The 270,692-nt window shown below is 39.8% G+C and overlaps 2 protein-coding genes and 3 long non-coding RNA genes across 15 annotated transcripts; 4 read left to right on the top strand and 1 right to left on the bottom strand.

Moving 5' to 3' along the window:
- The first annotated feature begins 20,147 nt into the window (after positions 1-20,147).
- Positions 20,148-24,406, top strand: LOC137471063 (uncharacterized). The gene is made up of 2 exons (XR_010997389.1): positions 20,148-22,335; positions 23,058-24,406. It is a non-coding gene; the product is annotated as an uncharacterized lncRNA (long non-coding RNA).
- A 6,034-nt stretch (positions 24,407-30,440) lies between these two features.
- TSNAX (translin associated factor X) lies at positions 30,441-55,559 on the top strand. Of its 2 annotated transcripts, none has more exons than XM_068185080.1 (6): positions 30,441-30,594; positions 32,366-32,473; positions 36,608-36,722; positions 38,362-38,492; positions 52,673-52,800; positions 54,410-55,559. In XM_068185080.1, the coding sequence occupies exons 1-6, from the start codon at positions 30,579-30,581 to the stop codon at positions 54,782-54,784; spliced, it is 873 nt and encodes a 290-aa protein (XP_068041181.1). In that variant the 5' UTR covers positions 30,441-30,578; the 3' UTR covers positions 54,785-55,559. The 2 variants fall into 2 exon arrangements, with proteins under 2 accessions (XP_068041181.1, XP_068041182.1); XM_068185081.1 differs by lacking the exon at positions 30,441-30,594 and adding an exon at positions 31,191-31,605.
- On the bottom strand, positions 36,716-47,152 carry LOC137471065 (uncharacterized). The gene is made up of 3 exons (XR_010997390.1): positions 46,333-47,152; positions 42,027-42,189; positions 36,716-37,218 (listed from the first exon to the last, which is right to left on the bottom strand). It is a non-coding gene; the product is annotated as an uncharacterized lncRNA (long non-coding RNA).
- Positions 55,560-61,018: 5,459 nt separating the features above from the next.
- LOC137471062 (uncharacterized) lies at positions 61,019-71,423 on the top strand. 3 transcript variants are annotated; one of them, XR_010997387.1, is made up of 3 exons: positions 61,019-61,174; positions 64,444-64,583; positions 71,357-71,423. It is a non-coding gene; the product is annotated as an uncharacterized lncRNA (long non-coding RNA). The 3 variants fall into 3 exon arrangements; XR_010997388.1 differs by lacking the exons at positions 61,019-61,174; positions 71,357-71,423 and adding exons at positions 63,386-64,195; positions 65,134-66,327 and having other exon boundaries at positions 64,444-64,815; XR_010997386.1 differs by lacking the exon at positions 61,019-61,174 and adding an exon at positions 64,050-64,195.
- Positions 71,424-77,089: 5,666 nt separating this feature from the next.
- Positions 77,090-266,148, top strand: DISC1 (DISC1 scaffold protein). 8 transcript variants are annotated; one of them, XM_068185075.1, is made up of 15 exons: positions 77,090-77,196; positions 95,783-96,768; positions 100,207-100,276; positions 133,127-133,277; positions 136,888-137,017; positions 141,254-141,489; positions 155,097-155,151; positions 159,561-159,663; positions 169,688-169,876; positions 222,719-222,779; positions 242,133-242,358; positions 247,426-247,470; positions 255,523-255,633; positions 263,478-263,649; positions 264,852-266,148. In XM_068185075.1, the coding sequence occupies exons 1-14, from the start codon at positions 77,091-77,093 to the stop codon at positions 263,631-263,633; spliced, it is 2,625 nt and encodes an 874-aa protein (XP_068041176.1). In that variant the 5' UTR covers position 77,090; the 3' UTR covers positions 263,634-263,649; positions 264,852-266,148. The 8 variants fall into 8 exon arrangements, 5 of the variants coding, with proteins under 5 accessions (XP_068041176.1, XP_068041175.1, XP_068041179.1 ...); XM_068185076.1 differs by adding an exon at positions 79,986-80,217 and having other exon boundaries at positions 77,181-77,196; positions 263,478-266,148; XR_010997385.1 differs by lacking the exons at positions 263,478-263,649; positions 264,852-266,148 and adding an exon at positions 215,024-215,097.
- The last annotated feature ends 4,544 nt before the right edge of the window (positions 266,149-270,692 follow it).

Here is a 270,692-nt window from a genome sequence, read left to right as displayed (position 1 = left end):
CCCGTGACCCCAGTAGCGAGCTGCCCCGCTGCCCCTGTGGGGTGTGGGCCTGCCGCAGGTGAGGCGGGGGCACCGACGAGCGGCGGGTGACGTGGAAGCTGGGCACTGTGGCTTGAGTGACAAGGCAGGGTGGCGGCGGCGGCACCTGGCTAGAGTGGGTTTTGTCACTCCCGTAGGCCCCAAAATATTCCCGCCGGATAGCTGGTAGAGCGGGAGAGACGTGCTGTCTCCTTCATAAATGACACGTGGCTTGTGTCCCCACTAATGGAGTGGTAGTGAAGGCTGGAGCTAGGCTGATTAAGAAATTAAAAAGCAAAAAGCAGGAAGAAGGAGCTAGTTGATGCAGCTGCCAAAACAAGGTGAGACCAGGAGTCGGGGCCTGTGCTGTGATGAACACGGCAAAGTCCCTGACAGGCGAAAGGAAGCTCGTTTGGCAGAGCAGTGCTGGTGGAGGGACAAAGGTCTCAGCTCAGTCACGTCGGTTGTCAGAAGCCATATGGGCATCTGGACTCCTCTGAGGTGATGTTTACGCTTCCACTGATCCAATTAATCGTGGCTTTGCTTGCTTGTGGTATAGTTTAGGAAAGCAAAGTTTCCTGCAGTACAGCCCAACACGGTGGTCAGTGTTTCAGAGCCGTGGGCTGAGGCAGAGCAATGATTCCTCCTGGGCTGGATGTCCTCCTGCCCATCTTCTCAGAGAACCACTTGGTGAACTGACAGCAAATAGCTGCTTTGTGGGCTGGGCTGGTGAGACACGATGCATACCGTTGGTCTGCACTGTAAATTAAGCAAAACCATTCTAAAGCCCAAGAAGTATAAAATACATGACCCAATATACAGATCTTGAGGTAGAAAGGTGAAATGAACCCAGAGGCTGCCACAGGACTTCATGTGACATCGGATAAGTGATTTGTTCAGTGCCACTGTAGAAAAGGAACACTAATGCTTTTGATTCTCACAGGCTTTTGTGAGGTTTAACACTACAATATACTTGTATTATAGTGACATGACTTTATGTATGCAATTAAAATGGTTTAGTTCTTATCTCTCCTATAGAACTGGAGGAAGGATTGATTGGCATAGTAATAGGACTTGGAGGAATGTTTGGCACTGAATATACTATATGAAGAATGCAGGAGAAACAAAGTGTACCAAGGCTGCAAGTGCCTTGTGGTACATACATGAAAAATGAGAAGGAAAACCAGGGTGAATTATTAGAAAGGCTAAAGGAGTACTGCGAGGACAAGGTCACGAAAGCCCAGTGGATAAAATTTCAAGGTGAATATGACTAGTGAGCTCCAAGAGAGAATTAAAAACAACCACAACAACCAAAGGAAAAGAAAAGATGGCAGATGAACTGGAAAAGATGGCAACTAAAAACAAAATTCCAGATTAGTAATTTCTTTGTGGTAAAGGCAGAAGGAAGTGGATTAAAACCAAGTTTTAAATCCAGTGCATTAACTGGACAGATTTTTAATGTGTATTTAATGACAGTTTTTCCTTCAACTATAGATGTATGAGGTATGTAAAAAATACTAGGTTTAGGCATTCCTCTAGCATGCTTTAAGATGAGATTAATTCAGCTGATTTCCTTGGACTTGCAGCATTGTTAAACTGGGCTAAATGAGAAGAGAGTCAAGACTGTTATTTTCAAAAACTTGAGAAATGCAAACAATGGTATTCTGCCAGATAGAAACTGAAGAGTTAAAGATCTTTACACATTTACACATTTGTTGTGTACTCCTTCAGCAAACACAATGGAGATGAAAGTCACAGACTTGAAACTCAATCATCCACCCATGAAACAACTCGGAAAAAGACCAAGGCACAAATATGGTTCTTGGCTAATTTGGCTTCAGATGTCTTTTGTTTTTTCCCTCTCTTTTCCACATGTCTTTTGGGATGCAGTTAAAGGTCTTAGTTTTCACATTTGCTAATGTGCTAAGCTACTTCAGGTTGTCTTGACATCATACTGCTTCACAGCATGGTCAACATGGTCAACAGAAATACCAAGTTCAACAAAATCCATTTTTGGGTGTATGAAGCATTTGCCTTATTATTGCAGCACTGCACCAGTGACACAAAACCTAATGAAGGTTGTTTTGCAGTGACAAAGCTGTGTTGAGGAGCAGTGGTGGTAAGGAAACTCAGGAAGACAATGAGTATTTATATTACAATAGTGTCTGCAAGAAGCTAGGAATGTTTTCCAAGCATAGAAGACACTATTCATTGCCAGAGAGCTTGTGCCTTAAAAGACAGTGTAAGAGCAAAGCACAACAAAAAGCAACATATGGTACACTAAGTAACATGATCAATATGATGGTTGCCAGAACAGAGGAGGAAGGGACTTCCTTCTCTTTTTTTTTCAGCTGGTTGCTCTTTAATTGGTCCCTAAAGTGGCCTTTCTAAGATAGCTAATTTATTGTCTGTGTCAGTGAATGTTGGAAAAGAGCTTTACTGCTGATTAGGTAATGATGAGACATACTGCTTTGCAGAGAATGCAGTGAAAAGTCTTTAAAATTAAATACCAGTCATGATGAGGATGTTATGGGATAAACTTAGTGCAAGGTCATAGTTTTTTATCACCACTTAGATATGGATCTGATATGTTTATTAGAAAGGGGAAAAAAAGGTTGGTCAATGAATAACTTTTCTGTTTTTATTAAGTAGTAATAATAGCTGCATTTATACCATGCTTTAGATAGCTCGCGTACTGCAGCGCTGAGATTATATAAGCAACCAAAAAAGAATCTTTGAAGCCTGGGGAGAAGGGGAATGCAGAATAACAAGGTTATAGAAGGTTACAAAGTCAGTTTAGAAATAGAGTTTAAATGAAAAGTAATCTCATGTTGAGATAGTTTTGCTGTGAATAGGAAAAAAGTGCTTGGACTCCAGGCTAAGTTTTTCATTGGTGCCAGAAGGCCTTTTGTAAGCTATATGTGCTGAGGTTGGTGGTAGCATCAGGCATCAGTGAGACAGATGCCTGTCCACTACAGCATCATAATTAAAAGTCTGAACTTGGGGGCTTGTAGCATTTGCTCTCCTCCACCCAGACTACGTTCTTCAGTCTGACTGCTGCTATTCCACTTAAACCATTATTCACTGGTCTCAACAGTGACATTTTTCAAGCTTGCTTTTCATACTAGCAAGTGAACTGTAACAGGTTTTCAGATCTTCCAAATTAAAGGAGAGAACTGTTTGTCTGAGTTGAATTCTCTGTTAAACTCACTTCCTTTCTAATCAGGACAAAGTGTACAGAGTACATCCACAAGGCTATGCAAGTGCTCCTTTGTTGAATGCATGCTCTTTTCCTGAGGTACTCAAAGGGTTAGCATGGTTTATTCATCTCCCAGATACCTCCCCTGGCCCCTGTTTCTGCAAAGCAAGGAAAGGGTCACCCAGTAGACGTGATCTGAAAGGTGTGGGGTTATTGCCTGGCGGGACTAGTGCCAGCCATTACAGAGAAGCACATGAGCAAACACAGGGTCCCCTCAAATCACTTGGGCAGCATAACTGAGGGGGTCTCCAAACTTTTCAAGATCCAGGCTTTGATATGCCAGGAACTTGGTGTTTTCCATAGTATGAAGTGGCATGGGGCACTTGGGACAACAGAGAATTTGGCCTAGAGCTCTGAAAATAATCTGGAGTACCCTGAACCATCTTTCATTCTGCTTAGTGCTTGTTGATGCCATTGTAGAGTTTCCTTAAAAGTTTTAGCTGAAATTAAAGTAATAGAATAAGTTGGTTATCACTGAATATCATAATGATCTAATGTTTAAAAGAAAAAACCTTTCATTGTATGTGTTTATAAGTGTTGGACTAAATTATAAGGAGTATTCTCAATTACTTTATGTAAACTTGTGTTTAATACTGTCTTAAATATTATGAGATTCCTCCAGGCTGTTTGACTAAAATTGGTTGTGCTGTCCCTGAATCTGTCTGAAATTATATGCAGTTTAAAATCTGGGAATATAGCCTATTTTTATTACACCAAAAATATGGTTAGGGTTGATCCAGAGAGATTTATACATATTAAAATTTTTGCCTACTGTAATAATTTGATTCATGTTTAAGGAAAATTAATTATGCTAGTGAAATACAAAACAATGGGTTTTTTTCTTTTTAACTGAAAATTTTGGTTCCAGATGTCTGTATGTGTAAAGCTATGGAAATGCAGCATAGCTTACAAAATCCTCAAGACCAACTCATTTCAGTTTTGTCCTCATTTTAAACTTTGTACCATGAAAAGTTCAAAAGCTTTTTTTTCACATTGTTTGTGAGATTTCTCCAGAGGGAGTATTTTTGGCTCTGGTTAGAAAAGAACTCCCTGTCTTACTAAAGAGTGACAATTATGAACATTTTTTGGCCTCCAACTTGAGCAAGCCAGCAGGCCCTCAGGGTGCTTAAAGTCCAGTTATGAACAGAAAATTACTTTTAAAGAACATTTTTTAAACCCATTTGAAATTCACTCACTGATACAGCAATAAGCAGTTTTGGGGGCAAAAAAAAAAAAAAGAGACAGATTCCTGTTTTATCTGTATGTAGGTCAAAATTTATCTGAACTGCTCCAGAAATCTTTCTTGATTTTTCTGCAGACAGGTGTTCCAGAGTGAGAACAGAGGACTCCAACATAAAGAAAGCCCAGCACTTCATAGCACCACAGTCACAAAAAGACCTGTTCATTCTGCATCTGATATGTGCTTCCTGCCTCTCTGTCATCATGATTCAGCATGGTGACATGCTGAAAGATCATTAAGGTGGAAACAATGCCGAGCAGTGTTAGGATGATGTGACCTGCCACGATTATTTTGTGTGTACCTGATTTATTGCACATCATATTTTCTCTTTCCTCGTCTTTCGGCTGCCAGGCACGTAGTTTGTACTTCTGCCAGTGCCTGGTCTTGTACTTGGAAAAGAGAACAGGGATGCCCTGGGGTGTAGGCAGGGACAGTTTGCCCTCTGCCCCTTGGTTTGGGAAGCTTGAGAATACCTCAGCTCATGCCTTGCAATATATTGTGTTATTTAATGAGTTACAAAGTCTCCACTTTTTTTTTTTTTTTTTTTCCCTGATTACCTATGAGCAGTTACCCAGAGCTCAAGAGAGGAACTCAAGAAGTGTTCCTTAAAACTATGAAGACAAATTTGTTAAAAACCTGGACATTTTATCTTTGGATATGCAGTTGATGCAGTTTCTTTTCCCTTTCTCCAGATGACTAGCACAATTTCTGATACCCCTAAACTCTTTTTCTTATGGAGGTAGTTGTACAAGTAGGGGAGATTCCAAGAAAATGGTGAACTTAAAAGATTTGCTACTATGAGAGACGAGTCTCAGTAATTTAAGAGAGGAAGGAAAAGATAATAATGAGTGAGGTTTTGAGCTGATAAGACTGACTAGGTGGTATTCCTCAATAACACTTAGTAGTTTGCTTTTTCTTTTTTTTTTTGATGAGGCAGTTTCTTGAAAAGAATGGGGACAGGCCTCATTTTGTTTGTTTTTTGAGTGAACAGTGGTGTCCTCCCTCTTTTCTTGAACAATGGGGATACAATATTATAGCTTATGTTTTGTTAAAACTATCAAAGTAGCACCTGTCCCAAAGAGCTCACTTTTGCCCGGTCTGGCTACAGATGCACACAGACAAAAACACTTTGAGCTTGAACCCCAAAGAGCCATTGCAATCCAGGTGGACTCAGTAGTGTGTTTTCTGTCACTAGCCAATCTTCCTTCTGCCAGGACAGTGCCTGTTTTCCCATGCCTCCCTCTGATGCATAACATGATTCAATGTCCTGTTGCTTTCCTGCCATTGCACCCTTCAGTGTCTATCCCATCCCAAAGGCTTTGTGATGTCTATTCTTGCATTTCCATTCTTCCCAAAGACACAGTGCCCTTACTCGATGCCTTTCTTGTTTGCTTTCAGTGCTCCTCTCATGCCCTTCTTCAATGCTTTCTTCAGTTGTGGTTCATTTAAGACAGTGTTGAGTTGCTGCCACCAGAAGGGGTGGTTCTACTCCCTCCAGAGCCTTTCTCCTTGGCTTCACTCTTGTCAAGCCCTTTGGTGAGTCAGTTCAAGAGAGTAGTTTTCTGTTGGATTAACAAGTTGGATCAGTTTACCAAGTGGTTTGATGTGGTGTAAGAGAGGGTGTGGACCAGCAGGGCCAGGATCTGGGAGGGAAAAGCGGGACCACCCAAGTCAGAATAGTAAGCCGATTCGGTCATGTCATGTAACTTCACTCTTATTTACTTCGCATTATGTAACTCGACCCATTTCTCCTTTCTCTCTTCTTTGACTGAAGAGAAGCTTTTCATTTTGAAACTGTATTGAGGGAATCAGCAGATCCAAAGTGCCAGGTATTTTGTACCAAGACAGGATAATGGCTAGCATCACCTGATACTGTTATCTAAGGATGCAAGGAGAGGTGTTTCTGGCTATTGGTGGTGCAAACAGGGACTCCAATTTTGTAAGTTTTTGTTTGTTTCTTTGTTTTTCTTTTCAGGTTTTAGTAGTTGAAAGGTTCTGGCTGTTGATGATAATAGTTATTGATATTTTAGAACTGAACTCATATGGTATTAAAACTTGTGATATTGATGCACACTCATTATGATGGTGTTCTCTGTCTTATTCTGCCTATGCTAACAAGCACAACCCTCTGTGCAAATAGTCTTTGACTAATACCAGAGTATTAGGTATTAGTATAAGGTATTTCATATTTTAAAGCACATCCCAAGCAACTTATACCAAGGACAGATACTTACTAAACCAGGAATGCTAGTAGTGGATATACAATAATTTAAATTCCCATATTATGAAAATTGTTGTCTCCTCCCTGCATGATCTAAACTGACACTTCATTTTATCTCTTTCAATGGGCATTCAGATGGTGCAATGCTGTTGATGAATCCACTGAAACATAATGTTGGAATTGTACATTGGAGAGCTTTTACAAAGCAGTAGTGAAAGATTAAGTCCTGGAAAATTAAGCTTACAAGGATTTTCTGCAAGTGCACAGCTAAATTTGTACTATTAACATCCTTGTTTTGTGTTCAGAGTGATAGTGTGTGCTACAGAGCTGTAATTAGTGCTGGGTTGTGATTGAGTCTTGCTATCATTCTGCATCAGCTTGTCACTGTTTGAGTCACCTGAACCTGTTCCTTGCTCATCCAGTCAGCTAATTAGTGACTTAGAGAAAAGGTGGCATTTTATTGGTACTAAAAGAAATGGCCTTTCATTTTTATGCAGAAGCAAAAAACAGGTCAAGAAGCAACTTGCTCCTTCTTCATCCACTTACAGTGCAAGGGAAGATGATAACATTTATCTTGTCATGACGTGGATTTCACTTTTTTTTCCTTTCCTGCTGCATATATTTTCTCCATGGAATTATTCTCTTACTTTCTTTTTTGTTGTTGTTAGGGTTTGTTGCTGTTTGTTCATTTGTTTGTATCAGGGTGTATGTGTGTACCCTCAGATTGTTGGTAATGCTGGGACCATGTTCAGGAGTTTTCATTAAAAAGCAGATTCCTAAAAAGGATTTCTCCTTTAGATTAGAGCTTCCCCACTGTGTGATTGACTTCTGACTGGAGGGGACAGGCAGACAATAGATGAAGACTGTCCTCATCTATTTACCAAATTGTTCAAATGGCTGCTGAAATTTGTGTAGGAGGCAACACTCCTCCCTTTGTGCAAACACATCCTTCAATAAAAACCATGTGCTGTGGGCAGAAGTAGTCAAAGGCTTGCTGCCTTTTTCTTTTTTTTTTAATAAACAGCAACTTATCAGTTTCAGAGGCTGAACATAGCTAGCTCATATATGCACACAGACTGTGTTTGTGAATATGCCCCCCTGTGAACCCAGCCTGACTCCTACATTATTTTAGCTGCAGCTACAGCCATTTATCCTCTATTTTAAAGCATATTCTGTATTTGACTTGTGACATGAGTAAAAAAAATGCTGAATCATATCTTTGTGGAGCAACACGCAGCAGTGCATTTGTTAATGGAACCTTATTTTTGATTGAAAAATATCAGCCTCAGTCTTTTAAGGAAAAACCACAGCACAAAGCTAAAAACACTTTTTCTTCTCTGTTATCTTAAGATAGCTCTGAATCACAGACCTAGGACAAAAATCAGTTCAGAATATGGGTTCATGGTAGAGAACCTGCCCCAAGCATGTCAGGAAGAAAAGTTTTCAGAGGTTCATAAATGTCAATGTATAACATCAAACACATGCCTGGTGCACTACGTACTGTACTGCAAAGGTTTAGTGATGTTAGATGCTGGGCAAAGCTCTAAAGCAAGGTGGAAACTCATTTTCCTTTGTAAGCCTTCAGAGCAGCTAGATGTGAGTTCTTCCAGAAAACTCTCTGGAAACTTTAATCTAGCCTCAGTGCTCTATAAATAGAGGAGGTCTTCATCCCTGAGGAGGTTTTGCAATGTCGTGTGGGGGAGTGCTGAGCTCCGATGGAGGCAGAGGAAGCAGAGTTGTGGAGCAGTGTGGTGGAACCAGGAAGGGGAACAGGATCTCCTTCATTGTAAGATGAGGTGTGAGGACAGGTTGAGAGGAGAATAATTAAGATATAAGAGTCTTCCCAAAAATGCATGTGGAGGGAGAAATTCCCTTAGATGCTATACAGAAACTGCTGCCAGCAGTGTGGAAAATGAAGCCACAGTGACCGTCAGCTGCAAATGACAAAAAAAGATACCTGCCTCAATCAGTCAAGAAACACTCCTGAAGAGGAGATCTTTCCCTCCTCACCACAAATAGAGAAGTGGTTTCACTGGGACCAGTGAATACAGCAATACATGCTGTAAGAAATGCTGTAGTTTGCTACATAGAAATTATTAAATTTTTCTGATGGACTGTCATGAGTGTGATAATATATGACAGAGTAATCACAAACATAACTCTGGACTAAGTCCCAAGGGCAAGACACTTGGAATTCTGTTTCTGAAAAAAATGCAAATATAGAAGGAAACCAGGTGACTGTTACGGAAACCAGAAGAGTCTGACCTAACACTCTCCCTTTTCATTAATGTAGGTCCCTTGATTGTGATGGCAGATTAAAAAACACTGTCTTTCAAAATTTAGCTACACTGTGTTTTCCAAGATTTAGCTACAGTTTAAATATGGGGGAGAAATTGGGTTTGGGTGAAGTTTCATGTATTATTTTCAAAAGAAATAACTTTTAAAAATGGGATTGAGAAAGGAAGATTTCGCTCTGACTTCTGATAGCCTCATGGCAATATCAAAGTCTTGTATACTATACATTTGAAAGAGGCATACTTCATTACTTGTCCAGTTACTTTTGGGGGAAAAAATCTGAAAATATAAAAAAGAGGCTTAATTTTGGCTAAGCTCAGTAATTTGAAGTGAACAAGGTTAATTTTGGAGGCAATATTCTGTCTACAGAAGAATGAGAAAATGAAAGCAAACTATTTTCCTGCTTACAGACTGCATATTGAACACTGGTCTATAGATAAGTTATTTTTTTATCTTGAAGACCTTGGATGTGCAATCTTTAAATGTTTTTCTTCCTGCCAGCAGAGTTATAGAGTTAAGAGAAAACTTTATTTTGTTGATATAAAAAAATTATGGAAATAATAATAATATAGGAAAACTGAGCCACTGCCCTACAAGGCTATCATTCCTCTGCCTTCCTGAAAGTATCATCCAGCTGAAATTTCTTTAAAAAAGCTTACAATTTCTTCATCTCTTTAATGGTGAGGGAGGTGTGTTTTCTGCACCAGAACAGTGCTTACTTCTTTCAGTGTGCTGAGGTTTTATGGTTGAATTTTAAGACCAGCCCTTAGATGGGCTAGAATGTATGATACAAAGTGCTAATTGTAAGGTAAATTACAAGGAGAAAAACCTTGCAAAACCAAAACTGATGACAAATCACTTGGTCATGCTTGGCTTCTAAGTAATCGGGACAAAATGTACAAATGGGAGGGGATTTCTAACAGTGTCATGCATTAGCTCCCAGAAACTTCCCTTTGCTTTTTTATTCCAGTGAGCAGTCATTCTCACATATCTTAGCCTACTGCAACTGAATCGTCTACTGCAATGTCAAAGGCCACAATGGATAGAGTTTCTTCATGTAAACAAGCCTGTTCACACACACAAGCGAGAAGTAGTCACTCCAATGTTGGTGTAATCCCTCTGAGCAGCTTCTCAGACACCTTGAAGTCGTGCACCCATAGCTGAAATGCGTTGTGTGGTTTTAAGACTATTTTGTTAACATTTTGCTAACTACTAAAATACATTGTTCATAAATTGGTCTGGCTCCTTGCTGTGTTGCTGTGAGAGTGAGAAAGAAGGGAGAGGCTAGAACTTGTTTTCAAGTGGTTTATTAACTATTAAACTCATAGCTAGAATAAAAGCAGCAGCAAATAACCTGATCTTTGTGTTACAACAGTGCACAGTCTCACCTTCTCCCTTTTTACATTGTATTTCCTATCTAGGTCACTGTGCAGTGCAAGGCTGTTGATTTACCAGATAATGTTTCCACACATTGCCCCAGATATGGTGATGACAGGCAGGTTTTCAGACTGTTTATGCAAATCACTAGTGTCTTGAGCCTACTCCTGACACAAATTTTACTTTCCTCCTTGCTGGTTTGATGCCTGGCATGGCTTGCCCAGCCTTATGGATGGCACTGGCTATACTGACATCTAAACAGCTTTGTAGATAAAGCCATCTTGCTGTCAGCCTGTTAAACATAGATTCCGTCACTACTCTGCAACTGCTGTGTAATTAAATGGTTCTGCTAGGCATACTCTGGCTTAATGAGTTTTATGAGTCATGGTGGCAAAGAGAAAGGAGAGTCCCCAAAAACAAGAATGGGCACAAACACCCTCTTGATAATTATCTTATTTAGAGAGTAAGGTTCTTGTACAGAGAAGTCAACACCAGGTCTCCTTGGATCCCTTGTCAGAGAATCTCACACTGATGCCTGCTAAGGTACCCAGAGAAAGTGATTTTGCAGTTCTGATTTACATAAAACAGTAGTACAGGCACTTGCAAGAAAGTGGTTTGTTTGTGGCATCTTGATTTGAGAGTGCTTGAGAAGGAAGGAAGGAAGAGGTGAGAACTTGCAAATTCTGTGCTCTCATAAGCTCAACCCCAAACCCATCTACACCACAGTACACATATTACACCTAGAAGGACAGCATTGCTAGGCCCCAGTAGTCAAGATCTGAGTGTTTAAAGCATCACCAAAACCATGTCTCACTAGCTGCAAGCAACTAGGGGCATAAAAACTGCTGGTGTGAGAAGGCAGCTCAGCGGCATCATGCTCTTGTGTGCTGAGGCGGAGGGAATGCACCCTTCATGGCCAGGACCTTCCACATCCTGTTGTTCCAGGAGGGAGGGACTGTGCCCCTAGCAGTGTGTGCAGTGTGGTGTGGCTCTGCTTGACCCCAGATGGACCTCAATGGAACCTTCTCCTTGACTGCCAGTGGGGGGAAGAGGCAGTCAAGGAGCATATAGGGATGAAAAAGTGTTGGGCACATCTGGAGTTCCTCTGACCAGATTCACCCTCTTGGTGAGGGTGGCTTGCACTGAACACAAACCAAAGTCAGCTCCTGGATGCATGGGGCGGATCAGCACAGCACAGAGGTGCCCAAGTCAGTGTGTAAACTCCAGGTCTGTTGACTGAGGTGATTACCACTCATGCAGCTCTCAGGCACACACACACCGCCTTTCCTTGACCTATTTACTAGCATTGAACTAGATACAGGCAGACCTTGTGTTTTAGCTGCCTGAGCTAGCACGGCTCACTTTAATTCCAGAGGACCAGACGAAGCAAACAAACAGTTTTGCTGACAAATCTGGGAGGGTAGTGGTGGTTAGGAGGAGAATGGTAACAGCCAGGCTGGGATTGGACTGAGGGTACTGACACTTCAACAACAGCTGGAAGAAGACTTGAGTCTCTAGCCTGGCTGGGTCCACATGGCTGCAGACAGGCTATAACTCACAAGCAGGGCTTTGAGTAGAACTGTTCCCTCCCTTCCTTTCCCCATGCTGCCCCAGGGGTTGCTGCAGCTGCCCCAGCAACCTGCCTACCCCTCCTGTGGCTCTCCTTGTCTCACCTGAGCCTGGTGTGCTCATGCAGGCACTGCTTGTGCTGAGCCGGCTCAGGTCCAATGCTTGCAGCAGCACACAGCACAAATGACAGGGCTCTGTGCTGTTCCCCAGATGGGACAAGGATCAGCCTCTGCTGCAGCCCCTCTGCTTAGCTTGTCCTTTCACCTTAAGCTCTTCATCTATCTGGGTCCTGTTGCAAATGCTGAACTAAACCCTTAATAACCCTGAGCAGGGATGGAGGCTAAAATCTGATGAAAGATTAGAGTATCTTAGCAGGATATATGCTTAACTAAGGGTCCTGGGTCTGTAACTAAAGTCTAAAATGCCCCCAGGCAGCTGGCTACACCCCTGGTGGTGCCAGGACTTGCTAAGCAGCTGCCTGTGTGAGCTGCTGGTCCCTGTTTAGTCAGATCTGCTGCTGTCTATTCAAGATCAGGACACCAACTTTGTTTGGTGGGCATCAAAGGTGGCACATGAAATACTTTGCAAAACCCTGAAAACCTGAGACAGATGTCTGACCTGCAGAGTGGGATTCACACAGCCTGTTCCTCCAGACACAGACAGTTTCTTGCTTCTTGCCTTTTCAGTCCTCCAGGCACTTTTTGAGGTAGCCACCAAAGCACATGCTTGAGGTGCTGGCAGAAGAGAGGCCTGTACAAGCAGGAATCATGGTCTGTATATGAGAAGCATGTGGGAGATCTGGCATACAGCATCTTCAGTTTGCACATCCCAGAAAAAAAATGAAAAAAACAGTAAAGAAAGCTGTCTGCTTGTTTTGGCTCTGGCGATTGGAGATTGAAACTAGGTAGTGTGAATTAGTATAATTTAATATTCATTGCTGTCTTTTATAAGCTCTAAAGTTCTGCATCTCATATGACTTACAATCTTTATGGGCTTAATTTTTGATCTCTTTTTAGACGTTGGTATATCCATGCTATTTTTAGTCTTGAAGACTATTTTTTAGTAATAGCTACAAGATACAGTCTTTTTTTTAATCCAGCCTGGTAGCCCAAACTGTGCCAGACTCTCCTTTTATACCCTGATTGCTGCAACATCCTTTCTCTGGTTGTGAGACACACTCATTGACCCTGCAGCTGTATACACATTGACAGGGCTGCTACAAAAGCTGTTTTCTTTGCTTGCTGTTTGGTCACCCCTTTCCACTGATCTCCTTACCTCAGTAAGAGAAGAATTCAACCCAACTTACACAAGTCCATTTATATTGTGGCTGATGGTATTTCTCTGTACGTGCGGATGGGCTTCTTTGCTGTGCACAATGGGTGGAACGACTTTGCTCTGTGTGCCATACATGGGGAAATATTGTAAAGCTGCTCTCTACAAGCACAGATTGAGTTTTCACTGATTTTAAACCATAAAACACATCTGCTTATCTTTGCTTTAATAACCTTCCAAGCCTATCTCTATTCTTTCCAGCACAAAATACAAGGTGATATCCCACCTTCAAGGTGATGCCATATTTCCCATGTTTAGATTTTTACCCCTGCACCTTTGCTCTCTTTATCATGCTCACTTTCACTTCCAGGAGATACCTCAGGGAACATCTGCTTCCCAGAAGTTCCTTGGACCATCTGCAGTCAAACTGGCAATGGCAAATCTGCAGATGTCCCACTGCCCCTTGGGCTGGCCAGGCAGTGATACTGCAGGGCTATTGCACTTCTAAGTGGGGATGACATAAAGTGCTGTCACATCCTGCTCAAGTTCTTTGCATGCTGCAAACAAGATTAACTTGGATCTTAGAAATGAAAATAGACATATACAAGCTAAGTTCACGCAGATGTTTATAGAGATTGCTTAGGAAATAAAGATCCCAACTGTGATAAAAATAATGAAAGAAAATAATCTAGATTATTTTGGTGAAATCTGTTCTCTTACTGTCACACAGAATTTATCTTGCAGGCTATTGTAGGTCATCAGTCTATTTTGTTTTAAGATAGTAGTTTCTTTCTTCCCCAACCCCATATCCTAATATATGCATTATACAAAATAAAATAGTTTAGACATTTTAGCTTGTCTGTGCTAGAAAAGGGTACTGTTACAACAATGCAGAAGTAATAATTTACACCTGTTGTGCAGACAGCATAAAGACATAGTAGAACAGCAACTCCCAAGTAAAAACTGGAAGAAATTAAGTGGTATAAGTCACCTCTCTATCATCCAAAGAAGGGATTTTGCCAGCATAAACGAGTTTGGTTACAAAACCTCACAGTTCTTACTGCAATTATTATACTAGGAAAACTTGTAGATCCAGACTGCCTACAAAAACATGACTGCAGCAGCCACCAATATCCCAAGGACTTGTTATACTGAAGTCAGTCCAGTTGTAACTCTTGATTTCACTGAAAGTTATTCCAAGAATGACTTTGTCCCAGTGGACTGGATTCCCTTTCATAACAGGAGCATAAAATGCTCTTCTAGTACAATCACATATTCCAGGAAATATGTAAAAAGGATTTTTTTTTATGGTGGGGGGAGGGACCGTGCTGTGAAGATGAATAATTTCTGTATTGGAATTCTTCCACTCCAGTAAATATCTGACCTCCCACCAGCATGCTGCCCTCTGTCTTTTGCCGGCTTGTGAGATTTTTTACAGCTCCAGGTGGTCTCTTTTTCCCTCCTAGATAGAACAACTCAGCCTCACAGCCAACACAACAGCTAACCAGAACTTTTTTTAGCTTGATAAATATATCTGTGTGAAGGCATTGTGTGGCGTGTGTGCATCCAAGTGGGGCCAAGGTGTGAGCTGGGCAGCACGCAGCCCAGGGCTGAGGCAGCTCTGTGCCAGGCAGGAGAAGCTCTGCCCCTCCCAGCACATAAGCAGGGGGAGCTTTCAGCACGTAGGGCACAGCCATGTAAATCCCTCTCAGCTACATGATTTCCCAGCCCCACATTTTAGTTTCCACCTAGTGCCCAGGTGCCTTATGCTGGGCATGCCGGGTTACCTGCAAATGGATGGCTTGGGTGCCTGGCCCCATACTCAGCCTGTGCTCTTCTCCTTATCTGGGCTCTCCTATCTGCTCTGCTATGTTACGGCTTTTCTAAGCCTGGCAGAGAAATAAAAGCACCATCTTGCCTCCACCAGGAGAAAGGAAGCTGTTTCTGGGCTTTGAGGCAGCAAAACATGAGGAATGCTCACTTAAGTTGGCTGTCACTGGTGGCAAAGTAAGCAGCTGGAATGGTGGTGGCTTTCCTAGGTATTTTAGAGCAGAGCTTGGGAAGCTGGAATGGGAGGATACAAAGTACTGCCCTGCTCCCACCTCTGCTATTTCTGCCTCCTGTGATGGTGTTATGGTAACATATCCAGCTCTCCAAGATCTTCTGTCAGCTCCCTGTAGCAGCATGACCATTTCTATGTCCTCTTGAGTGGTAAGAGCCAGTCCCAGTCCTGGCCTTTTATCCTTGGAGTGGCAAAAGTCAGCTTTGCCAGTTCAGTGGGGGAGCCAAGAGAAACGGCTTTGGCCAGTCAGACCCAACCAGGTGCCCTAAGTGCAACATTCCCTGGGTCTGCTCAGCCAAGCACCACACAAGGGGTTCACATGTTTTGGTACCTTCACTTATGATCAACACAGACCTGTTTCATTTTATATTGCAGCATAGGAAAGTGCAGATAGTCAGTGACTGGACCTCATCTTAAAACTCATTTAATTCAGACCTTTGCACTGGTCAGTCAGCAGTTTTGCATGCAGCCAAGTGATGCTCAGACACCATAGGTGATATGACCTGCCTATGCAGTTTCATGTGGTTCTAGCTTTGATTGTCATTGCTGTTTCTGCTTATGTTTGGGATGATTTTTAGAGATGGTGCTTCATTGCCAGGGTGTGTGTAGCTCCATAAGATCAATGGTGAGGAAAGCCCATTTCACAGGCTGGCTTCTAGCAGGTGTTCACATGTGGTTGGCTCAGACCTGACTTTGCACTGAATGTGACTCAGAGCATGTCCCTCACTGCACTGGGCAGGTTGTAGGCATGTGCATCTGGGCAAAGCAGGTGCAAATCACTGTGTCCTGGGTTTCCTGGCCATTCATATGTAGGAATGGCCCTCCTCAGGCACCAGGGGATGTGTCACTTGGGGTGTTTTACCTCCCTGAAGAATCATGCCTTGAGCTTCCTTTCACTCCAGTGCTTGGGTAAGGGGAGTTTGCTTTAACACGGTCAGGTTGAAAACTTCAAGTGGTTTAAGAGTTGCTTCACATGCAGCTCAGCTGTCACGGCTCAGCAGCAGCTGCCTCGAGGGGAAGGGGAGAGTGGGAAGTGAAGCATAGACATCCTACAGCTGTAGGACTCTACCTGTGCAGCTCTGCCTTTGGCTGTTTTTGTAAAACACTGCAAGTTTATGCATTTCAGTATCTGCCCTGTGCACATATTCCTGATTTGTTAAAAGCCTGCCAGTTATTCTCCTTCATCTGTTACTGCAGTTTATCCTAATTTGGTGTTTAGAAAAATCTTGTCACTCAAATTACACTAGCAGAAGGTGAAAGTAAGCAAGGAGGAAACAAGGACAACTGCATATATTCCATGAGGGTAGATTACTTGTTCTCTTCCCGTGGAACAACTGTGGATGTTTTTCTTACTTGGAAAAAAAAAAAAAAAAGAAAAAAAGGCAAAAAACCCCCAACCACCAACCAAGCCCCAGCCTCTGGCTAATTACCAGCTTCAGCAACACCAGACATACCCAGCTATATGCACGTAGCTGAGTGATGCCCTCCCAGAACAGGGCACATTCCAGGGACTTGGCTCTTTGGGATTAACTGTCTCTTTCATCAGCTTGGCTTGGACTACTGTTGCTGTTGATCCTGCAACGCAAATCTTCCTGAGAAAGACTCTCAGGCTGTTGATTACAAAACACTGCCATTTTGACAACCACCACACAGGATCCAGCCCTCGGTGTTTTGGGCTGCTGTTATCAGAGATAGGAACTGTATTATTGATCACAGCCAAATATGAAAATATGCATGCTTTGCAGTACGCAATGTTGAATATCTAGTGAAGCAAGATGAAAATTATAATTTATGTCACTTGGGGGAAGGGGCTCTGCCCGAATGTGGGTGGATGCACTTTATCTAACATCCTATCTAACATTAGTGGCTGAGAGTAGCAAGCAGGAGAATTACAACACTTCTGCTTGTGAAACATCATGCGAGAAGCAGAAGGGTGTGGATTTGTCCACACCTCATTTTAGGTGTATAAATGAAGCACCAATGTCAGGAGCAAAGTTGTCCTGAGCACTTCCTCAGAGAGAGACGTGGTTAAGATTTTAGGAGGGATAAATTGCTTTCTATAGGCACCTCCCTCTCTCTTGACCACAGAAGACCACAGAGAACTGCACTGCTCACCTCCTCACTGGTTGCAGCGAGGGAGCAGGGTGGCGGAAACACTGCCTGAAGGAAAGATATTGGTACTTGTGTGGGGCCTCTCTTAAGGAAGGGAAGAGGGAAATGCAAAATGATTAGCTCAGGATTCCTCTGGCAGGGGGACAGCCACAGCCAGCAGTAGTCAGCATGTACAGCAGATCCTGTTATCTCCTGCCCAGAGGTGTGCTCCAGAGGAAGGTTGTGCTGGGACAGTCCCCATGAGGTAAGAACCTCCTGTGATGCCAATCACAAAGCTCTGCTGATTTACAGTAGGATGAAAATAGCTCTCAGAGGTTTCACACTAGTGGAAGCTCAGTCAGACTGGGACATCAGAGCCAACATACAAAGGAGTGGGTGAAATAGCTACTTTTCTGTCTATGTGCAGGAGCTCTGCTCTAAAGATAGACTGCTGAACTCTTTATTGTGACAAGTGTCTGTCCCATCTGCATAGGAACAGGTTTACCTCTGCTATCACCATTAGAGTAGGTACTGGGCAGTTTTGAGAAGCCTTGGGCCCAGGCCAGGATTGTACTGTAGTAAGAGAAATTTAAAACAACCTTGTCCCATATTCCCTGCCTTCCACAAGCTTACAGTGTGTTCCCTGTTAATGCTGTCTGTGAAAACTGGCAAGATCCTCTTCTCAAAACTCAGGGGACTCCTGGATTCCAGTAGAGCTGACATTCACATGAGCTGCAACTAAGGGCAAGTTCTATGCACCTTTTTGATGCCAGCATGTGCAAAGGAAAAGTCAGCGTTAACCTTCCCAGCAGACCCTGCTTTCCTGGGGTACAGGGGACACCCTGCAGGTACCCACTCCTTCATCTGGCTGCAGAAAGCCCCTGCCAGCAAGGAGGGAGAGCAGAGGTGGAATGGCTTCAAGCAGTATTTGGAAAAGTTCCAGTTCTTACAAGGCCAGTACAATGCTGAATAAAAAAGGTGGTTTAGTAAACCTGGCATGGCCAGCAATGACAAAGTGACAAAGGGCATTTTCCTCGTGGTCAGCCTCAAGGTTGGGAAGGAGGGGCAGGTGCAGGTGCATGTCAGAGCAGGTGGTGAAAGTGTGCATCGCTATGATCACACAGAAAGCCAATCCCCAAGTGATGATCAATGGCTTTGGGGGGCGTCTGAGGTGCTCCAGATGAGTTGGTACAATTGACAGAGCTTACAGTCCTGTTGCCTGACCCTCACTCTCCTCCACCCCTTCTTCCAAGAAGGAGGTTTTGCAGTCCAAAAATATGAGCGAACACTTCTGTATTGTTCTTTAGCACCTGACTGTCCACCATAGTTAACATGCTGTTTTTAAAGGAGTTGGGTCCAGAAAAGATAACGTTAAACCTTTCAAAATACACATTTCTTTCCCCCTAGGGGGAAAGGCCCTATGGATCTGTAGCAGTAATGTGGATAATCAACAACAGCTGTGTGCTTCCCCTTCCTTCTCTTCTCTCCAGGAGCCTGTGTGCCCCTCTCTTTCAACTGCAGTAGTGTGTGTGTTTTGGACAGAGCAGGTGCTGGCTCAGGCAGGTCCCGACAGACACTTGTGCTGCCACAGCCAAGAGCAGGGCACGCTGCAGTGCTGGGGCAGGGGCAGAAACACTGCAAAGGGACTCGGTAACCTGCCTGCCTCAGCGCCTGCTCGTTTCGTTTCCTGTCGCTGTGTTGGAGGAAGCACCTGGGCTGGAGAAATGAGCTGTTTAACTGCTGCCAAAGATCAAAATGAAGAACACCTCTGGGAAACTGGCAGTTGGTGAAATAGAAGAGGATTTTGTATTTTGAACATCACTGTGAGAAAAGGGAGTGACTGTCCCTGAGGGCTGGGAGACAGAGGTTCAAAGATTTGCCTCTCAAGTCTGTGCAACCAGTGAGATGCCTGCTTGTGTAAGACCAGAGTTGAGGAATACCTTCCTGCGACACCATCAGCAACTGCTGTGAGGACAGGAGCAGGAACAGAGATTGATTTCTTGGAGCACTGGCCTGGGTCGCTGCAGGCAGCCATGTAGTAGAGGTTCTTTGGAAACTAAAGAGATCTCATACCAAAAAGCAGCAACATTTGCTGCTGTCTTCCTCTGTGGGTAGCCTTTTTGGTCATGCCTCTGGTAACTAGGAACTTTCCTCTCATTTTAAGACTTGGTCTGTTGATGACCAGCTTACAGTCAAATATTTTTGAGTCAGATTGTCCTTCAAGTTGAACAGTTTTACTTTTTCCCTTTTGTCCCCCCACACTGTTAATAGTGAGAAATCACTATAAGCTGTCTTATCTTTTGCTTTGCTGAAGTTCTTCCAATGTCTTATAGAACAGGCTGTTTATTCCCTGTAATGTTCCTGGATATGTGTTCACAGCACCTGTTCCAGTTTGAGAGCTTTCTGAAAATAGATCTAACTGGAATAGTATACAATATTCCAGATGAAGTTTCTCTAGTGTCTTTTCCACAATGCTATTAGAATAATTTCTGCTGCTTTTCTGTCTGATTTTTACTACACCATTTGACTCTATTTGTATCATTTAATCTCTGAGAGATTTCTGCCTGTGATATCCATAACTTTTGGAGTACCAGCAACACCCTCCAGCTGTCTCCTGTTGACAGATTTCATCACAGATCAGTCATGTTTCACAACACCCCTGGTTTGCTGGGTTTTGGTTTTTAGTTTTTGTATTTTTGGTGGGGTTTTTTGTTTGTTTGTTTGTTTTTGTTTTTTGTTTTTTGTTTTTTTTTTTTTTTAATATCTAAACTGTCAGTAAAGATATTGAAAGTCCTAAGACTGGTACTTGTGGAACCCCTTCATCCCAGCACAGCGCCTGTCCAACGCAACTTGTATTCTTCCCTTCAGGCAGTTCCTCACTGCTTTACAGTTTGCTGACTAATCTCCATCTTCTCCAGTTTGCCTTTTAATCACCAAAGTTGTGGCACTGAATCAAATGCTTTGCTGAAGTCCAATACTGAGACAGACTATGTTACCTCTGCCTAAAGAGGGATTGAGTTAATCACGTCTAAGAAAGGTAATTGCTTAGTTTGGCATGATGTAGTTTTAAAAGACTCATCTTGCATCTTACCCTGTTTCCCAGCTACTCATTACATACAATTTGTAGTTATTCATTCTCTAAATTTGTTCTAAAGCTCTTGATATGCAGCTGGTGGATAATCTGGTGAGGACATGCTTTATACACTTTCTTGTAAATCAGATGCAGGATTTTTGTGTGGCAGATTTAATATGCTGTATCTACTTGTGCTTTCATCAGCTTTTATTGTTGTCTGGTTTTAACTCTTATTAGGTGAGTGCTTGCTCATGAAGGTGTAGGCAGATTCACTGACCTTATTTGGGACTGTCCATACAGGCTTTATGTGTTTTCATGCATTTTATGCTTTAGTTCTCAGGTTGTGCACTCTGTGAATGCTTTGTGCCTTCAGGCTCTTGGGAGAATGGGTTGTAAAATTTGTAAAGAGTTGCTTGGCTGACTGTAGAATATAAAATTAGTGTTTGAAAAGGGAGAGCAAAACAGCCAGGGTAAATGCAGGTTCTCCTTGGAGTCACTCAAGTTTTTTGACAGCTGCAGTGTTGCAGGAGCAACTCAATGTCATGGGAACACAGGAATTTGTTTTCATCAGAGAGTTGCTTTCCCTGCCAAGCTGGCAGCAGCTATAGATGAAGCCTTAACAGGGAAACACTTTCATACTGCCTGTGCTTGGAGGGGAGTTCTCCATGAATGACTAAGTGACAGAATAGTGACCTTCACCTTCTGATCTTCTTCCTTGTTGTGTTTTGAGGTGGTTTTTTGTTTTGTTTTGGTTTTTTTTGGGTTTTTTGTTTTGTTTTGTTTTTTTGGTTTTTGTTGGTTTTTTGGTTTTTTTTGTTTTTTTTTTTTTCTGCTTACCAAGATGCTGGATGGCAGTGAACACAGGGACACCTACAGATTTGCACATTGCAAGGGCAGAATTCAAAAGGTGAAAAAAACAAGTATTGTGTAATGCTCAGTTTTCCAGCTCAACAAAGCTAAGGTTTCCTCCAAACCTCAAGCTGTTTCCTACAACCATTCTGAGGATCATCCCCACAGCCTGCTCTGAGGTGTGGGATATTCTGGAAGAAGTTAGTTTTTAGCTTTGGTCCTGAATCAAGCCTCTGTCATTTATGGGCCAGATGTCTCTATGAGTTAGGTGATCCACTGTGTTTTGTCCACGCAGGGAGGGGAGAGAGATTCCTTGAGGTTAAGCGTGTAACTTAACAACTCTAGAGGGACACAGCCCAAGATAAGAGTTAGAGGGGACTCTGATGGCCAGCCCAGTGATAGTGTTTGTTTTTGCAAGTGTTGGAGGGTGTATTCCCTGGACACGTGAAGAAATAGCAAAGAAAATACCTGTTTGCAAGGGTGAAAGGGAGGTCAGTGAGATGACCATTACAATTATTTGCTAGTATGGGCCTCCTCAATGTTCTCTCTATACAGCAGGATATAGGCACTAATAAGCTGGAAGAAGATGGCCACAACCCTGTGGATTTAGAAATACACTGAAACACTCTCTGCTTTTTAAATTCTATTTCAAAATTCTTGCAAACAGACTAAAATTTCTCTGCCATGGATATTTCTGGGATGGTCAAAGCATAGTAATTAATGTTTTGAAGTGTGCTGTCTACTTGTACTTGAGATATTGCCGTCATATATCTGGTTTAATCCACTTCTCATGCTTCCAGGTACATAAGGCAGATGTCTGTCATCACCAACCAGTTTTGTCCCAGACCAGTCCCGGAAGATGTTCAAGCTGCTGACTTGCAATGTTGCTGTTTAGTCATTATTGGGTTTCCTCCTGTTCCTCAGGGTCACTGTCTCTTCTTTCCTCTTCATGTTGAAACAGGGCTTGTTGAAGGACCTGGTTATCAGGCACTCTCAAAACATGGCCAAGGTCAGTCTGTTTTCTCTACTGTACTGTTTGTACAGCTGTGGGTAATCATGCAGGCTCTGAAATCTCAGCATTCCTTTGGCTCTCTGGCTGCTTTATGATCATTGTCCCCCTGCAGGCATCTGCATTGAAGCACTTTGATTTTTGGGGAATAGGCATGTTCTTCCAAGACTTCAGCTTGTACAGGTGTATGTGTAATATATATTTAATGACAGTTGCTCAAAAGGGCTTACAGGGAAGCTTAGCATTGATACTGATGACTTCCATATGGGATGTATTCTTGTCATGGGAACAAAGGAAGTATTTCACCCATTTTGATTTCATATTCTTGGACCAATGAGTAGAGATATGCATGTCATCTATAGATATCCTTAAAAGACCTGTGCTCCAAGCTTACCATAATTTGTTCATTACCCTTACATAGCCTGTGATAAACTTAGAAACCATGAATAGAGGCATTTAAAAGTCATTAGGATTGATGTTTCAGTTATTACAGTTTTCTAAACAAGTATTGATTCTCTGGGATTTGTTGGAATAGGTGGATTTTCCTGGAGGACAGAAAATCAAAACTTCATGCTGACTTTTTAAAGGTGATTTTTAAAATATAAATGCATATAAAACCTTTATTAATTTGCACTTTGGGGCCTTCACACTGTAACCATATAAAATGTATAAAATGTTCGGTAGGTAATGAGTACAGTTTTAATATGATTTCAGTTTTCCAGGTCAGAGCTGATCATACAGCACAGCACTCAGGAATAGCTAGGCCTGAATTTTGGAGACACCTGCAGAAGTAACAGCCTATGACCAAGTCACAGCTTTTGCGTATGTATGGATATTTCTGTGAGGAGGTTTTCAGCCCTCAGTGTCTTCAAGGTCATCACCCATGACACAAAATGACATTGTTAGACTACTACCTTTTCTCCAAGTCATTTCGAATGGACAAAGGTCTGTAACACAAGTGTACTTCCTCTACTCATCTTGAATTCTTTGTTTTGATGCAGCTTTGTCAAAACTCTCCCCTGAGACCAAGCATAAAAATTCTGGTTTCTGTGCCTGGACCAACACAGATTTACCTTTCTACAGAGTATAAGACTCACAAGCCCTCTGTGGCATAGGGGCAGCAGACAAAGCCTATTAGTATGATGCCAAAACATTGTTCCAGAGCACCTGGGTAAAAAAAAGGCAGAATTAACTCTGTGTTAGCATTTAAACAATCAGGTGAAACCTGTCACTACTGGTCACTGTGACCCACTTGAGCAGAAGAAACTTGGATGAAAGCAGCCACTAGGTATGGGAAGGTAAAAAGCTATGTAGGAAAGTAGATGGAAGACCACCAACACACTCTGAAGCAAAGGCTTCTTCAATACAAGTCTGTAACTGGCATGCCCTGTTCTTGACCCCTCATAATATGGCTAGCTTAACTAGTGCCAGTTCAAAAGGCAAATGGCCATTCTCTGTGACCAAACTGGTCATCTATCAGTCTCCTTTCCTTTCCTCATCAGGTCTGGAAGGTCCCATGCACCAGACAGAATTCTTCTCCCCATTCCCTATCAGCCTCAAGGTTCCTGGACTCTGGGCTCCCTTCCTTACCAGCCTTGAAGGTCCCAGGCACCCAGGTTGTGATGACACCATCACAAAACAGGGAGGTGTGGCAGAACACAGAGCACTGTCTATAAAATCAAGCAGTTATGAGACCACAGTGGGACTTGGACCACAGTTGCCACTGGACAACAAAACCCATGATCTTCCAGTGGTCAGGGATACTTCCACCATCATCTGCTTCCCCCAAGTTCTGAGTGATTCATATTTTTCCACATGTTTTTATTCCATATTATGATTGTTATATTGATACTACAAGCCAAGTATTAAGATTTGACCCATTCTGCAGAGCATCCAGGTGATTAGGAACTGTAAGCCAACCTGTGATAAAAATTTTATGCTAAACTACCTAGAAAATTATGATATGCTGATTCTAATTATAAAAATCATGTTCAGTTCTGGTCACAGAATTGTATGCTATGCCAATCATAAAATTCTGTTTAAAAAAATAAAGCTTTAATTATAATTACAACTTCGTGTCATCATCCTTCCACCCCATAGTGGTGGGTGACAAAACAGCTTTCATGTAAAATCTATTCTGGCCCAACTGGGAATAAAGCACTTAGAAGAAGCTGCATACAAATACCTGGTGCAGATATTTTTTCAGCAAAGGAAAATATTTATTCTGGTGAAAGTATATCAAATAGCTCCAGTCTAATAAAAAGCAACAGATGGCTCTTCAGCTCTGCATTGTGGAAGGGGTCTACTAAGTGGAGTGGCCAGCCACAGAAGAAACAGTCTGATGAAGTCACAGAAGGACCCTGAGACCGGCAGTACCAACAGGGCCTATGCTCAGGGGGCACTTAATCTCCATTTCCCCCTATAATCACCATAGACTCTCCACATGCACCAGCTGCTAATGTTAATGTTACAAAAGCCGGAGGGTTTTGCTCTGGAGCATGTAGGAGGTGTTTCATTTGTTTCTTTATCCCACAGAATAAGGGGAGCTTCTTGTTGGGGTTTGGAGTCTGTCGCTGGGAGTGGTTAACATGAGGTGTGCAGGATAGCTTATGCAGGGAAGGTTCCCCTAACCTGTCATTTCTTGTGTGGGTGTGTTTTGCCCTGGAGCAACCTTAACTGCTTTTTTAACAGAACTTTTTGGTGGGAATTGTTAGGAAAGCATTTCTCTAACTACCTAAGCCTTGCTGTGTTTTTTTGGCCCTACCTATACCGCAGCATAAAATATTCTGTACATTGGGAATTCTCAAGACTTGATAGTCATCTCAGTGGCACCCAATTTAAAGATAATTATTCCTGATTTACATAGGCGTGAATAAGGCCTTTCCATATATAATATAATATATTGCCTCTCTCAGATGTAGACACAAAGGCCATTCTCAGATTCCTTCTCATAGAGAGTTACGTGTGGATGAATCAGATTAACTCCTTTGCCAAGAGCCATTACTTCCAAACTGCAGCATTGGAGAGGACCAAGAGGGTGAAGGAGAATATGTATTTGGCACTGCAGTGCAGGGGCAGCAGGGGGTCCTGAGGGCTGTAGGAACTGAAAAGCATCTGAGATCCTTTAAGGTTCATATGGTTCAGATGAGAGACCTAGGCATGCATACCAAAACCAACCAACCAAAAAAAAAAAAAAAAAAAAAAAAAAAAAACCAAAAAAACCCAAGCAAATTCTGCTGTTATGTAATTGGATTTACCTTTTCTGATGAGGGCCATGCCCTCAGGTTCCCTCACTTTTCTGACTCCCAAAGCTAAAGAAAACGTTTTAGGTTTTCTTTGTTTGCAGCTCTTACTCCACCAGCATCTTTTCCAAAACTACAACACATTATAGCTTTAGCTCTTACATTTTCTCTGCCCTACCTCCATGCTGTGGAAGAAAAGCCCAGCATTTAATTATCAAGCCAATCTGGAGCAGCTAGAAATACAAACGATCATATAATTTCAGTTAGACTTTGCAAGGGGCTCAGACACAGAGCAGGGCATGGGAGAGATGAAGGAGAAAGGTTAATTTCTGCATTTTGCTTCTACTGCATTAAGGGTGTTGGTGTTGATGCAAAATAAAGATATTCTCACCTTGAATTCCTCCAAAGCAATTCTTTTATGTGGTTGCCTCAGTAGAATGAAATCTTTATGAAATAGCCAGCACACCCACCCAGACATAAGCCAGGCACTAACTGTTCATGTTTAGAAACAAACTTGCCCCATGGGTACATTATTCACAGCCGGTCACTTGCCAGTTTTCCCTTGGAAGATATAAAATAAACATTAGGAGTAAAGGTGATGCATAGTTTGGTCTCTTTTTTTTTCTTTTTTCCAGATGGACGTTGCAGCAAATCTGTGGGTTCTCTCTATCCTTTTTTCCACTCACTCATTTACAAGTCAGCTAAATCAATGGTGCATTCCTAAAGTCTTCCTGCTGATCCACTCAAAGGCTGCACATGGTGTATTAGCACTTGGATCCTGAAATCTCAAATTCTACCAGCAGTAAAAGATTCACAGCTTTCAAACCTTATTCCAGAAAATTAGGAAATCATCCTCCTGATCCATCCTGCCACTGCTGTGGGCATCTCTGTTGCCTCAGAAACATAACAGGTTGTTGTTATTACAGCTAGAGACCAGCTGACCTCCCGTTTCCTTTCGTCAACCAGCTGCAAAACTCCTCGGTCATGGAACAGTCTCAAATTGACCATCTGACCCCAGTTTATGCAATTCCCCTGTGACCGTTTCATAAGATTTTTGTCACTTCACTTCACTCAATTGTTTGTGGAAAGCATTCGCAGTTAGCCTGGCTAATGGGAACGTTGTGGTGTGACAGCTTGCCCCGTGGCTAAGCCCTCCATCTCCAAGGCAACCTCACAATCTTGCTCTAAGAGTAGTACGTCATGTCATGAGATAAAATGAAACCCAAAAGGATATGCCGGGACAATTCCAGCTCTAACTACCCATAGTGCTATTCTGCTTTAGCAGAAACTTCAGGAAACATTCCCAGGCTGCTTATTTAAACATGGGAGGGCACCACAAAGACAGCATTTGTCTCTAAAGCTATACAAGCCATACAGGGGCATGAAGAGCTACACCATGAGCTCTACCAGGAATCCTAGGGATCTTAAACAGTTTCCAAAGAGCTATGTTGAAATGATTGAGGGCAGAAACAAATGGTAATTTCACGTGTCTGACGAATCACCTGGGTCCTACCTCTGTGCAGCTCCATTACTTGAAGCTGTAGTTGTTGAAACAGCCTCATTAGTGTGGTTCTTGAGCTGGACCCACCACACTCCTCTGTCTGCCCTTCACAGAGTTCAGCTGAGTCAGTGTTAAACTCAGACTTTTACAGAAAAGGAGGGACTCCTTTCCCACTCCCTTGAGTGCCATGTTGAGGTGGTCTTTGCTGATAGTACTGCAGAGCAGCAGAAGCCTCTCTGAAGGACATTGTGTAGGAGTGTTGCTGAAGCAGTTCATTGCTCAAAGCAGCAGACTTCAGGGAAAAAATGAATGGAGAAGTTCCAACCCCCTACAGTGGTTGTTTTCAGTTGGTTTTCCCACTCAGAAAGGCACAGATCCTGTCTGGTCTATGCACTTGTGCAGTGTCCTCACAACTCTGAGTCTTGGAAAACATTTCTTTCCCATGTGAAAGCTGAGTTACCAACCTTGTCTTAGGATCAAGAGCACAGTTGTGTGCAGCCCATATACAACATCTTAGTGTGACTTTAAGTCTCTGAGAAAATCTTGTTGGTTTGTTGTTAGCTTGTTTGGGTGTTTTGCCCTACCCTAAATCCTCACAACTCTTTTCTCCTACCAATTCCTCCTTCAAAATGTTGCTATTCCACCTTCCCACTTGTGGAGGTGCAGGTGCCATTCTCTTCAGACATAAAGAACACAAAACTGTAAGGGGAAGGGAAAAGGTTTAAATGCCAGCTAGGAGAAAATGAAAAATACTGCAACTAACCTGTTACCAAAGTGGTTTAATACTGCCACATTTAAGTGGATTGTTTCAGAAGAAAAACCCCAACCAGTTCTTTTTCACAACAGCATCCTGTTGAAGTCAAGCAAGTTGAATATCTCATTGCACGTGCAAAGTGTCACTAAATCCAACAAAAATCAGCTGAAAACCTGACCTTCACTTCCTACAATTGGCTGAAAATTCTCCACTGCTGGGAAGCATTCAGAAGCAGGCACTCTTTCCACTCTCCTGTGACATCGATATAACCAAAACAACTCTGCTTTTTGTCCAAAGAGCTGCCAAGAACAGGGAAATAGCACAGTTAAAAAAAAAAAAAAAGGGTATGTGTTTCCAAAAGCAGTTTTGTACATCTTCTAAAACAAAAGGCTGTGCCTGAATGTGTGCAGCGATAACACTAACACAAATAATTTCATGTCCTGATTTTGCCCTATGGAAAGCAGAAATCTCCTGTGCAGCTGGTAGGGCAGCAATCAAGCTGTTGCACAACTCAATATGCAGATCAGGCCTGAGGAAGTTCTGCTGGGATTCTCTTTGTCCTCTGTTTTTCAAGTGTGATTGAAATCTGTTTTCTCAGATTAGGAAATTGGAGAAAGGTTTTATGTTATACTTCTGAATAATTTTGAACACTGCATGACAGTCACGTGCTCTCAACAGTTGAAAATACCAGGTTCGAGCAACTCCTGCTTGGCTGCCTGCAGACTTTCAAGCTCACTGTCAAAGTTTTACTTCTCTGCTGAGTGAGGTGAGTTACTGTCCTCCTGAATCTGTCGACAGATTCCCCTGATATTCAAGTTTGTCAAAAGCTCTTTATTTTTTAAACACAGAAGACCTGATACTGGGCTAGTGGCCCTGCTCTTCCAGAACTTCCACAGGCTGGGCTCTGCTAACTTTCGACTCTGAAGCATTTGCATTTCACAGCTCGGCTTATCTGATTTCTAGTAAGGTGCAAGTTCCACCCAAAATTTTTTCCTTACTCAGGATGTTTATAATCACTCCTGGAGGCTCTTTCCCTCTGTCAAATCAGATCGACCAGTTGACCAACAGATTAAAAAATTGTTAAGGGTGGGGAGGAAGGACAGGCACACACGCACACCCACACACAAAGGCTGCAAGCACTCCACCTTTGTGCTCATATGAGCTTTGTTTCCTTGGGAATCCAGCTACTAAAACAGGCAACAGCTGTGACAAGAAATGAGATCTATCAGCAGAGGAGCAAGACTGATGATTTGCAAACATTTTGATTTGGGGATTTGCAAGACCCATCCCTATTTTAAACATGTAGGAGGAATCCATCAGGATGCATGTGTAGGGAAGTATGAACCTAGTGGGCAAGCAGACTTTTTGTAGCTTATCATCATAAGAAGTGAAGCATCATCAAGAGCCCTCTGTGCTGGGAAGTATTTATAGTATGCATCCATCTCCTTCGTGCTCATTCCTGAAGTGAGAACGCTCCTGTCCTGAGAACTCTCACACCAAGTCTCCAGTAGAGGAAACATATTTTTTACCAGGATGCAAATATCCTGAGTTTGGGAATTTGCCGCCTCTGTACCAGCAGCTACATCTGCTGCTTCTCAGATTTCTTTCCCTGGTATCAGGTGGCTTCACTATCAGATCTTTTCGGTGTACAGTTAGTGTCTCCAGTTTCCAGACCCTGTCTCCGTGTCAGCTTGCCATGCTCCCCGGCCTCCTTCCCCTGGCACACCACGTGGATGGGCACTAAGGGGAGTGGCGCGGCACCTGGTGCTGCGCTGGGGGTGGCTCCCAGTCACCTCGCCTGGAAGGAGAGCACCTGGATCCTGGCGTGCCGGGGAGGAAAGGGGCACTAAGGAGACAGGAGTGGACAGGCAGTAAGCAGAGGACACAGTCTCAAGCTGTGCCAGGGAAGGTTTCGGTTGGGCGTGAGCAGGAATTTCTTCACAGAACGAATGTCACAATTGGACATTGGGATGGGCTTACCGGGAAAGTGGTGGAGGTACCATCCCTGGAAGTGCTTAAGTGTTTTGAGTGTCCCTGGACGTGGCACTCAGTGTCATGGTCTGGTTGATATGATGGTGCTCAGCCGTAGGTTGGACCCGGTGATGTCAGAGGTCTTTTTTAACCCAACTGGCTCTGTGATTCTCTGGAAGCACCGTAGTCCTGATATGCCGGGGACGAAAGGGGCAGTAAGGAGTCCGTCGGGGGCTGAGGGGAAGGCGACATGACAGCCGTTTTGTGCGGATCTGGGCTGAGGAATGTCGCTGGATTTCTGCGGGTCCAAGCCGAGGACCACCGCTGCCCTGGAGGCGGGACACGCCGGACACCAGCGGGACGGCGGGCAAGCAACGCAGAGCTCCGCGGCTCCCCTCCGAGCGCGCCACCGCCCCGCCCTGCACTACATGTCCCGTCGTGCCGCGGGCGCTGAGGCCCCTCAACGGGGTCGCACACTAGCTGCCCACGGAGTCGCCTTCTCGGAGGCACGGCCCGGCATCGGCGCTGCCCAGATTTCGCGGGCAGCAACGTCCGAATCACGCTCCGCGCCGCCACTGCTGCGCACCGCGCCTCCTGCGCCGCGGGCGGCGGGCCGGGCTGCTGCCGCCTGTGTGGCGTTTCGCCGTCAGGCACCCGCGGGGCGCCCCTCCATGGCGCCGGCAGGGCGGGCGCGGCGGGCGGCGCGGCGGGGTCCTGGCGGCGTGCGGGGCGGCTGCGGGTTGCCGGGGGGACGCGGCACGGCGGCGGCTCCGTGATGAGCGGCAAGGAAGGTGATGTCCCCTTCCCACTCCACCCCACCCCACCCCACCCTCAGGAGACCGAGGCGTGAGGAGCTGGAGCTGGCGGAAGCGGGGGGAGGCCCCGCGGCTGGAAGGGGACGGGGGTGTGGAGCCTCTGCCGTGCCCAGCGGTGCCCTTCGACTGTGCCGTGAAACTCGCACGGGAAGAGGCCGCTCCTTCACGGGTGTCACTGGCCTTTTCTTCGTGGGTGCCCTGCCTTCCCGCTGGGGCTGTGCGGGTGCGCCAGAGAGCGTGGCTATAGGGGTCTGTATCCCTGGGGGTGGAAAAGCGGATGCCACAGAGGGAAGCTGAGTGTGTGAGGCCTGTAAAGCACTTGTGCTAACTGTTCAGTATAGTGTGTGTATATATATAGGTATAAAATATTATGTATACAGCATAATATATATGTGAAATACATATTTTTCACAGCTTGCTCTGCCGTCTCTGTGTTGGTTTAGCCCTGGCAGTCACAGAATCAGAGTCACAGAATGGGTCAGGCTGGAAGGGACCACGGGGGGGTCATTTGGTCCCACCTCCCTGCTCAGGCAGGGTCACCCTAGAGCACAGGATTGTGTCCAGATGATTCTTGAACGTCTCCAGTGAGGGAGACTCCACAACCTCTCAGGACGACCTGTTCCAGTGCTTGGTCACCTGCACAGTGAAGCTCTCCCGCGTAGTCAGGAAGAATGGAACTTCCTGTGCATTGATTTCTGCCTGTTGCCTCTTGTCCTATTGCTTGGTACTACTGAGAATCACACAGACCTCCCTTCAGCACTCTTTCAGGGGGTGCATTTAATGTTTTCAACTGCTATAGGAAAAGCAAAACACTGAACTCATGCCCAGCATAAAAGAAAGAAAAAAATATTTTCAGTTTCCTCTTTAAGAACACCCACTTCTTGTTTTGGTGTGGGATAATAAACAATTAAGCGGAAGCATTCTAAAATCCAATGATCCCTTGGTTCTTCTTTTAAGGAAATTGAGAGAACTTTGCGTATTTAAAAGGTATGCCTGTATTCAAGTTTGCCAAATTTTTGGCTCTGTTAGGAACAGTGTCCAGCTGTCACCAAAAGGAGGGAGAGAGAGGAATGTCTGACACATGGGTGACACAATGAGTTAGTCCAAGGTGAAGGAAGGAAAAAAAGGAAGAAATAATGCAAGGTGTAAATCGGGAGTAAAACATAGTCCAAAAGAGGTGAGTTCTGGGTGTGGGTCTGAAAAGGAGAGTTAAGGAAGAGGCACACGAAGCAGTAGAAGTGAGCAGCTACATTCAGAGAAGAAACTGGTTAATGGGCAGAGTGTAAGGGCCTAAGAAGCTACACTGCAGGAGCTAAACCTATATACCTGAGTAGGGGTAGTCTGCTTAAATTGTGCCTTACTTCTTCACGTTGCTGAAGACCCGTGACATAAATCACAGATTTCCATGCAACCACTTGCTTACAGCAAGAAAACATAAAGGGTGTGAAGACCCAAAGACCTTACAAAAAAAAAAAAAAAAAAAAAAAAAGGCTTAGATTCCTGCCATGCTCACCCATTGAAATGGATTTCTTTTTTCTAATTTTCACTAGCAATGTGGTAGAAGAAGTAACATGATAATGTGAAACTGATGTCAGTTGATAATAAGGTTCATCCAGTTACCTTATTCTGTCCTGTAGAATATGATTGCAGTCAGGAATGCTCTGAAGACAGCATTCTGGTGCTCCTTTCGCTCTGGCAAAACTATTTTTTAATTTTTTTTTTTTTTTTTGTGTCTACTATTTAATAGGATCAGGTGGGTTCAGAAAACGAAAGCATGATAATTTTCCACATGGTCAAAGAAGAGAAGAAAAAGAGAATGTTAATCCACCTTCAGCTTTGATGACATCTTTTAAGTGTAAGTAAGCATTTGGAAAATCAGATTTTAAAAATGTGGTGTAGAAATTGCTAGGAAGTTATTAGTGAAATAAACCAGCTCTCTCCTAGGGAGAAGCTTGAAACTAATTGGACTCATACTCTGTACCTTTAGAGCTTAGTGTTCTGCATTTTGTGCAATGAAGTCCTGGGAGTGGGATTTTGCATAGCTCTGCCTGGTTCATGACTTGCTCCTGTTTCCATCCCACCTGCTGTTTCCCCTGCCCTCCTCACTTGTACTGAACCTGATGCTGAGCAAATTGCACAAGTGTTCAGCCAGGCAAAGGTGACTGTACCCTTTGGTGACAGAAAACTGTAGGATCTGCAGAGGTGTAATACAAAATCTGAGCCACAGGGGCAACAGGAGGAGATGGTGACCTTTGGGAAACTGAGGAGGCTCTGACCTTGGCTGTGATGCACAAATGACTAAGCTCCTGAAATATAAATCTGGATACATTGTTTTAAGAGTTGGTAGTTGTTTATACCTGCACTTTTTTAAAAAAAGACTTCAACTAACTAATACAGACCTTGATGTAGTCACTTTATTCACTTTTAATGCCTTTTAAATATTAACATCTATTTTAAGTCCTTTAAAAAGGCAGGTGTAAATGTCCCTTCTGCCAAATTGTTTTTATAGTATTTTTCACCAAACCAGATTTAAACTCCAGTAAATTTAAATTTCTCATTAGACAACCCCTAACAAAGCAAAGCTGACCTTCAGAAATGAGAAGCCTTGACTGAAGAAGGAAGGAGATTTGAGATGGGGACAGATTAATTCTTGTAAAATTTTCCCCATGCCACATATTTTTTATGAAGCTGAGAAGGGTAAAATATAAGCTGGCTGGCTGCTTTAGATGGTTAATATGTACTTCAATGTCATATAAATTCCTGGCTTTTTTAAAAATGGGTGTTTATATTTTTCTGTGTAAATCAGCTTGGCAGATGATTAACCACGACCCCTGAACTTTGCCTAGAGAAGCTGTGGCTGCCTCATCTCTGGAAGTGTTCAAGGCCGGGTTGGAGGGGGCTTTGAGCAACCTGATCTAGTGGAAAGTGTCCTTTTGGACTAGCTGATCTTTAAGGCTTCTTTCAACCAAACCACTCTGTCATTTATATTGAGTATTGTATATATACACTTGCTCTTGAATTGAGTAGAGCAGCTGTACGTTCAACTTTAATTTTTCACTGTCATGAATATCAGTTTGTCATAAAGTTACTACTACTTCCACTTCAAAACAGTTGTTTCCCTCCATTCTCATGAGATCCATTCATCCGTGTTTGGTTAATTTCAGAAAGAATTTAAGGGACATGGTTCCTTCAAAGTTTTTCAAAGATCCACTCTTTGTATTTATTGCAGAAGTGTTTAGTGCAATACAAAGTGCACCAAGTGCACTGCCCCAGATAAAGATACTGGTGGTCTTTGTCTCCATGTCAGGCACAAGCATTAGGAAAAGGTATGCTCCAGATGGTTTATAATTTAGCAAGTTGTGTAAGTGAACCAGATGTGCACTATTTCTGTGTATGTTGTGTGAATCTAAACAACTTAATCATAGAATCAGAGACTGTGCTAAGTTGGAATCAGGATGATTGAGTCCAACTCCTGGCCCTGTGCAGGACATCCCAAGAATCACACCATGTGCATGAGAGTATTGTCCAGTCATTTCTTGACCTCAGAGAGGATTGTTGCTGTGACCACTTCTGTTCCAGTGCCCAGTCACCCTCTGGGTGAAGAATCTTTCCTGATACCTAACCTAAATCTCCCCTGACCCAGCTTCAGGCTGCTTCCTTGTGTTCTGTCACTGGTCACCAGAGTGAAGAGATTGGTACATGTCCTTCTGCTTTCTTTCCCTCATCACCCTCTGTCTCCTCTTCTCCAGGCTGAACAGACTGATTGACCTCAGCTGCTGCTTATACAGCTTCCCCTCCAGACCCTTCACCATCCTCATTGCCCTCCTTTGGATGCTCTCTAAGATCTTAAGATCTTTTTAATATTGTTTTGCCCAAAAAGCACACACACAGTATTTGAGATGAGGCCATCCCAGTGCAGATCAGAGCAGGACAAATCCCCTCCCTTGCCCAGCTGGTGATGCTGTGCCTGATGCCCTCCAGGCCAGGGTTGGCGCTCCTGGCTGCCAGGGCACTGCTGGCTCATGTCCAACTTGCCATTGACTAAGACCCCTAGGTCCATTTCTGCAGCAGGGCTTGTCAGCCGCTCATTCCCTGGTCTGTACACTCAACCAGGTTTGCCTAGTTAATGTGTGGCCTTAAATGGGTGTACACATTTTGCTCTTTTTAATCCTTGAAAGAAAGATGTGCTTGAATTGATCTATTTGCACCAATGTTTCCCAAAAAAGTAATGAGAAATTGTCTTCTAAAATAGTCGTAAGAATCACAGAATGGTCTAATTAGTCAAAACCCAAGTAGTTACACCTGTTTTTTTTCAAGTATGTTTTACATATGACAGGTCAGTGATAAAGAGAGCGGATGCAACCTTGATTTGTAAGATTAAGGTTTAGTAAGTGTCATTTTTAATGGTCTGATTTAGCACCACCAAAATTATCAACAGAGTCTGAGTCTTTACTTTCAGTGCTAAATTATACATTACAGTGGAATGTGTGTAGGAAATGACTGTGTGGTTTTGCTGTGTTAGCTTGGAGAACCCCCAAGTTCTAATCCTTTGCAATTGTAGGCAATAGCAGAATACAGTAGGTTTTTTTGCATCTTGTTAGGCTAAACATTATTGTGTTTGTCTGATTTACTTTAGAATATAAACCACTTCAAAGTAGTCCCTAACAAGTTTAAAACCTAATATAAAGGTCTAAAAGCCACAACTATCCAGAAAATGTAGGGGGTGTTGCTAATATTGCAGATATTCAGAATAGTGAATTTCCCATTTACATTTGTAAATGGTCCTTGGAAATGTCATCTGTTTCATCCTATGAAGGGAAGTCACCCTTCCTCATTTCCTGTCACTATGATATGAGGGAAAATTTCTTGATGATAATTCAGGGATGGAATTGGCTCTCAGTATTTGCAAGAGACACATCAAAGAGATACGTATAAGAATTAAAAGATCAGTAGGAACATTTGTGACTTATATTAGAGTTTCAGAATAAGATTGGGAAGAACAGAACAAAATGAGAAGAACCAAGTTTTTACCAAGGCAATAAGAAATACAGAAATATTTTTTTTAGTGTCATATAAACCTCGCTTGCCAGCGAACTGCTATGGTTTTTTAAAGGTTGTTCACTTGTCAGACCCTTTAAAAATGTAACCTCTTGGTTTATTTTTGCATCTTCTTTCACAGACTTTGACACCTCAGACATATATATAGGAAATCTGTTAGATGTCTTGTAAGCATCTATTAGTGATTTATTTACTAAAATAATGGTGTCTAAAATGTTAATGGTATTTGTGAAATGTTTATAGTATTTGACTGTCCGAACCAGATACGCTTCCTCTCTTCTCTGTTTTTGTTGTAGTTAGAGAGAACTAACATCAGCAAGTCAGAAATCTTGTTTTAAGTAATTGATCTCACTTTTCTTTAGTATTTCTAATCCTTAGAGATATTAAAATACTCAACTTTTGGCCAAGTCTAGCTGGGATGTGAAATGCAACCTTTCTTATAACTAAACGGTGCATTTTGAACAGTATATGTGCCTTAGCCAGATGCTTTTTACTTGATTGGTTTAGGCACTGATGAATCTTAATAACAAATGATTGTAGGGTTTTAGTTTTCGATTTGTCTTGCTGAATTGGGATGAAATTTTCAGTCCGTTTCCAGAACAGCAGTGTTGTGGAATAGATTTTATTAGCAAATATTTTACCTTAAAAATTGTTTAGGTTGCTTTAAGGCATCATCTGGATTGATACCTACTTAAACCTGACTTATTAAACAAAGGTACCATTAATGATGAATTTTGCAGCTCTGGCAGGTGACAGGCAGTGATGGTGTCTGCAGCTATGCCCCATGCAGGGACTGCCCATCTTGGGGAAAGGTGCCCAGGGGCAAGGCTGGTGGGGTCTGTGAGGAGTTAGTGCAGCACAGGTGCTTTGCTCTTCCCCTGCACTGTGTTTGTGTGACAACTGAGTTTTGCTGTTGCGATTGACTCTGCAGCATTCCAGCTGGAGCTTGACACCAGGCACGATAAATACGAACGGCTCGTGAAACTCAGTCGGGATATAACGATTGAAAGCAAAAGAACGATATTTCTGCTCCACAGGTTCACCAGGTGAGTCACATTGAGTGTGAAAATGTTCACAGAAACCTACAGTCTGCCTTGCAGTGTTGTCTGTGAGTAACAGCTGCAGTGTTCTGTTGAGAGGAATTTAATTAACTTCCCATAAACGTCCTTTAGGGTGGATGCGAGCTAATGAATGCACACTCCAGTTAGAGAATTAAAAGGTGCTGGTTCAGGTTTCTGAGTTGGTTTATTTGGTTTATTAAACCAGTGTAAAGCAGTAGAGTGAGCAGCAGATGAGAGCCTTCCAGCTTTCAGCAAGCTGTGAGAGGGGTATGCACCCTTCCTTCAGGTTACTTGCTTGGGCAGTTCTGTCACCATTTTGGTTGTTGCACCCCCACCCGAGGTCATCAATGCAAATAGGAGGTGACCTGGAGTCTGTTTATGTAAATACTACAGCTGGATAGGCTTCTGTGTGAAGTTTTGCGCTTCCATATGTTTTGTGTTCTCATTAGCCTTCAAGCAATCTTTGGAAACCAGAGACAAACTAGAAGAGCAACAGGAAAATTTGAAGCTTTGCATAGCCTGCTGTATGAAGTGTTTGCTGTACATGACAAACACTGGTTTTGCATGTTATAACAGCTCTCCCTTTTACTTTTCTTTGTGATTTCATTTATCTTAATTTGCATTTTTTTACCTATGTTTATGGTGAATTAGTAACTATCTATAGTTGCAGTTATAAATGCAGATTATGAAGTTGCTTGCTCTTTAACTTGGTTTTCTTCTGCAAAGAAGGTACTGTGATAGTTCCAGTAACCTCTACAGCCTTGACTGTAAATAACTACTCCCACTGAAGGGCCTAGGTAGCTGGGAACTTGTGGAGGAAATAACAACAAAAAGAGCTCCTCATTACTCTGAATTTAGATTCCTGTTTTATAAGGCATTCGTGGTTTTGTGAGAATGGAAGTTTTCCATGCTGTATTTTGTATTTCCTTCTTCATTGCTTTTTGCAATTATTGTGGCTTTAATTTCAGTAAATTTTACTGTTTGCTTTTAAATGTTTTCTTGAGACCAATTAATCAGTAGTTCCTTAAAGAGACTGTAAACTAATATACCATGTGGATTATTTGGGCTCAAGGGAGGAGAAAGTTTAAAGGAAATTAGATAAACTAAGCTTTAAATGCCAAGTATATGTTGTGGTTGTGAATCAGATATTTCAGCTGTTCCTGAACAGCATAATCCATAACTACTTCCTTAAAAAAAAAAAAATCACATGTAGAAGTACATAATGTATTGTATTTTGCAATACTGTCAAGTATTGCAAAATATTAATTTTTTGAAGAAGTTGAAGGACTTCTGTAAATACTGCTAGTTTACTGAAATATTTTTGAAGCCTTTGTATGTGTTTCTCCTTTTTCTTACTTAAACAATAATCATGACTCTAGTTTGGAATAAGCATCATGCTACCAGAACCCTGACTGGTTGATTATTTTCTTGGTAAGAACCTACAGAATTTCAGAATCTGCAATAGGTATCTGTGAAAGTTAAACTGTTTCTCATTCTAGTATCAGTTTTGCTTTTTCTTGAAGCCAGTAAAAATGTATTGATTAGTAAAAGAAAAAGTGCAATGTTTTTTAACTGTTTGTTCATGCTGGAAACTGCTCTTTCAGTTTCTGTTTTATGACTGCAGTGCTCCCAATGGGGAAGAAATACTAAGTGAATCTGAAGTCAAGCTAGATGCTGTCCGACAGAAGATCAAGCAGGTTGCACAAGAACTGATTGGAGAAGACATGTATCAGTTCCACAGAGCTATATCTCCAGGTAAATAATTTAAAACAAGGAAAAGTGTGCAGTTTTGAACTAAGCTTATTTTTTTCTTTATGTAGCAATACTTCCTCTTCATACTGCAGGTCTGAATTTGTTACATTTCTGTGGTTATAAATCAGGACTCAGGCTGGTCTTTATTACTAGCAAAGTTAGCTCTGGTATTAGAGAAGCTATTGTCCTACAGTTTCATTGCAGTTTAAAGAAAAATGTAAATGGGAGTCTATAACTGGAATAATTTGAACCCTGCCCTAAACTGAAGTTGGGAGTATTTCTCACAAATGCACTAGCTGTTCTTCTCTGACTGAGAGGAATATATGTAGCACACTCATTTGCCCCTCCTGAAGGGTTACAGTTTCTAAGAGGAGAGTAGGAGCAACTGTATTGTGAAATTATCCATTTTTGAGTGATAAAGTGATTTCGAGTTGATAAAGTTAATGAATTTAAATCCTTAGTTTAGCATTTTCTTGCTTCTAGACTCAAAATGTGCTTCTGCCTCTCTGTTACAAGTATTAAACCAGTTTGTGTGTTTCAGTCGCATCTTTTTCTGCTCCTCTCTGTAAACAGCAGTCTTTGCCAACATTCTTGAGATACTAAATACCAGTTTGTTCATGACTCTTGCTGTCAAACCATATTTCTTCGCTGACTCCTTGCTGACAATCTGAATATTACCTAAAATTGGTATGCTTGGTTGTGGTAACACATGAGTAAAATATGTAACTGCTTCTTTGACATTTTAGTCATGGTATAGAAGTGTCTTGTGTTTATCAATCTCATTTTAAACATTTTGGAATTGTGTATATCTTTCCTTGTTTAGGCAAAACTTCTTCATCTGATGAGAGCTGAAGATTTGCCCTGAATTATTTAATTGTTTAAAAATGTCCATAAGATTGATATGATAAACCAGCAGCAATATGTGTCTGTAATTTACAAGACAAACAATGCTCAAGGTAACTTGTGCTTATGTCTTACACAAACTTTGGTGTAAGAGTGACATAGGTCTTGAGTCTCAGTTTAGCAATTTGGAACCGGAAGGAGTGTGCCCTGATAATTTTCAATGGCTCTGATTAATTCCACAGTCCTTACCTGTGATGCATTGGGTTGCTCAAATTAGATATAAATAGTTTTTCTTAGAACCACTTAATCTGTATACGTCTTGCTGCTATTTATAGCCAAGTACTGTAGTGACACAATGGAAAGAGATAATTCAAAATGCTGACACTACAGATGAACTTAAACTGTGAACAATACTATTTAAAGTGTATTATGAGTATCTTAACACATTAAAAATGTCTTTTGATTTTCATTTTAACTACTGCTTATAAAAGCTGAGAATCCTTGCATTCAGTTTTATGAACAAAAGTTTTCGAAAGCTTCATTGTGACCTGTAAAGTTTGTTTGAATAACCCCTGAAGTTTGTAGTCCCACATGAGTCATGTAACGCTGTGTATAGAACAGCAGTTTGAGGTCTGCTGCTTCATGGATCTTTGTAAGACTGCTTGGTGCAAGCCATCAGCCATGCCATGTGAGTCAGATTCTCACAGGGTAACCACTAACTCTGCACCAGCTGCCTCACCTGAATTGTCTCTGTTTTGTTTGATATGTGTCTTTGTGGCAGTAAATTCAAAGAGGCTTACCTGCCTCTAGTTCTACTGAGAAGCAGTTGGCCTGGAATTAGATTCACTCATCTCACACATAAGAAAGTATACCTACATAGCAGACATGTGGAAAGTTACTGCACAATAACTTCTGTGTGTGCCCATGTTCTTATAAAACAATTGAGCAAACCTGATGCCAGTTTTCTATATCCAGATTCTCTCCTCATAGTAAAAAAAATTAGTTTTTGTTTCTTTAAAAAAATACATATTTTCAGAAATCAGAAGTTAAATTTCTTTTTTATGTGAAAGATACCCAAACTTAAGCTAGCTATAGCTAGCTGAAATCTGAAAATAAAGAAGTTAATGAAAGAAAAAGTACTGCTTAGCTTTGCTTTGTGTATTTGGTAAATACACACTGTCAGCTACGCTGATTTTGCTTCATAATTTATTTCTGACTTGCATAAAGGTACTCATTAATACCAGAATAGACCTGAATAAACTGTTTAGAAAACAACTGCAAGTATTCTGTCAGGAATAATTCAGAATTTTTAATAGTTTTTTCCAGTGTTGTAAATCTCAACCTCTTAAAATGACTAAGATGTATTTGTCCATTTTAGAGCAGGATGAGTTACTCTAGGGGAGGTTAGTAGTAGTAGTTAGCAGAGGAAGTTAGAGACCTGATGCATGTGTATGATGACTCAATACCTCCACAGTTGCAAAATATTTGGAACAGAATAGGCAAATTCAGATGGAAAGAACCTACAGTGATCATCCAATGGCTCTGCCTGACCACTTCAAGGCTGACCAAAAGTCAAAAAAAGTTGTTACGAGCATTGTCCAAATGCTTCCTCTAAACACTGACAGGCTTGGGGCATCAACCACCTCTCTAGGAAGCCTGTTCCTGTGTTTGACCACCTTTTCAAAAGAAATACTCCTACTTAATGCAGCTTAGAGACATTCCCACATATCCTGTCACTGGATGGCACAGGAGATCAGCACCACCATCTCCACTTCTCCTCCTCAGGAACCTATAGAGAGCAATGAAGTTGTTCCTCAGCCTTGTCCTCTCCAAACTACACAAGCCCAAAATCCTTAACTGCTCCTTATAGGATATTCCTTCCAACCATTTCACCAGCTTTTTTGCCCTCCTCTGGATGCCTTCAGGAACCTTCACATCCTTTTTAAATAGTGACACCCAGAACTGCACACAGTTGCATGTATGGTAGCACATCCTTAATGCTTACACAGGACTTGGGGTGAGATTGTCATAGAATTAAAGAATTTTCTTACTACACTCTTAAGAAAACTTAAGAGAATTAATCTTACTGACCTCTTGAGGTAAAAAGAAAGGAAGGCAATAAGGTATTAGTGTGCTAAATAAGGGAGAGAAGAAGTAGACTCTGCTATCTTTCCAGCAGTCGGGTGTGGAATCTCTCAAATACCTGAACTTTGCAGGTTTTTTGGACAGAACTAAAGGATAGAAATACACAGCCCCCCAATGCATATCTGAAGTTAGAACTGGAAATGGCTGTACTTTTACTTTTTCCCTCTCTTCAGTTGAGATAAATGGTGAATCTGTGCACTCCCATCAGATGTATAATACTTGGCCCTAAGATCTTCCTGTTGTTTCTATAATTAGGTATTTGTGCCTCATTAAGAAGACTGTTTATAAAATACAACTGAAATAAGTTGCCTTCATTCTATTTTGATAGATCATCCACATGATCTACTTATGTTCTAGCTCTTCTACATATGCTCCTCTGCAAGGAAAGTTTGTGCCTGCTGTTGCCCATAGTGCATGTTTAGTAAGGGAGTGTTAGAATATACCTGTGTGTCACTGGGAAGACACGGAATGCTTTTAGGCATTGTGCAAATGAGTTTGTGTGCATAACAAGGATAAAATGCTAACTTTCAGCCAGACCTTTACTCTTACCTTCGTTAAATCCTCTTCTCTCCAGTTAGTCATTGGGATGGCAAAAAAGGGAATATGCAGGCTTCAAGACATGCAGATCTTGATTGTGCTGAAGCTGAGATCAAGGAGGTGTCAGAGATGTGAAGATGCCTGATGTCAGCATTATGAAGCTGAGATAGAAAACCTAGAAACAGGAAGAATGAAGGGACAATTAGATGAAGAGCAGCTGGGAGAGGGAATGCTTTATTCCACCTGCCCACCACTGTTTATGAAGAACTGTAATTGGGACGTGAAAAGTGATAAGAGTTAAGAACGTTGCTTTTAGTTTTGGTTTTGAGATTAGTGTTCTTTAATTGTTGCTTTGCTTTTTTTCAGTGGAAAAAGCTTGCATATCTTTGAAAATAATGTAGCTAAGAAAAGTGCTAGATCTTTGTCTTTATATATTTCCTAGGGCTGTAAGTCTTGACCTTCCTTTAACCTAGTTTTCAACCTGATTTTGTATTTTAAAGAAATTCTGGAGAACTAGTTAAAAAGCTTTTTATGAACAAAAACATTGCCATTAAACTGCTTTTTTCTTCCAAAAAGAATAAAGAAACGCTTATGTCCCATATCTCAAAAGCAGCATGTCTAATTAACCTCAAACTTCCTAAAAATATTCTCCTTTGTCTTGAAACCAAACATGAAACATCCTCCTGTTCCCCACCCTACCTCTCACAGAAGGAGTAAAAGGGTTCAAAATTGGGCTTATAATGGAAACCACTGTAGCAGCCTTAACTGTGGAATCATGATTGTCTGCATAATAAAGCTGCCTAATGCATATTTTATCCAGTATAATAACTGTTAGCCTATAAATAGAAGAATGCTATGAGTATTATGCTTGGGAATATTGTTTGCCACTTGTAATTGTTAAGTGCTTTTTTTGGGGTTACTCCAAGCAGTTGTTCTTTTGACTTGAAGATAAAACAATTCTGGCAGAGCACTAAAGGAGTTTCGTGCTTTCCCTCATTAAGAATAGTGCTAATGGCACGCAGGACGTTTCCCCAAAGGACACTTGCATGAGCTCAAACACTGAGTATAGCACTAATTGAACAACAACAAAAACTGATGACTGTTTTCTACACGTTTCTTAACAGTACAGATTGTCCCAGGGGATGATTAAACAAGCAAACAAAGAGATACTGAAATAATGAAGTCTTTTTTTAATGCAGAGCTCTTCATTTGTTATGTTAGAATGTTCTGCTTTGTTGATATTTTTAAAGCTTTACTATTTGTAATATAGAATTCCTGCTCCTTTGGCCCACTTTGCAGTGTATACCTTATATATCCTGTGAGGAAATATGTACTCTTTCTTTAAAATTGTTGAGAGTCATTATGTAAGAAAAGGACTGAAAAAGATTGTATGGATTTATGAAAGGAAGGAAGACATTTTTCAGGATTTTTTATTTGTATATACATATGTGTTTGAGTATTTTTATATATATATTTAACTCTCAACTGCTGAGGAAAATATCAACCATATACAGAAAAGATCGGTACGGAACTCCATGACAAGAAATAAATGCTCTGCAACATGTGTAGGGTCCTACACTTTGGCTGCACCCCATGCAGTGCTGCAGGCGGGGGGAAGAGCAACTGGAAAACTGCCTGCTGGAAAAGGACCTGGGGTTTCTGGTCTACAGCAGCTGAACATGATCCTCCAGTACATGCCCAGGTGACCAAGAAAGCTAGTGGCATCTTGACCTCTATCACCAACAGTGTGGCCAGCAGGACCAGAACAGTGATTGTCCCCCTGTATTCAGCACTGGCTGCACCTCAGGTTCTGTGTCCAGTTTTGGACCCATCACTAGAAAGACGCCGAGGTGCTGGAACATGTCCAGAGAAGGACAATGGGGCAAGTGAAGGGTTTGGAGCACAAATCTGCTGAGGAGTGGCTGAAGGAGCTGGAGATTTAGCCTGGAGAAGAGGAGGCTCAGGAAGGACCTCATTGCACTTTACAACTGCCTGAAAGGAGAGTGTAACCAGGTGGGGGGTGGTCTCTTCTCCAATGTAACAAAAAATAGGACATGAGGAAATGGCCTCAAGTCACTCTAGGAGAGATTTATATACTATATTAAGAAGAATTTAATAATGGCAAGGGTTGTCAAGCATTGGAACTGGCTGCCCAGGAGAGTGACGGAGTCACCATCCCTAGAGGTATTTAAAAGACATATAGATGTGGCCCTTAGAGACATGGTTTAGTGCTGGACTTGGCAGTGTTGGGTTACTGGTTGGAGTCAGTTAATCCTAAAAGTCTTTTCCAACCTGAAAAATTCTATGTTTCTATGTTAGGATGTATGTAATTATTCAGAGCCTGTTCTGAACCTTCTCTACAGAAATGCAAAACTTGTGTACTGCAGAGGGAAAATTAAGGACTGCTCGATAAGGTGGCACTGTGTGGGATTGAATTGGAGTACCTTTTCAGCATGACTTTGTTAAATGAAATCTCTAGCTGTTTGAGGACTTTACTCAGTTTTTTGTCCCTTAAGACAAAATATTGAATGGGGAGCCCATAATTCTTCTGGAGCTTAAGTGGAGTGACATAGGGTGATGATGGTAGATGCAAGTGGAGCACTGTTTGCTGACCTTTGCTGTGTGCCTGTGCTTGCAGCAGTGGCGAGTGGAGTGCTGTGCACAGGGAAGCTCATTAGCTGTTTATCATGTCTGCACTTGCTCTCAATAGGATTAGATGACGGGGCTGTAAAATGTCAGCACCTTGTCAAAACTATTGCTCTGTGACTGCTTCTGATGATGATGATGCAGGAAATTCTGTGTAAAAGTTCAGCACTGACACAGTCTAACACATCATTTATTTTGTGCAGGCACTATGTGTGTTCTGAGAGATTGATATAATGGAGCTTATTTCTGTCTCCTGCCTTGTGCCGTTTAGAGTCATTTTAGGCATGTAATATATTGCAACAAACTGTATTGCTCGATTGGACCAGGCCATTTAAGTCTGTGTGGATAAAAGGAAATACTTCAGTGGCACTAGAATGCCACTTTCTAACTGCCACCAGACGGGATGCTGTAAGAAATGCTATGGAGATGAGTGGGGTCTGTCCAAGCAGGCCAACTTTAGATTACTGATGATTTAAGTAACAACATTTTTTGGGATATTGTATGAAGGATTTTAATTAGAATGCAAACTAAAAGAACCATCTGCGTAATGATTTCTGTGTTTACTTGGCTTGTTTTAGTTTTTTTTTTCCTTAACTTTTTAACTCAAAATATGGAAATAACATACTCAGATTGTTCTACCTTTGTAAACGCACATGTATTTCTGAAATAATATCAAGGTACATAATATCAAGAATGTAGTATCAATGTACTGTTCCGCACATCAGGAACAGCGTAAGTAGAACACCTGTTTTTTTTATTGAGAAAGCTTAAAAACTATAATTAAAATAGATGGCATATTTAATTTTATGTTCATAATAGAAAGGAAAAGCTTTGTACTGCAGGAGAAAGGTATCACAAATTGTAAATGTTTCACCCGGGATAAGACCTAAATGCACCTAAAACTTGAAAGGAAAGCTGGCCATGAAGGAAGCAATCAGGTTTATGCAAGATGGTGGGAAAACACAGTAACACAGGAACAGGATGTGACTGAAGAATTAGTCTCTTGCTGTTGTAGGTGAGGGGTAAAATTCCAGAAATGGAAACAAAGTTTCCTGATTATACTGGAAAATTAATAGAATTTGCAGTGAATAATCCTATGGTTATCAGATGCAATTGTGTTAATTTCTTTCTTTCTGTTTTGTTATTTTCTGTGTTTCTCTGTCTCATATCCCTGCTTGGTCAAACTGGTTTGGTTTTTTTTTCATTCTGCAAGTTGCCTATTTGAAATTTGATACCTTCAGTTTGTTGCATTTTGCTGCCCTTTTATTATTTTTGGTTCATGCCTTTTTCCTAGGTTCTTCTAAGGAAAAGGAAAAAACAGCGACTGCAAACCCTCTCACTTTGTATTTTCTGCTGCAGGTTTTATATGTCCATATACAAAAATGAAAACAAACCTTCAAACATGAATGCAAATTCTGACAAATCTGCAAATGAACAAACTAGGCATGCACTATGCGAGAATTGATTATTAGCTTATCCCTGAATGAGATGTAAATTCAGCAGGAGCCGTTCAGAGCAGCAGAAGTCCCTAAGAGAAGCCATGTAGAGTCTTTTGAAGATGTATGCTGTGGGTCAGCATGATCACAACGATTGTCCTTTCCTGCTTCTAACTTAAGACCTAACTGTCCTAAAGTCCTGCTGTACTAATGTGACAAATACTGCTGTTACTCACATGAGAACCTGAAACTAGTGACATTGTTTGTCTTTTAATTCAGTTTGGTAGCTGGCAAATGGAGGAGACCTTGTTGTCTGGCTCAGGAATTTTTTTCAACCCTGCAGCTATTGACATTAGTGATTCACAGACCAGATCTCTCCAGCCTTTGCAGGAACCAAGTGCAGCTGGAGCATAAGAGAAGTTATAAAAAAATATGAAGCTTTTTTGTTTGTTTATTTAAAATCACACAGGAGAATGTGTCCTAGAGGAACTCCATTCCAAGAAGTGATGGGGATAGCACATCATGGTTTGATTTTTGTTTTGCAGTCATGTGGGGAGAAATAGAGGTTGGCAAGTAGTGAAGTACCTTTGTGCCATCTCACAGATCTGTGTTTATGAGGAGAAATGGCCACTATTGGTTCTTCTGACATGCTTGTATTGCATGGAAACCACATCACCTTAAGAAGAACTTTCACTGTGTTTTGAACTGCAGAAGCTGTGTTGTGTTAGCTGCTCTTTCTTCTTTGATCATTGAACATCCTGGCTGAGTCAGAGCTTCCTTTCTTTGGTATCTTGAACACTTGCCCTCAAGGCTGCCAGTAGTGTAAAATTTGCTGTCTGACTGAATGACTTTTAAAACTCTGTATTAATGATGAAGGCAGTTGAGGGTAGTCAAAGAGGCCAGGAAGACTTGTCACAGGAATAGTTTTTTTAAGAATGCATGTAAAACATTGGGTTCTCTTCATAATTACTACATTTGAGGCTCATGAGTTGGAATAAAACTCCAAACTTCAGAACAAAAACTTTATATACAAAAGTAAGCATGGTACATCTGTCAGGTCTCCAAGTGGAAGCAAATAAAAAGTTTGTTAATTTCTCACCCACAATTATTCACCTGCAAAAAGGCCTATCATTTGTCATATGTCTATGTGTTTTTAATAGCAATCTAAAAAAGGCTTGATTCCCTGCTCTCTGCAATGAGAGATTAAAATATCGTTTGCAGTTCTTTGAAGGGTTTTTGTGCCTGTTTGGAGAAATAATTTAACTCTCACAGGCACCTGTCTGATAGAGAACTTGTATTTGTTGCTGGGGTTTTGGGGAAAACTGACTAATCTTGGTATTGCCTTTTCCCCTGAAATGGTATTACCTTTTCCCCTGAAGTGTCTATTCAACTTAAAACAAAGTGCAAACTTCAGTATCTGCAATACATCACTTCCACACATGCAGCTAGAAGAGAACAGAACTTTTTGGTGGTTGTGGATGTGTCAAGTAGCAATTGACTAATGAACAAAGCATTCAGGGCTTTACAGAAGAAATTTACATTATTTTAGTTATTGATATAATAGTAAACCTACTCAGCTTTTGAATTATTACTGAGAGAATAGAAACATGTGTTTTTCCAAATATGTAAGCTCATATAGACCTTTGTTCTAGTACTTTTATTTGTATTTATTAGTTAGTACTGTTTTATAAAATCCCTCTGTGACTGGAATTACTCTTTTAAACCACTTTCACAACAGGATGTCCAGAGCATTCCTGTCTGTGAGGAGAGCTGGCTTTAGCCTCTTTCTGTGTATGTTATGAAATTAACCTTTGATTTCATGCTAACAATCAACAATATGGTTTGATTGTTTCATAGCCTCAGTTTAAGTTTAATTACTTAAGTTTTTACTCCTTATGTCCAGAAAAAGACCTCTGAATCTTAGGAATCATTGTTAAGTATGTAGAGAACTTTAAAGGAATAGATTAAGGTGTGAATTATCAGTTTCATCTTAATAGGACAGACACTGGATTTAGTTTTTGTATTAATACTTCTAAACTTATTGTGTGTGCTTGTTTCACTTGATGTTGTACCTGGCTAATTGTTTGCTTATTTCACTCATTCTCCCCTTTATTCATCCATATGCTTCTAGAAACAAGTTCTTTTAGTTTACCATGCTCCCTGTATTCTGTATAATTATTTCTCTGTTTGGGATTTCCACAAGAATATTACTTTTTTTTTCCTGGATTATGGTGGGGATTTCTGTGTTTTGGTGGTGGATTTTTTATTTGTTGTTGTTTTCTTTGGTTTTTGAGGGGAGGAGAAAGAAGGGATGTTTTTCTCTGTTTGGTTTTTTTTTTTTTAATGACAGTGTACCTTGACAGCCTAAACATGAGGATAAGATAGAGCCTTGTCGGTGCTGTTTTGGTTTTGTAACAAATCAGCAAGTGGTTAATTTCACATGACTCGCCCTGTAAATAATGTGCCCCACCCTTCATGCAGTGATCCTGGAAGAAGCTTGCTGGGTGTATCTTCCTACCATCTTTCTAGTGGCTGCTCTTGGCCTGTGATTCCTGCTGCATGGCTTGGGGGAGGAGCTGGTTGAGAGAGCACAGGCTTGTGTCCATCTGCTTGTGTCCTCAGCACAAGCTCCATCAGCACAGGCTCCTCTCTAAACAAAAAGATATAGAGAAACAGGACGAAGGATGAAAGAAAATGAGTTTAGGAAGAAATAGGGAGAGAAGCAGCTTATTTGGGAAGATGGCAGGTGGCACTGGCATTGCTAACCTTAACAACCAAGAAGCATGAAATCCTTTTGAACCTGTTTTGTAACTGTTGAACCGAGATTTATAGAAGGAAATGAAGTAAACAAAATTTCAGGAGGAAACTTTCGCCTCTTATTTGATCTGCCATTCTGGGTTGAACCTTCCATGCATGCATGGATGTGTGGTGGAATTAGATTCTGTTTACCCTAATATGACTCCTGCAATTAAGTAATTTCAATTATTTATTCATTCTTTAAATAGAACTAGCTTTTCCTCTGTCTTATGCATTTGTTTGACTCTTGGATTGAGTGCTCCAATTACTTGTTAAGATTATTTTTTCATTTAAGAAACCTAATTTCTTGCTAAGTTTCTTAGGGAAACTGCTTTTTCTTATTCTCAGAAACTGCTTTTCTTATTCTCAGATCTTGCATATGTGGTTAAGGAAAAAGGTTTTGAATATCAGCTGGCAAAAAGTGCTCAAATTTTCAGGCAGAAAAATCTTTATTTCTAGATGCATGCTAAGAAGATATCTCAATGTAGCTCTTTAGTTCTTATGCAGAAAATAAATGTTTAAAACATAGAAGGGAGCTGCTATACTGGGTCACTGTCACTTGTCTAGTATAAGCTGTTTGTAGAGAATAAATGTAATAAAATAAGCAATTAATTTTTTTACCTTACATCTGTAATTTTAAGATGTGCTAGTAAAAATAATACAGTGTTTTTAATTGGTATTTTTGTCCTTGTACTACAAAAAAACCCAAACCCATAAAAGGCAGTCTTAGAAACTATTCCATTACTGGCAGCTCAATCCATAAATAAGCTAATTTTGGAATAAATCCAAAACAAGAGCATAAGGGGAAAGGTATTGTTGGATGGTGTAGTGAAATGGGATGGAGTTTTTCACCTTGGGAATTATTTGCTGAAAATAGCGGATGTCCTACCATTAAACTAAAACATAACATGTTTAAACATCCTTCTACCTGCACATGGAAATACCTTATTTCAAGGTCTTGGCTCATTGAAATGTCATATTGTAGCTACTTCTGGAAGAAGGACTTGTTAAAAAAAAAGAAGAAAAAGTAAAATATTAATGTTTTTTGCAAAGTAGTCATGAACAGGATTTGTTATCAGTCCATTTGTGATGGTAACTTTAATTGAGTTTTGTAAGGCTTACTAAATAGTGGGAGACAGATTCCCTAATTGTGAGAAGGTGACAGTAAATGGCAAACAGACTGTGTGCAACATTCATATGGTCGTGTTAAACAAAAGGAAGGAGCACAAGGCTGGAACATGTCAGCTAGTGTGGGATGGCAGGAGGAAGCAACGAGCTATGTGTGTACATACATATAAATATGCCCACATTAAAAAGTACATAAAGATAAAAGAACAGAGGAGCCAAACACTTAAAATGGAAAAGGACAAAATGTTTATGAAGTAGTAAAGTGGAGTGATTTGAAAGTGGGATATCTGACTGATCGAGAAAACTGTGTACCAAAAGGTTTGAGGGCTGATTTGATCTCTCTGAGAGCTGTGGAAAGTTGATTCTTCATATGTGATAGTCTTCTCCCTAGATAGCAGAGGGAGATTCTCACAGATGTTGTCATGTTGAGTGCTACTGTATCTAGTAGCTTACAGCTTATCCACAGAAAAAGCCAAAATGTCGTAATAGATTACTGGTCCTGTTACATCAGAAGGTAAGTCAGGGAAAGAGTGAGTGATGAAATCTACCTCTCTGCAGCTTCTGAAGTTATTTATCTTAAAAGATCCTGAGCAGCTTTTATCTACTGTTCTTCTATTGCTTGTGCCCAGAATGCTTTACCTGAATTCTGTTGATTAAATTATGGTGTTTAATTGGCCTTGCCAGCTCCTTGTTTGTGTTCTGGTTTGTGAACAGCAGTGTTGAGTGTGAGTTTGGTTGCTGCACATTTATTCTGCTTTTCTCAGTGCTGCTGTAGAGTACTATAAAGGAATTGCCATTCTGAGTTGCTTCTGCTCAAATACATATTTAAAAGGAAAAAAAAAATGTGGGTCACTTATCATGCTGTTGTGATAGTAACGTGGAAAGCCTCCTACCCCTTGAGGTTATCTTTAGTTTTTTGGGGTATTTCTACACTCATCTGTTATTCAAATCTGTGTTCTTTTCTTTTTGATTTAGACTATTTCTTTGATCCAAGTGAAGTCTAAATTTGCTTCTTCCTGCATGTTTCTGTAAGCTGAGGTCCTGGCACTCTACAGGTCAGTTGAGGGTATTAAGATTATTCTAATGGAAACAGGCCTCTTCTTCTGGTGTCCTTGGTTACATCCTCATTTACTTACTGACAAAACTATTGTCTAATCCTGGCCCTCTTGCAGCATGATACCTGTTAGCGTCTCTTGAAGTGAAGTCATCCCCTTAAAATGGCTCAGAATATCTCTGCTAGAACCATCTCTGTCATGTGTCTGTTCCTTTAATGTCCTCTTTGGGCATTCTCTGTTCATGGGTCAGATATACACAGGCATTGACTTTGTCTCTGCAACTTTTTTTAGCTTAGTACTGCTGTGGCTGTTTGTTCCAGCTTTGTTTCTGCCTTTTTTTCCACCAACAGTGCCAGCTTCAGCTTTCTGCTTATGAACTTTTCTCACATGCTTCTCCCAAATCTGCTTTCTGCACATGAAGATAAACTGACAACCTGTGAAATCTCTGTCTGAACATTCAGACTTCCTTTTTAGATCTCACCTTTGTTGTAATGCATAATAAAACCACCATCTGCTAAGTAGGTAGTGAGAGAGAATCATGGCAGGTAGCTGTAGATGGCATACAAATCTGGTGCAAGCTACATTTGTTATCCCATCCTTTATTCCCTTTCCAACACACCAACTCCTTTTGTCCCCCTGCATGCCTTAATTTTAGAGTGTAAGTTCTGTTGGACAGAGCAGTTACTAATATAGTCATAGAATCACAGAACAGTTAGGATTGGAAGGGACCTCTAGAGATGACCTAGTCCAACCCTTCTGCAAAAGCAGGATCACCTATTGCTCTTCTTACTGGACATCACACTCCTGTCTGGTTTGTTTATTTGCTTATTTATTTATTTGGTCTGGAGTGATTTGTAACAACAGATGCTTTGTCTTGAATGTGAATTTCACCAAACCTGCGTATTTTAAGGAGCCCGATTCTCACAAAATGTAGAAGTAGGAAGTTTAGTTTTAAATGAGTATCTACTACAAGTCCTCCTGGGCAGGGTTGCTCTCGATGTGTTCATCCCACAGCCTGTGCTGATACTGGGGATCCCCTGACCCAGGTGCAGCACCTTGCACTTGGTCTTGTTAAACTGCATGGGATTCCCATGGACCCAACTTCTCAAGCTTGTCCTAGTCCCTCTGGATGCCATCCCATCCTTCAGGTGTGTCAACTGCACCACTCAGCTCAGTGTCATCTGCAAATTTGCTGAGGGTGCATTTGATCACTCAACTCTCTATGACATTGATGTAGACATTAAACTATACTGGTCCGAGTATGAGCCCTTGGGAACATTGTGGGGAGCTGGTCTTCAGTATGTTTCTGAGAATACCATGATGCTTTATATAGAAATTACAGAAGGTTCTGCATGAAAAATGCAGATGGAGTGAAAACTTGAACATGTTTGTCTGTGTGCTTGGTCTGACTTTCATGCTTCAGAAACATGCTATGTTAGATTGTTTCAGTGTTATTTCTGGATTATATTAATTTTCATTTTTTGCTGGTAACCTTCAAATGGTCTCACTTAAAAGATTTCTTAAAAAATAAATAATTGTGAGCATAGATTATTGCTGGAAAGTTTGAAGCATGAGCTTGTTTCTGCTGTTTTTGCAGGGCTTCAAGAATATGTTGAGGCAGTTTCGTTTCAGTATTTTATCAAAACACGATCTCTGATCAGTGTTGAAGAGATCAACAAACAACTAATATTTACAGCAGAAGACAGAGAAGAAACAACAAACATGGTAAAAGTTTTTCTTTTCTCAATTGACAAACATCTTTCTGGGATGGAAATGCAGCGATAAGGCTTAGTCACATTTTTGGCATCTGATTAATTAAGGCCAGTTAGTGGAGTGGGATTAGATAGACATGTGGGCTTTGACTTACTTGTTCAAAACATGCCTTTTATTCTGATAAGTAGTAAACTAAATCCGTGGGATACAAGTTTATAAATTTCACATCCTTTTTATTCAGAGCAAACTGAACTCTTTCTGATACGGCGAAAGATCCAAGACAATTAAATACTAGCTAACAAGTGTAGCAGAGGGATTTTTAGTGCCTGGGGCTGTCTCTAAGACCTTCTGGTGTATACTGGTGTTGCAGAAGTTGGAGGACACAAACAAATCCAAGGCAGGATGAACTCCATGACTGAAATCTTATTGCTGGTATTGATCTAGTCACTAGAGACAGTGTATTTGCCTTGTAGCATATGTTTTAGCTGCATCATTTGTAACTCTTCTGGAGCTGATTACTTTCAGAGGACAAGCTTGTGTCCCATCATACCTTAGCCTTAATACCATATCTTCTGTTTCTTGACTTGCCTGTACTCCTACCCTGCCCTAAATGGCTCACAGGGACAAACTACTGTCACCAAACACAATAAACTGGGTGCAGTTTGATTGTTGACAGAGGACAACAGTGATTTAGTAGCAACCTACAGAAGTGCACAAACAGTTGAGGTGCAGTGTACAGTAATGCTGCTTTACACAAATTCCTGAGTTTGCTTCTGCTGAAGAGATTCTACTGTAAAGCACTTCTCATTCTTTCTTTATTCTCTTGGTATTTGCAGGTATTTGCAGAGAAGCCTGGTTTTTAGCTTAAATTCACTTGTTTTTACCAGAGGTAACAACTATGAAGTTGTTAACCCCAGCATGCACACCTCTGACCAGATCTGTCAATTTGGGTAGATAGCATATTATGGGAACAAGTGAACAGAAAGAAACCTGCATTGTCTCCCACGTTACCAATATTCTGGCAATAAAAAGTATTGGAAACTTGGAGCAAACTCGTAACTTTGTAATGGGTTTGCTTCATGAAGATTTTTGTTTGTTATTTTAATAAACTCAGTTGATATAAAACAGATCTGAGAATACTATGGCTCCTTGTAGAGAATTTATTTTGAAATTCAAGATACTATTATGAAATTATATGTTTTCATAATGCAGACTATTTTTGACTGATTTGCTAAGTTTGGACTGACTATTTAGGAAAAAAATCTATCAGGCTGAGATCTGTCAGATGAAAGAAAACCCCAAACAACTGCAAGTAAATGTTGCTACAAAGATGTGATAATTCTGTTTGCAAATAGAGATGGTAGAGTTAGGGTATGTTTATCATACTTGCTAGAATGAAAATGACATCTCAAGTATAAATTACTTTCTTGTATGGAAGGAGATTAGTACTGGAAGGAGATTAGTACTTCTGAAATCAGACCATGTGGAAGTGCCATGCAATTTAATTTTCCAGAATGTTTTAAATTTCCAGTTATGTTAGATGAGTTAGCATGTAGTTGAACCATTACAGATGGCTTTCTCACACTTTTCTGTACTGGATTTTCTTCCATTCTGTCCCTAGACCTCCAGTTCCCATGATAAACAGCCCCATACGTGGAGCCTGAAGGTAACCCCTGTGGATTACCTGCTGGGAGTGGCTGATCTGACGGGAGAGCTGATGCGGCTGTGCATCAGCAGCGTTGGGAACGGGGACATAGACACGCCCTTCGAACTGAGCCAGTTCTTGCGTCAGATTTACGATGGGTTCACTTTCATTGGCAACACCGGACCTTACGAAGTCTCCAAGAAGCTCTATACCTTGAAACAGAGTCTGGCAAAAGTAGAGAATGCCTGCTACACATTAAAAGTACGGGGATCCGAAATCCCAAAGCACATGTTGGCTGATGTGTTCTCCACCAAAACGGAATTGATTGACCAAGAGGAGGGGCTTCCTTAAAATCAGGAAGCTCTTGCTACTCAGAAGAGAAGAGGACATAGAGAAAGCTCTGTAGTTATGGTTTGTGGGGTTTTGACCCTTCTCAAAGCTTTTTAGGTAGAGACATTTTTAGTTTTATCTATGAGAATGCTGTTTGCAGTGGTAATTTGTAACCAAAAATAATGTTCATGATGTGCAAGAGAAGAAATATTTGATTTTGGCCTCTTGCTATGGAATTTCCTGTATTGCTCCATTGTGTCTTCTTTCAGAATGACCAAAATTTCTACTGCACTCTACTCCAGTGACTGTCATTTTTGTGACCTCAAACTGTTGTTGGTACAAGTTTTCATCAAGCAGAGCAGTGGAAAAAAATGGTGAGGTGCTCTTATTTAGCATTATCCATAGGTTTCTGCTGACCCATTTTCTGAGTATTTGGGTTCTGTACTCATGTCACACTTAGAACAGTGCACCTGTGCGTAAGTGCATCCCTCAACTTGAGACTGGGGTGGTCTCAACAGTGCCATGTAATTCAAGTTTTCTCTGATTAGTGCTTTAAACTATGAAACTAAGTCAACTTTTTGCCAATTGATAATGAAGCTAATTGCACCAGGCAAATACTACTGTAACCTGTTATTTTGGGTCTCTGTCAAAACTGAGCTCCATTTGAGCTAATATTGGTACTTCACAGTCTTGAGATGAGCTAGGAAATCCACAGAAAATAATTGTGGAAAATATTGTTTTATATTTTTTGTAATACAGTTTAATGCAGAATCTGACATATTTCTGTTTGTAGACACTCTTTTGTCTACAAACAACAGTTTGTCATACAAAGTATGTAATTTGGCGTTAGGACAAGCAGTTTTTGGCCCGAACAAATGTGTTGCAGTGCTGGAAGTCTGTTCTCCATTGTTTGTGCTGCCCTGAGGACCTCCAGTGGGATTGAACTGGTATAAGTGGAAAAGGACTAGCCAAGCTTTAAATATATGTTAGCAGGAACTATATCATGTGCATGTTCCTGTGGAAAGGAAATTGCAAACAGAAGTAAGGCAGGCATTCTGGTTTTCACATTTATCTTTGAGGGGGGTATGTCACTCTTGGCAAAAAATCAGGGCTTTATGCTGGTGTCTGAACTTATGAAAGTCTGATAATGTACATAATGCTAAAGGAAAACAGATAAAACAACATGATCTCTAGACTCCAGGAAATAGGCCTCCCAACTGCAACTGAAAATACTGCATGTTTTTTATTTCCACTTCCATATGCTGTGATACTGCCAATACTTTTCCCATGAGCATGTCCTGAGTAGCTGGAATCATCTGATATATGGATAGGATGGGTAAATACATTTCTGTCAAATTTTTCCATTGTTTCCACATAAAGTAGTATGGGGTGAATTGAACAAGGAGTGGCATTTTTCCTATTGTTTAATACTACCTTTTACAATAAATTCTGAAAAGTAGTCACTGTCTCTATGTTGGTCCTTTTGCCTGTCCGTCCAAGTGGTAAATTACGGTGCAAGTTTCCCACCGTGAAGGACTTCACTTGGAAGTTTTGCTCCATTCCTATATTCATACTTCCATGGGCACTTTCTAATGCTGAATTTTTTTTCTCCCTTAATTTTATTCTGTGGTGTCTAAAAACTAGTTTGGATAGAAACTTCATGTGAATCTTTTGAATGAAAAAAAGTGCAAAGGATTGAGATGACAAAGCAAGTACAACCCTGGAACAAATCTGCAACAGTACCCATGTTTCTACATCTCACCTTTGTTTTGTGGTTTTTTTTTTTTTTTCCTGATGAGAGGAGGGGAAAAAAAGGAGGCTAGTTGCTAAAAAGGAATAGTTTTGGGGTGTCACCCTCTCCTGAGATGTATACATCTAGCATTTCAGTTGATGCAGCTACAGTGCGGTTGTGCCTCTTTTGGCACACTAAATTTACTGCAAGTCATTGCTTGTTTAGTGTAAGTGTGTGAAGTGAAAGCAGATACTGTTAGACATACTGTGTGATATTAAACAGAGGTCTGTCTCTTGTCTGTCCTAGCAGCTATCAGGGGGAGTTAAAAAATGTTCATGGCACAGTTTGAAACGGGATGAGATGAATTTCAGCACATTGCACTGCTTGGCTCAGTGACATTCTGCCTCTAGCCATGGAATGAGTGCACAGTGGCCAACACTTTAGTCAGCTCCCGCTTTTATACAGTAATTCATTATTTTAAAACTACAGATGTCTAAAAAGAGTACTTTTTTCCCCCTAGCAATGTTTAGAATTAGATGCTCTTTCAACAAGTAGATACTGGTTCTAATGATTTTGAGATTTAGATTTTCAGTAAGGCAAGAGAATTTTTTTTAATGGTAGACATGATTTCTAAACTTCAGGCTGCTTGCCCATAATCAAAAGCTGTAAATAATTTCTAATAAGGAGCAAAGTGTATGTGTGGTGTATTAAAACACCAGTACAGATGGGAAGTTGCTAATGGCCTGAAAACCTCCTGCTCAAGGAAATATTTTCCCCAAAAAACAATTGCACTGTAGCTATTTGAAAAGTGACATTTATCAGCAAAACAAGCTGCTAAACAAGCAATGGCAATTTTCCCATTTCTTATCCCATTACTCTATGGAGCTATTGATACGCTTGGTCTGCAGCCAGAACAGGACTACGTCATAGCAGATGTTTCACAAGGGCAGCTCTGCGTGCTAAAAATCATCTCCCTTTCTGGACTCTCCTTTCTCAGAAATTATTTTTCTTTACAGGTTCACTTTTTTCCTGACTGTTAATATTCAGTGAGGAAAAACGCACCCGCATTTAGCTTTCCAGAACTGCCAGAGAAGTTATGCAAGAGAAACTTCCTGTTGACAAGACAGATATGTCTGTCTACTTAAACTCCTGCTTACTTGGATGTCCAGTGAGTTTATTGAAAATCAAAAGAAAAAGAAAGAAAACTGCACCTTTTATAATATTTAGCATATTAGGTGCTTTATAGAATCCAGACCAGATTCTGGCACTGCCCTCAAAGAGTTTGCAGTTTAAGAGTAGGCAAAAGGTTAGCCAAGACAAACAAAAGGAAGATGGTAGAAAGGGGAGGGGATAAAGTGACAGGATTTTTACCAGAAGACGGTGAGTAGTAGGTTGGTTTACCACTTCCCATTTTGGAAAAGAAACTTGTCCAAACTTACAGAAGTCTGCAGTGTGACAGTAAAGGGTTAGTTGGGAAGGGTGAAGGCAGTGGAGAGGCAAAATGGAAGGAAGTGAGGTAGAGACAAAGGGGGGAAGAGTGGCAAGGAGTGGGACAGCATGGAGGAAGAGCAGGCTGAGCCACAGGGCAGCGGGTGCACATGCAAGGAGGGTGGGACTGGGGAGGACGTGGGACAGGAAGACAGTCCTGCAAAAAGTTGGAAACAACACTTTGAAACCAAGTGATTCAGCTATAAGAGAGACTTGGAGTTGACCAAAGGAACTGAATTTAAAATTACCACAAGGTCCCCAATGCATTGATAGCCTTGGGCCATAAATAAGGGAAACTTGATTTCCTGAGCAGCTGAAAACCTGCAGGTCCTAGACTGAGCAGGGTTTGCAGGCTTCCAGTCATGCTGTCACTAATCAACAAGTTGTCAGTTCCCATATGACCCAACTTCCCATTCATGTTACCTTCACTCCCGCACTGGTAGCCACAAACCTTGATGTTTGAATTGCCGTCATCTGCAGCTGTTAGAGACATGGTTAGATACAGTTTTTAACATAAAGGAATGCTTACGGTGACCACAGTTCCCCTTGTGTGCTGTTTACATGTCCATTTCGCTGGCATTGCTGCTTCAAACCCCTCTGTGTTTCTTCCCTTTCTTTACTTATCCTTTCTCAGGCTGTACTGTTCTTTTGAGCCATGGACCATGACCATCCCATGGTTCAGTCCTTTCCGTGTTTAGCTGGAATCCTGGGGTAAAATGTGTCCGTGCAGGAAGAGGAATCGATCGGTTTCTTAGGTAAGGTTGTCTGCTTGCACCTCCAAATTTGGGAGTAGTGCTCTGACTCTGAGGGGAGAGGTCTGGTATTCCTGTATTCAGATAAGGCCTGGTGCATATGTCCTACGGCAGCCATGGTGCCATGGGTCACGATGGGTGGCTGGGCGGGCAGATCTCATGTTGCTTTTGCAGGTGAGCAAACCTTGGTTATTCTGAGGTTTGCAATTATCACAAGCCAAGGAAAATTGCCTACAAACATGAAAGAAGTTTCTTCTCCAGTTCTGAGGAAGGTTGTCTTTGAGGAGTATGATTTCCCACAAATTCTACCTCTTTTTACCTCACCCATCACCCCTTTGAAAGGCCTATTTGCAGAATGTAGCAGAAGAGACTTGCTGATGACTTCTTCTGGAGCCAGTCGGTGCCTCCCTGAACACTGGCCAAAAGTGATGCGATGGTTCCTTTCTCAGCTCCTCCCACAGGCTAGGCAGGCTGGCTCTGGTGTTCCTTCAGCCAGCCGGGGGGGCTGAACTCCGAGCCTCCACTATTGGATTTTGCTGACCAGTGACGTGGGTTCATCCTCTTTTTTGTTTTCATGTCATGCAGATGTTTATTCCTCCTGAAGAAAGACTCTGTTGTGTGTGCTCTACTCCTGCACTGCCGCAAAAGGTCAGATGACTTCTTGAGCCCATCATAAACTGTTTCTTGGCTACAGATGCAATGCAGATTTTGGGGTACATCTAGCTTTGGGCACTTCTCCCATAGCCTTGAGCTTCCCTGCAGGCTTGCAAGTCCCTTTTAATCCAGAAGGGTCTTACTAGTTCCATTAAACTCTTAAGATCCTCTCCTCAGATGACCCCAGCAAGAGAAGCTGAACATACTGATCTGGAAATTGCCCAGGTTTTTGTTAAAATGAGCCTTTACATGCTCAGGGACAAGACCCCAGGGTGGCGAAGGATGTGCTTGAATTTTCAGTTCTGGGAGTTTGGATGTCAGGGGAACATTAAGTCCCAGGAGTCTCCTTTTAGGGGGGAGTGGGGGTTGTTTCTCTCCTTGCAGCAAGGGCATTTGGTAGGTGTGTTTTACTTTGCACCTCATGCCTGGAAGTAAAGGTGACAGGCAGCAGATGCCGGGGCTGTGAGGGAAGATGAGTAAGATGAAGCCATAAATCAGTAAATCAGCCAGGAGCCTTCAATAAGACATGACTATTTAACCTCCAGCCCTGCTCCCACCAATGCGAGCCTGAGCTCCTTCTACTCCTGAGAGCCAGCCAAGGCTAGAAGCTGCACCACCAAAATGCCATGGTCACTTGCATGTGCATGTCTGTGACCTACCACGGGCCCGCATTTACATGTGCCCAGTGAGCAGGGGATGATGTTGGAAACACTAATATAGAACCTCCTGCTCACCTTCGTAAAGTCCCGATGCCTGTTATTTTCTATTTATTAATTATTTTATTTATGGTTTCTATATCTTCGCTGGAGGGCATGAAGAGGAGGACAGGGCATGGGCAGGATGTGTTCTAACACCTGTTTCCTTTTCCTCCTTCCCAAGCCTTTTTTCCAGCTTCTTCAGCATAGCCTCTGTCTGTGATGGCTCCTGGTTGATGGGCTGTTGGAGAAATGTTGCTTTGCAGGAGCAAAAAAACCCAACCGTAACAGGATCTATGCTCATTTCAACTGATCAGGAAAAGCAGGGCAGCTATAAACCTTCAATTTATTTGAGATAAATCCTGTAACTCCCTGGGCCTGCTCTCTTACTAGAAGGATGAGTATTTGTCAGTTACTGGAGAACATATAATTTTTCTGCCACCTAGTGTCCAGCCTTTGGAGTGCTCAAGCTTTTGGCTGTGAGTTACAAGTTAGTTATTGTTTTCTCTTTAAATGCTTTTAAACACAATCAGTGATGTGGTGTAAATTTCATTTTTAGACTGAGGTAGGACTCTGATAGTAATAATTTTTACTTTCTGCATACTCTACTATTTGGAAATCTGGGGAATACCAGAGAACAGCGTATTTTTATTTTATATTTCATCATATGTGCATATGGTGTTTTGAAGACAGATAAATAAAAAAGCCATGAGAAACTTTGACCAGGTGTGTTCTTGCAGATTAGTGAATTATTTGAACTAGTACGTTGGAGGAGTCTATAAGGATTTCTAGACCAGAGTCCTAAATTCCTGAATTTAGGTTCTAATCATGCTGCGTATACAAGAAAATGCAAGCCTTTTTTAACTATTGAACTAGTCTTAGAAATGGTGGCACTGTCACCCTGGAGATTCTTCTTCTAAAGGTCATTCAAGGGTAATTTTAGATCCTTCTCCTACAGGGTACCTTTCACAGGGTACCAACTCTGGGACTGAAAGCCAGAGAACAGCATAGACATGTTCTTACACCCACAGTTCCTGCCTGTCCTGTACCCAGCTCCAGGATGGAGGGCTGGCACACTGGAGAAGATCAGGTGAGGCTGGTGTGTCTGGACACATGGCTGTAGACATCTGCTCCTACCCAGGCATTCTGCAGTACAAAATTAGCCCTGTTTTATGTTATAATGTCACAGTCATATCGGAGCATCTTTGGTTTTTTGTAGCTTAGCTGGGGGCCAGATACCTCATTAATGTAAACTGCTTTCTGGATTACAGCCATGGGAGGAAGGAGATGCTGGTTTGTTTTAGAGCAGTTCCTTTGCCTCTGGAAGATCACAGGTTTCAGAGGGATTTCCGTCTTTTTCTGCCACAGCTTAACAAAGACAGATTTTGTTTGTGAACCTCTGAATGCTCGGGACCCAACATGCACATGTATAAAGGTCAGAGACAGTTTGAGTCCTCTTAGTCTTTATGATAAACTCCAGATGGATTCCAGCTGGTGTCTTCAGTAAAGAGTTTCCCCAGCTTCAGCAGGGAAGGTAGTAGCATCCCTAAGCTGCTGAAACTCAGCAGCTACATCCTGCAGCTTTACTTCAGGTCAAAGCTCAAAGCTCTCCCTGAGGTCCTCAGGAGCTCTCGGAGCTGAGCTTGATGCTCCCTCTGTGCAGCAGGAAAACTCAAGAGACAGGCAAGGTATCTCTGAAATTTGGCAGCCCTTCCCTGGCCTGCCTGTGGCCCTGATTTTCTGATTCTGGTCTCTTTTGCTTTTGGAAGTCACTTTTTACTGTAGGGTGTTACCAGGGACATTTGCTAATGCAACACCTGAAAATGGGATAACTGATACATAAGTACGTACTTGGATCTTTGCCTTATTTCCTGTGCACTTCCCTCCTGCTGCTCTGTGCACGCGTACGGCATGGAGAAGAAGGTGAGCTGTGAGGTGAAAAAGTTTGCTCACAGTGAGATATCCACTGTAGTAAAGACAACAGGTGACTAAAAAATGGGCAGAAGAGCAAAATGGACCTGCAGAGTGACAGGATGGGGAAACAGACTGAGTGTAGGTAGAAGCAATACACAGGGAAAAAAAAATCCTCACGTACCCCCTTCAAAATACTGGGATTTTTTTCCAAGAAAATATCAAGTCAATGATTGTCAATAAGCAAAAAAAAAAAAAAAAAAAAAAAAAAAACAAACCCCACCCCAGTCTTATGTTAGGAATTTTGAGGACTAGGAATAAAAGCAAGGATATGCTGTATAAATGTATGAAACCCTGGGCCACCTGCTTTTGAGTGTGACTCTGATCCTTTATCTCAAAAAGGATATAGCAGAACTGGAAAAGGTCCCAAGAAGGGCAGAAAGGATGACTAAAGGTAGGGAATAGTTTCTCTATGAAAGGAAACTGCAAGTCCGGTGGGCTGGATAGGGAGGGTTTAATAGAGGCCTACAGAGTTACGTGTGCCGTGAAAATGGATGTGGAGCAGCCACTCAATGTCTCTGCCAAAGAAGAATGTGACACCATCAACTGGAGCTGGCCATAGCCTGACTCAGACCAAGCACCAGGAGCTGTGCCTTGCACAGTGGATGGAGACCTGGGGAACCCTTCACATGTGGATGCTGTGTGGGCCAAAAACTGGAGCGGTCACAAAGTGGGACTGGGCAAGCCCTTGGAGAGCAAGAGCCACTGCAGGCTACTGACTCAACAAACCAAACTGAGCTGAGGAACCCCCTGAGACCCCTTTGGGCCCAGGCTCCTTGCACATGAGGGCTATGTTTGGCTGTAGGGTGGCCCTGCTGAGAGCTTTGCGCCCTTCCCTCAGCATGAGCAAGCTCTGGACAGCCCCTGCAGGGGCTGAGCACTGCAACCAAGACCTGCACACCGTGGGGAACAGCCTATACCCTGGCCAAGTGCTGCTGCTGGTGTTTTCCTCCCTGTCTCCCAGCAGAAGGGTGCAAGAGGTCTCTGGAGAGGAGACCTGGTCTCCTGCCCAGGCAGCTGCAAACACTGGGAAGGAGGAGGTTGTCAAAAAGGGCTGTCTGTACTTACACTCTCATGTATTTCAGCACTGGAGAATAGAGTTTAAACAAGGCTTCCTGGGCCATTGAAGCGGAATGATTTCTACAGGAGCAAGTCGTGTCTTAAAACTTTCCCCTGAAGCTCCCCCAGGGGACTGGTTGTGTTTGTCATGCAGGGTTCAGGGCTGGGAATAGGACAGGGTGAGGGTGGCCACAGCTCCTGAACACAGCAGGGCACGGCCCAGAGAAGCAGTAGGGATCCATCCGTGCATGTAACAGGAGAGACCACTTGGGCACCTCAACTCAAAGCTGCTGCTGGATGTGCTTCAGGCACAGCTCTATGGTGCAAAAAGAACCATGGCAGCATCTCCCTGGCTTGACCTGAGCTCCTGCCTTGCCACAAAACTTACACTGCCTGAGCTAATGCAGGTTTTGATGTCAATGTCCTTAAATTGTTTGTCTCTGTTTGCAACAGGCTTGTATTGATTTAGGTTAATTTGGTTACCCCAAAAAAAGGGTTGTGCTGATTGCTCTAAATGGATTAAATAGTGATTTTAGTTAAACTGATGGCAGGCTTGTGTGTAGACAGGGCCTGGAGCTTTGTAAGCTAATGACTTGGCAGTAATGCAATGGGTTTTTTTAGACAGCTGAGACCAAGCTGTTGTTTTAAATACAAGACTGTAAGTGTTACTATTCTAGTAAGCAGTCCCCAAATGTGATAGTTTTCTACTAATTTGTGTTCCTTCTGAATCCTGGCTGATATTTTTGCTAACTCTCACTTTCCTGATAATAATTTGGCAAGTACCTTTATTCCAAGTGGACTTTGCATTAAATGCAAGTGCAAAATATGGAAAATTTCCAATTTTTGGCAAAAGTTTCTAATTTCTGTTTACTTTCCCAGCCTGCTTATTTTTCTGCCTGTTTTTTTTTTTTTTTTAAGTGGAAAAAAGTTTGTCCTCTTTTTTAATAAGCACTCAGAAGAAAAATGCAAAGGAGCCTAGCTCCTGCCAACAGCAGGGACCTTTCTCCACAAGAGAGCTCTTAGTGGAGGACAGGTCCAGAAGCAGCCACTGTTAAATTTCTTCAATCAGAAAAATACAAGGGTGAGATCATAGTAAAATCAAAGAGGGGTTTGGTTTGGAAGGGACCTTAGCTCTTGGGCATTACATATTTTGTGCCCATATAATTTCAATGGGAAGAAATCACTGTATCTGCATAAAGTCTTTCCTGCCTGCCTCTGAAATCCCCAGCTGAGCTTCTGCCAAATGAATCTGCCTTCACAGGTCTTCTCCACCAAACTGCAAATCCCATTTTGATTAATCTGCTTCCTCTGTTGATTTTTTATCTTCAGGTTGGGACTGAAATTAGAAAAGAACATGACTCCAGACAAATGAGTCACTAAGCCTTGGTTAGCTCTGATCTGCAAGGAAGTACTGTAAAGAGTTCTGAGATACTGAATAAGCCTTAGCTCAGGAAACGACAGTCCAACAGGTAGGCTGTGATCCTTTCCTGTCTCAGGCAGGTATGTGGAAGCAGAAAGTTGATGGCAAGAATGAGAGGAGACTTCATGTCTCAAAGGACAGAGAGAGCAGCAGAAAGGAAAAACTCAGTGTTACCAACTGGACAGCAACTGGAGACCACAAATCTGAATTATCCTGAGAAAAAGGTATGTGGAAGACCAGCATGCTCTACGACATTTTTGGCAGATGTTTCTATACTACTAGTGCATATTGGATCCTGGACTATTTTCTGCATTCCTGGATTCTGAAAATTGGATCCCAGTAACTTGGAGCACAATAGAGGTGAAGCTGTGGGAGAGGGACATGACACAAATTGGGCAGATCAGGGGCTCGAGCACTTATGGAGGAGCTGAGTTACCCAGAAAGGTTAACAGATTGTTTTTCCAAGACATAGGCCAAAGAGATCGAGGGAATCAGTACTGTAAAAATGAGTGGGTTGTGTGTGTCTCAGCTGCAGCATCTTGCTGGGCGGTGGTGGTCGGGAAGGGGCAGGGAAGGGCCAAAGCACAGCCACGAGGCAGGCCCAAGCCATAAACTTGCAGTGGGCTTGTAAGCCTGTGGTAATAAGCTGTGGAAGCCATCTTCATCCTCAGTGACCACCTTACCAGAGCAATCAGCCAGTGAATGAATGTCCTTTGTATGTGGCTCTAAGCTCCATTGAGCAAGGCTCAGGGGATGATCACTGAGACATCTTATCCAAGGCTAGAGGCTTGAGGGTTGAGATATTTGTAAAATAAAAATTACAGGTCATCTTCCTGCCTTGAACACCTGAAATGTAGGTGAACAAATCTTAATCAAAATGACCAAAACATTTGCATAGAATTGATGGGGCAGCTAGACTGAGAACAAGGCCATTTATCCCTTCCTCCCCTTTGCCATCTGGTGGTGTCTGAGAGCTCCAGAAGACAGCTCCAGAGCTGTTCCAGGCTCACAGCAAAAAAAGCTGCCCATGAGGGATGGATGCCCAGCCCTGGAACGCAGCCCTCCCTGGGCTATGAGTCGTAAAATAAACTCTCAGATCACAACGGCTGGCTTTGCTACAAAAGACTACAAAGCTCACAATGAGTAAAAGAATATCCTACAAAATCCTTCTTCAGACTTCCCTGAGCCTCTTCCATGAAACAATTAGTGGATGCTTTTGTTTTGAACTCTGTGACTCACTCCTGTAATTCAGTTGTGGCCTGTGATCACTCAGTCACTTAATTTGTGGTGGGGAAACAGGCAGTTGTGAGAATTTCCTCTGTGCCTCCCTGGGCCTCTCACTGCGGCTCTGGGCACATTGGAGCCTGGATGCTCGCTTCCCAGATGTGCAGGCTCCCCCTCAGGAATGCTTCCTCACAGCAACAAGTGGTGAACAGGAAGGTTTCTCAAGGAGAAAACGCATCTCACTGTGTTTTACCGTACTTAATCCAGCTGCAAGGGTGGTCCTATTATCAATGGTCTAAATAGTTAAGTTGTGGCTTGGCTCTACCAGAGTTTTATTTGTAGTTTGGTGTCTTCACAGCAGGTACACATGTGTGCACAATTGTAAAAACTCCATTAAAGATAATGGACTCTATCAAAGCAATTACACTGGCTAATGTCTCCCACATTCTTTTCTATTAACCATATTTAATTTTGCCATTCAGAAGTACATTTACTGTTATGAACCAGTAAGTGACTTTTAATCACTGGATTTGTATAACATGCAGATTTGTGTAACTTTCCAAGTACACTGTAAGCAAAAGACGTTTAACAATTAAACTGAAAGTGTTTCCAGAGATTTCCAGTACGCACTGAATATATTTGAAGGCTTCTCTGTGCTTAGGTTGCCTTGGTCGTGCTGAGATAATTTGGGCAGCAGAGCAAGGAAAAAGCACTGAATAATTTGCCAACTTTTCACATCTAAAAGAGAACTGAAAACAGAAAGCTGAAAAATTCCTCCTGCTGGTACCACATGTCAGAAACCCTGCCCTGTGTCTGCTGAACAGTTCTGTATGTTTGTCATGAGGAAAAGACAATTGCGTTCTCTGGCTGCTAACTACCAAGTGCTAAATTTCTGCTGTTACCAGGAATGGCAGAAGGGGCCATCACAGAGTGACCCTGACAGAGCAAACGGCAGCGTCCTTCACGCAGGACTCCCTCCAGGCCCTGGAGGTGGCTGAGCCAGTCACTCTGGTGACCTTGGGCAATTGCTGCTCCTCTGCCAAGACACAGGGATGAGCTTCTCCATGGGATACTCAGGCTTGTCACTCATGTGCTTTTGACTTTCCTCTGCTTCACCTCTCAGACACTTTTAGCCCCATAGTCTCTTTGTTATTTCCCTTTGACAGCTGCTTTCCATCTTACAGCTCATGTTCATTGCTTTCTATTTCTTCCCCTTTTTCTCTTTTGCCTTCCCTATTCCTCTTTTCCCTCTTGCTTTCTGCCAAACCATATGCACCACTCTCTCCTTTTCTGGTTATTTTCCCCAAGGGCTGAATCACAGCAGTTCTGTTTGAGTGGCCGTTTGTAATAGCCCAGAGTTATCTCCTAGAGTGTGGGGTGCTAAGCTGAGGAAGGTGACCTTCCTTGGTTCCCTCTGCAGTCAGCTGGAAGACATGGGAGCCTCCAGAAGGTGACTCAGGTTTTGAGGCTGTCATAAGGCCTTGTGAAGACTGATGTCGTCCCATGAGCTGCCAGTAAGATTGACAAACATCCTAACTTACAGGCTTTGAACTGGGGACCCAATTTTATTTAGTACAAATCCAGCTTTTGCAGAGTTTTAGCACATGTCAGATGGATGAGAAGCACAAATCAGGGGATCTTCCCTCCAACCAACATTGCCCTCCCAGGTGCCAGATTCCTGCCCACAGCCTGGCAGTTAGGAGAAGTGGCATCTGCAGCACAGCAGCTGACTGAGCCTTGCAACAACTTTCCCACACCCCAGAGTCCCATCTCTGCTGTAGACAAAGCATTTGGTCCAACTTCAAAAAGCCAAGCAAGAACTTTTGCTCCTGTTCCTTTTTCTGCTTTAAAATAAGTGTCGTGGAAGGAATAAGGAAATAAAAGTGAAAGGGGAAACAAAACTTTCATTCTCACACAGCCATTTAAAAGCAGGCATCTGCACAGTTTCCATTACTTTCATTTCACCAGGAGAATGTTTCCCAGGAGCTAACTTCAACATTTTGAATGGAGCCACATTTTGCCTTTTCCACAGCAAATCACACAGGAGCTGTGAACTGCAAATGCAGCCTTATCTCCATCCAGACATTTGTTCCCAAAGAGAATTTCCCAGTTTTCTGTGATCAGACCAAGAAAATATGAGTGACATTATAACAACTCTCCCAGAGCATGCTCTGTTGTATTCTGAGTTTGCTGACAAGCTGTTACATGGTAAGGGTGGATTTTCTCTGTAGAAGTCTGCTCCTATGGTCTACCTGTGAGATTTTGGCACTGGCTTCACTAGGATTTCACCTCCAGTGCGATTGCAACTTGCTGATCCAAGAATAAAAAAAAATAGTTGAAGTGGTTTTCTCCCTCCCCTTCCCTGTGCATCTCTGCCCTGCCTTCCCTTATAAACACTTGTGGGCACAGGAGGGATGACGGCTTCCTTCATGAATGTCCCTTGTCCCAGGGCAGGCTCAGCAGGACACTCTTTCCCACACTTTATCCTTCTCCACAGATCACTGGGGCAGGGAAAACTGGGTCCACACCCACCTGTTCTTAGGCCCAGATAGCTGTTTGGAGGATGCTTTGTTTATTTTTACTACCGACATAATAAAATGAGGTGATGGACAATTCCTTGACCTTGTGTCTGACCAAGGCGGCTGCTACAGCTCACTCCCTGCCCCCTGAGTGTGCAGCTGACCTGGTGCCTTTGATAATCAAATTTTCATTAGTCTGCTAAGCAAAACGCTGGCATTGAGCCACAGGCAAGTTGTAAAGCTGGCTGAATAATTGGAATTATAATTCACTCATATTGAATGTGGTCCATTTAAAGGTGGTGCTTATTTCCTGAATGGAAATTAATATCTTCTAAGGATTTGGTTTAGATTACTTCACTGCATGGTTTACTTCAGCCTTATAATTTTGCCACTGATACGTAAAGTGGGTTCATAAATAGAGCAGCAGAGGCTTGGCTGTGCTCAGAGATAGTGCTGTGCACTAATGTAAATTATAAATGTAGAGCTAGAAAATGTAACATACCCAGCTGGCAAACTTCCCTGTATTATCTCACAATAATTGTTTCCAGCCAGTAGTGATTTTTTCTATAGCAGAAGACAGGTTATTTATATTATATATTTAGCCTAAAACTGTAATAACATCCTCTGGCAAAAGTATTATCTGGTGGTGTCTGAAATGGAATCAGCTTTCCTCTTTTCAGGCATTAATAATTGAAACATTTGTGTCACCTCATGGCATTTCCTGAACTGGAGAATAAAATGGGAATGACTTTTTAATTTGTATAGTTTACTTCTTAAAAAGTAGACAACCAGAATTTCCTAGAATTGTTACGTGTGGTTTGTATCACCAACCAGAGAAATATTTCTTTTTACAATTCTGATCAGGCGGAGACAACAGGACCACCAGCAGGACTGGCTCCTGGCTTAGCAGTCAGGAAAATACCTGTGAACAGGCAAGGCAGGTGAAGGTCACAGAAGAGAGTAGGTTTTTTCCTCAGAAATGCCTGGATGCCTGCTACATTGCCCATCTGCACATTCTCAGGCAAACCCTACAGAAGTGAGGATGTAGGCTTTCAATCCCCATATGGCAATCCTGCTTTAGTACCCCTTGGATTTCTGGCATGCAAGGGAACATCTTTTACATATTAGAACTTTCAATGCTGTGAATTTCTGTTTAATACATTATTTAAGTGATTCTTCACTTACAAGGCATGTTGGTATGAAAATGGGAGAAAATGGCCTTCCCCTCAATGGGACCCACTCAATCCACACATGAGAACGGATGTATCCAATGGCCATTCTAAGATGACACATTAAAGAAGTAAGGTTTATTTAAATTAATGCTACAGCCAAATAATGACAACTTCAAATCCAAATACACATGTGCTGTGAAAAAACTCCCACTATAATAACGACAGCTTAATAGAAAGTAATTCCATATCCAGATGTAAAAAAAATTAATGCAGGAATGCTTGTTTACTTACTGGCTATAGTATGGTGTTTAAGCCCCAGTTTGTGACAAGCAGTAGATAGTGAACAGTGTGAGAAATAAATTTGAGGAGATTTGGGGTGATTAGTTCAATTAAAAGGACAGTTGATGAGAAAAATATGTTTATTCTGCTTTTTAAATCACCAGTGTTCTGCTTTTGTTTCTCACAGTTTTGTTCTTAGTTGATCTACTGACATATAATTATGGCTGGTTCACACTACTATGAGCAAAATCCATTTTTAAAGCCTGCAGAGCAGCAGCATGAATCTTCATCTTGTTTGCTAGTGATCAGGTATCTCCAGGGAAACTTAGTTCTTTTCTTCAACTAATTTAAATTTATGGGAGATCATTCAGTCAAAATAAACATCGAAAGGCTTAACTCTTTTGAATTGTATACCACTGGATTAGGACTTCAAAAATTTTGAGTTATCCATAACATGTGATTATTAATCCCATAAATATTTTTAATTGAGTGATAGTGAGCTATCAGCTTTACTCTTGTTTTGAAGGCTACCCTGACACCAGTTGAGTCACTGTCTTTGGAACAGGATCAGAAAATGATGCCAGAAAAGCCAAAGAGCTGCTCTGCTACATCTGTATATGAATAATGAAACAGGTGATTCTAGAAAGTGAAATGTATTCGCCTGTAAAAAGAATCACAATAAGGCCTCATCTTTTTCTTTCAGATTTACATGAGTTTGTTTTAAAAAGCTGCTTATTTTTTTTTTAACAAAATCCTGGCTTAGCTGAAGTTTCTAGGAGTTCTGTGGTTTAATAACTGAGTCTGGGACTTTTACCTTTCACATTAGGCACCTTGATTTATTTTATTTCTCTATCTATTAGGAAGATTACCTTTATGCTAATCACATCACAAAGCCTATTCCAGAGGTACTGTAAGTACCCACAGAATTAACTAAAGCACAAATTTAGAACATCTCATTTTGGATAGAGTATGATGGTACATATAAACAAAGCACTGATTAAAGCCATGCAAAAGAATTTTTGCTTCAGTTCTGTGGAAGACCTAAAAATACATATATTTAAAAGTTCTTTGCATATTAACCCAAAATACCCTGGCTTTTACTGGTTTTTTGATGGAAAACAATAATTTGGTGATGAACTTCATCATTGAAAGTGAAATGAGTTCTTCTGGTTTTGGACAATTGGGTGCTTTGCCTGACTGCACTCTGCCAGCCCATGCTGCTTCTCCGCACTGGCCCCTCCGTCCCACCCTCTCACCTCACTGCATCTGTCCCAGTCCATGCTGCAGCCATCCTTCAAAAGGTGCCCTGCAAATGGTTCTTAAAGGGAATGAGAGAGGATGAGAAGAATAGCTGGAAAAAAAAACATATTAGAAAACGAACATGATGTTTTTTACTCTTCTGATCTATGATAGATGCTACAGTGCCATATGTGAGCCTAGCTTAAAAAGATCAAGATGTCTTGATGCTAAAGAGATAAAAATAAATAAGTATGACATGTCTGGGATTTCCTCATTTTTATGCTAGGCAAAACCTTTTTTTTTTTTTTTATTTGATTTCAATTTGCAAGTAGAATTGGCTTCCCTTCAGCAGCATGTTTTGATGAATACGTTATTTACTACTGAAACAGAAAAGATCTCTGGTGAAGCAGTGATAGGGCAGAGAGGGAAAAACAAAGATGAATGCAAGAAAAGGAAAGACAGAGTTTGCAGTTGAGCTGTGAGACAAACCAGAGGTCTCAAAGCACAGCTACAGGAAATCTGCTCTTTATGGCAGCAGGTGCAGGGGGGAGCTCTCATACCCTGAGGTCAATTGGAAGCGAAGGTACCACACAAAGCAGCAGCTATGTGTAGATAATGAGAAGCTGAGAAGCCAAGACAAGCAGTGGAAAACGGGTCAATTTGGAGCTTGCACAAGGGCTCAGGAAGTTGTTTGAGAAGGAAAGAGGCAGCATCACTGCCTTCAGTACAGAGAGCATTTGTTAAAATTTGGTGTGATTTCTGATGCAGCATGTAATGCTGTAGCTTCACAGTTGCTTTTAATGGAGAAAAGTTTTTAGTGGGAAAAAAAAAGTTCCTAGTTTATTGTGGAGCCAATGAAACTCTTCTGCCAGCACAAAGCAGGCAGTAGCATGGGGAAAGGGAAGGCAGGCACAACTGGAGAAGTAGTGGAGGGAGCAGGCAGGACAATTTCCTTTGGTGGCTCCGCCTGTATGTGCCATTATAATGAAAAATGGAAATTAAGAAATAGCAAAATTCTCTAGCTCTCTCCTGACTAATCTAAACTAGAAGACAGCATTATAGTATCCACTCTTAGGTATGCTCTACTGTGTCACTTCTTACACCATCTATCTCAATCTAAACACTTAAATGCTGCTCTAAAGTGCATTAGGGCGAATTGGAGCAAGGTAGTTTTCTCTACATCTCTGGATATTTCACTATGTCATTTGAATCAGACTTAGGGTTATGGTTATAATTAGGTTAGGGTACAATTAAAACAGCATTAAAACCCAAGGATACTATTCTCCCCTACTAGCATTTGCTTCAGAAGGGTATCTGCACCTTTTTCTCCAGTTATGCTTAAAGTCTTCAGCAAAAACTATCCTCCATCCCCCTGCAACTCCTTTCCAATGGTCTGGCAATTGAATGATCATGCTTGTCAAAAAGCAGTTCCTTTCTGGATAAAGGAACAGAATGTCATGTTCTGTGTACACTCTCACACATATTCACACATACTCCTGCTTATTGTCTGAGGTAATGAATTACAGTCTGCTGAGTATTCTACTGTGGTGGGACTTTTTTGTTAAATATACACACTGATGTAAGAATACACGAGGTAAGGCAAGCTGACCTGAAGCAGAAGTGGTGAGGTTTGGGATAAACTTTAAATCTCCCAGTAGATTCAGAACAAATGCAAAGAACTCACTAGCAGGGTGTTTTTTTTTTTTCCTGAGTACATCTCATGCCCTGCTTCTTTTAAATATTTGTTTCGAGACTATGTAGCTTTTGGTAGCTTTGTGTTGACAAGTCTCTCTTGAACCCCTCCTGTTCACCACATAAGGAGCTGAAACAAGTCTGCTGCTGATGCTGAGTTACTTGAGGTAGCATGAAGAAGATCTGGCTGCAAAGAACTGTAAAAGGACCTTGTGAGGTTGAATAACTGGGCAATCAAACCACAGATGAAATTCACTGTGTGAATTGAATCAGCACCTACCAGGAAGAAAAATTCCTAGCCTCTCATATAAGATGAAAAGCTCTGAAATGACCACAGCCACTGAGAAGGAAACTGTGGCACTAGTTACATATCAGAAAATATCAGTTAAGTGTATGGCTGCACTCAATCAAATGTTACAGACCATTTGCAAAGGAACACAGAACAGGAAACGTGAAGATGCCACTGCAGGAATCCATAGCGAACCTGAACACTTACTTAGTCCCCTCATCCCAGAAAGCAGAAACAGAAAAAAATTATAGAGGGGCTGCGTACTAGATCAGTCGGATTAGTTTAGCACTGCACAGTTTGGAAAATGGACTACATAATGAGTTAACGCAGGAAATCATCAGAAGCACAGACACTTTGGGAAAAAAATATTTTTTCAAGCACAAAAATCCAGGTGCTCACAAAGACAGGGAGCCATAGCTAGGCTCAGAGCAAGAGCTGGTGCCTTGTGCAGCAGGTGAGACCTGGGCAGCCCCTCACCCGTGAATGCTCTGTGGACCAAAAGCTAAAGCAGGCTCAAGGTGGAGCTGGGCAAGCCCTTGGAGAGCCTGAGAACCACGGCAGGCTACTGACTCAACAAACCTCACTGAGCTGAGGAAGCCCCCTGAGCACACATTGGTCAGAGGGGGGTGGCACAGTCCAAAGGGGAAGTGTTGTGGGTGCTGCCTTGTTCCTGCTCTTGCTGAGACAGCTGACCTGGCTTTGAGCTGGGGGCAAGGCTGTGCTAGATGGGCCCTTTGTCTGCACCCACAGAGCTGCCCTTTTACATCCAATTTCTTTCTGAATCATGGGAGCCAGCACTGACATCACCTGAATCAGATGCACTGCAGCAAGGCTGAAGGAAGAAGAAGGATGTGTGGCTATTTTTGGCATGTAAGGCACAGCTGCTTGTTGTCTTCTCTCACAAGTCAGGAAGGGCACAGACTGGATAAGGAGATCAAAACTCTCTTAGCATGTCCTGTATTTCTTAGTAAATGGACTGAAACTAGAGAAAATCAGTAATATGAAAGTTGTTAGATAAACCCGGGCTTTTTTAGCAACTTTTCTGAATGTTGTGTAAGCTTTCTTGTGCACAGGATGGTGTATTTAACTTACAATTGCATTTCCTGCATCTGAGAAGGAAGGAGCATTCTTGAAGACCAGGATGGATAGAGGCTGTCTGGAAAACACTGATTTCATGTACATGATTAATACAGTAGATATGATGATCTATGAGTGAAGCAGGAACCACTCTAGCAAAATTAATAAAAGCTGTAGTCAGTGGGTACTCATAAGCTTGTATAAAGCTCATAATTATGAATAACAATAGAAATAAAACTATCAGTAGAGAAATACTAGGGATAGCAAAAGATGTTGTATGTGTTAACTAGGGAGGAGAAGATACACTGGAAATGGTGGAGGACTAAACTTACCTAAATTACAAAACAGGAAAGGAGATTTTAACAGAAATTCACGTTATTCCAATGATATGTAACAAGGAATTCGTTCACCACTTCCCATGGGAAGGCAGGCAGGCAGGCATTCAGTCATCCCCAGGAAAGCAAGGATCCATCATGCATCACAGTGAATTTGGAAGACATATGCTATAAATTTGAATGTACTCTCTTCCTCCTCCTTCCCCCAACCGTTACTGTTGGGCATGACATCATGTGGACATATGGTTTGGAATATCCCTTGGGTTGTTTAGGTCAGGCTGTCCCAGCTGTGTCCCTTCCCAGCTTCTTGTATACCCCAACCTGCTCACTGCAGGGCAGTTCAAGAAGCAGTGTAAGCACTGCTCAGCTAAAACACCCCTGATTCTGGTCACAAACCCAAACCAGACTCCTAAATAAGCTATTATGAAGAAAATTGCCTCTATACCAACAAACCCCCATACATATATATATAAAAGATGGTACCTTTCAACAAAATGAAAAAGCTCTGTGACATAAAGATATCTGGAGCCCTACAAAAGCAATGAAAATACATACATAAAATTCATAGTATCACAGAATATTCTGAGTTGGAAGGGACCCACAAGGGTGATCAAGTCCAGCTCCTGGCCCTGCACAGGACAGTCTCAAGAATCACACCATGTGCCTGAGAGTGTTGTTCAAATGCTTCTTGAACTCTGTCAGGCTGGTGCTGTGACTATTTCCCTGGGAAGCCTGTTCCAGTGCCTAATCACCCTCTTGGTGAAGAATCTTTTTCTAATATTCAGCCTAAACCTCCCCTGACACAACTTCAGGCCATTCCCTCATGTCCTGTCACTGGTCACCGCAGAGAAGAGATCAGTGCCTGTCCCTCCTCTTCCTCTCACAAGGGAGGTGTAACTGCAATGAGGTCTGCCCTCAGTCTCCTTTTCTCCAGGCTGAACAAACTGTCCTCAGCCACTCCTCATATGGCTTCCCCTCAAGGACCTTCATCATCTTTGTTGCCCTCCTCTGGACACTCTCTAAACACTTTATATCATTCTTTTATTGTAGTGCCCAGCACTCACACAAGTCTTGAGGTGAGGCTGCCCCAGTGCAGAGCAAAGCAGGACAATCCCCTCTCTTGCCTGTTTGGTGATGCTGTGCCTGGTGCCCCCCAGGGCAGGATTGGCCCTCCTGGCTGCCAGGGCACTGCTGGCTCATGTCCAACTTGCCATTGACCAGGTCCCCCAGGTCCCTTTCCATGGTGCTGCTTTCCAGCACTTCATTCTCCAGTCTGTCCATACATCCAGGGTTGCCCCATCCCAGGTGCAGAGTCCAGCACTTCACCTGGTTGAACTTCATATGGTTGGTGATTGCCCAGCCCTCTGATTTGTTGAGGTCTCTCTGCAGGGCTTTCTGGCCTTCAAGGGAGTTGACAGCTCCTCCCAGTTTTGGATCATCTGCAAACTTTCTTAGCATCCCTTTAAGTCCTGCTTGCAAGACGTTTATGGTTACTTGAAGCCAATGAATACCATAATAACTGCACACATGTCTTGCTAAATTCAGTGAGTATCTGACATGCAAAGCAGTGCCAGAGTAGGGCTCACAAACAGTCACATGATGGCTCTGAGACCAAGAAATGCCCAGTATGGCTAAACCTGAAAATAAATTGTTTTCCAAAAGTATGCTTGGTATAGAGCATGTTTGGTGTATATATATTTGTTGTTATGCCGGGACCTGTGAGATGGAGGCCATATATCTGTATGTGTAGCATAGGTTGTGTCCTTCACTTGGGGTGAACAACCCAAGGTATGGGTTAGGGGCTGAGCTGATGGAAAGAAACTCTTGGAGAAGGACCTGAAGGTCCTGGTGGACAACAAGCTGTCCGTGAGCCATGCCCACACCCACGTGGACCAGAAGACTGATAGAATCCTGGGATGCATTAGGAAGAACATTGCCAGCAGGTCAAGGGAGGGTATCCTGCCCCTCTAATGAGCCCTGGTGAGGCACATCTGGAGTGCTGTGTCCAGTTCTGGGCTCCTCAGTGCCAAAGAAACATTGAGCTCCTGGAGCAGGCCAGGGGAGGGATACAGAGATGATTAAGGGACTGGAGCATCTCCCCTATGATGCTCCAGAGAAAGGCCAAGAGGCTGAGGGAGCTGGACCTGTTCAGCTTCAAGAGAGACAACTGAGAGGGGACATTATCCATGCTTTTAAGTATCTGAAGGGAGGGTGTCAAGAGGACGGAGCCAGGCTCTTCTCGGTGGTGCCGAGCAATAGGACAAGAGGCAACAGGCAGAAAACAATGCACAGGAAATTCCACTTGAGTATGAGGAAGAACGTCTTCACTCTGCGGGCACGGGAACAGATTGTGCGAAGACGTTGTGGAGTCCCCCTGAGATATTCGAGAACCATCTGGACGCAATTCTGTGCCATGTGCTCTAAGATGACCCTGCTTGAGCAGGAAGCCTGGACCGCTGTGGTCCCTTCCAATATGACCGATTCTGTGATTCCCTGTTTCCTCTCCTGCCCAACGTCACGCTGCAGACCTGCGGGGACAGAGCCTGCACAGCCTGAGACCACTGCGCGGGCGGGAGCCCGGAGGACCCGGGTTCCCTGGGGCTGTGCGTGCCCCCGGCGCCGCTCCCCCTCTCCTTCCCCGGGGCGGTGGAGCTGCCTCGAGCCCGCCCCCGGCGGGGAGTGGCCGAGCCAGGGCCGCTTTCCGCCGGGTGCGGGCCGGGGTCGGGCGGGATGTGGCGGCCGCAGCCCCAGCCCCAGCCCCAGCCCCAGCCCCAGCCCCAGCCCCAGCCGGGCGGTACCGACAGGCGGCGCCGCGGCGGGGACGCGGCGGGCCCAGGTGAGCGGGGCCGGGGCACCGCGGGTGCTGCGGGGAGGAAGGGAGGAGGCGGGGGTGTCCGGCCGCAGAGCTCTGCAGGAGCCCCTGAACGCGCAGGGGGCGTGGGGTACCCCTGCCGGGGCCAGGGCCGGGGCCGGCAGCGCTGCTCCCCGCTGGAGGGGCCGGGCGGCTCGGCTGGATGCTGCCCTCGGGCTGGGAGCAGCAGCAGCTCTTGGGAGTCGCGTAGAGTATGGGGAAAATGTACTTGGTTTTTTTTTTTTTCTTTTTTTTTTTCCTTCTCGGTTAAAAAAAAAAAAACAAAAAAAAAAAAAAAAAAAACAAAAAAAACAAAAAATACCCAAACCAAAGCAACAACCCGGATCTTTCATTTCACAGTCCGAAAGTTTTAGGATTTTTTTTTTTTTTAATGTTTTAAGCCCCTGGTGATGTTGGCTTTATTTTGCAGTTAACGCGGTATAAGAAAGGATCTTGCGACTTTGAGATAACGTATAATTTTTTAACTCAAAAAATAAAATGCCTTGATTTCACTTCAGCCCATGTGGGCACAGTAATAGTGATACGAAGACATCAATGGTTTATTTGGTATGGTTTATTTTTTTAAATAACCAACTGCAAAGAGGGAAGTAATGGTGCTCTTAGAATAGTCACCCACATTATGTCTCCCGTCTTGGCTTAAGGAAGGAAAAGAAAACTGCCTTCTCAGCGGACACTGTGTGTATATGCTTTTATAAATAAATGAATTTTACAAGCCCATGACCTATGATGTGGATGCACTGCTCTCCTTTTCTCTCAGAGCAGCAGCAATCAGCTGGTCCAAGTTAGGGCTGCCCTCCTTATCAACAGAGGTGCTGGCAAAAGGCTAGAGCCACTGGGAAATTCTGGAAAAAAAACCACTTCACCTTTCTCAGGACAACTGGGAAAGAAAGGCGTATTTCTCACTAGGTATGTCTGCTGCCTTTTGGGTTGTTTGGGGTACGTGGTTCTCCCAGCTCCGTAAGTGCACCAAGACTTTCTGCAAACACTTCAGTCATCCTTGCCAACAGTTTAATAGAAAATGGCTCATTCCTGTTATGGTAATCCACATTAATCTTTGTGTACACGTGCTTGAGTAACTTCTTGCTAAGCTTTTGAATTAATTATGCTAGTGTTTTAAGAGTTCTGCAGAGAAGAGGTTTTAAATAAAGGTTTTCATAAAATATGTTACAGAATGTATAGCAGCAAGTGCTGCTGCCAATTAGAGGTAGTGATGGTTTTCAAAGAAATGAGTGAAGTCCCCTGGGATGCATTATCTCTTGTTTTGTCCTTTCCTATTGGTTCATTTACTTGATAATTTGCTATTGGCCTTACAGTAACTCCTGAAAATGGGAGGAGTTCTACTTATTAAAAGTTTTCTTGGTGTTTAAATACTAAAGTCCCTTTAATGATGTTGTATGTTCCCCCATCTCATTGCTGAAGGTGAAATTGTTGTGGTTCATTCTGGGAAGGCATTGACAGTTGTTTTCCAGTTGAAGCCCTATTCATAGGGCTTCTAGGCCCTTATGAAACTGTGAAGTAGGGAGGTTTAAAATAAATATTTGATTTAAAAGAAAAAAAAAAAGGCTGATTTTAGAGATTTGTGGTTACTTAAAATATTGGGATCATGGGAAGTTGAAGGAATATACAAGAACCACCAAATGTTTATGTGCAGTGTTTTGTATACCTGAGATTAGGACCATATCCAGTATGTCTTTTTTTCCTTCCCAGTACTTGATACTATCAGAATTATCAATTTTCTTTATAGCTCTCTTTGAGATCGGGCACCAAAAATGGCACATTCTCATACATGACATTGAAGATTACAGTGCAGCAGCACTCTAAAAAAGAGTCAGAGGCAGGTATTGCCACTGGCTTTCTCCCTCTTTAAATTTAGATAAATCATCCTTTGTTCCCTTCAGTAAGGAGAAGTCAAAACTTTGGGCCTAAGCTGCTTCTGGTGGAATTGTAGTGGGTTCCTGTAAGAAAAGGGGATTTATTAGCACCAGGATAAATTAATTGTGATGAACAGGAGGACAGAAAGCACTGCAAACAATGTTTTGTACTGACAAAAGCGAAAACCCTAAAGGTTAATTCTGACTTTGTTCACAAATTAGGCACACTTGGTTAAGCTTTTTTTGCTCGCCGTAGCTTGGGCCTTTGACAGCTACTGAACCAGCTGACCTTTCAAGTGCGATTTACTCGGGTGTGTGACGCCTCACGAGCGCTCCTCGAGAGTTATGATTTTTCTTTTCCCATTTTAGCCTTGTGTTTCTGTGAGCGAACCCCTCTTTCTAATTGAGCAGAGACAGGCTGTGACCTTTTCTGATTTTGGCCCTATTGTGTATTAATGATTCCTGTGGAAAAGGGTTTTCTTACCTCCTTTGGAGTATTGGCCTCCAAGGTGAACAGGAAGGGACCTGTGGAGTTGCCATAGTGATTTCCAAGTTCATCCTTAGTATCTTGTCTCTTTCCAGAAAGCTGCCCTTTCATGCCGCGTCGCTTAGATTAGGATTGAACCCAGGGTATGTTGTAATACTATTCAATATTCTTGAAGGAAAACTGCTGCAAAACCCTTATGTATTCGGAATGAATGCGCCCTTTGTAAACCAGCAGTCACACCAGGGAAAACTTGGCCCTCCGGCACTGAACAAAGGCTGCTGTTCCTATTTTAAGCATGGTAGTAGCCTTTTTTGAAGGTATTTCCTTAATTCTGTGTAGTGTTAACTATTTAACACTCCATGTAATTTTCTTTTTTCTTCTCCTTTACCATATAGGTATGGATTCCATTAAGAGCTCACCTGAAAAATGCTTTCAGGGAGAAATATCGAGCCTGCAAGCTACTGTTGCTGAGGAAGCTAGGATCCACTATGGATATACTTTGTTTGCTAAACATGAGTTTTCTGTATGGAAATTGAATTAGCTATTGACATGGAGTTACTTCCCTATTTATTGATGCTGAGAATGTGAAGTGGCTTAATGAGTAATCTGAAGTCTGCAGGCAGAGGGGTGAGATCATGTACTTGCCTCAAGTAGGGTTTCTTTGTTTGGTGTGATTCCTTTGGGACTTGCAGAATTTGGATTCTGCCTCCCCTTTGTACGTACTGTAAAATGCTGCTCACTGTGTTTCAGATCCTCCTTCATCTCACAGCCAAGCTTCCTTCCAAACACCTCTTATTATCTCTGTGTGATATATTTCTAATTGGGACCCAGCTGTCTAATGAGTATGATCAATGGCACTTTCTGATTTTTCTCACCACCTCCTCCCTTCCTCTCTTGCTGCCTTACAAATAGGTCTCTTAGTTGTGTCACCTTGGTGTCAGGGCAAATTGTCTTGTTACTCTGCTCTTTTTGCCCTCTGTCACTATGTTTATTCGTAACACTGACAAGTGTAAAAAAACCTCACCTAAATTAGGTTTTACCTTGAGTAGTAAATATTTACTACATAAACAGCTGTGTACTCAGAATAAGGGATGGAAAGTGGAAAATATGTTTTCTTAGTACTGCTTAGTTAGCTCCTTTAAAGTTGTATGCACTACCTATGTTAATGGATTGAATGAAAGAGCAACCAAGTCAGAGCTACAACTGAACAAAAATTTGTTAAACACACTGTATGTATGCTTATATTATAAAATCTCCTTGGGAAAGAGGTGTGTGGGAAAAGTGGCTCCTTGATATTAAGAGCAGAATAGATGTGGCATATGTGATGATTCTCTGTTCTCTGCAGTGGCTGAAGAGTTGGTTGTTTGGAGGGCTTTAATGTACTCTTGCTGAAAGTTTTCCTTCGCTGGGCTGAGAGGTCAGTGGGGCAGGAAACCATTACAGAGGAAAATCTCTTAGTAGGGAGGCTTTGAGGCAACCTGTGGACTGAAAAGTCAAGAGGTTGGTAGTGAGTATTGTAAAACTAAATAAAATGAAAGGGTTAGTATCTGTGAGAGAGGCAGGAACTGGGAGTTGATACCATTAGATTTTCAGAATAGTTTTGAAAGTCTCCAGATCTGTGTAAGGTGAGGCATGTGGCACTGGCAAGCACTTTTCAAGACCTTGCTTAATGGTGAATAATAATATTAATGGAAAATTAGAATCAGATAATAATGATGTTGTAAATGTGTCTGTAGATAATGAAGTTTGTCAATGGCTTCACAACTTTATTGATTAATGGGGTGAGCACCACAGTCCTTAGCTCATCTATCTGACAGCAACTTGAGTTTAAATCACTAGTCTGGTGGTGGTGAAAATCATCAGACTGGTCTGAAAAAGATGCTTTAAGCAATAAAGGAAACAACTTTTAACATCTTTTTGTTTTGTTTTTGGGAAGCCATCAACTCACCAGAGAGTGTGGGAAGGGGAAGAATAGTTTTTTCATGGTAGTAAACTGCTTTCTTGCTCTTTTAGTGGGATACTTAAAGTATTTTGTTTCTGTTACAGTGGTAAGCTTTCTTCCCACTGACATAGCAGCTTATTCTTGTGGGTTATCATCACTGCAGATATGCAGGCACTTGGATTGGTGCTGGGGGAGACTACTTGCAAGGCCAAATGCTTATAGCCACAGGCTTTTCCTTTATGTTATGGCTATCTAATTCTTGTGGTTGGTTGTTCCCCTTCTTCCACATGTCAATGTTCTACCTCAGGGAAACCTCATCAGGTTCAAAGGAAGGAACACCCCCAAGCTTGTTCAGGGTGGTAAATTGAGGAAGCCTCAGCTCCATAAAATATCTGACTTTTTGTGACAAGAGCTAGGCTGATCATATAAACTTAATTTCTCCCTGTTGTTAGAGAGCGTGTCTTTGGGGGACAAGAGCTTTCCATTCTCTCTTAGGATTTTGGACAAGGATGGTTACTGAGGCAGGAATGAGATTGAATTTCATGCTGCTGGTTTAAGTTTCAGGTGCTTCCTGTTGCTAATGGCCCGTGGAGATTGTGGTGATGGAAGGAAATGGGCAGCACAGCTGTTTGCTGGGGCTTGGCTTTTCCCATTTAATGAGTAGTGCATTAACCCGTCAGTATTTGCACTAAAAGCTCAGGCTGAGCTGTGACTGTGTTGCATTCCCGGCTCTGCTCCTGAAGAGCCATGGGCACACCAGTATTAGGAGGGTGTGACGCCCAGCTGCTGAGTTTGGTGGTATTTTACATTGCTGTAGTAAGATTTCCTTGCTGTTAACATCTTTTTGGTTGGTGTGTCTATGGTGGGAGCAATGTGTATGGGATGCTGATATCTGTGCTTCAGCAGTGATGTGGGGTCTCAGGGGCATGAGGTGCTCTTGGACACTTTGGATGGTCCCAGGCTGTGCTGCCTCTGCAGTGGGACAGCACTGTTTTAGCAGGGCACCATGCTGAAACTTTGTTTCTGTCCTGCCAGAATCCTTGTTTAGGAGAGTGGGACGTTTTTATTTGTTTAGAGCAGTGAAAATCTAGAGGAGACCCTCACTGAAATTGTGTAAGAAGGATCTGATTACTGTTGCCTGGGATGCAGAACCAGAGCAGCTGATCCTCTATGTGGTTTTGCTCCCAAATTAGTTAATAATCAACAGGCATCGTGTTTCCCTTTCCCCTGGAGAGCCTCAACATGGTCATGGTGAGAGAGCTGCTGTAGTGTTCCCACACTTGTGGTCTGCTGGGGACTTGTACAGACTTGGCTGGGAGAGAAGAGCTGCTCCAGTTAATGGTTTCCTCTGGGCAGTCTGTCAGAACTGGATGTCTCCTTCCTGTGAGAATGAAGACTGGGGGAAAATCCAGTTTTGCCAGGGGGTCTTGAGTTGCTGTAAGCTAAGAATTTTTTTTTTTTTTTTTTTTTTTTTTTTTTTTTTTTTTTTTTTTTTTTTTGTATGCAGTGAGCATTAGCAGTAGGGTATTTGTTCTTTTAGCTAATTGAGAATTTTCCTACTATGGTGCCAGCTTTTGCCAATGACAGAATTTTCCATGGGATCATCTGTTCCAGGGTCAAGTTAGGATCTATTTCATGTTGGCCAAGGAGATGCTTTCTGCACACCTTGAGTATGGCTGTGATGTAGATTTGTTACTGTCTTTTCCTTTGTGAAGTAGGACTGGCAGGTAAAAACCAGGATTGCTGTTTTGGGAAGAATAATCCTTAAGATTTCTGATTGCCCTTTGTGAAACTGACTGGCTTTCCATGTTGTACTTCAAGGCCTTGTGTTTATCTTTTAGAGTGCGCTTAGTAAGGTTTCCCACCATTGCGTTAAGTAGCCAGTGTATATTCATGTCATTCATTTTCTGAGTTAATTTCATATTATTTTTAAAGAATTTATCTTTGTTACGAGTAGTGAGCATGGTGTGTAGCAGCTGCTTTGCTGTGTTTCTGGTGAGTTTGGCGTGGCATTGAATTTCTTGATGTGAGAGTCCAGACTTTTCTCCTGGATCTGGATGCACATGCACTTCTTGTGTTACTGCTTTGTGTGCTGCCATGCCCTAGTGAAACTTTGTGTGTTTGCCTAGGCATGAAGTTGGAAGCCTAGGCATTGAGTGTAACCCTTGCAAGTTTAGATTGGCTGTGGTTTTAATGCTGAGAGGCCAGTATGACTCTTTGGTGCAAGCCATGAGAAGTACATGGGGTTGCTGTCTTTCCTGCAGGTCTCTTAGGAGTAATTGTGCTAGGTGTTAGTTGGCTAAAAGTGATCTCTAATGGCTTGGAAATCATGATATAAAATATGAGAAGAGTTTTAAAAGGAGGATTGTGAGGCAGGGGCCAAGTAGGGAATAATACCAGGAGTAATATTAATCAAAATCAAACAGACCAGGTGAAGACAATGCAGAGGATATAAGGAATTCTGGGTAGCAGCCTGTGTACATATTTTGAGCACCAACATAGCTAAATAGTGGAAGAAAGAGACCAGCCGGAAAAATCCCTCAAATTTCTACCAAACTAAGAAAGAGTAGATACAGAAATAGCTGTGTTTGCTACTTAATTCAGTTATAGATAACATATCGATCTCTGGCACAGTTTTGGCTGCCTGATACATCTGTGTGGCAGAGTATTCAGGTGTGACTTTTTACATGCTCATGTCATAATCAGACTTCACAGACTGGATAGGGTAGAGGCAGTATTCCCTGGGCAGAGTGGTCTTCCCCCTTCCTTTGCTGGGAAATTTGTGAGACAGGCAGGTTTTGCTGCAGCTGTTCAGATGTGATATTAGTTTTTTGTGTGTAATGCCCTTGGCACCATTTAAGGGATTATGTTTTTGAAAGGCAAGTGTCTTCAGAGAGTTGTAGTCTCACAGATGGCTCCATCTTGTCTTCCAGTTGGCAAGCAGCCTAGGAATAAGTATCAAAATAATTTTTAATACAGCAAAGAGAAATGCTTGCCAATGTTTGTACAGCCAATACAAAGCCTCAGTAATAAAGATTTTGTGAAATAACTGCAATAGATCAAAGTGACATTTAAGTGATGCTCATGAGCATCATTTAATCGCCAGCTAACTACTAAAGGCCTGCTGCTGTGGAACAATTGGAGTTCCTGTGCTGTTATGCTTTACTGTATCTGTCTTGCTTAAGGCTCTGAGCATTACCAAAGCTTGTAATTTCTCTCTCTCTGTGTGAGTGATAGATGCTTAAATGCTGTTTGAGAACTTAATTATTTCTAGTATCAAACTTTATTCTGAATTTTATTTATAGAAAGTGAGCTGTTTTCACCTTCCAGTTTGTGATGGAACTATTGTTTGCCAACTTCTAGTGATTCCTTTGTGGCGTTAAAAATCAGAGAAGTTGCTTTCTTGCAAGGTTGGATGCACCTCCACAGATGAAGCTCTTGAACTTTTGTTGTGAGTATAGTTAACTAGTGAAATACTGCAAATCCTGAGACATTTATTTAGAGACACATATCTTAGAAGTATGTTAGGATAGTTTGGGTTTGGGGGAACCTCAGATGGACCAGATGATCTCTAGCCTAATTCCCTGCTCAAAGCAGGACTGACTCTGGGGCTGTGTCAGGTTGCTCAGAGCTTTTATCTTGGGCCTTGAAAAACTCAAGGATATTACAGCCTCTCTGGGTAGCCTGCTTCACTTCTTGGCTCTTCTTTCACCCTCAGGGTGAAAAAGTTTTTCTTTGTATCCAGTTGGAAGCTTTCCTATTTTTAGTCATGCCCATCTTTCTTGTCCTGCCCCTCTGCACTGCTGTGTATGGTTTGCGGTCATCCTCACTATTGTAATGTGGCCTCTTCAGAGCATTGCTACTAGTAGAGGGTAATTAGAGTAATTTCTAACATCTTAGAAGTCTTGGGATAGCACACTTGCATTCTTTGATTTGCTTTCCTTCTTCTAGCATAAAATAGCACTCTACTTTACTGAAATTTACTGTTGCTGCAAATATGTCTTTATACCCAAAGAGGGCATTCTAACCTTAAAGATGTTCTTAGTTCTGCCTTCCTGGCTTTCTCTGCTACAGTCCTTGCTTATGACTCAGACTTTAAGGTAATTTAAGACATTTCATATGTTTTTGTTCAGTGAAGCACTGTGACACTTTTATTGCTCAGAAATGAAAATCTCAGTCTTCTCAGTATCTCTCATGGTTTTGTTGTCACCTCTTTGTTTTTGTAAGGCTAGTCATGTGAGGTGTTCCTGCTCACAGAGGGCTGTAGAGAAAGGATGCTTTCTAGGTTGAGCAACTATGGCAAGTACATTCAAAATACTGTGAGTTTTCCTTTCTGCCTAGTCAGGAGGAAATTCAAAAGGCTTCCAACATAAAAAGGTAGCACTGTTTCACTCAGTAGTTAAAGGAGCCTCTCAATTAACTATTTATGTCTATAGACTATCTTAGTGGATTTACTTGACACAGATATTTTTTAAGTCTATTTTCTAGTCTCAGATCTCAGACTTTTTTAGATTTGGAGTGCAAAAATATAGACAGGTGGAAGTTCTTATATACAAAGAGTCCTCTAAATATGATGTTTGCATTTGCTTCATGTTTCTGGTGAAAAATGTAAATTCAACCTGAAATTTCCAATAAAAATTCACCAGACAGAACAGCATTGTTGCAGGATCTGCCTCAATGGGACCTGCGACTCTAAGGTTTGATAGCTTAGGTAATGTAGAGTTCTGAGTGCTGCTTTTAAATCCCCAAACTTTTCCATGAAGACAGGAGTTCTAAAGGTACAAAGCTATAGGTGTATTCTGATAGTGAAAATACTTAGCTGTCTTTCAGGAGTCCTGTGTTAGTCCTTTGTTCTGTCTTGGGCATACTTTGTGGCTGGGATAAAGTTGTGTAGTTCCTCACATGGTCTGCTTCAACCACAAAGCAAATGCATCAGGTTACTGCTGTACCTCAGAACTCATGAGATCAAATGTCTCTGAAATTGCATTGCTTTCCTTGAAAGGAAGCTACAGCAGTTCTGCCTGCTACTTCTTAATAATAATGCTTGTCAAGGGTATTGTGGGAAAACCTGAAAGAAGCAGAAGAAATTCCTAATTACACAGGAACCTATCCCATATACCTGAAAGGGATATGCAAATATTAGCTACCTCACACAGGACCCTGCTGATCCTGGATTATTAATTCAGGTTTTCTAAAGCAAATAATATTGCTTTAAAATTAGAAGTAATGAGTTAACAGTCTGTATTTATTCTGGAAAGATATCTGAATGACACTCAAAGTTTTCCTCTGCCAAGCTTTATGTTGCTGAAGCAGATCTGTTCAGGTGTGTGTGTTAAATGCCATATGGTACATTCTGCACCTTCTTTATCCACTTAAAATGCTAAGATGGATCTGGAATATGTTGACCTGAGAAACTGTTCACTGGCTTATTCTTTTAATACGAAGAATATTTTTGAGGGGTTTGATTTTTGTGTTGACTTTTTTTTTTTTTTTCAACTTGAAGTATTTTGCTGAAGACTGTTTCAGTGCAGTATCCTGCAAAGTCCCTGGCACCCAAGAAACAAGCTATGTCATATAGGGGTACAATTTCTTTGAAGATTAATACTGTGCTTTGATTTACTTTGTTAATAAAAGCAGATGGGTAAGGTTCAGTGAAAGGTGGCAGATACTATGTGTTTGTACTTAGGTAGTAGTACTTGTGTGAATCACAAACAGCATGTGATAGAAATATGTTAAACTTCTGGCAGAAGTCTGTGCTTTTGTTGAGCAGCATAGACATGTGTAAGTAAGAGTAGCCTCTATTATTAGCTCATGTATGTTAGCCCAGGGAGAATGTCAGAGTAAATTGTGACAGGTAATTGTCTTGATTTCCTAGACATGAATAGCAGTGATTTACAGTCAGGGGAAAGAAGCTCTCACAAGAGTGTTTTCGTTGAGATGACCTCTAAGGGGATGAATGGAGTCAGTGTGCCTTTAGAGTGAGGTTTGGTGTAGATTGTCATACAAGCTCTGTGTGCTGTGAAAGGTGTAAAAAAACCCTTAGCCAAAAACCTGAGCAACTGGAGGGTAGCGATGAAATCAATGAACACTGCTGAAGTGGGGCTGGGCTTCTTTTAAATGCACCTGGGAAAGCCCAGAAAATTCTGAGCCCTGCTGATGGGCAGTGTGAAGCAGGAAGGCTCTCCACCTAGGAGGCGATGGGGTGAGCTGAGGAGGTGGAGGGCCTGGAAGCTCATATGAGGAGGATTTTTGGGGTTGAGACATGCTTGTTTGCTGTTGTGAAAGAAATGCTGTTAAGGGGGCTGGAGGAGGCTTGTGCATGTTGGGGTTGTGACTAAAAGGAAAGATGGGAAAGGACCAGAGAGGCAATATTGTGGAAATTGGTATTGGGAAAGAGAGTATCTCTCTTTGGCTTGGAACACTCTTTTGGAGCTTTGTGGATGGTTATCATTCTAGCCTGTGAAGTGTGACCTGTCCACAGTTTTTGCCAAAGCTCCAGAGGAGCAATTGGGAAGATTCTGGATCAACTCTCTCTTGAAGATAAATGAGCCCTTGGTTTGGAAGGAGTAACTGGATGATTGAAATGCAATGAAAGTGGTGTAAAAGCAGTCAGGGTTTGATGGGATCTGTGGAAAGCATGTGCAGTGTTGGTACTAGCAGAGTTAGGATGGAGACAACAATTAGTGAATGACAGACAAAGTAAATTTGTTAGTGTTGATGTCCTCCCTCAGTCTAGGGTCTGACTGGCTGCTGCTTGACTGCATTCCTTGATCATTGTCCGCTTCTGGTGGCCATGGCTTTTGAAGGTGTGTGAATGGGCTTTGGTCCTGTTGAGTCTTTGGTCTCCAGTCCTGGTGTGAGGTGCGTGGGGTTACTCTCAGCTCCTGCCTGAAGCTGAGCAGGCATTTTCTCGGATCTCTGTGTTCCTGCCATACCTGGTGGTGTGGGTTGGAAACAGCAAGTTTGGCCTCTAATGCCAAGGCTCCTACATGGAAAGATATGAAGAACTAGCTGTCTAGTGCTGGTGGTTGCCTCCTTTGAGTGCTCTCAGCTGTATATTGAGGCCTTCTCAACCTCGGTATTGACAGCTGTTGTCCCTCTGTGCTGCCACATCTGCTAAATTCTATAGTTCAGTGCAATTACCTTCTAGAGAGAAACTCTGTTCTTTCCTGGAGTGGTAATTTTTAATTGTTTTTAAAGAGATATACAATTTGCTCTAGGCAGAGTGACTTCTGACCCACTGTATTTAGAAGGAGCTGTGATTTCTGCTAGAAGTGTTCTTGCCTGTGGTTAGTATGCTGCTGCTGTTTCAGCAATCTCTGCTATAGTATTTCTTCCGTAGCCTGTTCATAGATAATCTCAGAATTTCATCTGAACAACCTACTTTTCTCCTCTGTGCTAGAGGAAAAGGATATAGCTGACGTCTTCACTTTTGTGTTCTGGGGCCCAGTAAAACAAACTTCCAGCTTCTGTTTTGTCTGTCTGCAGCCTTGGGTAAGGGTTGTAAAGGTCAAGCCATATTCTCAGTGAAGATCTCAAAAGGGATATCATGTGTGTCTTTCCCACTTGCCAGTGAAGGTCTCTGAGGGAGCTGCACTCTGCTTGCTGGAGCACAGTTTCCCCCCTCACAGGTTGTAACATCTGCAGGCTGATGATGCTGAGCAATCTGCTGGCATTTGGCAAGGACTTGCTCTGACTGAAGCTGCTTGTGCAGGCGTTGAGGACAGGAGAGTGGTGCTGCAGGCTGTGCCTCATGGGGCCACTGGAGGATCTTCATCTCGCCGCTCGGAGCGGCAATTTATTGTCAGCTGCAAAAGTACAGTTCACACAATTGCTGCTGCAAAGAGCAAAGAATACCCAAGTGCAGAAATTCTGTCTGAGCTTAAAGAGCTGCAGGGCTTCATGTAAAGCCCAGAGATTTTGTTTTCAGGGGAGCAGGGAGAGGGAGCGGCACCACTTCCTTGCCTTTCTCCTAGGTTGGCCTCGTGTCCTGTGCATTGCCGTAACTGCAGTTTTTATTCTTGTCTAGCTTTTGCAGTGTCTTGTATTTAATCTGCATCCTGAGGTGCTGTGCTTTCTGTGGGAATTTAGTGCTCAGCTTTCCTGATGTTTGGAGCTCCATCTCTGTTCTTGCCTAGACAGCATGGACATTGCATCTGACAGTCTGACTGGGGCTACAAGGTGAACTTGCTTCAGCAGGCAAAGGAGGAGCATTTGTCCTGGGACTTTGATATTAAATTGTAAAGCTGAAAGCCTTCTGACTCCTCACCCTTGGCAATATAGGCGCTGCCACGTTGTTTTATTTTCATTATATGTGATAACTACTGAGCTGTTAAGAGAAAATTACTTTCTATTTCAGTAAACTCAATTCTGGTTTCAGACTGACTGTGCATCAGATGCTTAATTTGGAACTCACTCTCTTGGTGAAATTAAAAATTCAAATCTCCAAGCTGGAGCATTCAAACTGTGCTTGAATTAGAAATTGACTGTTGTCAATGTGCTCTCACACTTCACTTTTTAAAAAATTCCTTCCTCCCTGCCCCCCGATGAGTTTTATATTAGAGTTTTGCTGTAGATGGTCTGACTGAGCAGAAGTAGTGGGAATCCACACTGTCACTCTGTAGACAGAGTGATGAAAGAGAAGTGTGGTGTGTTAAATAGACCATTTTTGAAAAGGACTGCTGTGTACTGATTTCATAGTTTCACGAGTGTTTGGTGAAATGATTTTATGGGATATGACTGCAAACCCATTAAATGTTGTTTGCAAATTAATTTATGACCTAAGAAAACTACACAGTTACTATACAACATCCTTGCTCCCCTATTTCTGTGTAATATTTAAAGCTGTTGTCAGATCTTGACTGAAAGAATCCAGAGTGTTCTATCCACTTAAGACATTTGCATGGACAGATTTTTGTATTGAAACTGGGAACAAAAGAGTTTTTCCCTGGGAAGAAGAACAACAAAATTCACACCCACACCCCACCTCCTGAAATAAGCATTGGTTGTCTGTTGTGAATATTCTCTGTAGGCTTGCAACTTGTGTGTCCATCTGCCTCTTTGGAAAGTGGGTAAATTATTCTCAATAACTTAACTATAAGTTAAAAAGAAATTTGCCCACAGGCTTGGAAAAAATTGGGCTGGATACTTTTGGGGAAGTGTCTTCTGTTACTCACTATGCTGAAGGCACCCAATGCTGGTACTGGCTTGTTTTTCCAAACCTGCTTGTGTTTATCCTTGGGATGTTTTGTTGTTCATCAGATGGGCTGACAGGGTGGAACACTGAGCTGGGTGTAGGGTTAGTGATGACTGGGGAGCCTGAGAACTGTTCTGTTAGGCAGCTGGTAGTGTGAGTTTGGCAGTTCTAGCAGGCCAAGGCAGGTATCAGTGTGTTGGGTGAAATACATCCATGAATTGTGTAAGGAGGTTTGGACAATGATTGGATTGAGGCTGATCAACCAGAGAAGAATTTGGAAAGTGAGCTCTAGTAACAAATATGTAATTACAGAAAGAGTGATTTCTCTTATTCCCCTGACTAAATAGGTGATTGTTACTGACATGGGAAGTGTTTGTTATTTACCAACTTACTTTTTGGTAGACTTTTTTATTTTCTTTCTTAGTGTTAAGGCTAGACCAGGTTTAAACTGTTTTTTTTTATTTCTTGAGGTATGAATAATTTGATGAGCATATTAATATCAGCTGATGTGATTCTAATTCTAGAGAGAGGTACTGTAATTTCATCAAATGGTTTAGAATGAATTGTTGCATTAAGGAGGTAAGTGGCTTGATTGTAACAACTCAATGACCTGCATTATGGGAGTGTGTCAATAAAAACACAGTTATTTAAACTCTGGCTAAAGAAGGGCATTCTAGCTTTTACAATGCTCAACTCTTTGAAGTGTTTTTTAGTGGAGAATGGAAATTGACATGCATTTAATGACCTGAGAGGATATGTTATGAGGATATGAACCCAATCTGTGACCTTAGAAATCACAGGAAGCCTTGGTGAGGAAATAATTTGTATCATTATAGCCAATACAATGTAACTCAGCAATACTTCCCTCTGTACATACACTTTATAAAACTTTAGATAAACCACAGTTGCAGTTAACACTCAGTAGGTGAAATGAAAAAGCTAAGTGAGAACTTTTCATTTTAGGAATTACGAAAATCTTTATTCAAAAGTGACTTTCTTTGAAAGCTTATTTGTGCAAAGAGGTGGTACTTGTTTGTTTCAACATAGGCTGTGTTGAGATCAGTGCCATCTTATTTTGCATATTTAGTGGTGTCTTCTGAAATTCAGAAAATGAGTCAAACTATAACTGATTAGGAACTTGCAACTTTTTACACATTTCTGTGATGTAGGAACTAAACACTAATGCTTATTGTCATGTCAGATTAATCTACAAGAATGGTTCATTTTTGTATCTGATAGGTTAAACATTTGTGTGTACGTTTATAAATAATACATATGTGAAGCTCGCTTACTTTGCTTGTGTATAGTTTGATGCAAGTGTTTAGGGCTTCCTTAAGAGAAGCAACACTACAGAAATTGCTTGGAGCAGTGCCTTTATATTTGGCTTTCAATATGACCGAATACCTTTTATTCCACATCACAGTTACCACCTGCAAGTGCTCTGAAGATGAATTTGTTATTCTAATAAAAACGAACTGTGTATAATATAGGTGTATTCAGATAGTTGAGCTACCTCTAAGACTGCATCTATAATTTCTCCCTTTCAGGAAGAGCTTAAATGATCTTGCAGGCATTCTGCATCACATGCTTAAAGCAGAAGTGAGGCAGTGATCACATCAGAGTTTCTGTACTGATCTATAAAATTCTATTGGAATAACAAAAATATAAGGTATTTACACCTTTTCATCCACAGATGCTATTAGAACAGCCGGTCAAAAAACCTTAGCTGCCGCTTTTGTGGCTGAGAACAAAGACTGGTGATCTAAAATAAATGAGATGACTGCTTTGCTGTCCTTTGGTGTCAGGCTGGGTACAAGAGAATGTGCTCTTTCCATCAGTGGGAAATGCTCTTAGGCTTCACCTCTCCCTCTTTCATCTCACTTGGTGTTACTAAGATGTGAACAACTTTGCTTTATAGCAATAAACTATTTTCTTTTTCCCTCTGCTCTGGATCTGAACTGCTATTTTACATGAAATGTTGATCATCAGGAAAGATTGCTATGGTGAAAGAGCTGTTAAGAATATTTCTGAGCTTTCATAATTTGAAGTAATTTGCACATATCTGACATTAAATATTTGTTATCTCATCTTCTAAGATTGTAAAACATATATTTTAAAATTCTGATTTTTAATTTTACAATTGAAAGGTTCTTCCATTTGTGGCTTTTTGCTCTTTCTAAATGTGTGTCTCACACAATGCACAACACATTGTAGTGTAGGGTTTTAAAATTGCCTTCAATTGTTTTCATTCTGATAATTTTGTAGTCAATTGCTGACAGTTATTTGACGTTCTTCAAACTGAGGTAAGATGAGAAGAATTTAATGCCTGTCTTTTTTTTTTTAACAAACCAGCTGAATTGGTTCAGTGTAATTTCTCTGACATGCAGACAAGGCAAGTTATGGTTGGATGGCTATGCAGAGAAAGTTTATAGAACTGTATTTCAGATATGTAATAATAAACAATTGAAATTATTCTAATCTTGAGAGCAGGGACATGGCACAGGGGTAAACAGTGCCCAAACAGTACACCCAAGGCAATAGAACGTTCCTGGCTGGGTTTTGTGATGGCTGAGGGCACCGTAAGTGCTCTATAGCTGGACCTGGAGATCAAGCTTCCCCTTATCCTTTGGGGAAGGTGTGAGCATCCATGTTCATGTCAGTCCCAGCTCTGTCCGCTCTGCCTTGCACTCAGGGGCAGCCACACTGGGGCAAAGGACCTGCAGCTCTCTCCCTGTCGCATCCTCTGGATGGCTCGTGGCTTGGCCTAACTCTAATCCTGAGCAGAGCTCAGGCAGTGTAACTCTGTTCTGGTATCCAGGTGGGCGGTTTGTGCTGCTGGATGGACTCACCAGGAGATAGACTGGAGTCCATGAAGGAATAGAATGCCAAACCTGTCTAGAGGCTACTTGTGAACCTTGTGAGGAGCACAAAGATGCATGGGCTGTGTGTGATCTCATTCAGGACACTGGAATTGTACCCCTTTGGCTCCAATAATTTTTGGAATTGCATCCAGTTCACTTGGTGTGAATATCTAATGCTTTGGCCAATTTAAACCTTATTTACATTAGCTTAGTTTAAATTTGGTGTTTAAAGAGCTGTAATTATCTGTCTACTTTAGAAATTCATAGTGACTTAGATCAATTTTAAACTGATTTTAATTAAACCAGAGAACCTTTTGTGTTTTTGCAGATGAGGCCTGTGACAGGCCTTTTTAAATGGCCATGGAGTATACGCAGCCTTAGAGTGACTCTTATGCATGACTGATTTCTTCTGCTGAAGTCAAATTTAGGCCATTGTTTTGTATATAAACCAAAAGAATTAAATTTTAAAGAACATTCTGTTCAGTTTTTGTTCCCTTGCTCTGAGAGTGATTCCTGTTTGTTGAGGCTTCTATTAAATTACTCCCAGTACAGCATTTCACTGTCTTTTTATAGTAGACAGGCTGATGGACTCCATGACTTTTTTTACTTCTGATATGTGTGATGCTTTTTTTCCTCAGACAAAAGAGAATGTAAGAGACTGCTGGGATATTCTAATTTATGGTGATAGGAAGCAGAATACAGGGACTTAACTGCAGTCCCATGGTGAGATGTGCCACTATTCTAGTATATGGGAAATGTATAAATTGCTTTTGTTGAAGGTTATTTGGAGAGAATGTAATGAATGTTGGGGAAGTTCTCCAGGGAAGTTTCTAATGCTTAAATTCTTGTATAGGATGTTATCATAGTGAGGTGTGTATGAAGCCTATGTTAGGAGCTGCTGAGGAGTTTAGATTATGTGCATATTCATTAATGTAAAAACTGACAAAGGGTTTTGATTAGAGGGCAATGTTAAATGTAAAGAAAAAAAATCTGAAACTTGTGTTTTTGTAAGGGCTCTGTATGGGTGACATGAATGTTTCTAACACCCAATTGATTCTGTTTCTGTGAGTAGAGGGCAGCTAATAGAGGGCATAATTCAGCTGGGCATCAGATCCCCTTGAAGAGTGATTCTGGCAAATAGGTCCAGTCAATATCTTTTTGTGTTACAAAATGGATGATAGTGCAGAGCTTGTGTTCCCATCGATTCCCATTGTGCAGGACAGACAAATGGAATACCTTTTAACCAGCAGTAAATTCATGAGAGAATGAAAGTAGTTATCATGTAATCTTCTACCGATAATGCAAATATAAAAACATACAGAAAACGCAGACATTAAATTCTGATATCCCAATTTTAATGTTTACTGTCGTATTTTTATTTTGTTAGGGTGGGGTTTCTTGTTTGTTTTCCTCTCTCTGCAAACGGCAAATTTATCTTTTCATCTGTGTAAGTAATGTATGTGTAAGGAAATCAAGTTAATGAGCAGAGGCTGCTTCTTAATGATATTAATACTTCAGTAATGCTATGAATGAATAGTTCTCTAGGATTGATGGTTCTTCGTGCAAAGCTTTTCCTTCAACTTTACATTTTGGGCAATAGGTAGTATCATAAATCTAAATAAAAACTTGTACAGTGTCTCATTAGACCAACATCTGCAACCACAGGGTGTTACACTTGTATCTGTTATGGCACCAGAGCCTGAACCACTTGCTACTCATACTGTTAAAACATGGGTCTGAACACAAGAAACTGAACAAAATCTCTTTGTGATCATGGTTCTCATATTTCGGATGCAGAGTCAGTCCTGTCTTAGATGTGCTTGTAAGTCTGAAATCAGTTTGGATCAGAGAAACTTAAACCAGGTTTCTGCTTCAGCATGCTGTTAAGCAAGTTGAGAATGGAAAAGCAGAGTGATATTGTGAATAGGGAAGATGATGTGATACCCTGTACCCAGGTTTGTGTCCTGATGGAGGAGCTTGTTAGTGCATTCACTTAAAAACAGGTGCAAACTCTTTAGAAGGTGAATGAATGCACACAGTGTTCTCTATCTGCAGTATGGTCAGTGTCTGTGTTTTGTTGAAATGGAAAATGATACGCTGCTTGAAATTTCAGAAACGGCTGTTTTCGGATGCCACAGTGTGTTAAGCCTGGAAAACTGCAGAAACACTGACTGACTTTTTCTCCCTTCCCAGATGATCACCAGCAATTAATGCCGGCGGGCTCTCTTCGTAAAAAGAAGCTGGCAAAAAGGCCTGGATACATGAGGCCAGAAGCTCAGCGACAGATCCAGTTTCAGTCCCTGGGTGCCTGCGCAGGGTTCAGCCCAGCAGAGCTCCAGCATGGCAGGCAGCGCTGTGGAGGCTCTGAGGACTGTGCTCGGCACAGACAGTGCCAAAATGACTTGGAATTCCTGCACTGTAGTGCAGTGAGTGGTGCTGTGGTTCCTGCTAATGGGGTGACAACCTTGGCCACTACTGGAAACGCTCCAGGATGCTGTGAAAATCTTTCTTGTTGCAATAGTCCACAGTCAGATGGCACAGAAATAGGGGTCTGCCCTGCTGCCACAATAGGCAGAGGAGATGCTTCTGCTGTGTGCTGTACGTGGCAGAAGAGCCACAGTACCAAAGTGAGCAAGCCCCCAAACATGAATGCTTTGGATCAGACAGAAGTGAATAACAACTGTGAATATCAAAACAGAGATGGTATTTCTCATTCTGCTGGTGCACAGGATAGCTTTAGTTCAAGTTTCAGCTTCATACAGCTCTCCCTGAACTCAGCCTCTGGACTAAATGATGTGGAAGGCAAATCTATTGAGGAAGCTGAGATCGTTCTGCATCCCAAAACCACAGGCAATCTGCAGAAGCCAGAAGAGATGGCACAAACTCATGAGCACTTGGGAGATTTGTGTTTCTCCTCCAGTTCTGGTGAAGATTTGCAGCATGAACATGAGAGCCCAGTAAATGATAAATTACAGGACTGTGAGACTGTCTCTCTCTTGGATATAGACACAACATTTTCATATTCTACGGATTCCTCGGATGCAGCATCTGCTGGATCTTCTGTCACCTCAGGCTATGAAAGTAGCTTTACTGTCAGTGACCATAACTGGGATACTTTGATGAAAAAATATGAACCAGTGCTACAGGATTGCTTGCTTGGCAACCGCAGTACATTAAAGGTCAGTAATCTCAGTTTGTTTTTGATACCTTTTCCTCAAAACATTTTATTTGTAGTGCCAAAATCAAAGTTTATGTAGGAGTTCAGATACTACTGGCTTTTGTGGCCTTTGTTCAGAGCTTTACAGTAGACCTCTGCATGATAAAAATGAGATAACAGGTTTTGTTTGGTTCTTTAAAAATAGGTGATGTTGTTGCAGTATCCTATTCTGTGTTCTACTGAAACTTTAATCCTCTCATTTCTAACATCACACATCAGTTTCTGACTTCAGTAAGTACCATTTCTTTTCACAGGTGGCTGTTTTGTCTGCAGTTTGGGTTATATATAGTATAAAATTAGGAGATGGTAAGAACTCTTTTCTTGAAGTATCATGATTTAACAACACTCAGCTTTTTAATTGGAAATGTTTAAGTTGAGCCAAAGATTTCTAAGAATTAGGCAACTTTGTGAAAGTAGTGTGTAATCTAATAGGTGCTCTCCCCACATGAAGAAAAATGGGGGTCAAGTCCGTCTCTGTCTCCAGCTGGGAACTGAACATTTTTTTCTTTTCCCCTTCCACCTCAGAGGAGTAGTGGGCTGGTGAGTCAGGAGTCTTATTGCATATATGTATGTTCCCACATTTATACCTACAATGTATGCAGGCAGTGTCATTCACTGTGCTCTTTATAGGAGAGGGGTGGGGAAACTTTAAGAAGGATCAGCTGTGTTATGTTTTTATGCTGGTAGGATGGGCATTCTGAGTTTACCTTATCAAAGGAGCCAAGTATTGGCTTTATTGTGCACACAGGAAACAGTAATCCAGAGATTAATATGTACACAGTGGATTGCACTAATTTGTTCAAGGTGCACTGAATGGGTAGTGGGGATTTTTTTTTTTTTGTTGGTGTTTTTTTTTTTTTTTTAGCTGTTGGGGTTTTTTTTAATTTTATTTTAATTGTCTCACTAGTGCCCAAGTTTCTTGATTGCCTTTCAGAAACTCAGATCTTTGTAACTTCTCAGCTCAGACACATACCTGGTGAGATGTGCCCTATTGTCTTTAGGCCTAATGAAACAACCTGTTCTGGGGAGATTTTGCACAAACCTCCTGTCTGGGTAAGGCAGGAGGCTGAGAAACATTTATTCTTTCTTTCCTTGATGACATCTGACCTGGGCTTACACTGCTTTGTAATACTTTATTTTCATAGATGATGTGTGTAGAACTCAAACTAGGTTCTCTTATTTGCAGACTTCACACACATTCACATGGAGCAGTTTCTTTGATTTCTTGCCTGGAATTGCAATGTGCCCATAGTCTGAGATGGTTTAGGAAATTAATTCACTGCAAATTTGGGAATGTATAACACAATCAAAATAGGAAATTATTTTTCTTTCTTTTCAGTACTGCTTATTTGATAGGCACAAAAGAACATTGCTATGTTTAATTTCTGTATTCATTAATACATTGAATAGAGAACTGGGGATTTGTGCCCTCAGATGTCTTTGCCCTTGGTTAGCCAGTCTTGTATGTTGCATTTGAAGCACCTTCCTATTGTAATGATAACGAGTAGAGTCTCAAAGTTTTCAGAAAGGAACAAAGGCAACGGTAGTCAAGAAAAGGAGGCAATAAAAAGTTGTTAAAATTATGCTTTCTCTGTACTTAAAAAGTGATCATCATCTGGTACACATCTAGGACATGCCAGGCTGAAGCACAAGCAGGTCTTTGATTAGTTGAGCTCCGAATGTCTCCCCAGCCTGCAAACAGAAAGCACTTTACAGTGCAGCAGCAGTCAGTTTGCTGTGGGTGTGCTTGGGCTGTGGTACCCAAGGAGACTTTAAATGACCTGCCACTGTAGGGCACGATGGAATAAACACTGCCAGCAGCAGCAAAGCTGTACTCTCAGTATAGGTGGTTGTTTTACATCACATATATGAAAAAAGTGTCACTTGAATCATTCCTACTGCAAGCTTCTTTAGAGCTCTATAAAAATCAGGCATAAAACACAGAAAATAATTTATGGTGAGGGTTTAGAGCTCCTCCTTTCCAGTACCATTCACATTCCTCACTAACCTCAGAGAAAAAAGATTGGAGTTTCAGGAAGTGAAAACCAAAATAAAGTACAGAAGAAATGGGAATGTATGCAGTGTTTTTTGTTTGTTTTTCTTCTGGAGCATCCTGTAGCGTATTATTAATCAAACATTTTTGGATACTCTCCTGACTTTATTTTTATAGTTCGTTTCTTACCAGTCCACTTTCACATTCCATATTTAGAGGAAAATCCTGAATTTAAAGGTTTGTGTGTTGATTGTCTAATTTATGTGTTGATGTGTAGTCTTGATAACTGTTTCTCTTGAGTTGTTGACTGGCTGTACTTGTTTTTCTGTATGCAACTTAGAGTTTAAATATGAGGATTACATATGAAAGAGCTTCAGGGAGAAGGGAAATCTTTTTTAAGATTTCTTTAGATGTCTAAAGCACTTTCAGGCTTTGGACTTTGAGAATATACACTGCTTCTTTCTCCAGGCTCACCTTTTTCAGGGCTGATAGTGCCTTGTTTGGTACAGGTCATGCATAAATTTAATAACAAGAATATTCCAGTCTTGTAACTGCAGCTGAGTTAGGCTGTGGCTGTCATGGCAGTGAGGAGAGGACTAAACCTACCTTCTAACCAATTTCTTTTAACAGCAAAAACTTGTAAAGGCCTTACAAATTTTTAGTAAATTTAGAACTTTGGTCCAGACTCTTGATGTTAACAAAGAGAAACATTAACTTTTGAGATAAGACTTTATTATGGTAAGTTTCTTTTGGAATGTGAGAGAGTGTTTTGTATGTGATTTGGATATTCTTGGTGTTCTGCTTTTTTTCCCTCATCTAGCATTTGCATTGTAAAAATGCAAATATCAACATTATGTAGATAAGCCTAAACTGTGTTTTAAGAAAACTTTTTGGCTGCATATTAACACTCTTTTCTGACCCATAACATCAGTATAGCTGTTCCAAAGTACTCATACTGCATTTCTGTTTACAGAATAAAATGTGGTTTGCATATGGAAATTTTATATTTGTTCTCTGCAAAACTCAGGTAAAGAATTGTCAAAATGAGCTGGGGAACACAGTGTTGAGTACAGTGTGATCAGAAGTAGGTATCATGCTGACAGAATCCTCTAATAATTGTACTTTCATTTATTGAAAGGGTGAAAAATATCCTATGATCGCACAATCTCCTTTGCTTTTCAAGAAATATCATTTGTTGTTCTCTGTGTGTGTTTGGACTAAAGCCATGCTTGGCTCAAGTAGCTGCAGTTCAGCTGGCTTCCAAATAGGTCTGTCTACTTGACAAATACTGGGCTTAACTATCAAAATATGGCCATTGTAGTGATTACATTTATATTGTGTTTAAGTTAATAGTCTATGTATTTTTAAATGCAGCTTCTTCTTAACTAACTTTTTTTCCTTGCATAGTTAAAATCCTTGATCTTACGGCTTCAGAGGCTTCAGGAAAAAGCAATAGAGGAAGATGACTATGATAGAGGTGAGAATTGCTCCTCCCTACTCCCCACTGGATCATGCTGCTTTTTTTTCTTTCCTTCTTCCTCTATTAGTTTTATTTTATACTTCCTACATAGCAGTGACTAGGTGTGGAAAACTAGTTCAATGAACTGTATTGTTTATTCTGTCATATGGCAGGAAACAAATTAAAGTAGGTCAGCAGCAGGTAGCAACAGTTTTTATTTTCTTGAGCCACATCACCATGTGGGAAGGTTGAAATCCAAACACCCACCATCTGGATCAGCTGTTTTGAAGCACCATGGCTGAAAAAAACGCAGAAATGAGTAGAAGCTTCAAAAGGAAAAAAGACAGGCACTGGCCACTGACAGACTGAGATCTGCTACTTGCCACAAATTGTCATTTAGTCATGACACTACAACAGGGTTCATAGAAATAAGGTCAGTAGCTATTACAGAAGTGAATGATACTGTCCTGTGGGATTAAGTTGATGTCCACTGAGTTCAGTCAAAATCAGCTAGAGAATATGGTGGTGATACAACTGCTGGCAAATATCTATCTTTGAATAATCCGTTTTCTTTCAAACGCCTTGGCGCTTCTGATAAGTTTTGTATGTGTGCACATCAGTAATTAGAGCGTCTATTAACATATGTTGGGTTTCTTACTGTTTCCTGTTGTGGTAGTCTGTGTTCACGTACTCTGATTTTGATAATCTTGAGGTTCTAAGGTAAATTCTTCCTGCTAGGTCTATGTTCACTTGGAAGAATCTGTAGGCATTTCAGTGGAATCTGTATGGTTACGTCAGAGAATAAGTGTGGAGAAAGACAGCTTCTTTCTCCCCACTTTAATACTCTCAGCTTTTGGGAATTGGGCAGTGGTCAGACTTGTGGTTTGCCTCTCCAAATAAACATGTGATGCTTTGCAGTTGTACCATGACTCTGTTTTCCTGCCCCCAAAGATGTCCCCGGGATGAAAGTCTAGTGTCTAGGGGATAGGTGTGTTTAGCACTTTTGCAAGAGTGGTTCTGTTGGCCTCTTAAAGGCCTGCCTCTGTGTAGGAGAAGAGTCTGCTACTGGCACAAGTCATTCTTTTAGTGTGGCATCTCCTAACGGGGAAAACCTTTAGGTGTGTTAAAATCTGAGGATGTTGTAGATATTTATGGGTTTAGTCTCTGTCAAACAGACATTAGACATTAATATGTGTGCTTTACATGTGTAACACTCATAACTCTTCTTTTTTAAGTGCCTGTGGGTTGAGCTCCCAGTTGGAGACTTCCCACCAGCTGTGTACTCAGTGTGCCTGGTTATCACAGATTCCAGCTGGGATTCTCTAGGCAGTCAGCCAGTCTGACAGCAGTGTTTCAGTGTATCAGGTGTGACATCTGCATGTGATGCCATATAGTTGTTGACCACAGGGAAAAATGATGACTTTTGTTGAGTCTCGCACAGAAAGCTCTTGTGTAGTTTTCCTGGGCACTAGTCTTGTATCCTTAAAACAGGACCAGTTGTGTGTTGTCCATCACTTCCTCCTTCTACCCTTTTCAGTTCCACCCTAGTTATCAAACAGGGTTAGCACACCTTGTTAGCACAGAGGGTGGTTTGCAGAATGTTGCATTAATTCTCCTCAGATAAGTGGTCTGGCTGAAATGTTATTTCACCAGGTGTTGTGGGCACAGAGAGAAAAAGTGATAAGGAGAATCCACAGGTGGGATTGCTGTTTTCTGTGCTAAGTCTGGCATAAACAGGCAGAAAACATTTGTTCTGGTATGGGACTGGATGCTGAGTGCTTGAGAGACTTCTGAGTTCTTCCATCCCTTTGAAAACTAGACACTGTTGTTCACAGAAAATGACATGCTTCATGCATGCATGCAACCAGGCATCCTGAATTTTATCAATTCCTAGCTTTTGAGTCCTTGACCTGTTTTCTGTCTTACTGGTCTTTGTTCCATTTCTGATACTACTATCAACTGGGTTTTTTTTTTTTTGTGACTACTTTTCATTATTTTTGTGGAAGCTGAACTGGCTCCCTTAGTTTTCCTTTTGTGAAACACAGGCAGTGTATCTTCAAGGCAAGACTTGCATGGAGAAGGCTCAGTGCTGCAAGGAGAAATCAGATCTGTGACCTTTCTTCCTCACCTTGCAGTGGCAAAGCTTTCCACCTTTGTTTTTAGAGCTATGTTGCTGCTCCTGGTGGAGAACAAAGTCTTCCCTGGCCTGGAGTTTGAGAGCTTGTTAAATAGCTTACAGATTGGCCCAGTACCAATTTCTGTTCAAGTAAAATCTGTAATTAGCCTTCTTTAAAGTGATCTTATTGCCAAATATTGCTAGCAGGGAATGGAATTGCTAAATGTGCAGAGCCGTGATGTGGGGCATAAATGCTGGTGTGTTATCAGCGAGTGGCAGAAATGAACCTGGTGCATGGGGAGGGCTGAGGGCATTTTAACTGTAATGCTAGAGAGAAAATTACTGATCCTGTAGTTTGGGGAGTGACTCTGAGTATAGAGTGAGTCCTCTGCTAAGAGCAGAACTGCTTTGAATCAGAGGTGATGGTAGCGTTGTGTGTGGTGTCAGCACAGGTCTTGGTCATTTGGAAGTGCTTCAGGGGAAGGATAGACCTAGTGTGATGAGAATAGCTGTCAAATGCCCTGGACATGGAAGAGGTGAGTGGAGGGGAGGGAGAGCAGGGGGAGGAGGGGTATGTGTGGCTAGACTCCCAAGGGAAAAATTAAATTGCTAATAAATACATTATCATGTGTAACTACTGCTTTGGTGCTGGAGTCTTCTCTTCAGCTTCAGCCATAGTCAAGATCTTAACTCCAGAGATTTTCTGACTCCAGCTCTTTAAGAGTCATCTAGTCTTGAGAGAAGGCCTCTTGTTGGGAGATGTGTTAGCACTTAAAACTCCTCTAAGTGCTCAGAACTGTTTTCTGCTGTCTGACACTGCAAACGTCACAGCTTAAGGAAAGACAAGCATCACAGGTTTGACATTGTTGATTTCCTCTACAGAGCTTTTTGAAAGCTCCTGTAGTTAAAGGTAATCATTGAAACTGAATTACAAGTAAAGTAGTGTCCCTACAGGGAGGGAAAAGGGATGCACCTCGTTTTCAGTTGTGGCAACAAGATTAGGAAATGACATAGAAATGAAGGCAAGCTTATCCCCTTACAAAGCCATGGACTAATACCTTGTTGCAAACAGCCCAGTACTAAGGATAAATTTGTTTTTCCGCCTTGCGGAAACACAGGAGAAATACATGCTGCTTGAGCTGTTAGAGAACATGGTGTCTTCCAGTTTAACATTAATGCATTAGCATTTATTTCCTGAATGAGGGAAGATTTTTTTAAGGGCAGCCACAACCCTCCACTGTTGTTTAAGAGGCAAGGGAATGCCTGTTTAGGTCTTCAGCTTGTTTCTTCATAGTTTTTCCTTTCTTTAAGTGAATCTATTTGCTTTGTCTTCCTCCTCCCCTTGAGCTTGAGAGGTGTGCAGCAGAAATTACTCTTACTATTGCTTGGTTATGTGTGCTTTGCCTTCTGAAAGACCTGCCTTGTCATGGTTGGGGTGTTGGTGTAGAGGAGCTTCAATCAGGCATTCAGATAAGTACATTTTTCCTACGCTTTCTGGCAGTGTTGAGTCTGTAGGGTGGGGAATGTGTTTGTTCCGAGAGAGTTGGGGGCTGCTCGGGGTGGAGGCCACCCCCATGTCCCCCATTGGTGCTCATTTTCTAGAGGTCACAGTGCTGTGAAACCTGCAGGGTATTCTCTCTTCATGCTGTAGCTGTCATGGGTTGTTTCAAATGCAGATATTCCTCGGCTGTGAAATGGTTGTGTGCAATGCATATTCAGTGAGACAAATATCCTCAGTCCCAGTATAATTTTAAAGAGGAACCCTTGGGATGTTATGTGTTTTATTGCTCTTGCTGTTTTTAGGTGCTGAAATATTGGGAAAGAAATGATTTTTTTTTTCTGTATTTACTTGTGGTCTCCTCTTGATGGCCACATTACTGTATATTTTCAAAGCAGGTACTGTACCATGGGAATATAAGCATTTTGCCTTGCATAGCATATAGGAAAAATTGGTCTGTTCTCCAAGGATCACTTGGAGTGTTGTCATGGCTCATTATTCATGATGGAGCTTGACAGCTCCAAGGTTAAACACACTGCTGAATATAGGAGGAAAAAAAAAAAAAGACTGTGTATTTTGTGTCTGTGGGAGTTGTGCTTGCAGTGGGAGCAAGTGCATTTTGCTCGGTACAAATCTATTGCCCAAACATTTGAAAACCTTTTTCCTGTTCTTTGCTGCTTGAGCACTTCTTAGCCTTGCCTGGTGCAAGAGGCAAGTGGATTGGTTAACTGTCAGGTCTGAATCTTGCTGCTGAACTCCACTACTGGCTCACGTGCCATCTTGTTACTGAGCGAAAAGTTTCTGCAGAACTAGTGATTCTTTTAAATTATGATAATTATTTTTTAAAGAAATTTTTTTTCTTTGCAGCTGCGTTGCTTGCAACTGGTTGGGAATGCTAATTCCCCCATGCAATTCAGAGTTAGGGTTCTTCAGTGAAGGTCATTGAGCAGATCAGAGCAACTCCTCATCAGTGAGGAGACAGAAAGAACACGTCAATGTTTATGCCTGTGGTGGCAAAATTTATCCTATCTCAGCAATAAGGAGTCATGCTGTAGCTACATTTAATGTCATGTAAGCCTTCTGTTGTTTTAGGTGAGCTCTCAAGTGATGAGCTGTGTGAATTGGTGAACTGCCATGGACTTGTGCACTGTGTTCTCTGCAGAAAAAGTGTTTGCATGTTTTTTCTTTGTTTTTTGCTCTTTGCTTGTGTTCTTTAAGACCTCTTAATACCAATTGTCTTTTCCATATCTCAGGATCTGCAGGGCATCAAGGACACCCTATGGTGTATGTAGGAGTTTGAGTAATTTTGCACATTTTCCCTTAATCACAAGAATAGGAAGGGAAAGGAAAGACTTTGTAGCTGTTAGTCTCCTGTAGGTTTACACTATAAGAGGTGCTGTTGCTCACTTGAACCAACTATTTGTTTTAAGGCAACTGCAGAGAGAGTAAATGAGGGAGAATCATGTTCAGTAATGCTTGGGTTGAAAATGTTAAGTGGCACTCAGAGGAAGGCCTTTGCCACTCCTTACAGTGGGACTTGCAAATACTAAATTTTGCAAAAACTCTGACCACGTGGCCAGATGCGTAGCTGTTTGGTCTTTACAAGTTTCTTTTTGCAGTTTAAACTGGAGCAGTATTTTTCCCAATTTGAAGTACTATTTCTAATCATAGCTCTTAAACATTTGAACTAATTTGATATTCAAGCAGGTGGGTGGTGTGTTGTTCTTTTTGTTGTCTTTTTTGTTTGTTTGTTTTTAATTTTTTTTTTCTTGGAAGAGCTGTTTGTAGATGAGGGTTGGATAGAATCCCTGCTTTACTGTGCTTCTATTATTTTGAACTAAACTGCTTGCTTGACAGATGGCTGCTATAACAGGACACAGAAACGAAGACAACTTGGCTTCTTTCTGAGGAAGGACAGGGAATTTGAGAGAAGCTGTGTCTGGAAATAACTCTCGAAGAACACGTTAGTTTGGATTGGACTTGTTTCAGTGTGGCATGTATCTTTGGAAATTGAATCTTCAAACCCAGATGTATGTTTAGTGAAGCTCTCTAGCTGAGGCTGCTGACTAAAAAAGTGGTGAATGCTGGAGGAGCAGAGCTGCTGAGACACAGGAGACTTATTGCAAGATTGTAACTTGAAGTTGCAGGCCACTGACTTGTCAATGGGCTTGGGATAGATGGAACAAATAGGGCTTTCTGTTGTGCCACGCTGTCAGAGCCTTGTTTCATCACAAGCTTGTAGAAGCTTCCTGAAATCTGTGGCTAAGTCTTCTAGGTTTCATTTTTTATTTTTATAACTTTCCTGTAAAGCTCTTAAGAGGATGGGGGGGGAGGTAAAAGAGCTTGTATAACTTCTCAAACCCAAATCTTTTTTACATGGGTCTTGTTTGTCTTATCTTACTCTGATAAATTCAAATAATTTCCCCAAAAGAGTTTGGAAGGTTAAGGATAGTAAATGCTTATGTGAAGTATACAATATACTTAATTTACCTTGCAACAAAACAGAGTCTTGCACCTCTACAATTTGTCCATGTTCCTCTAAGACAGCAGACTCAAATGATAAATAGAAGTCTTTTTGCACATATCCATTTTTTGTTTGGTGCTAGTTGAAAGTGTGGACCAAAGTGCTGTTGTTCAAATGCTTCATCTTGGCTTCTGTCCACAAACAGCAGTAACAACATTACTGATTATTTTTATACAATCTGTGTTAGGCCTATCCAATTGCTATTGTTTGGTTTGGTTTTACTTAATTGCAAAACTGAGCAGGAGTCAGAATTTAAAGGTATGGATTTCCTTATCTCGCTGTCAGGAAGACAACTGGAAAAACTTTTCTTAATACTAAAATAGTAATGACCAATGCTTATGAGAGGGAGGTCTGCTATGCATTTCTGAGTACTTTGACTTCTTGTTTTTAGTCATTACATGAGAAACACATGCATCTTCAGCAGGTTCTTGAAATTCTTTTGATGTGAATCCTTATTTTAGACCAGTTGTTCTGTTTCACATCAATGAGCCTCTTGGAGGTAGAACCAACTCTTGCTGTTGGTCTAGATATGCTCCTCATTGAAAATGCAGTTGTGTTTTCTGTATCTCTAATTCCTGAGCCGATATTGTAGGAGAAACTGCTGTAGTCAGCAGAATCGTGCTTAAACCATGCAGCCTAAATATTTTTAGGAAGTGGTAGTATTTTACGGGATTCTGCTGTGCTCTTGTATTTTAATCTTGGCCAGAGTGAAGAGGTTCAGCTACGTCTTGTGTTTCTGGAAGCTGCTTGACAAGAGGGAAATTTTTTAAGTTTTGGCATACAGAGTGCTTGGAAGCTTTCTCTGCTCCTGGCCATCTGCTGTCTAAAACTGACACTGCCGGTCACCCTCCTAGGGCAGTCAGGCTCTGTTTCTCAGTCCACAATGCAGCCAAGCTGTTCCCAGACAGCCTGGCTAGTCTTTCACAAACAAACAAGCAATGACAAAAATATGAGCAAGATAAGCAATTATGGGTAATTTAAGATCCTACTTGCTGAATTGCTGTTTGAAGCATTGTGTTCTGATGTGTGTAACTGGGAAGAAGTGTTGATGTGCTATCTGGACAGTACCCACTGAGTGAATGACATGACTGATACCCTGCCAGCCCATCTGCTTACTTTGCACTTGAAAACAAATTTTATATTCAGGACAGACTTATCTTTCCCTAGTTCTTTAGAAATATTAGCCTCCAGATAAGAAAACTATGTTTCATTTGCGATATGACTGCTGGAGACAGCATGGCTATTAATTCAACCAACAACTAGAAATTGATTTTGTTGCCCTTGTCTTACACTTTGGATATAAAAATTCTAAGGGAAGGGGGACACCTGCTCTTTTCAATTGTTATCTGCTTAATAAATGACTGAACATGGGCAGAAACTTCTAGATGTCATGATAATGCAATTTCTTTGTGAATTTGGATTAAAAGGATGACTACCATTTGAAAGCAAACATGAAAATCTTTCAGTGTGAGTTTTCTGTGGGGAAATGATAATGCTCTTTGTTGATTCTTGAATGGTGTCTGGTCAAATTCCTTAACAGGATGTTTTTATTGGAGATCTCTACAGCCCTTCCATTGCTTTCCAAGCTCCCCTGCAAAGTGGGATTGCCTCAAGTCAATTAACTTCTGCTTTATCTTCAGATTTCCCTTCTCTCCTCCATGTCCACCTATCCAGGCCAAACTGCCCATGCCAAGCTATGTTCATGGTTCTGCAGATGTGTCTGTGCTCTCTGATGCTTCACTGCCCTGCCTTTGGCATATGCAAGCTTCTGTGTGTTTCTTTCTTATCATTAGCCTATGGAAGGTAAAAGTAGCAAATGCGGTGTTTCATGGAGATTTTTAGTGCTCTTAGGACAACGATAAGTTTGTGACAGTAAGCATTAATGAGAACAGCCAAGTGGGGAAATTTCAAATTCCTAGCATTCTTATACAATAGCATGTGCTGAACAGAGACAGTGAGGCCATAGGAAATGCTAACTGTGGGAGAATCCAAACTGGTATCAGGTAATGTGAGTTTTAAACTTGCTTACCAGTTTAATACCAGTCAGGATTCCTGTGACTGGGACATCTTTGTGCTCACTGAAATTTTTTTTCAAGTGTGAAAAAAGTAGATGAAATTAATATGTTGAATTGTTTTGATGTTTGGCAAAGTTGCAAACGAAGCAAGGTGAGGTGCTGTGATTCAGGAGGCATAATTCCAACACGATGTTGGAACCACATACAAATGAAGATGTACAGCCTTTTTTGCTTAGTTCACAGAAGAGTGTGCTATTGATCTGATTTATTGTCGGTGTTCATTTGTGTGTGCCTCTGGCACTGCCATGTGCCCCCGTATTCTTCCCTGCTAATGACTCCCTGGAGAAATAACAACTTGGAGAAAAGACTTTAACCCTGGAGTTGCTAGAAGCTCTCCAGAGGCCCATTCAGCTTCTTGAGAAACTCAGGGGAAGTACAGAACAAAACCCATTTGGGTTTATACGTGCTGTGTGCTGTTGCCTTGCACCAGCGTCAGGGAATGTGTTAAATATTGAAGCATTCAGGATACTGGTCTCAAGAATAAGACCTGCTTAGAAATGAGTGGGTTTTTATCTGATTTATTTTTTTCATGATGTACTGTACCTAAAATGTTTCTATGCTGTCCTAATATCTAACCGTAGACTTGGAATAGATTGTTCTGTGACCAGGAATTGCAATGTCTAAATTTCAGACTTCTGAATGTCTAAATTTCAGCTTCTGCCTCTTGCTTGAAGAAACTTTCAAGGGTCATGGTGCAAAGGGGTACTAACTGATGTGTTCTGCAAAGCTCGTGTACTTGAGTTATACTGGATGAGAACACAGGAGACATCTTGAATTGGACAGGAGTAACAGTATCACTTAATTACTTGAGTACTCTTGAACAAATGTGTTTTGTAAGATTTTTGTCTAACTCTAGGATTTCAGTTGTGCAAAATATGTGGGAAATTTTTCTTTGTTTTCTTCCTTTTGTGTTGTGAGGCAAATGAAATTAGTCATTAACTATGGGTACAGGTGTTGGCCTTCTGGAGTTAAATACACTCATTCTCAGTGTAGGATTTTGCAGGGCCATGGATTCCAGACAAGGTTTGTTGCAGGGAAGTGTCTTTAGGAGTCTGACCATAATCAGACAAGCTTTTAGACACACAAGTATGGAAGAGCTTTCGTACGTGAAAGTTTGTATTACTGTTCTAACTTAACTAGTTGCCCTGGCTGAGTAGTTAGCAGGACAAGCCTTGTGCTGCCTGTTTTGTGGTGCTGTGATAAATGTGTTATAGGCAATAGCGTGGTGCTGTGATGTGTGTGAGGGGAAAAGACAGTTCTACCTTTGCTTTACAAATCAGTAGACTCCATGCTTGCCTTTGAAAATTCACAGTGAGAATATGATACTTGCTTCTCTAAAACTGTCAGTTTGGTACTTTGTAGCAGCAGGTAATTGATAATGTCACTGATAACTTGACATTACCAGTTTTACCTGCTTCATTAAATCTGAATAACCAAGCGAACATGTAGATAACTGCAATCACGATATAGGAAGGATTTCTTTTTATGAAAAAGAAATACTGATCACTTATTAGAAAATTGGAAATTCAAAAGGAAGTAGTTTGGAATTTTCCGTTGTGCTACCAATAGCAGTAAAACAAATGTTGCTGCAATAAAAAGTATTTTTAGAAACTTCTGGAGGAACTTGGCTATAAAAAGGTCTTCTGAAAGCACAGGTGGAAAAGCTGGTGTCACTAAATGGTGTGGCTTTTTTTTTTCAGCTTTAGTTTTCTTTATAGAGGTGAAGATCAGCCATGCAGTCACACCAGTGTTCTGTCGCTTCTAGAGTTGTGCATAATTTGAAATGAATAATGGCATTAAAAAAAGACACATAAATAGGATTGTGACTATCAGCCCAGTTCTGGAACTTAATTCTACTTTATCTGTTTGTGAAACAAATTTTTTTTAGTCCTTAGAGTTTTATAGTTTTAAAGTGGAATGTATGTTTAAAAGTCCCTCAAGCAATACAACCTGTAAGTGAATTTTTCTTGTGTTATCAAATGAGTATGAAATGCCCTCTTGTATTTTTCATTTTTTGCAAATAAAGCATATGATGTAATGGGATGACTTTTGGCTGCACCTCTGCACTGGGCTGAAGCTGGGGTCTTTTCAGTCTGAATCCTGAGTGACAGCAGGAACTTTCTAATTGGGAGTAATTTGAAATTAAATGGCTCTCTTAATTATGAGTACATAGGAATGTAGAGAGAAAAGGTTACTGCTGTACCTCATAACACAGTGCAAAGCCTACTAGTAGGGTTATTGCTGAAAAGTCCTCATCTATCAAATACCACTCAAGGGGAACTGATTTCTCAGTCCTTAATCTGAGCAAGAGTCAAACTGGTGAACTGGAAGCAGAAAGCTCAATAGCCCATTAGTAGTTCTGCTGAGTTCTTGTGTTTACAGGTTTGAGAAAGTAGCCCTGGTGACTTAAGGAAGCTACACTGACTCTGACCTCCTTCAAATGTGTACAAGCAGGTATTTGCTGCTCTGTATTCACAGGACAAATACCATGCTTTGTTGCCCATGTTCACAGAGGATCTGCTGTTCTGGCCTTTCTTAAGAACAAACAAAAGGATTAAAACAAAAAGCTCAGCTCTTTTAAGTACACAGCTGTAATTAAAATCAAGCTCAAATTCATATTGAAGTGCAGGGGTGTTGGTTTGAAATATTTTAATTACTACCTTTATGTGGTAGAGAAGACACTTTTGAGCAAGAGCTGAAATAGCCCCATTCACAGGTAGGCTTTAACAGCCAGTTATTCTGGTGCTGTCTAATAATAATGAAAATAGTGAGGAGTTCTGAGCAAAGAGATTCTGGTCAGGCTATGTCACTCGCCTTGTGGAACCTAGGGTAGGAAGACTCAACATGTGTCTGTAAAAAAACCCAAAACAATTCATAATGTTGTGTAAAATGACAAGATCTTCTAAGGAAAGAAGTGCTGAAGATACTGAGGAGGATAAAAAGAATTATTTGGGGAAAAAAATCCAAAGTAGAATTAAAATTTAATTCTGTTTCAGAGCAATGTGCCTGCAGAAGAACTGCTACTGATATAATTATTCTGCCATCACAAATCTGTTCATGTCTGCATGTAGAGAGGTCTGAGTTTTGTGTATTTTTATATTTCCCGTTTCAGGTGCTTATTTCCCCACCTCTAATTCCCAGGACTTATTATGAGGAATACCTAGGATGCTGTTATTTCATTTAAATGGCTCTTACTTTTGTTGTTGTTTTTTTTTTTTTTTTTGGAACATTTTTGAAAACAATCATGATGTCCCAGGTAAGAAGGAGGAGAGAAATTTGGCAGAGAAACAAATAATCTTTACTCCCCATGTCATGCAGTGTTGCCACTTTGCTTGTTGAGTGAACTTACCCTTTTTACCAGAGGTTTTTCTCTCTGCCCTGCTCCTCTTTCAAAATATTTAGGCTCTTTTGCCTAGAGGTGTTGTATTGACTGACCCACTCAGGCTGAATATATAGGGGCAGACTTACATGCTGAAATTATCCCATTGTTATTGCTTCTCTCAGAGGGACAAAAAAATAAAAAAGACAAGAAATCTTTTCCTTTTCAATCAAGCAAGGAGAAGGCGAGGCTGCCTGTCTGTGTGTGAATGGCTAATGCCTCACCAGTGCAAACAGATGGGAGTTACTTGGGAACAGTGTGGGCAGCAAAGCAGCTGAGCTGTATTTGACTTACTTTCTTTACTTGTGACACACTTGTTTGTTGAATGTAGGAAAAAAAATATTCATGATGTCAAAAAAAGTGAAACGAAGCTTTTTTGGCTGATTAAAGTGTCCTGAAAAATGCTGCTTTTGCTCAGATGAGGAAAAACCAATGAATTTAGTTCCTGTTTAAGCCAGTGCTCAGTTCTGTGCTGAGTGCAAGAGGTGCAGGTCATGTGAGGTCTGGAATCCTTCAGGGGGATAATGTAGCTGGTTCTGCTGGACAAGCATCTTCTAGGCTGCAGCTTGAAGGAAGCAAACTTGAAGTTTAACAGGCCTGTTCTGAGAGGTTTCTTGTTACCCCCATGTATGCTTCTGTAGGGACTGCGCCATTAGTGATGTTTGCCACGTTTCCTGGCCTCCCTTGGGTGCAAGCAAACAGCTTTGTTTCTCCTGTCTCTCTGAATCAGTGGCCGAGTCTGCCTTGCACGCTGTGCCTGCTTTTGATTTGTCTAGGAGCCCTTTTTTCCTTGCTTTTATTTTATAATGTACAATTCCTTAACAGAAACCTCCTTGCCAATGCCTATAATTGTTCAGAGTGAATGCTGATAAGAACAACTAATAGTGAACTGAATGTTTGCGTACAAAATCAGTTTTGATTTCTGAAGTTAGGAGGGATGGAAAATTAGCTCTTCAGTGTACCCTTCTTGATTCCAAACACTCCTGGCTCTCCCTTTCCTAAGAGGCAACCTTTCCTCTATTTCCATTAGAAAAGTGAACTTCTGTGCTCCCACTTCCCTGCTTTGGAGTCCAGTGTGCTGCCTGACCTTCTCTACACTTCCCCAAATCTGTTCTTTCTGTAACAGAAGTGGGCAGGTCAGTGGCTTGTGTGCCTTCCCCACTGCTGGAGCAGGATCCTAGAAGCTGTTGTGTTCTTAGCTGAGCGCGATGAGGGGTTTTTGAATTTTTTTCATGTAAGACAGATGCCTTTATGGTTCACATTTCTTTGTCTGCAGGAAGATCTAAGGAGTTGTTTGGAGGTTTGGTTATTCAGGTTTGTATAGCTGATGCCTATTACACCTAAGGAGTGTCTTCTTTCTCATGCTTTATTTACACAATCTTAATTTCTTCTCCCCTTTCCATTACAAAATTATACTTCATATCTGCCCAGAATTATCAAAGTCCCTTTTTAATAGCCAAGATTAATCTGTCTTGTAATGCAATAGCACACAGTATTCCTATTATCTCCAATGCCTACCTGAAAGAAATATTGCTGAATGTTACCTGGGATGCAGAACTTTTTAAGCACCCTTGGGAAAGCAAAGAAAGCATTTTTACAGCCCTGTTAGGCAACTAGAAAGGCTCCCTTTTCCAAAGTAGACTGGATAACCTTTGGAAAAATAAAGAAAACAGTGTAAAATACTAGATTTTTTTTTTCCAGTTCTCATCTGCAGGCCAATTGACTCTTGACAGTTGGAGGTCTTTTTTTGAAGCGATGTGTAGCATGCAAACCTATCATCTTGGCTTCCAAGCAAGTAGACAAATGATACTGGGGTCAGTTAAAAGTCGCAAAAAGTACCAGTCATCCCTTCTGTCTATGCTAAGGGGTTTAAAGTAACGACCCAAACCTACTTGCAATAGAGGGATAGAGACTTCCTTGATGTTAATATTCTGCTCAGCCAAGATTAACTAACTGCTGCAGACTTCTTTTAAAGGTTAGGATGAAGCTGGTGCTATGCTTATTTCCAATCAAAGAATGTTCTTGGGAGCTCAGGGTAAGGTCAAAAAGTTGAATGAATGTTTCATCACTACCAACTCTCATGAAGTTCATGACTGTCCTGCTTTACAGCTTTTCCCCACTTTATTCAGGACTTGTCAGGCCACACCTGGAATACTGAGTTCAGTTTTGGTCCTTGCTACACAAAAAAAGATGTGGGCAGGCTGGAGAAGGGTCCAAAGAAGGACTATAAAGATGACCAGAGGACCGGGAGCCTTCAATGTGAGGAAAGGCTGAGAAAACTGGGTTTGTTCAGCCTTTAGAAAAAAAGGCTTAGAGGAAGACCTTGTCACCATGTTCTCATATTTAAAATATGGCTACAAAGAAGATGGAGAGTCCCTTTTTGCAAGGAATCACGTGAGAAGACAAGGGGTAATGGGCACTAATTACTCCTAGAGAGATACCAATTGGATGCAAGGAGAATTTTTCACAATGAGACCAATCCGTCACTGGAATAATCTCCTTAGGGAAGTGGGGCATTGTTGGATACCTTTAAGGTTCAGCTGGGCAGGGTCCTGGGCTGTCTTGTCTAGACCCTGCATCTCTAAGAGAGGTTGGATCAGGTGATCCCTGAGGCACTTTCCAACCTTTTATTCTATCACTGATTTTGCTTCCTTCTATTGGTGAGGAGCCTAATTTGACCTCAAATATCTGTTTGAGAAACATCCAGTAGATTTGGGGTATGTTTAGCAGTATTATGATGTGTTCAGTGCTGAACTGCCTGTGCCTGGTCTTTGTGCAGGTGGTGCTCTTGCTGTGCTCGGTTTTTGATCAGCATTTGAATGGCCTCTTCCTTTATTGCTCAGCTACTTCCAAGCATAAACAGCTGCTTGTTACTGCAACCTGTGGGGATGACTATAGTGGACAAGGAAGTGCTAATTACCAGGGTGACACCAGTGGGAAATGTGGATCTGTCAGAACTGCTGTCTCTGGGTGGATTTTGTCCTCTGGTGTTTTGTACTTGTTCATTTAGAAATACTCTGCTTGGGGTCCCTTCCTGGTGAAAGGGCTGTCCAACAGATCTTTTCTTACTGCTTTAACCTTGCCAGGGCTCCTACTGTGCAAATTCAGCCCCAGCAGATGCTGTTTAGAAATAAAACCATCCTAAGAAAGGAGGAGTCACAGTGCTAGAGATATCTTAATATCTGAGTATCTTAACCCTTTGTTTAGCCACTAAGTAATTCGAAGAGTCATTTTAAGTACAAGAACAAATCATGGTTTGTTAAGCTTCCAAAGGAAAACTTGGGAAAGTGGATGGAATGACCAGGAATGACTGAACCGAACAAGAGAGATTTTTGCTTCTTATAACAGAATTTATTTCTCACTTTTTTTTTTTTTTACTTTTATGCTAATTATCCTATTTAATAAGAGTGGAGGAAGAAGGTGAATATGATGACAGTGCAAACGATGTGGCATCGGGGAGAACTTCTGTAGAATTTTTTTTTAGAAACAAAGGCTTTTGATCATTGGTGAAGCTCAGTAACTGGGATATAATGTAGGAGATAAGGCAGTTGTACAGAGGGAAGTATTCAATAGGAGTTTTTTTTAAAGAACAGCATTAAATTTTACTTTATTTGAAACTTTATGCAAATACTTTGTTGCATTTTTTATTATACTCTTTTGTGTATTTGACATGCTGCCTATTGAACCTGATTTTACCTTCTGCCTAAAGGTGTTTCAAAAACTTTCCAGAAATAACTTTTTTAAAGTTGTCATGAAGGGATTTTTTTCTGAGAGTTTATTTCTAAATGTTCATCATTGGATAATTGCATTAAATATATGACATAGCAGCCTGGTAATTTCTGGAGCTTGCTTAAATAGGTCTGTAGGATTTCCCAGCACCAGAGGTGGGTGCAATATTGCAGAGGCTGGTAGGCTGCCCTGTAGGTTTTCTCTTCATCTCTTGAAGTGTTGAAACATCCAGTTGTCACTGCTGCAGGCAGGATCCTGTGCTGAATGGACCCTGGTCTGATCTAGTCTGGCAATTCTTGTCACTTCAAGATTGTTTTGGTTTCTTCTGCTGGTGTAATATGCCCATGTTTTGTTGTATGTACTTATTCTGCTGGCAAAGATATAAGGTAGCATCTATAAACTTTTGTTTTTAGCCCTTTATAAAGCAAAATATTTTTTCCCTGCAACTTAAGCTCATGTAAGCACTTCAGCCTGTGTAGATTCTTTATATTTAGGTTCTGGATCCATAAGCTTTCACCTCTTCAGATAGGAAACAACTGGCCAAGGGCAAATTTTATTTACACAGTATGCATCTATTTTATGAAGCTTCAAAGTAAACAAATAACTGTTTCCAGAATGGGGGTGCTGGGTAGTATTCTCCAGAATAATGTTTTATGTTAATACAGTTACAGGTAAAGCATCTGCACATTGAGGGGCATTCATCCAACAGTGCTTCATTAGCCTAAAAATACTTAAAAATTATATTTTCTGTCTCTTACAGAGAAGCTGTTTACTGCAACTGCTTGCAGTTTAAAATTCTGATGCTGCCATCATTTATTGTGCTTGTCACTGAAGAAACCATTGTGGCTTTCTAAGGTCTTGATAGTGTTGTTATTGAGTATATTTAAATAACTACTTGAATTTGACTCAGTTAGGAAACCTGCCAGAGAGTAAAACAAACATCACTCCTATTCTTGCATGTGGCAGCTGAAGTGGCAGTAAAGAGGTCTGAAGAATGCCACCCTGTCCCTTTGCCAGCTTCCAGCCTTCTCTTCCCTGTGGAAGTGAAAACCTATGAAAGGAGATACATGTTACTGTGTTATACTGGATTTTTTCTTTTTAATGCAGCAATGATAATGCTTTGAACGCGGGATACCTGGCTTCAGATACCTGTTACTGTATTCCTAAGAGTACTTACTGACAGGATGGCATGATTCTGTTCTTAACTAGTGATTTAATTTCCCTTATCTCATTCTGGAAACATTCAGGTAGTTAATGTTTATTGTGTATCTTAGGGACAGAGTTGCAGCTGTCTGGTTGACTTTCTTTTTCTTCAACAGAATGTTATTTCTTTTTGTTTTAATTTAAAGCTTGCTTAGGATACAGGCAGTTTTTAGTTCTATTCAACTAGTATCTGGAAAGTCTAGTAAGACCTAACCTGCTTTGCAGTAAATGTGGAAACCCAGTGCTTACAATCACGGCACTGATTGCATGATTATTTTATTTTTGCTTGTTTTAGAGTTAACTCTAAAATATTTCTACCACTCTTCCCAGTAACTGCCAAATTTCTTCCAAACTTGTCTTGATGATACAGGATCTGAGTCTTAAGCAATAGTGCTGAATTTTTAATGTTTTGTTAGTAATGGAAGCTGAGAATAAACTGAGTTGTTTATGAATTGAGTGGTAGAGGGACGTAGTGAGATGAGGAGAACCTGAGCATCTTCCTTTCCCTTCTCTTCCATCATTGCTTCAGGCTTCCCTGGGTGACAAGGGTCATGTGTCTGTGTAGGTTGGGTTTTTGATCACTTAGCCTTAGGATTTCAGCTCCAGCATTAAAATGGCTTGATGCTAATTTCTGTATTTGTATATGTTAATTTTATATTTTACAACATGCTGTGATGTTACAAATGATTAAGTGCTGCTTTTTTAAGAAGAAGAAGAAAAAGGTTTTGATAAGACAGGAATAAGGAGCTAAAAGAAAGAAAAAACCCAAACCCACAAATTTCCTTTGTTGCATTGTTTTGTTGTAGTCTACATAATCATATTTGCTTTTTGCTATTTTAACTTTAGGCAAGCTATTTCAGTCTGCTTCAGGTGAGCTGTCCATAAAATGGGTGTATCATCACTTGCCATACTACACTTCTTTGAGTTCTAATTAAATACTCCAAATCCCACTGACCTCCAGTCATGAAATGACAGTAATGTTAGTTTGGTTAGTTTGTCAGGTCTTGGGAAAAAATGAAGTACTTGAACTTTTTTTTTTTTCCCTCTATGATGTAGATTACAACAAAGTTATTTTCTGTAGCAGCAATTATTGGATGGAGTGACCTTTTCCAATCTAGACACTGATGTAGTGGAAGGGACATTTTTCCACTTGACCTTTATGCAGCGTGTCAGCTTTTCCTGTAGAGCTAAATGAGTTGCAATTGACAGATTTGATGGAACACTAACTTGATGGGAGCTTATTGTTTGGAAGCAGTTATGTGTGGAAATGTGGAGCCACTAGTAAATAACGTGATAAAAGTAATTTGCATGTCTTTTATTGCTAAGGAACATCTTGCTTAGAAATGACTGCTGCCTAAATTGAAATTTGAATGCTGGTTAATTGAGATTCTGGTAAACCTTATCAAACAGTGATATTTCAGAGTAAAATCTATTGGCTTATCTTTTTATTTTGGCATTGCTTTGTAACCAAGTAACAATGGTTTTCTGTATTTTAATCTTGTTATTTGTTTTATAAACAGAAAAGAGGAATAAAAGATAAACAGTTTTCAGTGTGTGACAAGGAAACCATGTCTTTCAAGAGGCTGGCCACACATGTGTGTATGTGAATAATAGCTTTCTTGGTTATTTATTAATATATTAGAGAAATAATGGCCAGATATAATTTGGGAAGAGAGAAGTTCTGGTTGTGGGGAGGAACGGGGACCTATAAGCACACTCTAGAGTGTGGGTGGTAGATAACATAAGGGAACCATAAAAGGAGAACCAAACTATCCTGCCCCACTGCTCCAGCTAAGAAGTAGAGATGCCAGCTGCTCTTCACATCAATTAAAATAAAGTAGGGAGAAGATTGTGTTTGTTGAGGAGAACCTTAAAAGCGAAGACTGAAAGTCAGTTATTTCAGGTGTCTTGTTCTAATCCAGTATATCTTTCTGCTCTGGTGGAAGTCTCTTATACTTCCTGTAAATAAAATAATTCCACCTCCAAAATGGATATGAAAAAGTTCTAGTGGAGCTCAGAATCTACCTGAGACTACCTAAATAATGAATGATTGTGGCTTTTTAAAACTATTGAGCATCAGGACTGAGGAAAGAGCAACAAATGCCGTCTGTCTGATCTACATACTTTAACACAGTTCTTCTTAAGCTGTCTAAGGTAAAGTAAAAAGGAGCTGAATGGGTGTGGGAGGGGAAAGCAGCTCAGGTCTCTTCTTTTGGATTTTCAGGAGATATTTGGAAGGGGAAAAAAATTAAGTGTTTATAGAGGTTGCTGTTAACAACAGACACATTAACATATTATTTGTTACTTCAAAGATAATCTGTTCAAACAATTCCAATAGCATGGAATGCTGCTGGACAGAGTCAAGGTGAAAGGCTGGATAGAAATGTTTATTTTGCTGTGGTAAAACAGGTTGTGTGGGTGTACTGGCATAGAGTGAAATTCATAGCAAGATTCACTAGTATAGAAATGCTTTTTGATTGTAACTCACAAAGAAAGTAAAGATTAGTTAATGTGAAGCTGTATGATAATAAAAACTATTTTTTTGCAAAGTTTTCATTTGTAGCTAGTGCATGCCACAAAAGATAGCAGGTTTTAATGCATTTACTTTATGTGCTGCAGGGGCTGGAAGCAGAACCTGCATCTGGTGTGCTGCAATTCTGGGGTCTACAGCAGGATCACACTTGAAATATGTTCTATCTTTTGTACGTGGATTCCTATAAAAATGACAGATCTCTCATTCTTTCTGGAGCACCTGCTTTTCTGAACCCCTTTTGGAGAGCATGGCAACATCCAAATCCCTCTCCCCAAGCTCCATTTCCAGCTGTGCATCCATCAGACTCCCACTTTGCTCCTCTTTCCCCTTCCCACCTGGCTCTGTCAACACAGAGCTTTCATTAGCTTTCATTTCCTGCCTCTTGAGGCTCTTCTGAACAGAGGGAGATGCTGCTGGGGGCAGTGACACTTCATGGGCTCAGGCTGTGTAAGGCAGTGAGCCTGTATGTAAAATTTTTAAGTCTTGTAACTTGAAGTGTGAGGACCAGTGAAGGTACCTTGGCACTGCTGCATTCCACTCAGGTTGGGCATTTGAGAGGCTCATCTGTGGATCTGCATGCTGGAGGAGGTTGGATTTCTTGCGGTGGCTGTCATTGGGTGGTCACTGCTGTTGTCTCATTCATAACTGCTTTGCTGAAGGGCACCAAAATAGAGTTAAAGAGCTGTGGAACTTCTTTAGAGAGCCTTTGTTCTTCCCCCTGCTGACCTCCTTCTGTGCAGCTCTACCCTCTGTCCAGCATGCTTGAGGAGTAGTTCTTACACCTAAAACACTTCCAGGAGCTCAGGGCCAGGATGAAAGGAATATTGTAGATGTAAAAAGTTGAAGTGCTTATGAGAAAGGAAGGAAGGTGGGGAATAATGATTAAAAAAAACCCAGAAAAACCCACCAGGATCCCATTTGTTAAAACAGGAAAGATGATGGGCTTCATCTGCTTTTGAAATGAGAAGATTAAGAGGTGACTCCAGTGGGTGAGAGTCTTTTACATGGAACTGTCTGCAAAGTTCAAATTATGAAAGGGTTAATACAAGGTTTCTTATGCAAGGAGCAGTTCAGATTGTGTAATTACACGTATCCTTTTATCTGAAGATCTCACACAGGTGTTAATTAAGCCTAATGAGGCCCCTATGGAGTAATTGTTGCTATCTGTATTTTTACAGACAGAGGACCTAGAAGCTGAAAGAAATAAGGTTATTGGTAATGCAGCACTGTGGAATTGGTGTTCATGGGAGAATACCCAGTGTGACTTGAAGCCACCTGGCACAGGCATGGCAGAACCAGCCCATTCCATGAAACCATGCCAATGGTATATCCCAGATGTTTTTGCTTTGCCTTAAAATGTAGGTATGTATAGATGCATAAAAAGAAACTGTTGACTAAGAAAATTTACTATTTCTAGGTGAGCCCTCTTCATTATGCCTACAACTACTTCTGGGTTTTCCTTTTTATTTTGGTACACTATGCTTGTAATTTGCAGGTTCCTGTGATATTCTGGGTAGCATCCAAAATATGTGAGGCCTATGGGAACCAGCAATAAGGAAACTATACCTATGTTGCTGTGGTTTTGTATGCTAATTCCTTTCATGTGTTCATGTAAATCTTTTCAATGCAGAGCAGACATATTGTTTTGTCAGCTTCCCATAAGGAAATCAAACAACTCTAATTGTTGTTTTCCTTCCTGTAATACTCCTGAGCTGTTGATAATTGCACAAAAGAATTCTAAAAAAGTACTGGTGGCTGGATGAGGATGGGTAAATAGAGAATTCTGAGATATTCCTACACTGCTTTGTTTGTAGAATGTTGGATTTCTTAAGCAAATCATCTAAGCCTTTCATCATCTTCTGACCCTGCCTCATATAGTGTGGGGTGGTTGTCTGCCTTATATTTAGTTGTTCTATTCTTTTTCCCTGGTGGTGGAATTTGGGCAGCTCCAAGACTAATCTTGACAAAATTGCTGCCTTTGTTGTTTCTGGAAGCCTCTGTATCAGGCTGAACGTGGTGGTGGCATTGACTGTCCCAATGCTATGATGTGTTGGTAGAGATCTGTTTCAGGAAGGTCGTGTCTCTGAGTCATCAGTTCAACAAAACACAAGTAATTTTTACAGTAAGAACCTGCTTAAGCTAATAAGAAGCTGCCAACATGAAATACGGCTTGATAGCTGAGGAAATGCCTCCTTTGAGGTTCTTGCAGTGAGATGTGGCTTTGATCCAGATCAGCCTGAGACTGTTTCTTCAGAGAAGTTCACTTTGTGTAGTGCTGTGAGCCCCACAAACTTTCTGGGTTTTTTACAGAATTTGGTGACATTTTGGGAATGTCAGGAATATTTTCAAATTCAGGATCAATAGGGCAAAGTATGCTTGAGATTAATTTGCAGAAGGAAAAATAATAGAAAAGGGTATGCAGCTTTTACATTTGGTTTGTTTTTTTTTTTTTTTTATTTTTTTTTTTTTTTTGCCTTCCAAAGGAAGTTGCAGGATCCAAGTACAGTTCCACTGCCCCAAATTATTTAAATTGTTTTGTGTTTATGCTTTGGTACCACAAACAGACTTGGGAAAGCAATATTGAAGATGGTAGGTAGGAAATAGACAAGAGCTTAGTACCTGCAGATGTAAGCTAAATAAACTGTAGGTGCAAGTCAGATAGCTAAAAAATTGTATTTTTTCTCTGTTTTTGGAAAAGAAAATACTAGAGAAGCAGATGCTAGCTGAAAGATGTGGGAAGGGAAGAGGATCTAGGGGCAGAAACAATGAAGAGAGAAACTGGGGTGTAAGGGTACCTGTGAATTGCTGAGAGGGAATTGATTAATAAGGCAAAGTTTGAATGGAAAGGCAGGAAGCCAGTCACCAAATATTGACAGTCAGCAGCTATTCTATGTTTAAATTATGTTCTTTGCCATTGGATTCTGATTCCTGGAGCAATAATTTCCTGGTAGAAATTATTTGATCTGACTAGATACAAGGCAGAAAATTTTACAAAGAGTGTGCTTGAAACACTGGAACAGGTTGTGCAGAGAGGTGATGGATGGATTTATGCCCCATCTCCAGCAACATTGAAGGTCAGGCTGGATTGGGCTCTGAGCAGCCTGATCTAGTTGAAGGTATTCATCATTATTGCAGCTGGGTTGGATTAGATGACCTTAATAATCTGTTTTTTGTTTTGACAGTCAGAGTAGTCTGAGAACAAATGACAAATGTTGTCAGTCATTCTCTCTTATTGCTTGATTTCTTAGGATATGGCCTTTACTGTATAAAGCAGAACAGTGTAACTTGTGTGTGCTAGAACAGTGCTGGATGGTAGAAATTGGGAAGGTGGCTAGGCCAAACTAAGTTAGCATCTTTCATTTGCTATTTTTAAATTTTCCTTTATTTTTTAAAATAGTTTTAAAACGGTTTTTGGTTTTACATCTACTGGTGCAGAGTGCTTGGGGAAGGCTATGAGCTCAATTTGATGGTAAAGTTTTAGTTCTTGAAGAGCACTGGGAATAAGGAAGAAACAATGAAATTAGATTTATATATCTGAGATTATGTAGACTATTAAATGTGTGAGTGGGGACCTGGAATACAAGCAAACATTGAGCAGTATTGTGGGAGCTCAAGAAGGAGAATGCAGGGAACAAGAGAGGCAGAAAAAAAGATTGCTTTAGCCTAAAGTAAAATTCTGGCATCCAGGTACTCATCCATAATGAATAGATATACTGTTTTCAGCTCTGTTATCACAAAGACTTTATTTTCTCTCTCCCCTTTTGTTTCTAGAAGCCTCAAGTTTCCTTGTAGAGTTCCTCACTGCAGTTTTCAGAGCAACTGCTTTGGGGCTGCATGCACACATTTATATTCTCTTTATAGTTCTCTGTGTGTAATATTCAATCAATAAGAAATAGTATTTTATACTTTTTCATCAGCATGCCTTGACACAGAAGGGAGATAACGTTGCCTAATTGCATTTTGTTTTGATGGTGTTGATCTGTAGCTGGTGGCTTAAGCAGAACTGCAAGCTGATTTCTTCCTCTACTGTAGTCCTTGGGAAACATAGCACAATTTAATATACACCACACTTCAAAATCTTTGCTGTTTTCTTTCAGACTTCAACTGAAAGCAACTCTACATCTACTCATCGGTGTTCCTTAGCCTTAGGCTTTTTGCTGCTTTGTTCTGCATTTTTGCAACAGGGCTTTTAAAAGTATGAAGATAAACCTTTGTGGAACACTGCTTATGTTATCTATGCTACTTTGTGGCTTCTCTCACAAAAAAAAAAAAATCTTTTAAACAGTATGCTTTAGGATGGTGTTCTCAATATATTCAGGTTAGGCAATAATAAAGGATCCTTTTCTTTGTTTGACAGCTGGAACAAAGCACTTTAGATTCACAATATGTGCTTAAATAGAGCCTGGTAGGAAAAAGTTCCAACAAAATCTGACTGTCTCTTGTTACAAAATCCTTGATATAAAAGCCCAGATATAGACAATCCCATATCAAAATTTCTTTCTGGAGTATTCAGAACTTTATAAAAATGACAGGTATCTCACAATATAATGCATTTAGTTGTAGAGCACTGCACAGTTTACTGTTAATTGAGTCACCTGTTTTCTAATCAATCCATGGCATTTATTCAGAGGCAGTGAAGATAGATGGATGTTGGCTTAGAGCTTCTTGGGGCAGGGAAAGGGACATGGTGAACTGGGATTGAATCGCCTGCAGTTGACATTAATATACAGCTGACAGTTCATGTGTATGAACTGTGCTGATTGGAAATACCCACCAAGCCTTTTCTTCTACCATCTCCAATAAAAGGAGCTGTATTGCCAGCCAAGGAGCTTTGCTTGGATCTCTGTGAGCTTCCTTGTCTTGCAAGATCTCTTTCAGAATACAGTTTTATTCACAATAGTTGTCTGTGCCATTGTGCTGCATAGCCTGACATTTTTAAAGGTACAGATTTGACCTGGAGTCAGCGGTACGTGTTTTTCTTCATTTCTCTAAAATCTCATATGTAGTGACAGTACTGTCAGCACTGCTTGCAGAATAATGTTGCTATCAAATAAAGTGCACAAGCAATCAGCTTTTTTCCTCTTTTAGTCTGTCTTTTCATGTTATTGTAAGTTATTTTTATTGTGAAGTCATATTGGAAATGTAAGGATCTTGGTGGTTTCATTGGAAACTTTGTGAAAGACTCTGAAAAGCAAGCAGTCAGTGGGGCACTGTTTAATTTGTATTGTGAACTGGCTGAAGGAGAAATGATGTCTCCAATGTTCACATGCCTATCTGTGAACTCTTGTGGTGTTTGAAGGAATTTACAAATGCAGCAAATCTGAAGAGAAGGACTGTAGGGGATAGTACTGTATGGAACTGTACTTTTCATGCAGCTACAAAGATGAATTACTAAGGTTGTTACATACAGAAAACTGCCCACTATTTCACTAACTGTTATGCATGTCAGGCACATTAAAAAATGTGATTACTCTTGTATTTAGAAAATTAGGGAAGTAGTTAGTTTATGCTCTAATGTGAAATATTTATGAAGGTCCTGATATTAAAAATGTTGCTATTTAAAGATACTGTAAAACCTCAATGTTGTTCAGAAATGTCAGATTAAGAGCAATGGAGATAAAGCTGCTTCTAGTATGCTGAAATTATTGCCCCTAATTTTCACCCAGAGTGTGGGTCTGATGTACTGTTCTCTCCTTTTGCCCCTTTGGCTGTCATTTATTTTGTGGATTGTTAATTTATTGGAGTAGGGTTTCTTCCCCCGCTACCCCCCTTGTCTGAGCCTATAGTTGGAACCTCCATTGGAGGCTCCTCTGTGAGATGCTAGTGGCAAATAATAACTGCTTTACTTTCAGGATAGTCCTGTTACAGGAAATTGTAAGTTTATCCAAATAGTCCTGATGCCCTTAAACTCAGCCCAGAAATAACAGCTGTGAGGTTTGTTTACCCTACATCATTGCCAGGTGATGAGAAGGTAGCATGAGAAAGCAGAATTTTTCTAGTGTTGGCCAAGTAACTAGAGAGATTAATTGTCCAAGTCAGGACTCGGATATTTTCCTCTCAACCCCCAAATTTCCCAGAGGTGTGCTGGACAAAGCCCTTGTGGCTTTTTGGCTTCTTGCTTATGTTCCTGCTGATGTTGAAAGTAACTCCACCTACAGTCTCACAAAACCCATGGAGTTCTGTGGCTTGTGCCCCTAAATAACTGTTATTGAGAGGCAGAGAACACATCACAGATCTGAGTGACAGTCTGTCAGTCACACTGCTGCTGTGGAGCACTGGTCAAAATTTATAATAAAAATCTGCCCCAAGCTTTGCGCTAGTGACTTTCTGGGGAGAAGTTTCTTTCTGGGGAGATAGATTTTCCAATGTTAACTGGAGGTGTGAGCTGTAGGTGGAAATCTTGGTGGTGTGCTTTGGAGGAAGCATCTGTTAAAATGTCTAAGAATGTAGCTTTTTATTCAATGCTAAATGAGTGCTCTTAAATTCAATATAAATTAGAGGAGGGAAATATCTGCCAATGTGTCATGCTTCCTTTTGTAATAACAGCTAAAAAGTGTCTGTTCTTGTATATTTTAAAGCTTTCAGATTTCCCAACTCTGCTGCAACACAGATGTTCAGTACACTAAATTCTGAAATGTTATATATTTTAAGGAGACAGCAGTTTCCTGGGTTGTATTTGGTGTGAACTGATGGGTGGAAAATGCAGAGTTTGCAGAGAAGCAGAGAGCATGCTTGAGCTGTCCTCCCTCTTAAGAAATCTTGTGTAGACAGTGTTCTCCATTGCTTCTCTGGAAGGGACTGTTTTGAGTATCAGGTTTCCTTTCCTTTCCTTTCCTCCCCCACCTGATTTATATATAGTGATGTCTCATTACTAGGAAAGGAGAAGGAATCTGAGGATAGGCAGCTGATGCTGACTGCAGCAGGGGGAGCTTGTGGCATCAAATGCTACATCAGGTCATCGCTGGATATTTTGGTTACGCTGGTACCTTGAGTCTGTCAGGGAATGCAGGAGACTTACTCTCTTGTACTCTTCTGGTTGCTAGTCTTTTAAGTTTAAACAGCACCATCATTGGAGGTAATTAACCATCAATAGAGCATCTCAGCAGGAATTAGAAGGGTTTGTCACCTGTACTGAGACTGAGAAACAGCTGAGGAATACACACAAACCAATGAATTATGGAGTTGTAGCTCCTGCAGATTTTGGCCATCCTGCTTTTGGGTGAATTTTGTGGTAGTAGCTTCTGACTCCAAAGGGTGTTCAGCAGCCAGGAGTTTGGTTTGTTCCACTGTTCCTCAAGGTGGTCTTGATAGTTCAGGAGCAGAGCTGGACTGTGAAATTGCACAAAGTTGCCTTTTTGACTGGAATGGAAAAAGTTAAGTGGTAGGTAATACACTTGCCCATAATTACATAATTACATTTACATTTTGCTCTACCTTTTTATGAGCTGAACATGAATGTTTGGCTGTGGCACCCAGAGGGTTATAGCCTTGTCTGGAAAGCTTTAGCCTCTGCTTACTGGCCTTCCCAGGAACTGCTTTTTCCACTGACTCCTGGATGTATTTAATGGACCCCAGCCCACATGTAATTTTAGTTCAGATTAGGTGCGTGAGCCTTTGGAAGGAATCTCCCGATTGTCCCATTTATTATGCTTTGCTTTGCACTGTAGAGCAGTCTTGTAGTACAATGGGTTAGTTTTCTTTCAGGTAAGACAAAGTCTGAAGATGTGCTGTAGAGCTACCAGAGGGGTTCAACTATCTGTTCTTGGATCCATGGCATTACACTAAACCTAGTTTGAAGTAGGACCTTCCGAAATGCAGATGTTGGGGCCTCAATACTGAACTGTTTTGCTCTGCAGATGCTCTCCTTTTAATCTACACAGTCAGCAGGTTAGGCATAACTCTCTTTCTCCTGTGGCTTCAGTGGTATCTGACCCCAGCCCCACAACTTCTTGGAGTCAGCCTTGCCCAGATGTGCAGTTTGGCTTTGCAGTGGCTTTATTTTGCTGTTTTCCACATGCAGGGCTGAATGGAAGGTAGAAAAGGTTTGCTCTCTGCTGATGACCAGACAGCACATGGTAAGGGCTAGCTGTTTGACTATCCAAGAGTAATCTGAAGCTGCATTTTATGCATATCAAGTGTCTTTACTTGCTACTGTATGTATATATGTTTGGTGTGGGAACCCAGGACATCCCTCTGACTGCCTTGGCTGTCTCGAGACCCTGGCACAAAGTCAAAACCACCTGTGGCTTCGATTTTAGCCCATGGAAAAAACTGCTGACTTTGTATGAGGAATTACAAGCCACAAGGGTTTGAGTAGTGTGGTAGTTGAATTAACATAGGGTGAAAAAGTAGAATTTTAGGTCTTTTTAGAATGGAGTTCAAGGGGACAAGATGGAGGGATTTGGGTGTGTCCTGACCTTCTTCTCCTTCTTCTTGTCCTCCATGTCTTGGTGTGATGGTGACACTTTTCTATTGGTTTAAGGTAGAGACACACTGTCTAACATAAATGATAGATATTGGCACATTATTGTAAACATAGTACACATAGTTTTTAGTATAAAATGTAAACACCGCCCTAGAGGGCAGAACAGAATGCTATGGCCAACTTGCTAGACAGAGCTCAGGAGGTCAGAGAAAGAATGATTTAGATAAGAGAAAATAAACAACCTTGAGAAGCCGACCCTATGCATTCAGACTTCTTCTTTGGCTGCCTGGGCTGGGAAACAAGGACTTTTACATTCTCGGGGTCACCTCGACACCTGGTCCCTGAGAGTTTGGAACTATTAAATGGTTAATTATTTTATCCTTAAGAGCAGATAGGTATTCCAGGTGCTTGTAACACCTTCAGTTCTTATTACAGTACATGTCCCTACGGGTCATATTTAGATATTAATTGATCTGCATTTTCTCCTGCACGTTATTTTCAGGAGCCTTGTGCTTAGTGCTAGTGCTTGCAGACTGGGCTTACTAGTCTGCTCTCCAGAAGTGTTTCAGCCACATATTCAAGCTCCACAATAGACTCCTCAAGTCACCAAATGGGGTATGTGTTTAAATAATTCATATTTCATTTTTTCAGTTCTCTGTTATAATGTATGTTGGAGACCAAAAGCATAGAAAGCCTGAGAAGAGAGAAGTTTCTGGTGGATAGAAGAGAAGTCTCTTAGCTGGCAGACATTAGAGATTCAGGAGCAGAAAGGAGGCACTTGGTACCCTGGTTCTTAGTCTCCTCTCTAAAGTCCTGTTACTGTGTGTGGTTTTGGATACAGGCTGCAAGAGGGGTCTTTGGTCCTGAACCTGGGACTTTTTTGGTTCTTACAAAATATGTAGCTATCTTTGGTGTTGAGCATACAAGACTTCAGTCATCTTGGACCATTAGAGTTTTTAAGAAAGTGAATGGTGAGGAGATTGTGTTTCTGGAAGTATCTAGCAGGCAAGAAAAAATATTTTAGAGCTGCAGTGTGTGAGTTATGGTTATCAGTCCTACGTAAGTCCTGTTTTAGGGCCTTCAGATTTTGGGGGGATGCAAGGGCAAAGGGGAAGAGGTTGTTTGCTGAATTGTGGAGCAAGATCAAATTACCTTCCCTAGTTGAACTAGCTGAAGAAACACTCTTTGAATGTCCAGCAGTTTGTAGAATTGCGTGATTGATTATCTTTCCACTTATTAGCGCAGACTTAAATAAACAGAAATATATGCAGTACATAGCAAATTAGGTTCTGTCTTTAATGAGATGATTTTCTTAAATGTTTTTTAAATGATGATAAATAGTTCTGATAAAGTGAACCTTTTCTTTGGAGGAATAAAACCAATGTTAGAGTACTTAAAAAGTAGAGAAGTAGTCAGATGTTCTCACATGGTCAATTAGAAGTTATGGAAATTGCTTCCTTTACTCAAAGCTATTACAAAGCATGATCTTTGGAGACACTACTGTTTTCAGACTGCTGCTTGTTTAATTGAGAACAGCAGTTAGTCAGCACCTTCCAGGCCTGTACTATGGGTTGGCTTTAAAGTGAGTGGGATGTCTGAGGTACACAGGTGGTAGTGGATTGCACAGTAATGGCTTGCAGTGGAGGGTAATTTAAGAGTTAACTTATTCTCTTTTGTCTGAAGTAGGAGCTTTGTCTAGGGTATCTGTAGGACTCTTCAAGGCAGCAAGCTGGCACCAGAATGTAGTGAAATAAAAGGCTGATAAAGAGAATTAAGCCTCATTTTAAATGCTTCTGTAAAACAGTAGGTATTGATTACCTGAAAGTTTGTTCATTTAAGAACTTCATCAAAAGGGGAGGGGTTGCTTTTAGCATGTAAGCTGTCCATTAAGTAACTTATTTTGAAGTGAGAGAAAGTATTAAGCCTTTCTTTGTAATGGAGATACCCGAGTACATGTGGTTTCTTTTGGTGTTTCAGTCTATCAGTGAGTTCTTGGATTCTTTTCTTTGTTGGAATAACCTGTTAAAACACTAAAATGAAAGTAAAAGAAAGTTGTGTCTGTGAGTCTGATGACTTAGCAATAGCAAAGGCCTTCTGTGTCTGCTTCTTGGCTGCAAAAAGATCATCAAAGTCCAACTCCTGGCCCTGCAGAGGACAGCCCAAAGAATCACATCATGTGCCTGAGAGCATTGTCCAAACACTTCTTGTGCTCTGTCAGACTTGGTGCCATGACAGCTTCCCTGGTGAGCCTGTTCCAGTGCCCAACCACCCTCTGGGTGAATAACCTTTTCCTAATATTCAACCTAAACCTCCCCTGACACAACTTCAGGCCATTCCCTCATGTCCTGTCACTGGTCACCACAGAGAAGAGATAAATACCTGGCCCTCCTCTTCCCCTCATGAGAAAGCTGTAACTGCAGCGAGGTCTCCCCTCAATCTTCTCCAGGCTGAACAGACCAAGTGACCTCTGCTGTTCCTCAAATTCCTTCCCCTCAAGGCCCTTCACCATCTTCCTTGCCCTCATTTGGACACTCTCTAACAGTTCAATGTCTTTCTTATATTGTGGCACCCAGAACTGCCCCAGCACTTGAGATGAGGCTGCCTCAGAGCAGGACAATCCCCTCCCTCACCTGGCTGGTAATGCTGTGCCTGGTGGCCCCCCAGGCCAGGGTTGGCCCTCCTGGCTGCCAGGGCACTGCTGGCTCATGTTCAGCTTGCCCAGGCAGGGTCCCCAGGTCCCTTCCCATGGCGCTGCTTCCCAGCGTCTCATTTCCTGGTCTGTCCATATATCCAGGGTTGCCCCATCCCAGGTGCAGAATCTGGCACTTTCCCTTGTTCAAACAAGGGAATGCATTTGGTTTTTCTGGCCTCAACCCTTAAACTCTGCCAGAGGTATTCCTGAGAGATGTTTGTCTGACCTGAACCAGCACTGGAGGAGATCTTCTGTCTAACCCTGGCAGTTAGGTTTAGTGCTTCACCATATCCTATGTTTTTTTCACATATCATTTGCTGCAACTCAGGTTTGTTACTGAGGACTCAAGTTCTAAGAGAACGTTCTATTACTGCTTTCTTTACAGCTTGCTGGCTTGTAGTAGTACTGGAAGTTACCTCAGTCTTTATCTCTGCTAGTCTGAGGAGCCCTGCTTATTTCCCTCTTTCACATCCTGTTGGGTAGACTTATGATAATTTCCATTACTTGTGCTTGATCCATATTTCTCCAGCACTAAAAGCTGGATTGAGTCTTATTTGTATGGTTCCCTGCTCTGCAGCTGGCACTGAGGCTCTTGGGTCTCTCCATGCACTAAAGATATCAGCCAGGTCAAATGGCATGGGTCTCCTTTCCAGGAGAGGATTCTAAAAGCCGAGTGCTGCAGTGTTCCGCTCACTGGTGCTGAAGTCTCTTAAGTCATAACCTTTAAGTGTGATGCTGAAAAAATGAAAGGGTAAAAAATCATTTAGTGCAGAAAGATAAGTGGATATGAGCAGCCATATTACTTATAAGATGCCAGTGGAACAAATTATTTAGAAATGTCTGTTAGTAGAAACTAATTGAATACTGTGTAGATTGGAATATATGAAGCAGGATGCAGCCAAGACTTAATGAGAGAGAGAGAGAAGGAATTGGCATGTTGATTCCCTCATCTGTTTTCCTTCCTCAAATAGCGTGTTTCTAGGGCCAGGAGGGGTAGGAGTAGAACGATGAAACAACTGGTCACACAAACACAGTTAAGCATAATTATGTCGAAGAACAATGATGACGTTGTTAAATGGCTGTAGAGGGTTGCCACAACTCCCAGGAAGCCCAGTGGTGAATGGTGTGAGTAAAAGGAAGTGTTTCCATGTGGTTTGGCGTTCAGTGGTCATTGGTCACTAGCCAACCCTTTCAGCCCTCACTATTCTGTTTGTAACAGTGGTATTTTCGATGGCTGAATTTGAAATGCCAAGTGGCATATTAACATGCAAGTGCTGATATGTTTTTCTGGTCAAAATATGGGGTTGGGAGTCTCAGCTCAAATTTCAGTTTCAGTGTGGTGATAGGGATAGGGTGAATCTGCTTAGCTGTGAAGAAATGCATCACATGTGTGGCTCACCTCCACTACTTTGCAGGGATAGTATGCACATGGGTACATGAGGGGTAGGGTGCTCATTTCAACAAGTGCCTTTTGACATTTTACATGCCGATGGCAACACAAAAGTGAGTTCACCCTGGAGAACAGTGCTGGGACAGGGAAAAGATCTTGTCTTATTAGTAAAGTCTCTGTCTTTATTCTACCCTGTTGGCACAGAACCAGAATAGAGATCAATACTAATGATAGATTATTGTAAAAATGCATCATTTCTCTAAACCAGCAAATGTAAGCAACTTCTTGTGTTAAATCCCCTCAGAGGATAAGGAAAGAAAATAAGCAATAAAAAGCATGCACAGATGGATGCTATTCTGATAGTAACGTATTGAAAATGTTAAAAGGATTGCTAATCACACAAAATTGTATGCAGTGAGGTCACGAGCAGAGTACTGAACTGTAAAGGTTTTCCATTTGTGGGTTAGCTCAAAACTCTCTAATTTGACTAATGTATCATCAAAGGTGTTCTGTCTTGAATGGCAGGCTTGTTATCTGTCGTGTACGTAATTTTGTTGGTGTAGTGGTGCAATAGAAGGTACATGTACTGCATTAAGAATTAGTAGTTAGAATGATGTTCCTTTGTTTTCTACACAAGGACAGAAAACAAGTAACTTACATAGAGAGGTGGTCACTTTAAGAAATATGTAGGGTTACGGTACAATCAAAGCAGTGTCTTGGGGACTACTGTTATTTTTATTTAAAGTTTAAATTTTTTTTTGATAAACTGAGCAAAATTCAGGAGAGCCTGGAATGTGATAATTGTTTAATTGCTGTAATTGCACGTGCATTTTCTGCTGAAGTACACTGCTATATCATATGCGATTCTTCAGTTCTTGACCTATTAACAATACAAATTTTTAATAAGGTCAAAATTTAAATATGTAATTGCTGTCTAAGTTTTAAGACAAACTGAAGCAGTGAAAAGTAGCACTTGTCCTAGAATTTAATTCTCAGCTGTTACTCTAGGAAGAGCATGGATGATAACTTTGAGCCAATTCTTTGGAGCCCTAAGAAATTAAAGAAGTGCTGGGAAGCCCATAGTTTTGTCCTTGTCATAGAAAATAGTAGCTTGGCATTTTGGTTATCTGATGTTTTACATTGTAGTCTTGTTGATTTGTCCTTGAGCAGAACAGACTGATATATTTTATGAAAAGAGGAAGAAGAGAGGTGGATTTTACTTTTTGTTGATAGACTGTTTCTCCCCACCTCCCAGGTAAAACAGGACCCTTTCATCACTGTTTAATTTTTTTTTAAATTTCTAGCTGATAAATTTAGACGGAAATTGGAAGAACTGGAGAAGGAGAGAAACTCTTTAAAATTTCAGCTTCCTTCAAGGCATCCCTCTGTTAGCAGTTTTTTGGACAGGTTCATGACCCAAGTTCAGGCAACATTGCACTGGGCTGCTGATCATTGGTAAGTTTGTTGATTCATTATTGTGTAAAGTGATGCTTCTACTTTTCTCAAAATGCAGAATACACTTATGAAAAATTATAATAAAGAGTTTTAATGACTGTCTTAACATGTCCATATGAAGCTTGTTTATGAAAATCCCACCCTGCCCCTGTGGCAGCACCTCTCTGGCCGCAGAGAGCTGCAGGCACAACTTTCCCAGGCATTGTCCTGGGGAAGGCTGTGAGAAGATCACAGAAAAGAATGATAAACAATTTGTATCTTCACTTGCTGAACCTGTTGTTGTGAACAGGTGGAATGTGTTATGGAGTTTTGTTTACCAAAGGGTGATTTCTTGATTGGCCAATGGTGATGGTGTTTGGATTTAAGGACGAATTAGGTAAAACTGTATTGGACTGTCTGTAAGGGCGATGGGTTTCTTAATAAGTATAGTATAATAAAGAGATTGATCAGCCTTCTGGAATCATGGAGTCAATGCTAATTATTACCCGGGTGGGGACATCGTGCTACAATGGGCCCCCCCATTTTTTTTTCTTTCTACAATTCTTTCAGAATTCCCCTCAGAAACATTGATCATGATGAACTGGCAAATTAAATGGAATGTTTCTCATTGATGTTGAGTGGGAATGGGATTGAATCCTTGACACGGCAGCTTGAGCATACAACAGCAACGCAGCTTGAGCAACGCTTCCCTGTGGAGTTAATTCTGATGCTCCCTTTCAGGCAATGAAAGGATATTTAAATATAAAGTAAAAACCAGATTATTTTTTGATATGAATAGATCTTTGGGAGCTTCCTTTTGTGTGCCACTTCTTAGATAGCAATATTGAGCTCAGCGCTGTACAAAGTCACAAAAAGAAATTCTAAACCTCGTCTTGAAGGGATAACTTCAAAGACGGAAGGAAAGCAAGATGTGTTGGATGGCCCAAGAGGGATAGTTTAGGGAAAAAAAAAAGTATCTATTTCTTGGTCTGTCTTAATCTGTGCTCCTAGTTGCTGTTGTTAGAAGAGGATATTTCATAGGAATTGAAAGCTATTCTCAAATGCAATCACACAAATGAAAGAAGAGAAACATTTTGTTTTCTGGCAGCTTGTTAATATAAAGGCTGCAGTGTGTTAGCCAATACCTTTGTGCATAGTTTTTGACAGACATGAAAATTAGATAAAATCAGTACAGATAGTGTGATTTTCTTTGTGAAATTGGAGAATTTGAAGGTGTTTTTAGTCTCTATTTATAGCATCTTGTAATGAGGGAGGTTTATAAGAAGCTGCATTCCTTCAGAGCTGTTTCCTTCTACCTTCTGAGGCACTAAGAGGCTGTTTTACCATTCCTTAAAGATTAGGATACACCATTCTCTATTTTTTTGTTAAGATGTGTTTGGTCTATGCATTAATTTGTAATAATGATTTTGACATTAGAGGTAGTGTTGTCTTCTTTGTTATGGAAATTGAGTCACTAAAGCATCCCTCAGATAGAGTTTGCTTATTTTTATCCTGTATAATGTATATATAATGCTTTTATATAAAAAATAGATGTTATAATGTATTTATGAAAATGTTCCTGTTCTTCAGATGATTGTGTGTAACTCTTCTCTTTGCACAGGTCTGAGCAGTGCTATTCATCAGGGTCAGATGAATATCCTCTTCCCTTTTTTGTCTTGTGCACACTCCTTTCTTTGAGCTTTAGTTCAACTACTGTTGTTGTGGCACCCTTTTATTTGCTTGCTTGAGTCTTTGTCTGTGGTCCAACTCATTGATACAGCAAGAGTGTCCTTTGACTTCTGTACAGGGGTTTAAGTCCTTTCTGTTCCAGCAATATTTTTAGATACTACAGTGGAAAACATAACTTCTTCCTCAAGGAGAATTTGTAGGCTTCAGTTTTTGTTTTAATTTTTAATTGGAACAAAACCAATATACCCAAGAAGACTTTTTTTTTTGTTGGCCTGGAAAATTAAAAAGATGATCAGAAGATTATCAGAAGACTAGATCATTGCAGTTTTACTGTAGTCAAGACAATCTCATGTTTTTGCAAGAAAAATGTGCATGGCAGCTAATTTAAGACATGAAGCTGAAATTCATGCCTCAGTTTTGTTTTAGTTGATTAAATTATGAGATGAGTTTTAATTTGATGTTGACACAGAATATTGGGGGCATGTGGTAGGAGCCAGATTTGGTTATGTTTAGTTTAGGAACAGCAAATGCTGTGATTGTGCAGTCATGTTTGGTGAGATCAGAGAGATCTTGTTTGTCTTCCAGCAGTACCAAGTAGACAGATACACATGGAATTTCTGAGAAGGTTCTGAAAATAAACCATGTTTATAATGGATTTTTTTCTAAATTTTGACCAGCCACTTGGAAATTTATTACATAGATCTCTAGGAATGATGCAGCTACATCTTGAAGAAGGTGGCTTCAGAGCTGCTGGAGAAGTGTGGTGGGTTGGAGCCACAGGAACCTGTAATGTCTGTAAGGCACAGTGATGACCTAGCACCATGGTGCATGCTGTTAATACAGAAATGCATTTACACTGTCATTATGTCTGTCTTGCTTAATGATACCTTTGTTAGCACTGAAGCTTTGTTTTGCTTTTTCAGTACATTCTGCAGCCCACAGAGAGGGAGTAAAGCATGTGTGTCTTTTGATGGTCAAGCAGAATAGATGAAAACCTCTTGTTCTACATGCTTGTTAAACACCTGTGCATGGAGATCATAATTGTGTGATTAATCATGCTTAAACCAGACTTGTGATGCATGTTTTATATGTGGCATGGGTGGATTTGCTTTGCGAGATTACAGTGGGAAATCATGCCTCAAAACACTTTGTTTGAGACACAATATTTTTTAAAGAAGATACTGAAATGGGTCTGTACTCCTTATGTGGAGATGTGTGCACTTGTCTCTAAAGACGGACACAGAAACGCAATTGCACTTTGCAAGTGCACGTGTCCTTATGAGGGAATGTGGAAATAAAAATGAATTTGCATTGTTTGCAGGTGCATTTTGAGAGGCAGATTATGGAATTGATACTTACCATGATGTGCTGATTACCTTGGAGTCCAGTCATGAAAAGCTTTACAACTGAGGGTTGTACAGATGACTGTGAGGAAGCCCACTGATTGTGATTTTGAAAGAACTTCCTGTGCAAGAGAGAAGTAAAATTTGGCATTGTGGAGCAAACACTCCAGATGATCTCTAATGTAGTCTCCAAAAGCTGACAGAAGCTGCAAAAGTGGCTTTGGCAAGTTTCTAAACTTCTGTCGAAGAGATTTTTCTCTGTATTGATAGAAACTACATGCCTCTTTCAAGGCAGTCATGGATAAATTTCTGAAATATGATAAAGCTGGGGGAGGCCTGAAGCTATACAAGCTTTCCATTTTCTTTCTTCATCATGTTGTAAAAACAGTGCAAATGTTTGAGATAATAAAGGAAAATATGCCAAAGGAAAAAAAAAATCTCTTGTTCTCTAACTGTATCTGTTTGAAATGTAATCATTCTGGTGGTGGAGTGTCATGACTCTAAAGGTAACATGTAGCATTCTGATGAGTTTAATCCTTGAGACACTGAAACTCATGAAAACCACTAATTTTTAGCTGTTGTCATGTTTTTTTTCAAAGGATTAGACATGAAGAAAATGGTCCTTGTCATGAAAAAGAGCACAGACTTTTGATATCAACTTCCCAGGAGAGGATGCAGGTTTCGGCCACAAAACGAAACCAGCTTTTTCAAGAGAAGAAACGATTACAGGTAACAGGACTGCAAAGTTCTGTATAGGAACCAGTGCTGTGTGGGGAAAGCCTTGTAAGCTGTCACACAGAATTAAATAAATTTATTGTAATAGCGACTTTGCTTCTGTGTAGTAATTAGAGCCTTGGCTGGAATCCAGTCGATAATCTAAGTGATGATTGGAGATGGCAGCCACAGGAGTTGTGTTAATCTCATTACAGAAACGCAGAGCTGGAAGGTTTGGTGGCTTGTGTGCATGCTTAAACTTTCCTCATTCTCTTTTTAAGCATGCTCTTTGTTATAATTTGACGTTTTAATATTACACTGGTCTTCCGAAGTTTTTATTTGAAGACAAAAAGTTTTCATTCGTTTCTGGTTAGAATTTACTATAAATACATAATTTAGCAGCTTTTAGTCCTGAAAGATGATTGATGCTTTTCATAAGGTGAAGGAATCATCACGGAGCAGTTAGCATTTGCTAACAATAGCTTTACAATGACACGTGATGTCACAACTTGGTAGTTGGCATGTTTCAGGATGGCATTAGTCCAATTTTAAGTCTGCAAGCCTTTTAAGCAAAATTTAGTTTTTTCTTTTCATCATCCTTCAAAAATCTCAACGTACTGTCTAGTTATGTGTCCTTTAAACCTTGGTGATCACACTCAGTGATGTGGCACCTTAGAGAGCTAATTTTTATTTTTTTTCTGTGGTCTCATCTTGAAATATTTTTTGTGATATTTTAATTCCTTTGGTGGATCCAATAGTGTAGTAATCTCTGTGTGTGTGTGTACACATAAATTTATATATATATAAAACCTGCAAAGAAATAGAGAAAAACATCTTGTGGTCATTGCAAAATTGTACTTAGGTGAAGAAATTTCTTTTTTTATTCAATTAATCACCTTTGTATTTTTTAGCTTCATTTCATCAACAAGTAAGAGGAGATGGTGTAGTTCAGCATTATCAGTATGCAGAAAAATTTTTTAATCTAGACATCCAAGAGCCACCTCAAGATATTGAACTGAAAACTGCTGTACTTAAGACTCCACAACAGCTAATTTTTACACTTGCTCAAGCTGCATCATTATTCTTCTGTAGTTATACTAGGGAAAAATTAACCACACCATTATACAGTATTGCTATTTATTAGCATTTTATCAAAACTACCAGGAATTCAAGGTTCTGGGGAAGGCTGATCTGTGGTGATTGTTTGCACCCAGGAACCCCTAAATATTGCTCCTGACAAAAATCTTGCACGATCAGAAGTAATTGGTTTTTTTTAATTTCTCACCTCCACTTTTTTTTACTTTTTCATCTGCTCTCTTCTGTTGGTTCTGCATTTGTCTTCAGGGATTTGAGAACCTGTGGCAGTATCTAGTATCTATAATTTATGTATTAATATTTCTATTGCAATCTCTACTTCATGGAGATCATCAGTCCATAAGTGAGGCTGGAGATGTACAGTCAGTACTGGTTAGCTGTTGTGTTGGAAATCCCAGATTAAACTCAAATCTGCAAAGTAGAACTCCAGTTTATGTTTAGTGAGATGAATATCATCTGCTACCCCATGCTGAGACTTTAGGCCCTTTTTATCTGTCCCTGGAGGCTGACTAAGAGCACGCTAAAGGCTGCTTTGCATTGCTGGAAAAGAATGCGGGAGAATTCCAGTTTGCTGATTAAATTTTCCATGCTCCCAGGAATGTCTGCGAACTATTACTGAGCAGAGCAGCTTTCTTTCTGTGAATGCAGATTGTGTGCTTTTAGTATCTATTTATATTGTACATTTCAGTACTAAAAGTGTGATTGTAAAACCAGATTCTGTTCATCTTGCTTTCTGTTCCCATGTAGGTTGCTTATTGCAGTGATTGCAATTACTACGTTTTCACAGAGTATGGAGGTCTCTGTATTAAGTAGGGCCTATTAAGATTTTGGCAGTATTCCCAAGCCAGTAACACAGAGACAGAATTGTCCTTTGTGCACACTAAAAGCCTAATTTGAGACTGAAGGAAACAAAACTGATGTTTTTGGTCTGCTGACCTTTCTGTCCTTGACAAATGCCTGTGGGTTGAAACTTGGGCCACACCATTCTCCTCTTGCTATGTCTAAAACCAAAGAAGGAGGAAAATAATTGCGGAACCTAGTGTGCAGGACTATTATAAGTTGAAATTTTGGAGCTAGTCAACCTTTGAATATGCAAGGTCCATTTTTTGTTCTAAGTGATACTTGAAAAACTGGTTACAGTGCGGCAAACCTGAAAGTATATTTGTTAAGAAAATTTGTGACATGTAAATAACATTTAAACTTCATGTAAATTGCATTGAAAACATTAAAATAATGTTAAAGTTATCAAGTGAAACTCTAAAAAGCAAAGAAATGCCAAAGCCTGTTATAGTACATATGTTTCATAAGTGTCTGTAATATTGAAGTATGCCTTTCCCCCCCTAGATCCCTGCCTCATACATAGCTGAAGTGTCTGTTCAGATATTCAGAATACTATTTTATCTTCATTAGTCAGTATTTGACCCCAGAACCCTTTTACTGTGTGCCACTCAAACCTTCTTTTGAGTAGAAATTTATTCATTTGTGAGTGGGCTTCTTTTATAGTATTAATCGACATGGCAATCTTAGTGATTCAAACCCATTTAATTTTATCTCTGCAACACCATTTCGGGTGTTACTGCCATTTGCTCAGATGCTGAAGGAGAAGTGAATTGCCATAAAAAGCCATATGGTTGTTTCTAACATCAATTTTGTAATGCCTAGTTAATTTGCTTATTAAAGATTTGGTTTTTTGTTTTTCATTTTTATTTTTACTTGGACTGAATGTGATCAGAGTTTGAAATTGAACTTCGATTTCTGTTGAGAGCCTATAGATAGATAGCATGTCAGATTTCTTGCAAGTTGTATAGGAAAATTATGAACATACAATCTGTGGCCATGTGTGGACATAATAGTTTAAATGACTTGCAAAGCTTCACAGAGACAGTAAGAAATATAGGAATAGAATCATATTCTCCAGTATGGTGTTCAGCTAGTTTGATGACAACTTTTAACTCTGCAACCCAGTTTCCTTCAACAAGTGCTGCTTCCTTGGATGCAAGCTATCTGGTGGCTTTTCAAGGAAAAACCTGTGCAAAGATGATGTACAAATTCATGAAGCTTTTTTTTAACTTTTGGCCTCCTCATTTCAGGAAGGACATAGAGGTGCTTGAGCATGTCCAGAAAAGGGCAATGAAGCTGGTGAAGGGTCTGGAGCACAAGTCTGATGAGGAACAGCTGAGGGAACTGGGAGTGTTTAGCCTGGACAAAAGGAATCTCAGGGGGGACCTTATCACCCTCTACCTGAAAGGAGATTGTAGCTAGGTTGGTCTCTTCTCCCAAGTAACAAGTGACAGGAAAAGAGGAAATGGCCTCAAGCTGTACCAGGGGAGAATAAGATTAGACATGAGAGGAATTTCTTCACTGAAAGGGTGGTCAGGCTTTGGAGCAGGCTGCCCAGGGAAGTGGTAGAGTCACTATCTCTGGAAATGGTTAAGAAATGACTTGACATAGCACTTAGTGCTGTGGTTTAGTTGACAGGTGCTGTTTGGTGAAAGGTTGGACACAATGATCTTGGAGCGCTTTTCCAGCATTAATGGTTCTACAATTCTATGATTCTAAAAATTGCTCTTGTAGCTTTGCTCTTGCAACAGACATCAATATCATAATGCACACAATTTGATCTTCTAGAAAAATTAGTGCAACTGAGGTTGAAGTTCTGTGCATTTTAAGTCAAGGGAAGGATTTTGTGCTTTTAGTTAAAATGAAATATTAATTATCAGGAGGGCTGGTTAGATAGTAAGTGATTCTCTGCTTGCATCCTGTATTTCATATTTAGCTACCAGTCTGTAGAACAACATTCTATTGCCATGGGTGATCTGACATTTGCTTTTTTGGTAGAAGTTTTTAGCTTGTAAACTTTGGAAATACCCATGTATTTAAAAAGTGAAAGAGGGCTGACAGAGGTGTTGGAAGAGGAATGGGAAGTGTGGTGTTGAAGTGGATGTGGTGAGTTTCAGAATGCTGGAAGCACTAGAGTTTCTGAATACAGCTGACATAAAAATTTTTGTCTGTCAGCAAGAGGATGTCTCAATAAATGTTTGCTAAATTGGACAAATTTAATTCGTGCTACTTCTGACACTTGTACTGTTTTTTCTTAGGGGCAAATGGGTTTCTTTCATAGGGTTCATAGTAAACTTTGGTTTCTGTTCTATGCAGAAAGAAATTGAAGATCTCCGAACAAGACTGGCCACGTTAGAAGGAAAAGATCAATGGCTGAGAAGAGAAATTGAAGAACAAGATAGGCTTATTCAGTCACAGGACTGTGAACTGGCTGCTTTACTTGGCTGCATTTCTTTGAGAGAGCTGCAGGAAATAAGCAAAGCTTTGGATGACACTTTAGCGTCCTCCTATCGAATTCCATTCAGTTTAGATCTTCCAGGAGCAATAAAGAGGTATTTAAATTTCCATTTAGATGTAGATTGTCGTATCTTCCTGTATGTTCTGCTGAATTGGCTGTCAGTTGTTTTCTTCATCATTGTGCCAGCTGGATTTAGACATTTCAAAACTTTCTGAGATGTTGGAGTTCTAATATTAATGTACTTCCACAGAGGAGTTTATAGTTATTTGAATGTCTTGCAGTTAGTGTTCTCTTATGGTGAAAACCCACCTAGAGAAAGCATGTGTGTCCTTTAAGTGTTAATTCCTATCATCAGCTTACACTGTTTCTTGTTAACTGGTGGAATTTTTTCCCCAGTTTGGTAATGCAGTAATTCAAACATATTTCTCACAGCCTGAAAGTGTGTGCTAGATACCATTCTAATAAATATTAGAGATGCTTCTTGCTTCCCTGAACTTGTAATTACAGTAAAGTCGAATGTGATGAGGAGTGCTAGAGTCAGACAGAGGACTTGAGGCAGTGGGAAAAGGATGCAGTGTGAATAATTTTGGGACACTCACAGTTAAATTAACAGTAGATGCAGCCTATAAATGGAAAAGTAGCTAGTCTTGGCAGTATTTTGGAAATAACCTCATCTTTATTCAAAAAAGCAATTGAAGTACTGAAACTGTACTGAACATCGGTGATGGGACTTTGAAAGTGGTACTGTTGCTGTGTCACCAAAAGAAAATAAAATTCCTGTTTATCCTAATGTACTTTTCTTCCAGATAAGCAATAACTATGTTAGTAGCAATTTTTTATCTCCAATCATGCTTATTGGATTGGTTTGGTTGTATTAACATTCATGAGAAATTGCTGCTCATGTGTGCTAATTTATACAGACTTTAAGTCAGCAGAACATTTTATAGAGGACATATTCTTCTCTTTTGACATGTGTTTAAAATTTTAAATTAGGTTATCGGAAATAGTTTCTTGCATTAAGATTAACTTGTTTTAATAATATCTTATACCTGTGTTTCTGAGATTGAGGAATAAAAGATCTTAAGCAGTCTGTCTGAGAAACTGATTTGAATTTTCTTAGTTTTGGATTTGCTTATGAAAGAATATTCAGATTATTTTTTTCTCATTGCTGCTGTTATATTTGGGTTGCACTTACCATGCTGGGAAATTATTTAAAAGTGAGTTAAATAGTATGGGTTCAGGAGGAATTTTCTCTGAGACGTTTACTTACTAGCACCATGAATAACACAATCACTTGAGAGAAAACAGGCATTCATTATTCAAAATGAGTTCATAACTGGAATGAAAATTTTAAAATAATTTCTTTCCTTCCTGTTCATTTTTAAAAGATGCAATGAATGCAATGACTTTTTTTTTTTTTTTTTTTTTTTTTTTTGTTGGTTGACTTTGTTGTCACCAGTGGTCAGGTGCTTCTGCTCTCATTCCCATAGCTGGAGTTCTGCTGTTTGGACTTGGTGTGTTGACCTTGGCTGCACACCAAGTGCTCACTGAGCCACTCTATCACTCCCTCTTCTTAACTGGCCTGGGGAGACAAAATAAGATGGAAAACAACCCATGGGTTGAGATAAGGCAGATAAAGCAAAAGCAAAATGTTGCACACATGCAAACAAAGGTTTTATTCTCCACTTTTTATCATCAGGTGATGCCCAGACACTTCCCAGGAAGCAGGGCTTCAGCACATGTAGTAGTTGCTCTGTAGGACAAGCACTGTAAATAATGAATGCCCTGCTTCCTCCTCCTTTTGTTATCTGTTATATCAGCAGACATCCCAAACATCCTATAGTATGGAATATCCCTTTGGTCAATGGGAGTCAGATGTCCTAGGTATGTCCCTTCCCAGGATTTTGCCTACCCCCAGGCTGCTGCTGGTGTGGGAGGGCAGAATGTTGGAGAGAGGGTGCTGATGTTGTGTCAGCACACACTGGTGTGTTATCAACACCTTTCCAGCCACCAATGCAAAGCACAGCACTGTGGGGGCTGCTGTGGGGAAAGTTAACTCCATCTCGGCTAAACCAAGTACAGGACACATAAATGCAGTTATTTAACAGTGAGAGTTGATTCAGATTAACAGTGAGCTTAACTGAAGGGTGTTTTCTTTTTTAAGCTGTGCAGTCTATCATGCCTCACGTACAGAGATTTTATGTCTGAATCCAGGCCTGTTCTCCTTCTGTAAGATGAAATAGCATCATGCACATTGTAAGACATTTGGTGCAGGTATAACTCTGTGTGCCTATGGGCATCCACCAGATTGTCATACAACTAAACATAGGAGGTTACCTTGTTTAAACTTCTGCTCAATGTGAGGGTACAATTTCCAAGTGAGATCAGGTTGCTCAGGGCCCTATCTCTCTGAGTTATGTATATCTTCAAAGATGGAGATTTTGCAGCCTTGCTGGGCTTCCTGCATTTCACCACCCTTGCTGTAAACTCTTTTTCCTTTGTCTTGCCAGGATTTCCGTGGTTGCAACTTGCATTGGCTTTTGCTAAATCAGTACTTCTTGTGGAAGAAGTATTGTTTATTAGGTAACAGGTTTACATACTTTGTTGATGCTAGTTCAACATACTAGTTTTAAATTCCAAACTCTTGGTATAGTTAATCTGAAAGAGATTTTTCTGGAAATTTGCATTTGATTTTATGAATAGTTGCAGAGGGGAAAAAAAGTTTTCTAAATTTAGAGCTATCTGTGTGAGAAATAAAGCTGTTACTCATGCACATGTGCTAGAGATCAGTGATTGTGTAGAAAGTTCAATATCAATGGACAGTAAATGACAAACTCTTCACTGTTGGGCTGCAAGATACTCTGTATTGATTCTAGCAATATTGTGCTTGTCAGAAAAGTACTTCTATAATGTGGTTTTGCATAATTATTTGTTGGCTACATCAATTGCATCCGGCACTGGAGTAGCACAGGCAGGGCTAGCATCTCTTAAGACAATCTGTGCTGTAATGAATTGTATTTGGTGGTTTGCAGCTCACTAAAAGATAAAAAATTATTCAATGTATTGAAGCAAACTTCCAGGAACATGATAGGACATATTAAACAAATAATACTTGCCAAGAACTTAACCTTCTGTGTGCAGGAGGAAAAGAACAAGTCAAATGTAACACTGGGATGAGCATTGGTTCTAAGCTTATTTTTCTTGTTGAGTATTGTTATTTTGTCAGGAGTGTTCTTTGTTTTGCCTTGTTTATCTTTGATATGTGGTGAACTTTTTAAATATAAAGAACTTTTGTCAATACCTAAAGTATGCTTTGAGTTTGAAGAAGTAAGAAACATTAGGCACATTACCCTGATACCTTACTTGAGGGCTGTTGGAAGACACGGCTAAAACCTGCTGGTTAATGGGCAAAGAAATATGTTTTGACAGGGAATTCTCACTGAGGTTGAGACTGCAGAATGTGATCATTTTGCTCATCCAGACAGGCTTAATTGCTCTTAGTAAGCTAAAGGGTATAATCATTATTTTAAAATGGGGAAATTGTAGGGCAAAAGCTCAGTTCACTTGTATGGGGTCGTGTGGAGATGCGTTTAAAAGGTGGGAGCAGCTGGTGGTGTGTGCACTGTGACACATGCCAGTGTTTTCACTGAAGATAACACACTGAAATTACAGGAAAATGGGTCTGGGTGTTTCAGCATGAAGTACTTTCTCCTGGAGATTGCAAAAGGTATCCAAATATATAATTTTCATATTCGCTACTGGACACCATTTTAGAAATACATGTTTTCAACTAGTGTAACTTGGATTTTCTAATTATAAAATGAGACCATATTAATTATTTGACCTATTCACTTCAGTATCTGTTAGTTCCTTTGTTTCTTTCCGTTTCACAATACAAACTAGGGAAATCAGTTTTACTTCAGTTCATATTTAGTTTCATTTTGCAGTTTCTTTGTTTTATCCATATCTGCAGATGCATGTGTTCTTACAGCATGCCATTCTTAAAATAAATTGCACAGTTCCATCTGGACTATTGTCTGGGCACTGATTGCTGGTTGAAAGAAATTCAATTATATACCTTCCAAAATATTTGAATGCTCCACCTCTTCTTCACATGGAACAGTTTTTGATTAGTAGGCATTTGTTCCATGGTGGGTTTGTGGGACCATCTGAAGATAAGGAAATTCTTTGTTATGTTTATTAGTTATTAGAGGGTGGCCAGTGGTGCAAGGAACTGAACTTGAACATTTATGCAGCAGCTTTTGTGACGCCTGGAGTTTATTTGAGAAAGATCAATTTTAACTGAAATACAAGTACTCATGAAGGGGTGTAAAACTTATTTGTTGGAGTATACTCAAAGTATTCAGCAACTTCAGTTGAGGACAAATCCTTATAAAGGCAAAAGAGGTGGGTTTTTTTTAGAGAACTTGGTTTACTTGAGTAAAGTTGGAAAAAAGACTTCAACATAGTTTCACTTGCTAACTTAGGAAAGTAGGATTTAGAATGGGCTGTCAAGTTTTGTCATTAGGAGAGACTGCTTGCTGCTGTTCAGGGCCCCACTGGAAAGTGTTCTTCTTGTGGGTAATTAGGTAGAGAGGGCTCACAATATGGCTGTACTCAGGAATGTGCATTCTCCAAAAACCTATTTGTATTTCCTTCTTGCTGGTTGGTGGAGACATCGCAGTGATCTTGTTGATGACCTCAGTGGGAATCTGAAGCCGTCCGTCTTGCCACTTTACTCCCAGGAACTGGATCTCTTGGACAGGTCCTTTGACTTTGCTCTTCTTGATGGTGAAGCTGGCTTCCAGCAGAATCTGGATGATTCTCTCTCCTTTCTCAAATACTTCCATTGCCATGTTCCCCACACAGTGATGTCACTGGTGTACTGCAGATGTTCTGGAGCTTCACCCTTTTCCAGTGCAGCCTGGATCAGTCCATGGCAGATGGTGGGGCTGTGCTTCCACCCCTGGGGCAGTCGGTTCCAGGTGTACTGCACACCTCTCCAGGTGAAAGCAAACTGAGGCCTGCATTCTGTTGCCAGAGGAATGGAGAAAAACGCATTAGCAATGTCCACAGTGGCGTACCACTTTACTGCCTTGGACTCCAGCTCATACTGGAGTGCCAGCATGCCTGGCAGAGCAGCGCTCAGCAGTGGAGTCACTTCATTCAAGCCACAATAATCCACAGTCAATCTCCATTCTCTGTCAGACTTGTGCAGGGCGAATGGGTTTTGCTGACCACTCCTTGGGTCTCCAGCTAACGGATCATTCTGTGGATGGGGGTCACGCATCCTGATTAGTTTGGTACTGCCGGTGGCGCACTGTCGCGGTGGCAATTGGCACTTGTCGCTCTTTCACCTTCAGGAGTTCTACTGCAGACGGGTTTTCTGATAGTCCAGGCAAGATGTTCAATTGCTTAATGTCCTCTGCCTCTACAGCCACTATCCCAAACGTCCACCCGAGTCCCTTTGGGTCTTTGTAGTAGCTGTTCCGGAGGAACTCCCAATTTCTCATCAAATATCATAATCCAGCTTGAGCCTTGGTAATAAGATAGTCTCATTTTCAGCTAGTCCCATACCTGGGTTTGTCTTTGACAAGGCTGTCATCTTGGCTTTCTCAAAGTATTTGACTACAGTCTTTTGTGAGAGGCTAAGACAAGTCATAGGTGAAAGAAGAGATCTGCCTCATCTTTTGTGAGGTGACTGATTAGGAGGTTCATCTTTCTTATAGACAGATAGGTGTTTTCCTCTCCATTTTGTCTGCCTAGGATTAATTTCATTCCTTTGTTCTTTGCCTAGGATAGAAGGGTAGAGTTCATGGGCAAATGACTTTGTTTCCTTTCTTGTGGCAGCAACTCTAGGAGGAGCTATGTGTTGAAAGCCTGGTGTGCCATAAAATATCTGTGCTTGGGCACATGAAGTGAATTTTCTTTCTGTGAAGGTGCAAATGTGGCTAAGAAGTTCATAATGACTCTGATCCCACTGGAGGAGGAGAGGAGACTCCTGTTGGAGGGAGGAAAAAGTAGACTTCTGCAAAGTCTACTCACACACTGTAGGCACTGGCCTTGCTTGGGAAGAACTGGGGGGATTAAAAACAGAGCAGGGAAAGGAAAGAGCCAGTCTTCCAACATGAAGGACAGAGCCATTGCTGTTAACCTGAATTGTTTTGGAGCAATCTTAAAGGCAGTTCTTTGTCCTTCCAAGCAGTGTTATAGAAGGAAAAAGTCGCAGCAGAAGGGTAAGTAACAGTTTCTTGAGTACTCACGTGTATGGTGTAATGAGGAATCTGGTTTTCCCTGCTGAACATCTGGTTCCCCCTACTTGCTTGAGCAGCATCCACTGGGACGTAGCAGCCTATAAAGCCCAGGCCACATATGTGCTGATTCCTCTGGGTATGTGCACAGTGAGATTTACTTCTCTTCAGGGAAAAATGACCAGCTGTCTCAATCAATATGTGATACTAAATTAGTTTGTATATAATGAAGAGAGTTAGCAACAATATACAGGGACAGACCCTTTCAGTCAGTGAAGTAAAATGAATGTTATTCTTAGGGGAATAATTGCAGCTGCTGTGGGCAAGCTCTAGTTTTTGTGCACTCCAGACAGATGTAGCAGAAGAATGGGAATCTATTGATACTTCAGAAAATCTGGGGAAAGTATTAGTTAGGATGTGATGAACTGCTCCTACAGATAGCTGTTTGATTGTCCTTTTGTTCTCATCCTGATGCTCCTGTTCCTGATAGCAGCTGAAGCAACAACTGCTTTAACTGCCCTGCAGCATCAGCTGGCAGAAGAGTGGTGGGAAATCCAGCACCATATGAATGGTTTGGTTGGTTGAAACAGCCAGCTGGTTTGGCTGTCTGAATGGTGATTTATAGGACCAGAAGATTTCTCAATACATGGCGATAAAAATTGAGCTTGTTGTGATGATTAAAGATGACAGCAGCGTCTTCAAGTGTCTGTGAACTGATTATTTCTGTTGGAATGATTTTATGTAAAAACCCCAAAACCATACTGAGATTCTGCCTCTGTCCTTGTATTGCTGGCATTTAAAAAAACACTTTATTAATAATTCTTATAAAAAATTGTGAAATGTCATCCAATGTCCTGATTTTTCTTTAGATCTCCTAACTGGGGCTACTGTCTGGCAGCAGTCAGCATAAGAGTTGACTCTGTTTAGAGTTTTTATGTATGCAAGAGCTGAGCAGGATGATGAGTTTTTAAAGTACACTTCCTATAGGTGTAAGTCTTTGAGAGTTGACAAAGGCAAGTACAGTCACTGAGCAACCCATGAGTCAGTGAGAAACCCTATTGGTAACCTGAGGTTATACAAACATTGAGAAAGTGTATTTCCAGTTCTCACTTGAAAAAGTCTGAGTGGGGAAGCTCATGTATTGAATGAAGCAATCCTTGATATATAGCAACAGTGAAGAAATACTGCTCTACAAATGATAGCTTGAAGAAGAGCAAATTGCTGGAGAAAAACCAGCTCTCTGATCACTCAGAAGTAGGTGCATAATTTCAGGTTCTCATTCATATTCCTTTAAGAACTTTGTAGGTTGAAATGTGTGGAAGGTGCAATGCTCTGTGCCTTAAAGTACATCTCTTTGTTGTCTCAGATCAGACTAATTTTTGAGGTTGGAAGTTTTCCAAGGTGAGACTTTGCCTTTTACTTCTAATTCAGGTGACTAGTCCTTGCAGCTGCCAGAAATTTCATTTTTATTATGAATTAAACACAACTTTTCTCTCCTTGTATTTAATGTCCAAGTCCTTTCCTCAAGAACACTTTCAGGTTTAGATAGAGAAATTGGATTTTTATGACATCAGCTGAGCAGAAATTTTGTATTTTTATAATTTTAACTAGCTCTGTCATCATATAGAAGTTTTCTGTGGGCTGCATTATTGAAGAAAAAAATCAGGGTTTATTTGGAAAACCCTGACTTAGGTTTAAAGGGTGGTTTTACTTCCCATTAAAAAGATGTGTTGCTGTGAAAATACCATTGTTTTAAGTCCCATGGATCATTGCACAAAGATGAAAATGAACTTAAGTGCTCGGCTGAAAAATTGCTTTCTCGGTATGGTGATACTCAGATGTGTAGCCCAGACAGGCTTATGAGACAATCACATAGAATGAAAATCTTGTTATCCCATTTCTTTCTTGATTAGATAGAATCAAACTCTGTGGTAAAGAGTTTCCAAGGAGAACAAAAAGTGGTGGTTTACCTTAGTTCATTTAATGCATTCTAGCCCTGAATGTCCATAATTGAGCAGATGTAGGTCTTGTCCTGATAAAATCTACTTATGGAATCTGTAAATAATAATCTGTTGGCTTTCCTCAGGAAAACTTTGGTAACAAGTATGTTTTCTCTTTTTTTTTCCTTTAGTCCTAGTTGTACATGTGTAGCTTAAGGATGCCTCTTGTTAAATATAGTTTTGTTCAAAGCTCTTTTTTTATGAGTTGTTTTCAAAACTTTAAGATATGCCCGTAGTGGGAACTACAAAAATACAAGGAAGTTATTGATTGATTTGATTTTATACTGTGGATTTATTCCCTAAAGGCACAGTGAAGTCCATAGACTTAAGACTTTTGGTGGATTTTTTGCCTTGATGTAGACTGTTAGCAGACATTTACACCAATGGTTCCCCAAGTAGCACTTGTGATTCTTTCTTTTGCAAGGGACTGGACAAAAGGTTTTTTTGAAGGTCAGCTTCTGTTTGTTGTTAAAAGCAAGATTACAAGTGTAACCAAATGTAGGGCTTGGTTTATATATTTTCATCTTCTAAGAGAGTATAGCTTCTTGTGACTTCAGAATTGGAGGAAGAATCATGTTAGAAGACAAAGCTGTAAAAGCCATGATCTCTGCAGGTTATGACCATGAGAATGAGGCTATTGTTTGCAGACAGTCTCATTACTCTGGGCCAAATTCAAACTGTAAACTGTTTAAATTTGCTGGTTTTATCTAGAAGGAAATAAATATTCATATGAATTGAGGGTTCAGCCCATCATGCTTTCTGCATACAATCTGAGCGTGGGCTTTTAGGCTGTTGTTCTTGAATTAGAAATTCAAATATGGGTAATTTTAAATTGTTCTGACTTGTGCTTAGTTTTAAAGAAATTAAAGTGCTTTTTGCTTAAGCACTATGTTGTGGTGTGGAGATTGGGAGTGTAATGACAAGATCTATAATAATTTTTTAGGTGACAGTAATGTAAAGGAGAATACTTGCTGTTAAAGGACTTTTTACTTGTCTTTGTGTCTTCAGGCAGGGATCAGAGTGGCAGCTTAATTTCTCTCTGAAAAATAAGAATTTTTAGTACAGGATTTATTTGTTTTATGTTGTTATCCTGTGTGTGGTATGTTTTGTTGTGTGGATACAAAACTAAATTCTGACTGCACTTTTTGTTGCTGTATAAACATTTTATTATTAATACAGGACCTGTTTCTGTTTAAGCAGTGTGTATATTTATATACATTGAATGTGGAGAACAGCATGAATTGCCTTTTGCCCATTTGCATTCTTTGAATTTTTTCTTAGGAAGCAAACCAGAAATACATAATAGCTTGGTATGCAAAGGGAAGTATACTAACATAGTGGAAGGAAAGACATTCAGAAACATGCCTTCCTTTTGGAGAAAGCCATTCTTCCCAGTATTGTGCTAGAGCCTCCCTTTGAACAAAGCCACTTCTACAGTATCTGTAATTCCTGCATGCAAATTTAAACTTCTCAGAAGATTCTTTAAAAGGCATTTTGTACAGTATCTGTTATATCATGACACTTAATGTCCTCTGTGGTAATGTGGGAAGCTGTGATAGAGTGAGGGATGTGGGAACCAGACCACTTGATTCTTATTCTTTCCTCTGTCCCCTGTTGCACTGAAATGTCTTCCTTTATTTTGCCTGCACACCATTCCCAATTATGAACATCATGATCTCAGCAGGTTCCATCTGTGTTATTACAATTAAATATACTTAGTAGCTACTCTTTAATATCAGTAAAATGAGGTACTTAAGGGATACTGCCTGATGTGTTTGGATCTTAAAATTTTTCCTGTAGTCTTGTTAAGTGCCAGATCAACTTCAGTTCCTGAACATGCAGCATTCCCACACCCTCCTGTAGCGCCAGCCAAAGTCTGTGTTTTACCAAAGTATTGCTTCATGTCTCATCCAGAAATTATGTAATTCCTCAGCTCCTGCTTTCCTGTTTTAGTCTAGCCTGTATGCAGTGATACTCTGGGATGTAGCGCATGGACATTCCTGTTCTTGTTTCCTCCTAATGGATCCCAGTGTCTGTAAGTCCATGGCATGTCATTTAAATGAAAGGCCTGTGTGGCCATCTGCATGAATGAAGATACTGCACATGATGTATAGAATGCTGTGGATTCTGCAAGTGTTAAAAACCTTTCTTGTCCTTCATATTTAGTCAGTTAAATTTGTGTTAATTGAATTCCTGTCTTGCTCTAGTCCTTTCATCAGATGCATCAAGAATTTTGCTTTCTCTGTGATAGAGTTAGCTTATACTGCATTTGAGAAGTAAGTTCTAAATGGTCCTCATAATGGATTGTTAAAACTGTGAAGAGAAGCTGTCAAACTCTTGATTGGCTGTTCTGTCAGAAAACAATAGCAATGTGTCAAAACTATGGACACCATCCCAGGCAAGAATTTTGTGTTATTCCAAAGGGCTCTTTCTAAAGCCATTTACCATTGTAGTAATACCTAAAGCAGCTTTTAAGCAGACAGAATACCCCTCTTAAAATGAAATATGATGCTCCAGGGTGGTTGTAAAATAAAATGCTGTTTCTGGTTCAAGTCACATGTAATAGATCATGGCGGTTAAAGCTCTTTGTTGGTAGAATGAATCAGTATTGACTGCCTGGTTACTCTTGTGGGTCATTACCTTGTCAGTTAATTGGAAAGCTTGTGAGGGGCTTCTCTGTGACAGTGTTTTGTGGTAGAAGAAAACAACCTGGGAATAAATGTAGTTAAAAGCAGTTTGTAGTTGGTAACAATGGCTGGTTCGTACACGGTTTTGATTGCTGTGTGTGCATTCTGTGATGGGCTAATCTTTGCAAGGGGTAAGGGCTTCCTCTGGTATCACTCTGAAGGCTAACAGGGATTTGAAACGGAATATTACTGTGAAATCCGTGCCATAAATAAAACAAATCCACTTTGTTTTGTCTGTGTGAATGCTGCATCTGTAACAGAAGGATCTTTAGATTTGAGTCTCTGGTTAATCCAGCTATCACTAGCTTGGGTCAAATTAATTGCTTACTAATGATATCCTTTATTGATATAGGTCAGATTAATATAAAATTCATTAAAATGGAATTTTAATTGTAGTTCCACAAAATTATTTTAAAACTGTAGTTTTGCTGTCATTGAAGTGGCAGCATTTGATTCCTTATTTATTTTTCAGTGACTTGTTAAAGACTCATGAAAAATAAATCTGAATATAGAGAGAATGTTTTTTCCCACTCAGCACCTGGTCCTGAAAGTCTGCATGTGTTTGTGCATCCTTGTTAGCAATGCAGATCTGACAACTCGGTCCTAGTTTGCTGTGCTGTTTTGGATGCATTGCTTCAAAAGAGGTTAAAAATTGATCTCTCTTCCTGTTAGCTGTGTGAATTATGCAGAGCAGTGAAATGTATGAACTTGGTGGGGGCTTTCTGTGAGGCAAGGAAACAGATGAGAGGAAGAGCGCATGGAAGATATTTGTTAGAGTTGCCATCTATATACTGTTGTTCTTCTGGCTAAAACTGCACTTTACATTTTATTATGGCCTGGGTCTTTAAAGTTGAATTTTATGAGGCATTTTCAGTACAATTGGGTCAGTCACCCAGTATTCATTCAATTACACACTGCAGCCTTGCTGCTGCCCCTTGACATCTGTACACAAAGCCCATCTTTTTTTTACATAACCTGATGAGCTCAGATGCCAATTGTGGGAGATGCTGAAAGTGCTCCAAAGCATAAGAAAAGTGGCTAAATAGTTCATTCTGTCTGGCATGCCCAGAGGCAAGCAGGGAGCTGATAACGGCATCATTACACCAGCAATACTTTGTGTTTTGCACATATATTGCTGTAGAAAAGGGAGGAATTTGAGACTCTGTGAGAAATGTCATTAAACACTTTTACATAGGTAGGCAGCTGCGTTTCTGTTTGTTCCATTGCACAGGCGCTGGGGTGGTAATGAGGTGACAGGCCTGGCTGGGCTGTAGATAGAAAAGATGTGTGCTTCTTGAAGCAGGGTATTAGGGACAGCAATGCAAATAGATGCCTCATTAATGTGATTAAAAAATACTCTGAATTCTGCCTCTGAGGCTGTTTCACTCCTGTGTGCAGTTGGGCAAGATGGTCCAACCAGCCTTTCTCTAAGTGATCAATAGGTGTTTGCAACTCCAACTTCTCATGCTTTGGGATTCATGCTCATGAAAATGCTGACTCTTGGAACTAGGACTCAGTAACTGCTGTGCTTGGAAAATAAGGGCAGGTTCTCAAAAGAAACGGAAATGCATAGAAAAGAGAAATGTATAAGCAGCAGAAGCTGCGTGCATGTCAAAAGAGGCACTTAGTCATAGTGTGCTTTCTAAATAACATCAGCTTTTGTTTCTTCCACCTGTAAAATGAATACAGCACTGCCTTGTCATGGAGGAGTATCACTGAAATAAATCCAGTGATGTCTCTGGTATGTTTGGATATTTCAATGCCTAACACTAGAGAAAAGCACAGAAATATATCATTAGCTCTTATTTGGGAAAAATAGTAACAGTAGGTCATGAAAGAGAGTTTTTATAACACAGGCATGAGGAAAAATTGAGATGCTGCTAATGGAGAGTGCTGACTATCACATACACATAACTGAGGTGTTTGACAGAAAAGAAAATAGTGTGTGATAAAGTAATTGAACGTTGTATAAAAAGTGTACACCTCCTAAGTCAGAGAGAGTAGAGTATTAAAGTGGCAAAAATAACCTCTCTCCTAACCCCTGATGTTTGATTTGACTTGGATTTGGGCATTCTTGTTAAAAATGTAAATGGTGGATTTATTTATGACAACCAAAGGCACAAGTTTACTTTAGTTTTGGTAATATAAAAGTAGGAAACCTACATGCTTATAATATTTGGAAGAAAACCTTGAATTTTTTTCATATAAGCATGGGTGATGCCTCAATTTCAGCCCACTGTTGCATCAATTTGGTACGAATATTTGGTAGGTTTTTATGACTCTAAAGAAACTGAGTACTGATATTTCATGTAAAATTACTGTGAGAACAAGTGACTGTGCTTGAACTTTTTCTGGTAGAGTTGAAAACTGGGTTGTAAGAGGATAGTAAACTGCCAGTTCTTTGTGTCAGAAATGCCTTTGTGTTAGGTTTTTAGATAATAGTTTTGCAAAACACCAGTCCTGGACATTGCTGGGAACTTCTAAGTTTGCTTTAGGTATTATGATTACACAAATAATCATAATTGTGTTTCAAAGGGTAAGTAAAATCTGTGTACTTGTTAATAAAGAACTGTAAAGGTGATGTTGGTTAGTCATTAGCAGCTCTGAAATGAAGCACAGTTTTTTTCTTGATATTGACTCTGTTGTCTTTGTATGAGTCAGCTTAACACTTTATTTCCATATGAAAATGTGTCTTGTGTAGCAGGCCATGTTGAGCAGAGGTTAAGTTTTTTATTTAATTTATTTTATTTTAATTTCTTTTAGCCTTCAGGAGAAGGAGCAATTGTTCAACATGTCCATTAAAGAAACTACTGCCAAAGTAAGTACATGTTTTTAGTTCTTCAGAATATTTACAGAAGCAGATCATAGCATGCATATTGTCTTTGTTTTAGGAATTTGGTTTTGTGGTGCTCCTTCTAAGAAGATTTTGCAGATAACTATTTTTAAGTATACACTGAAAAGCCCTCCCCAACTTTTTGTCTGAATAGACCACATGGATTATAATTTTTCAGGAAGCATTTTTCTTCTTTCTCCGCTTTTTTACCAGTGATCAGATCTCTATTCAGGAACACGCTCCTCAGTTTCATGGAATCATGGTCATAACTGAATGTTTCAGCTCTTAAAATTCTTAATAAGAATGTCTTACTTTCCTCTCTAACTGTTTTTGTTGGTGTGAAGAGAAGAGCATAAATGAAGTACCTCGTTTCCCCACCATTTCACTAATAATTTAGCTAGCAATCTCATTTTCATATCTTTTAAAAATACAAAGAAAAGTGATATAGCATATTTAGCATTATTTTTGTTCTTTTATCTTTCTTATTTCATGGGCTCCTTTCAAGAAGTAGAACACTAAAGTTTTATTTCAGAATGACCCAGTTGCTCCATGAATGCTCTAGAAAAAGAAAGACCCATTTACTCTAGCTAATTCACATAGATCTATATGAAACAGGAAGTGAAAAATATTTGAGTTTTGATTAATAATGAATTTATACTCTAAATAAACGTATTTTTCACATTTTCTCTAATAACAGTCACCTAAATCAGTAAAACTTTTATCCTTCATCATGTGTTTTTCCTAATCATCTTGACCAACACTTCCACTGTGCACTGTTAAAAAGATAATTTGAAGACTGCATCTCACAACCACTCCTTCCTTCTCTTCCACTTTATTTTGAGCTCATTTTCTCTATTCCTTGCATATACCCACATCTTGGGAAAATTAATACCGACTATAACGATGATTTCCTCTGCATTTTTAAATGACTATGAATAAAGTATCAAGGAAATTATTGTAACTGACCTACAGCTCATCTGCTAAAATGAATGAGACATTCAGTAGCTCAAAGTGATGTTTCAAGTGCTGTTTCAAACTATTTGCAAGCTAAAACACAAGGTATGGAATTTGCCTTTTCCCCAGAAAATGTCTCATGAGGTTTTATTTTATCACCATAATATCCAGAGACATTTTCAAAGCAGTTGAAGTATTGGGTAACAATAGAGAAGTCTGTGAGGTAAGATTTCACAGCTTGGGTTCTTTTTTTTCTTTAAATTTTCAATAGATAAAATACTATTTTAATTTTATTCCATTCCTATGTGATGATTTTTATTTGTTATAGAAGATAAATAGGAAGTATGTAGTGATACTTCTCCAAATAATTTCATATCATCTCATTCTATTATTTTCATCTCAAAATAAATAGAGCTGGTCTTTTAAACCTTTTTATTGTATGGGGAAAACATTCCTTTGTCAAAGGTCTAGCCTTTTTCCCTGTGACACTGGCATTTGTATGGCCTTTTCTGCCTCATCTCTCTTGTTTTCAGCTGTGGCTGCAAAAGCTAAATTCTGCCTGCTAATGAAGGGAGTGCTGCCCCTTATTCACCACCTCCCTTCAGAAATTACTATCTGCTTTCAGTAATGGCAACATTGTGCTGTGTGGGGGACCAGGCAGACTGTTCCTTCCTTTAGGCAGTGTTAGCAGAATTTGTTTATCTTTTACAAGGTGCTGTTTTAAAGAAATATGAAGGTTACTTAAAACTTGTTTTCTCTTGAGATGATTGGAGAGTCAATTCCAGTGCTTTACTTGCTGTCCTTGTCCCTGTTTTTGCTGCTTTAGATTAACATCATAAGCTGGAAAGATGGAAGAGGATGACAATGGGCAAACTTGCCTTTGATATTTTGCTGGTTTTCATCTTGATTCCGCATATCTTTTCTAACCAGATTCCTACTGGTTTTAGATAGACTGCTTTTTTGAGCAACATTTCAGTCTGAATGCAGATTTGTAAGGTGTATTCCTAAACAAGAGCCTTTTTAAAAAAAAAGAAATCTGCTTTAAAAAACCTCAGAAACCACTGAAGAGGATTTAAAAATAAATACAGTAATACTTGTCTGCAAAAACACAGCTGAAACTGAAAGAGAGTTGTTTTAGACTTTGAGCTTGTTGGTCTGTGGGTCACAGCAGAGCTGGTCACTGAGAACAGGGAAAGGGCATTGCTGGGGCCACAGGCCCCTGCAGTAAGGCTGGTTAGAGAAGGATGGTGTTCCCTGGAAGCCCAGGACACTGGCTCTGTGAATGTTCACCGTTTTTGTTAGCCAAGAAATAACCTTTCCTTAGTGTCTGAATAAGTAATGAGTAATGGGATCTGTTATGAAGATACAATAATTAAAAAAAATGAAAAGAATTGGAGCTTATAGAGTAGACCTGATGTAACGCGGAAGCAGTGCCATTAGTTCAGGGGATATTACTTTGTCTTTCCCACTTGCTCATTTTGTTTTGTTGAACTATGCCATATGATAGGTCTGAAGATTAATGTTGTTCATTTATCTACAGAATACATGTGACATAGATACAAGGAGAGGCCCAGCAACCTACTTATCTCATGTTCCAGAAGAATCATCTCCGAGTTGGAGGGGCTGCCTTTCTGCCTCTGGTCTCTGCATTTTGGTCCATTAATAAAGAGTGCCAGCAAGCTTTGTTCTGAAAGTGGGGCTTACAAAGTGGACAGTTCTCACTAGAAACTGATTAAACATCCCACCTTATTTTGCATAATTGCCAAACAGCTGTCTAGTGATAATGACTTTAACTTATTACCAGCATGGGATATATTCATGCAATTTTCCTGGAGCTGGAAGATTCCCCATCTAATTGCAATTCACTGAGCCATTCAGTGCCCCTAAAGAGAGGGTACTGCTTGGAAAGAAGTCATTAAAAACTTTCAGATTTATTTTGGAGATGGGAGACAGAAATGGCCTTTGGGTTTTTTAGGCACATTTATTCAACTCTGACAGGTTTGGGGTTTTAAAAACATTTAAACTGAATTAGCTGGTGAGTCACTTAGAAGGGGGTGCTGAAACAAATTTAACTATCTGGGAATTAAAAAATTATAGTAGGTGCAGAAGCTATATGTGTTTTTAAATTAATAGGATGACTCTGAAGTTTTTACAAGTTAACAGTTACTTCTTGGAGAATAGTTCTGTTGACTCAAAAAAAATTACCCATTTATAGTTAACAGATAACCTCAGTAAAGCAAGAGGGTGTTATTAATTTTAAAAGGATTTAAAGCTAGTGTTATGTATGAATTAGTATCATTTAATTGTACAAACAATTAAACCATTAGAACTATAAAGTGTTGCTCTTTAAAAAGTGAAGTGATAACTGGGCCTCTGTTAGTAAGCATGGCACTTATTTTTGAGGAAGGAAAAGTAAAAGTGAAGGAAGGCAGGGAAACTTCTCTCTGGAGATTTTCTTTCACATGACATCATTTCAGAACTGGCCTGGGCCTATCTTGGCTATTGCTTTAGTTTTGGTTCCAATGAATGCAATGTTTTCTTAAGTGTCAGCTACTGTTTTAAGAAAGTGTTTGGCATCTGCTTCCAGAACAAGGGATTGGTCTTAGTTTAGCGAAGGGTTTTTGTTTGCTTATTTTGCTGTCTTTCCAAAATGATGCAATATGGAGTAAACCCCAACGTTTTTGAATATGTGGGACTTGGCTAAATTTTGCATGCTGCATAAGCTCCTTCTGAGGAGGCAATGTACACTGAAATGTAAAATACAGAAACAGCTGAATTTCCTTTATATTTTTTTCTCTATTTTTTTTCTCTCCATGTTTTCAATACCAAACTGTATTGATTGTAGAAGGACCTCCAATTAAAAAGGTAAAAAAGAGAACAAGAGAAAGTCAGAAACCTGAACCCTAGTCATGTGTGTCCTGATGTTAAACAAATTAGAGTATCAAGCTGATAGAGCCTTGTTTGTTGCCTGTGTGAAAAATAAGGCTGCTTTGCCTTTTTTCAGTTAAAATGCAGAGCACGGTATATTTTTTATAAAAATCAGTGCACATTGTACGTTATGGAATTTTAATCTCCAAATACTGGTTTACTTCTGCTCTGCTTCAGGCATGATTATTACTGCTGAAATTGTGCAGAATTTGTAAGATTGCCATTCTTCTGTGTGCAGCCTCAGTACGTAGTAGTGAAACATGTCCTCTCTCATGCAGGTAGCTAATGCTAATACCATTCTCTATTTTAAAAATAGAATGTGCAGCACAGCCTGGACATTTTGATTCAATGTTGGGTGTTTCTGTAAAGACATCACTTTTTATTACGCTTTTTTACCTTGCTGCAGGATGTTATGTCATGTCTGTTAGCCGAGAACGTTTGAAGCCCCATTTCAACTGCCTTATACTTTTACATGAATGAATTCTATATCATGGCTGTCTGCCTCAATTTAGGTTTGCACGAGTCAGAAACTCTGCAGTACTTTGAGGAGGAAAGTGAATGATATTGAGACTCAGCTACCAGCTCTACTTGAAGCCAAAATGCTGGCTGTTTCAGGTAAGTTTTAAGTGATGAGAAGGATTAACAGTGTTAAGGAGTATATTAGAGTGGTTATTGACCTCTTCATAACAGACTTGTTAGGGAAAGTTGTTCATGTGCTTGAGTAGATCCCTTGAAGTCATGACCAGCCTAGCAGAACTAAACTATGGCTATGCCATGCCTTGTGTAAGGTACTTCAGCTCCCTCTCCACAGTTTGGAACTACTGACACAGCTGATGCTGTGAGGTAGACCATTAACATGCAAAACATATGGTATTTTTCCATAGGTGAAATTGATGTATAATCATCAGTAGCTGTTCCAGGACTCCTCAAGTTACATTCTTAGAGCTCTCTAGCTAAGTTGTAAATGTATCATTACTACAAGTCTGGCTTTAAATGACACTTTAAAACGGAATACAATAATTGGCAGCTTCTGCTGTTCAGATCATTAAACAACTAATGTTGGCAGCAAAAGAGCACTTTCATCCTTGGAGCACTCATGCATATTATTTACAACCAGTAAAACACTAAAATGTGATTACGGAGTGTGATACATAACAGCCTCACATGCCACTTGCTTGGAATTGCTGCACTGTTCACCAAGGAAAAAAGACAAATCACAGTCCTTTCTTTTACGTTGGAAGAGGTGGGTTTTCTAATTCAGCAAATGTTTCAGTAGGGGTCTCTCTGCTAAACACCTGCCTCAGAGAGGAAGCTGAGTAGAAGGGAATGTGGACTTGAGTACAAGGAGTTTTCCAGTGTTACACCAAGTAAAGAAAGGGTAAAGGGTTTTTCATACATGCCAAGATGAGATGTAGCTCTCCATATGTGATTTACCTTTTCAATTATATACAAGAATCTATATTGCACACACAAATTATTTTAAAATGAAACCTTGGGCAGTCATATGTTTTGTTTGCCAGAAGTGGAAAATGTCAGGCTTGAGCAAAGTCTTAAAGGAAGCTAAAGCGCAGATCATGTATTGGTGCTGAGCATGCTCAATTTCCTTTCTTCTCATAATACCTTTTTAAAATGGAAATCCTCTTTATTTTTCTCTCAACCTTTAAGAGGTAAACCAGGCAATCATCCTTCTCTACCTTTAGACTGTTTAAATGTAGGTGACTTTCTGACTTTCAGAAAAGGGGTTTTATGGCTTGGGAACAAAACAGCCCATAAGCTGGACATGCAGTAGGAACTACAGACTACGTGTAGGAAGCAGTTGGCCAGAAAAGCTGTATCTCAGTCTGACACTTGGAGAGAGTGAATGACAACTTGAGGATCATTTCCAAAACATTCATAACAGCATTTTATACTTGTTAGCTCTTAAAAGAGGTTGGTTGTTTCATGAATGAATTCCGAAGTCAATTTAATGCTTCTCTTTCTATAAACTGGTTTTTACAATTGTTTGACTGCCTTTCTATGCTTTTTAAGAAGTATCAGTGCAATTTCTTTGTACTTATAAAAGGACTTTCTTTTTTTACTTCAGGGAATTTTAATGACTCTGAGTGGTACAGTCCTAATTTGTTACTAAGGCAAAATTCTGCATGGCATGGTTAAAAATCAAGGACAAAAGGTAATTTGGTGACAGTGGATACTGTAATTTCTTTACCTCATCGTAAGATACAGATAAATTTAGTCATTGTAGTGGCACTTGTTTATGTAAAATGCAGAGTTGTATACAGAGGACAAGGGGAGATACAAGAAAAAAAAGAAAATTATTTCTCTGAAGACCTGAAAGTAAAAAAGAAAAAAATATCTGAAAACACCAGAACTAGTCTTAGAGCATGAGGTGAATATAATTTGAAAAGCCAAGATACAGAGTGAGTTGCAGCTGGCTAGCAGAGAAGCAAATCGGGAAGAAAAGATTTGATAAATGCAGAAGAAGAGGAAGGAAGAGATAAAAATATGTTATCTTTTGGGGATTTTTTTAACTTTATAAGGCAAAACCAGTGAATAGTGGATAATGGAGAAGATTAAATTGCTTTAGTTTCTGTGTATTCCTGTGTTAGGAGTAAATGAATGACACCTCTTAAGGAAGGCATAGTTAAGAAGCAGGTCTAAATACTGGCTAAGATTTAAGCAAGGTACTTTGTGCATATTCCCTGATCTCTCAGACAACAATGTTAATGAACAGCCTGGGTATACTCAGTTGTTAGGAGTTAAAATAATGTTGACTTGGGTAATATGCAATTATTTAAGGACAGTCTTGGAACAGCATGAAGTTCAGAAAGAATTATTGTTTGCGTATGTAAATATGCAGTAATAATAAAGTTCAGTGGTCATATTTACAGGTTTTCATTTAGTCTGGGAACAACAGGAAGGATTAAATGTCTGTTACTTCTTCTTATGTAGCAGTTAGATAATTCATTCAGACAGTTTCTTCAGTGGAATTTTGATGGATGTGAGCTTTCTTGTGGGAAAAAGAAAAGAAGCCCATACTTACATGTTCAAGAGGTATTTCTAACAGTTACAATTCAGAACCTTTATATCAACACCTCAACCTCACTTACATCTCATTGGCCTGTTGGGACAAATAACTAATAGTTAATGCTCTGGAGATGCTAGTCCAGAATTTTCCTCCAGAGATAATTAGAAGGATCCTATATTGTTCCAGTTATTAAGTCAGTCGCTTTAGGTAATTATATGTAACAAGTACTCCTGATGTCATGAAATATTACTGTTGATATGCACATTTGTAAATTCTCATTGATGAACTGTTATAGTTTAGCATCTAGTAGGTCTTTCTTTAATTATAAAAAAAACCCACTTTTATGTATGTGCTTAGAAACCTGCATGTGATTTTTCTAACAGCTGCTTCTTACAGTGGCTCTTAACATGCTCATAAAACTTTGTAGTCAGTTGTAGGAAGAATGTGACAGTACGTGATACTCTGTTCTTTCTTTCAGTATCATGTTACTATTTTGCATGAAACTTTTCTAGGGAATAAATTTCAGATTAAATAATTTGAAGCTGGTAAGAAAATTCAAATAAGATGATGTTTAAGCAAGTGTGAACATAACTGTAGAAATACTGTTGAAACTTATTTTCATACTTTGAGCTGTTTTATACGAGAGGAATTAATAAGAAATGGTGTGTTTCTGTTGTTTCCTTAGTGAGAAAATAATTTGGGAATAGGAGGGAAGATGCAAACTAAAATGAATTTTTAGTCCTGTTTCATCTCTTTCCTATACTTGAATAAAAGAAGTTTATGGAGGTGCATTTTACAATGTTTTCATAGAGTCTTTGAGAGCTTTTTTTCCTCTCGAGAATGCATATTAGCATGGAACTAGATAGCCAGAAGGTGAATTAATGGGAAGCTAAGGAGACATGAATGAAATACTAAGTTTATTATGTAGTTATCCATGAGCTGCATGTTCTTAACTTTGTTTTTGACAACACAGATTAGATCCAAACAGAAGTTAGAGTGAGGTGACTTGAAGTCTGAAAATATTTCAGTTGTCTATACCAGTAAGAGACCATGTGTCATGGTCCTATAAATATCATTACCTCTATTTCATTAAGTACTGGCAAGTGGGAGCTGCTTGGAAATGATGTTGTGGGAGGATTTCCAGCAGTACAATAAGGTTTGTTTCCTTATGTCAATGTAAAACATAGTTTTATAAACAAAATGACATAAATACAAGGTAGCATATTTCACAAAGCTTAATTTTAGGGCTCTTGCCTCTGGCTGCTCTTTGATGCTCATTTAGGGCAAATTCTGCATGGATCCAACTGTAACAAAAAGAGAACCCAGCTTTCCAGCTTTGGTGCTAAGTATTCCTGTTGGGATTGGGTATGTTAGAGAGGAGACCAGAGCCATCAGGCTAGAAGATGCCAGTGCAGGCGGAAGTACATTTTCAGCCATCCATCTGTGGTTTATGTTAATGTGGATGCCTCATTTTCATGCTCCTTCTGTAGTCTGTCATTTCATTCAGAAACACGAGTGGACACATAGTTCTTGGTATGATGTTGAGTTCTTCCCCAGATGTGCCACACACAGCTCTTAATTTGTCTTTCATTGGAAGGTAGTGGTGTTCCTGGTTTCTTCAGCTTTTCTGTTTCTGAGAATTGAGGTAATGTTTGAGGTAATGGTTGCAGAACTTGCCTAGCCTTAGAGGCAAAAATAGCAATGTTTCCTTGTGCCTTCTCTTGAAGGTTCAGTTTTGTGATGATTTGGAGTCCAACAGAGGGCTGCATCTTTTCAGGTGACACAGCTGGTTCCACACTTTCATATGCCTGATTCCAGCAGCAGCCTGGGTTGATGGATCAGAGGCGTATTGAGATTAATTCTACTTCATGACTGCAGTGTCTGGTTCCAGCATTCAATGCTGTGTATGGTCATGTCTTCCCACAACACTCACTTTATACTCCATGAAATAAAATTTGCCAGCATGTGTTGGTGCAAGCAGTGTACTTTTTGGCACACCTGTTAACTCATTTGAAAAATAATGCCAGTGAGTCCCCCAAACCAACTCCCAAATGGTCCCTCAGACGTCAGACAGCTCTGTGTTGTGGTTTGTCCCCAGCCAGAAGTGATGCTTGCCAGCCACAGACCAGTGCCATCCCATTTCCAGGCAGCTATTGGTCCCTCCCAGCCAACTTCACCCAGTTTATTTGCTGAGTATGGTGTTCTGTAGTATGGAATATCCCTTTGTCCAGTTTGGATCAGCTGTCCTGGCTGTGCTTCTTCCCAGCTTCTGGTGTACTTGCTTGCAGAGCATGGGAAATTGAGATGTCCTTGATTTTAGGCTAAGAACCTCTCAGGAGCAACTAAAAACATCAATGTGTTACCAACATTATTCTCTGCCTAAATCCAAACCACAGCCACTAAGAAGAAATTAACTCTATCCCAGCTGAAACCAGGACATGATGCTTTTTGTCTTTTTAATCTCATTTTCAAGTCAGACTGCTGGATGTTACTGGCTTTCAGTGAACTTCAAGGGTAATTCATTTAGCTGAAGTTCCAGCATGACATGTGACCAGACAGCAGAAAATCTTTTCTTCTGTTGGAGAAGTCAGTCATGAGACAACTTACTCTCTTTTACTCCTCTTACCTAAGCAGCTATCCCTGGAGCAGGAGAGAAGGTCAAATTATCTCTTTGGCACCTTCTTTTCTGTGGTTTTGTGCTCAAAGGAGACATGTTGGGTGTGAAGGGAAGGTGCTATCTCCCTGTAGAAAGGCTGTTCTGTGGTCTGGAGTGCATGAAAGAAAACACTTGTGGAAGGGGACAATGATGTCTCTCCCTCCATTGTTAATACTGATTTGAAATGTTATTACTTTGGGGTTTATATATTTGGGCTCCTCACTGCCCCCCCCCCCCTTTTTTTTTTTTAATTATTCCTGGGTTATTCCATGGTGACTGATTCAGTCCAGGTACAAGAGGCACTCTGTGACTGAGAATTGCTCCTCCAAATGTATGTCTGTGGGGTCTCTCACCTTTTTCTAGCTGACATTTACCTTTCAGAATTATATCAATCATGTACTTGTGTTATGCTTCATAAAAGCATTGACATGTGTTATTGCTTAAAAACAATAATTGCAATTCAAATGTGCTGGATTTCTGTAAAATGTTTCAGGAGATGGTAGACTGTCCCTAATTTGCAGTTTATTTTCTCAGAGGTGTAAACACACTGGCAGTCCTTCTAGAATCTTACATTTCTGTCATGTTTTTAGCTTTTTCCCTTTCCTTTGTGTGTAGGTGAATGATATTTATTTTCTTCAATTTCTTTTGTGGTGTTGAAATCACTTTGTATCCTCATTAATCACAGGATGGAATGTTTTCAGCCTTGAATTCCAGTACCATTGATAAATACTATGGTGGCAAATGCCTTAAGCTAAAATGCAAATTTTCACTTATGAATTATTAAAGGTAGTGCTGTAAGTATATGAAGAATTAATTTATAGATAATGATAAAGAATGACCAGTCTATTCCTTGTTACATTTAGGCTAGTGTCAAATAGATATGCTTTATTATTAATGAGAAAAAATGACTCCTTTGTTTGTACTACAATGAATATATTTTCAGTGGGACTTAGACTTCTCTCTCTGCTTCAAGTATAAATAATGGTAGCTATGAATGTATATAACTTCTGCCATACATTTGAGAAAAAGTGTGACTAAAAAATTTGTGGACCCTTAACTTTGTCATATATTTTGAAGGGAGAAATATTTAATAATGTTTAATTAATAATATATTTTTTGTTTTTTTGTAAAATCGCACAGATTTCAAGCTGTATTTTTAATCAATTTGTTGCTGACCAATAGTATCAAAATAATATTTTACTTAATTGCTTAATGGGCAACAGTCTGCCCAATACAGTAAAATCTGACAACAAGGTGTTTTAATGGGCATGAGTTTGTGGCATGTAACTAAGTCTATAGAAAATATATTTGATGTGCAGAGTACCATTTAGCTGTAACCATACAAGTAAAATTTTAAGAATAGGGGAAATATACTAATGTTTACACTAAATAAAAGCAATTCTATAGCTACTTTCTGCCTGGAGATTTTTAAAAATTTTTACTAGTTTTCCTGTGTGGGTTGTTGTGCTTGATTTGGCTGGTATTTTTGGCATTCACATCAAGCTGCTGGAGCTTACCTGATGTCACTTTCTGTAGAGAATGAAGGATGCATGGGAGGAGAGAGCCCCAGAGGGTGAGATTCAGGAGGAAGATTTAACTTTTTTTGTTGCTGTCTTTTGAGATAATGGTAATGTTCAGTCCCTCAAAGTGAAGTGTACATACTCAGTTCCTCATGATAGTGCATTGCAAGCACATTGCCTGTTCAGAGCACTGGGTACTGCAAGTTTGCTGCCCCAGTTTTTACCCAGCGTGTTTATATGGACATGGATGCAGTGGCTAAAATTACACATCTGTAGCAAGCATCACTGCGAGACCGGAGGAAAGATGAGAAAAGTGGCATCTTGCTCTTCAGTCACTGTCACAGAATCTCTGCCCCATGTCCTGGTTTAGATCAGAATCTCAGCTTTGGTCTTAGACTATTAATTCCTTAGCTTTGTTTTCTCTGTACATATTTTCTGAGCGAGCAGTCCTATTGGCTGCATGATTTTTGAGTTTCCTGGGAAGAGTTAGACTGACTTAGCTAATATCAGCCAACCAGAACTCTCTCACTGGTACAGCTGTGTAAAACATAGCTCCAAGTGGTTGACAAAGTAATAGTTACTGTGTTCACTTAGGCAAACTAATTATTAAATTATCAAAAAGGGGAATTTTAACATTTTGAGAGCATCAGCAGAATAAAATATCTTGACATATGTCTTCAGAATGTTTGTGTGACATCCAATGTGACATCTCAACAACAAAAACAACAAACCACCACAAAACAACAAGAGCAAAAAACCAGCCCAGGAGGGCATGTTTTTCAATGCTGGCAGCTATGGATTATATATTAATTTTTTAATCAACCTTCTTATGGCATGCAGAAAGCAGTTGCTTTCGTTACTGGGACTGAGGTCAGAGCTCACTGATAATTGTACTTGTGAGGCCTGAGTTTTTTAATGCTCTTCTGAATTTTCACTGCAGACTTACAGACATTTTTACTGTCATAGGAAGCTGCAGCAGGTAGGGTGTCTTTTGCTTTTGGGTTTGTATCTGGTGCTGTTTCCTTATAGCCTCAGTTTCGATATAAACTTCTCCTCTGGGAATTCAGATCCATTCAGTATATATAAAACTTTCATATGCAATATCATACCTTTTTCCTTGCTGTCCTCTGAAATGTAACAGCAGGCTCCAGATTCTAATGAAGATTTTCTCACCTTCATGTTTTATTAAGGCTCCTATGCTTTGATGCTTGGGATGAGTTCAGGTGAATAAAGGACTCAAGTCTTGTTGCCTTAGAAGCATCTGAATATTTGCCATTTTTACAGTGATTTTGTCTTGCTTATTTTGCTGCTTTGTTTTGCCCATTTGGAAACATGACAAATTAGGGTAATAACATTTGTGCTGTTGTTTCCTAGTAAAGCTCTGTTAAGCCATGTGATCCTACAATTTGTAAAGCATGTTTATAGTTATTTAATTGTAATTGTAAGACAGAAGTGGCAAATAGGGTTTTAACTGGGAATTAGAAATGAAGGTTTTTCGGCCTGATAAAAAGAAACAAGAAAATGTCACCTTTAAATGAGGAAGAGGTTGAATGGAACTATCATAGCCTCTAGACTAAAGAAACCACCAAAAAAGCAAATGTAAAGCAAGACTGTCATGCTTAGCAATGCTCAGTCTTCAAACCTGACTTATTTGATAAAGAATTTTCCAAAATTTTGGTAAGTGCAAGCCTCCCTTTGTCACACCTGCCCTCATACAGCCACTTGAGTTTGCAACAGAGCCTTTGCTCCAGGAGAATGGCTGTAGGTGTTTGGTGGAAGTGATCCTGTTAGTTCTGGCATTCTGGAGGAATGGAACCTCTCCTGGCAGCTGCTGGTGGTGGTTTGCCATCTTCTGACCAGTGTAAACACTTGCATCCTGTTATTGCTTCCTTGTCTTGAAGAAACTGAACAGCAGCCAAATGGTTCCATTTTTAAGGCTTTGTGACCCACACTTTGACTCCAGGTCAAAAAGATGTAATGCCATAATTCAGGATATTCTGATGTGGATTTGATTGTTTGGATTGTATGTTAATATTTGAAAATAAACTTTTCAATGGATCTGTTGTGTCTAAGCAACAGTGTATATTGTGTAAACAAAAACTTCTTACATCTGAATAATGCTGGTGGTATTATAAAGTGATTTTAGGAGTCTAAAGTAATTACACATACTTCAGAAGCTGATGAGACATTTGTGTGACTGGATTTGTTTTACGTTAATATTTGCTTCAAGGCTGAATCTTATAAGTGCCTTTACTTACTGCATACCTTTACTTATTAGATCATATCACCAAATTTTTGGTAATTTAGGATGATATCATAGCTTAAGTCTTGCTGAAGATCTTCTAAAGATCTTCTGTCATGCTAAAGATCTTCTTTCTTTTATTGGGCAATTCTATATGGAAATTATTTTTATCAAGAATTCTTTAGATTAAAGTGTGGTGGTGGTGTTTAGTTTTTTTGTGTGTATTTTTTGGTTTGTTTTTTTTTTCCCCAGCCAAGTATCTCAATCATTAAAATGATTCTGGTACAGTTACATAAATGTAGCATTGTTACTCTACTGCTATTTAAAGTAATTTAATGACTGAGTGTCTCACTGTCCTTTTCTATTTATTACAAAAGACTTCTTTGCAAAGTAAGGAAACATTCCTCTCCAGCTGCTTATAAAAATGGTTTTCAGAACAGTTAAGTGGATAAATGTTACTAGGCTATGCTTTAAACCACTGGGGAGTTGAACTTTTTACTCTGAATCCTTGTCCAAAGGAAGCAGACATTTTTAAAAGCTCTGGAACAGTGTGAGCTGATGCTGCCAAGGTGTTCTGCCTGTCTGTGATGTTTCATGCTTCAGGGAGAGCCAGAAGCAGATGGTTGTGACTTCTGAATGTGTCCTGTGAGAAGAACATCTCCCCATGGTCTTTGCTTGAGGTGCAGGCCATTTAAGAAATGCAATGTGCCATTCATAAACAACCTTCTGGTGCTTGTTACGAAAACCGGCACAGGGCTACTTTGTTCAGGGAGGAAATACTTCAAGGTCCAGCAGGTTGATGGCCTCTATTTCAAATGTTCTGTGCGTTGAGGGGTCCTCCAAAAGAAGAAAATGGTGCCGTAGATCACACTGCAGCAATCATTGAATTACAGTATGACATTATTTGAAGTGCAAACCCTTAGGAACAGGTTTCCTGAAAAAATAAAAATTCTATCAATAATTAAAGAAACTATCATTTCTGTGTGTGTCAGGTTAAATCAGCTACAATTATTATTCTTGTAATATTAATAATATGGATGCTTGCAAAGCAGTTTTTCTTTTTTTCCCCCTTTCAATTGATGTTGGGAAGTATAATTGCCTAATTTCTCAGGATTGCTATGTAAGCTACTGATGTTGCAAGTGTCTGCCTCAATGTCTTTTTCCTTTTTCTTCCCCTGCCCCCACAAAACATGCAGGAAGTAATTTCGGCACCGCAAAGGATCTTGCAGAAGAAATAAGATCATTAACATCTGAGAAAGAGGGGCTGGAAGGACTTCTCAATGAACTGTTGGTTCTGAGTGCCAGAAATACGCGAAAATTAGAGAGAATTAAAGATGATTACACCAGACTGAAACAAGAACTTGAACAAGGAGAGACTGCCTTTGGTGAGTAGTTTACAGATTGTTACAGCTTTTTGCTCAGACCTGAGATGTGCTGAGTTTGATGAATCATTCCACATTTCACAGAACATACTGATTGTTCTGAGGAAAGTTTGACAATGACCTAGAGAAGCAGTGTGTTCAATATCCACCCATCCTTCCTCTGGTGTTGGGGGAGGCCGTGAGGAGCAAGGGATACCCCAGCAATATACAACTTTTTGAATTCTGTCTTAGACCAGTTCTCAAAACCTTTCTTTTCTAAGCCCATTTTTATCACAGTGATGATGGCACTGTGCACGTGTTTCCATACAGAGGAACATGTAGTCCTTATGCAGAAGTAGTGTCTGGCTGTGACAATAGGAACCTGTTTAGTATATAAAACTAAATGTTTAGTACATGCATATATAACACATTTGGTGATGGGTGTGAATGTATGAGATGAAAGAGATTCCTGATTCTGAAAGCAAGAGTTCTCATAGTAAATGTGTGTTTGAGGGGGAGTTTAAACAAGTTGCCAAGTGCTGTTCTCACACAACTGTGAGCAGTGTGCTTGGGTTGTAGTGTCATGGTGGAATTGGGGAGGTTGTCTGCGATTACTGGGAAAGCTGCTGGCAAATTATCAAATGGCAAAGTCATTCCTAGACTTGACTTACTTTCTTGCCTGCTGTACTCCTGAAGTTGAAGCAGATAAAATGGCCTTGCTGCTTGCTTAAATGAAAAGGCTCAGTAATATTTGATTGACTACAAATGTACAGTTACTATAATTATTTCCAAACTAAATGCAATCCTGAGAGCTACTTTAAAGCTTTAGGATTTTAAAATGTCTTTCCTTTTTCAGGATCTTATGAGCAGTAGGTTGGGTGAAGATAGGAAAGTGCCTCTGTTTTAGAAGCATATGAAGTTTCTTCATAGGCAAGTGGATAGGTGGAGCTATCTTAGAAACAAAAAGATTTGTAGGCAGCTGGATACATCTAAGGCAATATTTTGAAAATGCAATGAATAATGTATATGCACACACACTTCTAGACAAGAACTTGCTTTTTTAGAATCTAGATAAAATTTTAAAAAATGATTCCTCAAATTTAGTGCATTGTGATACCAACCCAGAAATGCACATTAGGCAATGCTTCTTTCCTTGGATTTTCAAGAGAGTTAAAAAGGATTCTGACCTTCTAATCAGCCCATTTTGTTTCTCTTTTATTTTAGGACAATTAAACTTCCTACAGTACGTACATTCTCATTTGTGCTTTAATTTAGCAGGATTTTAAATCAAGCCTGTGCAAGATGCTTGCTGAAGCAACAGAAATGTTATAAGTTCATAGACTCTTTTTTTTTCCCTTTTACATTTATACAGCTGAAAGGAGATTCCTTCTTTACCTAACCTCTAGTGTCCCACTATTTGTGACAGTAAATTTCAAAATACTGGGTGTTTACTCTGTAGATTTTCTTTTAATTTACTGTGATTCTGCAGGCATAAGGAAAATTTTATTCACAAAATTAATATAACACAATATTTATTATTGTGTTAAAATAAAATGCAGATACTAGTCGGAGATACATAAATCTGAACCTGACATCTTCCCTCTCCATCATCCCTGCCCCCTTTACATGTGATCAATCCTATTTTCGCCTTTAAAAAATGAAAATATTTGAGGACACTGGCATGAGTTTGATACCAACACATTTATCTGAATGTAAGCCTTCAGATGCTCTCTGGAAAATAGTATGAAGATGGTGTCTTGAGGAAAAGAGGCCACCTTTACGGAACAGTGTTATTTTGCACAGCGCTTCTATGTTTAGAGAATAAAGCAAAAAGAATCGGAATACAATTCTGTTGCCATTTGTTTTTGCAGTTGTTTGAAAGAACTGGAGGTAATTGTGTTGGCTTTGTCTGCACTGTGAAAGGTGTGATTTGAGTTGGGGTAGCTGACCTGACTTACTTCACAGCCTTAGGCCTGATGTTTCATTTATGCCAATAAAATCGGTGTTGCTGCAGAGAAAGGCAGTTCTGCCTTTTCTTCTGTGTTCCTGCCCAACCTGTGCACTCGGTTAGGGTTAGGTCCTATACATGTCTATTTCTATGTCATCTGGCACTTGAATTGTTGTTTTGTGCCTGTGAGCTTCTTGAAAACTTTTAATTTTTTGTTTTACTGAACATAATACTATTTTCTATGGAAAATATTAGACAAAAAAATGTAAATGCTAAAATTTGTGTGTATGTTTGTCTTTATCTTGTATATAAATTGGTCACCTATTTTTTATTTCATTAATAATTGTTGGTTTCTCACAGTAATGCGGCTATAAGGAAGCAGACGTCAAGGGAAGAGACTTAATCACACAATAATCAGAGCTGGAATTTTAAATAGGACACATCATTAGCATGTTAATGAATTTTCTCACTCTGTGCCAGCTGCCCAAATATAAAAGATACTGCAGATGTAGTGCAAAAATCAGGCTTGGCTTACTGCACTAAGAGCTGTCAGTGCTCTCTATGAAGGAAATTTGACAAAAAATCCTTTCGTATTTTTAGAGATGCTAAAAAATATGCTTTTCATGTTGGATAATAGAAGCATTGACAAGTAATGGTATGTATTAGCATTTTAGGATGAATAGTACTAACTTGCCCTTTAGACATTGACTTTCTTCTGAGGCTGTCAAAACGCTGCTATAAAAATGATCAACTTTTATTGCCATTTTACAGATAGGAAAGCCAGAGACTTATAGATCATGTAATTCTACCTGAAATAGTGGTGAAACAGTTTCCCAGCTGATGGTCTAGCATCAGTCCTGATTGAATCAATCTCTTGTAATAAACATGTGAAACCAAGTGGTGCTGTGATTCTGTGTGAGCTTTATACTCTTATGGACTGCAGCTGAAGACGTGACAGTTCTGGGGAAATCACTGAAGGTCTTGTGCTTGATCAATGAGCAGACCTGTCTTACAAAGTCAGAAGGGTCTGTTATGGCATAGAAGAGAACTGCATTACAGCCCAAAACAACCAAACTTGTGTTCCAGACAAGTGAAGCTTAATTACTTGCCTGTCTGCCAAACTGTTGGATTGTGCTTATAAATCCCAGCTTGGGTTGATTGGCATTTGTAACCCAGGGCTGGAAATGAAACCTACTCTCTTGTTGTGGTTTCCTCATCACCAGTACTGATGGGCAAGTTTTTCTGTCTCGTCTGCTGAGTTCTTTTCCTGGCTGCTCTCAGTCTTTTTCTGCCCCAATTACACTTTTGGGAAAGCACCTCCTGTAAGTAATGTATGTACACACACAGCTAGGGGACACCTTGCTTCCCGAGCTAATTGCTAGGTTCTGCTTGCCAAGTCGTGTTAAGTAGAATTTCTATACTGCATTAATTTCTGGAGGAAATATAAAATAAAGGCTTTGTGCACACACAAGTAGCTTTTTAACCCTTTTAAAAACACCAAACCCCAAGCTACTTTGGGTTTGAAGGCTGATATTCCAGTCTCTGCTCAACTCTTGTTTCCATCCTTGACTTTTATTGTCTTAGAAATTGCTTGTGTAAGTCCTAAACCTTTTACCAGTCTACTTGTACAGTAAAGCTTTCTGGAATTGAACAGATACATTTTTTAAACAACAAATTAGATGTAGCAGAGGGGTTTCTTGGGAAGCTGAAAATTTCTGTCACACTCAGTTTTACTTTCTTTTGTTTAATACACACACTCTGCATGCTTGCACAGAATATCTCACAGTGTTTTGTCCTTTTAACAGAAGAAAAACCTATCAGAGTTAATTTTTTTAATCTGCTTTTTAAAAATAAAATAAACCCCAATGTTTTGGCTTTAGAATACTAATTAAGAATAAAATGTGTTCCAAATGTACTTTGAAGAATAATAAAAATTTACTATTTTTATACTAATTTTTGAAAAAGCTGAAAATTTGACTGTTGTGAAGGATGCAATTAATTAGTCTAAAACTTAATATTGTGTGGACAGCAGAAACCACTAGTGGTGCTGCTTAATGTAATACTCACTATTGTATACTGAAATATTTATGAAAAGAAGGTTCCATGCTTCATATACAATCGTATAGGATGTGATTTATCAAAGTATTAATGACCATTTGCTACAAAGCAGTTTTATTCAATTTCAAAGACATTTTTATAAAGATGCAACACAGAAACTCTTACAATAGAAACACATGCAGTGTACTTTGCACTGGGAAGCCTACCTTTTTTGTTTGTTTAAATATTTGTTTTTAATGATAGCTGCAATACAAAAGCTTCTCTATTTTTCTTCGTAACTGGTCTTTGGAATACTATTTGAAGACGCCTAAAGATTATTAACAATTTTACACCATTTTTAATTGTTGCAAAAAATACCAACTAAGTATGACATAAACCCATGTGCCTGTGACATAATCAGAATGATTCCATGTTTTATTTACTGATTTTTCAGGTGGTGATTTCAATGTTCTTCCTCAGTGCTTAGTTTTACTTCACCAAATAGACCTTCCATATTGTTTCTGTAGTTCATCCTCTGTCTGGGTGATTATCTGATTCTAAACTGAAGAGCTGAACCTTTTGATTGCTTCTGTTTAAATAAATCATTAAAGGAGAACCCACATAGTGTGTAACAGATGGGCTTCCATGAGGAAGAAGAAGCTACTCTGAGTCCCGTTGTATCTCTACTTCTAATCTGGGCAAGATCATTAGGTTCTGCTTGTCACACCATTATGAAATGCTTGTTGTCATTAAAGGGAGTGGAGAAATTGAATGGCTTATTGCTTTTGTCTGTGGCCATCTCTACTCAGACAGTGATCCTGCAGGATTTAGTGAGTGGTCCCTCTGTTTAGCTTTCACAGAAGGTGTAAAACCCTCAGTGGTGATGCAGGGATGGATTGGCAGTGCAGCTGGTAGCATCCTTTACTCTGAGCTGACATTCAGTTGAGGCTCCAGAGTAGTGCCTGGCAGCATTCTGTTGGCCAGCATGGAAAAACATAAAAAACCAAAAGGATAAAACAACAGCAACAACAAAACCCCCAAGAAGTCCAGTCTTACAGAGCTCCTTTTGTGTTGTCTTGGGCAAATACAGCATGAGTAATTGCCCTCTGCTCATTAGTATTCTCTCTGCTGTTTCATTTGAAAAATAGGTGTTCCTGCATTTGCATGGACTTGCACTCTTATGCTTACTCTGTGCTTATTAGTGTTTCACTGATTGTGAGCATTGGTCTCATTTTCTTGGCTCATTTTAAAGCACCTGGGATCTAACAGTTAAAGTATACACCTATACATATTTTGGTCTTACAATTCTGTAATGGTAGTACCTGCGTTGCAACTGCGTAACATCAAGTTGTTACCAAGCTTTGAGGATCAAATTCAGACTAATGGTTTTCATTCCATGTCATGCTTCCACAAAATCATCCTCACCATCGTTGTTAAGTAACATTTAACTAAAAATAGTTAAAGGTTTTTTTATATTTTATGGAATTGCATTTTTTTGATAAACACTATCAATAGAATTTAGTAACATAAAAAGAGTAAATTCTACTAGGCATTTCCTGTGACTAAAATCTCAAATACATTTTAATTTTAGACATCAATTTTGTCATGATTGAAAAGATTGGAAACCAGTAAGTTTAAGCATAATTAAGTTTGCCATATGTCTTGAGTCACTTGTAATTTTGTTTCTTATAATGGTGATTTTAAAGGTCATCTTGTCTGGTGTTGTTCATTTAAATATGTAAAATGCTTTGATTTTCACTTAGAGCATAGAGGTTTAGACTGTATAAATGCAATGGAGGTATTAAATTTAATCTGGCCTTTCTGTATAATTAGATGCAAATCTGTGTAATGCAGAAAATATGAAATATTCAGGCAGCTTGAACTGAGAAAGCAGCTTGGTTCAAAGCCTGCCAATATCTGTAGAGATCTTTTGATCAGGGCATTTTTCTGTTGATGCTCAAAGGTGAGCTTCTCTTCTATCTCCTTCTTCCAAGATCTGATGGCAATAAGTTTATTGAAATGTTTTATGTACCTGTGTAATACTTTTTGGACAGCAGTATGAGGTAATTACAAATAGAATAATAACTCCTGAAATTACCCAATACTGATGCTACAGTCATAAAGGGGGTTATCTACCAGGTGCAAGGAATAAAGCTTAGTCAGAAGTTTTCTGCTGAGTCTCTTCAGGGAATATGATGTAATCTTTAACTGGGATAAGCATAAAGACATCAAATTTTTGTAAATTTAAAGCCACAGAAATACAGAGTGGTTCTGTTGTAATCATGGAAGTGCAGTCTGGTGGTGAATAGTGTCACTGAACAGCTTCCTATTGCAATGGGAGATGGGCACCCTCCCCCCTGTTATGCAGTGTGGACACTTTATTGTGCTGGTGTGCAGGCAAACAAGCAAACAAAATTCTGATAGTATTCCAGGCAACTTATTCCTTTCCATCTGAAATGCTGCTGCCAGCTGTATACATGGTGCGTTAGACTTTTGGAGTGGGCGTCATATCAAATTATTCTGGTTTGCCATCTCTGCTCCAGGTTTCTGCACTGATCTGCGGTTTAGTTCAGCTTCTTCCGCTGACAGCGATTCAACAGAATAAGTAGGAAGAAGCAACACAGATGAGTGAAATTTGGAAAAAATGTGGAAATGCATACCACTAATTTTAATCATTCTTCATTTGATTCTGGTTCTGCAGCTGCATCTTCTGAGGTACTGGGCTCAGACTGAAAATTCATGGTTTTTTTGGTAATGACTATAGCTGGTTTGAAAAACAATGAGATGCTAAGGTGCTAGAAAGCTAGGATTAAAAAAAGAGAGAAAAAATAGTGTCTTCTCTTCATTGGCCAGATAGAGCATGTTCCCAAATGTAATTCAGACTCCTTTAGTATGACACTAGCCCTGCTGACAGCCAACAAACATTCTTTAATTTGCCACTTCTGGAGTTTGAATATATCATGCTAGGAAATATGTAACTCTCTTCCTGATAGTATATAGTTGCTGTTCCTACATGTTATATTAAGAGAATTCCAGTTTTGTTAGAAAGATGTTGTGTCAGATGAGCTGCTCAGAGGCAGGCATAAAGGTCTGTGGGCCTGGTGGCGGGGTGTTCAGAAGAGGACCAAGAAAAGTGGTGACATGGAATGACACTTAGCAGATAGGAGGAAATTAATTTTCAAAAAGGTAAATACTACTTTCCTTGTCTCACGGATGAGGTAATGGAGGCACTCAGGGAATGTATTTTGTGTTTCTGTTCATTTTGCCATTGCATATAGGTACTGCCTGTATGTATTTGGCCTTTAGGATGGGATTACAAGCATGTATTTGAAAACTTGATCCCAAAACATTAATAGGTTGAAAGTATGAAAACGTAAAAACCTCAAGTTTTATTGGAAAAGTCAATGAACAGTTGATCTACCATTCACAGGTTTCTTTAAGTTATGTCCATTTTGGTTTTTATTCTCTGTGTCATGCAGCATGGTTTTGCTTTGGTTTTTTTGTTTGGTTTTTTTTTGGTTTGCGTTTTTTGGTGTCTTGTTACTGTTATTACTTTGTTTTGTTTTTTTTTCTTTAATGTTATTCAAGTTATATCAACGTCATATTTTCAGGTTCCAGAAATCTGCAAAGGGCTCATTAGGACACTGCCTCATTTAGTTTCTCTTGAGTATTAGTATAGAGATGGATAGAATATTTAAGAAATATTGTTAATTTGTTTTCAAGTAATACTTCAGTGAAATCAATCTCAGGCAGTTATCCTTTCAAATATTCAGACTTTCTGCCAATCGGTGATAAAATTAGTGCAGCATTTTATATTCAGTTAATGTTTTGGATTTTATTTAATTTTATAGTTGTAAGCAAGAAAATGTTGGTTTGGGTCATCTGGGATCACTGACATAAAATTGATGTGCTAGAAGAAGAGTATACTGCAGCAGAAAGAGAGTGAAGATACCATGTAACCTTTTAATTGCAGATATTTTTCAAATGTATGTATTTTGATTTGTAATTTTATCACTTTAGTACATTTCCACACAAAATTTTCATTCAAGAATTTTGACAGTGTTCTCTAGTTACAGTGTAAAAAGCTAATTCTATGCTTGCATAAATACGTGCAATTTGTAACGAATTACACCTCCTTGCCTTGGTGGTAAAACCACCTTACTGACTGAAGTCAGATATTTATTTTTCTCAGACATTGCCTTTCATCTTTGCTTTGATATTGACTGGCAATATTCAGATACAGCATCTAAAAGTATGTACATCTAAGCAAAAGAAACCCCTGGGATACCATTCCATTTGGAATACAAGGTATCCCTCATGAAATACAGGTTTTTTTCCTCCAGTTTTTGTTCCTTCTGATTGTCAGATGTTTCAGATGTAATTTCTGCCTCATTCTTTCTTGCTTTTTTTGGTTTAAGGTTTTCTTTGAGGTATTTGCAAATAGAGTATAAAGATACAAGATAAATGAAAGTTTCTATATAAGATTTTGTAAAATAGGGATGTTACTAGCTTTGACAGAATTTTCACTTAATTAACTATTTAAAGTGAATGAAATTACTGTCTGCTGTATAGTTTGTTCCTTCAATCACCACAGGGTTCCATACATGCTTGCAGGCTTAATAACCACAGATATGCAGAAGTATAACCAAATCTGGAGTAATTGATAATGTTTATCGAAATGTGGGGGAGGTATAATACCCGATGATAAATTCACAATAAACCCACTGAAATTCTAATCCTTTCTAGGAGAGCTGGGTTTAGTCTCTAAAATTATTTTAATGCTGCATGTAGTACGGTAAAGAAGGCTTTACAATAGAAAACCTCTTCCAATTTACATCTTTTACCAAGACAGACAAGTAGAAATACAGAGAATTTATATGGAAGAAAGAGATATTTTTTGTTCTTTGATTCCCCAAAGAAAATGTATTTACATCTTCTCTAAGCTTTTAGTCTTTTTCTGTGCTTCCATTAAATCCTAACTGATTACTCTAAGACAGTGGAAATCTTATTATTTAGAGCAGAGTTAAGTACCTTCCATCTCCGGTTCAGGAACTGCAAGTTTTCAGCCAAGAATTTTCTTTCTCTGTCCTTGGAGATATAAACAGGAATGAAAGGCAGAAAACCAAGGGATCGCTAATGCCTGGAGTTAGGACCTGGAACTTTGTGTCCTTCAGTTTGATTTCTGTTCTTTCTTGAGCAGGAGCAGAGGCAGTTTGCTGTTGTTTCAGTTGATTCAGGCCACAGTTTCCTTGTCCGAGGTGGGATGTAACCATTGCTTCTGTTACAATCCTGTTGCAATCCCAGTTGTGAGGTGTGTGCTCCACAGACTCAGTATTTGGGCACAGGAGATGATAGCAGCAGGTATAAGGCCCAGGGATTTTGTCATCTGTAATTGCGAAGAATCTGTGGCCCATGTGCAGCAGGTGCTTGTGATCAGTGTTTCTGATAGCCTGCCAGATTTCTACTGGTAGGCTGAGATCATGTAAGAAATGTAAGAAATTCACAGAACTGAATATTTGAAATGCTGCTTTTTTTTTTTGTTGTCGCATTTGAATCGGGTTTCTTTCTTTACGCAAAAATATTGTAGTAGAATATAATTAAAACTTTGATGCTAACTGAAAAGAAGATTTACTCATCGTAGTAATGGATGATATCTTTGGTTTGATGTGCATGTTGAAGACTTGGGTACAGATAAACAGGCATATTTGCCAAGCTGTATAAGATTAAACAGTTCATTACCTGTTGGAATTATCAGCTGCAAGACACCTTGCATAATTTGGACTACAACCTTTATATGCTTTTGGCTGGATTATACCTCTTATCTAGTGAGGTGCATTGAAATATAATTAACAATGTGAGCTGGAAATGACAGGCTGAAGCTATGTGTATTTTTGTGCAGATAAACAATCCTGTATCTGGATCAGAAGTCATAGAAACATTTTATCTAGTAATTTTTCCCACTTCCTGTGTTCTAAAACATTGTACAGAGAAAAATAATCTGTGCACTGTGCCAGAGAAGAGCAAATAGGCACCAGCCATGTCTCCTTGAAGGATTGACTTTAAGAACCTTTGGAAGATGTTAAATCCTGCTGGAAACAGCAGTTATTTTGGATTTTTCATATTCATCATTTTGAATGTTTTGTTGAAGAGAGAAATTTGAAAATACATGGAGGCAGGAATTCTGATCCATTGATACCAGTAAGAGTTTTGCCTCCAGTTTCAGCAGAGTTCAGGTTTTCACCTCTGGCAGTCTCCACATTGAAGCTGTAGCATCTGTTTCTGAGCTGAGCTGTTTGGATGCAGGTCATCTTACTTTGATGAAAGTGCAGTCCACATAAGAAAGAGCAGGACTTGGTCAGGCATTCTTTTACGTAGGAAATCCATCAGCTTTATGACAAAATTATACATTTTGAAGTTGGTAGTCCTTGTCTGCTAAAGAATTAGGTGTTTTATTTTGAATGTTTAAGCTAAAAGCTAATTGCTGTTGATTTTTAGTTCAGGGAACTTAATAGCCTTTTGACTTTTACAGTTAAATTATTATTGTAGGATATTGCTTCTCTGTAGTTAGGAGAAAAATATTTTTTTACAAGTCAGAGCATATGCAATGTGGAATTTCCAACAGAATCACCTGTAGCATTTGTTCTTGTTACTGCAGTAATAAATGACCCAAATGAAATTTATTGCACTTGTATTTTCAGGTTTCCAGTGTGAAGTCTTCTAAGGTATATATATGTTCTTGATGTAGTTCTTAATCTGTTTAAATGTTCCTTGATCTAGTGATCAAAATAAAATTTTTCTTGTACCAGCAGAAAAATGTTAAAAGTGTGAAGTTGATTCACTTCTATTCAGTACCTCTGAAAAACACTGTGTGAGTACTGGTGTAACAAATAGTTGTTCATTAGCTCATGAAGTGGTCAGCCACATCCTTAGGTGGAAGGATATAATTCCAGTGGGAGAGATGCCCTCTAAATAAGCTGTAGACACTGGCTGAATCATCAAAAATGGTATTGTCCTCTTCAGCACCTTAGATTGCAGTGCAAAAATACAGTTCTGGATTTTTATTACATTAGCTCTTTATTTCTCCATAACCTTTCTTCTTATGTGGTAAGTAATGACAATCTGGGGAAAACCTGAAAATAACAAAATTCTAGACAGGGACACAACTAGACAGGGACAAAAACTAGACAGTTTTTGGCAAGTACTTGACTTAGTCTTTTGCCAGCCCCAAAAAGCATGGATGGGGTGTCAGTATTGTAGTCCAAGGATGCTTCAAGAGCAAATTGGCCAATACTCAAAAAGATTTTGCCTGCAACCTGTCTGTGGTATTGGATTATAGGCCTAAGGAAAATTATAAATAAAGCCCACGGGTCCTCATTGGCAGTTTTTGCCAATGAGGCTGATTAAAACCAGTTGTAGATATGAGCCATCTTTGTTCAGTTTAAGGAACAGAAATGTGAGATCCTTTGGTTATAGCCTGCAACTACCTGCTCAGATACCAGAACTTGATAGTGGAAACATATTTATAGTGATAGACAAAAGCAGAAGTGATCATTTCTAATGGCTGATAATTGAAGCTGACAACCTTAGATTAAAAAAAAAAAAAAAATCCTTTTAACTGACAGGACAGTTATCTTTAGCCAGAGTTCAGCAAAGATTTTATTGTAAATGCCCAGCAACTCTTTGGGGTTTTTTATATGTAGGTGCAGCTGGAATCAGTTCAGAGAGATCTTTCTGTGTTTTGCAGAGGAACAGGATCATCAAGAGCAAAAGCCTCTTTTAGACTTGTGTTCTGGAACTGTTGTTTTACAAATAAAATAACAACTAGAGAAGCTATTGCTGTTTTGGTATTTTTTTTAGATGAATGAAGCCCAATGCAAAATGGCAACATTTTCTGTTACTGTTAAAATTAATTGCGTTGTGCAGTAATTCCTGGTTCTCTTCCTTCCCTTTTTTCTATATTTTTTTATTCCTTTTCCTTCCTTTTTTTCTATAATTTTTAATAAATATTTTTCTATAATATTTTTATTTAGCTCACAATACTTTTCAATCTCTGCATGGTTTATTTTCATCTCCATCTTACACATTGTGAAATTATTTTCTCACAATTCAGTAATTCATTGAAGTTCTGCTTGTCTGAGCTCCTAATCATATAGAGTACAATTTCACACCTTTTCCAGGACAGTGTACAGTTCACCAAGAGCACACTCTCTACTGATTTATTTGTTCTTAAAAGAAGATGTCATACAGAAGCCTTCTCTGGCTCCATTCCTCAAAGGTCCAGTATGTAGGTGTTTCCTCATTCTTATGCTGCTTGCATTTTGCCTCTCATGGTGACCCCTGCTGAGGTTACTTATGTGGCATAAGAATGGATTGATTGGGGAAATGGAGACCACAGGAAAACACAGAACTTTAAAAGCATAGAGCATTTTACAAGCTGTCTGCCTGACCTTGAAAACCAATATTCACTGGTCTAAGTGGACGACATATTCACAATTTTGCAGGATAAATACCAGGGCAGCAGGATATTTTCCTGTGTTAGAATACTTTGTATTATTATTAATACTTATTATTATTATTATTAATACATTCTATTCACAGGGCTAAAATGCTGGACTGCAGCTCAGAACCATCAGGGTATACATTTATTAGTTTAGTTCTGCTTCTGTAGCATCCCCCTGTAGTGTACCAGGCATCCTCTTGTGCCTTTCAAAGAAATATAAAGAAGTAAGAAAACCTCTGTCTTCTTAAATTCTCTGGGGTTTGGGGAGTTGCTTTAAAAGTTCTGAATGCCCAGAGTCTGTCATCTTTGTCATTCTCTATGTTTATCTCTATGTTTATTTTGTACCCTCTTTCTACCATTAGGCATTCTGCAAGGCTTGTATTTTAATACTTCTCCATCTCTGATAAATGCCAGGCATCTCTGCAGTAAAAAAAAAAGGAAAAAAAAAAGCTTTAACCTCTAAATTCTGACTATTAATTTGTTGACATTTCATTTCCTTTCCCTTCTTTTCACTCGTTATATGTTCACTTTCATTGTAAGCCTTCAGCTTATATCCCATTGACGTGTTTTCCTTTATTTCTCTTCTGTCTTTCCTCATCTCTATTCAACCTTTTGAATTTTTTTGTATTTCTATTTGTATTGGTGTATGTGTAAAATAATTTCATTTAGTTGATTGTGGTGTTCTCTTATATCTGATAGTTTTTATAATACAAAAAGATTCCTCAAGTAACTTGCATGGCCCACTTCACTGTTAATTCAGTTTTCTGTTCTCTAAGTTATTTTTATTACCTTTGTTTTTTCCCAGTTTAACTGAGCTTTCCAAATTCGATGTTTAATGTTACTTCTTTTTAAAAAATATGGACCTTCTTCCTTGTTTCAACCCATGTATAGCAAACCTGAGTTACAGATTTTCCTTTCCACTTGCATGATTTATGATTTGGTAGTTATATATGGTTGCTCTAAAAATTGCCAATACTTGCTGACAAGTAGGTTTTTTTCCCAGTCAACATGTTTAGTGCAAGACAATAACCCAAATGCGCAGCCATTTATGCTTCTTTCTTCTGTGCATATACGTTCTCATTGTCCCAAGAAATTTATTTAGGCTTTATTTTGTATTTGGGCAGTGTAAACAAAAGGTGTTTCACTTCAAGTCCTGGAGGCAATGTATCTGAAATTTTCAAGCAGGAGACCCATCTCTGTGCAGTGCTCTACAGTGCCAGGTCCTTTTCCTGTCCCAGAACATGCAGATGCTGTGAGAAGTGCCTTCAATCAAAATCCTGCTCCCCCTTGCTATGAGGTGGTCTGCTGTCATTAATAGTAATCAGGCTGGAAAAAACACTCTGTGCACTCTCTGGTGGACCTGCGCTGTGGGACAGTTTTCTTATCACAAACCCCATAATTTTCTTACCCTGCCTATTATGCCTGTTCAGTGTGGTGCTTAAAGGGTTTGTGGTGAGGTAATCCTGGTTTTGTTGTGCCATCACACACTGCAAATGTGTGTTTCCTTCAGCAGTGTTTTCCAGGTTCCCATCTGTTCTTTCAGTTCCCTGTTAGGAAAATGGTCCATGTTGAGCTGTGATGAAGTACTAATCTCTCAAGGCAGAGTATGATGATCCCACAGAGGAGTATTTTTCCTGTATTAAGCAGCAGAGAGCCCAAGATGACTTGGCATTGGAATTATTATCTCTGTTAACTAAGATGTGTCTAGAAATGACATAAGCTATAAAGTTTAAAAAGGCAAAAAGATATATTTCTGGAAATAGCCTACCTGAAATGATTGTTTGATGGAGAATTCTCCTCCAGTACAAAGGGTATACTTCAGTGAATAGTTTGAGACTGAGTACTGTACACCTTTAAAGTTATAAAATAGTAAAAGGCGTAGTAATAGAAGAGTTGCTGCCCAAGAGTAAGAGGTTAGGTAGGAAAAGTTACCTGTCTTGCAGTCAAAGGTCACTAGCACAGGAGAAACTCATTTAGCTTTTGTTCCCCATTCCTGCTGTAGGTGATTGCTTTCTTCACGTTATTTTTGTTATTTTGGCACACTCTGTATGAGTGACAGCAGGATCTTTAACTCTTCCCAGCTTTGGCAACCATCCCTGTGCCTCTGTGAAATGACGGTATCTCTGTAAGTTTTGATAAGACATTCTTTAAAAGAGAACTTAATCTGCCATCATTTATTTTATTAGACTGAAATATGTTCCTGCTGCCTTCTTTGTTGAGAGGGCAAACTATTGCTTCAGCAATCACAGGCAAATCTGATTTACTGTAAACAGTTATAACAGCAGAGTAGGCTGTAAATTGGTTGGGAAATGGGAACAATTTGCTAGAATCAGAAAGTAAGAGTAAGGTAAACTGTTGAAACATTCACTGAAGTCTTGTACCATCAGCTCGAACAGCTTAACTAAGGACCATGAGAAGCTTTGTGCCAGGTCATTCTTTGCCACTTACTTCATGCTGTCATTATTGGAGAACACCCTGCCTGGCAGGGTATGGCACTGGCTCAGCCCACTTGTGTCTGGTAGTAAATCAGCTGCAATGAAGAAAAAAGGAAAGGGGCTGTTCCTCCCTTGTCCTGAGGGAGCAGCTGTGATTTGGATACTGCAAATAATTTATTTTTATTTCATCTAATGAACTGGTAGAATTGGTAGAGAGGGTGAAAAAAAACCCAAAAACTTCAGTGGAAGAATTTAAGTGGTGGCAGAAAGGAGGCACAAAAGCCAAGGATGTATTTGAAGAAAAGGTGTTGAAGATTGAAAGAAGCTTTTGATTTGGTAATGTATGAAACATTTCCTGCAGTCAAAAGCGAATCTTAAGTCTCCTCCCCTTGCAAACCTCTGGAATCAGGTTAATTGAATTTCCTCTTCCCCTACCTCTCCCCTTAAAAAACAAATAGGTGATCAGTGGCCCAGCACTATGACAGTGTGGAATATCAGGATTGACTTTTTTCTGTGTGTAGGATTTGAAGCCACCTCTCCAGCACCTCTGACCCACTGAAGAGGGGTGATGGTCCCCAGTAGTCAAACATGCTCTTGAGGAGACAATGTGCTATTGCCTCTGTGTCCTGACTACTATACTGGAGCATTCTCCTTTCAGGGGTTATAAAACTCATCCTGTTTTATCATGCATTGCCTTTCCTAGTGTAAACTGTCTCTGGAGTAATGGAAGTTATAATTATGCAATTTGTATGATTTATTGCTTGCACTCAGCAGCCACTCTGCTGTTTCCATTATTTCTGAATTGGATCAATTTAAAAGTTTGATGTTTTTTCAAATATCACTTCAATATACTTATAGGTTTTGTAACATTATTGGCCAGTCTTGTTTGGGAAAGAATTCATTTCAAGAGAAAGTATATTCTAGAACGATTTAATTTGGAGAAAAGCCTCACGTTTGCTAAGTTTTGTTCTGTGTGGGTTGTGTCACTATTTTCATACCCAAGAAAGGTGCCTTACTGCAGGGTTTGCACTGTGAGAGGCAAGCTCTGTACGCATTAGGGCAGCAAATATCAGATTTTACGTTAAAAAAAAAAAAAAAAAAAAAAAAGAAGCTTTTTTAATATTATGCATTTTCCACAGGATAGCATTTATACTGCCTCGGAACGTTCCTTTTGCCCTTGGTGAAAGGCTGTAATTAATCAGCAATTAAAGAGGCGATGGCCTTTGGGAGCCGAGGGCGCCTCTGGCGGGCCGGCAGCGGCAGGGGGCGGCATTGCCGCGGGAGAGGCGCGCCCGCCGCCGGGATGCGGGAGCGAGCGACACTGAGGGAGCCCCTGTTCCCGGACACCCCAGCTGCTGCCTTCGCAGCACCGGCCTCGCGTCCTGCGGCAAAATGCACGCTTGGAATACGATAAGCCGGCACGGTTGCAGTATTTCTTGGTAGCCAGGTGTCCTCTTAAAACTTGATTTAGGGCTGTTATTGAGGGGTTTGAATGGCACTTTGTTCTGTCTGGGTTCTTCTTGAATGCGCACCTTGCTGTAATGTTCCAGATGGCTGTCGTCTTAACAATAGATAAGAATTAAGGATGGTAATACGGGATATTTTATTTAAATCCACATCTTTATCTTGCATTACTTATTCACATTCTATTATACCCTGGTGCTGTATTCAAAACACTTGAGGATTTAACAAGGGGAAAAATAACCATTTAAATTAGGATATTATGTTGACACCTTTACTGATGGTAATTTTTTCAAGCAGAAGTGCAGTATGGAAGAGCTGGAGCTGTTGCACATGAAGGAGGAGGAAGCTTCACAAATGCAAAATTTAGTTTGAGTTGCATTTACAGGCTAAGAGTTCATTCTGAAAGAAGACTAACTTGTATAATGGGGTGGGAAAGTGTTGCAAACAGACAGACTGTTCAGTAAGTAGAACTGGTGAGAAGACTTCTGTAAGATATTTTGTAAAGTCTTTGAAATTGTTAGAGCATCACAGAACATTTTGCTGAGACTTCTGACTAAAACTTCCTCAAACAAAGGATGCAAAACAGGTAGTAAATACAGTTGTCTGGGAAACTGGGTATTCGTGTGCAAGTCCATGCATGGCTTGATTCAAAATGATGTTGGATATTGGTTTCTTCAGAATGAAGTGGTAGAGAAGTAGAGAGGTCACACTGGGCCTCTAGCGCTCCTTGCACTAGCACCAGATTTCCTGGGATGGGTGAATTCACCTTCTCACTTGTAAATGGACACTAATGTTCCTTGAGATAGTGACCAGACAAGTCTGGGTATTGTCCGACGTAAGTTCAAAATATCAGAATGCTGCTTTGACACTGAATTATTGTCCCTGATCACTGCTGGTGGTGCTGCAATGTGTAATGAAGCCAAATCTTGAAATGCCTGCAGAGTAATGAGTGATTGAGCTGCATAAAATGCTTTTTAATAGAGAACACATTTCCTCAAATGTCAGTACAGTGGAAATAAAAGTGGGTGCATTGATACTGCTGTAGATTTGTTTCAGTGTAGCCAGTGTTCACAGAATTAGTCTTCTGTCATGAGAATTTTTACTGCCAGAGGTGGAAGTACCTTTTTCCTTTGTTGCTTGTGGGATTTGAGCTAAGAGCCTTTATTTGGTTCAGACAGACTGTGCTTAATTTCAGAATGACAGTCAAATGCTTCAAGTAATCACTAATGAAAGGCAGGCCCTTCTATGTCTTGATTCCCATATTCAGGATGGATTTGCTTATGTCAGATTTCTGAGTTATTGGTAGTCTAGATAAAATGAATGGTGGTTACTCTCCATTCCCACAGCTCCACTTGCAGAAGTATTTTATACATCTGTGGGAATTGCACATGAAAATTAGATCTGCATTATAAGCATGGCACTTGGATTGTCCCTTAGGCTTCTTCCATGAAAGCCATGAAAGGATTTAAGGTCATTGGAATAGTGAAATGGAATTGGGGGGATGCTGTAATGTGTATATACGCTGACTAAGTTTAGAGAGTCACGTATAACATTTTTATAATCCATTAAGGTGGTGTATGTTGTTAATGATTTTAATAGCCCCTCAAGTGTCTCTCTTGACTACTTACCTTAATATAAATTTTTGATTTTAGCATCTGTATTATAAATGCAATTTCAGTTTTCATTAATGTTATTGCTCACCTGTATCTGATACTATATCAACATACCATGCTGATACAGTGTCAGACTGTGTTAGTAAGAGTTAATGTATTATTCACCAGTTTGAACTAGAACTCAGTGTAAGTGTGGTAGGATGAACAAAAAATCTGCACCTGTATCAACAGGAAACCTGAGAATATCAGTGTCGCCCTGATTTCTTAGGATTTTCTAAAGCCTTCTGAATTTACATTCTTGTAGAGAACTTTCTCATGCAACTTTCTGTAAACAACCTATTGTTTGCATTCTTTCATACAGGCGGAGAAATTTGATAGGTAGTTTGTCCAGTGTCGTTGGAGAGGTGGCACGTTCACCTTCCAATCCACTGGCACCTTTTGAGAACTATAAATGATTGGAGTCAGAAAAAATAAATTAGTCTCTTCATGGTGACCAAAGCTGTGGTGCGTCGTTTTCCTTGTGTCCTCTGGTGACATATCAGTAATTTGCCAAACACATAAAATGTCTTGGATAAAACCTTCTTTTTTGATGCAGTTACTTTCTTGAAGAAAATACAAACATCTGAAGGTTGCTGGTAAATCCAGTGTAGTGTGATCTTAGCAAGTTAGTGCATATATGGAAGGAAAGAGCCCATAACAAAAATCCAGATTCTTTTTACCTAGTGTGCACTACCTGTGTGTTTTGGAGCTCAGCAAAGTTTCAGGATATGCATGTGTAGATGAAAGTTTCATCAGATTGATCGAAACATTTATATAACGCCTCTGATCAATGGAGTGAAGACAGTGTGAAATATGTTTTAGGGGGCGATATTATTATCTGTAAAAATCAATACCAATGTTACAGGTGAATTATTGTTTCAGAATATGATTTGTTATATTGAGGTATGCAGCCATTTTCCTTTCAGTGCTAGTGTTAAGCCATTTTTTTCATAAATAACCATACTGAAAGGCTCTTCTTAGTTTTTATATAGTTTTATGAGTTCACTTTGCTAGTTCTATTGTATGGAAGATGGGAAAACCTGCTGTTGGACTTGCAACTGAATTACATTGCTCTCTGGACTTCTCTCTTGCTTTTCTTTGGAGAACACCTTGTATAAGATTAAAAGTGGGCAGTTTTACTAAACACAGGATTCTGAAACCCTTTTATGCACAATTAAAATGACAACTAAGGAAAGAATGAGAATAATTCACAGAAGTCAGGTCATCATCACCCAACTTATAGTTACTATGTAAAAGAATTTTAAAATGAAGGGTAGGATCTACACCCTGTGTGCTCTAGATCTCAAAGCCTTGCAGTCAGCAGTTTCTCTTCCTTTGGGTTTGTGTGACATGTAATGAGTTAAGTCCTTAATTAAAGAACTTCTCATATAAAAAGCATTTTTCCTGTTGAGTTTTGAGCAGAGCTCTGTTTTGCTCAGTACAGTTTATCTCGTTTATGTATGCTCAGACACATTGTTGTCTTCCATCTAGAAAACTTCCTTAGGTGGGAAGAAATTAATTTAAGCGTTTTTCCATAAAAAGCCGCTCTAGGTGTGCTCATTTGCATTCAGATGCACAGCTAATCTAGCATGTCCAAAAGGCCTACCCTGCTTTGCCTCAGTGTCTCCAGCTTACACCAAGACTGGACAAGGACAGGAGTGTGAAGCCAAATTTGTGTTCTCATGTGTGGCTACTGGGAAGCTTACCTCATCGTGGAATCATCACAGAATACATCCATGTGCCTGCCTGGGTACATGTAGGTAGTTTTGTCTGTTCAGAGTGCAGTTATTAATGCAGCAATACCATGCAAAACTGTTTTGGGTCAGGTTTTTTTCAGAACCTAATTTTACAGTTTTGACTCTTTCCACTTCGCCTTTCCCAAGGGAAAAAGGTGCTTCAGCATGGGCTTCTGGAGGTCTGCCTATGGACTTCTGACATACAGCAAGGTTTCTACCATAGAAACCAGGATTTCTACTTTTGTATCTCACTTTTGAGGGTTGTGCTGTGAGCACAATTGAAACAATTTGTGAAAATCAGTTCAGAAAAAAAAAATCAGCCCTCAGTTGCAGTATGACTCCCTAAAACACCTAGCCATATATTTGTATGGAGGTTATGGGAGCTTCTAGAGTCAGGGTGAAATGAGGGGTGAGAATGGGATGGAAATGTTAGAGGGAGGTACAAAAAGAGGTTGGCAGTCTTATGAAACCCCTTGTTAAGGAGGCTACTGTGTTATAGTCCCCATTTTCAACTGGGGTGATTCCTCAGCACATGGTGCAAAGCAAAGTTCACATAGAGGCTGATGTGAAGATAGCACTCATGCATAGTCTGTCCAAGGGGATAGTTTTGTGTAAAGTTTTATGAAGGTCATTCCCACTGAAATTTTAAGTAAACTTAAAGTAAACTTCATAATGAAGGTGGTGTGATAGCTCAGAACTTGGAAGGGCTAAATTGTGAGCAGAGGATCTCTAGGGTTGTCAAAGTAGAAGTGTTAGTGGGGATGTGGTAGGCACTGTGTGAGGCTTGGTGGGGTTTCCCTTTGTCTATGAATTGTCTTCTAATTTTTTGCAAGAACATGTACATACTGGCAGCAGAAGTGATCTTTTTTCCATGCTGCTGGTCACCACATCCTTCTGTCAGAGTTCATGTAGAATGCAGCTCTTGCATGTTGGTTTTCAGACAGTTCTGGTGTGGTGGGCACAGGGCTGTTCTTTGAGCTTCAAACCAGAGAGCCCCAAGCAATATTCAATTTCCTTGTTTAGTTCTAAAAAGTCAGAAATTGAAAGCAGCAGAATAATACTGCCCTTCTTAGGAATAGCTTTCAAGTTGTATATTGACTCTGGTACATAAGACCTTCCACAGTTGCTGTGACTTCTCTTTTCCTTCATCCGTCTTCCCTCTCTGCATGTCTCTCATGCCTTCTTTCCCTTGATAATGAACTTATTCAGACACTGATGCTTCTCTTTGAATGTTTAACTGATTTCTGAAGAAAGAAACAAAAAAAAAATTATGGAACTTTAAAAGGATAGCCTTTCCAATGTAATCCAAATTTTGGATTTGTTTGAGATTTGTTGCGCTACGCTCTTACTTGTTGCTGTAGTAGCAGTATGGTGGAAGTGGTGTGGACAAATACAAAATCACTTGAGATGATAAAAAGTCTCCTCCTTTATTTAGAGCTTGTTTCTCACCACTCTTACAAAATCTGTCATTGTGTTTGGTTTTTCCCCTAAGTTTTAAGAGTTGCAAAAAACATATCTGCCTGCAAGTGCTCCTTGACAACTGAGGGGGTGAAGCTGAAAGCAGCCTAATTTAGGGTACAGCTGTGTGTCTTGAGAGTTTCTCTTCACTTAGCTTTTCCAGTGGAGTAAGTTATCCTCAGTGCTCAAGTCCTGTTGACTTTGCCTGGAATTTAGGCTGTTTAATGACATAATAACTATATCCTTCTGACAATTTTTAAAAAATATTGGATCATTAATTGTTTAATGAAAAGTAAGTAAAATAGCATTTTTATATCTCAGTAAAATCTTGCAATAATTTTTTTAAAAAGTGTGCTTCTCATACTACATGAAAATTTGTCAGGAAAAATAAATTTCTATGAACAGAAAAAGCATTTATCCTAAATTATTTATCTAAACCTGGGAGTCATTTGATTTGATTATTAAAGTTTGGAAAACTGAGCCAGAGAAATTAGTTTTCTGAACATGTATTTTAAAATCTTCTAGCTAATTTATCCTTGGAAAGAGAAGCTACATTGCAACTGTATCTGAAACTAGCAAGTCTGTAAATGCACACAGCATTTGAAGTCTGTGGCAAATGAGGTGAGAGTATCCATCTCCCTCACTGTACTACTTAATGTACATTACTTTCCTGAATATCCATTTTGTGTACAGGGAGCGGTACACAACAGATGCTTCATATGCTTAACTGAGAGCATTTGTAAAACAAAGCTTCTCTGTAAAACCTGTCTCATCCTTGGATATCAGTATTTCATTCAGTGCTGGCATTACTTCTTAGAAGAAAGTTCATCTAAGAGCAACACAGGCAGCATCTCTGCAAAAATGTAAACATTCAAGATGGTGGAGGTGAAGTTGTTAGGGGTACATGATTCCAAGTCAGAGTTTATAACCATGAGTCTGTAATATCTTAATATGTGCGTGAAATATCAAATATTAAAAGGAAGAGTTTTTCAGACGAGTGTCCAGGTGTTCCACACAGGCTGCCAGCAATAACTTGCTCCCACTGATCTTATAAATAATCTGTGGCTTGTTATGTTTTAATTCAGAACACCTTAAAGGGCAGCGTGTCATTATATAACCATGAATGTCCCTGTATGCTCTTTCAAAAATTAACTTTGGCAGATACTAAAATGGTGAGCAGACTTGTTGGCTCTTCACATGGGCTTCTACAAGAGTTTTATATGAGCCAAAATAATGTCAATAAATAGTATGAGCTGTGGATGAAACATTTGCATGGAAACAGAGAAGTAGACTGATATGGGTTCTTTTAAATATACCCCTAGTGATGAATTGTTATTTGAGAAGTGATGCCTGACTATCCTTTTAAAGATGGTATCACACATACACATTGTCTATGATCCTTTTTTTTCCCCCTGAGTGTTCTGAGGTATTTTCTGTGTTTGTAAAGTTAGTTTTCCTGAGAGAAATAGGAGTTATAGTGGTGGAATGTACATTAAGACTCCTATTACTAATGTAAGGGTTCATCCCTTGAAAATAATACTACACACTGTGTGCTAGCTCTGACTTCTTCCCTCCCTTGGAAGTGGCTATTATTTGTTGAGCGCTGTCAACACACTCGACACTGTGTGATAAAAAGGAAGAGAAGGATGGGATTTCTGCCCCAAAGGGTTTGCAGTCTGTTAGATGCACAAAGCAGATTAGATAATGCTAAATATGGCACCGGTCAGATGCACAGATTAGTCTGAAAATGCCACAGATCTTTTTAATATAACTTCCTCCTTTGATGGATGTAGTCTGTGTTTTAATGGAAGTAAAAAAATACTCTTGTCTTCCCTGAAGACTTTACAAAAAGCTACATCTAAATAACTGACAGGTAGGATCTATCATGCCAAGCTTAAGCTTATTGCTAAGCCAACATATCTGATAAAGATGGTTTGCCTACTGGCAAAGAATTAATTGGATTTCATACTTTGAGTCCTTTCTATTGCTCCATCCTTATTATCATGGAGTTACAGGAGGTAGAGATATAAAAGACCTATTAAGTCATCCAAGCAATAGGCTTCTCAAAGCCTGCCTTCTATTACCCTTCCTTTTTTTCTTGAGAGTCAGATGTTTCTTAATTTCATCTTTTTATTCATAATTGTATCTGTTTTTTCCATCCTCAGTAATTCATTTTCCTTATTGCCGTCCATATTTTTCATATCCTTCCTTCAAATATTTACAGGTTGTAACTGTGTCCCCCAGAAAGCTGTTCCCTAGTGAACTTTTATGCCGTTAACTTTTAATGTCTTGATGTAATAATGCTCTTCAATCTTCACTTATCATTTTTTGTTGATTCTCTAATAAGTCCGTCTAATGTGTTATCTTTCTGGTAATGAGGTGTCCAGAGCTGAGTGTAATATTCTGTACGTGCTTCTGCAGGAGCTCTGCCGTGGGGGTCTTGCAGCTCTCTCCTGCAGGAAGACACAGAACTGTTTAGTTTAGAAAAGACTTTAAGATTCAGCCACTAGCTTAGCACTGGTAAGTCCACTGCTAAACCATGTGCATCTGCAAATGTGGACAAAACCCCTTGGGCTTTATTGCGCTGTGTCACGTAGCAAACAGGAGACGCATTGATTCAGATGACAATGGCTTTGTATCATTCCAGATGATAAAGCAATATTATATGTGTCTTTCCATGCAAGTGTGAATGGGAATTTCTAGATTTTTATCTCTGCAGGACTGAACTATAGTCATTGAAAAGATTTGTTTCTTTTATCCCCTCTTTATAATGTAGGCAGTTAAAAGCAGAACAGGCAAGTGAGGTTAAAATAACACGGAGGCAATTGTCAGTGCCCTGCTGCTGATCTCTCCTTTGAACATCTGCTGGCACCCTCAGGGGAATAGGGTTGGGATAGGAGTGATTTCTGCTGACTCATTATGGTTTATTAACACCAAATTGAATATATTGGCAGTGTAGGTGTCCCCGGGGAGCAGCTAGAAGCTGTAGCACACTGTAGATGTGCTTTATTTGCCTGTGATTCAAAAATAAATCCTCACACTGGGAAGGGTAGGGGGCCAGAATCAGGATGTGAATGATAAAGGGAGAGTGCTCCTGCAGTAAACCCTCATTATTTCAAGGTGCATTGAGGGAATTTCAGCCGTGATTCATATCCTCTGTGTAGCAGAAGATACCAGACTGAAGAGTGATGGGGGCAGGGAGAAGCCAGGAAAGTGCTGCCTGTCCTGGTGACGTGCTCAGGGCCAGTGCCCCATGCAGAACAGCACCACATCCCTCTGCAGATCCCAGCATCCGGATACAGACCCCAGCAAATATGTTGGCATGGGTTTAGAACCAAATGCTCTGAATCTGGGTTTAATAATATTATGAAACAGCTAAGAACTAAAGAACTAAGCTTGCTGTGATGTGTTAAATACATTTTTCATCTTTAGCTGATTGTGTACAGAATGGAGCTATGTGCAGTTAAAATTTTAACAGGAAATTGCAGCCACTGACCTGAAGGGATCCCAGTTGCTTGGACTCCAAGCAACTGGGATCCCAGTTTGAAACAGAGGTCTTGACATCACGGTGTCATGCTTGTCTCTGCTGCAGGAGCTGCAGTTTCTGATTCAGTTTAGTGACTGGTTCATTGAGCACTGAAAAACTGAGTTAAAATACTGAGAGGAATCCGTTTCTCCTCTTCCAATCTGCAAATAAAAGCTGTGTTTCAGCAAATACATCAGTAACAGTTATAATCTTGGAGTAATTTGGGACCTAGAACTAATTGTGTCCACTTCCTTTGAGGCAATGTTTCCTCTTGATCAATTTAAAATACAAATTTGGATAAACTTAACTTCCTTAATATGTACACAAGTCATGAAAAAATAATTTAGTTAGTGAATTTGATACTACTTTTAGTGTTCTTTGTATACCTTTTAAGAAGATCCCACTGTCATTCAAGCTGAGCTTGGTGTGAATATATTAACATCACAATAGAAACACAGCTTACTATTTTTTAATAAAACAAACATGATACAAAGGTACAGCTCCAGTAGGTTATAACTGTTTAAATAGCATTTCTGTGATTGCTGTACAAAGAGAACCACATCTTTTGAAGATTAGCTAAAAAGTAGAAATGTGGATTAAGAGTGTTTTAAGCTCAGGCTGTGTTTAAAATACAATATTGTTCCAGAGAACAAAATGGCAACTTTGCTTGCTCCCCACTTTTGTGTCTTTGGCTCTTGCATTCCTGTGCAAGGCTTGTGGTTATTTCAGGATAAATTTTTCTTGTACTCTTCTCTTCAGCAAATCAGTGTTGGTGGAGAGTATCTGCATGTTCCCTGAACTGGCAAGCCATGGTTCTTGTTAGCATTGCTTTGGGAAATTTGTTCCCAGTGTCTGGGTTAGTATCCCAGTGTCCAGGATGGCTTTCTTCAGTGTTTATTCCTCTTCCTCAAGTAGCTAGTTGGAGGCAGAAGCTGGTTTTGTGCATAAGGCATGGTGTAATGCTCCCATTGTTTATTTTACCATAATTTAGAGCAAGCCTGATGTCCTGATAATATAAAAGGGAGTTAACCCTCCCAGATGTACCTAGTTCTCCTTTTTCTTGTAGGTGACCACCAAGGAGTAGGCATGTATTGTTCCCAGCCTTCTGGCATGCTGAGGACAACAGAGAGGAACAAAGGGCAAACTCACTTGCCTCATTACAGTCTATTTTTTTAATTTATTCCTTAATTTTTCAGTCAGCCTTACACATACAGAATACGAAAGGAATGTGTTGAAGCAACAGATGCAAACATCAGCCTTGAACTGCAAAGCACCTTGTGGACTTTATTCAGTGTGTCATACTGGGGGATGCACTGATACATGCTAAGGGAAAAGGAATCTGAATTAAATTAACTGAAGAAGAATGAATATTTTGCAAGCAGACTAGCATTATTCTTCCAAGTTTCTGAAGGGCTTTTTAAAGCACAAATTAATTAGTCTCCCAGCCCCTCTGAGATAAAGTTCCTTTTACACAGGGCTGAGGCCAGGAGAGACTGTTACATTATTTAGTCTGATTTTGCCCTTTGTGTGTGCCAGGCAAATGCTTTCTTAATGTCTCTCACAGACAACCTAATGTGACTTTTTCTACATGTCCTTAGTAAATTATTGAGGTCTTGAACTGAAAGAAATGGGTGCTGCAAGGCAGGTATATGGCTTCCAGGTGCTAAACCTTGCTGTGCATGGTACAACAGAGTGTCATGCGTACGGGCATTCGGTGTAGAGCTTTGTGGGAATTAGTGCCTTGGGTGGGGTCTGCAGCCACTGCTTAGAGTCCTCAGCCTTGAGTTTCTACAAAGCTTAGGTATTTTGCTCAGACTTTCAGGGAAATGCTTCTTTCCATTTGAGTTCATAGACTGTTGCCCTCTCCTGAAGTCAAGACATAGGCAGTATTTAATTTCTTTTATCACCTGGAGGGATAGAAACTGACACATTTTGCTTTGTTGGAGAATATCCAGACTGCCAGGAAAAGAAAGAGAGGCTAGGTTTACTGCCAGTCCTCTTTGTCTCTAACCAAGAGGATACAGAATAGTATTTCCTGGTGATCTCATCTTCCTCCCTAATGAGCAGTGGAATATTTTAACTACACTGATACCTGAGACAGATGTTGAGCATTGTGTTCTTGCCAAAGCAGGGATACTAAACTCATGAGGCTTTTGCTGGTGGTGGAACTTGAAGATTAGTGAACTCAGAGGCATATTGAGTGGTTGAGACAACCAACAAATTACTAGAGTAATTACAGCATCACTTTTCTGCATAATGGGGACTGATACTTAAGAAACTTTCCAAGCTGGAAAGTTTGTTATCATTGTACTAGAAATCAGCATTTAATTGTTTTTTTTACCCTTTTTCCTTATTATTGTACCATTCCAATTGTCACATAATGATTTTGTAGAGTTCCAGAAGAGGCAAAGTGTTCAATTCTTTTATTTTTGAGGACTTAAATGAGATTTGTGGCAAACTGGATCTTAGGATTCTATTGAAGTTTACAGGTCCTTACCACTTTTTCCCTTGGTTAATTCCATTCTGTGATAGTGAAGACTGGTGTGGTGTTTATGGAAGAGGAATTCACACTTGATTTTTTTTTTCCTGCCATGGTTTTACCCCCTAACTATAACTTGAAAGCTTGTGCCACTGGCTTCAGCTACTCAGTATATGGCTTAGGGAGCTCTGTTCAGATCAATCACTTCTGAAGAGAATGTCAGGGAAAGCTCAATGAAATGTTTGTTTCACATCTGATAGGTCTTTAATTTTTATAGTAGGCAGGCAATCAAGTGGCTTCTAATATGCTGGTGACTGCTTTGCTATAGCTTCAGAATGGATGTGTCAATTATCTTCTTGTGCTGTACATTTAATGGTCAGATCAGCCTCTGCACTGCAATTTTAGTTTGTTTTTACTGTACCCTTTTTAGTCGTTGTTCTGGATGGTGTATTTCCAATGAAGTCTCTTTATTGAATCTCTCAGGCGAAATTAAAGGAGAAGAAGATTAGAATGGAATTGTTAATACAAAAACATGCTTCACTGAGTTGCTGAGGGAACTACTTTTGAGAGACTTTTTGCTGCAGCTTGTATGGATATGAATGTATTGATCATGTATTGAGCAATTTTTTGCAGACCACCCACCTTTTTTCTGCTGAAGAAAGAAAGAGTATTTTCTATTTGTATGTATCTATAAATCGGCATTCTTCTTGAATAACTTATTTTCAGCCTTAATTCTACCACTCTTGAAGTGGTGAAGTTTTTTTTTTTTTCATTCACCCCCCTCATTGCACAGCTCAGTGCAGATGTGTTTTGAGTTATTCTCCAGTGAGCAAGTACAAACCACTTCTTTCTCTCAAAAAGCACTGAATGAATTATCCTTCTTTCCTCCCTCTTCCTCTTCACCCCGGACTTCAGCATAGTTGTGTTACCTGAAAACCAGCCTTGCTGTGAATTTTTGCAGAAGTTCATTATATAAACCCCAAGCTTGGGCTGCTGTCAGTGTTCTGCAGTGAATATGCATTTGTTGCTTTATTCTTCCTCAGTTTCTTGAGATACTAGTTTTTGGTACATTTTGTGATATCATCTTCATTTATCTGGAACCACAAAAGGGGCAACAACAGATGAAGATGTTATGAAGATTTCAGCTGTGTAGCAGGTGAAGTCCATCAATCTGTTTGGGTAAAAGTGAGGAGAAGAATGGTAACATGCTAGGTTTTTTTTTTTTTTTTTGTGTTTTTTCTTGCCCTTTTTTTTTCTTTTTTTTAAATCATTTTCATGTTTTTCTTACTTTTAAAGGGAAATACCCTGCTCCTGTCCTGGGAATCTGGGAAATGTCTGTGTGCAGCTACAATGTGAAGACTTTTTATGCATTTTATTATATTGATTAGTTCCGCAGAATTCATGTCCACAGCAGTAACATGTTGTTCATATTTTTTTTCATTACTGCAAATTCCACCTAGTTAAAGTCCTCTCCATTTCTAAAGACTCTCTCAAGTCACTACTTTTACTGTGAATGTTTGTTTTTTATCTCCCTCTCCTTATTTGCCTTTAACTATTGCTATGTGCAATAATCTAATAGTCAGTAATAACCTAAAAAATAATGAAATCTGGAACTTTTCCAGGTGTAAACAGCATCAAAGCACCAAAATCATATCTTTTTACACCTTTTAGATGTATTTGCAGTTTACTTTTGTGCTTAAATATCTTGGAGTTACTTCTTTTTTGTTCAGACTAGTACGTACTTCTTGCCTCTTTAAATCAAAGCATGATATTCTAGTATTGCATTTCATCCTGTCAGTCCTGCTTCCCTCCTGCTTGCTTCCCTTCCTTCAACATCTGTGTCCCTGAGAGAAGCAACTACTACAGCTGCTTCTATTTCAAGTTCTCTGCCCTCTTGTCCATTATCTCTGTTGCCTTACTCTCTTCTGAACTTTTCTGTGTCCCACTAAAAAATAGTCTGATGCTCCAGTCTCTGTGAAAAATAATTAACTTCTGCTTGTCTCTCTTAATATTTTTGGTAAAATCTGTGAGGAGAGTGGGAATTAGTTTGAAGATGATTCAGACTGTTTTTTCATATAAGGATTTTTTTTTTTGTAATTTTAAAAACTGCCCAAAACAGTGACTATAATCTAAGCTATGATTAATAACAAATTAAGCATGAAAGAATCATGTGCACCCGTACAAATGCTTTGTGATGAATATAATGTTCATATTGGAGCATTATCCCCCAGTTCATGGTAATGATTAAATTTCAAAGTATCTAAAGAGAAGATGGAGCAACTGTGCTTCTAATGAATCTGTAATGAGTTCTAGGGCTGGGTAACCATGCAGAGTTGAGGGATTTGCATAATAATTGTTATAGCTGCACTTAAACTATAGGGCTTTTTTTTCCAGAAGAAATGAGAATTGTTGCACAATTTAGTGAAAAATTCATCTTTTGTAGCTTATCTAGCAATACCACAACTGTAACTAAGAAAATAAAAACTGTAAGGAAAATGCAGTGATGGCATTTCACTTGTGCATGTGTAAAAAGTGTGCCTGAAAGCAATGGATTTTATAGCCTGTGTAATTACAAAAAAAATAAATTTGAATTTTACACTAACTGGGTCTTCTTCAGCCAATATTAGGATTCAGAAGTGAATAGCTGAGAAATATAGAGTGTAGGTATAAAAATAGGTAAAGCATCTCAGCATCCTTACTCACTAATAAACTGAGACAATTATTTTTTAATAAGAGGACTACTAATAAAGGAAAAAGATTATTTAATTTCTCTTGCAGGAAGATCTTTGCTTAGCCCAGAGTTGTTGCAGGCTACCATTGGTGTGGTTACTTATTTGACTTTTTTTCTGTTTAGTTTTACTTTCTGCGTAGGGTCTCACAGTACACAGTAAGGGGTTCAAAACTGCTCTCATTGATTTCCTGTAACACAGCAAGAAAGAGCTAGCACTTTCTATGTTGACTAAAACTAGAGGGTTGTGAGGGCTCTAAAACAGTGAACTGGAAACTCTGATTTTTATTATTTTCTATATTGACATTGAATTTATAATTAAAATTTCCAGTTGCACAGTTTTCCAGGCAGACAATGTTCTACAATAAAATTACTTCATCTATATGCTGCCTGTCTTGGTTTATTGAATTGTTTATTCTGTCAGGAACCATTTTTCACTTTGTAGAAGTGTTGAATTTTCTTATTGGTATCAAAGGACAGCATTAAAATGAACCCCATCTCATGCCCACATGGTGTGATAGGAGGAGAGTGGTACACAATGCTGTGCTTGTGATTCGCTGGCCACAGTCACCACTGTGACTGCAAAAATAAAGCTCTTGCTATTCCTCTCTTTGGGTTTCTTTCTGCTCCATCAGGTGGTCAGTTCGTGCTGCTTAGCCTCTTCTCAGAGCCAGACTGGTTCTCTTTCTGCCAGGATCCTTTCTGCTTTTGTTTTCTATGGTTTCACTGATCACATATTTCTCCAGAAAGTGCTCCCTAGAGCAATTTCAGCTGCTCTCTGCTTCTTGATGTTGCACCAATTGTCTGCATTTTTATAGTCTGCCCCTGTCTGATGTTGTTGGATGTGAGTTGCTCTGACAGTACAGTCAACTGCTGGAAGAAGTGGAGGAAAAAATTCAGGGAGATTCAGGTCTTTGGATGGTGGATATGGTTCAAGAGTGCAGGGGCAAAACGTGTTATAAAAGCTTGTGCGAAGTCAAGCGGTTCCTTAGCAGGTGTAGCAGGTATCGTCACAGATCATTAACATTCTTTGCCTTCCAGAGGTACACAAGTCAGGCCTCTCCTTTTCTTTTTCCTGTGCCCTGGATGTGAATGTGCCATGGTGGCCCCCACTGATGAAGGACTGAGCACAGCAGCTGCTGATGGTGCTCAGAGCAGTTTGTACATCTGAGGTCAGCAAAAGCAGCCAGCTGACCTTGGTCTCCAGCTGCAGGCTGGTGAACTGGTTCATCTGAGACATGGAGGCTAGGCTTCACACTGTTTTGTTATCATGAGCAGTCTGTTACAAAGAAATTCTCATTTCCCAACCCCCATCTCCAACCAGAAGCCTTGAGGTTGCAGGAGGTCAACATTACACCTGGTGTCAGAAAGTATGTGGTTAGCATCACACTGGTACCACTCCTATGGCTCTTGGACTATAGCAGAGGGAGCTGTCATTTCCTTAAAAGCTGAAATCCTTGACATGCTTTCTTGGCATTAATGAAGTTTCTTTTTTTTAAGCTCTTTGCCACGTTCCAAGTCTGGAGTAGAACAAGCATTCAAGGTGATTTGAACTCATAAAAAATATTTAATTCAGATTTATTTAGTACTGCTGCTGAACTAAATTGATCTGTTAATGGCATTGAGAGCAGCAAATGACTTGATTAGGAAGAGAAAATCTGATTGATAAACTTCTTATTTTCTTGAAGAATAATTTTGGTCCTTTGAAGTAGCCTTGCTTTTGAGTCATTACCATGACATTATTTGTGTGTGTGATTGTACTCCAAAGCAATTTTTTTTTTCTTCAAAAAAAAGTTGTCTCTAACACACTTTATCAAATATTCCTTGCTTCAATGCAACTTTAAGAACATTTTGAGATTTGAAATTGATGTTTTTTCTACAAGGAAATGGTAGTGTTTGAAAATGCCCGTCACAGTTTTTAGTTTATCTCATTGAAAACAATCAAGAGATTAGCAAGCAATGATTTTTGTCCTTAATTCTCATATCAAAGCTGTTTATGTTAACAAGATAAAATACATTCTGAGGCAATTCTGCAACATTCTGCAAAGGCTTGTTTATCAGCAAGAAGAATAAAGTTATCCTCACTTGACCTGACATTTTTTCTTTGCTTTGTGCATTTTCTGGATACTTCTAAAATGTGTAAATGAAATAAAAATTATATTTGAACTGCACTAGCACATTTTGAAAGCATTTTATCTTCCTGTTTTGTGTTTTATTGTTTAATTTAAAACAAATCTATAAGAAGGGACTATTAATAAAATGGTAGTTTTTTAAAAAAAAGCTTAATGCTACTGAGACTCATACATCTTTAAGTATCATCAGAAAGGAGTTATTCGGTAAAGAATATTATGACTTGCTACTTTCTAAAGTTATTATAAACATAAAACCATCTGTGACTACTTATATTAGAGTAGCATGAAGGACAATACACAAAAAACTTCTTGCCACAGCTTTGCTATCTCATTTGAGCCAATTCTGTGTATCCCAGGTGAGCCCCAGAACAGCCACATTTTGTGTTTGACTTCTCCTTCCACACAGGCTGTCATTAGATGAGCTCAGTCCTATGACCCCTTGCTCTATCCTTGTTACCTCTTCTTGTGCCAGTTTCCTACTGTGAACCATGAATGCTCATCAGAACTAGAAGCAGTAGGCTTCCAGACTCTGTCTGGGAGTTTTATGCAAGTGGACAAAGGAGCTGTGATTGAGGCAAAGAGATTTTCACTTCCTTTTTTACCAGTGGCAGTACTGTGAGCACTGTCTATTTGAACTCTTTGATTCAATCTGCAATGCCTCACCCCATCAATAATTTGTTCTGTCATTCTTGGTCAAATCTGATACAATCTTCATTGTAAGAAGAAAAAGATAAGAGAATCCTTATAAATCCTGGAATTATTTTTTTTTTCCTTGGGAGTTTTGCTCCTTGCTCCTGACCACAGTTTAAAATTATGCTGTCTTCAATTATCATAATTTTTATGCAATTTGTTGGTGGTTTGGGGCTGTTTTGAAGCAGAGCTTTAGTAACATCACTGAATGCTGTGGGAGGTTGAACTCAAAATCCATTATTATTAGGTAAAATTTAAATTGCTCAGGAAGAGCAATTAAAGGAAGGTCTCAGAGTTGTAGATTTGTTCCCCAAGAGCTGGAACTACTGAGCAGTGCTGATCTCAGGAGATGACCAGGAAAAAGGATACAAAGCTGGCAATGAGAGAATTAGTACCTGAACTTACTTAAAATAAACATCAGGGTGAGTAATGGGATAAGTGGTTTGGTTTGGCTTTTTTTTTTTTTTTAATTTCTCCAGTTGTTCACATGTTTTCTCTGGCAGGAGGGCACTTTCTGTCTCTTATGAGGAATATCCCACTTAGATGACAAAGAAATGCTTGGAGCTTGTATATCAAGCTTGGTTTGTGAGTTTTTGAAAGATTTTGGTAGTTTGAGGATGTCAGTTGTGAAGATGTTTCTGCTAATGTGGGTCCTTCCTGCTCCTTGTGTTTTGTGTTGCGTTGATTCTTGAGGATGTTCTGGTTTTCTTTTCATTCTTCTGCTTCCTTTATAAATATTTCAATTTAGCTGAAGCCTCTCAGAACAGAGGTAAGTTTTTCAAGGGGCATTTTGAGGGATCTCTTAGTATTTTTTTTGTGTTTTTACTAGAAAGTCTGAAAGTATTGGGCTTGTAGGCAGAATAATTTTTATCAAAATTATAAAGAGAAAAGATAACAATAGGAAGAAAAAAAATGATAGCAATAGGAAGAAAGCTAATCAAAATCATTGAATTGAAGTACCATTTGACTTGTGCATAACAGGGTGTTCCCTGTTATGCCCTGTGGCAAGTAACTTGCCTTTGATGGGTTGTGCTGATGCAGCACTAGAGACAGTGGTTCATGCTGAGGTTGATCTTTGTTTGTGTTGGCCATTTCAGTCTGTGAGGGGATGGTAGTGCTGAGCTGGAAGCATATTAAGTAATGCAGCTAAAATGGGGTTTTGCTGACATCACTTTTGTCAGCCAGTCTTTCAAAGATGCAGAGACCTTAATGCCCATGCCGAACAGGGGGAAATTATTTTGTGGCATGGAATGTTCCCATTTCTGTTTTACTGTCTTCCCCACGCTCTTCCCATCCTTTGAACCTACTGGATTCAGAATGAAGTACTGTGGTACCCTCTAACCCCTCTCCCTGCAGCAGTTCCTGTGCTTATGATATGCCTCAATGTGTCCACTTCCCCAAAGGCTGCCTTCCCCATCAGCCCACCTGAGCTGCAAATGTTCTGCATGTGGTTTTGGGGTTAAGCTGCGTGCTGACACTGACTCTATAGCAGAGGCAGTTGGTGCAGATACTGAAGCTGTGCCTGCAGATAGATTAAATACCTTTGTTGATAATCTTTTTGAAGAAGGGTAAATGGAAGTAGGAAGAAAATGAGGAAAAAAACAGGTCAAAAGCAGAGCCTTGCTGAGAGGATGAAAGGAGTTAGAGTTTGTTTCTGTGGTATGTACCAGATGATTAACTTTTTGCTTTGACTTTTGCAAGTTACAGTCTCCCTTTGAGGAGAGTTTGAGGGCTCCCCTGCTAGGCATTGTCAATCACAATAAGTCATAAAATCTGTCCCCTGGGGTGCCTTGTCCTCCACAAACTGTTGGCATGTCCCAGCTGTCCTTTGGTGTGAGGGGTGGGGCATCCCAGTGCTGGAGGCTGGAAAACAATCTCCCTGAACACTGGCTATTTCTGATAGCAGGGATATCCCCAGTGAACTTTTGAAGCATTCTGGTCCTTCAGGTGACACAATGATCCAGCCCATCATCTGGAGTGAAACATGCATTGGCAGTATGCAGTGTATCCTCTTTCCCAGCTGAGGATGGGACTTGATTTCACCTTGATCATGCTTTTAGAAATAGCCTTAACTTTGGTTATGTTTAGTAGTTTTAGGCTGTGGGTCTGTTGAAGCAGTGTGCAGTTTGGAGCAATAAACTGAGCAGTTGGACACTTGGATTCAGGTCCTGTCTCTGATCCCTGTACTCTCAGCTTATGTTGATACAGTACCCATGTCTTGCTGAGTCTCTGTTCATGTAACTGAAATGGTGAAACAGTTCCTCTCTCTGTGAAGAACATCACTTAGTTTTTGGTATCCAGCAGCAAATGGTACTCATTTAAAGGCAGGGTGATGAGTGGTTTATAGAACTGTCGAATGTTAAGGGTTGGAAGGGACTTTAAAGATCATGCAGTCCCAAGCCTCCCTGGGATAGGCAGGGACACCTCCCACTTGACCAGGCTGCTCAAGGCCTTACCCAACCTGGCCTTGAACACTACCAGGACTGGGGCATCCACAACCTCTCTGGGCAACCTGTTCCAGTGTCTCACCACCCTCACAGTAAAGAATTTCTTCCTAATATCTAATCTACACCTGCCCCCTTTCAGTTTGTACCCATTCTCCCTTGTTCTATCACTGCATTACTGACAAAAAGTCCCTCTCTGGCTTCTCTGTATCCCCCTTTGGATACTGGAAGGTTGCAGTGAGGTCTCTGTACAACTTTCTCCAGGCTGAAGAGACAAAACTCTCTCAGCCTGTGTTCATAGGGGAGAGGTGCTCCAGTCCTCTTAGCAATATTGTGGTCTCCTCTGGACTTGCTCCAACAGTTCCGTGTCCTTCTTATGTTGGGGACACCAGTGCTGGATGCAGGACTCCAGGTGGGGGTAGAGTGTTCTCCAGATAGTAGCGTGATCCCGTTACTCTACTCTCACAAGTGTAGAGTAGAGTGACGGGGTCACCTCCCTTGGCCTGCTGGCCACGTTCCTTTGGATGAAGATCAGGATTTCCTTAGTTTTCTGGGCTGTGAGCACACATTGCCAGCTCATGTTGAGTTGTTCATCAACCATCACCCCAAAATCTTTGCTGGAAGGGCTGCTCTTGGTCCCTTCTCTGCCCAGTCTGTAGGTGTGCCTGGGATTGCCCCAACCCACATGTGGGACCTTGAACTATGCTTGGTTGAACTTCATAGGTTTGCATGGGTCCACCTCTCCAGCCTGTCCATGTCCTTCTGGATGCCATCCCTCCCCTCCAGAGCGTTGACTGCACCACAAGGCTCGGTGTCTTCAGTGAACTTGGTGAGGGGGCACTCCATCCCATCATCAGCATTGCTGACAGAAATGCTGAACAGTGTCAGCCCCAGTAGTGACCCCTGAGGGACCCACACTGCTTCCTCATGGAGGAGGTTGTGCACAGCTGTCATCTGCAGGTACAGAACGTCTGATCTTGGGCAGATGCCCGAGCAGCCTGAGAGCTGCTCTCTTTTTGCCAAAAGATAATTTCCAAAGGGGTCTTCTATTAACTATCCTGGCAATTCCAGAGGACATTTAGTCTGCTCAGTGTTTTAGGAGAAAAATGAGAATCCTCATTTCATTTCAGCCATTGCATTGAACAAGGTACACCTACAAGAGGCTGAGATTTGCCCTTAAATACAGTTCAGCCATACAAGCTGTCAGTTTGGCCTGAAGCTGTTTGATCTAAAATAGTTGTGGTTCCCATCAGCTAGAATTCCCATCGGGGTACCCCAAGTACATTGTTGCCTCTGTGCTTTTTGTAAGAAGTTTTTTCCTGAAATAGACTTTTTTTGGACAGTGAAGGATTTTATTTTCTTTGTTGTCCATCTGGTTCCTTCATCCACATCTGGAATGCTATGATTACCCAATCCACAGCAACAAAGATAATTTAAGTCTTAAAAAGACAGCAGAAGCTTGTGGAAAGGATTTATAGCTTATTAGGGTGCCTGTATATTTTTTCTCTGTCTAAAGAACATTCGCAGTATTGTGTCATTTCTAAGAATGAAATTACCCTCAGGGAAAACTAAAATCCATCACAAAAATGTACTTGAGAGTAGCATTGTTTTCCTAGAAATCACTGTAAATACAAGAAGCACTATAGGTAAATAGTGAAGCTGCAGAGTCTGTTTCTTGGGAAGTTTAGGCAAAAGAACAAATATTCTTCAAATAATTGGCAAAGCAGGATAAGTACTTTTATTTTTGTTACAAGTGGGATGTGGTTTTCTGTGTGGTCTTGCCCATGCCCGGTAGAAAACAGATTACACTAACACCTTTCAGAACTGATGAAGTCTTAAGACAGTGCAAATCAAATAGAGGAAATCCAGTGCCATTTAATGCTTTTGTTGCTAATTCTTTAACTAAGGGGGGCGGAAGATAAAAAGGTTAATCAAAGGTGATTCTTACTAGACTACATGGTGATTTTTATGGCAAGGTGACAGAAGCCGTGACACAAGGGTTTCTTTTCATTCCCCTTCATTCTGTGTGTCTCCCCACTCCTCCTTGCACTGTGTAAGCTCAGCAGGTCTCTTGTGCCATCTGAACCTGGTAAGCTATTATGTGCCTGGCTGGCTGCAGCAGAGGGCTGGCACGGCCCATGAGCTCGGGGCAGTGGGGCAGGAGGTGGCACTGTTCATTCTCTGCTAGCCTCCAGTGTGCTTCTGGTCCAGAACCTCCAGGAACCAGAGATTCCTGTTCTTCAAGGAAGGCATGATAGAAAAAGCTGAGGAGAGCTCCTTAAAGCACAGAGAATGGATTTTAGTAAATTGTGAAGAAACCCAGCAGGAAGAGCTGACAACCTCATGTAGCAGGAGTTGTGTGTCAGAGTCCTGTGAAATGACCGCACCTGGCCCCAGTTGTCAATTTGAGCAGTTCAGCTGGCCAATACCTCTTACAGATTTGGTGGGAGAACAAGTGATCAAAAAACTCTGTTAAATAATAATTATGAAAACATAAATATGTTAATGCTTCTCAAAGAATTGCAGCTATCCAAATGTCATGGGGCTTCCCACAAAAAATATGTTTTGACCAAAGATGCAATGCCAGAAATCAAAGTGGGCAGCTGTATTTTCCTATGCTGACATGCTCCATTTTGCTTTAGTGAAGCAATACTTGCTTCCTGCTGCTGATTGCAGTTGTGTGCCCTGTTTAAATATCTTCTGGGGAAGACCAAGGAGAATGAAGTTATTAAAAATCTGTGTTTCTCTGGGTTCATTTGAAATGAATCATTATTAAGCAATTGTGCCTCACAACTTTTTGGAAAGTGAGTATTTAATTGCTGCTACTCAAATGCATTTTCTTAGGGTATGATTCCCCTTTGGACATCATTTCTCTTTAGATAATTTAGTTTTAAAAATGCTGAAAATGGGAATAATGCACAATTAAGAATAAGAGTTGCACCACTCATTAGGGAGATGATCGACTGACAAAATCATGTTAAACACAGAGGAAGCAGAGATAAATTATTTCCCCACTCTTGTTTGCCCTGATCCTTTGTGGATGCACCTAGAAGTCTGACACAAATTCAGGTACATTTGTGCATGTGTGTATGTTAAAAGGAAGCTGGTAATTGATATTTCAGTGTGGGTATAGAAAGGCAGAATGACAGAAAAATATTGTGGTTTTTTTATTTTTCTTCTTCAGGACAAAATATTTGAGAGTTTCTCTGCCTCTTTAATGGTTTTAAAAAGTGGTGGAAGAAACATTAGCTGTCAAGACTCCAATAGAAAAGAGCAAATTGAAAAGAACAGTTGTAATTGAAATAAGGAAAGAAAACGGCTCAAAAACTGATTTGAAAAAATTTGGCAAATTCAAATTCAGCTGAATAATCCTTTAAAAAAGATAATTTTTTTCATAGTAGATCCTATTGAATCTTGCAGTAACATATTGCTTCACTGCCTCTGCAAATTCATTTGTGCTTGTAATCTAAGGCTCCTAAGGCTAATCTAAGCTTTCCTGTGCTACTGAGTAGGTATACAATAAGCAGTCAATTGATTTGTGTTACTCTACCTAGTTTCAGAAGCACTTATTATACCAAATATCTTTCACTTTTCTGGGCACTCTAGCTCATCTCTTTATGTTGCTGAGTTGTCATGCAATAGTAAGCATCTTATAGTGCTTACTTTCCAAAATATGACTTTTGTTTGTTTGTATTCTGACAACATATTCATTTTATTTCAATTTATGTATGCTTTCTGATCTTTCATGTGTTACTGTCTTCCATATAAAGCATTTTTCGCCCAGCTGAGTATTCAGTCCTTGCCAGCTATTTATAATTCACTAAAAGCCCATTTTCTGTTTCACACATCAGTTTGCATGTGGAATCTGTTATTTGTGTCCTGTTTTCTCACTTAGGCAAATCCTTTCATTCTCACCACTTCCACCAGGAGGTTATAGCTATTTAGTTGGTCATGCACATGGACCTGAAAGTATTTTGCAGGGGTACTTGACTCAAAACATTATCTTTTTTTATCCCTTTCTACCTGGTCCTGTATATATCACAGTAATTTCTTTCAGGCCTTGTGAGAGTTTTGCTTGGTTCAGCCCCTATAGATCCATTAGGCTGCAGCCTAATGAATTAAAGAATTATAAATATTAATGATGAAATACCCCTCTGTGTCCCAGCTCTAGCCATCTTCTTGTGTGAGGAATGATCATTTTTATACAGTTGACTATAAAGCCTGTCCATTTAATGACTTCTGTTGTGTAATCTGAAATTTTAAGGTAAAATAATTTTGAAGTTGCCTGTTATTTTAAGTATCTTTCTGCAGAGAATAATGATGTATTGTGTTTTAGCATTTACAGAGTAAGCAGGCTTTCAAGGAAGTTACAGTAAAATTTTAGAAGCCTAACCACAAAATGTTCCAAGGAATGAATCTTAAGGTCATCTTTGGCCAGGCAGAGGTATAACCAGGCAGAGGTATATACTGTGCTGACTTGATGGCTTGATAAGACTGACCTGAACTGACTGTAGGATCTAAACCAATTAACAGACTTGACCAGGATAATATCCATTGGCCCTTCCATTTGTTTTTTAGGTGACACCTTCTGGCTTCATTGGAGTTGTAGTTCTGAGGTAGAGCTTCATTAGGATACCTCTTTTCCTGTTGTGTCTGTGTGCTTCTGTTCCAGCAGTTTGTCCAAAGATGCTATGTGGGCTCAGAAGTTCATTAAGTTCATTAACTGCTTCCGTATTAGTCTCTGTGTGTGTACATGTATGTTTCTCTGCCCTAAAAGTAAATCGTCCTACGGGATTTCTTACTGGGAATGCCTTGCCTTAATTTGTTGTGGGCCTCCTTTCAGCATTATTAAACTGTGATTTTTTAGTCTCTGTCTGTGGGTTGGTACATGCTGGATTTGTTTTTGTGGAGGAAACTGAGCATCTTTGTGCATTAGTTGCGTTTTTATGTAAGCAATATATTCTGTGTTAAATTCACACATCCTCCATGTCTTTCCCATACTCACCTGTTCGTTTAATTTGGATGGGAAAGGAAGTATCTCTGTGGGATTTTCCACACCTCCTGGGAGTTAATTTTGCTCCCTCTTTAGAACAGGTCAATAGTGCTTATCAGGCATCAGGGTCTCTGGCATCAGGCTACGCTGCTGTGAGCTGAGGCATTCTGGTTTCTCCCAGAAGTGAAAGCAGACATCTTTTCAGAAGTACTTAGCCAAAAAGAGGATTTCCTAGAATTTTAATTATACCCCTTATGTTTTCACCCAAAATACTGTACTTTGGAGCTGTGCTAATTGACCTGATGTTCTGGTTTTAGATTCATAGTAGTAACCCTCAGAGCTAATTTACACAACTTGCTTTGAACTGAACTTGGTAATGCAAATATAATGTCCTATTAGCAAACTGTGAATGGTTCCTACTGGGATTTGTACAATGATTCTGAGTTCATTATTACCGTCATTCAATACTGTGGATGAGTAGAGGAAAAATAATTAAACAAAGTAGTACTTTAAATCCCAGAAGGAATGTAAAATCAACAAAGTTGAAAACCCAGAAGTCTTAACTTGTGTTTAATATATACACTCTGTGGAAAGGAAGGGAGAAGCAAGGGTGTGTGTTAAATACTCAGTGTAGCTGCCCAGCCTAATTGGATGGAAAAATTGATACCCAGTGAATAATGTATTTCTCCCAAATGATTCTGTATTTCTCCAAATTTTAGACTGATAATGTTACATGGAAAATGGCTTAAGAAGTATTTTCTTCTAATCCTCCTTTAAATATAAGTCATCTTCCAAAAGTGTTGCTTGGGGATTTAGCTGTGTGACTCCTGCTGATATCCCTGGAAGTTTCACGGCTAAAATGCACAAACAGCGCTTTGAAAAAGCCTCTTGCAATCCAACACTGTGGAAGCGTTTGCTGCGTGAGCATTTCTCATTTCTACAACCTGACCTGGTGTTAGCAGCAAAATCTGTGGGGGACCTTAAAGTTGGGAAAATGTTGAATGTTCCTCAACTTTGCCTAAACATGCAGGCTGGTACAATTCCACTTCTATAGGTGGTGGGCAATTTGTCCCAGCGTTTTAAATTGAATTGTGGGGGAAGACGACGGAAAAATCACTCTAATTGTTCAACTGACACATTAGTCAGTCAGCCAGGCAAAGAGGCAGCAGCTCAATTGAAAAAATATTCTCTAGTGTGGTGAACAGTACCACTTGGCTCTACTCACACTTGAACAGAGTGCCCTAGAAAGTTGGCTGTAATCTGCTCATCTCCTGAAGACCAATGGAGTTTCCCTTGGGCTCAAGTCTTCAGCAGCCCCTTTCAACCTGCTCTTCATCATGACTTTTTTTCCCTGTTGACTCCCTCCACTACTCTTTTCTCCAGTGGTTTCTGGACAGACTGTCTCTCTTAAGCTGTTAACTGTCCAATAATTGGACTGGATATCTGAGCAGGAAACCTGAGTCATCTTCTCTATTTTCAGACTGTGAGACTCATATAAAATTTCATTCCTTAGGTGTCACAGCCCAGGTTTGTTGTGGTCCAGCCAGTGGACAGTTCCATCTGCCTGTCCACCTTTTCCATGAAGGAGTGGTGAGAAATGGATAGGTGTTGTCTGTAGAGCTGATTAGTTTGTCCTGAGAGTGTCCAGAAGAAGTTACTGCTGCTCTTGCACCTTAGTGAGGTTAAGAGAGGAGGCATAATTCTAATCCTAACGTTGGACATTTTGGAATAGCCTAATAATGCTGTTCTTGCTGCAGATTTTAGGATATTCTGAAGATATGGACCTTGATTTTTGCCAGAGTTGGATTTCTGCCTCATGTCTCCAAAATGTAGGAAATTAAAATTTTCCTTTTCAAGGTGACACTTGAAAAATAATTTAGGTCATGAAGATTACATCATCTAAGCATGTGAAACCATACCTAAAGAACATTTGGTATTAGAAAATGTTCAATTAATCTATTATAGAAGAGTTTACATCAGCTATTGGGAAGTTGTTTCAACATCACCAGAATGACCAGTAAAGTGTCCACAAACTGCTGTCTCAGGAAACCTCACTAGCTTGTACTTAAAAGTTTTTTCTAGAAGTGGCTTAAACACTGCAAGTTTGGTACAGAGAGCAAAACCAGAAGTAAAATTCCCTGTGGTATTGAATGATTTACAGCTTAAGTGAAAGAGCAAAGCTGACAAAATCTGAAAAAGTGGAATTTGAAAGGCAGAGTAGAAACCAAAAAGGAGAGTGGAGGAGAAAATGACACAAACAGCATAGACCTAGGAGTCAGAGAGGGAGACAGCTTGGGTCATATGGCAAATAAAATGTATGAGAAAGAAAGTAGTAGTCAAAAGTCAAGAAAGAGTGTCAATTTCAACAGAAATTGCTATTTTCAGGGAATTTTTTTAAAAGGCCACTGCATTAAAGCATTGTGCTGCTTTGAAGAATGAGTTCACTCATCCTACTTACAATATAGCAATGCAGAGACTCAATATGAAGGGCAAGACCTTTAATTTCTTTCCTTTATGGACATTACAGAAACAGAGGTCTTAGGGTTTAATTCAAACAAAATGTTTTCTGTTGATGCTGAAACTGTCTGCTTCAATCTAGAAAGAGATTTTGAGTAGTAATAAGGCTATTTTTTAAATCATCTTTCTAAGCTAAATATGAATTCTCTCTTAAAAAACAAAAACAAAAGGCTACAGGGAGCTGAAATATTTTATAGTTTATCCAGATAAGTAGAAGATGTAGATTTATGCCTGGCTCTGGTGACCAAAGAGGGTATTGAAGGGAAAAAAGATAAGAAAGAGGAGGGTAGGATCAGTGAAGATTACATGGTAATCTGAAATGTCCTGGAGTTTGTCTTCCATGGGAACATCATTGGAATCCCTTTTTTATTATGCAGCATAAAGTGGTGTGTACAATTAATTTATAAAGTTCTCTTTATCACCCTATGTGAAATCTTATGCCTTTGTTGTGACCACCTTAGCTTAGAGATATTAAAGCTGTTGTTTTCAAGAGCTCTACTGCAGTAGAGTTTTGCACTAGGAAGTTAATAAGAAAACTAGCAAAGAATTTACAGTGTAAACAACATTTTGAAGTCAACCAATTAAATTAATGATCCTGTCTTGAAAGCAGTTCAAAAAACATCTGTCCACTCAACAGTGTACCCTTCTGTCTGTGACTGTGCCCTTCTGGGTGCTCAGGATTAGTAGAAGCACTTAGAGCACGTACATTCTTCTAGGTACATCTGTTTTGCTCAGCTGCAGTAATTCTCCCGCTTACATTGTGTAAATCTCTGCCCCAGCTTTGTATGTAAGGAGCAGAGAGGCTTTTAAGGCATCACTGCATGTTCATGGTCAAAAGCATCATGTTTACATTGATATGTCAGGCATAGCCAAATATTACTTGTGCGTTTAATGAAACTCGTATGCCGTTATGTGCAGGTTGCATAATGTCAGGAGGAAGCAGCTAGGGCAAAGATTATTAGGGATTAAGGAAAGTGATATATTAAAGCTCTCTTGTCCCTGAAATAGCTGCAGAACAGGCTCTGCTCAACTTCTCTGCTGAGCAGCTTCACATTTTTTCTTGTTTAGAAGCCTTGTAATTGCATTGCAGAAAGGATGACTGGTACAGCCAACAGTGGTCAAGTAGTTTACAAAGAGTTTCTGAAAACTTCCGTGTATGTGGGACACTGCTTCTGTGTATCATGGTCTCACTGTCAGCTATTTTTTAAAAAAGAAATTGCTGCTTCTCTGAAGTTTCAAAACCTGTTTTAGATCCTTGGAGGGAACGCAGTACAAAAATATAAGCTAGTCCTATTTGCAGGTAACGTTTGTAAGCCTTGGTACAGGAAGTCCCTGCTTTATTTGATGTCATTTCAAGGTTGTTAAAAAGTAGCTTGGAATTCTGAATATTCTTTCTCAATTTATATTACTTCTAACCTTCAGTATATACCTTTAAGCTCCACTTTGCTTTCTTTAAAATTATCTGAAGAACTGATGTCTTAGCAATTTGTTCTACTATGAAGGTGTTTGTGATTTTCCTTTGTTAGTGATTACGTTGGCTTTTTAAACAATTTTCCCCTTTTTGTGTTGCTTTTCAAAGCTCTTGTGCTTGTATGCTGTTCTCCCTTGATTCTCTTTTAGTAACCAGATTCTACAGCAGCATTTGGGGGCAAATTCCATTTTTGTAAATTTTTTTTCTGTGTTGCAATGATGTGGTTTTGTTCTACAAAGAAGTTTTGTTCTATAAAGAAATTGAACACAATTTCTGCAATAATTAATTCTATTTGTTGAAGTAAAAATATATTATATCCTCTGACTTAGGGCTGTCTCTCTATAGGTGCCTGATTTCTTGCCAATTTGTATGGCCTGACTAGCAAGCATGTTGAGATAGAAAAAGAATAATCAGCAGTATTAAGACTAGCATGATATTTTGCAGAGTCCTTTTAGAAAAAAAATTCTGGAGGGGTTAGAGTGATTGAGAAAAATCTTTGGTCATCTTTCCTTTGTGACCTTAAATTAAGAAGCCAAAGTGGGTTAATGATTTAATATGCTTTTTTTTTAGTTGCAGTTTAGGTACTAAAGCATTAGGTGTAAGACTTGCATATGTGGAAGTTCAGCAGAACAGCCACCTGAAACCAGCTACTGTGTCTTTTAGAAGCCTTGATGTTGTTGAAGGGCTGTGACATGTCCCGTGGTCTATGGCTCATCCATATTAGCTGTAAAATTGAATTGTGATTTTACTTTTTTTATAGTTTGTCTGTCAGACAAAAATGTTTGACCTGTTCCTGCCTTTCATAACATAGGCATTAGGTGTTGTCAGTAATTGTCATGGAGCTGAGCCCATGCATAAAGCCTTAATTGTTCTATGTTGTTTGTCTTGGATAGCTGTATAAAGGGCTCATTCTGGGTCTTTTTATCTTATCTAACAGTGTTAAAATAAATCTTACTTCCAGGAAAATCTTGTGGCAATTCAAGTTTGAACTTTTCTGGTGCCTTTGCACATGTTGAGTCTGGTTGCCTTGTTCGGGTGAGTAATGATTTCCAGATGATGTCTTGTGACTGCTGACAATCTACAGAGGACAAGCTGGACACATGGCTCTCCTTGATGTTCAGGCTTTGCTTTGTGAGGAGAAAGGAAAAAAGGAAATTATTTTTTTGTTGGAGTGTGGAGGCTGAACAGATGGTCAGCAAAGGATTGAAGTAATAGGTGGTAAACGGGCAGAGAGGAGAACCAGGTAGGAGAAAATGTAAGCAGATTGCTCTCTGATACCTCTGCCTTCCCCTTCATTCCTCCCCAGTTGCATAGTAAAGAATGCAAGAGAAATAAGAATAGAAAGTGAAAGGAAACTTTTGTCATGGGTTTTGGAAAAGAGATGATACTTTCAAGACTAAAGTATGTTAATAAGTTGTGTAACAAAGTGTAAACAATTATTCTGGTGGCTGTAGAGAAGCAAGGAAAACAGGATGGTCCTATCCATGTGATGGAATGGGAGAGGAAAACTCAACCTTCACTTTCCCATAGGAGACTTCAGGAGCCTTCATCCCCTGAGGATATTATTGGTGAAGATCTCCAGCATTCTTCCAGAAGTGGTACTATACAGTCACTCTGGAGCTAGAAATTGTGCATGAATCCATGTCCTATCTAATTTTAAATAAAGTTAAACCTGTCTGCAATGAAGAAAACCTTTCTGGCTTATTTATGTCAGCAGTGTAAAGCAGAGAGAGAGTTTCGTTTGAGCACAGATTTCCCTGAAGTGAGGATGTTGTCATCCGGTACCAAACACATGCAGTAGGAATGGTTTTTTCCCTGGTTTTCTGCAGCCAATTTAAAATTCCATTTAGTGCACTCCAGTAATTTGTAGCTTTTGAATCATTTGTGGAAAAGTAACCAAACCTGTGATAGGGGATCTGCACCTAGCCCGTGGTTACTACAGAGGTGGTACATGCAGGGCAGAAGTTGGAAGGCCAAGAGGCTGCTTCCAGACCTGGGGCTGCACAGGTGGGTGGTCTGGTGCTATATGCTTTGTGACTCTCCCTACTCTCTATATAGTCTCCTAAAGTATAAAGGCCAATTTTTTTTCATGTTATTATGAGCTCTGGTGACTGCTGGGCCTACTGCCCCTTCAGTTTAGAATCAGTGTGCTTGCTTTGATACTGGGTAATAAAACAATGCATAAAATTTCAGCTGTTTTTTTTTTTTTTAGGTAAATTATTTACTGAAAGTAATTTGCCTCCTTCTGCCTGCTGTCTCCCACATGTAGCATGGAAGAAATCCCTGTGTCAGGTGTGACAGATTTTTCAGAAATTTGAAAGAAACTCAGAAACCATGTGAAAGTATGGTAATTCTCTTGAATGTAGGCAATTTAATCATCACAGAATTTGAAGGGTCACCTGTCTCTTTGGATGAAAAATACTGCATGCAACGAAAAAGGTTCAGGAGGCAGATTCTGGGAATGTCTGTTTCTCAAATGTACCTTTTTATGCAGGGTGGTTTTCCCCTGCTCCTTGTCACCTCTGCAAACCTTTGATGCCTTGCTCAAAGACAGAATTGTCAGTTGTTATAGGCAGAGCTGCTGGCACCTCCTGTCATTTCTCTTTGTAAGATCTATTTTCTGTTTTTTATTTCTTTGTCAAACTTCTGTTCATTCTGAGATTTTCCATAACTTATATCTGCCCTGACATCTAAATTGAGAGCAGAATGTGGCTTCTCTGTTAAAATCAGTATCTTCTGTATGCTCTCTATGTTTAGTTGTAATTTTTTGTATCAAAGGCAAGGTGCCACTTGTCTTATTGCATGCTCAAAATCATTGTTGCACCAAGGTCTACAAATTAAGCCGTCTGTAAATATGCTGAGAACTTTGACACAAGCAGAAGGAGCATTTTTTTTTGCCTATTTCTGCTGTGTGTAAAATACTATCATTTTTCCAAATGACCTGGAAAAACTTGGCCAAAATTGGCCTTTATGTGATCTCCTAAAGAGAGGAAGATGTTTCTCCTGGGCTTGCAGTGCCCACCCATTCCCAGCATGTCTGGAGGTTAGACTACACTTCCTCCCTTTCAGGATGTACCAGTGTGTTAGGGAGAAATTGGAACAGTAGACACTCTGTATCCAACAGTGCCCATAGCTCCAAGGGGAACTTCCTGAGGAAGGCGAGTTGTTCACACTGTTTCAGTCTTTTCCTGTTTCAGTGCAGTATTAGGGGCAAAATGCCATTCTGTCCTGTGTTCTGCCACTTTTATATTTCTCTATTACTCTTTATAGATTTTTATTGCTTCCCAAATTTTTCCAGAGTTAGAGGGTATAAAGTGGAAATATCCTATAAGATTTTAAATGTGAGATTGAGCAAAGTGTTTTAAGATAGTGATACTCCAGGTGGAACCTTTAGTTGTTTGCTTCTACATATCAGAAGTGGTGCCCTATAGGATCAGAGCAGTTGGCTGTCTAACACTGGAGAAAAAGGTGATAGTGATGGAAATCTTCACATGGACAATATACTACATACTCCATCCCTCTGAGAGCTCTGAAAGCAGTGGAGTGTCATTTGACAGTGGATCCCTGAAAGCCCCTTCTGCTCCTGTGGGATGAGATTATGATAAGATCAACATTACTGAATCACCCAGTTGTTGTTGCAGACTCTTTTCCATCCAGAGGGGCTGAGGCTGTCTAGCAGCCCTGCATGGTGCAGCCCTGCTGCATTCACAGATTTCAGTCCCAGCAGAACTGCTGCTCCTGAGCTGCCTGCCAGTGCTATGCAATTTCTGTGGCAGGACAGTATCCTATTCTCCAGGCCAGCTGCTTACAGTAGGAGGGAAAAACCTTGTGATTGAGTTATGGAATCATCTCCAATTAGGCAGAGAATATTTTTAATTCCATCAAGTAAGATTGGGTTGTGTCTTTAAATGTCTGGCTTTCATTTCTTAGATGTTCAGTACAGATGTTTGTGTTTCCAGTTCACCTTTATGTAATGTTTCTAATTGCAGAATAGTCAGTCCATTTGGACTCCCAAATTTTTGCCACCTCATCTCTGGTGGCAGTAGTTTCCTCAGTTATTTTGTGCTGTGTTGCAATGTTATTCAGAGGATTAGTGCATTTCTTGGAACAAACCACAGTTACTGGAAAAGACTGATAATAACTACGTTTCTCAGTATTTACTTCATTACTGGATGATAGGGAACCAGCATAGAATTTCATTTGCCTTTTTAAAGTATTTGCACTTTTTTAATAAGGCACTTATTTTTATGCCTTTAATTCTGACCTTTTCTGTTCTTTCTACTTGAGTTCCTTGAGAACAATGCATAGGAGAGTGGCCATTGTTCTTCACAGAGCTTGTTCTTTGGGATTTTCCCCTGTCTGTCTGCAGGATGCAAAATTCCTTACCATTCTGTAATCCAAAATCTTGTTACTGGGGCTTGATAAATCATCTTGACATGTAGTTGGGAAGCTAAGATGTCATCTCAGGTGTCACTCTTTTCAAGTGAACCTTTAAATATATCAAAGCCATTCTTCAGTTTTTCAGACCCCAACTTCATACATTAATGTAGTACATCTTTCATGACAGAAAAGATCATAATTATTTGCATAGAATAATTTTCTGCTTTCATTTTCTCTTAGTATTAATAACAATTTTTACATTTAAAAAGTATAGTGACAGGAGAAGCAACATGTCAGCCTTGTTCACACCTAATTCTGTCCCCAGATCAATGTGTGTCTATGCAGTTATTTTTATTTTTATTCCTAGATCCTTAAGTCAGGCAAAAATGTCATTGAAGTCAGTGGGAGTTTTACTCTACCTAATATAATACTTGATAAGGAACATTATGCTTGTGGATCAGAAAGGCTAATTTTGTAGGTATCAGGCTTGTCATGCAGGCAGGTAATGTCTGGCAGTTCTTTTTATGCTGGGTGTTGATGTAGGAGCGATTGCATCTCTTCCAGCCTTTAATTTTGTGTAAAACTATGTGTCATTTTTCATCCACACTGTCTATCCATAAATAAAAGAACAAGAAAAAGAAAAAAAAAAAAAGAAATAATACCTTCTAGGATGGAAAGGAAAAACTTTACTTCAGACTTTGTATCTCTTGGACTCGGTGAATGACTTGTCTGGTAAAGAACTACTGATCTGTGAGAACAAGTGTGATATTGACTGCTATTTTTTAAACCCTTATTCAATTCTAAAGATTTATTTTTCTGAGTTGCCAAGCATTTACATCTGGACCATCCATATGAACACTGGGTTTGAGGTATGTCCAGTCAAATACTCAGGTATTACAAAGTTTTAGAAAATACTGATCATAGAATCCAAAGCATATCTCATAGTCCATAGGTCTTTTTAAGTTCAATTTTGAGGACCAAAGAATAAAAGACTGAAGAATAAAAGTAATGATACGCTTTCGTGTGCTGGCTTGAATAATCTCTGTAAGTAATAGAAACAGCATTACTCTACTGGGACTGCTTTCAGATGAGAAATTACATGTAAGGATAATTTAAAGGAATGCTACGTAGGTTAATTATTGAAAGGTATTTATGCAGCTTCTAAAATGGCAGATTTACATTCTGTAGCAATTAAAAGGCCACCACAGGAGTTCACTGCTGCTCCTCTGTTCTGTCCAGAACTGATTCCAAGACTGGACTTTGCTGCTGTTAGAAGGAAGAAAAATTTAAGATAAAATAAGGGAAAGAGATGCTGACTCATTTTTCTTCAATTAAGACTTCACAAGAGAAGTTTATTTTTAGTCTTCGCAAATAACCTGGTGTTCTGATCTTCTGTGAGTATTTATACTTCTTTATTTTAATAGAGAGTTTATACTTCTTTATTTTAATAACTCCCCTCAAGGCCAATATAAGCTAAGCATGTAAATCCCCAGAGAACTGATGGAAAAAGGCAACCCCATTCACTTAAATGTAAAAATAAACCATTTGGCAGGCAGAGAAGAATCTCATAAATTATTATTTCTTTTCTTTCTCTGTCATCTAGTACTTTCTTGGCCAGATTGAAAGCACATATAGTTTCCAGTTTGCATGTTTTTGCTTTGAAGTGATGTTGAATGGATTCATTAAATTAGAACAAAAAATCTGCTAATCTGTTGCTTGTCTGCTATTTCGATGGATGACCTAAAAGGCTGAAGTGTTTGTTGCATTGCTGTCTGCAGTTTGTTGCAAGGGAAGTAACCTTAATCAGATTTTTAAGATATGTTTTCCTTCCAGCAAAATCTACAGGTCACAGCTTTTCCAATTACATGGAGAAGGCGGCAAGGAGACAAAGCTAGTCTGGGGAGCTTTCTCTTTCAGCAGCAAAGTTTGCATTTCTTTTAATGTAGTTAAAACGTTTGACAGGAGAGAGTAGGGTTTAGTGATGTGAGGTGATTTCCAAATGAGTGTTAGCTTTTTGCTGACCTACTTTTGACTAGTGGTGTATTCTTGCCCATTACTTTTTGTCATTGAATAATGCTGATATATTAAGCTGTGTGCTTCAAGGGCATTGTGAAATTGCATGTAGGGGCAGGACTGAACTGTGAAAGTGCGAATTACTCTATCAGATCAAACCCAATTAAAAAGTGACAAGCACAGCAGGAGAAATTGAAAGCAAGGTTTATCTTTCATGTAACGTAAGAAGTCACTATATCGGTTAGAAACAAAGTGAGTGTGAAACAGATTCTCTACCTCTTCTCATCCCTCTCCAAAAATTAATAATACCTGCTGACTTTATTATCCGAAAGAATAAGGCCCTGAGTTGTAACAGCTCATGTTGAAGGACACTGTGACAATGGCAAGAGAAGGGGAAATACAGCACCCGAACACCTTGAAGCTATTTGCTATCAAAGCGTGCACTGGGCCCCAGGTCAGCACATTTGGGGATTGATGGATAGGGAGTTTGCAAGAAGGGGTGGCCATTTTTATAAAGCTGTAGTGTGTCATTAAAGAAAGACTTGCCGACTTGCAGGCTCTCCACAGTTCTACAGGAAGTGTAGGAATAAAAGCATGGTAAGGAAACTGAGCTTTTACTAAGCCCTGTAGTTGTTACAGGACTGCTACAAGCTAAAGAAAGTTATTTAGTCTCCAGTGCCATTGCAGAAATCCTTATAAACCCTTTTGCATATCATCCATCAGCACTCTTCTAATGAGTAATTGGGCCTGTGAATGTATAAATTAATACAGTTGTCTATGTACAATACAATATTGCAGAATCCTGCTTCCAGACTATTGGGGCTGTGGTGGGTTTGGGTTTTTTGATTGTTTCAGTTTTTTGGTTGTTTGTTTGGTTGGTTTGTTTGCTAATCTAATAAACTTGTATATCAAGCAAAGCAGAAGAAAACAAACATCGAAAAAGTAAACCAACCTTGCAAAAAGCGTTCTATACTTGCCATTGCATTGCAGACAGCTTCAGTGATGTGTGACTGCTGTGTGACCTGGTGAACACCACCTTCTGCAGACAGTTGATGTTACACTGACCCTGATGCTTGCTGCTAATGGTATTACCTCAGTGAACTCCTCCATGTGTACACTTCAGCACAGCTGATTTGGCTAATGCCAAGTTTTCAGGTCAGGCTTTAGTGGGCAACATTCGACTTTGTGAGGGGAAAAAACCCAACAAACACAGAAAGGGGAAAGCACTTGTGTGTAAGCTGTGCTTGGAGCCATCATGTTGTAAGGAAGGTGGGGGAGATGAGTGGGTAAACTCACAGGGTACCTCATCCACGTGGCATGTTTTTCCCATAAAAAATATATTAAAAAATATATATATATAAAATATATATTTGATGTACAGTGAATTAAGACTTTAAAAGAGACCAAGTGATTTACGGTCCTACTAGATTTGGACTTTGCAAGCAGCTGTTAGGGGGTAGGGAAGAATAGTTGTCATATTGTGGAAATGGTTATTATCTAAAAGCCTCCATTTTCCTGGAAGAGGTTTACTTTCTACCATTGATGGAGTGCCATTGGTCATTCAAAAGAACAGCTTTGTAGCTGTGTGTTATGGTAAGTAGTCTTTTGGAGTGTCTTCTGGGTGAAGAAGTTGTAGAGACTCAGACGATGTCTAGGTCTGAACTTTAAAAACAAACAAACATACACACAACTATCCCTCCAGACACCAAACCACATAAAACCCCAACCTAAATTTCATAACAATCTTGAGTGGTATTTCTTTTCATTATATAGTGTTGTGGTTTTATCAGAGAAGTTTGATACAAGATTGATAACAATTTAAAAGACTGTTGTGCCTGGACTGATGCATTTATTAGGCTGGCTTACTTCTCCTGAAGATAAAGAGGAGTAATGGGTATGACATGGGTAATATTTCTTTTTTTGTGGGGATTATTTTTTTTAGCTGTTGTCCTTGTTTTTTATATTGTCAAGAGGAAGCTTCTACATACTGTGTGTTTCTTAGTCTCAACATTTTTCTGGCCCAGCCAAGAGGTTAATGCATTTGTTATTGATCTATTATTATAATATAGATACAATAGACTTTCAAGAAAAAAGGGAGAAGACACCCACACTGCAATTTGAATGTGAAAAAGATTAATGAAATTCTTATTCCTAACTGACATGTGTAAAACATGCAGGTAAGAGATGAGTTGGTTTAAAAAAAGAAAACCTCCATAGAACTGTACAGTTATATCATTACCTAACTTTGGCTTTTATTTTGCAGTGACCAGCATAAAAGAAAATGCTGAGAAGTACATGGAGATTCTGGAGGATAAACTACATAGGTAAGGATGGTATCATGAAAACCTTTGAAATCTTAAAAATGCTTGTACATGCAGCATTGATATGCATAAAAGTGTTAAGGAGCTTGCATTAGAATAATACCAAAAATAGTTCAAAGTAGGAAATACCATATGTGTTAAGAGCTCTGTTCATGGCTGCATTCAGCAGCCTGGCAATGGGTACAGGTAAAAGAAAGAATCACTGCGTTCTCCAGTGCAAAGGGCTGCTCTGGAGCAGCAGTGGTCCAGCCTGAAGTATTGGGGATGTGACAGCTGGGTGAAAAATCACCCTTCTGCTCCTATGCAAAGGCCAACACTGAGCAGGGCCAAAGAATCCCTTAGCAGAGTTCTGGATATCTTTAGCAAGTAATGACAGTCCATATAACAGTTATGAAAAATGCCTGTTTGGGGTACTGCAGAGAGCAAATACAAACCAAGACAACAATAGAGATATTTTAAGAACTGAATCCTAATGCAGAATTGACAGATTTTTATGCCCTTTTTTTAAAAAAAAACAAATGCTGACATTTCTATTTCCTTCTCTTGCTGTGTGAAGAGGTGACCCCTCTGACTTTAGGATTCTCCTTGAAATATGGTTAGCAAATATTACAGTGCTGTTGTAATAGAATCTTCTAGTGAGTGAACTTTGCCCTGAATGAGTAGATGTGTATTGAAAAGGGCTTTCATGGTTTGTGATTGGAGTTTGTGTCTTAATAAAATGTAATCCACCAAATAAGCACCACTTCCATTTCCATTACTGAGCAGATACAATTAATAAATTCTTCCCCTTGCTATTTTTTGTTGTATTGGTAGAGAGGTTTCTATATATTTAGTTTTGCTCACTCATACTTTTGAATATAGAAATATTTATTTTACTCAACTCATAAATTTAAAAGATATTCAGATCTGAATGAAAAATGATGGAAAGAGACCTGAAGATCAAGCTTTGTTTCTGTGTGCTGCTTAACCCTCTCTTAACAACATTTTTATTCCGTGTACTTCAGTCCATAAGTTTAAGATGAGTCTTAAGTACTTTGTGTATAGTCTTTTTGAAAACTGTACTGTTTATTAAAAAATAAAGTATAGCAATATGTTTGATGCTTCTAGAGTGTATGAATTTAATTGACATATCAGGCTCACAAAAGGATGTAAATTTCTCTTTAAGTGTTAAACACTTAGAGAAGCTGTATGTTTGTTTCTCCTTCCAGAGGTTTATCACATAGAATTTGCAGGTCCCAGATGGTGAAGGTTCAGTTCTGAACTTGTTTTCCAAGATGTGTAAATGGTATTAGTCTAAAAATAGCTCAAGTAATTAAGAGCTAAGAATTTGTTTGAATATGATGGAAAGAGAAAATCTTTAATGTTTTTATCAGAAGGAACTTCCCAAGATACTCTGTTTTGAAAAATATTTTAATTTTATGCTAATAAGGTGGTTATAGATATTTGTTTTTTATAGATTCTTTGTAGTTTCTTTAAGTAGTGAGCTGCACTTGCTTTACAGCTTGAGCAATAAAATAGAAAAGCAAGCAAGAGCCCAAGAGGCTTCCCCAAACCCTGCCCCTGCTTAGAGCAGTAACTCTCTTGAGTTTCTCTTTTTTGGTCTTCATATAGATGCTCAGATTACTCATTTGTATATATCATAAGCTAAAGAAAGTCTCTCTAAGGAAAGTTTAAGGACTAAGTTTTAAGATTACATTTTAGAGATAGAATTTGCATCTGGCTTGTGGATGCACTTTTGGGGAGGCTCTTGAAACCAAAAGAGGATCAAGTCTGGGTAGCATGAATTCAAATAAGCCTCTAAAGCTTATCTCCAGATGAAACCTGTAATTTTGCCAGGTAATGTTTCAAATAGAAACAGCCTAGATTCAGAACCCTTCAATTTAAGATACATCTTCGAAGTAGAGCAGAACTCTTAAAAATGTCATTTTTGACCTCTTTGTAACAGAAGGAAAAGGAAGTTAATGAAGAAATCTCTTAACAAAAGAGCTTTAATGAAGATTCAAGTTTCAAAAAATCAATTTTGTCAGTTAATTTCCCTCTCCCCCTCCCTTTTCACTTTTATTTTCTTAAGAAAAGTTTGGAATATATTCCTCTTGTCCTTTTTTTGGCTTTTTTTAATGGAGAGAGGGGAGGGGAGCCTAGCTTATTTGCTGGAATACCTGTTGGGGAGTGGGGGTTTTGGGTTTTTTTGTTTCTTGGTTGGTTGCAATACTTTTCACTGCGACCTAAAAGATGCATCCATTGTCACGTAGCTTAATAGAATATGTTTCATTAGGAATGCTACTCTTTTGATGGCCTTGTATCTAAAGAAAAAATGGGAAAACATGCATTGACAAAAAATGGAAATATGTTCAGTAGCTGATAGTTTCACCCCAAGGAAGGCGAAGCACCCACTAAGTATACAGATTAATTGACATTGTTTTTTCCTGATTTACAATATAGGTTATATTCTGACAGTGGACTGACAGTTGTTGAAGACAGTATCCTCCAATAAAAGAATGAACAAATGGCATGTTTAATAATGCTGCTGGCTGTCTTTCCTAGTCAGCAGCATACATCAAGCCATTCTTCAAGTTTATACATTAAATCGTTGGCTGCTCTCTTGAGAGCGTAAATACTATTGCTTACCTTCTGTTAGGAAACAGGAGATGTGCAAAAGTGGGGAGAGTTAGGATAATAAAAGTGAGTTCAGCAGAGACCTCTGTCTGTGTGAATATCTAAAGTATGAGAAGTTTTGTGTGGGTAACTTCAGCTCATCACTTGAGTCATTTAGGAGAGATTTTACGGGAGAAATTTACAGTAATTGCTCTAGCTCATTGAAATTCAGATGAGCATCTTCTCATGGGACCCTTGTTCTGCAACAGAAAGTGGGGGTTTTGTTCATTTCACTTATTTCTACACCAAGTGAAGGCTTTGCTAGCACTTTATATCATTACCATGAATAAAGCGGACTTCAACCATCCAACTCTTCCAAAAACCACCAAGTTCTGTCATAAGCTTTAGTCATGTAAATGGGTGAGGGTCACAAACCGATCCTAGTCAGAGTGCTGTAAAGCCATTAAAGATTTCATCTTGAGCTGTTAGTGCCTGTGTGTCATGTTACAGAAACTCTGATGTCTGCTATAGGGAAACTGCTGTGCTAAGGCTGCTGAGTAAGGCTTTCCAAAAGGTTTGCCTCTTGTCTATGGAGCAGCACAGGCATGCTTGGGAGTGCCAGATGGTCTGTGGTAATTTTGTGTAACCTATGACCCCCCTCAGTTGTGCTGAGGGCTGTTCCAGCAGCTGGTAGTATCTTAGCAGTGCACAGATAGGACTGAAATGTCATCTTTGCCTGCCTGCCCCCAGGACTGTGTGTTTTCTACTGTGCTTCCAGGAGACTTCACAGCCCCATCATCCCTTGCTGGATAATGATCTGATCTTATTTTGTTTACCAGCAGTTCTGCTGCTGGAGTGTTAAAATGAAGGTTAGACAAAATACTAGGTCCTTCTAGTGACTCATTTAGTTCCTTTCTTCTTCCCAGCTGGTCTAAGTCATACACAGCTGTGAGAACATTAGCTCCAAAATTCTCAGAAGCAGACACTTTATATGTGGTGATGCATTCCTTTATCTCTCTTGGCCCACATGGTGATGACTTCTAAATCCCTTATCATAGCTGCCTCAGGCTGGAAACAATTTTTTTGTACCAGCTGATGTAAAGATGGCATTTCTTGAGCTGAGGGAATTTAATGTGATTTTACTGTTCTCCAGACCTCAAAAGATTATGCTGTGACTTCCATTCATCACAAAAACAGGTCTTTTAAGGGGCTTTTCCTAATTCCCAGATAGGAATCATGAAATTATTTTGGGGCAATAATATTGTTCAAGAATAGCTGATGACAATTACACAAAGATGTTTTATTGAGCTATTTTCTGTGCTATCCTGCAAGAAAGGGGAAATGCATAAATATAACAAGATGCAATACTGCAGTGACTGTACTTTGCCATTGTGTAACGATACAGCGCCTGGTAACTTTGCAAATGTGCGAAAAACCTTTCTTCTTTAATTGACTCTTACTGTTTGTCTTGGGTTCATTTTCTGTTCAACAAAACAATGTTTGTTTTCATATCAATGGTGCCTTTACTTTTGCTTATGGATGCACAGTAGGGAAAATGTGGAGTCTTACTCTGATGTAAGTTGTGCTCATCTGCATGGCTCCTCATTCACTGAGGTGTTAAGGTAGTTGGCATGATAAAGGCAACTTGCATTTATTGAAGCAGCAGAAATCAAGCCCAAGGCTGGTTTTACCTGATCTCATGTGTGGGTTTTTTCTAGGAGTTTCAATTGAATGTCATTTGCCTAGTTCAGAACAAATGTGGCTGCAGCCTGGTTGCTCAGACTGCTAGGGCATGCACATATTCTGTACCAGAAACAAGGGTTTCTTATGCAGGCAGTGCTTTTAAAGCATTTGAGGATGTCATCTTCACTGAGATCCTGCCCCTTCAGGCAAGACATAGGATGTTCTGAGGGTCCCATGCCGTAAGAGGACAAGTCAGGATTAAATGCCACCAGATCACCTTCCAGTCTACATGAAAACGAACAGTCTTAATGGTAGTCTTAGAAGTTACTGTCTTTCCTTATTATTCACTGTTAGCTTACATACCACATGCCTCAGGTCTCCTTTATAAAATACTAAGTTTCAGAAATAGTTTTGAGAGCACAGCTGGGTATGAATGTTCTGAATAGCACAGCACACTAAAAGGACATTGTTTCATACTGCTGATGGTCTTAAAGGTGGTCTCAGAGCACATCAGAAGGACTGTGTATCCTTGCAGATTTGTAGCTCTCTTTCTCTGTTGTTCCTGTATGTATGGAATATTTTGTGGTTTAATTTAACATTGATTATAGAGGAGTAGTTTTCCCACCTGTGTTGTTTGCTTATGATTTGCTTATGAGAGGTCCATTTCTTAGTGAAAAAATGCCTTTGGATGGCAATGGAATCATTTGTGTTGCCTTCTGTTGCAACAAAGGACTGCAGGACTAGGCTCGGTGTTATTGACTTAAGTACTGAAAATTTGGAACATGTTTAGAAATTGATGCTGCGTGAAGTGAATATGTACATAACTTGCCAGATTCATAAATTTGGAAGAAATCTTCTCATTCTCCAGTGACATTTGAAGGTATTCTGCCTAATCATGGTTTGCTGTTCTTTAGAGTAAAATAGTTTCTCTCGACCAGTGTGTAGTTTTATCACACTGGTGGGTACACAAAAAGCTTTCAAACACTACCAGTAATGTCTCATGTTTCAGTAATGTGAAGAACACATTGCAGTGTCACCAAACCCTCATGGGAACAATCAAACACTTTACTTTGGACAATCCCTTCTCCTTGTTGTGAACAATACAGCTGCTTTGTTTCAGTTACCTTATTTTTCTGTCTACATATTAGAGGCTGTCATGAAAAAAGGACTGTTGTTTCTTAAAGGCTTATGTTTTCCTGATATTCTTTTCCAGCCTGAAAACATCAGCTCTTGTTGTATGTACATACATGTATGTATGTACTACATACTACTTACTTTGCTGGGCAAATGTTATGATACTACAAATTGAAGGATTATGACTTTCAGCCATGTAACTGGTAACAAGAACATAGGAACTTGTGACTAGAAGTAACATTTTAAAGGTGTTTCTATAGGAGAGGGGAAATTAGGCAAGATCCCACTGATTTTTTGGAACTATTGTAGCGAGGGAAGTTTACTTGCCCAAAATACAAATAAAAGGAGCTGTGAATATTGAAAAGCAAATTGCTGAGTGTGTTAGTTAATAATTTACAGGTGATTTTTTGGTTGCTATATTGACCCAGTCTTATTTGGAAGATACGTCTTCTTTTTTTAGTAGTTTAGGAAAGTTTCACAGTGGTGAATCCCAATTAACAAAGAAGAAAAATTTAAGTATTCTTTCTTGTTCTATTTTCCCCTCTGCTTTAAACGTTGTACGCTTTCTTTTTTGCTGTTCTTTAATTGCTCTGTCTTAGAAAGGGAATTTTCTGATTCTCTTGCTCTTCCCTTTATTGTGGCTCCTCTGTCTTCCTTCCTTGGACTTGTCTATTTCCACTTTTTGCATTTTATTCATACCTTTGTTTTATTTCCAACTTTATCCCTTAGGACACCTATTTTTGCCTATCTCTTTTGTGTTTCATGGAGTAGGAGGAAGTTGGATAGTAGGAATATAATAAAGCACTTTCTTCACAGAAACCCTGTTCTCACCTTTAAAGCACATTAGATAACTTTTCAAGCTGTCTTATTCTGCATGACCACAGTGCAGGTTCTCACCAAATATCCTTATTCTCTTCACAATCACTTGCATTATATTTTAAAATGTTTGCAGTTTCCTGACAAAGTATAGCATCTTAGAAGCGCTTAGTAAATTTAAATAATGTCAGAAGAAATTTGATGGTGTTGCTTCACAGAAGTGGATTAGCCTAGATTAAGTGGCTCTGGAGGAAAGGGGGGAATCTTCACTATGCCTTTCATTTCTGGTTGTGGAAAGTGTAGCTAATGCCCACAGAGCATGTAAAAGGAAATCGTCGCTATAGAAGTGCAGCAGATTAGAGTTTCTAATCATGTTTCTGCAGCATAATGTGCGTTTTATCATCAGTGTTATCTGGTGCCATGTGCTAGTGGAGATTCTTTGATAAACTCATGTCTGTGCCAGGATGGAACTCTCTGTTCCCAGCCTTGAGCTTGTCTTTCAGCCCTGGCAGAACTAATACCTATCTACAGATGAAATGCACGTTGCACAAGCAGTAAAAATGGAGGGCAAAGAATGCAATCTGCTTCCTGCACCAAGTCAGAAAAGATATAAAAAAAAAAAAAAAAACCAAAAACAAAGCAAAAACCAAACTGAAAAACACCCTCACTACCGTTTCTGTCTGTGGCATCTGCAAGATAGGAGATAATTGCATTGATGGAACCCACCATGCCTTTTTTGTCAGTAGCAGGAATCTTCTGAATTTGCAGTGATAAAACTAATTTTTTCCTACAGGGCAAGGTGAATGTTGTTTTATAGCCTAAGGAACCATCTGCTGGTTTAAAGAAGTGTGGAAGGAGATTTTGCAGAAAGGGAGGGATGAGATAGGTAGGTTTTTGAGCCCCACAGTACTCTGGGGTAGGAGGATATAACACAAAGTTTAGTTTTTCACTTTAAGTCCCAGTAGTATTGCACCAATGTATATGTGTTGCATATAACATTTTTAATGACTGCCTTCTATAAGGAGAAGAAGTGAAGAAGGGCACAAGAATTAAGAGAGCTCAGAAATTGTTACTGTCTTTTTTTTTTTTTTTTTTTTTTTTTTTTGCCTGTTCAGAGATGCTGGGTCACAAATACTGATTTTTAATTGGGAGGTGGGGGACGTGTGGCACATGACCCTACTGTTTGATAAAAAGTAGCAGAGAAAGCTCTGTTCTTTTTAGCTGTTCTCAGCATTGAAACTAGATCTTTTTAGAAAAAAAAAGGAAAAAAAAAAAAGAAAAGGTCAGATTTGAGGCCAGTTTCCAGTGCCTCAGAGCTTTAGAAAAAGCAAAGCACATGGTTGAACAGCCTTTACTAACTCCCTGTCCATATTAATTCAGGTTTCATCCAAGGCTTTTTCCAAGTTACTGAATTAACATCAGTAGTTAGTGTGCGGCATTGTCAAAGACAAGGTGACAGGGGATTTTGCTGCTTATTCATGGAAAATCTTGCCCTTCTTTCCTCTAGGCTCTTTGTCTTCCATTCATTTTATCCTTAGCAGAGCAAAAATTGTCAGAGGGCAAGGCATCTCCCCTTCTGAAAACATAAAGTATTGCCTTTGCTTGAAAAGGAAATATGATGAAAGTTCACAGCCTCTCTAGCTGGTTAGCAATTGTGTATTTTGTTAAGATTTTGTTTTACTCTGTATGCCTGTTTCTTATGCTGCATTGTTCTGGTGCTGGTCAGTGGTGCCTGCAAAGCTGCAGTTCACCACTTTGCTGAAATTCATTAGTGTCACAGTCTCATAGTTTAACCCCAGGCAGCAGCCAAGTCACACACGGTCCCTCACTCACTCCCCCAGCAGCGGGATCGGGGAGAGAACAGGAAAGGTAGAAGTGAGAAAACTCATAGGTTGAGATAAAGACAGTTTAATGGGGAAAGTGAAAGCTGCACCCACAAGCAAATCAAAACAAGGAATTAATTCACCATATCCCGTGGGCAGGCAGGTGTGTTCAGCCATTCCCAGGAGAGCAGGGTCCCCTCACACAGAGCAGTTAGTTACCTGGGAAGAGAAATGCCATCAATCCAAACATGCCCCACTTCCTCCTTCTTCCCCCACTTACATATACAGCATGATTGTTATATGGTCTGGAATATCCCTTTTGTCAGCCTGGGTCACTTGTCCCATCTGTGTCTATCCCCACCTTCCCTGCACCCCTAACTTCCTTGCCAGTGTGACAGTACCAAAAGCAGAAAAGGGCTTGGCTCTGTGTAAGCCTTGCTCAGCAGTAACAAAAACATCTTGATATTATCAACCCTGTGCTCAGCCCAAACCCAAAACACAGCCCCATACCAGCCATTGTGAAGAAAATTACCTCAGCTAAAACCAGCACACACAGTAGTCCTCGCTGCTGCAAACTCTTGCCTCATTACGAGTAAGTAATTCTGTATCACTTTGCTGCTTTGGTGTGCTGAGATTTTCCTGTTTTGGAGCAAAAGTAAACTTTTTCTTGTCTTTTCCTTAATCTCTTGTGCTCTTCTTGCTTGAATTATATGAATTTTATTAGGAGTTTAAAATTCATATTAATATTTTTGTTTGTTAATTAGTGATACTTTTCAGTGTGGAGACGATCCCATTTTATGAGTGGTGAATGTCTACCATGACTGACAGCAGGCATAGATCCTTCCTCTTCCCCAAGAGTAGATCCTTCCCTTGGCTTTTTGACTTGGAAGCCTGTACAATTTCTCTTGAAGATATTGGTCCTAATGTATGTTTGCATTAATGAAGGGAAGATTGATACAATGAGCTTTGGTGGTTTGTTTTTAATAGTTTTCCATTCCCTATGCAAAAATGCTTTGGCTATGACATAATATTTTTATAACAGCTCCACTGTGCTTCACAAAGATTATTCAGCCACTGACCTCATCCTAGAATTTTCAGAGGGAGTTTGAAAATGAGATCCAAGATCAACAATATGAGGATGTATGTGCAGTGTGCTGTGGCTGCTGAGGAGTTAAATTTGGGCACTGTGTCAACCTAAAGGACAGTGGTTTCATCATTCCCTTCAAATAACAAGGAAAACATGCAGCAGAATATAGTAGTGTTAGGTGAGAGGCAGTCTGAAAACTAGGGACTGAATTTGAGAAATTGATAAAAAATATCCCTTTACACAGAGAACTGTTTCCAGTAATTTTATGGGATTTTTTCCAGTCTTACTGAGAAAAATAACTGTAAACTTCAAAGTGTTTCTTTTTGTCCTAGAGCATCACCTGTGCCTTGCCCAGCTCTGCCCTGCTGTTGACTTCTCTGTGAGCTGATTTCATGCAAATCTCAACCCATCTTAGCTGTGAAGATATGACTGTGAGGGGAGGGAGGGATAGCAAAGCTGTTTGTCACCTCTGGGTCCATGGTATTAAGCTTTTGCTCTCTTACCAGGTGCTCTTGGTGGCTACATCTAAGTGAATACATGTAGTCAAAAACAGCTGCTCCCTTCTGAACTTGGCAAGAGAAGTGTTGGGAGGTGGATGTGTATTTTCCTACTGCTACTGTTTTCCAATGCATCTCTGAAGACAAGATTTGAAACCAGTTTGTGCAATTACAGAGGCTTTGTCATCTGTCTCAAGTGGGATTGTCATCAACAGTAGTAGTGGGTGTAGAGCAGTCAAGGAAGATGAGGATGGATGCCTGACATCATCTGCCTGCTGTCCAGCAGTGCTGCTAAATCCTCCTGTTCTGTCCTTGGATGATACTTTGCACAAAGCCCTGGCTGGCCAGTTAGATAGAAACAATGATAATTAAACAAGTAGAAGATAAAGTATTGCCATCTGCATAGCAAGATGCAAGGAGTATGAAGATGTAGGATAACTATTTTGCATGCAGCTGGGACAGTCTTTCCTACTAGCATTTAGAAGTTTTCAAATTTGTTTCAGTTTCCCAGTTTGCTACTGGAAGTGTACTTAGAATAGCCCAGCAATTCTAAGTGTTCTGTCAGCAGCAGTGCAGGGTTTTTGTAGCTAGCAGGGTCCAGCCAGGGAGGATCTGCAGACCTTGCCCTTTTGTCTCTTGCTCTTTTTGATCCAGAACAGGATTTGGCTCCTGAACCTCTATGACTCTGCAACTACAGCAGGTCATATGGTGCCCTTGGATGTTTCAGAGGAACTCTGTAAGCACGTGGCTATTGACATCAGTATTTGGCCAACACGCTCGTTTTTCCAGGTGTGTCTTCCTGGTTACAAAAGCTGAATTTCAAGGTAAATTCCTACATGATGACAATATATCATCTCCCCAGTTGTATCTCTTCTAAAAGGTTATTTCTTTTCCCTGTTTTTTGATCATTATGTATGCTTAATTCCTGTTTGGTCAGTGGTACACAGGATGATTCATATCCCCAAATTCCCTTGACAGTGAAAGTCTAAATCTCTTATGCTTTCAGAGAAAGAAGTATATTTTTAACTGTTTTATATCAGAGAACAGAGGTGAATAAAAATGACAGGAGAATTGTGAATTCCTTCTATGTGCTTCTTAGCACTGTGGTCAGAGAATGTAATAAGCAATAAGAGATCAGGCTCATTATTCTAATTGCTTTGAAATAAGAACACATTCTTCTCTTGGTATAAATAGCCATTGCTGCTATTGCAGCAGTGTGGATTTGTGGCAGCTGAGAATGTGGCCTCAGTGCAAACACTGTGCTTTCTTCCTGTGGCATACTTTTAGAAACAAATGTGTTCTCTTGGATTAGAACTGGTTGTGACTTTGAAAGCCACTGAATGACTTCTGTTTTAGAGGAGGTCACTAGAAGTCGGATGCTCTGTGGGGTTCAAGCTCAAGAAAGTATTGAGGCCTTTGTAGGAGCTGAGCTGAACAGAGCTTAGATGGATATGTAGATACTGAGATGCATGTTTTTCAAAATTGGGGCCTAATTCATGCCTCTCCTTTAAATCTAATTTGGGATCAAATATTAAATAGTGCAGAAAAAAATCTCATTCCAGCAATTCCTATCCAGCCAAAATTAATGACATTGTGGGGCCTTGCTGTTATTGCAAGAGCCAAAGGCAAGCAGGATACAGACTGAATTATCAGAGTTAGTGCCAAACTCGAGGGTGTTTTACCAGATTATGAATAAGGTGAATGATAAACTAGGGTTGAGAAACTGACTTTATGTGAACTGCTGAATAAGAAGAATTCCCTGGTAGCTTTCTGCTCATCTATCAAAGTTAAGTTTTATAGTCTTAGAATAGATTATTTGTAATAGATGTTTCAGTGGAGGTAAGGGCAGAGGACCATTTATTTTTTTAAAGAGAAATAAATAGCCCTGAAAGCAGGTAGTAAATTTTTTACATTACAGATTGTTTAATATATTAAAAATAAACTGCAAAGTAAATATAGGGACAAAATTGAATTATAAATGCTCTCAACAAGATGCCTTCCTTCTTCCCTTGTAAATTACTGAAATTCCTGCATCCAGCATGTTGGTCCTATTCCTGCATCCACCCTGTGTTAAGAATCAAAGTGAAAACCATCAGCTGCAGCAGTCTATCATTTTGTGTTTCCAGTGGTGATAATTTAAGTATAACACAGTGACATTGAATATTGGTAAAAAGATGACAGCCCATGATTAAAGTTCTGCACCAGGTAAAATAAATGGCTGGAGCATTGAAGACAAAATGATAGAAGTATTGTTTGATATTGTGTGGTATCTTGTTTTTTAATAACACTAATCACATGTCTATTGATGGTTTTAAGCACTAGATTTATTTTTAACAGGCATTTTAGAAAAGAAAAGAAAAGAAAAGAAATAAAGTAAAGAAAACCCAGACACATAGTATGTACATTTCACATAAAATACAAGATGTTAGTTCTGTCCTAAAGTTGCCATATCAGGGTAGGGTTTTTCTAGAAAGGATGTCAATTCTTAGCAGACTGGTTTTAGATTTCAGTGTTAATCTTTCAGTATCCTCTATGCAGTAGTTTTACTGAGTGGAAAAAAAAGTGGATAATGAGTGTAGTTGATAAGCCTAATTTTTTAACCACATTTGGCAGAAAACATTGGCAGATATTTATTTATTCTTTTTTTTTTTTTGTTTACTGAGATTACTGTGAGGGGTCATGCATTTTTACATGAATATTATTTCTTATTTGTTGCTATTAGCTTCTTTCTCTGAAAAATTCTGTATGGAAAGGAATTTTTAAAGCAATATGAAGGCAGTTCAAGTTTATAGCTTTTGTGAGGTCTGAGAAAATTCCTTAGAAATCCTAGAATCCATCATAATAGAATATTTACCCTTTTTTCTTAATTATGCAATTTATAGAATTGGTGGTATAGCCTCATTATGAATATATACCAAGTGTCTTTGTCTAAAGACACTACCTGGAGCTACCCCAAGTAATAGAGTGGCAGCATTACCTTCTAGGTAACAGACAAGAGAGGGGGAGAAAATAGAAGCAGTGAAGAACAGGGTGAAGTTTTTTAACTGAAGGGAGTATAAAGACCTGTAAGTGTTGTCCCTGCCCCCAGACCCACAGAAATACACTGTTCCTGGAGTGGAAGTTCAGATAGGGGCAAGCAGAGATGTGAAAGAAGCAAGGAGTAAGCAACAGGCAGTAGCTGTCTGAAGAAGGCTGTGCAGTGTTTGAGTGGTTGCTTTCCAACATGGCATTTTTCCTTCCAACATAGTGTTACATTTCTGTTCCATTCTCTAAGTGTTTTTTATACTCAGCGTAGGGTGTCTCCAGTGTTAAATATCTCAGATGAGAAGGTGTCTGATTGTATTTGGGGTTCTCCACTAGGACTTGTCTGAAATTTGTGAACAAGGAGGGAGTTGAACTGTTGCTCTTCTTTTTGCTCACCAAGCCAAGAAGTGAGATCTCCTAATCCCAACACAATTTAAGACTGTGGTGGGTGTTCCATAGCAGTATTGTAGAGGTTAGATCACTCAACAAGGACACAGGATATCTGGCTTCAGGTACTCTGTCTACTGCACCTCCAGATTTACTCTGTCCTGAGGTGATGTGGATATCATAGCCACCACATTAAGGGCTGGTTGGGAGGCTCTGCTCACCTCTTCCCTCAAGTCTGCCCTTTCCTGCATATTTGCGTGGCTCCTGGGATGCTGTAGAAAGCCGAGCCACTGCCAACACCCATTCTTCAGCTGCATGAAAGTGATGTCCACACCTCTGTGCTGCACTGTCATGTCCTGTCTGGGTGCACTGGATGTCTTTTGAATAGGACTGATGTGCAGAGAACTTGATGGTGGCTCTAAAGTGTAGATATTAGAAATGTCAGCCCAGAGCAAATTTTTCAGGTATTGAAGATGTAAAAGTCTAAAAGTTAGATGGGGATTGTGAGGCTTGCTTTCTAGGGCTTCTGTGGTTCTGGTCCAGAATATTCTCTAGTGGGTGAAACATCACATTTAAAGAGGGAGATCTTATTGCTGTTTTGTAGATATTATTGTATTTTTTATAAAGGAGAGGGCAAGGTCAGAGAAGCAAGTTGCTGTTGCTTGGGCCAGGAAAAGTACTACCAGCTTCAGACTTTGCCTGGGAGTTTTATCTAGTCTCCAAGGTAGAGAAGGTTGTTATCTGACAATATGTGGAGTCTCTTTCTGGGAGTGAGTCTTGTTTTCACATGGAGAAATGTGTCAAAAGTGCTGAGCAGCAAACAAGTGTTATCAGTGAGCTTTAAAATAAGGGAGTAGAAAGGATGTTTCCCACCCTGGGAGACAACCACATGATTGGAACCATATGAAGTCATTTCATGAGATTTTTGGCTCCTGAGGAGAATGGGGAAGAGAGACACAATGTAAGGAATTGAATTGTGAAATTGAGGTTATGTTGGAGGCATTTATAGGATTAGGGAGACTTGCAAGAAGGGAAGATAAAAGAGTTTTGATTTCAGATGTTTAGGGAAGGTGACTTTCTAGTGTGCAGGCCAAGGGGAAACAAAAGTTTTGCTGTTTGGGCAGAGTCCACATTTTCTTTGTAGTTTCTCCCTTATCAGTGTGCTGTTGCACACCAGTCAGGTGGGGAAAACAGGATAATGTGCCTCCTTCCCCCTGGAGGCTCATGTGAGTCACTGATTGGCACATTGTAGTCCTTGCTTTGTTCCACAGGTTGGCTGTCGGCATCTTAAAATGTAGCAGCCAAGGTTAAAGAACAAGAACTGACCAGGCTGGAAACTTTTTTTTTTTTTTTTAATGAAAAAGAGAAGTAAAGCATATTTCTGGAGTAGTAAATACTTGTTAAATATAAGAAGAGTTATTAATGCATGACTGTGAATTAATATGTTGAATCAAATAAAAAGGTGAGGCCCTGCTAAGAGTGAAGCAAGACCATTGCCTTTTATCCTCAAAGTATCATTAGAAGGTACTTTCTTTTGCTTGCCTCCTTTGTTCACTGCATGGCTATTGCCTTCAGAAAAGGAAAAAAAGTCATGGCTAAATGTTGAAGAGAAGAGTTCATTCCTCCCTTGTGGTGCAAAATATAAATAGAAGCAAGTGACCAAAATAAAGAAAAACTTTCCCTAGTTTGTACAATAGTTCAATAAAGAATGGGGATATTGAACAAAGTCTTTTGATTCACAGTGCCATTTTATGCAAGCCTCAAAAGTTTCCAATCATTTTAATTGTCATAATGAAAATCCCTGTTGTTTCTGCCAGACTATTTTTGTTGCAATTTGTTTGCTTTTTTTGTCAGAGAAAACTGCTTTTTTGGGTCGGTGAATGCAGAGTTAAAATATGTGCCAGGTACTGGGAGAAGATAAGTACATGGTTTCCTGAATCTGTACCTTAATGTGGCTCACCTATTAGAAGGAAGTAATCTAGAATATCTCTTCTTCGTGATGCTTGATCTCCCCTCCTAAATTACCTTTTGATTATGCCATTTCTGAATAGATGTCTTACTGTGTAACCTTTTAGCTTCACTTTCATTCTCTTGGCTTGCAATGTGAGGGTTCTTCCGGGAATTTCCCTTGAAATAAGCAACATCATCTTATCAACACATAGTGTTGACCTCAGGGTGTTATAAACCACTTGTAACAATTACTCACCAAGGGGCATTCCTGAAAACTACAGATGAATGAGATTTAGAAGCAGTGACATTTTCCTGTGTTGATTCCAATATGCTTTTGAGGAGGTTTTGCAGAACTTTGTTTTGATTTGGTTTTGTGGTTTGTTTGTTTTTTTGTTGTTTTTTTTTAATAGAGTTTAATATAAAATCTTTTTACTATTTTTACACAGGCATGTTTTCATTTAGACTACAATGTTCAGGAACTGAGTGTGCCTTTTGTATGTATGCAGAGCCCTCAATAAAGAAAACTCATGTTCATGTAGTTCCAGTTAGCACTATAAATAGCTTTAAAATAATGTTGTGCTGAGAGCCATAGAGAGCCCCCATAGATACCTCCCAGAATCTCATCAAAAGGCAAAGGAGCAATGTTCTTTGGAGCTCAAAAGAGAGAGAACCCTTGCTGGTTATGTCTTACATGAATTTCACCCAACATCGCAAGTAGAGGGGAGATATCCTCTAGTTTCCTTTTACCCTTTTACCCTGGTCATGTTTCCTATAAAACTGCTTGAACCGTAGTAAAGGCAACTGCAATTACAGGGTCAATTGCCACTTTATGAAGAGAACTCAAGGATAAGCCTCTGTGTTCCACATCCATTTCCTCCTGCCCATAAACAGCCCTGTTTCTCTGACAGCTCTTTCATCATCATCAACTTGACCTAATGCAGAATTCTGTCTGCTGCGTCCTTTTGTGTTGCTGTGGATGTCTCAGCCATTCTTCAAGTCAGCTTAGGTCTGCTCTTGTAGATTCTTTCTGCATTGTATCCTTGAGGTAGAACCTGTCCCTGCTATCCATGCAGCTAAGAAATTACTCATGTGAAAGTCTTGCATCTCACTTACTTCACCATCAATTTCCCTGGCCGTGACTTGACAAAAGCAGTCTTACCCTACTCTCATTCATTCAAAATGAGCACTTCTGTATGTTTTTCCATTTCACTTTGTTTTTCTCCTTTGACTCCTTCTGTTCTGTCTCATCCAGACTAACTACCAGCTTCCAGTCAGGGCTGCTCAGAGTCTTTAACTCCCTACTCAGTATTTTTTTTTTCTTAATACAAGAAGACTGACTGCTCTGTAGATGTTAAACCACATTGGCATCAATCACTTGCCCCTTGTATTCTTGAACTAGCATCTCTTACCTTTCTTTCATGATTCCTTTAGGAAGGGATGGAGATCTTAGGTATCTAATGACATGTTTCATTGCCCTCCCACAAATCCTTAAAATGCTCATTTGCTGTGATGCCTCAAGTGTTCTTGGCACCACTTAGATTAATTAGTTACTCATGTAACTAATTAAACTGTTGTGCAGTAACTAACATGCCATGTCCAGTCCACTGTGTTTTTTTGAACATCCTCATTTGTATCCTAGCTCTTGCTGATTGTTTGAAAGAGAAAAGTTGCTTTGAGAAAAAGGCCATCATTCTAATGTGTTTGGTGTTTGTACAAAGCCTGGCACTCTGACTCTTGGCAGTTCAGAATCAGCAGGTGATTAAGGTATGCTTTGTGTCGCTGGGTCTGTGTAAATGGTTGATGGATTGTGATTTGTTGTGGATCCCAGCAGATTGTTTCAAACACCTTCACTGAACTTGCCACATATGGCACTTTGATAGTAATATACAGGCAGGCATATAACACCTAGAGGTGTTAATACATCATGAAATATTTATAAGTATAGGAATAATGTAAAATCTCATCCAGACTCAATCTATCATTTTGAAACATTTCATACCTGAAAAATCTCACTGTGTTCTGTACAGCCACCCATGGAGGCTTCATGGAGACTGCAAATGCACTTTTAGCGTGGATTGAAAATGAATAAACCAAACTCTGAAGTTCAATTTAGTTTAATTTTTAACACCTGATGTAAAAGCTGAAGTTTTTTGCATGCTGGGGACAACATAATTGTTAATAACCATTTGGGATTTGTCTCTGTTTTAGCTATTTGCAGCTTTAAAGTAATTTTCATTCCAAAAGTGTGTTTGAAAAATGCTTCAAGGTGCTGAATTCCAAAATACAGACTAAAAGGTGGAGCCTTGATATGTTGAGCTTAGATCTGTTCAAAGTACCCAAGTGTACGTGCATTCACTGATTTTGGTTGAAAAGTTCAGCATAACATCTTAACATTTTAGTTCAAGTTGTATCAGAGTTTTACAAATACCATGATAAAACAATGATGGCCTTCAAATAAAAGCCATCTGTTAGCAGTAGATTTAGTAGTTGCTGATTACTAAAATGCATTTAAAACTTAGACACAGACAAAACCACATTGACCAATGTGCTGAGTCAGGGCCAAATAACAGCAGCCCAGGCACCATTATGCTGTGCTGTTATACATGCTGATCATCTTCCCTACTGTGAAATCCTGCGTACGTCACCATCTCTGCCCTAATTTTGTCAATAAAGCTCTTCATTAAATTAAATAGCCAAAACAAGTTATCCTTTAGAAATTCTGATTTAGCTCTCTAGAGTGTTTTTTTTTTAGCCTTTAATAATAAGCTATATATAGATGCAAACAAGCATTTTCAAAAAGCAAGTAAATGGGCTTATGTATGTCTGCAGGAAGATGTTTTACTGTGTAACTATGATAATGTGATTGACAAGTAGGGAAACAGTGGGTTTTTTTAAATTTTTCTGGCTTGGTAAGTAAAATGCTACCTGGATGGAACACAGACATGTAATCCAGTGAAGCATTTTTCCCTTTCTAATTAGTAATACTTTGAACTCCTTGGGGGAGACCGATTTGTGGACCCCTTGCTGCATTATGCCTTCAATAAACATATATACTGACTCTTAAGCACAAATCAAGTAGCTTAGCTTCTGAAGCCTGATTTTGTTTTCAGTCTCAGTATATTGCTGTGTGATTTTTACAGCTTGCTGTCTTGTAGAATTTGTGGAGTTAAAAACATACTTGTGTTAGTTTAATGAACTCATTGTGAGAAGTGCAGCTTCTTTTTCCTTTGTTTGGGATAAAAGATAAGCTGGTATTTAATTTAGTCAGAAAAGTTAAAATCAAATGGTTATTTTTCTTCTTTTAAGTCACTTAGAATTTCTTACAATATAGTATTTATATATAAATTATATAATTTGAAAAAGAACAGTGAAAAAAATATTGTAGTTATTAGCATTGAAATCTGTCTGGAAGTGTGTATTGCCATGGGAATAGTTACTTCTCAGTCCCATCCTAGGCTCTGCCACTGATCTACTATAATTTAGCAAGCAACCTACTCATTTGATTCCTTAGAGACAACATGTATTAAATGGAGATGTGACCACATCACTTACAAACAGTGTGATGTTAGTATTCAGTTCTCAAAATCTATCTACACTCAGAATTCCCATTTATTTCAGGTGGAAATAACTTTCGGATGGATCTCAGGAGCATTATTTGTAATGTACATGTTTGAGAGATGACTAAAGGATGAAAAGTTTATAGAGGCTTTGTATTTTGAATTCTGTTTTTGTTTTGGTGGCATAACAAAGTAGAAGGAAAGCAAAGCACATTAGTAAGAGATAATGACAACACTCAAAAGTATAAAACTGAAAATTTCTAAAGAAGACTATTGTGGTTTAGTCTAATATGATTCATCAGTGCTGAAGTAATGACATTTTAGTCTAATAAGAAATTTAGTGTAACTATTTTCAAAAAATTAGACCTGATTTATTGAAGCAAGTAGTGTGATTGCTCACACATGATCTTCTACGTCAAATTCAGGAAAGCCACAGAGGTGCAGGATGACAGGCCTGTGTATCCGACATTGCGAACGAAGCCCTGGTTATGATGGCAAGGCCCCTGAACCTGTGTCTGAAGAACAGAAGGAAGTCTCATGTAGCCAGGGTTTGCTGTACAGTTGGAAGCAACATCTTAACCCAAGGAGGTTTTTCTGTCATCCACTTTGTAATAGGGCAATAATTTTGCTGCTTTTCAGTTTGATACAGCAGTGTTATCTCTGTGAGAGTATTTGAGGTACTGTTAGGTTTTTTGGTTGTTTTTACTTTTCTGTCTATAATAAGTAGTTACTGCAAGTGTTACTTGAAATAGCAACTATTCTCCCTGAACTGCAGTTTTATTTTCTTTTGGCTTTTATTTCAGCTGCGGGAGCCAGCTGCTCCAAAGAGTGTGGGAAGCTGACTTGGAGGCCTGTCAGCTGTTGATCCGGGCATTTCAGCTGAAAGAAACGAGTTGCTGTGTTTTTGAGGAAGACCAGAACCAAATGGATGAGATGGAGATGACTGCTGATGCCCCACCTGATTCTGAAAAAAGAAAGGGCACAGAGTGGGGTGCTGCTTCCTGCCCCAAACACAGGGAGCTGAAAGAGGTATCTGAAATAGTCTGCAGCTGCATTTCAAGGGATACTGCTGGTTTTCCTTTTGAGAGGAGGAGTTGAATCTTTGTGATGGGTCAGCAGGGCAGGTTAAGTATGAACTTAACATCTGGCTTTCAATCTGGGACATGAATAAAATAGCTTATCAGCTTCTCAGAAGTCCCTCAACTCTTTTCCCTTTTACCATCAGTCTTTTTAAAATGCAGAAATTATTCAGGCAATAAATACAGAATGTACATCAGGATCTAATGGAAAAACTACTAAGTAGTTAACCAAAATTATCAGCTGTTCCTCATCTCACCAATGAGTTTCATTCTGAGTTGGTTCTGCTGACTTGTTAGCCTGGATCATTGTTAGCTGACATGGAGAGAGAGTTAGTTTTCCTCCCTTAGTGAAATGGTCAAAGGCTTCTGAGCTAATAGATGCTAATAGGCTTACAGCATCCAACAACTATTAAAAGGAGGAAAAAAATCATGACGCTTAGAAGATTTGACAAATTTGTTTTATGTTTTCATGTTTTGATCTGGAATGCTATCCCTGCTTGAAAAATCAACCATTATCTAATAGTCTTTTAACTGCACTGCCTATGTCATCAAGCTGTTAAAAAAGCTTCATCGCCCAACAGCACCACTGTGACAAAAAGACCCTCCAACAGCAGTTGTTAGTTTTATTACCATGGAATTAAGTGGAAAAAATTTAAATTATGCTTAATTGCATCTGATGTTAAGAGCCATTGAACTGTGCATTGCTCTGAAATCTGATGCCTAATTTTGCATTTATACTGGCTGAGTTTTAGTGAAAAGCAGACCCATACCTGACTGTAAAATCTGCTCTTGTTAGTAAAATTCTGGTTTTATATTGGGCTTCAGTAGTTCTTGCAGTCTTTTCCCAGGGCAAATGGTTTACAGACTGGCTTCACATAGAGAACATTTTTATTAGAAATGGTCAGCTTGGCTTTGATTCCACCCCCATCACTGCCTTACCATATTTTTTATGAGTCTGCTGAAATAATATGAGGTGTTCTGTTGGTTGTGGAAAGCTGTGCTCCTCTCAAAAGTGCTTAGAGGCTCTGGAGTGTTTGGGATTTTGTGACTATTTCTTTAGCACTCCTGATATTTGTGCTGTCGATTATCACCTCTTTCACCCCTGCAAGCTCAGATTGTTTCCCTAGAAATCAACCTTGCTATCCAAGAATGGCAGAGCAGCTGAAGTGAGGTGACCTCTGGTTGTGGAGAGGTGTGTGGGACTTGAGGGATTGTTCCCCATATCTTGAATGGAAGAGGAAACTTCATTTGCAGTGACAGGCAGTATCTAAAATTTTAGAGAAGAGCCATAGCAGATTATTCCCTGACATCTCTTAGTAGTTCATCAGAAGGCAGAATATAAAAGCAAACAAAAAAACCTGACACAAATCATGCTAACTTCTGGTTTTGAAGTGCAAGAAAATATTTGTCTTGATTTGTAAATGAACTTGAAAAACAACTTCTGAAGCATTTAAATGCTCTGTTATATGGTAGTGAATTTTTATTTAAAAATAATTCAATATTTGTGGCAAAAAAATAGGGATGTGGTGCATAGTCTCTCAGTTTAGCCATTTAGATGACTTTCATGGAAAAAAAAACTTGTTCTTTGCCATTAGTGGGGAACCCTTTCATAGCCATTTATCAGCAAGTGAGGATACCTAATAGAAAAGCATGCATTTGTCAAAATACATGGTTTCATATTATTCAACAAGGCTGTGGTGTCCCTGTGAGAGGGGTAGCTTGCTGTGGTTGCCATGTTTCTGGAATGACTATTCTGTTCAGCTGTGTCACAACCTTTGTTCCCCTCAAGGAATTTCTAGAGAGCACCATTAGCCACTGAAGCAGAAGGAAAGAGTCATGTTCTTTGTACTTAGAGGTTACTGAATTAATTACTTCAAGACAATATATGAAAGGCTGATAATAACATATGTGCATATATGCCTTGGAAAGTACATTATATCCCCAGGTGATTGATTTACTTTACAGTGGATTTCTATAAATGAAGCTCTCCGCTTATTTATTGTGTCATATAGAGCTAAGCACTAGTTCCAGGTGAATATTGGTTTTGTTGATGTGTACTATAAATAGTTTTCTTGCATATAACTGTATCTTACTCTATAGGTTTCCTTTGAAAGCAAGAAAAAGTAAGTAAGAAACATAACAATAATATGAAAATCAAAATAGATGAAAGAGCCCTTCTCATAGATCCTCAAATACTGCTTTGCAGAGGGGCCATTTATCATTTTTAATTAAATATCCTCACTAAATCATAAAATATGACATGTTCTGGTATAAAAATATGTACAGTATAAATTCTTTGAAAGTTTGTTATTTTACTATCATGTGAGCACAGGTTTATTAACTGTCAACAGTTATTTTATAGTTTTCATAACTGTGTTTTTTAAGACACTGCTGATTTTTTTCCGAAGTTTTTATATGGTAGACTGGCATCCAAAAATAATTCAGTAAATCAGGCTTCCTTTATAACACTGACTGTTAACTAAGGATGAAAATCAGATGCATTGGCAGCTCAGCTTGTTGAAACATCATTAATGATGTTTTGGTGAAAACTAAATAAAGTGGGGCCAGCAAGAGTCATCCTGTGAATCACTCTGAGTTACTTAAATAAGATGTGCTTCTCTGAGTTGAAGATAACTCATTAGGCTATAGCATTAGAAAAACACTGGAGCAAAGTTGCAGGCAGTATTGCTACCCTCAGTCATATGGAAGTCAGCTTGTCTAATGCATTTGATGCAGATTCTTGAATTCTCATGTAAGTGTGTACTTTCCAGCTGGTAGCTGTGTTGATGAAATTAGGGTGTCACATCATTTCAGTTGTAGTTTGACTTCTTGTGAATATTTGGGCTTGATTTTCTTTTAAGTTCTGAAGAATTTAAGGTGGTTTTTAGTTTTCCTCCCACAAATGTTCCATGCTTTTAAACTGAGGGAGGTGGAAATTGCAATGATCATTACTACATGGTTAGATGCATATCTGGGTGATTTCTAAAATATACAGCACCATTTCATTTCTCTTCAGACATTAATGCCTGCTTCTTCCACTTCTTATAATATCTTGCTTTATTTTTTTTTTTTTTTTTGCTTCTTGATAATTGTAAGCAAACACTTTCATAAAAAGCTTTTAAAAACAGCAAGACCACCAGTGATCACTAATAAACTGAGAGATCTGTGTGTGCTGGAACCTCCCTAACAGCAAGTAACCTGATGAATATGGCTATGTGTGCACCTGCAGGCTTGAGTTCCTGACCTGTCCTTTTTTCTTCTTCTGCTCTCTGGCATGCTGTGCAGTGCTCCCTCTTAATCACTATGAAGGAAAGAAACACCTACTAGATTTCAAGAAAATTGAGGTGATTAAAGTTACAAGGTAAAATCCAAAATTCAGTAGTTTTACCTTCTGTAAGTCAGCATTTTTGGTAGTTGTCCCATTAGAATTGTTTGTAGTTAATTTCTCACTTTTTTCATCACAAAGGAAGTAGAGAACAGGGATAAGGATAAGGTCAGCTGTCTTTTTCCTCTTCTCTGCATACTTCAGTTTGGCCATCTGGGATGATATTTTGGGGTTGGTTGAAGATCACTCTGGTATTTGGAAAATGATCTATAATTGTAAAGCCTCCGTGTGATTAAATTTTTAAAAGTTACTGAGGTCTAAGTGATACCAAATGGACCATCACAAAAAATAATATTTAATGTGGTGTCTGCCATTAAAAGAAAGTTATCACAGAACACGATAGAACATTTTTCAGAATTTACTGATGACAAGCACCAAGAAAGCCTTTGTGAGCAGACTGTAACTGATTACTGTGCATTAGGATAGCCTGTGGTCCAGGAGGTAAATGTGTAATGTGTAAAGCCTTTTGAAAGCTAAATAAAGTGTGCATTCATTTGAGCTTTAATTAAATGCTGTATTTGTGGAGCTTAGAAAATAATTTGGAAATTTAAAATTTAATCTTAGTTTTAAATGTCAGCATGAAGCATTAGTGAAAGTCAGCATTTGTGTGTTTCTTGTATTGATCCAATCTAGAAAAGGATGTCAGTGGCAGGAGGCAGCTGGCTTGTACACAATGGTCAGATCCTTACTGTGCAGCCACATGTGGAGCTGTGCAGCACGGTGCCCCTCTGCTGCATCTGAGACTGGGGTGGAGTTCTGTTCTGCTGGTAAAATTGCTGGCTCTTTAGCTGTTGTAACACCTCAGTAAGCTTAATGCTTACATGTAATTTAGCAGTAAAAATACATCAGAAAATTAAAGTCATAGGCAAGAGAAATTTCAACCTTTTTTTCAGATTGATTCCTGGAAATAGTATCCAGTAGCAATTGTGATTTTATGGCAGATTAATGATTTTGCACTTTTATTATTTGTGCATAATTTGTGCATTACATCTGTGTGTGTGTGTGTGTGCATACCAAAGCAGTATCCCTATCTCAGTTTATTAACAACACTGTTATGTGTGATTAGTATTAATGATTTCCCAGTGATGCTAACATCAAATGTCTTTGCTCCTCAGCCAGTCCATGAAACATTGGCTAATTTCTTATAGACTTCAGAGATGAAGGAAATTTTGAAGGAAGAACTGACTATAGCATTTGTTACCAATAGGAAACATTGATTGGGTCTCATTTCTCCTGCCCAAGATCATTTACAGGGTTTGTGCAAAAAAAAAAAGAAAAAAGCCTGTAGACTCGACTCTTGAATGGTGTACAGATCTGCAAGAATTTGATAGAAAAGTTTGTTTCAATCTACAGTTAGTCCTTCAGTTTTAGTCAGTATTCCTTGTAGGTTTTAAGTGAGACGCCAAAGTAGGCTTTAATAAAATGTATTCAAATATAGTTTTAAATATTGAGTGGCTTCCACTGCCCCATTATAAATACAATTTAAGTCTTTCATGCATGTGAAGAAAATTGATGTAATTGTTCAGCTTACATAACTTTTTATTCTGCTATATTGTTTTTATAAGTTCCATTAAAATCATACTGTTTATATAGCATATATCTACTATATACTTAATAATTTATGTCTGACAGGTTATGGAAGACATTTCATTTGGAACAGAGGGCCATTTATCTGAGGTAAGTGTTTCCTAGGCAGTATAAAGTGGTGATATTGTACAGAATTGTCTTTGTCTCAATTAGAATAAATAACACTTGTTTTTATAGTGCTACCTTTGCTTAGAAATTGTACTTGTGTGAGCACTTGGAAAAGCAACAGAATCACAACTAGAGTGGGCCCGTTCCTTTTTTCTTTTTTTTTCCTGTTGAAGATAATGGCAAAATTACTAAGTATTTCAGGGAGTTTATAGTTAAAACCTGTGCTAATATTTTTTAACACATACCAACAACAGGATGAACACAATGGGGAAAAGAAGAACCAGTAATATTTAGCCAGCCCCACTGTAGCACTGTCATGATGCTTAGGAATGGAAAGAAATCATGATGCTTACCCTGTTTTCTTGTGTGCTACTAAAAATACCTTTGAATTTATTTTTTAAGTATACATGCATACTGCAGCACAGTACACAGTAATAGGAATTTCATCTAAATGAGAATACTGGATGTTTGTAATTTTACACCATTTTAATAAATAACAAGATCTCAGAACCTAGTGCATGTATTTAAGAATGCTAAGATAATTGAGTAACATGAGATCTATGGCCCATGAGAAAACCTGCTTACATACAAAAATCTGTCCTCCTACAAACTAAGAGTTTAGGTAATACATGTGTAAGGAGAGTTACCCTGGGTTTAAGAGTGGTACTGTTCCAGTCTGGTCAATTTGTATATCAGTATGCCTTGAGTTGCAACTTCCATAGTAAGGAAATTTAATATCCAAGCATAGTGTCCAGCCAGCAAATAAATTACAGGGACAAGTAACCCCCAGTTTACCTTCCATTATAGCATACATGACTCCTGTAAAGTACAACTGACAAGTGCTCCAAACCAGGAAAATATTAAATAAATATTAAAATGTAGGATAACTATTCAGATGAGGCATTTCTTCAGATTCCCACTGGTGAGTCCAAAGGCTGTGGAGCAGCTGGAATGCTCCAGGAAAGATAATCTAACTGCAACACCAAGCTTAGATTGTTGACTTTGTGTCCAAGGAGACTGTCACAGGAGGGCACACCTAGGATAGACTGCTTGGCTGTGTGTGAGTTCAGCATAAATAAAAACAGGAAGCCTTGAGAATGAAGATGAACTTTGCAGAAAATGCAAGTGGCCTTTCTGATCAGTGAACCTTGCTGTGAATTATAGATAAACTGTGTGGCTGCTTGTATCCATGCATGACATGAAATAGGGGCAGGTAAGCCCGTGGGATAAAGGCAGCAAAAAGCCCTACTGCCATCAGGGCAAAATACTGAGGGCATCAGAGTTCACAGGTATACAGGGCTCCCACTATAGAAGAGTGCACCGAGAGCTTAATATCTTAGAGTCCTTAGAAGCAGAGAGACTTTCAAAGTTTTGGCGGACAGGGACAAAAGTGCATAAAAAGAATATAAAGCAATGATAGAAATAAAAGGAAATATAGTAGAAAGCCAGGCTCTACCACACTGCCACGGCTGGGCTGATGGTGATTTGTAGAGAGCTCTCCATAATGCTCTGTCAAAGTCTCAGCAGCCTGTACCATGTCAAGGTTTTACCTAAATGTACCTTTGGTGCTCTGGTCCCCTAATTGGCTCTGGTCAGTCTCCCCACTCCCTGCAGGAGAGTGCCCAGTTAGTCATTCCAGATTGCTGCATTTTACTGACTTGGGAGCAGAGATGGGAATTAACAATACTAGGAACCACCTATAAATGAAACCCATCTCTACTGACTCCTTGCACAGCAGGGTGTGGACACAGGCAAACAGTTTGGTACTTTTGTTTCTTTTTCCAAGTCCTGACCCACTGTGAATTTTTATTGGTAAGCCAGTAAATAGCCTCATCCTCCCGCAGCAGGAGCTGGAATTGTCCCAGTGTAATTAAATAAGCCAGTGCAGTAGTATGCTCTCATTTTAGAAAGTCTGCAATTAGGGAAGATCTTCAGTCTAGTAGGGATGAGAATAGGAAGACTGCTGTCAGGCCACAGCAGGGTGCTGGAAGACAGTGAAAAACTCTATTCCTGCAGAGATGCTTTCCAGGGACACTCTTCTGTAGCTGTAATGGGAGATACACAAAGGGAAGAATTGCCAACGTTGGACTGTAATTGTGATGAGTCATTTAACACTCCCATGTGGAGAAGGGTTAGGGATCAGTGCAAGCAAAGGGAGTGTGGGAAAAGCGTGTAATGGTGGGAAAGAGGTAGGTCACAGCTGGCTGGAAGGCTTTATGCCTAAATTGTTGCGTATGGGAAAGTGGAAAGTGTGTGCTGAAGTCTCCTAAATATATATAACCACACTGATGGAACAAGGGAGCGGTCTGTAAGTGGAGGGTGATAAGAGCAAAAGTAATTGGGAAACAACCTTGATCCCTCTTCTGAGAGAAGTTAGATAGCTACCTCCATGAAAGAAAAGCTCATCTAAACAAAATCAGGGAAGCAACAGGGGAGTTTCTGTGGGACAAACTCTGTAGAAGAAGGAATCAGCTGATATTCTTTGTTACTGTCCAGAAGCTATCAGGTTTATAGTACAGCACCATCTTCTTTTGGTGAAGAAAAGTGCAAACACAGTCACAGACTACATATCTATGTCAGCAGCTTTTCAGTGGCTCAAAAGTTTTGACAAGGAAAGGACAGAAGTGTTTTTAAGAACGAGCCTAGACGGGTACTGCTCGGTGTTAAGGGTGAAGCAGCAAGACCCCTGAGCACACTCAGCTACATTAAAAAGAAGACGTGTGGAATGGCAAGGGAGTTCAGGGATAAGTTAGATGCAAGGGAAAGGTGAAAGAAAGCATGGAAGGTGAAAGGTGAAGCACCTTTCTAATAGGAAAGGTGAATGAGAAAATAAATGAGATCAGAAAATTTTTTCTTCCTTATTCTCTGTGCTTTTGGTCTTCCTAAAGATTATAAGCTATGTCCAATTATGTAGTGGTCCCAGTATTCACTACAAAAGTAGCAAAAGATCCAAAGGCAAATGAGATGTACTCAAGTCAGGCTAGACTGATGAAATTTCTCCTGAGCACATAGGAACCAAGAAAAACAATCTCCAGACCATTAACAAGCTCCTTTGAAAACTCCTAGAGGAAGCTTGACGTCCCAAGGGATCTTTGTGTTTGCCTTTAAAAAGGAGGTAGGCCAGGAGTTTATGTGCCAGTCAACATAATTTCAATTAGGATTAGAGTTCCAAATGGTTTTGATAGATTGAAAGAACGGTCTGAAATCAATAAGAAGAGATATATTGAAAGACAGGTGCAAATTACATTTGAGGGAGAAAAAGAGTTGGATTTATGTATGGTAAATAGCAGCTAAATTGACAATACCTCAGAAAAAGAATCTAGGTTTATAGTGGACTGCAAATATAGTGGGATTCATTACCTTCATTGTATTGGAAGAAAGGGCAAATGTCACTTGCAGCCTCATTACTGGGAATGTCAGTTGTAAGACAGAAATAATTACTGTGCTTAGCTGAGAAGGCCAAAGCCTCCAGAGGACTATGGCTCTAGTCTGTTCACCTCCCTCTATAGAAGATAGGAACATGGTGAAGAAAAGAAGGAAAGGAATAGCATTAAAAGGTTTAGAAATCTTAGTTGAAAGTCAAAGTCTTCAACCACATAAAACATAATGATACATAGGACAACTATTAGTTATTGTTGTGTGCTACGTAAGGGTAAAATGGAATGTAACCATCTTGGTTTGGAGCAGGAAGAAAACCTGCTCACTGCAAGGGAACTTTAGCCCTGGAGCCGTCTGTACCCTGCAACCAGAACCACCAGATCCCATGCCAGCTGCTAAGAGCCATGCATGCAGACACCAGCTGAAGACATTCACAGCAGGCTTGGTCACACTGCAAGTCACAGAGCAGGCTCTGGTGGTCCCTGGCTGCTTCCTGGGCAGCCTTGCCATGAGGGTTTTGGTCATGATGGTTTTGGTCATGAGTAACATGCATTGTTCTTAGTGGCCTTCCTCATCTACAGTAGCTGCCCAGGACAATGCATATGGGTCAGTAAAACTGGGATGCAGAGGAGGAACAAATTCTTTTGTTTGTTCTTCCCCTGCACTGTGGTCACCTCATGGCCATGCAGCTCATTTATCTCAGGGCATGTGCACTTAGCCTGCACGTGGCTGAAGCATCTGCTCAAGCAGGACAAATATGGATGGCTGCATTTTGTTTCTAGTAATTATTTAGGATATGTCATAGCCTAACATTCTGGAGTTTCAAGTGCTGACAATTGCCATTAACTTCTGCAAGGGTCAAGGGAAAACATGCAGCACTTCTGCCAACTGTAGATCACTGTTCTAAACCTTGTGCCATAATATGAAGTATCTGCCTGCAAGGACAACTTTTTGTAGTTGTTATTTGCATTACTTTGAGTTATTTTAACTATTATATGGCAGAGATGTTTCACGCAGGTGAAAGAAATCTGGCTTTGACTCTGCAGAAGGTGTTCTAAAGCTTCTGTTTTATTTGGATTATGATACTGCTGCTTGGAAGTAAGGCAATGCCCTTTTACAAAAGTTCCTCTGTAGGAAGAATGAATTTTGAGGATATATCTGGGAATCCTCCTTCCCAGCACAACCACCAAAGACTCTAATATAGACTCTAATCCCAAATAGAATTAAATTAATCTAGCTACTACAATGCCAATTCTTCTATATAAAATTGCTGAACTAGAGCGAAGAGCATAGGAGGTGTTTGCACTAGAAAAGCTGATCAAACATTTTCCTCAAGTAATGCTGTCGAGGAGCTATTGCTCATAGGTGGCTGTAATTTCTTGTAAAAGGGTAAAACAAAATGCAGAAGATGAAAATGGAAGCCATTCCCTCTGCTCTTGATGCAGTATGCTGATGTTACAGCAGTACATCAGCTGGAATGTTGTCTGTTTTTACCATTTCTTGCATCAGACTTTCACATCTTTGGGAAAGAATGAGAATTTCTACTTTGTCTGAGAAGCCAGAAGAATTTCGCCTTAAAAAGTAAATCACACCCATGTTTGTGCTGTTTTCACCTGCTTAAGGATTTAGAGGGAAAAAATATAATCTGAGTCAGCTACATTCCCTGTTCACAGAAAAATCCATAAAGCAATATTGCATTTCGGCTCTCTCCTGACTCCTGCAATCTCTCCCAGCTGCTTCCTAAAAATGCCGTTAGAGCAAAAATAACCAAAGTCTTCAGACTTACAGCATCTTGTAGCATTGACATAACCTACAAGCTTGGATGAGTTGTATTTTGTGAGTAAGTTGAGCTTGAGGCAGAGTCCACTTTCCTCTCAGAGATATTGTTGATCAGTGTAAAGTGCCACTTTCCAACCGAGAGCTGTTCTGAATAGTTTGTGTATCACTGACAGGGGTTTTCCTGCCTACATAGACAAATGTCAAATAAAAATGCTACCAATGATGTTACCAGGCATGAAAGGCAATAAGAGAAATCTTTTCTATCTACTTCTCTGGGCTATCAAACCTTTTTTAAATGAGGGCCTGGGGACAGAAGAATTATTTTTGTGTATTTTTTAGAGCCCTGTATGTTTCTTCCATTTCTGTTTTCATATCTATTTGTTTATATAAATTCTGAAAAATCATAATTTTTATGATGGTTCTCCTGCATTTTTCACAAATTCCTGGAAGTTGATGTTTGTCTAAGGTGTTGAAGGAACTTCTCATTTCAATTAAAAAGGCAGCTGGGTTGTGTAGGTACAAAAACAGTTCATTCATACACTATTATGGCTGTAATAAAGAAAAATTAAGCTGCATTATTAGGATTTAAAGACTAATTAAATATAACCTCAATCTTACAGAGCTATTTTGGTTACTCTGAAGTGCAACCATAGCCATTTAGTTACGATTAAATTGGTTTCAAGTGTTTAAACACCTAAACAAGTTTGATTTGACTTTTACGCTCTCAGATTTCCCTGCCTTCCCATATTGTTGTTACAATTGGTTACATTTGCTAATATTTATTGTTCTTTTACCTTAATTTCCAAAGTAAATGGGATTTTGTTACATTTTTAGGCAATGGCTTATGTACTCAAAGTGTGATCATTCAGGAAGAATACCCTCCATTTTTGCATATGTGGAGCTTTCTTTACGTGGTCATAATTTTAGATGTGATTTCAGAGTACTTATTTGGTTTTTTTCAATTTACTGATTTGTTTAGCCTGAGCCCTAAGTTCTCTTGGACAACAGTCATCCATTCTTGCATGCGTGTCCCAGAATGATTCCCTAGGAGCTTTCTACTGATACAAATGGCCTGGTTTGTCCCACTCCATAACAGCACATGAAGTCCTGCTGGTATGCTGCATAATAATTTAGTAGCTGGATGGAAGACTTTTTCCTCATCTTCTGTCACTGGTCTTCAGAAAAAGACATTTCTAGTTGCTGCAAGGAGAATGTTTATTTTCTCCTCCCATGCTCTCAGTTTAAAAACAATGGGGTTTTTTCACATCCATACATTCCGTGGGGTGCTGCTGTACGTTCTCAGGTTTGGTAATGCCTGGAAGGGGTGGCTCCGGTCCTGTGCGCAGAGCCAGGGACTCTGTGCTCCTCTGTGTCTGAGCTGCAGGGGTTTGCAACATAACCTCTTAACCAACCTACCCATCCATGGCCTGAGCTGCAGCTGGTCCCAGTGGGATCTGCTGCATAGCCATGTCTGGGAAAGGCCCAAGGAAAGCAGAAGGGCAAAGCTCAGTGCCATAACAGAGGATGTGCCAGCAAGAAGAGCTCTTCTGACATTCAACCCCGTGTATGCAATGTACTGTGAGATGCAAAGTGAAAGGATAGCACACAACTGAGATCTGGTAAATGTGTTCACCAAAACTCAAATTGTTTCACAGTGGGCAGCATTCCAAAAAGTATTAGCATGATTTCTTTGGAAGGCCTTTGACTGAAGGTTAGATTTCTCTTAAACAACCACTGATGTCTTATAGCAACAGATACTGCAAAGAACCCCAAGTACTTTTTTCTTTGAGGAGAAAAATTTTCTGCAGATAGTATATGTCCACATTAGAAGCTGACTTTATTAATGAGTGCACAGACTAGGTCTAGCGACAATCCAGTTTCCTGGATTCCAGCTGATGAATTACTCTTTTTTTTTTTAAACGTGGTTCTAGCAGAAGTTCATCTTGGCACCATAATATTTTTTTACAAATAACCTCTGTCATTACTGTAGACAGCACTATGGTGCCATGGGAGGGAGAGGAAAGGCTTGTCTCAAAGCTGCGCAAATGAATTGATTTTTTTCCCCCCTCTTCTCATATTTGCTGCTTATTTGGGTCATTTCTCAAAGTACTACTCAATGCAAAATACAAAAAATAGCAATTACCCTTGTGCAGTGTATCTGAAAAAGCTTATGAGAAGGACTTTGAAACTGGTTTAAAATACTCAGTTTAAAATAGAAAAAGTATTTGCCTGTTTAAGTTCTAAGTAGAGAAGTATTATTTTTGAAAATGTAGTCTAGTTTAATGATAACTTAGTAAAAAAGTACAGTTTCATCTTGTAATCTCAGAGACTTGGATGCATTTTCTTTTACTGCTTGAGCAAAGTCCCCAAGTACTCTAGCCAGATTTTCTTCAAAAATATAAGTACATTTTATATGTGTAAGAGTTACCAAAATGTTGCTGCTTGAAATATTTACATGACCTAAAAGTGTAAATCATATTTACATTAACAACTTGAAATTTGGGTACCTTAACGAGTGGTAAGCATGAGACTTCCCTCCCCTGCTGTGATGAGACAACAGAGGAGAAAGAGAGCAGATCAGAATAGTTGTCTTCACACCCCTAATCATCTGCTGAAAGTGAGGTTGTGACTTTTTTTCTGCTGGGAAGAAGACTGAGACCACAAGCTCATTCCATTTCATATTAATCACCAATTTATTATATAGAAACAGCTTTTTGTCTCTCTAATGGGAATTTGCTTTTAGGCAATGTCTTTGCACTGCAAAGTATCATATTCCCTTACTAATATTTTATTTTCCCTTTAATTTGATGCAAATTTGATGTAGAAAAGTGCAGTCAGCAGTAAACATGCTTTCTTTTATTTTTCAACTTTCTGTAGGAGTTCTTCATATTTTCTGCAGAGTTGGGAGAAAAATGTGAAGCAATAAGTGAGAAATTGGTGCATCTGGAAGATCAATTGCAAAGTTCCGCCTGCAGAGTTGATGAAGGAGTTATTCATATCCTTTTCACTATAGCTATAGATACCTATCAATCTCTGTAAGTATGCACATGAGCTACTTGCCTGTCAGATTGGCATGGAATGCTAGTTCTTAGTGTAGGTTAGATGCATTAAGAATGGGAGAAATTACTGTCTTGCTGAAATGGGCATTTTTGTGTAGTAAGTTTTCTTGTAGTGCATTTTCCCTGTGGTCTGATCCAGCTTTAATTGATTTAAACAGAAGTTAGTTCTTTGTAAATTAAGACTGGGCACTGAAAAGCCTTTATTTTACTGTTAAAATCCTTTTGTTGGTAATGCTCATGTAATTAAATACATAGCACACCAAAGGCTGCATGGATACGGGTGTCCATGCGCCTGCATTTCCCACCATGATTTAGCTGAACTAGATGCTACATTATTGACTCAGACTGTGTATATTGTCACCTGTAGTTTGGGGTTTTTTCTTTTTTAAAAAAGTGGGCAACAGATGCATCATGTGGCACCCTACACATTGTAATCTGCCTCTAACACTCCAATGCAAGTAACCAGATGAGTTACTGTCTTATGCACACTTATCTCTTTCTGTGCTTTGTCTGTCAGTTTTTCTGAAGATTGCTTAACCTTTATGAGGAATTCCTTGGCCATTTTTTCAAAATTTAAGAGCACAAAGTTTTGTTTCATTTGTAACTTTCATAGAAAAAACTTTCATAAAAGGGATTTTGTTCTTCTAAGAAAGGGCAAGGAAAGTAAGAACCAGTGAAGCTGAGGAAGATGAGAGTACTGAGCTGGTTAGGTTTTAGTAGAGAAGAGGTGGCAGTTGAGAGGATCATGAAGAAAGATATATATGTTCAAGGTATAGAGATTAGCAGAGGAGCCCTTGGAGACATCTGAATGTGAGTAGGGGTGATGATGGTGCTAGAAAGGATTCAGTTCCTGCTAAGAGAAGGTGGACAGTCTTACAGAGGATAGTTTAGAGAAAGGAGAATAAATAGTGTGTGAAAATACCACTGTGTTTTAAGTAATTGGGCATCTATTACAAGTTGTTGCAGCATTCCTATTCTAGAAACTTGGTTTCTTTAAAGGTAGCAGAAGGATAAAGTGTGAGGGGCAGAAGGAAGGAAGAATGGTGCTGGGGGAAGGGGATTTGTGTCAGAGAAGAGAAATCCAGTCAGTTATTTGTTATTATTTTAAATGTTTATTTTCTAAGCATTTCCATATACACCCAATATACAGAAAGATTATTCAACATTCTTTTCATTATATTTGCAGTGTTCATTCTTAGTTGCAGTTGTGTTTCCCCAGTGCATTATTTTCAGAGCTGTATGGGTGTGTTCTGTGTGTGTATGCAGAGCATCCAATTCTTTTCTCCCTTGCGTATATTTGCTCTCAAATGAGCTTTCTCAGTGGCCCTTACAGAAGAACACTGGGGGTTGGAATTACTGGTGTTTTGCAGGGGACTTAAGTTAATATTCAAACTGAACAGTCACATCTGATCATAGTTATATTTTACTAGGTAAGGTGAAATAAAAGCTAGAACACTGCATTTTTGGTTCAAGAAGATAATACACTACATGTTTGTGAAATAGTAGTGTTTCTTGTGTTCTTTGAAGTGTACCTATTTCTTCATATCTGTTGACACTGCAAGAGTTAGTTAAAAAAATAAAATTAGTAATTGGAAATTTCAGGAGAGTTGTAGATTAGTCTCATTTTAAGCCACAGTTTTTTGATAGAGATCTGACTTCCTCTATCAGTTAAATTCAGCTCATGTTATCTAAATACAGAAATGCACAGTGTGTGATATCCTGGTCCTAGCAAGACCATCAGTCACAAAATAAGAAACCATATTTAAACATAGGGATGTACAAAGAAGCAGTTCAGCAATTCATCTACCCCTCATTAACATTAAGTTGTTATTTCAGAGGTAGTCCAGGTCAATGTGCATAAAATGTTACCATCTGGTACATGTAATCAGTGTGCTGTACTTCAAAAAGGAATGAGAAAAATAGCTACCACAGTGCTACAGACCTGTAGATTGGGTTTTTTTCCATATAAAGACTGCTCAGTGCCTATAAAATTAGCTTTCACTCATTGGTAACTTGCCTGTATTGCAGGAATTAGCACTAAACTAAGAGACAACAATTAGCCTCAGTAGAATAATTTGTTTAATAGATGAATCTGTTGTTTGCATGGTAATCTATTTGATTTTAGATAAAACAATTTGCTATCACAGATACTGGACAATCATGCAGTTTTTATTAAAATCTGTAGAACTCTGAGAGCAGGAGCTTAAAGACCTGAAATAGTAATGAAAGCAGGATAAATTTTTCCAAGTCCATTCGCTGGTTATTTTCACCCTTCCCATATTCATCCCAAAAAACTGCCTTACACATAAATGTTACAAAATATATTAGGTCAAAAATCTAACTGGGAGCTGCACAGATGTAAATTAGCCCTGTAGTCTGATTATTAAAAGACTTCCAAAGACTCCACTGAGAAAAAAAAAAATCCTGATGCTCTCAAGCCATTTGCCAGTGTTTAGTGTGTGTCATAGCTTTGATTAATAATTAAGTTTGTATTGGAAGAAAAAACCCAGATGTTATTGTTTTTCATTCTATGTTTTGATGGCATAGCACACTTAAATCAACCATGCTGCTCATCATAAGTCCCAGCACAACCTGAACAAAGGAAAAATCCAATGATATTTCTTGGCCCTGAGTATAGGCACAGACCCACTTGCAATTCTGATTATTTGTTGAAATCTTTCATAAAAACCACTAAGCTGCCCTTCTATATAAAAATCATCAAACAATAGGGGCATGAGACTGGATTTTAAAGTTCTCTGTAGCACTATGACATATTTGCTAAATTCTATGTAGTATCACCAAATAAACCTACAAAATATTCAGTTACGGTTGATCATTAATGAGTGTATGAAAACAGTCCACATCATTAATTGGAAAAAACAAAGGATAAGACGTGACTCATTATGGTGTCTGCAGAGCTGATGAGAAGTGTTACTTTCCTGACAGTAAAGGCCTGGAATTCCCACTAAAAATAAATGGAGCCTCTATTGCAATTTCACAGTCATTTTTTGTTCTTAATTAGTAGTTACATTTTGATAGACAATTTGAATGCATGTAATAGTTCCTCTTGGTGAAAATGCTTTGTTGGAAGAAAACCTGACTGTAGTATTATTACAAAAACAATCTTTTTTCCTTGCCCTAAAATGGGCATTTTAATCAGTTATTCTTAAATCAGAATTTTTGTGCCTAAACATTGATTAAACCTTGCAGGTCACTTTGCTAACCCTTCACCTTTATCCTGCAGCAGGCTCCCATACAAGTCTTGTTTTACACCAGAGCAGATTTTCAACAGAATCATGTAAAACTTAGCCCTCTCTGTAGCTCAGTGAGCAATCTCACTCTGGGTGAACCTGTAAGAGATTTTGGGATCCTCCAAGAGTCAGAGGTGGCAATAGCACCCTCTTTGATTTCATTTTACATGACAGGAGGATGAGCTCTTCCCACTGTGTGTCACACAGAGAACATGGTTCTACTTCTATAGTTTATGCTCTGATAGAGGTAGGTCAGTGTATTTCCACCCAGGTGCTGCAAATTCTTTGCCTTCCATTTTCTGTTGGAACAAGCAATTTGAAAGTAGCTGATATTCAGACCACTGAAGGGTTCCATTTTTCAATATGTAGCAGTCATTATGTTGCAGTTTTTTGGTTACTAGTTTTAAGGGGAGTATTTTGGGTTTTGCATGGGAGGGGTATTATTTAGTTTATAGAAATAAAATGCATGGATATGAAGGAGGGTGACAGTAATCAAGGGGGTAATTCAGAAAATTCTAATTGCTTGCACTACTGCAAAAACTACTGAATTTTGTAAGGAAAAGTGAGTGTCCAGTCAGATTTTGAATATCCACAAGGATGAGCACTTCACAGCCTGATCGTGCAACACAGTCCAGTGTTTGACCACCTTCAAACAAAAAAACGTCTTCAGGTATTCAGGTTCAATTTCCTATTTTGGAATTTCTCCCTGTTGCTTCTTGTTCTGTCAGTGCACAAAAATTCAGAAGAGTCTGGCTCCCTCTTCTTCATTCCTGCCTTTCAGCTATACACAGTGGTAGCATCCCATGAGGCCTTCTTTTCTTCAGGCTGAAGAGTCCCACCTCTCTCAGCATCTCCTCTTCTTCATTCTTCTCTCTTCTTCACTCTTCTTCATTCTTCTCCCTCTTCTTCATTCCTGCCTTTCAGCTATACACAGTGGTAGCATCCCATGAGGCCTTCTTTTCTTCAGGCTGAAGAGTCCCACCTCTCTCAGCATCTCCTCATGTGATGGATACTCAAGTCCATTGAGCCAGTCCCGTGCTGGAGTCATTCAGTAAGTTCTTCTCTCTTATTGTGGAACCCACAAAATCCAGATGGGACCTTAGCAGTGCTGATTAGAGTGGAAAGATCATCTCCCTCTGCCTGCTGGCTGTGTTTTTGTTAATCCAGCCTGGGAGGCTGTTGCGCACCTTTGCCTCTTGACACGTTGCTGGTGTACAGTTTATTATCCACCATGACCTCAAGGTCCTTTTCTGCAGAGCTGTTTTCCATCTGGCTTAGCCCCTCCATGGGTGCTGGTGCCTGGGGTTAGGAGAGACACTTGCAGTTAGGTGGTGGCACATTGAGCTGAGCTTTTGTCTGCAGACTCTATAGAGTTTGGCTTTTGGAAACAAGCAGAATAGTTAACCAGGTTAGAAAGAAGAAAAGAGCCAACCAAAAACCTCTTTTTGATTGTTTCCTTTCTTCAAGAACTAATTTCTTCTTCAGATGTCCAAAAAATGCAGTTACTTTCCAAAATCCCATTGGCCCTTATCTCAGAGCAGTAGTAGTCCTTCATTGTCCTTCCAATGTCTTTTATCTTATAATATGTACTCTCAGTTTCTAACCTTTCCTATAGGAAGGCAACTGATCAATAATATCTACTTTTTGTCTTTTTTTCCCTAAACATCTGTGCTGAGAGATCAGAAGCTGCATTTGAGCAAAATGATCCCATTTTTTCCAAAACTTAAATAAGTCTTTACAGTAATTTGATCTGCTTTTTATCTGCTTGCAAATCATGGGCTCTGAGATGATGCTTAAGTTTTTCAAAGAGACAGAGTCAAATAGGTGAAAAGCTTAAAGCAAGACAATGTTAGACCTGCAGCATTGTTGAATTTGGGTAGTACTTGTTCCCAAGTACTGCTTATTTGACATTGTGGAGGTTTTTTTTTTCAGTTTTCAGAGGAAGACAGCAGAACTAGAAAATATTCCTAGTTGGAACTTGTTTTCTCTTCTGCCTTGGATACTGGCTCAATATTTGCAGCACTGGATACAGAATTTGAGCATGAAGGACACATATGCATGTTTATTTGCAATTTTTAAATGCAAAACTGTCTATTTGCATTTTTAAAATGGGTAAAGCTGTTTCTCCAGATATAACCTGTGTGTGGATAGACATGCCATGCTCAGTCATATACCATATATTTTTCTTAGTTATTAATCTCATTTGACAGTTACTTGTCTACATATGATTGTGGTGTTATTTATGAGGTTATTGATACTTGCTGTACTTAGACTATGCAGTCATCTTTTTTTGTTGCTCCATCTTTCTGTTGGTTAACAGGTTTTTTCCCGTCTTACTCATTTTCTTCCACTCTTTAAGATTTCTCATCCACTGTCACTGAAACATTTCAGTTTTGCTTTTTCTCTCTACCTGAAAAGAATTTTGTAGTTGCCTGGGATATTACAAATAACAGCATGTAGTCAGAGACTACAAATCAGAATTAAACTTCAGAAGGTTTATGGTGTTCATGGACTGCACGATTTATGTTTACCAGTTAGGTTTACAGCAAAGCCTCATGATTAAGTTGCAGAAGGGAGGAGAATCCAGGACTTAGAAGAGTATAATAATATTTCATACTTAGAGAAGATGCAAAGCATAATTAATTTGTCCTTGTACAGTGCTTTGTGATCCTGGGAGAGAAGAAGCTTTGTGTGTACTGCTACTACTCATAATCAGAGACAGAAGCCCTTTAGATTAACAGAGAAAATTAAAAATTAGAAATATGCGTGAACATATTAAGAGCAAAACATCATAGCAAATGCAAGTAAATACACTAAGATGAAGTTTTGGGGAATTGATAACAGAATCAAAAGCAGCCAAGACTTTTCAAAGACATAATAATGGTTGCCTGAAAGAGCTGAGGTTGGTATAGTTTTACCATGGTCCAGTCACACTTTTTCAAAAGTAGCAGCTTAGTTTTACAGTCACATAACCTGAGGCCATCTTTTTTTCTTGACATTGCATTAACATTGGGGTCAAGTAAAACAACATTTCCTAATGTATGAGCTCTGCAAAGGACAGACTGTCCTTGTGCATTATTATTTCTGTGCGTTGTACTTTTGAAACTGAGTTGTTTCAGTGTCATCCTGTTTCACTTCCCTTGAAGTGAGGTTCTGGCATAATTTGATAACATACTGCTAGAAATGAACCAATTTCTGTCTTTTGGTGCCTTTGCCCTTCATCCATACCGTTCCAGGAGGCCTCAATGGGGATGGGATGGGCCCTAGGGTTTGTTCATAGACTTGGTCATTGGTTTACCATTTCAGCAGGCTCTAACTTGCCTCTGCTTGCTTTCTTCTCCACATGAAGTAAGCTATAGAAGAGAGGATAAAATTGGTTGTCTCATTGTGCTTGCACTTCTTCCAACAAAGGATAGTGTTGCTGATTTAAGATAATCAGCAGAAAGCCCAGTATATTAGTAGTACAAACTTATTCCCAGTCATAGCACAAAAAGCTGTACTGCCAAGGAAGCCTAGCTACTTAGAGGCTTGTGCACATGTCAGTAGTTGCTACTGTCTCTCTGAATGTCCTGCCTCCATCTGCCAATCTGTTCCCTGCTGCACCCCTTGTTGCCTCCACGTGACACCCTCCCTCTTGTCATCGTGGAGCTGGGAAAGAGGGAAGGGGAAGGTCTCTTTCAGAGGCTGAGCCATCAGTTTCTTCCTGAATTCATTGCAGGAACCCTGAACTAGACAGAGGAAAATAAAACATGGAAAACACTTTCTTAACCAAGTAAAGCATTTTATACTAACTATTGGATACTTTTCAGGTGGCCTTCTTCCTTTTAATGCACAAGAGTACAACCTTGTTACTGCCCTCTTTGCTTTTCAACTTGTTCAAAGCATTCCCTGTGGAGTCATACTTGCATAGCTTTATATTTGTGTGTTCTGCACTATAATTATAATGATAATTCAGCTAGCATGAAAGCATTCTGGAGGTAAGTGTAGCAGAAACATTTTCTCTGCTGTAAGCTAATTTTTGTTTTTACCTAGATTCCCACCCCACCTTGCCTAGCACACGTTGTTGAGCTTGCTAATACCACACAAGCTGTGGTCACTTGGCATTTGTTTCAGACTACTCCTGCTGCCCTGTTGCCTTCACCTGGGATCTGATCTACCCAGGTCTGTGTCTCTGGCATAAAGTCCACCCTCCATCCATCAGGGAACTCACACCTAGTGCTGCTGCACAATATTTTTTGTCTCCTTCCTTCCTATGAGAACAGTATCCAAGCAGTATCCCCCATCCCCTCCCTTTTTTAATGTGCTAAATAATGCTACTTGAAAACTTGAGTTTGCCTGCATTTTTCTTTTGCAAGCAAGTGTGAGAAATGTATTAATATTTAATCCAAACAATTTGGAAGAAGTTGAAGCTACAATTAGATAGCCATGGCCATCTGTTGTGAACAGCAGAACAAGAATGTACTTAATAACTTGGAAAGAGAAAAGGGACTGCCAATCACCTATAGAATATTCCTTAATAAAGGTTGCACAGTCTCTGCAGAGGGAGATCCAGGTGGTGAAGGAGACACTCCAGACTGTGCTGGTGCAACTTCAGTCAGCCAAGGAGGCAGGAGAAGAAAAGGCTGGAGACTTCCTCTGTGACAGCTGGTGTCCAGGAAAACAAGACTTGAAGGAATAATGAGCAGAAAGAGCTGGTAGGATGACATTAATTCACAAAGGGCTGCTTTTAGTAACTGAATACTGTTTTACTAAGCCTCAGGGATCTCTTCTCTCCCCTGCATAACTAATAACTAAATCAATTATGGAGAAACAGAGCCTGGAGGTCTATCATCAGAAGTATGCTATGCAGCCTCATATGTTTTGGCACAGATTGGGAAACAGCTTTCAGAGCAGAGCAGCTCCTGTAAATGTGTAGATTACAAATTGATACATTTCAAGTGAGTCTGCAAAGTTGCCTTTAATGTCAGTGAAGTGTTCTCCTTGAAGGCTCATAAACACTGTCTTCCTATACTCATGGATTTTTTTCCCCCGATTTAAAAATGCAGCATTAAAGCTGGAACATCTAGTATTTCTTGGTAAATAGCTCTAAGAATAATAAGAACTTTTTTTTTTCCCTTGGCTTTAACAGCTTTTTTACACTGAATGTATTTTCACATTCCTGCCAATAATTAAATCAATAGGGTGAAATTCAAGCTAACCATGTTCTTTCAACTGAAATTTGGACCTCATTTGCTCTGTGGTATTAAGTACAGTGGAGGTAACTAACAGCAGCCCCTATAGAAGTAGTTTAACTCAATTTATTTAGGTATTAATATAAACTTTCTTTAGTATTACAGGGGTTGTAAAGAAAAAAAAAAGCTAAGTTGCTGATTTGTATTGCTTATATTTAAATGTTGTATGAACAAGAAGCCATTTCAGTCTTTTCGTAAAGATAACCCCCATTACTTTGATCTTCCTTGTAAGCTTCAGAAGGAATGCAGATTTTATTTTTGCAAGACACGTATGTCAATATATACACATGCATAGTTAAACATGTATTTTTATAGGAAATAAAAGCAATACTCAACTGAAGCCAACTGGATAATTGTTCAAAAGCATTAATGTCTTCAAAAATTCATTTGTACTTCTAGTTTGATACCAGTATATCTCTGATACCATAAAAATTCTGTTGCAGAGGGAGAAATTTTTAAAAAAATAATTTTTAAAAATACAACAGAAAATGTCTTGCATCTGAGTACTGTACTTTTTTGATACGGTTTTTCTGACAGTTTTAGAATTACTCTTCTACTTCAGTTACTTGTTTTATAGCTATGTTGTGTTTTTGCAAATTTTGAATGTCATTGGCTTGCTTTCCCACTAAGACCCTGTTCATTTTTTTGGTGTGTTTTAATGCTAGTTGAAACTTCTACCTCAATGTTAAGTATAGAAGGAGGGAGGAAAAAAGTGCCAGGCAGATGAGGATTATAATTGCCTCCAGGAGCATATGGTTGTCAAACCAGGGCAGCAGAGCTCAGGTGGTTTTTATAGTCATCAGATCCTCAGGGTTGAATTACAGCCCTGTAATTCAGAACATGGTTGACTTTTCTCATTGAGTAATATATGGGCCAGCATCCATGTTGTGGTAAAGACTCTTGGAGCTTCAGCTTGCATGGACTCTGCTACTCGGTTCCCTAATGGAGATCTCTTGCTGTTCTGCTTGACAAGTTTATCTCTCCACATCCCTGTTCAATAGCTACCTCCCCACCACAGCTCTGGCACTTTCTGGAGCTCCCCTGAACAGATGAACAAGGTGTTAGCCTCCAGCTCAAGGCAGGAGACAAGTGCAGGTGGCACCCTGACATTCAGCCCACGCACAGCACCAGCTCCAAGGCAAAACCTGTCTGCCAGAAAGTACTCACGGGAATCCACATGAGGGAAGAGAGCACTCTGACAAGATACGGCTCTTAAAAGTGTTTCTTTAACACCCATAGAAGCTCCCTGGGGTTCAGTACCACAGAGGGCCCAGGTACTGCATTTCCAGCACGGAGCATTTATTATATAGGACCCTGACAGCAGTCCCAGAGATGATGGCCACTACACTAAACCAAGGTTCCACGACACCCCACTCTCCCACCCTGCAAAGTTTTGTCCTTTGAATACTTAGTGCCTGCAATGTAAACAGTTGTTAGGCCCTAGAAGTGCCTTAGAGCCAGGATCAGCTACAGCTGAAGCATCTGGTCTGTCTCCTTGCAGCAGCAAGGGCTCAACAACAGGAATAGGACCTTACCATCACAGGGGCAGGAGAACAGCACCCTCATTCCCACTAGCAAGGTTTCTTGAAGACATTCCCATGGCTTTTGTGTTTCAAAGCTTCAGAGCACTACTGCGTCTTAATAAAAACTCACTTTAGGCAACCACTCTAATAAGACACTGAATTTCTAAGGAGAAGGAAAACTGAATCAGTCATCATTGATCTTATGTTTGTATCTGTTAACATCTATTTTATATGTAACGTGGACTACTACTACTCCTTTAATTTATTGTTCCATTAACTTCACTGTTTGTTGTGGGAAGTTAGAGCCAGTAACCATCCCTTTTCTCAGACATATTTGATAATAAGCATACTTAAAAAAAGGTATACTATGCAATGTATCAGCTGCCTTTTATCTGTGAATAGAAAACTTTCAAATAAAGAGAAGTATGTTTTTAACTAACCCAATGTCTGTTTGCATTCTGTGCACTGTACAGCATTTTAGAAGTTTCATCACAGGGAGTGGAGGAGAGAGAAGGAGAAAGAAACCATGTGTGTGACTATTATTGTGCTGCTGACAGCAGTAATTCATCTGCTTGGGGTAGCCTGTTAAGTCTTTTGAAAACAGTCTAAAGACATATTCAAGACTATAGCCTGACAACAACATGTAGTTCTTTTCATATGAGAGGGAGAAATAAGTATCACACAGTGAACTCTACAGACAGGTAAAACCTGCACTTGGATCCCAGCTTGACTCAGTCTTGCTGTGCAGCTGAATCCTGCCTGCCCTCCCTCAGTTCCTCACCCATGGATAAGGGCTGAAGTAAGAGCAGCGTGACTGTGCCTTGGCTACAGCAATATCTGAGGTCAAAGTTATGCTCTTACACACATTCATTGCCATGATGAGAGGCATGACAGTGTGCATGGAGTCCCAAGGACCAGTTTCATACATTGTTGCTAGAATTCTCACTTCTGGGCAGACTGGTCTCCTACCACCTACAATCAAAGAAAATCTCCAGAAAGAAGTTCCTCTCCTACCCAGGTCATGTGCTGTCCCTAGACCCAAGAAATTTAAAGCCCAGACCCAAAAGAGTTTTAAAGATTACATAGACAAATAAGGCTTTGTGTATTTTCTTCTGCCACAGCAACAGAATAATAAAATAATTTAGATTAAGAACTGTAAGACTGAGCCCAACCATTTACCCAACACTGCCAAGCAAGTGCACCACTAAAACACTTAAATAAGTGCCACATCTATATATCTTTTAAATACCTCCAGCACTGGTGACACCACCACCTCCCTGAGGAGCCTGATCCAATGCTTGACAGCCCTTTCAGTGAAGAATATTTTCCTGATATCCAACATTAACCTCCCTTGGCACTTAGAGTTCATCTTGAGGGCATTTCCTCTTGATCCTGTCACTTGTTACCTGGGAGAAGAGACCAACCCCCACCTGGCTACAGCCTCCTTTCAGGCAGTTGTAGAGAGTGATATTGTCTCCCCCGAGCCTCCTTTTCTCCAGGCTGCTCCTCATCAAATTTGTGTTCCAGACCCTTCACCAGCTCCCTTGCTCTTCCAGAGCACACACAGTGGACTGCTCCAGGAGAGCTACAAGATGAGGAAAAGTAGCTCACCTTTAGCAGTCCCTTTCATGTGCTTTGTGGGAGGAGTAGTTGATTTTAACCCCCTCAGTGTACAAACGTGCTCTCAAGGGACTAAAGAGTGAAGCAAGGGGAAGAGAGCACTCCAAAGGGTGTTCAGCTCCAGCCTAATATTTCTTTTCACAATCAATTAGCTAATCCATTATTTCTAAAGCGTGACAGCTCAGGCTTTTGCTATCATTACTTGTTAAATCAAGATAAGTGCCTGTTTTCTAGAGCATTGGAGAAGGCAGTTCAATAATGGGTCCCAGACAGGCAGTAGTGCTGGAGAGCTGGAGAGAGCTCCAGGGTGAGATTAGAATAATCCTCATGTATCCTCTTAGTTTACTATCCTATTAAAAATGAGGCTGGGACCAAGAGATTTTTTTTTCTTTAGTCTCAGAGATTAACATGCTACAAAGAAGCTCTAAAATATTGAATATTTTTCTTCACTGCTAAAGATGATAATACAAGTTTCTGGAGAAGCATTAAAAAATAATAAGAAGAAAAGGCCTGTGAATAAAGGAGATTCTGCCTGAACCTGAAAAGCAGCCAAGCTGGCAGCCACAGTAAAGCATTTCTCACAAATTTCTAACGAAGACTTGGATATGAGGCCTGGGAAAAGAACATCTGGGGTTGAGTGAGTAAGGAAATGTTTGAATTCTGCACATGCATGGTATTCAGTCACACTTTCCCTATTTCCTTATCTGGAAGAGCAGTGTCTTTGGGAAGGGGTTGTTGGGGCATTGTCAAAGACACACAATGTCAATGCAACACTAGACTATTTGTTCTTGTAGTCACCTGCAAAGTTGAATAAATTGATTAAAATAAAACCAGCCATACAGGAATACTAAGTGGCAAGAAAGAGAGAATATTAAACTAGTCAGGCACAGGTAGGAGACACATGATAGATCTCACTGGAGAAATATAAAATTAAGAGACCTTTTCACAGTGACGATCCAATTTACAAGAAGAAAATCACCTTGAATTTATTACTTCTCTGGCACTGAGACTTTGAAACTCCAAAGGAAAGACCTCTCTGCTTTCTTGTCAAAATAGGCTTAAGATTTTGTCTATCAGCTCAATCTCAAAACCTAGAGTTTTGTGCACACTCTCATGTTTCCCTGTAGTAGCAGTTTCAGGGCAAGGCTCAGGAGCAGCAGCAGGGAGCCAGGCACAGCTCTACAAGTAGAACTTCAGGGCTGCATCACAGTTTACTCCTTTAGTTTCAACAACATGAGCTCCTGAAGCAGCAGCTGACTGGTTGACCCAGCTATTTTCCTCACTTAGATGGGCAACTCTGAAGAGCAAGAACATGGCATTGTATCTGCACACAGTACAAACAAGACTTTACGAGCATCAACAACTCTGTTGTGCCCCCACAAAGAATAAGCAAATGAGGTTTCAGATAAAGAGGTACAAGAACCTCTTTGGAGGTTAGGGCAAAGTAATTTAAGTTGTAAGACCAGCAAAATTCAGCACAGATAGCTTGCCAACTAAAGCCCAAAATGTAACCCACTCATGTCCTTTAGTATTTACATGGAGAAAGACTTGCCTACTGGTTGTTTCATCTAGCAGAAATCACAAAACAAAAAAGGGAAAAAAAAGATATTTTTAGCAGGGAGAGTAATTATCCACTGAAATTTTTTCCCCAGAAACTGTGAATAAAGCCCTTCTGCATCCCGGATGTAATGCACTTGACACAGAAAACACCACAATTCAGTTTTATACAGCCTGTGTGGTACCTGTAGAACTGAAGAATAATCACAGGGTTTTACCTTAAATATATGCATTTTCCTTACTAGCTTAAAAAAAACCAGAGGCACAGAAAAAGAAATGCTTTCATAAAATGGTGCTTATCTCAGAGCAGAGTTTGAGGACAGAACCAGAACAACTGGATGTCAGCAAGTTGGGAAAGCCTATTTACCCGTTCTCTGATCTTGACCTTAGCTCAAAAGGGCAAGTGAAACCAAATGCTAGGGAAGGCCCTCCTGTAAATCTTCCCCAGGAAGCAAAGACCGAAGCTATTACAAAATGCTTCACAGCCTGGCTAGGGAGAAGCCGAGGGTTATGAGCCAGTTTTTTTTCCTCCCATGTGCAGGCAGGTTAAATGGGCTCGGGAGCTAGGGACACATGCCATGGTGCAGTACCAGGGAGGACAGGCCAGCAGACTTGGCGGCCCAGGAGCGGAGGCAGTGCCGCAGCACATGGACAGGGCTCCAACCTGAGAGGCAGTACAGCCACTTGCAGCATTGCTCATCATCCTCTGCAGCACAGGAAAACCCAAAGAAACCCAACCAACACCAAGCCATCAGGCACTGCTTGTCTTGGCTGTTTGTGCTGATCAATGTAGTGCTGCTTGGTTTTGTTAAATGAGGAAGAAAGGGTGAAAAGAGCACCCTGCCTCTCGCAGCCATACGTGATCTGTCATTGCTAATTTTCTATAATGAACTGTAGCAAGTGAAACCAGTCTTTCTCCATTAATCCTGATGGGAACTGTTTCTTCTCTGTCTTCTCATCAAGTACCCCAAATTCCTTGAATGAGTATATGCTATAGCTGTACCAAGCACCCTACTGTCCTTGGAACTTCTCTCTAGTCTTGTGAACTGAAGGCAGCAACACAGAGCAGCTCTTCCAGCATAATAATACTCCCTGGTTATGACATGTGAACAATAAGGCATCACCAGCTTTATTTCCTTCTATGTGTGGGGTTTTTTATTATCTGGAATTAGAAATGTAGTATTGATTTGGTTTATGGGGAAAAAAGGGGGGAAAGGGGGGAAAAAAAACAAAAACCCAATGAGCAACATTGTATTCTGAAGGAGAAGTAAATCACTTGGTTAATGTCTCCTGTTCTGCAGCCTTAGTTCTTGGGCTTTAGGAAGTTCTTCCCACAAGATATATTGAGGTCAACAGAACAATCATTTAGGGATTTCTTTATTCACTTCCCCCATAAATTGGTAACAGAGCCTGCTTACCTTTTGCAAGACGTATTAGGAAGCTTCAAGTTTTACCTCAAACTGTTAATGATCACTGGGTTATGGGAGATGTTGTTTAGCTCTAGGGGTTGAATAGAAGAAAATATTCCTAATTCCTGTACACAGACAGTCTAACCTGACCAAACTAACCAAAGTGTCTGATGTCTTATGGTCAGGAGCTCCCAGAGTGCTTATCCTTTTCTTCAGTCAGTCCACCCTGAGGTAAAGGCTCAGGCAAACACATGTGCTCCACATTCATCCCTCTAACACCTTTAACATGTGGTTTATGCATGTCCTTAGTGGTGCACTGATTTGAAAGAAAAGAGCAAACTTCATGCTGGAATTCAAAGCTTTTTCCCCACTGCTGGTAGTCATCTTTTCATTTCAG

This window comes from Anomalospiza imberbis, chromosome 3 (genome assembly GCF_031753505.1).
Source record: "Anomalospiza imberbis isolate Cuckoo-Finch-1a 21T00152 chromosome 3, ASM3175350v1, whole genome shotgun sequence".
Taxonomy (NCBI): domain Eukaryota; kingdom Metazoa; phylum Chordata; class Aves; order Passeriformes; family Viduidae; genus Anomalospiza; species Anomalospiza imberbis.
This window is presented reverse-complemented; position numbering and strand designations above follow the sequence as displayed.

What these genes read in the sequence shown, in the direction of transcription:
- TSNAX (XM_068185080.1), top strand. An exon ending in CCACAGAGCTATATCTCCAG is followed by an intron (nt 38,493 to 52,672) that starts GTAAATAATTTA and finishes CTGTTTTTGCAG; the next exon opens with GGCTTCAAGAATATGTTGAG. An exon ending in GAGAAGAAACAACAAACATG is followed by an intron (nt 52,801 to 54,409) that starts GTAAAAGTTTTT and finishes TTCTGTCCCTAG; the next exon opens with ACCTCCAGTTCCCATGATAA.
- DISC1 (XM_068185075.1), top strand. Translation starts at nt 77,091, where the DNA reads ATGTGGCGGCCGCAGCCCCAGCCCCAGCCCCAGCCCCAGCCCCAGCCC. An exon ending in ACAAGGAGAGACTGCCTTTG is followed by an intron (nt 169,877 to 222,718) that starts GTGAGTAGTTTA and finishes TTTATTTTGCAG; the next exon opens with TGACCAGCATAAAAGAAAAT. An exon ending in CTGGAGGATAAACTACATAG is followed by an intron (nt 222,780 to 242,132) that starts GTAAGGATGGTA and finishes CTTTTATTTCAG; the next exon opens with CTGCGGGAGCCAGCTGCTCC.